The 288,358-nt window shown below is 36.4% G+C and overlaps 17 protein-coding genes and 1 non-coding gene across 19 annotated transcripts; 8 read left to right on the top strand and 10 right to left on the bottom strand.

Annotated features, from left to right (window-relative positions):
- Positions 1-33,138: 33,138 nt before the first annotated feature.
- On the top strand, positions 33,139-41,732 carry LOC137393909 (TGF-beta-activated kinase 1 and MAP3K7-binding protein 1-like). The gene is made up of 7 exons (XM_068080626.1): positions 33,139-33,380; positions 34,534-34,670; positions 34,995-35,148; positions 37,582-37,683; positions 38,794-38,905; positions 39,431-39,656; positions 40,983-41,732. The coding sequence occupies exons 1-7, from the start codon at positions 33,207-33,209 to the stop codon at positions 41,716-41,718; spliced, it is 1,641 nt and encodes a 546-aa protein (XP_067936727.1). The 5' UTR covers positions 33,139-33,206; the 3' UTR covers positions 41,719-41,732.
- Positions 41,733-41,756: 24 nt separating this feature from the next.
- LOC137393934 (ubiquitin-conjugating enzyme E2 S-like) lies at positions 41,757-50,734 on the bottom strand. The gene is made up of 5 exons (XM_068080650.1): positions 50,518-50,734; positions 48,090-48,234; positions 43,384-43,574; positions 42,692-42,828; positions 41,757-42,275 (listed from the first exon to the last, which is right to left on the bottom strand). The coding sequence occupies exons 1-5, from the start codon at positions 50,527-50,529 to the stop codon at positions 42,158-42,160; spliced, it is 603 nt and encodes a 200-aa protein (XP_067936751.1). The 5' UTR covers positions 50,530-50,734; the 3' UTR covers positions 41,757-42,157.
- A 7,347-nt stretch (positions 50,735-58,081) lies between these two features.
- LOC137393924 (ADP-ribosylation factor-like protein 6-interacting protein 1) lies at positions 58,082-70,182 on the top strand. Its single transcript, XM_068080641.1, has 6 exons — positions 58,082-58,195; positions 63,046-63,179; positions 66,641-66,760; positions 67,176-67,293; positions 67,950-68,034; positions 69,728-70,182. The coding sequence occupies exons 1-6, from the start codon at positions 58,157-58,159 to the stop codon at positions 69,847-69,849; spliced, it is 618 nt and encodes a 205-aa protein (XP_067936742.1). The 5' UTR covers positions 58,082-58,156; the 3' UTR covers positions 69,850-70,182.
- LOC137393917 (amine oxidase [flavin-containing] A-like) lies at positions 70,090-86,559 on the bottom strand. The gene is made up of 11 exons (XM_068080632.1): positions 86,257-86,559; positions 85,781-85,883; positions 85,070-85,247; positions 84,586-84,700; positions 84,145-84,302; positions 83,486-83,578; positions 83,182-83,373; positions 82,076-82,243; positions 80,824-81,011; positions 72,174-72,264; positions 70,090-70,223 (listed from the first exon to the last, which is right to left on the bottom strand). Exons 1-11 carry the CDS (start codon positions 86,381-86,383, stop codon positions 70,185-70,187), a joined length of 1,452 nt encoding a protein of 483 aa, XP_067936733.1. The 5' UTR covers positions 86,384-86,559; the 3' UTR covers positions 70,090-70,184.
- Positions 71,615-71,688, bottom strand: Trnaf-gaa (transfer RNA phenylalanine (anticodon GAA)). Its single transcript has one exon. It is a non-coding gene; the product is annotated as a tRNA-Phe (tRNA).
- A 5,778-nt stretch (positions 86,560-92,337) lies between the features above and the next one.
- On the top strand, positions 92,338-94,545 carry LOC137406821 (transcription factor Sp9-like). The gene is made up of 2 exons (XM_068093435.1): positions 92,338-92,380; positions 93,286-94,545. The coding sequence occupies exon 2, from the start codon at positions 93,294-93,296 to the stop codon at positions 94,296-94,298; it is 1,005 nt and encodes a 334-aa protein (XP_067949536.1). The 5' UTR covers positions 92,338-92,380; positions 93,286-93,293; the 3' UTR covers positions 94,299-94,545.
- A 1,123-nt stretch (positions 94,546-95,668) lies between these two features.
- Positions 95,669-106,379, bottom strand: LOC137385581 (tubulin gamma-1 chain-like). Its single transcript, XM_068072069.1, has 12 exons — positions 106,227-106,379; positions 105,941-105,991; positions 105,750-105,811; positions 105,070-105,237; positions 104,801-104,869; positions 104,510-104,589; positions 104,252-104,378; positions 103,850-103,936; positions 102,686-102,835; positions 101,840-101,992; positions 97,196-97,357; positions 95,669-96,066 (listed from the first exon to the last, which is right to left on the bottom strand). The coding sequence occupies exons 1-12, from the start codon at positions 106,273-106,275 to the stop codon at positions 95,869-95,871; spliced, it is 1,356 nt and encodes a 451-aa protein (XP_067928170.1). The 5' UTR covers positions 106,276-106,379; the 3' UTR covers positions 95,669-95,868.
- Positions 106,380-106,524: 145 nt separating this feature from the next.
- LOC137385580 (nucleolar protein 10-like) lies at positions 106,525-123,794 on the top strand. Its single transcript, XM_068072068.1, has 17 exons — positions 106,525-106,667; positions 114,728-114,773; positions 114,870-115,084; positions 115,692-115,828; positions 116,224-116,289; positions 116,430-116,490; positions 116,624-116,709; positions 119,868-119,943; positions 120,079-120,228; positions 120,514-120,636; positions 120,721-120,799; positions 120,949-121,076; positions 122,137-122,292; positions 122,396-122,602; positions 122,793-122,899; positions 123,027-123,129; positions 123,276-123,794. Exons 1-17 carry the CDS (start codon positions 106,602-106,604, stop codon positions 123,396-123,398), a joined length of 1,929 nt encoding a protein of 642 aa, XP_067928169.1. The 5' UTR covers positions 106,525-106,601; the 3' UTR covers positions 123,399-123,794.
- Positions 123,795-127,843: 4,049 nt separating this feature from the next.
- LOC137385427 (glycogen synthase kinase-3 beta-like) lies at positions 127,844-138,331 on the top strand. Its single transcript, XM_068071881.1, has 11 exons — positions 127,844-128,043; positions 128,926-129,021; positions 129,164-129,220; positions 129,410-129,609; positions 130,633-130,716; positions 132,338-132,448; positions 134,088-134,218; positions 134,365-134,471; positions 134,863-135,056; positions 136,814-137,000; positions 137,806-138,331. The coding sequence occupies exons 3-11, from the start codon at positions 129,208-129,210 to the stop codon at positions 137,895-137,897; spliced, it is 1,119 nt and encodes a 372-aa protein (XP_067927982.1). The 5' UTR covers positions 127,844-128,043; positions 128,926-129,021; positions 129,164-129,207; the 3' UTR covers positions 137,898-138,331.
- Positions 138,332-138,402: 71 nt separating this feature from the next.
- Positions 138,403-141,545, bottom strand: LOC137385428 (leucine-rich repeat-containing protein 58-like). Its single transcript, XM_068071883.1, has 3 exons — positions 141,033-141,545; positions 138,959-139,362; positions 138,403-138,616 (listed from the first exon to the last, which is right to left on the bottom strand). Exons 1-3 carry the CDS (start codon positions 141,521-141,523, stop codon positions 138,414-138,416), a joined length of 1,098 nt encoding a protein of 365 aa, XP_067927984.1. The 5' UTR covers positions 141,524-141,545; the 3' UTR covers positions 138,403-138,413.
- A 2,033-nt stretch (positions 141,546-143,578) lies between these two features.
- LOC137402638 (peroxisomal biogenesis factor 19-like) lies at positions 143,579-148,578 on the top strand. Its single transcript, XM_068089144.1, has 7 exons — positions 143,579-143,732; positions 144,284-144,384; positions 144,552-144,699; positions 145,815-145,903; positions 146,083-146,253; positions 146,624-146,800; positions 148,252-148,578. The coding sequence occupies exons 1-7, from the start codon at positions 143,630-143,632 to the stop codon at positions 148,366-148,368; spliced, it is 906 nt and encodes a 301-aa protein (XP_067945245.1). The 5' UTR covers positions 143,579-143,629; the 3' UTR covers positions 148,369-148,578.
- Positions 148,579-148,647: 69 nt separating this feature from the next.
- Positions 148,648-170,735, bottom strand: LOC137402633 (uncharacterized). Its single transcript, XM_068089139.1, has 13 exons — positions 170,611-170,735; positions 167,875-167,934; positions 167,432-167,524; positions 166,963-167,046; positions 159,079-159,301; positions 158,604-158,655; positions 158,260-158,513; positions 157,890-157,960; positions 157,055-157,283; positions 155,783-155,929; positions 152,334-152,457; positions 150,476-150,588; positions 148,648-148,788 (listed from the first exon to the last, which is right to left on the bottom strand). Exons 2-13 carry the CDS (start codon positions 167,919-167,921, stop codon positions 148,669-148,671), a joined length of 1,557 nt encoding a protein of 518 aa, XP_067945240.1. The 5' UTR covers positions 167,922-167,934; positions 170,611-170,735; the 3' UTR covers positions 148,648-148,668.
- Positions 170,736-177,844: 7,109 nt separating this feature from the next.
- Positions 177,845-179,503, bottom strand: LOC137397928 (retinol dehydrogenase 11-like). The gene is made up of 2 exons (XM_068084014.1): positions 178,807-179,503; positions 177,845-178,386 (listed from the first exon to the last, which is right to left on the bottom strand). The coding sequence occupies exons 1-2, from the start codon at positions 179,499-179,501 to the stop codon at positions 178,158-178,160; spliced, it is 924 nt and encodes a 307-aa protein (XP_067940115.1). The 5' UTR covers positions 179,502-179,503; the 3' UTR covers positions 177,845-178,157.
- A 5,828-nt stretch (positions 179,504-185,331) lies between these two features.
- Positions 185,332-194,594, top strand: LOC137408579 (POU domain, class 6, transcription factor 1-like). The gene is made up of 9 exons (XM_068095163.1): positions 185,332-185,357; positions 186,572-186,713; positions 187,069-187,278; positions 188,435-188,619; positions 190,236-190,394; positions 190,789-190,903; positions 191,456-191,645; positions 192,178-192,398; positions 193,994-194,594. Exons 2-9 carry the CDS (start codon positions 186,617-186,619, stop codon positions 194,149-194,151), a joined length of 1,335 nt encoding a protein of 444 aa, XP_067951264.1. The 5' UTR covers positions 185,332-185,357; positions 186,572-186,616; the 3' UTR covers positions 194,152-194,594.
- Positions 194,595-198,878: 4,284 nt separating this feature from the next.
- LOC137397125 (1-phosphatidylinositol 3-phosphate 5-kinase-like) lies at positions 198,879-240,202 on the bottom strand. The gene is made up of 45 exons (XM_068083434.1): positions 240,094-240,202; positions 239,502-239,576; positions 239,081-239,253; positions 238,171-238,360; positions 236,562-236,736; positions 236,115-236,235; positions 234,934-235,110; positions 231,750-232,134; positions 230,787-230,945; positions 229,503-229,544; positions 227,840-227,996; positions 226,845-227,025; positions 226,531-226,710; positions 224,830-224,970; positions 222,027-222,153; positions 221,770-221,864; positions 221,436-221,586; positions 220,798-220,890; positions 220,484-220,651; positions 218,944-219,107; positions 218,745-218,858; positions 217,945-218,039; positions 217,789-217,860; positions 217,491-217,668; positions 216,824-217,017; positions 216,522-216,632; positions 216,255-216,366; positions 215,148-215,344; positions 213,446-213,558; positions 213,234-213,350; positions 212,874-213,026; positions 211,794-212,306; positions 211,654-211,705; positions 210,999-211,094; positions 208,760-208,816; positions 208,373-208,413; positions 207,048-207,245; positions 206,401-206,481; positions 204,912-205,026; positions 204,679-204,758; positions 204,311-204,426; positions 202,920-203,048; positions 202,704-202,794; positions 200,438-200,599; positions 198,879-199,449 (listed from the first exon to the last, which is right to left on the bottom strand). Exons 1-45 carry the CDS (start codon positions 240,200-240,202, stop codon positions 199,238-199,240), a joined length of 6,462 nt encoding a protein of 2,153 aa, XP_067939535.1. The 3' UTR covers positions 198,879-199,237.
- A 3,719-nt stretch (positions 240,203-243,921) lies between these two features.
- Positions 243,922-258,996, bottom strand: LOC137404302 (bone morphogenetic protein receptor type-1B-like). The gene is made up of 11 exons (XM_068090494.1): positions 258,912-258,996; positions 257,023-257,207; positions 256,700-256,814; positions 256,227-256,332; positions 251,506-251,626; positions 250,800-250,992; positions 246,626-246,817; positions 245,853-245,958; positions 245,525-245,700; positions 244,874-245,004; positions 243,922-244,579 (listed from the first exon to the last, which is right to left on the bottom strand). The coding sequence occupies exons 1-11, from the start codon at positions 258,988-258,990 to the stop codon at positions 244,448-244,450; spliced, it is 1,536 nt and encodes a 511-aa protein (XP_067946595.1). The 5' UTR covers positions 258,991-258,996; the 3' UTR covers positions 243,922-244,447.
- Positions 258,997-259,244: 248 nt separating this feature from the next.
- LOC137385936 (glutamate dehydrogenase, mitochondrial-like) lies at positions 259,245-274,188 on the top strand. Its single transcript, XM_068072556.1, has 9 exons — positions 259,245-259,763; positions 259,880-260,080; positions 261,149-261,324; positions 261,437-261,535; positions 268,589-268,726; positions 271,668-271,793; positions 272,017-272,233; positions 272,347-272,501; positions 273,873-274,188. The coding sequence occupies exons 1-9, from the start codon at positions 259,361-259,363 to the stop codon at positions 273,990-273,992; spliced, it is 1,635 nt and encodes a 544-aa protein (XP_067928657.1). The 5' UTR covers positions 259,245-259,360; the 3' UTR covers positions 273,993-274,188.
- LOC137385937 (uncharacterized) lies at positions 274,187-284,037 on the bottom strand. Of its 2 annotated transcripts, XM_068072557.1 has the most exons (6): positions 284,010-284,023; positions 280,517-280,591; positions 279,827-279,925; positions 279,255-279,438; positions 274,956-275,392; positions 274,187-274,350 (listed from the first exon to the last, which is right to left on the bottom strand). In XM_068072557.1, exons 2-6 carry the CDS (start codon positions 280,531-280,533, stop codon positions 274,200-274,202), a joined length of 888 nt encoding a protein of 295 aa, XP_067928658.1. In that variant the 5' UTR covers positions 280,534-280,591; positions 284,010-284,023; the 3' UTR covers positions 274,187-274,199. The 2 variants fall into 2 exon arrangements, with proteins under 2 accessions (XP_067928658.1, XP_067928659.1); XM_068072558.1 differs by lacking the exon at positions 279,827-279,925 and having other exon boundaries at positions 284,010-284,037.
- Between the last annotated feature and the right edge of the window lie 4,321 nt (positions 284,038-288,358).

The following is a 288,358-nucleotide window of genomic DNA, read 5'->3' as shown; positions in this document are numbered from 1 at the left end:
CCTGTGCCTCAAGATGTTCAGCAGTTGAAAGCATTCGTTGGAAAAATAACCTACTATGATCGATTTATTCCTAATATGGCATACAAAGCAGCACCACTGTACTATTTACTCAGAGACAGTGTACCATATGTCTGGAGTGACTCATGGCAGCAAGTCTTCATCCAACTTAAGAACTACAGACTTTTATGGGTTTCCAGTATGACATAAGGTACAAGCACACATCTAGAGATTCTAATGCCAATACATTGTCTCGACTACTACTTGGTCCTGACAGCCAGTTTGATTTTGCTAGAGCTGGAAAGCCAAGAAGTTTCACATATGCTGAGAGAAGAAGTAGAAACCCATCCAATACACCCAATGCTGGTCCAGCAGTCCACTAAACAGGATCCTACACTTCAAACTGTTTCCAAATGAATTTTTGAAGGATGGCCTGTAAACAAACCCAAATGGAAAAAGTTCTACCAATGTTGGGAGCACAGAGACTCCCTCCTCACTATACAAGACAGCATGGTGCTTTTTCAGAAAGATGCTAATTGCAGAGTTGTTGTACCCAGGACACTGCATTCTGTAACACTGTAGACTCTACACATATCCCACTAAAGAATTGTGAAAAGAAAGCAGCTGGCTAGGCGTTATATACGGTGGGAGTCAATTAATTCTGACATTGAGGCAATGGCAGGCTCTTGTGACATCTGTAGACAGCAGGCGCCTGCGCCTTCGCAACACTACACTGCATGCCCTGCATCAAAAAGGTCCTGGAGTCGCATTCACTTAGACTTTACCGGGACGTTTAAAGCAAGATGTGGCTTTTGTGCATTGTTGCATTTTTGAAGTTTCTTATGTAGGCATGATGGACATTGGACAGAGTATAACTCAACAAACAATCCATGTTCTCAAAGATATATTCAACTTGGAGGGCCTGCAAAAGACAATTGTTACAGAAAATGGGCCACAATTTGCATCTAAAAAGTTTGATCAGCGCTGTAGCCAACATTCCATTTATCACATCACCTCTCCTGCTCACCACCCACCATTTAATGGCACTCAAAAAAGCAGCAGAAAAGAGCTGTATGGGAGGAATTCAGCTAAAGGACAATGTACGCCTTGAGCTTGCCACCTACAGAATGCTCCCTCACCCGAGCTTAAACTGAAAAACTCCTGAAATGTTGTATGGGCAGCAACTAAGATGCCTACTATCACTACTAAAGCCAAAAAATAATGCTGCTGATGTACTTACGAACACGGCTATCCCAAACACTTCACAATTTACAGTAAATTCTTTGGTGTACGCTTGCAACGATTCATCTGGCCTTAAATGGATTCCAGGTCAAGTTTTTTCTAAAGTGGGCTCTACAATCTTAACGATTTCTACCGACAAAGAACTTAAGAAATAACATTCAAACCACACTTCAAATTCGCATGTCATAAACAAGCATACCTAGCGCTACTCCTGCATGTGGACTTGAGAAAATAAAACTTACTTTCAAAATTAAGCATGATGTGTATAGTAAAACAGTGCTTTTACTTTGAAACCTGTTTCTGGCATACGTTTTTGTTCAGGTAGTGAAACAAGTCTGAGTGCATGTGATTAGCAGTGCCTCATTTTAATGGTAACACTGAAATGTCTGCACACACCAAAAAAGGTGGATGCTGAAGGTTGTGGTTTCAAGAAAATATGGACAGCTAAATAATGTATTTACTTACAGAAGTCGGTGATGAATCTATGCGTTACTTTGTAGTGAGCAAGTTGCCGTGTTCAAGGAGTACAACATGAGTAAACATTACGGGACAAGACATGCAGAAAATACAGACATCTAACTGAGGCTGGAAGTGCGCAGTTGTCTGAAGATTTGCTAGCGAAGCTAGAAAAAACAAGGCTATTTTACCAAGCTACATAAAGCCCAGGATAGAGCATCAAAAACCGGCTTTGTGATATCTCATAAAATTGCTAAAAACTGCAATCCTTTTCGGAGGGAAAGTTTGTGAAAGAATGCTTGGTAGACTCTGCAGTGCTAATATGTCCTGAGAAAAAAAAAATTTGAGAAATTCCCGCTGTCCAACTGAATGTGACCAGAAGGGTGGAGGACATTGCGGAGAATCTTTGATTTCAGATAAAAATGGGGTAGGAAGTTTTGCCTTTACTTTTTGGCTCCAATGAAAGCTGTGATGTATGCGACACGGTTGCACAGCAGTTGAAAGCATGTTGCTGCAGTTACTCGTGTTTCTTTGAGGAAGAACACAGGATTTCAAGATTACGGAGGGACTAGCAGCAATGAAATCAATGAAAGGAACAACCACGGGAAACGATTTGTTCTAGGAGGTAAATGCATGCATAGACAGGCTTGAACTGAAATGGGACAAACTGGCAGAAGTCATTATTGATGGTTGTCCAAATATGACTGGGAAAAATGTAGGACTTTTTGAAACAAATGCAAGATAAAGTAACTGAACCTGAGAGAGAGAAAGAGAGAGAGAAAAAGAGAGAGAAAGAGTGAGGTAATCTCTTTGAGCTACTCCCAAACTGGGTAAGTTTTTTCATTCGTAAATATGACTGGAGGGAAAGGAAAACAAAATGGTAATGACTCTACGGACAGTTCTGCTCCTGTGCATGAAAAGTTAGACTTGATTATCAAGCGTCTATATAGCTTTGATTTACACCTGCGAATCCTAGAATCAGAGCAAGAGCTAGCCAAGAGCTTGAACTACATCTATAGAGAAATGGATTCAGCTGAGCCAGATGTAGAAACTTTGAAATCCAATTGAGGCAGTTGAAGCTCTAGAATGCCACGCACGTCAAAACAGCTTGTTATAACTTAAATTCCATATCATTCTGGGAAAAATCGAATTGAGGCAGTACAGAAAATTGCTGACAAACTCTACAGTAATATAAATGCAAAAAAATAAGAGACTTAATTTATAGGGCGAGACAGTCAAATCGTATTGTGAAATATTTGCACATCTTCCAACGAGATGCTTTTTATTCTGCTTACAAAAGGTCAACAGTAACTACCACTGATCTTGATTTTAGAAAAACAAAAAAAATTTGTTAATGAGCTTCTCAGTTTCAGTCAAGCAAAGCTATATAAAATGACTCGAAATTTTAAGCGGCATGACAATAAGTTTTGTCAACCAAACAATATTTTTGAGAAAAACCAGTGACTCTCTTGAGGTCTCAGTAAAATCTGAACAGTTTTTAAATGGAGTCTGTTGAGGAATAAATTGATAATTTACCTGGTTCACATGTAAATATTGTTTTGTATTTACTTTATTTCTTTTTCTACCTAACTGCATGGTTTGTCTTTTTTATTGTTCTAACAATACATTTCACACTTGCTCTTTGGCTTAAAAATAAACATTTACTCGGCTTGATAATTTAAATACGCAAAGTCTACAAAGTAATTTTAACCAACTTGAAAACTTTTAGAGAGGGTCTTTTTCTAAACCAGTTGATATTGTCTGTCTAACTGAAAACTTAATTTACGAATATGAACACTATTACTTTCACGTTGCTGGTTATATGTTTTTAGGACAAGAGACAGTCGACGAGGTGGCGTTGGGGCCTACATGCGCAGTAGTATTGCAGAGAGCATGCAGACAGAACCTGTTGGCACATCTGGTACCGAGTCATTGGGTATTAAGCAACATGGCGGAATCGTTAGTAAATTAGCAAGATGGTTTGTCACCACAATAGTCTACCAAGTTCTAACTTATGTGAATTTCTATATGACCAGGAGCAGTATTTCCACAAAACAAAGGCCTTGAATGTTCATGTATTCCCGGATGACATAGATATCAACAGGCTGAACAAAACTGGCTGGGATTAGCGAAGTGTATAAAAGTATTCTTGCAACAACAAATTATCATAGTTTATTTAATATACCTGTGATATTATCGGCTCGCTATAACTCCGCCTTTGACCAGAAGCGGAGAGCAAATACGAGAACTTGAGAGGGGATCTTTTGGCACTCGCTTACAGCTTGAAGCTCAGTAAGTAAAGACATGCTTGTTTTTGTCTTTTGCTAAGTAACGAATTGTTAAGAACCCACTGAACTAAAGCCTATTTAGCTCGCTTGGTACCACAAGTGTTTACTTTCAAGAGAGAAGTAATTCGATAGTGTAGTGCTAAGTTAGTTCGATAGTGTAGTGACAAGTTAATTCGATAGTGTAGTGCTGTGTAGTGCTAAGTTAATACGATAGTGCAGTGTTAGGGTGAGGTGAGTATAGTGAATTGTGTTGGACAATTGTGGAGTGTGCATAGATGCTCGGCGAGGAGCTTGCGGTGTAGTCAGTACCCTAAATACACGAACGAATTTCAATTGACCGTTCCGTTTTTCATTTCTGCTCAGCCAATTAAATTTAAATTTTTTGAATTAATTTAGAACAATGGCTGGAGGAAGATGAATACTAACATTTTTGCTAGCTTCTTTGTGCTGATTATTTTAACTACTGACGTGTTTGGTAGTGGAAAAGGATTTAGTGATGAGTTTTTACTCTGTATTAAGATGAAGGTTATCGAGATGGGTGAGAGGGAGGCAACCGTGGAAGTTGATTCCGTCATGGTCTACAACTTCACGCCTAGGGCTCGATTACTAGCTTTTTAAAAGCCCAGGCCAGGATGGTAGGGTAACACGTAGATCGTTGGGATTTGAGTCTAATAACCCAGACTCAACTTTCAACCATTTTTGGGACCCGCTGAAAGGGTATTACGAAAAAGAGGAAAGCGTTTATGTCAAGACCCAAAAGTTTGTTTTTGCAAAACAACTTGCAAGAGAAGACGATTTTCTCTAGTGAAGCGGCTTAGTAGGCAGCTGGATTTTGGCACAAATGATGATTCACGGAAATGCTTTGCTCAGGTGATTGCTGTAAATGGATTACGTGACACAAACTTGAGTCGAGATTTGATGGCCCAAAATAAGCTGGATTGGGGACGGTTGACAAACCTTCTCTGGACCATAAAGGTAGTGCAGGAGGCATCAAATATGCATGCAGCAGAGCCAAGTTCTACTTGATCTTCGGCTGCTCAACCTAGTGCGACACCGAAAGCTGCAATGCCAACCCCAGGAGCTAGCACTTATTCGGAGGCTGCAGGTGTGAAGGCTACTGGATAGCGGTGTGTCAAACAGGAATTTGGCGAGGCAAAAAGGCGAGAGGGCGGAGACTGTCTTCAAAAGAGAAGAGATAATAGTGACAGCTCCAAGGCTCAAAGATGCAATGAGCGTAACGATGACTACAGGCATGATTCTAGCAGTTGCGAGAGTAGTCAACAATGCCATGGGCGTCATAGTAGCTACAGGCGCAGCTCTGAACGTAGTCATGGAAGATGTTATCTCTCCATTACAGTCTTGGCAGCGATTCAAATGGTCACAAAGACCATACATAAATGAATAGCTATTGGCAAAGGCAACGTGGATTTCTGTACCGGAGAGGTGATGACAGCTGCTATGAATGTGGCTCAATGGATCACTTTGTGAAAAACTGTCCCTAGTTAGATGCAATAACTGTAAAAAAACTTGTAGTAGACTAGTTTTAAACAAATATTTGTTTACAGCCTGTACAGGCTGCAAAGAACTAGGTATCACGGGATCTACTAGAATCCAGGTGAGCATCTTCAGCGGAAAAGTCGCTACCATCAACGACATAGTAATGGCATACTAATCAATGTTTGTATAAACACTGACTTTCCCAAATCTATGTTTATAGAGCTATTATACTTACATTAGCCTTGACTATGCTCAAGTTTAATCCTATAGCTTTTACCATATTTTGTATAAACATGCGTTTAATCCTATAGCTTTGTTACTATATTATTCAGTTTTATGCTAGAAAGCAGAGAATACGGTTTAATCTTGATAACACATAAACTGGTACAATTTCAATAGAAGAACATTACAATGGCGACAAGGATGTTTTGGTGAGGTGACTATGAGCAAGACAGGTCATATATGTACATGCAGTCAGTTTGCAGTGGATTATTATCATTCTGGTTCCTTATTTGCAAAGACTCGTGATGGATTATGGTTCTGCTCATATAAGCCGCCTGGTGTGGCTGTAGACCCTTTGACTGTTGGGTCACGATGGAAGAGGTGGAAACGGTCTTTTGAGTACTTTGTGGCAGCTAGGGGGATTGCTAATAATACACAAAAGAAGGCGATGCTGATGGATCTTTCAGGAGATGTTCAAGACATATTCGACGTCTTGCCTGTAGAGACTGAAGGTGACAAGGTTGTCAAGGCAATGGCAGCTTAAGACAGGTACTTTGAACCAAAGACAAATGAACCGTAAGAAAGGTCAGTTTTTCGTCGCACTGAAGTAAATGAAGGGGAGACAATTACTAGTTATGTGACCAGATTACGCCAGTTGGCTGTTACCTGTGAGTTTGAAGATACTGAAAATGTCATCAGAGACCAAGACATAGAGAAATGTCATAGTAATAAGCTTAGGATGAAACCTTTGGAGAAAGGCTCGGCCCTCACAATGTTATAGTAATATCTTAAACTTTTTTGCGGCACACGAGTGATATAGAGGCTAATGTCGGTCATGGTACTGAGAGAGAGGGCGAACCAGTTAACAGAGTTAGCGGCAATAGTGGACTCAAACAAAAGACAATCATGCCTATTATAGATGCAAGTTAAACAAACACTTGGCATCAGCACGAGAATATGCCCAGCTCGAGAGCAGTGGTGTAATGAATGTGGAAGAAAAGGGCACTTCAAAAGCTCGAAGTACTGAAATAAAAGAGACAAGTCCACTACACAAGCAGCTGTTGCCGACAGTTTGGACTTTTCAAAGAATGCGCAGGAGGCTGATGTGGATGCTATATTTATAATTAGTAGCGAGATGTCAGCTGATGAGGGAAACAACTACTATGGTGAGGTGTCTAATCTACATACATTAGTGCTGCATGATAAAACGATATTGCACGATATGTGTCGGTTTTGTGTGGGTTGATTTCATTTTGGGGCGTTGTGTAAATCGATCCTGTAATCGGGTATATCCACGTTTTCGATATCATGTCAAGATGATAAATATCTGTGTTTAATTGGCAGAACCAACATCGGTTATCGCCGGCTTTCGTGATTTAATATTGGCACAGCACTAGTTCCTAAAAACTTATTTGTGAGCCGGCGGATTTCTTTTCTTTTTGGGAATCCTTTAGAAACGGACCGGCGAGGTAGAAAAAAGTTTCATAAACACAATTTTGATTCATTATTTTACAAAGTGAAGTCGAACTGTTGAAGTAGTAAACAAAGCGGGTTTTAGTGATCGCTCTCTAATCTATTGTAACCAAAAGTGTGTTTAGAAGACGTGATCGCTACTATTGCCACTTGTCTGTATGTAATAATCGATAAACTAATTAATAATTAAGTTAAATCTAATTAAATTACTGTTGGTTTCGCATGAAGTAATAAAAACTATAAATAATAATTATTATATAAATATTAAAATTGGTTGATAAGGATTAGTATTATTATAAGGCCAGAGAATAAAGCACTGATTGCCTAATAGTAATAATATTAATAATAATACTTATTTGCTAATTATTGTTACTTAAATTCAAATTTCATTTTTATTATATATAAATCAATTATTACATACATACAGAGAGTGACTGTAGTTATATCAGTTCGGTTTCCAACTCCGGAAGAACTGAAGATAAAATTCATTGCAGTGATTATTTCATTAATTTAAATGTCAAATGCTGAAATAAAATCGTCAGACATAGTAACTGTAGTAAGTTAGTAACATCTCTCTATCTGGGAAAAAATGTTACCTAACCCTCTTAGATATTTATAAGCATGAAATAGGAAATATTTTATTAATCATTCAATTAATTTAATATTGTATGCATCATTGGCATATTTCTATAGTATGCAATGCATTCGGAGTCATTAGGATATTTTGCAGGTTGCTTTGCTCGAACAAAATGGAGGATGACAGTGGGGCCGATATTGAAATGCTATCATATTCTGACACGCCGGTAGTTAGTAGTAGAACATTGAGTAGTCCGAGCACAAGTAATGTTGAAGTTATAGCCACCAGAAAACGCTCACCTGTGTGGGCATTTTTTTCAAAATCCAAGGACGATAAGAATTGAGTAATATGCCAGCTGTGTGCCAATACACAGACCAGCAAAGTTAAAACCAAGGACAGCTCAACCACAAACCTCTATTCACACTTACGTTATCATCATCCTGCTAAGCATGCTGAGATTGCACCAGTGCCAGTCGTTAGAAGTACCTCAAGGCCCGCTACCAAGATAAAAGCCAGCCTACCCACACTTATGGAGACAATGCAGCGAAAAAACTCCCTACAGCGAAAACAGTGAACGATACCAGTTGCTACTAGAGACTGTTGTGAGGTATCTTGTTTCAGATGAATGGAATAATCGGCTCCTACCAAAACCTACCTCTACCTCTAGTCCCCAATCGTAATGCGATACTTTTCCATATCATTGAACTTGTGGTCATATTGTTAAGGTTATGCAATCAAAACCAGTTTCATTATGCTGACTTTGTTGAACTCAGATAGTTTAAACCATAACTGTCACATACAACTTTTATCGTATTTACTAGGCAAGTCAGACACGCTGATTCCGATTTGTACTCAAAATAAAGATTAGTCCACTAACTTTCAGAGTAATGAAGGCTTTTTTACAGCGTTTTTATATTGGTCTCGAAAACAACACGATCGGCACAACAAGCTCCGCCCATAAATATGTGACATAACCTAGCTTTTTAGGAACAGAAGTTACGTAGAGATGTTCAGACCAATTTAGAATAATAGAGATGGGTGTTTTAAAATCCATTAATATCTAAATTCAGCCTTAAAAATAATCTCAGTCTTTTCTGAAAGGTAGATTAGCTACTTAACATTGCATATCTAAAAAAGCGCAATAACAACGCCAGCTTGTGATAAAACCGTGCTTTTTGAGCTCATTTTTCTCGATGACCAGTCTATTTAAACATCATGTAACAAGCTACGAGCAATTTTAAATAGTTTATATACCTTTCATAAAAGACTGCGATTATTTTACAGGCAGGATTTAGATAATAATGAGTTTTAAAAGACCCATCTCTATTCTTCTAAATCGGACTACACATTCCTAACTTCCGTTCTTGAAAAAGCTAGGTTTCGTCACATTTTTATGGGCAGAGCTTGTAATACCTATTATGTTGTTTTTGAAACGGATATTGAAACGCTTTAAAAAAGCTTAAATGACTTTGAAGGTTAGTGGACCAATCTTTATTTTGAGTACAAAATCGGAATCAGCGTGGCTGATTTACCTAGAAACTACGATAAAAGTTGTACGTGACAGTTATGGTTTAATATATGGTAACATTTTAATTTGAACAATGTTGCAACTGGAACGATTTTTCATGCAGGAAAATATATATATGTAGTGCCAATATATACAGCCGATAAGGAGGTATTTAGGGACATGCTACATCTGTTTGATCCTCGATTTGACTGCCCTCGTTGAGGACAGCTAAGTAGGATAATAAATCCAAGTCTGTAAACAAAGCTGAGAGATCAAGTTGGCCGTGATATCCAGGAGGCACAATGGTGAGTGGTGAATCTGCATCCTTCAGCACATTGCCAGTGAAAATCAAAATGATGAAACTTTGCTTCCACCGGTAATAGTAGCTATTCACTCATGACATAAGAATGCTTATTATGAAGTTTTGAATAGACTCAAACAAGCAGGCAGTATTTTTATTGTTTCATTTCTGCAGTTTGTCTGGTCATAATCAGGTTTCATTAGCTTGACAACCTTATAATGTGAATTTTAGGCTTAGTCTGACGAGCGATGGATGAAGTTCAATAACCAAAGACTCTTACATGAGCTTGACTGCCTACCATATTGACAATGACTGTAATCTTGTCACAAGATGTCTCAAACCCCAGTATCATCCTGAGGCCCACACTGGTGCAAACCTTGCCGATTTCTACAAAGAGGCCCTCGGTGAATTTGGACTGAAGACTGGATTTGTGGTCACATTAACAACAGACAGCGTGATAAACGAAGTTGCATCAGCTCGGCTGGCAAGTGATTTTTATTGACATATGAACTCTATTGATGTGACATGATGATCATTAAAGCCACACCGTGTTTCTAACACAGTAATACTTACACAGGTCTTACCCAAAAAGCACAAAAAAGCTTGATTTAATGTGGTGCATTTGTTGAACAAAAATGTGTTTTTTATGTTTCTACAAAATCCCAAGCTTGACCTTGACCCTGGGGACTAAAGGTGGATGTTTAGCCATGTTTTAGGTCTAAGAAGAGTACCATGAATAGGGCAGAAGTTACATAATGCTGTTTCAAAGAGTTTAGAGACAAATGAGGTAACACAACTCCTTTCGCTCTGCAGAAAAATAGTGGCCTTGTTTCATTGCTCCCAGCCTTGCAGAACCAAGCTCAGGAAAGTACAGAAGGATCTACACATGGAGAAAAAACAGCTCATACATGATGTAGTGACGCGGTGGAGATCCACTTATAAAATGCTGGATCGGATGCTAGGACAAGTTAAAGCCACCAATCACATCTTCATAGAGGACAAGAAATATAGAAGCTATGCAATCACAGACAGTCAAGTATCCTTGATGGAAACACTCTTAAAAACCCTTGGATTTATTCAGACAGACATACATACAGACACAAGTCTGTATGTATCGGTACCCAACTCGCGTATTACTGAATTTTTTAACACGCTCCCTACTGTCACTCTCCCACCTGTCCCGCATGCGGATGGGACGGGGGCAGTAGGGAGCGGGGGAATGGTTAGAATGATTCCAATAGTTTTTTGTGTTAATGTTATATTATTTCTGTGGTACAGATTGAATAGCGTTTTCTGAACCAGTTTGTATTGACTAGTACTCTGATCAAATATCACCAAATTTTACTCGATGTCAGGTTAACTAATTCCTTGCTTTTACAATCTCTTATTTTTAAACCAGTCTTGCAGTCTGGAAAGGTTCTGTGGTCATATATTGGTTTCAGTTTTATCAAGGGCATAGACATGGACAACCCTTGATTGTATAAGTAGATGTAGATCAAATACTGCTTATTTGGTTCAAATTGAAAAATAAAGAAAAAAAACTAAAGATATATAAAGATAGGTTTGTTTGTCTGATATTTATTTGTTTAGTTTAGTGTCATTTCTACATACTTGTTCTTGAAAAGCAGCTAGTGCTAATTAGTGTTATGATCACAAGCACGCACCAACACAGAAATAATTTGCAACGGTTTGTTTTTGCTGCTGCTTTCCTGAGCAACCCTGGCTTGGGTCTTCTACTGTCATCTGATCTAGTTTGTTAGTAGCCTACACCCAGGCCCTGACTGTGCGGCAGGTTCCCGCTGCTGCAGTCAGCGCCTGGCCCCTGGGTGCAGGCCAGTTTGTTGGCACTGGCAGCTGGTTGTTTCTCAAAGAAAGGGTTTCATTCAATTCAAGCTGGTTTAACATGAAGTAGGTTTTATCAAAGATACTCAATTTCCATTCCTTCTTTGCTAGATTAGATGTGCATTGACACCCTGTCGGAAAGAAATGACAACTCCTAATTTTCTTGTGTTTGGACACAATTTCTGTCTTTTGGTGAAACGTCACAATAATATATATCGAGAGAGCACAACTCCAAAGTTTCGATACTGAACGATATAATGTATATAGCTCACAGGGCCAAAATATCGGTTTGGCATGTGGTGTCATACTGCACAGCACTAACGTATATCCTAACAGGTCAGCAAGAACAACACTAAAACTCAATGGGTCAGATGTACCTGCTTTGATTGGTTCTGTGGCTTTATGCAATTTGATGGACAAATACACTGCTGACTCTATTAACTGTTCAGTTACTATTCAGGGCTACTACTTTGTTAAGCAGACATACCTCTTGAGTTGTTGGACTTGCTTAGGGTTGGACCAGTGGTGGCTAGGGTTGCTGGGAGTGAGGTTTTAGGTGTGGGGGTCCTGGGGTTCGTTCATTGGTCGATCGTTTCCTGAAATTATTTGATGGGGTTGGGTTGCTGAAACATTATCGGGTTTCATTGCACATTGATTCGAGTGTTCCACCAGTGGCTCAGCCTGTAAGACGCCTACCATTTATCCTTCGTGAACTCACAAAAGTCAAACTAGATTAGTTGGTAAAGCAAGGAATTATTGAGCGTGTTGAAGGACCCACTAGATGGGTTAGCCCAATAGTTACTGTTCCTAAAGATGAAGGGAAAGATATTCCTCTGTGTGCTGACATGCACCAGGCTTACAAAGCTATTATTAGAGAGAGGCACCCTATACCTACAGTGAGAGAGTTGCTGTACAATTTGAACGGTGCCCAGTATTTCAGTATTAATTTACATCGATTTTTTTAATTTGTTAGACAGGATTGTCTACTCTGCAAAGGAAATATATTGCAAAAAAATTTCATCTACCTAAAAGTAAAATAAAAAAATGGCTTTACTATTCATATTAGGAGCAGGAGTCTGACTGATTCCTGTGATGTGAATATTTAGTGGGAGATGCCCTGAGATTGCAAGTGCATATTGTTTAGGAATAGCCATCGGTATGTAACCACGGATGTTGCTTTATGTCTTATGTCTTATGTCTGTTTTATGTCTTATGTCTGTTTTATGTCTTCTTGTTGTAACCACATATCTTATCCATGTCGTTAGTGCTGATGAATAACTGGGCAGTCAGTTGTAAATTCACTTGAGTACTGTACGGTAATGTTATTGAATCTTGACAGTAAATAAAGTGCTGAGTTTAATACTCTGACAAACAAGCTACAGCTACCTGTCACCAGGGTTCGAGGTTAGGATAAAAAATAGCTTACTACAAAAATAAAACTCGTGACATCAAGCTTAGTATATCGACACTCGAACGCCTACATCAATTATAGATCACCTCGCAAGTATCTATGAATAATTGTGCGGCTACTTATTTCAAGTCGAAACATCTCTAACGGCAGAATAGATTGCCAAGGTCTTAGTAGATATAGAGAGAGAGCGCTATACGTACATCGCTTTCGTCCGAGACTTGGATAAAAAATGCAGTAAAACAAATAACTAATTAATTATTGTACAGCCTGGTACTAATTGATCCACGGACCACTTGGGAATCACTGTGCTAATACACTGAACCATTATCATATCGTCATCCTAAATTCTCATATCAATTTCACAAATAACCACCGGTTACTTAACAAAGCAACCACAGGTGATTTTTTGGCTGCCCTGCGTTGAGCCCGTAAACACTGATTATGATTCTCCCAAGTTTCCTGCTATTTTTAATATTTGTTTTTGTCCACCTATAATTCCCGATTATCATTCTGTCACTGATTCTCAGCCAGTGAAGTTCTTTTTATTTTTTTCTCAGTAATCTAAATATTCTATCTACATTAGTTAACAGTTAGCAGTCAAGCGATCAGGTTGTGTTTTCATAGCTCCTTAGGATTATCTCACATAATTAAGCAGTAAAAGAAGCTGGTATTACTTTTCATCTGGCTACTAGCTTCTTCAATACTGAATACTAATAAAGATTTACAGCTTTGAAGGCTAAGAATCGCAGTAGGGAGGGTAAATTGGTGGCAGCACAGCGAACACTCCCTGAATTCTGTATTTGTTTAAAAATGGCTGGTAGTGCTGAAAGACGTAATACAACTACAAGTAAGCCAGCATCAAATATAAGCGATGGGAAAATTACTCTTCAGTCTTCAGATGAAAAGCTAGACACTATTCTAAATGAAATAGCTAGAATCAACGCACGCTTGGATAATCTTCAAGCTAAACAAATGGAGTACGAACAGTCTCTCAAGTTAGTGCATACCAGCTGCTCTGATGTCCAAAACAAAATTGGACAGCTTGAAAAAAATATCTCTGATTTCAATAACACATTGGAACAATACAGTGAACTGGATTCTGAGATTGAGGCAACAGAACATCAAAAAAGAGCGAAATGCATTGAGCTAAATGGAATACCTTATGCAAGGGGAGAGGATCTGCTGGACACTTTTGCCAAAATATCAAAACATGTAAAGAACGATGATATTTCTCTTTCAGATACCAATAATATTTATAGAATTGAACAGACAAAAAACCATTGTAACTTTTGTTCAGAGTTACAAAAGGAACTCTTTTTCACTTTATACCGTAAAAATATTATGGATATTACTAAGGTAGGTTTTAAAGATAAAGGGAAAATTTATATAAATGAAGTACTTAGCTCTAGTCAACGCGAGCTTTTCTGGAAAACACACAAGTTCAAACAGGCTCACAACTTTAAGTCTATCTGTAGTTTTGCTCAGAAAATTTATTTGCGTAAAACTAATGACAGAGATGCTATTTAGGTAGATAACGTAAAAGTGCTAGATGATCTTGACTCTGCTGCCTAATTTTAATTGCCAAATGATGAAATTGGAATATTAAGATAAAATGGCTCAATCGGTTTTCGATTGCAAGCATTTTAGCATTGATTCATTTAATTTGAATACAGATTCTGATGTTCGTTATTGTTCTATTAATCATATCAATGTTCAAACCATTAGAAATAAGTTTGATGAGTTTGAATATTTTTTGTTTACCTTTTCTGTTTCTTTTGATATTTTATGCATTACGGAATCTTGCTTGGATGATGATGAATTTCCATTTTTTAAAATTGATGGTTATAAATTTGTAGAAAGACAGCGAGCATCCAAAGGGGGGTGCTAGGGCCTATGTGAAGGATGGCTTGAAGATTCGGCTGCTGCCTGTAGTATTGTCTGGTGCTGATGTCATTTTTTTTAATTTCGGAGGTATGTCCTTGGGCTCTCCTTTTTGCCATGTCTGACAGTGCTCTACCGTAAGCCTGAAGCTGCTCTTGATTGATTTCTTAGTGACTTTGAAAGCTTGATCTCTTCCTCTCCTTACCATATCATTACTGGTGACCTTGACATTGACTTTCTTGACAATAATTTAAACAATGACTATTGTGCTAGTATAATTGCAGCGTACAATTTCCAGAATTTAATAAATATTCCCACTCATTTATGTTTTACACGAAACAGTTGCTTATACCATTTTCTCATAAATTTCACATCCACCAACTCCATCTCATCAGGAACTATATTAGGTTTTATCAGTGATCATCTGCTTATTTTTATGAAAATTAAATACTCAGAGCTGACAAATGAACTGGGTGATGAAAGTCAAACGCTCTCCAACATAACTTACTTAAACTACTCCAAACTTTATTCTTCAATTTCACAATTAAATTGGAAAGATGTTTGTATTTTTAATAACATGGAACAAAATTATAATGCTTTTATATGTAAACTAGACGAATGCTTAGACCGTAGTTTAAGTAAGAAACCTTCAACAAATTTTGCTAAAAGCTTTCCAAACCTTGGCTAACAGCAAAGCTTTTAAAGCAGATTAAGAAAAAAATATTCATTGTATAGACAGAGCCAAGAGCTAAATTGAGAGCTAAACTGAGAGCTAAATTTAACAACTTTGGAAACCAATTAACTAGTGATTTAAAAATAGCCAAATTTAACTACTTTAAGCAGGCAATTGATAGCTGTTCAAATGCATCTCACTTATGGCAACCCATAAACAATGAATTAGGAAAAATTAAGAAAATAAACTAGAATTTTACCTGAGTGCCTTTATTCTAAAGAAAAGAGAATATTTAACTGAGGAGTTAGAAATAGCTAATGAAATGAATAATTACGTTACATCGGTAGGAGCAAACCTTGCTTTTAAATTTCAGCCCTCCACTGAACCTCAATTAGATTTATCGATTAACAATCAACCCGTTTGAATTTGCTGAAGTTACTTCAAATAATGTATTACAAGTAATAAAAACCATGAACTGTAAGAAGTCGGCTGGTTTAGATAGGGTTTCTCCTAAGCTGCTAAAAAACTGTGATTGCCAAATAACAGACACACTATGCAATTTTATTAACGAATCTATCAAGACAAACACCGTTCCAACTTTAATGAAAAATGCCAAAGTTTTACCTCTTTTCAAAAATGGTTCTCCTGACAAATGTGAAAATGTTAGACCAATTTCAATTCTTCCAGTCTTTAGTAAAGTTTTAGAGAAACTGATAAACCAGCAGATTTTAAACTACTTAGAGACACATAAATTGCTTACAATCTATCAATACGGCTTTCGAAAAAAATTAAGTACTACAGATAGTCATAAATTTCAAAAATCAAACTCGTGAAGCTTTTAACCAAGGACATACTGTACTCAGGATTTTTATTGATTTTAGTAAAGCTTTTGATACTATTGATCATAACATTTTACTGACCAAGATGAAATTGTTGGGTTTTGGCAAAAGCTGCATTACATGGATAAAGAGTTATTTGACAGATCGGTCACAAACTACATTGATATATTCTGCTTATTCAAATTTTCGCAATATAACTTATGGAGTACCACAGGGTTCAATTTTAGGTCCAATGCTCTGTTTAATATACAGTGAAACTCGGATAACTCAAACTTCAAGGGACCGAGCAAAAGTGTTCGAATTATCAGAGTGTTCAAGTTATCAGAGCACTGTCACAAGTCCATGTATTTACTTATTTATTAGTAGATACATGAACATATACAAACTATAATATAAATCAAAAGCACAAATGGCTTGTTTCAAATTAAATGCTTCTAATGTAAAGTTTAAAACGTTTTTATCAAAAAGTATAGAGATTTTTCTGTCACTTGAGATTGGTTTGTTGTTTGAGGTGATGTTATTGCCAGGACGTTTTTTAGATTGACATTGGCAAAACTTGATCGTTGCTGAAATGCTCAAAGAAAAGACATCTTTTTCTTTTGAGCGTTTTACCCACGATCAACTTTGCCGATCTTTCTTGAAGTTTATGGAAAGATTACCTTACTTTACCTGGGATTCGTTAAGAGCAACACTCTGAGGCAGTTCAATTAAAAGTTTTACGAGGTTTTACGGTACGTTGTATATCACTCACGCTTTTTGAATGGATACTTATTGAATGTACACACGTATTTTGTGTTTAGGTCAAACGATGAATAGTTTTTTTAGCTAAGACAACGTATACGTTTGACTACAACAATTCTTAAGACGTTTTAAACATTCAACATTCCGACGTTAATTCAACACGGAATCAACGTCGGAAAACTATTCATCACGGGCTAGCCGGGTCCCGCACTCAAGGATTTTCGCCACGCAAATACAAAACAAAAACAACATGCTGTTTTTGTTTTGTATGTGCGTGGCGAAAATCCTTGCGCCCGTGACCCGGCTAGCCCGTGCTGTTCATCGTATAGCAGTATAAATCAAATTTCACCAAACCTTTAGAACAGTCGTTGACAAAAATATTTTGCCGATGGAGGTAATAACGACGCTTATGAATTACGAAAAGTTGAGGTTTACCTCTATGGCTTGGAATAAGGTGATTTTCTAAAGCGATAGCAACCATTTCGGTAGCCGTTGGGCAAAAAACAGTTCGTTATAACAGTGTTGAATTCGAGTTATATAGAGCCATTTATCATTGCGTGGGAACGGACCAAGCAAATCCAGTCGAGTTAACCATGTGTTTGCTATATCCGAGGGCGAGTTATCCATGTTTCACTGTACATTAACGACTTATGCTCTAACCTAAAATTCTTAACGCCTATATTGTATGCTGATGATACTAGCTTATTTTACAAATCAGAAAACTCAAATGATGACATTATCCTTATAAACACTGATTTGATAGAACTTACAAAATGGTGTCAACAAAACAAATTAACTATTAACATTAAGAAGACAAGTTACATTATTTAAAAGAACTATCAAAACAATTTTAAACTAAACAAAAATTCTCTATCTAAATGGCGATACAATTAAGAAAACAGACAGTGTTAAGTTTCTCGGAATAAATATTGACAACAAATTAAACTGGAAATTACATATAGAAAGCTTATTAAAACAATTACGTTCACTTAGTGGTCTGTTGTACCGATTATATTTTCATTTACCACGAAATATTATAATTTTACTTTATAACTCATTGATCAATTCAAAAATTTTATATTGTATTGAAGCCTGGGGGAATGCTCCATTAATTTATTTTGAAAAATTATTTATTCATCAAAAAAGGGTAGTTCGCATTATTAAAAAGAAACCTTTTTATTTTCGACTGGGGATCTATTTAAAAAATGCAACATTTTGAATGTTAGTCAGTTGTTTAAATTTCGGATTTTGCTTAGAGCTTATATGACTTTTTAATCATCATATTCTCATCTCTCACAGCACTATTTCACTCGAAATTCTAAATTCAACTTACCTCTACCTAAATCATCTTCCGCTGCTCATCACAAAAGAACGATTTATCAAGAATATGTTTTATGGAACACTCTGCTTATTTCTATTCACAGTATACAAAACACGTTAGGTTTTAAGAGGAGCTTAAAGGTTGACTTGCAACAAAATTCTTATTACAGTTATTTGGTATCAAAAGATTCACCATGTCTTACTCTGTAGTATTGTGAAGGACTGAGATTATACACTCGTTACTGGCAACACATATATATATATATATATATATATTGTATCCTTAGAATAGCACGATCGCCTAACCTTCTTGTTGTATTACATAATCCTATATATCCTTTTCTTGTTGTATTACATAATCCTTTATATATCCTTTTACGCATGCATACGCTTATGTAAACCATGTACTCTTACATAATATCCTCGCACACTCCTTTTATGGGCATGAATCGAATAGTGGGGCGGAGAATGCCGCTATATAAGCCAGTGCACGAGTTGCACTGGCAGGATTGATATGACTTCCATGTTGTTGTATATATGTATTTACGATTATAAATAATAAACAGACTAAACTTTATTCACAAGGACTGATTGCATTTACGTCTGCCTGGGTGGCTTAAAGGTTGTAGAAGGCAGGATTTGATCTGACTCCAGACCGAACTGTCAGGGTGGATCTAAGGAAGGCTAGGGGTTGGTTTACGCTTTAACTAGACCTGATCGGTTATGCGATAGCATAAGGGATCAAGCCCTAGAGCGAGCTACTAGGGGACCTAGACTAGCCAATGATAGAGACACAGAGGGCAGGCTACATTGGTTTCAGGGTAGGCCTGCCTGCTGGGTAGTTGTCACGGACTGGCCTGACCATCGGGTGTGTCAGACAGGCCCAGCTAAGGGGGCACCCAAAGTTCAGGCTGAGTCTACCTGTTAATGCAGTAAAGTTGGCTCAGCTACCGGGGCCAGACCTTTACAGTATTGTAGGTGCCAAATATGTGAAAATGTGATTACAAGCTCTTAAAAGCTCAAAAATGAAAAGCCGCTGTAGATTGGAATCTCTTTATTTCTCTGGCGTTGTCATTACAGTTTGGTTATTGTCTTGCCACATGATGTTCTCATGTGAATTGAAAGGCCAATAAAAAGCTCAATAGAAAACTTATCGTAGCTTTAGTTTATGACAAACACTTCGGGTTTTACCGAAGATCCTGTATCAAATATAGATGCTCGCTACTTTACAGTTTTGTTTCGGCTTGGTTTATTTGGCAAGTCGTAATCTGATCATGTGACCCAATACTTCGCAAATAATTTCTGCAGCACTTTTCGATTATCACAGGTGACCAACAGGCTCGTCATGATTATTAGACAATGATATGTACTCCGAGCTAAGGTTAAAAAATTAAACAAATTTTTACAGTAAGTTATAAGATATCAGTGCTAAAAGTGACAGCATTACAATGACGATAAAACAGACCCATAAGAACAATAGACATGGTTTTAGTAAATGCGTGAAGTAAATTTGTGAAAATATTTCGACGAATGAGGTTGCATGAAAGTGTAAACAGAAACCATCTACCACAACTACGTCACATTTGAGGCGTTTTGGAAATAGAATCCAAACTACGGCGGTCTCGTGTGGCTGCAATTAACTGTTCAATTTTGAGCTTTTAAGAGCTTGTAATCACATTTTCACATATTTCGCACCTATAACACAACAGAGTAAGACATGGTAAATCTTTTGATATCAAATAACTGTAATGTGAATTTTGTTGCAAGTCAACCTTCAAGGGCATGGCACTTACGAGAGTTGGGGAACCGAGTCTCAAGCCTAAAAACACCTATCTGCAGCTGTTGGATGGTTCTAAGTCAAGTCACTAGGCACTTGCGAAGTTCAGGTTGAGAAACTAAAGCTCGCATTCTTTGTTTTAAGTTAAGAACACACAACCGGAGCTTGTTATCAATTAATGCTTGCCTGGATTTGAGACTTATTACAGTCAACAATGAGTTGGTAAATCTGGTATCTGATGCCACGCTGGATGATGTTATTAAGAAGTACGATAATATGTTCAATGGCATAGGTTGTCCCCCTGGGGAGCACGACATCGAGGTCAAGGAAAGAGCCTAACCACACAGAAATCACAAAAGAAAAGTGCCACAATTGATGAAAAATGACGTGAAAGCCAAGCTAGAGTCACTGGTAGCAAAGGAAATAATAGCTAAAGTGGACTACCCTACTGATTGGATAAGCAATCTGGTGGTGGCGAGAAAGCCCAACAAAACATTGAGGCTTTGCCTGGATCCATCCAACCTCAACAAGGTCATCAAGAGGAATCATTATCCGGTGCCAACTTTAAATGAGGTCCTGTGTGACCTAGACAGAGCTATGGTCTTCTCACTGTGTGATGCCAGAAACAGATTCTTACATGTAAAGCTATCACAATCAGCAAGTGACTTAACACCCACTGGACTCCTTTTGGCAAATACGAGTGGCTGAGGAAGTCTTTTGGATTATCCTCATCACCTGAAGAGTTCCAACGAAGGCTAGCAGAAGCTATAGACCATGGGTGTGCAATAGGCAGCCCGGGGGCCACAATCCCGCCCACAGGCTAAGATATGTGGCCCCGGCATTGCAGTGCTGTTGTTTTAGAGTTATCTTCTCAATAATATTATTTTTACATTCTTTGAACCAGACATACTAAATGTCAACACCGAACGGACATTTTATTGCTTACTGACCAAGCACTTCTTTTGACAGTTGGGAAAGATTATTGCTGGTAAGTGCTAACCAAAATGAAAATAACTGATCTTGGAGAAGTTGAACTTTCCGGGCCAGATTTTCCCTCCAAAAATTTAATAAGCTTTTATTAAAATATTCTCAAAATATTTTCTTAAACTTATATCCAAAATTTAAATAAAGTTTATTGATTCTACCCAGCTCCGTGTCAGCTGATTGTACTCATTAAATCTTGGTTGTTTTCATACGAGGCACTACAGATAATTTGAAATAATTGAAGAATTTTTAGTCATGACTAGTATGTCCTCAACAACTACTGGATGAAACATTTGCGACCAAGTAGTGAAACTGATGGATAAGTTTGAACTGGACCCTTCTAGGCTCTCTGGCCTAACAACTGATAAGGCCCCTTCGAGAACAGGTAAAATTAATGGATTCAACAAGAAATTCTTAGATGCCATTGGTTCGCCAGAAGTTGTGGTGAATCACTGTATTAAACATCAGGAACATTTATGCATAAAAATGCTTGGTTTTACTGATGTTATAAAAAGTGTTGTTTAATGTGTGAATTAAATTCGTGCTTGAGGACTCAATCAGCGCCAATTCAAAGCATTTTTAGAAAAATTTGATTCAGATTACCCAGATGTTGTGTGCTTCTCCTCTGCAGTGCATTGGTTGAGCCGAGCCAGTACGTTGAAAAGATTTTGGAATCTGAGAAAGGAGATTATAACTTTAATGGTTAATAAGCAGCAGGATGTTACTTGTTTAATTGATGATGACTCGTTAAATGACCTTGCCTTTCTAACTGACATCACACAACATCTTTCAGTTTTATTTTTACACTACAAGGCAAATGTCAGTTAGTAAAAAAAATGTTTGAACACATATGTTCCTTTGAAAAGCTTCGACTGTTTCGGAATCAACTGAGTAAAACTTACTCATTTTCCCTGTTTAGCAGTCAGAAAAGCAAAACTGCCAGGAATAGATTGCTCCAAACATACTGAACAACTTGACAAGTTGCATTCTGAATTTTCAACGAGGTTTACTGATTTTAGGAAATGTGAACCTAAGCTCAAACTATTTTCTCAGCCCTTTGACATGGTACCTGAAGGCAGCCCTGACCGCTATCAAATGGAGCTGATAGAATTACAATCAGATGCTGATTTGAGGAGAGCATATACTAATAATGATTTAGTAACTTTTTATGAGAATTATGTATTTGAAAAGTATCCAAATCTAGAGCTGCATGCTAGAAACATGGTATCACTTTTTGGCAGTACATATTGTTGCGAACAGTTTATTTCAAAAATGAAATTTACTAAAGACAGATACGGAAGTCAACTCACCGATAAACACCTGACCAGTCAACTGCAAGTTGCTGCTACATCAGTAAAGTGAACATTAAAAAGTTGTGTAAAAATGTGAAGTACCAAGTTTCACACTAATTATCCAATCTGTACTTTATGTTTTAGCTCAATTTCTTGTTCCAATATTACAGAACCATGTTAATAAAAGTTTGTATTTATTGTTTGCAAGTAATGTCCTTACTTATATGACAATATTTTCTCAGTCTCCTCAACTCGACACACAATTTCCTATTAGATTACATTATTTTGGGTTGCTGGCCCTAAGTATTGTTCAAATATTGAAAACAAGGCCTTAAAAACATGTTGCACTGGACGGTCTAGCAGGTGTCACAGTAGTTGCTGATGGTATTCTGATCTATGGAAAAGGGAAAACCAAAGAGGAAACAATCATGGACCACAATCTCAAACTGGACAAGCTTTTAGCCAGGGCAAGAAAGGTAAACCTGAAGTTGAACAAAGATAAATGCAGATTCCTACGAGGAGAACTGTCATATATTGGTCACCTGGTCATCAAAGATGGTGTTAAAGATGTGGTTGCGTCAAATTTTAGTTGATTTTAAAAGAAAGTAATTTTCTTTGTCTATCAGTTGATATGTTGTTTGCTGTGTTAGGCGATCTCATTGTCAAGATATTTGAAGATTAAAATCGAAAAAATTCGATCGCGGTAAAAACGCTCAGGCCAAAAAACATGCCCAGACTTGCCTAAAATGATGTAATGCCTGGTGCCCTGGTGTAACCTGGTGCCGACACCTTTTCATTCAAACTTGTCATATGGCCATTCGAGTAAAATCTAATGCTATGACACATCGAATCATAGTTGACTCGGGCGCGACATCACATATACTAAACGACCCCGATTGATTCATTAACTATAACAAAACATTCGTACCAACAAATTATTTTGTTGAAGTAGCTGATGGTCACATGAGTAACGGAAGAGTAACCGCTAAGGGTAATGCGAAGTATAATGTGATAGATTCAGAGGGTGTATCACACGAAGTATGTCTCGAAAACGCACTACTCGTTCCAATATTTCTCTCTAACCTATCGTCTGTGCATGCAGCCATAGGTAATGGAGCAAATGTTGTTTTTTCTAAAGATGGCAACTATTAACAAGCTGGTAAGACTAGATTCGACTTCGCTCATTACGTGAACTTATACTATCGTCTAATAAATGATAAGCCAATGACAGCATATGCCACTAAAACCTTTGAACACTGGCACATCGATCTGGGTCATATGAACTACAAAGATATAGTCAAACTTGCTAACGCAACTAAGGGCATGGCTATCAATAAGTTCACCAAACCCAGTACATGTCTAGTGTGTACAGAGAATAAGATTACTAAACAAATCAAGGTTCAGGATGATAAGCCTGCTCTAACCACTAAACTTCTCCTCCGAGTCCACAGTGATATACAAGATCCAATAGAGCCTCCTTTTCGCCAAGGTCATCGGTCCAAAATCAACTTCGTTAACGAATATTCATCCATGCTCTTTTTATACCCACTTAGGTCAAATGATGATTCATCAGCAGCCTTCAAACAGTTTCTCAGTGCTATCGTTACCGAAACCTCAGCTATCAGAAACTTATCTCAAAAACAGCATACAAACTGTTTACGACTCACAAACCCGACATGCGCAAGATATACAAGTTTGGTGCAATGTGTACTTTCTACAAGGGGTAGAAAGTATCATTCTATTCTTTCATAAAACCATAGCTAATAGACATTGGAATATGTCATTTTGTGTGTTACAGATATTATTTATGTTTATAGAAATATTTATGACTATGTGTTAATTGTTACAAACAGCCCTTTGTGTTTAGTCCCTTTTTTCCGTTTCTGGCATTCGCGCTATTGAGAAGCAAAATAAAATCCTTCGTCATAATAACTTCGATTTCTTTCTAAAAACTAACAATATAGACTATGGCAACTAGTAGTTAACACAAACTCATTTAGCTAGTACAACTCCACTTAATAAAAAAAGAGATGTTGATGATATTATATAAATGTGTAAATACTATGTGTATTCGTTGTCTATGCGATTGTATGTTTTCATTACCTACAATTATAAACACCCGGCCGGCCACTTGCAGCAGAGTGGCCACGGTCATAAAACAAAAATATTATCTTGACATACTAAATCATAAAGTGTTTAACTCATACTAGAAACATGAAAAAATACCGATAGCTCTACTCTGAAAATCTATGCATCAATTTGTATATGGATTATAATTATTCACTCATCAACTGACAGATTTTTTGTCCTGGACGTTATGTTTATTCAGTCTAAAATGTCGACCTGTATGTTGCAACTGTGAGCCAAACTATGGAGGTTTTTGGCGTTGTTGTTTATATACAACAGCTACAGTAGTTTGGAACACTACACTTGAATATTTAAAAAATGACATAAAATTGTGCAGCACAACGCAATAAGATTCATAAGTCAGCTGAAAGGTAGGGAAAGCATCGCTGAAGCTCGCAATAACTTGCAACTAGATACACTTGCTGACAGATGTACCAAAATCAGACCCGCACTATTAATGATAATTATATCCAAAGAAGAAAATCATACATCCATGTCTAGTCACTCTAGTGCAGGGGTTTCCAACCTGGGGTACAAGTACCCCCGGGGGTACATTTTAGAAATCTGGGGGGAACAATACAAGTTATAAGCTTAATAAATGTTTGGTTTGTTTGGATCTATTTATTAATAACTTTGCTGAAACCACTGCTATAGTGCTATTATTGGTCTCATTTTAAAGCCTACTAGTTTTGCCATTCAGACAAACATAGGCAAGCATCAGCCCTAAACACAAAGTTGTTTCGTCAATTATGTCAAGATTGTGATGCAGATCATGAAAACCTCCTTTACTACACAGAAGTGAGATGGTTTTCTAAAGGCAATGCCCTGAGTCGATTTGTGGGACTGATTGATGAGATTGCAACTTTCTTTGCTACACGACTTCTGAGAAAACTTCAAGATTAAGTAAGAAGTTAAAGACTTCAGAATGGAAATGGAAAGCTGCATATCTGAGAGATATATTCTTAAGATTAAACACTGTCAACACATCCCTTCAAGGGAACTCTACCACTATAATGTAATTGATTTTACAGACGAGCTTAGAGCATTTATCATGAAACTAGAGATGTGGAGAAAGTCAATGCTGGATCATTTGATATGTTTGATAGCTTGTCAGAAGTATTGCCTTCACATGATTCAATTTCATTCATAAAAGATTTGGTTGCAGAGGACCTCTCTCTCAACTGGCTTGCTAGTTTCAACAATATTTTCCTGACTTAAATGACACAGATTTGAAGTTGGCTAGAAACCCATTTAAGTTAAATGTAGCTGATATTGATAGTGACATGCAAGAAGAGTTGATTGACCTTCTCAATGACTCTGGTGCACATGATAGATTTGAAGACTGCGCACTTAGCAAGTTCTGGTGCTCATTGATAACATCCTACCCAAAGCTTTCAGAGGTAGCTTTAAAAGTGTTGCTCGTATTTCCTAGTAGTTATAAGTGTGAGCAAGAGTTTTCCTCACTTTTGTACATGAAAAGCAAAAATCGCTCACGACTAAAGGTTGATGACGACCTAAGAGTTTCATTATATGTTACTAAACTGAACATCAAACAGATCACTGATGCAAAGCAGGCACAGCCTTCCATTCCATTAAACTGGCCAAAATAAAGTGGGAAAGTAACAAAACACTGTGTTGTATATAAGTTGTACTGCATAGTTACCATCATTTTAATAAATAGCAATTTCATACCATACCACATTTCTTTACCTGTTCAAGTGACACATTTCAATAATGCACACATGTCATATTAATGAAGTTAGACCAATAAAACCCTTGATTGAACTGTGTTTTCCAAAGGGGTACATGTTTTGCAATATGACTCCCAAGGAGTACCTAGGCCAAAAAAGGTTGGGAATCTCTGCTCTAGTGCATACGACGAGTTGATGAATGTCAAACCAGACATTATGACAAACACTAGAGCAGCTACAAGAGGAGATCCACCAACAATGCACGCAAAAAACATCGGTATATCGCAACAGCTTCCTACCAAGAGCAGTTCGTGAACTAAAAACCAAGCTAACAAATCACAGCTATCCCATGTACATAACACAGCTAAATTACAATCAACCAACAATAACCTAGAACAGTATAATACATTATAAATTATGACATTCTATTGTTTTTTTCTCTCCTAGCTGCATAATAAGGCAACAACTTTGATATACAAATGCTGGTTAAGAACAAACATTATCTGAGGCGCATCATTTGTTTTTACTCTAGTGCGTACTAATGAAGAAGAGGTAAGAGAAGAGGTACAATGAAACACTTCACTTTTAACATATATTGTCAATATTATAAGCCACTATTTTGTATAAACTGCTCTTTATAGTAATCTGTATTTTCATGGCTATGCAGAAATGTTTCAACCAATAATTTCAACAGCAACGAATACTTTTTATTTGGCGACTTCCTCCACAATGTAGTTCGACTATTGCACAGGGTCAGGTATAATTGCAGTGGCTCAAAACCTGGTCAGTTTCTGGGTCGTTTTGTAGAGGTGGAGCTTAATCCGGAAATGCAAATGTTTTGTCGGCACTAAGCGACGAGGTTTTAAGCAAGTGCCAATCTTTAGTCGGTTAGAAATTGAGTCTGTAATCTTTTTATTTTTTGTAACAAAATAAGGCATAAACATCGTTTTAGACAAATATTTAATCAAAAATATGAGATCTTTCATCAAACTAGCATAACGTATTCACATAGTTGTTTATCGTAGTTTTGTCGTGTTAAGACGAAATAGTAACATGCTCACGAAACGGAAAAAAATCTTCTCAAAAATACATCATTAATTATTCTGTATTTGTTTATACAGTGTGCATGAAAAATATCTTACATACGTTGTAATATGATTGCACTTACATGTATGTAACGCGGTATTATATAAGTTATTGAATATTTGTGATTATGTTCTAACCAAATAAAATGCACATTGAAACAATTGTCTACCCTGCTACCATTCTGAGAGCTAAAGAAGATTCTATTTCATTTTAGTGTAACTATTTATGTTAGCGTATCGTAAGACAAAGATTGTGAAAAGGCAACAGAAGACATTAGTCTATCTTATCTTTACTACAAACACCGACTTCTCCAACAACTAACTTTATTTAGATTTTGAACATGACCACACTCTGTAGGTATCCATTTGCCAATTTGCTTATATATTTATTATTTATGTACAGCAATGTATGACCAAAAAAATTTTCTTGATTTGTTAGGCAAAAAATATTTTCTTACTGTTGGCATGATGATGTATTTTCTTGCTCCAATACAAATAATGCATGTGGCAACTGTTGTTCATCATTGTTAGCAGCTTTCCTGTTACCTCCACAAGCACAATGTAGCCAATTCTGGAAAATCAGAGGGCAGCACACAAAACCTTTAGCATGATGTATGTCTATTGGCATTGCTGACGTTGTACAACATACATTGTTTGAAAAGTCGATGCGCAATGACAAAATGTCTGGTGATGGACCACTGGAACAATGATGGGAAGTAGGTTGTTTTAGTTATCGGACGAATCTATTATGATAAATTGTAAAGTTTAATAATTTTACTTTATTTGATATAAAAAGAAAATGTTGCACATAACTTAATTACTACCACATCAGCACCAAAGCCATAAAGGCCTTTAACAAGCACAAATGAGAACAGAATAACACAGTAGAAAAGGGCTACATATACTACATGTAGATATGTGAAAATAAGTGAATATAAGTTTGGGTTATTTAAAAAAAAAATCAGTATTGAAAATCCTGAATGTTTTAAGTATGTAGGTATGTTTTAATTGATCAATATATTCACTCAAAATTGAGCACAGTACAAGCTGAAACAGTTCGAGTTTTTGCATCTAAAAGTATTCCTATCTAGAACAAGTTTGTTCTCTATGGCTGCAGATGAATTGGCAATGAGGTAGAGGGCACGCCAGATGCCGTCTGGCGTGACCTCCCTTCATGCCAGTTCACCCACAGCTATAGGGAACAAACTTGTTCTATGCCTATCTAGATATTGCATGTATTAGAAAGCCTCAGGAAGCATTTTTGCTCTGCCATTTCTTACTCCCTGCAAACTCCTCTTGGAAATTCTTGATCTAAAATAAAAACAATCATAGCATGTGTATTTACATTGCCTTGAACTTGTAAAGTACTGTGAATGCAGTATTCAAGTGGCATTATTTGCGACGATTTTTGACTTTGACAGGAATATTATTTGTTAATTTAATGAAGTAGATTGGAAAGTTACATTGGACATTGTGATTAGCTGGAAGTTAATTTGACGATCTCAAAAAACCGGGCAAATCTGCTTTTGCTAGTTCCTGACTTTATTACTGTTTTTACAGTAGTTTTATTTCACAATTATTTCCTGGCTTCATATATCTTCTCTGATCCTACATTGCTCAACCGACTTAGCCCATAGAGTTGACTAGTAGAAGACAACAGCGAAATTAGTCCAAGTACTCAGTCTATGAATCGGATGGTGTTGTGGCACCTTGTTATCAATTTCTCAAAGAGTTGATAACAACTCCAGAGATGCTCCCAAATCTTGATTAGAGATTTGTGAATTACATCAAATCACCAATCATGAGATTGGCATCAAAGCACCATAAAAATGGATTACCCAGTTTGTAAATTAAATCAAATTAAAACCATCAATTACATAGTGGATGATGGTTTTAATTTCATTTTATTTGAAAGCTGAGCAGTCACCCTTCTAAGTGATTTGATTTGGAGCAAAACGCATGCCAGCGATTTGATATGCTTTACAAATCTGGAATCAAAGATTTGGGAGCATCGCTGCACAACTCTCTCCAATTCAGACCCTGAGCACTTACACTAAAGTGACACGAAAGCATCATGCAACAGGGTTCTAATTTTAAAACTGAGCTACTGAATATTACCACTCACCGGACTGTTAGGTATGAAAGTAACATCAGGTGTCTGAGTTACATCTATAATGCTGTCGTTTGTGGCATTTCGTAGATGCTCCCCACATCTATGGAAGCTTGTATAGCCTCTGCTCTTACTCCTACCAGTCCTGAGCAAGCACTGCATTTCCTCCTTATCTTGAGCTATAAATCAGAATGTTCGAGGCATTGAACGTTTGGCTGGGTGTGAACAGGCAACTTAACAAATATCGCAGTTGGCAGCAAATAATTTGTTTCTAAAACCTAATCCTGCCTACACAAGGGGTTCTTCTGCATTATCCTACTATAACTTCACGTTTTTCTAGCTACTAATCTAGGGCTATAAATGGCTTGAAGATCCGCCTACCAATGAAATTCCACATTTAACCATAATTAATATTGCACGATTTACCTAAAATTTTATTGCTGGTTATGTGAGTGAGTACCTCCGTGTTATTATCAGATGTATTGTCTTAAGGATGCGGTCTCTTTGTTGGATTCTGTGACTAAAAATGTAAACAATACGTAAATTATGTATATCGACACCATGTGTCAACATATATGAATTTATGCATATGCATAGCATATTTATATTTGTGGGCACAATCTAACTAAATTCAAATTGGCAAGAGTCCAAACAAAGGCCTTGTTGCAGGGCTCCAAAATAAGCGTTCATTTTATCTTGCTTTTAATGATTGTTTTTTGCAAATTTTAGGTGTAAAATATTAAATGTAAAATATAATATTACGTCCAAGTTAAACCAAAGGTGTGAACTGCGATATAATACTATCTGGCGCATGTGTGAGGCCTCGGGATGAGAAATTCTCAAGAAAAATGAGACAGATTGCCGTAAACTTCACTGGCTATTGGGTCAAGGATATGGTATCTGAGCATTCCAATCAAGTCCTTGTTTCTTTGCAATTCTACCAAATTTCTATGAGTGTAGATGAATTAAAATAAGAGAAAATGTTTTTGAACTTTGATGTACTGTGAGACCGAAAGCAAAGTATCGAATACAGCTTAGACATGTCGCAACCCTCACAGTAGTGTAGACTTAGATTTACTGCATTCTCTGATTTCGGCTTACAAGAATATAAATGTGCACGCACGCTTTTGTTACAAGATAGCTATTTCAGAAATAAGACAAATTAAAATCCATAAAAGTAATAAATATTATTTATCATCTCTATGTAAAATCCATACTATACTATCTGTGCATTTGCAAAGACGTGGAAGGATAGCCCTGTCTAAATATATTGGACATACAATGACCGAGTTTTGCTGTCCAAAAATATCCCTTATAATAGGCTGAGTAAAATATTCTTGGTGTATCGGTAACTTACCCTCCGCTGTTCTTTGTACTTTTCCTTCTGGGTTTGCTGTCTTTCAGGGCCGTACATGCAGCCATACTCTTTTTCTTCGCCATACTCTTTTTCTTCGCCATACATACATAAATAGCCTTGACTGTCATGAATGACGTTCTTACCTCTCCAAATATCTTCACCTTGCTAAATTAGAGCAGATAAAATTTTAAAATTAAGAAACATGGTACAGATTTTTTAGATTCATTGGCTGAAGACGTTGTAGGTTTTTAGCCTTACTTGATTGCTAACACTCAATTGGGAACTAACTGCTGCATGTATATGATGCTTGATACATTTATTGCTTGCTTGATTGTAGTTATTAATATATACAATGATTTTTAATGTCATTTCAATTGCATGCCAATGCTTGTACACTGAAGCCCATGTATATCTTCTAATCAAGGCTGCACTATAAGCTTGATTGTAATCCACTGCATGTCTGTATATACACGAATATCCACTTAGTCAAATTAAGCTTAAGAGTTGAGTGTCTATAGAGAGTAATCATTTATTGCTGAGAGTTAGATGGTGTGTATCCAGTGTGAGTTGCTAGTGAACTGATGAAAATTGTGTCAACTCTGCTTCAAGTAGGGCCTGTGACGTGATAGATCACATGGTACAAAAACAAACCAAAAAGGGCTTCATAAAACTGCAGCATAAAAACATATAAGCTACTATTGACATGTACTTCTATTGCACAACAACCAAGCATAGGCCTACATTTTACAATCAAGGTTACACTTCACAATCAAGGTTACACTAAAATATCCGAGGTATAAAATGTTCATTTTCAACACAAGATCACAAATTAGGCAGTGGAGAAAAGGTGCTTTAAGGATATGAGATTACCTTCAAAAAGTCTTTCATGCTTGTTGAATATGCCGTCCTCATGGTTTGTGTAAAACTTGTTGCCATATTCGATTCCATGGGCTTTGATGGCTTGCTCAGCCTCGTCTAACAATGAGGCAAGAAGGAGCGGCATAATGCTTAAATGCACTGCAATGAAAAAATATATTTGGTAGGCCCTCAGGCTCCTCGTAGAAGTTGACTGTCGTCAGCGATCATGTCATTCAGCTATCGAGGCTTCGATAACCTACTGACATGATTGCGGACTACAGGCACGGGAGGCCTGTAGGTAGGCCTATATAGAAGATGAAATGATGAATACAAAAAGTCAGTTATGAATACATGATGACCCACTGAGGTCTTCTTTTAGGGTTGAAGCAATATGAATATGCAGTGCATTTCAATTAATTTTTTAAGACAAATTGCAAGCAGTAAGCGACTCTGACTACTGAGGACTACTGATCACAGGCAGGCTGTCTAGTCCAAAAATATAACTGCCCTGCATTGCAGAAGACTACAAAAACTTGCTTTACCTTGCCTCCTCTCCTACACTTTTTGTGAACCAAACAGATGAGATACAGCCTAGGCCTGGCAGTGCTACTGACAGCGCACCATTGTAGTAACAAGTTCAAATAAAATTTGAGATACACAATTAAATGGTTGTTCCTTAGGTAGCTACATACTGTTGTTGTTTCAAAATGTACTACAGTTGAGACTTGGTAGTAATATAAAGTTAGTTGTTAAAAAAGTGTGTGCTTGCAGCAAATACAGTAAAGATAAGAAACTGATGTCTTCTGTTGCCTTCATTTTTACAATCAATGCCTAACGAGATGCTAATACTAATATTTACAGTGAAACAAAATAGAAACATTTTAGGCTCTCAGAATGGTAACAAAGTGGACAACCGTTTTGTTATGCATTTTATTTGTTCAGAACACAATCGTAACTTTTCAATATTTTATGTAATACCGCTTTACAAAAGTGTATTCATATTAAAAAAATATAAAACTATTTTTCAAATATAAACGAATACAGAATAATTAATGGTGTATTTTTGAGAAGATCTTTCCGTTTTGTGAGCGTGTTACCATTTATTCTTAACAAGAAAAAACTACGATAAACAGCTATGTAATACTCTATGTTATTTTGCTAAAATAACTCATATTTGTAATTAAAATTTGCTTGGAAATGATGCTTACGTGATATTTTGTTAAACAAAAAGATAACTACTCGATTTCTCAACAACTAAACGTTTGCAGTGGTTCGACTAACTTTAAAGCTTTTGTATTTCCGGATTAAGCTCCACCCCTACAAAACGACCCAGAAACTGACCAGGTTTTGAGCCACTGCAATTATACCTGACCATTGCACAGCACGCGTCCTAATGCAGCTGCGCATTACGAACGTCGGTCGCGAGACTGAAGCTATACGGCTCTGAACGGACCTTAAAAGTTTTGGAATTTCCAAAATAGTCGCAGACAAAGTTTCTTTTAGGATAGATTCTATTTTTATGTTAAACTTTTGTATATAAGTTTAAAACGTTGCTTTGAATATGGTCAATATATAAAATATAACGTATTTATATCTTACATTTTTTATGTTTTAAAAACGTCGAAAGCTTTTCCGGCTTGAGGTTATAGATAAGCATTATGGACAAAATAAAAAACAGGATAGCAGTTAATGTAAATAAATGTGTACAACAAAAGCGCAAAGAATGCTATGAAGGAACATCTGAACTGGACTCGCCGTCCATAGCACTCGATGAATGGGTATACGTTTCCGAAAAACCGAAAACTAATCAAATGGCTGAGGATTCTGATCAGGTATACAAACAACTTGTTATGAATTTATAAGATACCTAAGCAAGATGACAGAACATAGAAACCGGTTAAAACCGCGTTAGCGTTGCTAGATTGCCTTTGAAATGATCTGAACACAATCAATTCTAAGCTGATAGCTATCTGCCCTAAAACTTAAATGCGCGGTTGCATCGTCATAATTATACAGGTGTTTAGGCCTAACTATATAGTTTTATAGTTAGTGAGATAGAAAGCGTTCAAACCCAAATTGAGCACATAACCTGTGTAAAGAAAACTATACAACGGTTTTTTCTAAGGATGTGCAGCGTGCTGTCAATTAAAAATTTGTAATTTGCCTTTCACCAAATATTATAAGTAGTCCAAATAAAGTTTACATGATGAGACAATTTTAAAGCAACTTACGCAAATGGTTAAATAACGTGTTGGCTATTCTTTAGTAGTATATATGAGCAATCTTTATTGTGGTAATCAATAGTCATATTTTACAATGTTTTCCACAAGGTACCACTGACAATAGTAAAGTCGGAAAGGCTTTTCATATAGTTACTTAATTTGATTTAACTAAAACGCATTAACAAAAATATTCTCTGTCATATCGTTTTTACTGTGTTCTCTTCCGAGTGAGAGTTTTTCGCTCCAAATATCTTCAAACAATCATAAAAAATTTCGAGGACACAAAATTATTCTAAGCTCAAGTTGCAATCAATCATAAGAATTCCCAAAAGCACACGACAACAAATCTGGTTTTCTTGATCAAGGTTTTGTTTGATCTTAGACTGCTTAGTTGCTGTGTCTCACAAAAATGTAAATATCTTAAGTTTCTAGCACCACTATATCAACTTGTGCCATTTTATTGCCAACCGATATGTTGGGGACGGTTGAAAGAGCAAAATTTTAATTTAAAAGTTGGCTTGTTTGAGTTTCATTTCACATTAATCTGTACTCTCAGAGCCCTTTGCTGTTTCTACGCCAAATATTCCTTTGGGAGCTTATGTTTTGTGTTGGTGGTCTGTACTTATCAATGTATAAGGGTTTGCCGCTCACCAGTCTTTAAAACAAATGCATAGCTTACATATATGTTAGTATTGTATTCAGTGACGATATAGGCAAGGATACTCTTTCTCTCTACTCGTTCAATCATTATTACGCTTTTCAGGAAGGCGCTACCTGGCTTGATGATTTGAACGTCGACAAGCAGTGTTCAGGTGTTGGTTTTTCATACAATCAGGTATACAAAGACGATGGCTACAAACATGAATATCACACATTTGAGGACAAATGCTTTCGGATTCGGTAAGTTTACGTTATGATTGTTTAGATGTCATTTTTGGCTCATGCATCATAGCTCATTGTCCATTATGTAAGAACAATAATTGTTCACTATTTTCTTTTCTCAACAGTTTCACAATGCTCCTTAGTTTTAGGCCTTTATATAGTCTATTGCATTATTTTTTGCAAACTCCCGATCTTTGGCTATCTATCTACAAAGACAGCAACAGGCTCCAGATATAAATTGTAAATACTGAGTGATAATTTCTGGTAATTATGAAAGTAATTTTTCTCTAATTGCAGAACTTCTTTAAGGCTGTTGCAAATTACATATATAATCTGTTGTAGGATTTCAGATGATTGTTTTTTATATGGAGTATTTGATGGTCATTGTGGCATTCGAGCTGCAGAGTTTGTTTCACAAAGATTGCCTGCAGAAATCGTACTCGGGCAGCTGAGTAACGTAAAGACTGATGCAGATGTGCAGAATGTTTTGCAACAGGTAAGAGTGTACATGTGCAGCCATATTGGAGGTCAAATAAGTGTTCACTAACTCTTTTATTTTAACTCATTGTTGCTATATCACACTAAACGAGACAGACACTAGTCTGGGAAACATTAGCTATGACTTGGTCAATGTTAACTTTGTTTTCTTTAGCAAAGACTGGAAAAACACATACATGTGATGTATACATAGATACACATAATTTATGTATACATCAGAAGTCTATGTATGTCATTTTCTATTCTTAGCTGAAGTGGACAAAGTTAAAGTTTGCCTAGTCACAGAATTATATATACTGTATATAATTCTGTATATATATATATATATATACCATAAGTCCTCATGCTCAAGTCGCGTGGCTTGTTGTTGGGCGCGGCTTCTGGTTCAAGGTCATAGATTGCGGCTTAAGGCCATTAAAACTTTCGTGGGGCTCAGGGCGACTTCTCGATAAATGCAGTCTCTGCTCAGCTCCCGCGCTATAACCATAGAATCGCATTCATGATACACTTTTATGTACGGGGGTGTTGGCGACCTACTCGTTTATTTTCAAGGTCATGTTTATGGAATACTTTAGGCTAAAGAAGAATTTATTGCTCTAAGTCGAGATGAATTTGGGACACATGAGTGAGAGACAAGTGGTTGGGAGCGTGTTGATACCTGCTGACATCGAAGCAGAAACTATGGAACAAACTGAGTGCAAAACAGTTTTTCTTATTCAAGAGGACAGGGGTATAGTGAAACCCGTCTCAACACTCTCGCACCCGAAGGGGTCAAATGCGACAAAACCTCAGTCGTTAGCCGCGGTCTGTGGGCATATGTGGTTTGTTGATAAGGGCGGTTGGATACCACAGACGGCTTGTCGGAGGGTTATTTTTTTCTTTGTGAGTCATCTGTTTGTGAGCACCAGACGCGCGGCTTGAGCATGAGGGCTTACGGTATATATATGTATACTGTACACGCTCCTACAAGGTTAAACAATCTGTTCCAGGAAAGTTTACGTTATAGGGGTTTTACGTTATAAGAACGGTAAAATACATGTAAATTGCCTAATCCATTCTAAGATCTTTCCAAACTCACCCCTTTGGGCATACAAAAAGGAAATACTTAGCTTAACTTTCTAAATTAATTTGCTGTACCATAACTGCAGCATTATTAGCTGGCACAGACAACCTTTTTCTTTTTTATTATCAATCTCACTGGTTTTCATAGACCATGATTGCAGTAATTCTACAATATGATGGGGAGCGCACATCTACATTGACGCTCATTTACATTGATTTGTTTATTTATCTAAACAGTAGTGTGTACTCTTCAAAGTAAAACTAATAACAAATATTTTATACGCCTACAAGAAAGCAAAACAACAAAATATCTTACAAAAAAGCAATACTACCTGTTCATCATCCATCTGCATCCAGGGATCAAGGCTAGGATAAACGAGAACTTTCGGTGACACTCCGATTGGTGGACTGACGCTGTAACACCTGCACCAATCGATCGCCTTTCTATTTATGACCAATGCACAGTTAGCTACCCTATTCTATGTTTGGTCGACACATCTGAAGATCTATCACAACGAACTAGATTGTTGCGAAAGTTGTATAAATATATAATGTGGAGGTATAGCGCTATACGCACTTTGTTTTTTCAAGTGGGGTGAGATAAATTAACATTCAAATTGAATTTGAGAACTCGTGCGACTTGGTACTCTACGTTGTATGGCATTTTTATGTAATAAGAAGCAAAAACTTCACACATTTTTTACGTGGTACGAAATTTATATTATAGGAGGTATGCATTATAGGAGCATCTACTGCATATATATACAATATATATATGTATATATATGTATATACATGCTACATGTATATATATATATATGTGTATAACACATATGTTATATACACATAAATATATACATGTATACATACACACCCATACATACACATGTATATATACATAAATATGTATATATACATGTATAATTCTACGTGTTTTTGCACTGTCTGTCCCAGAAAGAGGGCTCAAAATATTACATATACAAGTAATTATAGAATAAATAAACAGATCACACAGACCTCTGCAAACACATAGGGAAATTATGAAAGAATGTTATTGTATCAGTATATCAACTATTGTATGAGTATATTTAACTAATAATCAAACTGTTGTATCGGTATATCTCACTGATAATCAAACTGCTGGATGAGTATATCTCACTGATAATCAAACTGTTGTTATGAGTATATCTCACTGATAATCAAACTGCTGTATCAATATATTTAATTGACAATCAAACCATCTCGGAACTAAGTGGGCTAATATGACATGGTTTTACATTAATATTTTTAGACCCATATTAATCTCAATATTTTTATTTATTCATCCTTTAGTACATGTTAATTCCTTTCTGTTCTCGTCATTTCATAGGCGTATAGAACTGTGGAAAAAGCCTACTTTTCATCTCTTGACAACCTGATCGCCGAGCGAACTTCTCTACAACAAGATCTGCTTGAATCACAAAGCTTGGCGGTCAGTTGCTATGAATTAGTGCTGCACGATAAAACGATATAATTCGATGTGACAATATATTTCAGTGGATGATTTTATATTTGGTCAGTTTTCAAATCGATATGAATATCGAATATCAAATAATATATGAATATGATATTTTGTCAAAACATCAACTTATTTTATTTTGTAAAACTGGAGTTGTCCACTCTCCTTATTGTAAGGAGGTGACAACTCCTGTTTTTCAACTGATGTTAGCCAATATCTTCTCATATCGTTCATGTTAAAGCCTAACATTATATATCAAAAGAAGACAACTCCAATTTTCGATATTTCTCTATACATGTATATTTAAAGACCAAATAATCAAATGTACATGCAAAGATATTGTGCAGCACTACTATGAATGCAAGCAGAAAGTTTTAATTAAAGTTTGACTTGCAACAAAATTCACATTACAGTTTTTTATATCAAAAGGTTCACCATGTCTTACTCAGTTGTGTTGTAGGTTCAAAATATGCGGAAATGTGATTAAAAGCTCTCAAAATCTCATAAACGAACAATTAATCACAGCCATCACGAAACCGCCGTAGATTGGAATCAATTTATTTCTCTGACATAGTCAAACGATTTGGTTATTGTTTTGACACTTGATTTTCTCACGCGAGTTGCAAGGCCAATAAATGGCTCAATATGAAACGTCTCGTAGCACTAGTTTATGACAAACACTTCGGGCTCTACAGAAAAGCCCATATCAAATATGGATGCTCCCTACTTTAGAGTTTTTGTTCGTTTTTGACTTTTGAGCTTTCAAGAGCTTGTAATCACATTTTCACATATTTTGCACCTACACCACAGCAGAGTAAGACATGGCAAATATTTTGATACCAAATAACTGTGATGTGAATTTTGTTGCAAGTCAACCTTTCAGAATAATGGTAGGAAGGTTATTTTAGCTTGTTCAATAAAACTATTACTCGGACTATTTTTAATCTCTGCATAGACATTGATTATTGGCATAGTTATATTTGCAGCATTGAATCGCTTATTATTGATTCCCGCATACATTGGTAAAGATTACAGTAGGTATTGTAAATGTAGGTGTAAATGTGAAAGTTGATTTATTTACAGCTGAAGGCAAAAACTGCAGAAAGACTGAGAGTTGTAGATGAACAGCTAAGTAGTGGGACCTCTGCTCTTGTAGCCTTAATTCTTAAAAACCAACTCTATGTGGCCAATGTGGGTATGTTGTTCACTATTGAGTTATGTCTTTGATCTCTATTGTTTTCTATGTCAAGCAATGTTTCTCGCTCTCTCTCTCTTTTATTGCAATTCCTCTAGTTAGAGTAGGATGTCTGCTTGCATATCAGTGTTTCGTCAGCTGACTCCATAGCCCTACCATAAATCTGCCAAAGAATTTGCAGTGTTGACATCGGGGGGCGGGGTCATCATTCATCTAAGTGTCTGATGAGCTGAGCGGTTCTTCTCTGTTTGATTTCTTGATTAAAAGAACTCAAGCAACGTACTATAGCGATGAATCAGCCGTTACACTAGGAGATTGCGGCAAGCTTTCAATCTGCAATTTCTAGTCTGAAACCAAGGAAATGTTAGACTTGTTAGAATGTGTCATCTGTCTATGATTGCTTGGAAGTTTTATTCAGTATCATTGAGTATCCAACATTGCTTTCAAATTCTTTGGTATATCTCACAAAAGCAACGGCAGAACCCTTATGCGTGCCATTTATAAAATATCTATATTATATCAAAGGAAACAGCAGAGCGTTGCTGTGTAGCACAGAGAGCGGAAAACTACGGGTATCATTGCTGAATGATGATCACACTCTAGAAAATGAATGCGAGGTTCAAAGGCTAGCAGATTTAGGACTGCCTATTGAAACGATTCGCAACAGCAAAAAGTTTGGTCAGCAACTCTACACAAGGTGCATTGGAGATTACAGTGTCAAAGGAGGATATAGGGACAATGAACAAATGAGGTAGGAAGTACGATTAACTCCTGGGCAAATCTATATTTCTCAATGTTTGTGTTTGTCTAGCGATAGCTATTAAAATCTTTGAATAAAGAATCCGTTCCGTAAAAGATTTGATGTTGGACCCTCCCGTTCGCCAATCCATCGCCTTACCATTATTCAGCCACACAAGTTTGATGGATTCCTTTGGCGAAATACCCTACATGATGAAATTATTCGCGGATTTGAATTTCACGAAAATTTTCTTTTCATGCATATTCGCAGACTAATTTATTCATGGATGAATACATTCGCGAATAAATTAATTCGTGAATACAGCTAGCAATAGAGTAAAACCTTCACATGCTTATACCGCGTTTAGGTTTCTACTTAGCTGGGAAATTTATGTCGATTACGCCAAGTTATAAATTTTTGGCTGCATCCAGAGGTTTTCATGAATATTCATCGATTTGGAGGCCCTTGGTGAACCAACAACTTGTGGTAAGTTATGAGTTTTTCCAACATAAAGAACTGCAGGAGAGATTTTGGCAATGACTATGCAATGCCGAATAACTTGTGAAAAACTTGAATAATTTTGTAAAGAAGTGTGATGCATTGGCAATGGGCTTAACTCGAAGTCCCAGCGATGGTTTTAAAGGTTTGGAACTCAGCTACTTTTACCAACTCTGCCTCACGGCTAGTTTTTAATTTGAGGTAGTAATTATTTTCCTTTGTGTTCAAAATAAAACTAATTATTCGCGGATTTTAATAATTCGCGGATTTTAATAATTCGCGAATTTTAATAATTTGCGGAATCGACTGTACGCGATTTCGCGAATTATCAAATCTATTGAATAATTTTATCCTGTAGGGTATGTCACTCTATGGGAACAAATATGCTACTGCTCTTCGTTATGACCAACGCAGCGTGATGGCGTAACATTATGGAGAGGGGTAGATCTTATTAGTAAGCCTACTCAAATTATCCATTGGCATTGTGCCAGGCTAATAGCAAGTGGCAGGCAACTACATTGCCTCTCATTGTTTATAAGTTGATTTTTAATACCTGGGCAACGCCGGGTAGCACAGCTACCTCTTTGTACAACATTAGCAAATATTAATGTTGTACAAAGAGTTCATGCTTATATAACAGTAGGCCAATTCTGCAATGAGCTTTCTCACCTCAATACGCTGCCTAATGCACTCAAATTCTTATCTTTAGCAAATACAGTACCTGCAAGCATCTGCTAGTTTGTACATAAGCTTTTGCGTAGCCGAGTGTCTCTAAAGGCACTGGTTGGAATGTTCACCTGTAAACTGGAAGTAATCATTCATTGAACTCGTTTGTTGCAGTGCTGCCAGTTCAGAACCGGTCATCGCTGAGCCAGATTTAGAAGAACCAATTTGTATTGATTCGACTTGCAACTTTCTGTTGCTTATGACTGACGGAGTTTATAGAAGTCTTGTTGATGCCACAGATACAACGCATGTCAATGCTGACATCGCGGGTATGGTAGCTAGTGAATTCACTAGACAATCAACTCTCAATGGAGTGAGCCAGGCTGTCATAGATAGAATTACTAGAAAGCACCATGACGCTTATGCTTTAGCTCAGCCTGGAGACCCTATTCAAGCCAAATGTTCATTAAGAGATGACATGACTTTGCTTATAGTCAATTTTAACTATAGACTGAGAACTCAGAGCTTAGATATGACATCTAGTGCCCAAACCTCCAGTTCTTCATTAACTCAGTCCATGGCTAGCAGTGCTGATGACCTGACTCCAACTGATACTTCATCTTCCTCCAAGCAAAGTGAATGCTGCAACCCTTTCAAAAGCCAACCTACCCAGTCCTTCCTTGATGCATATATGGACTCTGGTTCAGAGTCTATAGTGGACTCGCTAAAATCAAATGCAAGTATGACAGGGTTGGAGTTAGACAAGGATGGGCGCCTTGAGCCATATGTAAGTTTTGAGGATTTTCATGCAGCTCTAGCAGCAATGACGGAGGAGGAGCGAAAGGAATTTGAGCTGCGACTAGTTCCCAAGATGGATTGCGAGACTATAATGGAGCAGCCTGAAGGCTAATGGAATAATTTCATGTTTTTCTACATTGTATTTAAATGTACATTCCATAAACGTTTATTCGCACTGTCAGAGTCACTTCAAATATCAAAATTGAAGCAGAACTTCATTTGAAATAATAAAATACATTTTATCTTATAAAATAGTAGTTTAGACAGATACCACAAGCATGTCAAATAAATAACTACATGTTCTCAAGGAGAATATTATATTGTAAACCAAAAAATTGATTAGTGATCGTCGCATTGACTTTTTTGCCATAGTCCACAGTTGTCTAAAATATAGCACACGGCCTTGACTACAATCTTTCACTACAATATAAAGATCTATGTGCATCTAACACTTTATTTTTGTATAAACATTGATTTGACTTGAGATGAACTGGACTGATTCCATGAAAGTGGATAATATTGGGATTCTTGGGCCAAATATCGAATTTATGTTACAACCGCTTCAGCTGTTTCTTTTTGTCAACTTTCCGCTTGGTTTGAGACTTGGTCGCATCTAAAGCTGGTTTTTTTGATTGTGTCGCATCCTCTGGTTGCACACCCTTCTTTATTCTGCAACAGAGGATTCATCATCCGGTCAATAGATAGTAAACAATATTGAATAATTCAGACTTATTAGAGAGTATACAACCAAAAAGAAGTGCTTTAACAGCTCTTATAATATTCAAACGATTATTAAAGAAACAAAATCAACCTGGAAGCCCTGGGCAAAATATAATGGAAGTTGTATTTCTTCAGTTGCCTTCTTCAAAACGGGGTCAAGTATTTCACTGCACAAGCGAAAGCAAATAAGCAGGTTGCACTGCCAGCTACTTTTTTTCTACACGGGGAAGTGCTTATTAGACTTGGCTCTATTCTTATGTGAGATATACCGCTTTATACCAAAGGTACAATTTGAAGAATGAGAAGAATGGAAACAAGAAGAACTGGAAACAATTCTTAGAAAGCAGCAAGAATTAGTTACATACTTTGACGGTTTCGCGTGAATTTCTGTATGTAGCCTGGCTCGACTGCAGAAGTCATCATAGTGCTCAAGTAACAGCTTGCCAGCTTCCTCATTCAGTGCTGACTCAGGATTCGGGTTTATCAATAAACACTTTATCACCTGAATTGGGAATTATTAGAATTGATGATGTGCAAAGCCTAAGAAAATAAAAGTGAACGAAGAATATTTTATGCACATTAAAATACAAGGCTGGTTATTTTATGTAAAGCAATCACTACAGGTTCATGCCGCTTATTTAGGCCTTTGATGCAACTTTCATCATAATCTCATTATAATCTTTAAAAACTTGTATTTCGGAAAGTTTCAGTAAGGATAACACAGCAAAGATATAAATTTGGTATCTCTATACCATATTTAACAACCAAGTGTGATGCATTTAAAATGTATCTACAGTAAACATTTATTGCACACAACCTGATGTTAAATCCATCTAAACGCTAAAACATGTGTATTACATATATCATGGTATTAAATGTATCTACAGCATAAGAATTACGCATAGCTTAGAACCTTAATCATGTTAGTTCAATAATCCTGAAAAATTCACAAATTCCTAAATGAATACCATAGCATCACTAATTGTCACAAAGTCAGAGAGAGAAACAGAGAAAAAAACAAATGCTGCGCTATTAGAGCAAGGGGATGAGCTCTTACCAGCAAAACATGCTTAATACCTAGGTGAGGATTCCAGTCCTTCTTGAGAGCGTTCACACATATCTCACCGCTACTTGACACGTTTGGATGAAATATTTTTGTAACAAAAAAGCCTTTCGGAGCTTCAGCGGGAAATGACTTGCCCAGGACAAGCTTCATATGAAATGAACCTCCCGCGTATGGAGTGCCAGCTGCAAATAATCCAATAGAAGAGTAAAAAGATAGTACAACTTCATAACTTTGGTTGAAAGCTTATGGCTCCTTAAAGATGTGGTTGCGTCAAATTTGAGTTGATTTTAAAAGAATGTTTTTTTTTGTCTATCAGTTGATATGTTGTTTGTTGTGTTAGGCGATCTCATTGTCAAGATATTTGAAGATTAAAATCGAAAAAATTGATCGCGGTAAAAACGCTCAGGCCAAAAAACATGCACAGACTTGCCCAAAATGATGTAATGCGTTATACAACCTGCCTCTATCTCTCGTATTCACATCGGCTATTGCGATAAAAGTCTAGTCCTACGCGGCTCTATTGGCATATATTTTATCTTGTATTTGCTCATGTTGGCTAGAATAAATTTTTAAATCCAGCTACAGATACATTATTATCATTGTTTCAAACGCCTCAAATAAGGGAAATTAAAAACTGGTCATATTAGCTTCCTCTAAATGCTGTGTGAACATTTTAGTACCAACTACCAACTATACCGATCTACGGTAATTATGCCAATCAAACTAAGTAGAATAAGGTCTTTGTATCAGCACAGTTCCGTTGCTACCACACCAAAAACTAGTTACTAAGTACAATAAGCAAGCTGCATCTTTGAAAAGAATATGTGGCGAAACCAACTGCATCCCTAAAAGTCATGTACATTGTATAGTCAACGTTATCGAGTCATTATTGGTATCAATTTGTAGAAAAAGATTAACTGGTCACATTTAAGTAGTTGATTCAAGTACTAAACAAATGGTTGAGCTATGCAAAAGTACCTGTGAATACAGCTCTGATTACACTTCATAAATCCATTTATCAGACAAGATTTCAGCACAGGTGTCAACGGGGCTATGGTGTATTCGATGTTTTGCAAATCATGTTTTGCATCATCTTCAACAATATTATTTTATCATATAATTTTTACAAGCAAAAAAATTTTGATCTCAGCATAAAGCTTTTATTAAAAATATCCATCCAACCCGTGGCCACTCACATAGTTTTAGCTCATACAATAGGAAAAATTCATCTACTGCAGCAAACTCAAACAAAACACCATGGTTTATGCAGCACACATTCAAGTCTCTCTTTTCCATTTATGGCAGTTTCCACACTGACAAAGCCGCTTCGCTGGTGGGATCACATAAACATCCTGTAATAAACAAAACGAATGCAATAAATATATGTCATTCATAGATATGTCATTCTAACGTGTATCTACTGAAAGCTTTCAAATTGGGAGTTGAATAGATTGTGAGTTTAATTTTAACAATGAATAAATGTTTAACAAAAGCATAAGTACGCCAAGCCAATGGTTCGAAGCTTTGGTTCTGGAAGTTAAAGATGTGCATTGATCAATCGACTTACCTCACTTTCTACAAGTGAGAAGTGAACATCTAAAGTCTAATCATAAATCTAATTTACTAGCTAAAACTGCCAAAGAAAATTTGAAGCAAATATAGCAAAAAGTTATAATTTTATCAATTAGTAAATGTACTTTGTATTCATGAGTACTAAAATTATTACCTTTAGTATATTCATCAAGTTCTAAGCCATTGTATTGCTAAATGCTATGGATTAAGAAGAAGCCGTCAATAACTCACTGTGCATCCGTATCTCGCACACGCGCACAGAAAATTACATTATAGCCTCAAACAGGGAAATATAATCTGAATGTAAACACAACAGTATATCTATAGGAGACTCAAAGTAAAAGATAAATTTACCTCCATTCTCCCATCTTCCTCTGCAGCATAACGCTGCTGACGCCTGTCGGCTCTAACTATAAGCTGTCTGTCCCAAACTTGAACCACCTGATGCTCAGAAAACTCACGAGTCACTTTCGCAATAACTGGAAGCATTTTTACGATTCTGTTGTTCGTCAATAAAACGTGTCGATCGAATAATTTATTAATGTAAGTGTTAATTAATTTAGTAAGCATCGATGTCAATGCGGTCTAATAATGAGTAAAATCCCTAACTTTGAGATCATAGACAATGCGTTTTATGAGTGATAACATTTATTACTACCTATATGAAAATTTCGTGCCGATGATTGGCTAATGAAGCGATCACATATTTATCGCTCGTGGACTTTTTTCAGATGTATCACTCGTTACGTAACGAATTAAGCACCTGCTGGAATCTGAGCTTTTCAAAAGATCTTATTCAAACGCATATCTCTCTTGACAGGGTTAGTCTACAAAGACAAAAATGACATCAAATTGTAGCTGATATTTTACCCTTGTATTGGTCTTAATTTCATTAAATCGACCTTTTTGACGCAACCACATCTTTAACAGCAGCAAAAATACTTATCACTTTTATCAACATTTACATTCGAGAATGTCATGCATATTGAAAAGCTTTGAATCCAACATAATGTATCTGGCCTGCAAGCTTAATCTAGCAAACCTCTTCCAAGACATGTTATACCAAACGACTGTATAACTAGATCATGGTACAACAAGTTGCTCTTCGAGAACACTTTGCTAAATATAACATACCGTAAAACTTCTACTTGAACACCATGGCGTTATATTTTTCAACCCTTTTCCTATAGTGGCATTTAATTAGAGGTGCCATTCAAATAAAGGGTGGCGTTGTATTTGTCAACTCTTCAGGCGAATTAACATCAACATTAATGCCATCAGCCTCAGCAGTTTTGCTAAATCGTTTTTCATATACGTTAAAGTATCAGACCGAGTTAAACAAGGAACTACTTTTATATATACAAATATCAAAGTCCGTCCGTCGTTCAGTTCATCCAGCTATAGCTATTAAAATTGTATTGCAATGAAGAATCTGTATTGCACAAGATTTGATCTGGGAACCTCCCGTTCCAGGCAAATGCCTTTCCAATTTACTTACGCAAGATCAATGGATCCATTGGGCGCAATGTCACAGAGAGTGATAGCGTAATTTTATGCGTGCTCAACAGTGAGAGCAAGTAGTTAGCTTTTATTAAGTAAGCTTACTCAAATTAGCCATTGGCAATGTGCCAGGCTAATAGCAAGTGGCAGGCAACAACATTACCTCTCATTGTTTATAAGCTGATTTTTAATACCCGTGCAACGCCGGGCATTCCGTTAATTGATTATGAATATTAGCGCGGTGCTGTTAAAAATTTCGATGCTGTCGCTGTAAAAGTTTTAAATAAAAAACTGTGAAGACTTGGAGTTAGAGAACGGACATAACATTTTCTATTTTCAAGACTTGTAACATTTTAAAGGTGGAATACGCCCTAATAATAGCTGCTATTACGTCATACATTGTTCTTGAAAAGTATTTTCATCGTTCATCAAAACACCTTAAAGTTTTCAGGCAAGATTGCAAACCACATTATGAATGAAGCTGAAAATAATGAACATGACTTAGACCTTAGTGACTTTGAATCAGATAATGGTTCTGATGATTGTGACGATCAATCTTCTAAGGTACACCATTACTAAAATCATGGCAACCACTGCAGCAACAACAAAAAATTAATTGTTATTGATGTAATCAAATCATTATTAGTACTATTTTGTGGACACGTTTCTACTGATCATTTTCTGTTATGGGTTTTTAAGGATCAAAAAATGTCAAAGTGGTGGGCAAATATAGGCAGCTGTCGATTAAATGGTGGCGTTGTATTTTCCAACTTCTTTTATAGTGGCATTCTATTAGAGGCATTAAAATAGAGGTTTTATGGTATCTATTTTTTCTAGGAGCTAAACTCACTCATACGCAATCATCCGAAACATCATAATCGCTGTACACCGAGTCTGATAGAGTGTGTATATTATTTGTAATGAATAGAAAAACAAATAGTTGTAATGTGAAGCTCTTGTTGCTGAAGATATGCTTTCTAGTGTTATCTATTTTGGAGCTTTTAACACCAGGATTTTCCATCAGCGTGTCAATAGAAACTAATGTTCTGTCAGCAGCCATTTCTCCTTTCTCAGTGGATTAAAAGTGCCCGCAGTAATTTTGTATTCCAATAAAGCCCACAATTGCAAAGAACAAACAGAAACTACACAGCCAAGTGTACTCAGGTGTACGATCAAATCGGAAAACAATTCTCCGAATTGTCTCGGGCCCAGGCTTCCAAGCGTCAATGTTCCAAACAATCATAAGCATGTCTTTGATGGAATGATTGATGTTGTCTGAGAGAAGACAACACTATAGAATGATTAATGCCCAGATTATTGTCTAGAAAATATAATGGCCATAACTTGATAACATGGATTTGAATTCCTAGAGCTACTCTATAGCATTAAACCCCGAATCCCCAGGTTCATAAAGACATTGATGTTAGTGACAGAAGGGGAGGACATCTGATACCCAATCATATCAGAATATTGAACAAGTACCTCCATCAGCATCTTTATAGAAAAGACATTCATCAGCTAGTTATTACAGTAACAATTCTATACACATAAAAACCTCATTTAAACACCGTATGAATAGCAGGAACGATCAAGTTGATAAAAGAGTAGATGTAACCAGTTCTTACAAGGACCATCAATTATAGCCTGTATATCAGTGACATCTTCCTCATTGGTGATGACCCTGACACCCTCGGGTGGCTCTGTTACTAAACCAGCCATTTCTTTGCTCACGAGACGAATTATCTGAGGTGACAGGTTCTCTACATTACTCTAAAACAAAACAAGTCTCACACTTGTAGTTGTGACTACTGCTAACATAAAATAGCACAATGATGTCTTGAAATCAAGCATCAAAAGTAATAAAAGTCTCAGTGTTGACTGATTCAACTGAAAGTCTTAGATGAACAAGCAAAACGCACCGATATTTTTAAAGGCCTACAGGGCCTAACTGTCAAGAAATTAGTTAATACAATATTAGCGAATTGCATCTTTCAATGTTATTACTGTCACAGCAATAAATAAATGGATACTTTACTAATAGCAATATGAATTGATTTCTTACCTATGCTAGTAATTACAGATACAGGATATTCAAAGGCAAGGAATAAAAATACTTAGAGATCAGCTCTTTCTAATCAAGACATTATTATAAGTTTCAACACAATAAATATGTGTAAATCAACTATACTTATCCAAGTTCCTTATACAAAGTGCAATTTCAGAATATATGTGGTCACGAAGGCCTGTGTCCATGCCCTAGGGTTAGTGAATAGACAGCACCTACAGCTTTATTATACCGTGTGACACAATAATCTGTATGCATTTTAAAGCGTTGTTGATAGCTGCCTAGCTTGAACCATAACTGCCATTTACAACTTTTATTGTTTTTTCCTAGGTAAATCAGACAAGATGATTCCGATTTTGCAGGCAAAATAAAGATTGATCCACTAACTTTCAGAGTAATGAAGGCTTTTTTACAGCATTTTAATATCGGTCTCGAAAACAACACGATCGGCACAACAAGCTCTGCCCATAAATATGTGACATACGCTTGCTTTTTAGGAACGGAAATTGGGAATGTTTACTCCAATTGAAATGATAGAGATGGGTGTCTTAAAACCCATTATTATCTAAATTCAGCCTTCAAAATAATCTGTCTTTTCTGAACGGTAGATAAGCTATTTAACATTGCATATTTAAAAATAAGCTCAAAAAAGCGCGATAACAACGCCAGCTTGTGATAAAATCACACTTTTTTAAACTCATTGTTCTTGGCGTTCAGCCTATTAAACATCCTGTAACAAGCTGCTATCAATTTTAAATAGTTTATATACCTTTCATAAAAGACAGATTATTTTACAGGCTGAATTTAGATAATAATGGATTTTAAGACACCCATCTTTATCATTCCAAATCGGACTAAACATCTCTAACTTCCGTTCCTAAAAAGCTAGGCTACGTCACATATTTCTGGGCAGAGCCTGTTCTGCCGATTGTGTTGTTTTCGAGACGGATATTGAACGCTTTAAAAAAGCCTTCATGGCTTTGAAAGTTAGTGGACCAATCTTTATGGTGAGTACAAAATTGGAATCAGCGCGTCTGGTTTACCTAGAAAATACGATAAAAGTTGTACGTGGCAGTTATGGTTTAAGTCAGGGGCGGGCAACGTGCGGCCCGCGGGCCGCATGTGGCCCTTTGCCATTTATTGTGCGGCCCTTCCACCCCTCCCAGTAATTTTGCATATATAGATGCGTTTGAATGAGTACAATGCACTAAATATAAAAAATGCTACATAGTGGTGAGATTTGGTTGAAAGCATAGTGTAGTGTCCCTCACATCAACTAGAATCTTCAGTTGGCTTTAAACTTTAGCAGAGTAATAATAGATAGTGTTATATAACGTACATACATGTACTTACTGAAAAGACACCATCTATTTATCATTCAATCCGTGATCTGTGATATTTTTATACATGTATTTAGATCACAGTTACAGGTTTGTCTTACACATAGCATACACTGCAATAATGTAGTTGTTTACAAATAGCCATTCCCTTTCGATGATTGGTTGTTTGTTTTTGCCCGTTATTGGTCAATTTGCTTTAACAGTTACCTAACTGTTGATTAATAATTAAGTGCTGTCTAGTTGTAGCGGATTCTACTGAAATTTTGCAACAGCTGAAACTGTGGTGCTTTGTACAATCATACCTGTCTACTGTCATTTATAAATCCAATACACGTTTATTATTGTATTGTATTAAAGTTGTATATTATATGCTACTATTTGAAATTTAAATAAAGTCAGAAAATACCAAATCAGGGTTGTATGATGCGGCCCTCGACAATAGTTACATTTTGCAAAATGGCCCTTTTCTTGAAAAGGCTGCCCACCCCTGGTTTAAGTAGAGTAGTCTAAAAGTTTCAAATCATCTAATTATTTTCATCCTGAGTCGCTCTTAAGCAGTTCAACAGTAAATATGGACCACCCATGATTTAAGGACCAAGAAAACGAACTAAATATTAGTTAATAATTAATCTCAAAGCTAATACTTACTGTGGACATCATGACTGGGAGATTAGGAATTCTAATTGTCTTAGGTTAAAGCAAGCACCTGCAATATAAACACTTGGTAAACTTTAACAAGAAACATTTATAAGCAGACTGGTTTAACTAACAAATGTTTACAGGAGACTGAATTCTTAATATTATCTTTTCGTACAATTGCCCTTTGACACCACCAAATTGGCAAATCAGTCGAAGTTTTACAGGCTAGTTTATAACTCCATCCTTAATAACTTATAAAATCTTTGTTGATGTAATTGCAAGTGGCCACAAATCAAAGCTAAAATGTTTATCAGCTAGTTCCTAATCCCATACAAGAGGGCTTTAACAAATGCCATCAGTTGTTTGCCAAATTCATCTCCAAAAGATGTACAGAAAAATAAACTTAATATATGCAATAATGTTAGCAAAAGTACAGAAGTTTCTCAACTATTTAGAATGCAGTCACAATGCATGGGCAATATGCAGGTAAGTAAAATACGTGGTTTTTTAGAAAAGTTTTACTGTTTTCATACATATATTTATATAGATGACCAAATTGTTTTTGAATAGTCACAAAGATTAGAAGCTAAATTTCTGAGAAATCTATTGCACAATTTGCTCCACCAAGTATATTCAATGTATAAATAAACTTAATCAATTCAACATTCAATTCAATAAATGTAGTCTGCTTTGTGTCGTGAGCTCTAAAGAGTTATTACATACAATAACATGGTGGTCAATTGATTCTCTCAAAGGAGTTGGTCTATATAGTTATAGCTCAACATTTGTATGAATTTGGTACTTTAAAGAGGATAAAAAGTTGAAAGGTTATCTGCATATATAAATCTCGGTGTTTGTGCGTCATCTGTGATTCGGTCTGTCCAGTTATAGCTATTAAAATCTTGCAATGAAAAACTCGCATCATACTGTATTTGAACTCACGAAAATTACAACCACAAGTTTGTAAACCAATCATCTAACCACAAGTCTACAAAGGTTCTTACAATTCCACCGCTCTCACTATATACTGTATACCCTTTTCCTGATTTCACTCGCAAAATGACGTATTAACTAATACATTGCACTTATGGGTTACGATGCCCTTGTTATAAAATATTTTTCGCCTAACTCTATAAAACACGATGTTTTTGTGTCTTCAACATACTAGAGCAAATTTGTATTCCGCTATGCGATATCAACAAAAGCTTCTCAAAATTAAAATTTAGTGATTTTTGTACTGATTGCGACGAAATAACCAAAATGTTGATATGCTAATCGCCAAAATACCTCCCACAACACCACCAAGTTCAGCGTTATTCATTATCGTGAAAATGGATTGGCATACAGATAAGTGATAAAATTTTAATTGAAAGTTTGAAGTTTAGTAAAATACTAAAACTTCCTTCAAGTAGGTGTTTAGTAAATTCATTTTAGTTAGATTTAGCGTTTATGTTACAAGTCTGTCTTGAAGGTAAGATCTCATCACGGGACGTACTGCACGTAGCACATTGGAATGTTACATTTTCTTGCAGATCATGAACACTAAATACATTAAAGTTATGGTGGGTAACTATAATTACTTAAGTTAACATATTGTTTTGTTACTACTTTTTAATGATGATTTTAACCAGGTGTTGGCATTAGATAATTACTATGAGTTTCTATACCACTCTATACGATACTTTCACCTTATGATGCAAACACTGAAACCAATGATACAAAAGCCCCACAGGATAAGTTATGGCGATCAAGTGGGCGGGGTTTGTTCATCGAGCTCTGTTGGGATGAACTGGAACATGGCACCAAAAGAAATATGCTGAATAAAGCCACTTGTAAATTTACAAATATTATAAACAATGGTGGTTATTTTACTGATCCGTTGGTTTCTTTTTGTTAACAAATGAAAATAGTTGCCAAATATTGTCACAGTTATGATCAGTCGTCAGTTGCCATTTACAAGCATTTGATACTAAGAGTCGCCATCGTGAAATGCCCCAAATTTGGTTTTAGATTTAGATTTTGAGTTTGAAAACTACACTGCACAGCTTTGCCAGCTGTTCCATCTTATTGGCCAGGTCAAACAATGTGACAACGATGAAAGACTGTCATTTTATGGTAGGGGTGGCAAAATATTAATCAAAAACTAGGGAAAAAAGGCAGTTATTCGGGAGTTTTTGGGTAAATTATATTTAACTTTAAGCATATACTAAGACTCCTACTCTCAAAATTAGTAAAAATAGGTAATTTGAAATGTTTTATTTTCCATGGATCATAGTATATCGCTGAAATTGAAGAGGGAAAGAGAGAATTACGTGTTTGCTGGTTACAGGTTTTGTTGTTTTGTACTACTAACTGGAAATCAGGTACTCTCTGCAATAGACGCATATAGGCGAAAAAAATCTAGATCCAAAAAACCTAACACGGCAACACGACCTAACATCCTCCTAACATTTCCTCCTAACATATTTCAACAAAACACATTTTTCATGATATGAAATTTAAAAGCTACAGCTGTTTGAAAAAGTATGAAAACTTTTACAGTTGCTTTATTTTTTCCCTTAATTCATTTGAACTGCCCAAAAACACTTTCCTCATGATATGAAATTTAAAAGTTAGAATGGTAAATGTTAGTTTGCATATGGTAAATCAAAATCAATTTTCTGACCAAAGACTTTTTTATTACCCGGGCATTCACCTAGTAGCCATATATTAATTATCGTTGGTAGGAGCTAAAAACTTGTTTCAAGCTTCCAGTAAAAAAACAGAGAGTAGAATGCAATCTAGCAAGCACTTGCAAAATGGTATGATAAGAAAACTAGTGCAAAAGAGATTTAGCAAGCAATGGCAAATAAGCAGAGCAACGCTAGAATACAATTATTGGATTTTTATGCTGTAATTATCGTAAGTAGGAGCACAAAAAATCTGATCATGCCTTACATTAGAGGATGATGGCAATAATCCTAATTATAAAATTGTAAAACGAGCTAAGGATGGTAAAATGAAGTAGTTAATGAAAGCAAATCCTTCTTATTTCACAATTTCTTCAGCTTTTCAAAATATTTTATTTATTTTATACCTTGATCAGAACACAAAGGAATACTGATGGTCATCATGGCTATAGTAACATGAAGTAATCTAACATTTATGGCAAGTTAACTGACAAATCTAACATACACAATGTCATGGAGAAGCTGAACTGCAAAACAAAATATTGAGGATTATGGTGAAGATTTGGAGCAACTTGGGATACCTTGATTTGTCAACGATTAAAATTGAAATAAAACTTAGTTGGTTTCAATCTTAGTTGTTTAAAGCACATCAATTATATCAGTACTTTTATCATATATTTCAGTATTTCAGAGTCTTTGCTTTCGAATGAGCCTATATTCAATACACAAAGAATAATAGAACTATGAAAAACAGGGTGTCAAAAGTATGTCCTGCAATAAAAAAAACACTTGGTTGTGGTTCCCACAATGTGATGTCATAACTATCATTTAGCCTTAGGTCGTCGATCCCTTTCGCTGCCATTGAGGCTGCGCTTTTCTGGGACAATCGTTGCTTTCAAACCCAGAGAGCGCTAATAATAAACTAAGATTTTAGATGATTAACAATGCCCGGGGATTATGCTAACGCCCGACCAATACAAACATATGTTCTAGGTTAATAGAATTCGCGTGATTGTTAGAGTTTGCTTTTTTCCTCCTTTCGATCATTTTAAACATTTATAGTATTATTATCTGAAGAATTCGTATCGCTTTCCATGTTGCTTTCTAAATATTATTATGCTTCAATTAAGCCTATAGTTACAAACTGGTGCTTGAGGTTTAGTTTTGCGGCGACTAGGGCCATCTGTTGTTAATGAAATGGAAACCAGAGCCGCAGACACCAAATCTCAGAGGACACAGAACAATCACTCATGGAATATAAACCTCAAAAATTGCCTATCTAATACTCATACAATCTTTATTTTCAAATAAAATTCTGTATATATTATTATATTATCGTTACAATATTATATCATTATAACACTGTAAAAATCTGTACAAGAACAATTACACTGTAGATTTTATTTATACCCTTTCAAAGATTAACTTTTCATCTTGGCCCGCAAAAAGGGGCATTTTTCTGTTTTTGTATTACTTTTAATCAATAAAGAGTTCATCATCATCATCAATAAATATACTGTCGTTAATAAAGGTAATGAAATCACATCGATTAAATTGTGACCTGCAGTGGCGTGGCCCTAGGACTATATGTAAATTGCACTCTAGCGAGATCACGCAATGCTTGAAATTAATTAACCTCAGCCGTGCCGCTCAACATCACAATAGAAAGAGACGGCTAGTGCATAATATCATTGGAAAAACATAGCATGGTGCTTAGAATCTGAGCTATTTATCACAGAAATAATCTGTACATGGACAGCTAATGACACTGATTTCTTTGTCATCTTCATTGGTTCTCTGGAGTTGTCCTACCTTCACCTGCCACTAGCGTCATTACCGTAGTTGATAAATATAAGCGGTAAGCGATAAAAATAAGCGGTAAAAGCACACAACACCGAATACGAAAATTGTGACATCATAATGTGCGAGCCTATACCATTGAACATTTCTGTGTTAGAGCTCTGGGGAAATCCTATAAACACCAAGCAATATCTGTCTCACCATGTCAAACAATGGCTCATTTGAAAACCAAGATATTGAAGAACCTGAATAAGCTGAAACAGTACTGATATAATTGATATGCTTTAAATTTATCTTGGCCAATTTCTAAAGTAGCTAGGAAGGAACAGATGTCATCTTACAGGCTGTGAGGTTAAGAAAAAATAAAACTCTGAAAGTTTTAGTGCTCTGTTTTAGTGCTCTGTTTTAGTGTTTTAGACACTCTTGATAGCCACAAGCGAAGGCCTTCACTGTCAAAGATTGATTAGCCTGAAGCAGGATGAACCATTTGTTGAAGAATTTGAGACAGCTGTACACAAGCATGATTTGCATGCTTGGATATTTAGCACATGTTATATCATGCACTAGGTAAAGTTTTAAATAACAAGAACTTGTGAGATGAATTGTTGATAAAGGCTTGCAAATACACGTTAAAGCTACTGACTGACATGAATATCACAGCATTCATGAAAAAACATGATCGTAAAAAACACAGAAAATAGTACATTAGTAATTTTTAAAAATGCATTAAATTAAAAATAACGATGCAGCAAGGTTCAAGAGAAAAGATTTACTAGCAAGAAAAATGTGGCACTGGTGATTTAGAAATAAGAAACAATAATGGTTCCATCTGTCGAAAGGAATAGGCATTATGCATGAATGTATGAATGTGTGTGTAGACAATTGGAAGAGAAAAGTCATAATGCAGTAAAATGTTAAGACATTGGAATATTTATGACGCTAATTCATTATTAAAGACCATCATATAGCAAAAAGCAAGCGACCCAACGACTCACAATAACCCCTTCAAATAGTAGCATTGGTGTGGCAATAGTGGCAAAGGTGAAAAAGTGAAATTTCGAGAAAAAAAACTTAGCGATTGCTGACACAGCATAGCGACCTCATCCAATGTTAAATGTGATGATGGTTTAGACTTATAATGGAATAAATTGATGAAGCCCTGACTTTGTTAGGAATTGCATAAAAATCACAAAATAAGAAATCATTGCATGATAAGATATGTAGGTTAGGTGAGATGTCTGACGAGTATGACATCAATATTGACAAAAAGTGAAAACAGTACAACACCAACTTCACCCTGCGTCAACCAAATAATGAAAGAAGAAATCATAAAAAAGGTTGGAAACGTCAAATGAAGGGAGTTGTATAAAGAGTAAAACCTACCAAGTGTGAATCATCCTTTGATGGTAAAGAAGTTTAATGGAGGCATAGGACAATGTTTTGGAACCAAAATATTTTAACGTAGCAATAATAACTAAATACCAATCTTGAATAATTCATCAAAACCATAAATAGATGAATGTTTTCCCTTGCCGAATCGGAATGATGTATCCGCACATTGAATTAGCGAAAAAATTTCAAAAACCTTACCAAAATTTTTGATTCAACTTGGAAGATATCGTTGGAGTCATCTACTTTTGGCCTGAATCCAGAATTATCAAAAAGACTGCATAGGATTCTAGATGGTATAGATAGCGTAAATGTTACATGCAGATGACTTACAGTATTTGGGGATTGATCAGAATGTGCATCTGAAAAAAATTCTGGACAGGATAAAGAAAATGGATATTCAGGTCAGCTGAGAGAAGATGAGACTTTATTTAGACAATGTGAAGTATGAGGAATATATGATCACAGGTAAAGCGATAAACGAAGATCCAAATACGAGACGTCAATCTGATATTTGCAAACTTGCAGTCAGATCACCGTAAACATACAAAACAATCGCGAATGATAAAAATACCGATACTTTCCAATAGGATCTACCAGAATTTTGTAAAAGTTCATCTTTAAAGAATTTTCAATACTTTGGACAATGCTGTAACTCTTGAAATGACAAACTGCAGTAAACAGATACTTATAGTTCTGTGAATGCCTTAACTCAAATAGGATAGGAACACAGCCAGAGATATGGATAGTCAGGCAACATACAGTGAGCACTTCTCATTACAAAAACAGAAGTCCATGACCAGACTTATGCATTCTAATGATGGAATATCTAATGGAATCCTGTAACAGTATTAAAAGCGCTTCCCGGCTGCTCCTACATTGTACAGAATTGTTGTGACAATGTCAATGCGACAAAAGAAAAAGACAAGACAAGGGTGTAAAGCAACTCTAAAGTCTGGCAGAGTTACTTAAAGATCAACTGAAGCAATGGCATTTGAATGTGAAGTACCACAAGAAAAACCTGAATTGATTAATCCACTATTCATTACGTGTCAGCCTACAGTCTTAACATACACTTGCTTTTTGAATATGAACAACGTACAGTTAAAAAATAAATCTTGGTTTTTCTTCTTAGGTATAAGAAAGCCATTACTAACTAGACCTTTTGCTTAAATTTAAAATTTTATTAATGTTGAATATTATCAGATACTAGGCTAAAGCAAAAATTGAAGTCTAGCCCGGGCTGCAGCCTTGACACTTCAGTCTCGGTTTACTTCAAGAATTTAGCTGCTTTTTTAAAACTTGTAAAATTTAACTTGTAAAATTATTTCTTTTACGTAGTACTTTTCTTGTAGAATAAGAGCCACCCTGAATTGACTATAGTCTATATAATATAGGCAAGCATATTCTTGAAAGAGTAGTGCATATGGTAGTAGTCAGCTAATTCCACATTAAAATTATACGGAATTACTTTTAAAAGGCTATTTGACGTGGGTTCGAAAAACTTTTCAACACACTTAGCTCTGCCTACAAAAAACCACCATAATTTGAAAGGTTCAAGTGTAACAACGGTTGTTCTCGCCATTGACCAATCACAGTCGGTGTGTATCTATGTCATTTCAAATTCTATTACAGTATATAGCAGGTAAAATAATTGAGATATTTTTACAAGCCTCACAATAATGCATCGTGTGCACAGTGTATCCAGTTATTACGTTTATTTTATAAACAAATCGTTTTGTCAATAAATGTTTCAAAATTGTTGAATACTTTTTGATTTATGAAATACGATGTCAGGTTTATCAGCTGAAGGCAGCAGTAATGAACAGGTGATTTTTTACTCAAGCAATATTGTGATGTTTTTTCGCATAAATTCACCTGTTTCATCTCACCATTATTGTTGCACAAATGCACATCAATGATAAATTGGAGTGAAATAAAATGGCAATCACGCGACCAAACCATGTTAGGTCTAGGTTAAAATAGAGCCTTTAGACCCTGAGGCCGGGTAAAAAAAGGCCAAAAATTCCATGGCGCTCTATAAAAACCGCTTGCACGAGGACACGCAAAAAACCTAAAAATAATTGTTAGTGCCCTTTAATCATAGCCATGCAAGTTACGTGAAGTTCGGGGTGCAAAGCTTTGATGATAAAATGTTTGGTTTGGGGATAATGTCAGGGGTGCCCGACATGTTGCCTGTCTGGTCTCGTGGTTGTAAATAAAATCATGTATGTGTTCAAAACTGTTAATAATCGAACTGTGACCACTCTCGGATAAAAACCGTAACATTAACGACATTGCGAGCATTCTTTCGTCTATGTGCTAAAAGTTCGATATTAAGAATGTTGCGTGCCTCTGATACACTTAGTGTATCCTTAATCCTTGAAATAACACGAACTGACTTCCTCTGCACATTTTCCAAAAGTTTTATCTGTCTCATTAAATATGGGTCCCATACCTCACTGCCATATTCCATTATTGGCCTAACCAATGCTCTGATCTCTCACAACTAGTTCGCGACCCCACCCATATAAAGGGTAACACACTAGATTTGTTCTTTGTCGAAAATAGCCTTTTTGATCAACTTGATTTTGATACATTGCTTCAACCTGGGATTTCAGATCATGATATGATCATAACAGAAGTCCAACTCCCAAATAGCAACAGCAAAACGAACCATGACAAATGTGTAACTAGGTATAACTTTAGCGAAGCAAACTACGAAGAAATTGACTTTCTGTTTTTTGAGTTGTTATTACGAACTGAACAAGAGAATTTATCTGCCCAGACTCTATGGGAAATTTTTAAAAACACCACCTTGTCCGCCCTAAAAGAATTTGTCCCAACATTACTATCTAGACCCAGGGGAAAGCCATGGATGTCACGATCTCTTCTACGAAATATTAGAAAAAGAGATCGTGCTTACCAAGTTTACAAAAAATACCCAACACAGCAGAACTTTGAGTACCTTAAAGGAATGAAAATCGCCGTTAAAACGGAAGTGAGTAATTCAAAGACCGATTTTATAGAGTGTCACATCACCAATGAACTAAAAGTTGGCAACACCAAACCGCTTTACAATATGATTAACAAATCTAGGGGAAAATCAAACAATATCAGCTGTCTAGAAAACACAGATCCAGAGGGAATTGCTAATTCTCTAGCAGACTTTTTTTCTTCTGTGTTCAATGAAACCACCTTTGCATGTCCAGACTTTTCTTTAAAATCACCGCCAGTTCAGCCGATGAGTAAAATTTGCATAGATATTGCGGGTGTAAAAAATCTAGTTACAAATCTCGATGTCAGAAAGGCAACTGGACCGGACAAAATATCATCTTATTGTCTTAAAGAGTTCAGTAAGAACGTTCCAAAATTTTTACCCGTTTTTGTTTCGGTGCTGAGGGCCAGTATAGAGCAATCCTATGTGCCTCTCGACTGGAAACTGGCTGATATTGTCCCAATTTTTAAGAGTGGTAGGCGGGACCTACCGCAAAACTACAGGCCAATAAGTTTGACCTCAATAACCTCAAAGATAATTGAGCACATTATCTCTAGTTCTATGTGGCAGCATTTAAGTAGTCTTAACCTTTTAAGTGACAATCAGCACGGCTTTCGCAAACATTTTAGCACTACCACCCAATTATTGGATGTTACACATTTTGCTTCTAAAGCACTGGCAGAACGCCGAGAGTATCACATAGTCTCGTTTGATTTTGCAAAGGCCTTCGACAAGGTGCCCCACCAACTTTTAATACACAAATTGAAGGCTTACAGATTTGATACAGGTACCCTCAAATGGATAGAAGCGTGGCTCAGAAACAGAGCTTCTGTAGTTCAAGTGAATGGTTATACATCACATAATTTTAGTATTAAATCAGGAGTACCTCAGGGCTCAGTGCTGGGACCCCTATTGTTTATTCTTTACATCGATGACTTGCCACTCTGTGTGAAAGACGCTGACTGTCGACTGTATGCCGATGATACTCTGCTGTGCATGGATTTGACAAACACCAGCCAGCTGGCTTTGCAGACTAACGTTACAGCATTACAGCATTGGGCCACACAGTGGGGCATGACATTTAATCCAGAAAAGTGTATCCACATGCAGGTGGGCAGGTCGACACCAGATTTTAAACTTTTTATGAACGGAATTTTTATACCACAGGCGAATGGTCTGAAATATTTGGGGGTTTTCATACAAAGCGACATCAAGTGGCACGAGCATATTTTAAACATTACTAAGAAAAGTAATAAGGCACTCGGACTTATCCGACGCTGCCTTTTTAATGCAAGCATATCAACAAAAATTGTCGCCTATAACACAATTGTTCGACCATTACTCGAATATGCCTGTCAGGTATGGTCACCGCACGCAAAAGGCTTAACTGACAAATTAGAAACAATTCAAAGACGGGGGGTTCGATGGATTTTCAGACTCGGGCCTATGGATAGTGTCACAGAGTGCATGCGTGTAAATAACATCCAAGAACTAAAAGATAGAAGAGAAGATTTGGATTTGAAATTTTTAAAAAGAATTGAGTTTGGTCTATATGAACTAGACCTCAATAACTATATCTCTTTTAACCCATCCCACCAAACCCGTCATGGAGTAGTCCACCCACATTTTAGGATAGACCAATATAAGCACTCCTTTTATAACAGAATGGCACCGAATGTTGTGGGTCAGGGCGTTGATGACTCCCTCAGTTTTTAATACGATCTTAGTGTTGCAACAAATTAGGTTTTAGCGTTCTTATCAATCATTTTATCTCAAATTTTATGTTCATATAATGCCCTCGGGCGTATTGGACAGATTCGAATATATATATATATATATAACCGATGTAAGGTATGCGATCCGTTTCACTTCTCTGGGGGCACCATACAAAACATGCTTAATCATACCAAGCCTTTGAGATGCCCTGGCAGTTACTGAGTCTATGTGCAAGTCCCAGTTAAGATCATTGGTAATATTTACTCCCAGATAGTTAAAATGTGTCACAGTATCTAGTTGCTTACCGTTAAGGTAATACGTAAAATCACCGTTACTGCATTGCTTGGCAAAGGGAACCATTTGACATTTATCCGTATTAAAAAACATTTTTTCTCTGTCAGCCCAGTAAAACAAGGTGTTGTTGAAAAATTTGTCTATCAGTCTAAGTTTCTACAGGGCGATATACTAATACATCGTCTGCAAAAAGCCTAATAGATTATGTTTTTAGGATTCGAAATGTTATCAATATACACCAAAAAAAGAGAAGGCCCCAGGAGAGAGCCCTGGGGTACTCCCGATGTAAAATTCAAAGAGGTGGACGTAGCCCAGTTCACCACCACTTGCTGACTCCTGTTTAATAAAAAGTTTGCTATCCATTTGACTATGCTAGTGCTGATATTTGATTCAAATAGTTTTTTTATTAGCAAATTGTGAGGCACTTTGTCAAAAGCTTTGGAGAGGTCAATGACCACAGCATGTACCACAATGTTGTTAATTGTGTAGTGCAGGAGAGTTCCTAAATCCATGCTGGTTCGAACTCAAGTCACTATCTAGATGTTGGTTAATGTTACTAAGCAGTATGTGCTCAAGTAGCTTGCAACAGATACATGTCAGCAAGATCGGCCTTTACTTTACAGCGAGTTACTGGGATTTTCTCTTTCTCCCTTCTTAAAAATAGGGACTACATTAGCCGTTTTCCAGATTTCTGGTAATTCACCGATGTCTAGTGAATACTGAAAAATAAGAGCTAGGATCTGAGCAGTGACTACAACATCAGGATTCAAATCTTCCCTTCTCAGGTGATCTTGGCCTGGGGCCCAAATCAACTGAGAAGGGAGGATTTGCTATACCTGAAAATAAACAAATTATCAGATGGAAAAACTATTAGGCTCTAGTTTGTGTAAAAGTTGCTACCAAATGGCCAAAAAGACAAACTCGCCATGTAAAAGCTTTGAGATTAAGTTATAAAAGGTTGTTCAGTATATTTTGATTGCAACACAAAAGCGCAGCGACCACATTCGGCATCAAACTGTGTAGCATCATATTTGTGATAGTTTGGTCAGAGAGGCAGGGCTTGTATTTAAGGAGTAATAAACCTTATGATTTTAGTGTATATTGATTGCTTATTTGTGAGGAGTTGTATACACAAAACGCAACTACCTCTTTGACAATAGGTTTTTACATTACATTCTTTACATATTTTTATATTGCATAGTTGTTTTGATGCTATATATTGGGCTCTAGAATGAATTATCTTTTCATGCAATGCAATATATTCTCATAAGCGTGTTTGCTCAAGCATACAGCAGTTTTAGCACATGTGCACATATCGGAATTTATTAATTCATACGTTGTAATTTATCAAAACCTACAAATATCTGAATCTGTGCATGAAGTTTGCTAACAACAACTCAGGTTTGTAATTTGTCTAGGTGGTATTTTTCAAAATATGCATTCTGTCTATCACTGCCCCACATCTGTTGTTGTTAGGTCACCAGTTATTGTTTTGCAGTTGTCAATATGAAACAGCCAGCTTACCACATTTTTTTCTTTTCAGGGCCTCGCTGAACTAGCTATGTGGCATCCACGCAGTTGTGCTTTCATGACTGCGAGAGTGACTTTTTGTACTGATTTCTCCAGTTAAGCGAAATGCAGTTTATCAATTATATAATTTCTGTTATTTAGTCACTGAGAAAAGAGAATCTGATGCATGCACTCTCAGACTGGAGAGAACTCTTTATTTTTGCCCAAAATGTACTTCTCTGGAAAAAAAGATACTTCAGTTACATCATCGCAGCAGTTGTGACTTGCCTTTTTCTGTAAGTACCAGAGATGTTTGTGAGTTGTTCTAAAAATAGTATACAGCTAATCTTTAGTTAAAGTGTAGCCAAACAAACAACATGATTGCAATTCACGATGATTTCACATTGTCTGGTTTGTGTGTTAAGCAGATATTTTACCTTTGATAACATCCTTGATATCTGGCAGGTGAGGGGTCTAGCTCCAGGATTGGTTTTCCTTTCAATATAGCTGTCACAAAAATATTTTAGTATAGTCAAAGCCAACTTGTTTTAGCATTTAGATACATCTCTCTGTTTCTTCCATGATGTATGCCAACACAAGTGCTGTTGAGCTCCATAAAGCTCCATTAAGGAAATGTTTTAAGCAATTCTTCTGACCAAATATTTAACCCGAACAAGTGTGCAGATTAATTTTATATGTTAAGAGATTGAGTAAGATGTTGAGGACATCAAGTAACATTGTATTGGTGAGAGCTAGTATGTAAAGGCCAAGGTTGGTTGTTCAGTGTCCAGATGTAGCAACACTGCAACACTACTGTGACAATGCAGTTTCGGGTTAATGGGAAGGCTAATGTCACTGCAGCCAAAGCACTTTGACATATCGATAAGTATTGTTTACATACTAGAGTCAGTCAATAACTAGTGAAAATTCTGTCATAACTTTTGTTCAATTTTATCTTGCAGTTTAATATTTTCTAGACTTATAAATGGACCTATAAATAGACTTCATCACATACACAAAATTTCAACTTTTTACTAATAGTGATTCAACTTTTTAATATTTATACTTAAATTAGCCACCAAGCTGAAAACATGCTCCCTCGTAGAGCAAAGAGCTGTCATAAGATTATTAACAGATGAAGGCGTAAAATCAAGTATCATACACAGTAGAATGAAGGAACAATATGTGGAAAGCTGTATTTCACAAACAAGCTGCTACAGGTGAGTTGATGAATTCAAGATGCGTGAGAAGACATTACTGATGAGCCAAGAAATCGTTGATTATTGGATATTTCAACTCCTCTCACAGTAACTGAGGTTAAAAAGCTGATTAACTTCGATAGAAGACTCATCATAGATTATGTTGCTGGGATCATGAACATTGCGCATGGAACAGAACATAATGTTGTTCGCGAGAAGCTAGCGTTCAACAAAGTCAGCGCTTGCTGGGTAGTTAAGATAAGGACAGATGATTACAAAACAAGGAGAGTGCATGAGAAGACTCAGACTGAAAGGGATGCTTTGCTATTTAGGGTTGTAACCACGGATGGAATCTGGGTGTATCATGAACCGGAATCAAAAAGACAATCAATGGGGTGAAAGCATACAGACTCTCCTGTAAAGAATAAATGTAAGTTCCAGGATGACACGGAAAGTAATGCTCACAGTGTTTTGGGAAGGAAGGGGTTTTACAACTTTGGATTTCAAGAACCAAGGTAGCACTGTTAACCCTCAATACTACGGCAAGCTCCTAGCTGTGGTGAAGCAAGACAAGGAACAAGAAAAGAGGCTTTCAGGCTAATAGTGTCATGTTCCGTCAGGACAATGCTCGCTCACATACCGCTGCATAGACAATGGGGAAAACTATGTATGAAGTGCTTGAAAGCACCCCTTTCGGCAGAGTCCAATGCCACAGCGTAGCCAACGCCAGTAGCATCGTCATCGTCCAAGCTACCATGACGATCACTTTTCTCTGTACATTCAGAGTTTTCAGAATTTACATCACTAGTATCATCTGAATTATTACTGCATTGATCAAACGAATGATCATTAACGATCGTGGGATCAAATAAATCTTTATTTTTTTGTTTTGAATGTCGAGCCATATGTTGACTGATTTTTTCAACTTCCATTTTTTCAAAGGAGTCGCGATTTCTTTAGCTTTCAGCGCAAAGCAACGCCTTTCAAATACTCGTTTTATATTGTAGTTCATTGACTATTGTCTTGTCGATAATATTTAAGTCTTACTAGCGTTTATATCCTTTGTTTATTGTTACTAGGCGACAGCTTTATGAACGTCTACCGAAAGCGGCATAAAATTCGTTGCCCCACAGAACCGATAAACGACATTTTGGTCACTACCCCAGCCAAAGGGTTAACCTTTCTCTCTGTGGAATTATCAGTATCAACCCAATGATGTAGCGGTTTATCCACACATATATGAGACATTATATACATGGAGAGACAGTATATAATATTTATTGTTCATGCACTTGAACTTGAAGCCACTATGTCAATGTATTTAGTAAAATCCCGAAATGGAATATTATGAACTTACAAGTGTCTGTGCAATGAGAAACCACTCGTAGGTGGTAAGACCAAGCAAATCATATTATACAGCTCAACTTTTTATATCTCCATGGTTATATAAAAATGTTATCTATAATAGCTGTCTTGTATTTCTCAGGTTTGTAGGGCGTGTCATCTTATAGTCTCTTTTTGCTAGTTTTCTTAGCAAGAGAGAGATATTACTGCTCAAAAATTCGTACTTACAGTTATTTTCCTCATTTTCCTACACAATTTTGAAATTTGTTACTCTTACAACATGTTAAAAAGAACTGTACAACTAAGTGTAAGGGTTGGCATAGGCAAGTAATTTTGGTAAGCAAATGCTCCAAGTATTGTACTGTTTTACCTATCAAATGCTGCTCATGCTATTAGCTTGAAGTGAACACTAGCAATTTTACTGGAAACTCAAGGAATGGGAAGAAGAAAGCTGATATTCGCCATTTTACCAAAGTATGAATAATTATGTAGAACTGTTATGTTTCTGCACAGAAGCAATTAAATAGAGTATTAAATTAGAGAAATGGTTTATTGCACACTCCAGAGACAACTGATTTGATAACCCAAGTATTTATATGTTTGGTCATAGAAAAGCTTTGTAAAAAGCTACAAGCATTATTAATAGCTATAATGAGACAGTACTATATAATATTAGCTTGTATAAAGCTTTAGCTAAAAAGCATAATGTTTGTTGGCAAAGTACCAGTAATACTTGGCACTTGCATGACAAGAACCATCTTTCATATTACAGAGCAATAGTTTATTTCCTCTGCAAGCATTCAGGCTGACTGATTGTTAACAGTGTGAAGTGAGCTTCAATCAAACTGCTAGACTTTTCATGGCTTTATCATTATGAGTAATGAGTTTGAATCCCGTACGGGGCAATCTTTTTCCGAACTGCCAACTTTGGCTTGGAACATATGGATATAGCTTTTATTATAGAAAAGATTTATAAAAAAATAATTTATTTCATATTGTTTATTCTCCTTTGATAACGAAATAAACACTTCCATAGTGCAGGCTGTTTTTCACATTTGTTTGTATCAACTAAAGACACTGTAAATGTGGTATGAATTCCAGTACATTCAGAGCCTTAGTCTAGCTCCCAGCACAGCGCATACTCTTCAGTGTTGTCATGCAATGGTGAAACAGTGTACGTGATGTGATGTCTATGGTGCCTTAAATCATTGTAGGATTTGGTGGTGGATTGAAGCTTCCATTATCTCTACAATGGCTGTTCTCTTGTTTGTTCTTGTCACCGCTGATTACTTCCTACCAACTTGGGGCTCAAGACTCCGTGGAAGCGCCCCCTGGTGATATTTTTATGTCACTTTTTGTCAAATTGCTGTCATAGATGCTGTGTTCTTACAGATAAATTGTTAGAACAAGTTAAGTTGTAAAAAATTTAGGAATGTGGTAAAACAATATATTTGCATATTAGCATTAAAAATATCATTGGCCACTTCTTTGTAAATAATTATTTCATCTATACTGTGTTAAAATTTTTGAACCTACTCGGTGGTCTGTCCTGATATTACATTCATTATCTGATAGCATCACTCTATGTGTGGGGTCTGTCCTGATATGATATTCATTAGCTAATAGCATCACTCTATGTTTAGGGAGTCTGTCTTGATATGATATTCATCAGCTAATAGCATCACTCTATGTTTAGGGAGTCTGTCCTGATATGATATTCATTATCTGATAGCATCACTCTATGTTTAGGGAGTCAGCGCAGGAGAATGAGTATGAGCAAGTCTGCACACAGCTACTCAATGCATACGACTGGATAACAAAAGCATGGCAATATTCTCAAACCAAAAAACACTCTAACCCAAAATCCGTAAGTGTCTTACAATCCAGTTGGCTAACAGATGACAGTTATATGTCTCTCGATACCTGAGCTTCCTTTAATAACTACACCACAATTTTTCTAACGTTTGTTGATGGGTGTTCAGATCAAAACCGCTGACACGGAAGATTTACTGTCGACCAATCGAATGCGGTCTTTGGCTGGTCAAGTCTTTTGTTAACTCTGCGTAAATTATGTTGTGACGCCATTTATTTCTGATTTAATAATTATAGGTAGTTATCTGTAGTTTTATTGATATCTTTAGCCACTTAGCCCTGTTTTTATGCAACTATAAACAGAAATAGAATCAATATTTTGTGTGTTTAAGTTGTTGTAACGAGCTAATCCTGGAGAGTTTAACAAATGTATTACAGTTGAGATATGTATTTACTGATGATTGAATTAGTGCTGCTTCACTATTGTTAGTTTCTAACTAGTTTAATGTGAAGAGATGGAGAGTCTAGAGCCCTCGATAACTCGCCCAGAGATGCCTTGGGCTGGCCATTCAGATATGAAAATACAATGTTAAAAATTTTAGCTCAGATGGAAATTGGGTGTTAGGTTTTTATTAAGTGTTTTCTGCATTCTCTCATGTATGTAACCATATTTATTTATCAGTATGTTTGTAGTATTCTTTCTATTTGTAGTACGTTGTTAGTGTCAGTGCCTTCCTCTTCATCCTAGGAATGTTTGGATACTCGATCAACAACACATTCCTACTCTACGTATTTGGTATGATGTATTTCATGTCAATGCTCAATCCTGCTTCTGTTCGCATGATCATATTTCATACAAAACTAATTAATATGATTAAACCTATGAGTAGCATGTTGAGTCATTCCATAACTTATCTCGTGTGTCAAAATCGTCACAAGTTGAAGTAAATATTCTCACAGGAATAAAATGTATTTTGAATAAATCATCTCACTGTCGAAAAACCCAATCAGAAAATACTGTGCTTTAGATAACTAGACATAGTGTGAAAACAAATGCATATAAATTGTATATATGAAACTATGTAAGATTTGTTTCTACGTAAGAAACTAAATTCATAAAGTAATAATCAATAAAAAAGGTTTTATTGTCACTTTGCTTTGACGTTAGGCCTTTTTGATGCAAGAAATGGATGATGTACAGGTAGAGATGGTCTGGTAGACACGGAGTTAGTCTAACTTGAGCTATGTGAACTTAAAATAAGTTTCTCTATATTTTTTATTTTGATATTTGATGTCCGGATATTACTTAAATATTTTCATATTTAAGCGTCAGCTCCAGTCTCTCCATTCTCTCACTTTAAATCTTCTTTTCCCCGCATTACTTTTAGTTTCTTCTTCTCGATAACTACTGAATGCTTTGTAAATCCTTCTTCTTCTCGATAACTACTGGATGCTTTGTAAATCCTTCATACGATTAATCCAAAAAAGGTTTACTAATGTTTTTTTTACAAACTCTAAGGAATGTTGTATTTTACTTTTATCAGCACTACTACCAATCAAAACATTTTTTTTTCATATTCTTCACTTCTATGATTTTGAAACTTAAAAAAGGAATGTTTGACGCACCGTTTATTTTTTACATTATTGGCAATAACTTTATTTCAAACAAAAAATTTTCTAAACTATGCCATAAAAAAATTATAAAAAGGGCAACAATTATTGAATATCGTTCTATTAGCATAATGCTTAACTTAGTGAAGGGAACTGAGTGAAGGGAACTGAGTGAAGGGAACTGAGTGAAGGGAACTGAGTGAAGGGAACTGAGTGAAGGGAACTGAGTGAAAGGAACTGAGTGAAGGGAACTTAGTGAAGGGAACTGAGTGAAGGGAACTTAGTGAAAGGAACTGAGTGAAGGGAACTTAGTGAAGGGAACTGAGTGAAGGGAACTGAGTGAAGGGAACTGAGTGAAGGGAACTGAGTGAAGGGAACTGAGTGAAGGGAACTGAGTGAAGGGAACTGAGTGAAGGGAACTGAGTGAAGGGAACTGAGTGAAGGGAACTGAGTGAAGGGAACTGAGTGAAGGGAACTGAGTGAAGGGAACTGAGTGAAGGGAACTGAGTGAAGGGAACTGAGTGAAGGGAACTGAGTGAAGGGAACTGAGTGAAGGGAACTGAGTGAAGGGAACTGAGTGAAGGGAACGCCATACATATGTACTGATGCACAAATCTGCAATTTATTTATGCATTTTCAATGAACTTCGAGAAAATTTTGACATTCTTTGGAAATTATTTTTGGTATAGAGTTAAATATTTGTAAAGAACTTGTATGGTGGAGTGATTGTAAGTAGAGGTTTGACTGCAGTTAGAACTGATTTGAATAAATACAGCAAACGGTGTTCATTCCATTTTTGTCTTTTGATTAATTGCGCGCACTTCATAACATTTGCGTGGTAAAGTATCGATTGTCATGCAACTACTGTTTTGTTTTAGTTTTATGCGCGTGTTTGCTGCCGGGTGCATTTCACAAGGGTATAGTGCAGCAATGTATCGGCACTGCTTGTCGGAAATTTCAGAAACTAAAGCGAGGCAAAGAACATTCCAAGGTCAACTAAACCCTTCTTCACGTTAAGTTCGCACATTTGTGAATGTCATCACCCACCTTTACAGTTCAGAGCACAATATAATAGATTGATTGTGATGTGTTATTGTATTCAACCCAGTTCTACTTATATCCGACACATTTTGCTCAGAGTGTCCACATAATTCCCTTCCACACTTACTAGTATATCACTCCAGTTATTTTGCACACTTTCTGTAATATACTGATATGTTACACTTTACTTTGCATGATTCCCAGTTTGCTGTAGTTTACACACTACACAATTCCATTTTATAAAGTATATGTTACACGAGTGTTTATGTTAATACCATTGCTGTTCGCCTTCGTTCAACTTGTCTCTTCTTCTGCCGGCAGCTTCTCCAATATCTAAAATAATTTCATGAACAAGTGTTAATTTGAAGATATATACAAGATAGGAACTGTTAGCTTTATTCGGCAGCCTATGACGACAGCTTCCAAGCTGGAGGTAGTTGTGTTCTAGCAAAGTACAGACTACTTGCTGAATAATGCATCTCATAGCAGAGCATTTGAAGTTTGACTTGCAAGTTAATATTATAATATTTAGAGATACTGGTATTTAAAACAGGCTGTCAAATCACCTGAATAACATTTTAATGGGGACTTTGACATGTTTATCAACAAAGTTTCAATGTTTCGCAGCTCGAGTCTGCTAATTCGAGGCTATTTTAGACAAAACCCAAAAGGCTTATAAGCATTATTAAAGTGCCAAATGAAGGTGTCACACCTTATCCCATGACATGTTGGAAAAGGTAAATTTTGATAAGGTTTTTCGTAAAGCTCCATTTTAGCCAAGGTTATGGGTTATGATAAGTTAAACAAATTTTAATTTTATAACTCAGATATAAATTTGGTAGCTATAGAGAGAAGTACTAATAGCCTGTTATTATGGCTATAATATGGTTAGTAAATTAGGTAATAGCAGCAGAGGACAGTGTAGACTCATTTCAAACCTGCTGCACTTACACCCCAACCGCAGTAGTCGTTTAGAAGCACGTAAAGCAATCACACATTTTTAGAAAGATCAGCGTAACATTATCTTTTTACTTTGACTTACTAGACACCTCTGCTTTTCCTAACTAATAATCATCAGTTATTCAATTTTGAGAAACAGCATGTCGCCAGCACCTGTTTGATGTTGTCACTAATGGTACACTATGATTGTGCAGTGAAGTTTAATACTTTATGTACTTTTATAATGTATCATAGTTTGAGAAGGTAATTTTTAAACAGACAACTGCATGCTTATAATACATATATATACAGTGGCAGTACAAATACTTATTAAAAAAGATGAGTAAATTATGTACATTATTAGCAATGCATATGTTTTTCTGGCTGTCAGTCGAAATCGACAATGATTGCATCTTAGCGATGCATGCTTGAGTCAGGCAGTATCATGGTAGAGGTGACTTTGGGGATCATCTACCACTTTTGGAATTGTCAGATTAATTTGAAGGGATGCATTTCACAACACGCCCAGTCTGATAGAGCCAAGTAGTCATTTCACTTGCCCAATGTGTGAACGACAGAGGTGAATCTTTAATGTACATTTGATGTCAGTGTGATACTCAGGCCTCCAAGTTATGGTCTAGATCCGAAAGACCCAACAGTTTAGGGTTGGATGCTTGCTGAGAGCTTTTTGTCAGATCGGCTGTACTCAAACCACCAACCTCATGGTTGACAGTCAAAAATGCTACCACTAGGCCACCTGATACCTTGAAAGGGTATTTTTTGGATGCCAAAACCTGGGATTGAACTAGGGACCTCTAGAATCTTCAGTCTAACACTCACCCAACTGAGCTATTTCGGCTGCAAGTACGTTATCAGTAAACTAAGTACATGCACCTTATTAGCAATCCATGTACTTTATTAGTAAACTATGTACCTTATTAGTAATATATGTACCTTATTAGTAAACTATGTACCTTATTAGTAATATATGTACCTTATTAGTAATATATGTACCTTATTAGTAATATATGTACATTTTTAGTAATATATGTACCTTATTAGTAATATATGTACATTTTTAGTAATATATGTACCTTATTAGTATACTACGTACCTTGTTAATAATCTATGTACCTTATTACTACTGTATGCAACTCAGTCGTGTAGGTACCTCGTTAATGTATGCATGTATTTTACCAGTATTTAGATGCCTTATCAGTAGTGCACCTTATTAGTTATGATGTACATTGTTAGTATTGCACTTACCTTACTAGTTATGATGTACGTTGTTAGTATTGCACATACCTTATTAGTTATGATGTACGTTGTTAGTAATGCACTTACCTTATTAGCTGCTCTAGTACCAGCATGCACGGCTCCACTAAGGAAGCCACAACATGAGCTGCTTGACTCAGTGCCTGCAAACTCAACGCGGCTACAAAATATCGATAAGTTGAGCAGATCTCAGCGAGTTTAGGAAAGTTAGCCATTTCTTTAGCATTATTTACATCAGTTCATCTAGTGAGGATCAGATTAACACATATTATAGGCAGTAAAGCAGCCCAAGCAAATATGTAGAGCGCCGAACATTTCAGTAGGATGCCGGCAATCGATAAACTATCATAACCACGATATGGCCATTTAGGAGTAAAGAACTGCAGAAAAACCTTAGAAATTATGCAAAGATGAATTATTTGAATAGAGGCAATTTCAGAGGTTGTGGAACAGAGACATTGATTCAAGGATTCAATACTGATTTGTTAAAATATAAAAGATGCTGAACCATAAAAGGAGTCAGTTGTTGCAGACATGTTATAGATGGGTGAGTATTGCTGTAGTATAATGTTACAAGTTCATTGAGTTATGCAATCACTTCAACTTTCAGCATACATGCTAGTCAGTATCATTTTTACAATTACATGAGACCATAGATATACTGTATAAACCTAGATTGGCCAATAATAGCTATTCCCAACGATTGCCTTGTCAGACTTAAATAGCATGACGTAACGTCATTGTATTGTACCTCATGCTTTGTTGTTTACATTGGAGCTAATGAGGAGAAGCTGACAAAATCACATTTATTTTCACATAAAAACCTTCTTGGATACATAATCCAGTAAACTAAAGCAATTCTGTGATAATATCTGAGAACCACCATAGATTAAAATTATAAAAGCTATGAATTGTTGCACACAAATCATGAGCCATCAGGGCTATATTTGCCACCCTCTCCTATCCCTGTTGTATTATGGGATTTGTTAGGCTCAGGCTATATTGGTGTCTGAGCTCAAGACAGTACAGGTGGTCTTGGTAATTACGGTGAGTGCATAAAGCTGGATAAAGCTAGTGGGTAAAGCTAGTAGATAAGCTAGTGTAAAGCAGTATAGGGGAGGATATAAGGAAGTGTAACGAAAGACAGAGGCTCTTCTTCATCTTCACATCAGTACATGTGAGTACATTGATTTATACGACATGGCGCAGTTGACAAAATTCTGATTTTTTTTCTTTTTGTGTTATCATTAGCGAACATTTTTCTGGTTACGGGGTTAAGTTTAAACGGTTGATTAGACCCTTTTACGGGTGTGCAGGTGAGGTGGCGTGAGGTAGGGTGGTGTTGTGAGGTGTTGTAGCGGTGAAGCATCGGTGTTGGTGAGGTGTAAATATTTATTACGTGTTCGGAGGTGACAATTACATTAAACTTATACGAGTGGGGTAGAGTAGATTTGTGGCGAGAGATATGTTGTGTTGAGTGGGGATATGTTGTGTTGAGGGAGAGTGGTTTTCCGAAGCTAGTGTTCGGTGAGTACGGGGATGGTTCGTGGGAGAGATTTATAGAAGAGATGAATTTATGTATAGAGAGTGCTGTCGAGAGGAGAGGTTATGTAAATGATGAAGATGGCAATAGAGTACCTATTATGAGCGGTAGAGCTAGGTTAGTGCCACTATTGAGAGCTATTGGGCATAGTGGTAAAGAAGTATTGAGGGGTGCAGGATTTAACGTAGATGGTGTAAATTCTACTTATGAAGGGGCAGTGGAGGTTTTGCAGGATTATTATGGTAAACAAGAGAGTATGTTCGTAAAGGGGCATAAGTTTCTGATGGCTAAGCAGGCACTTGGAGAAAGTGATAGAGAATATTTACAACGGGTAGAGAGTTTGAGCAGATATGCAGAGGTGGCTAACAATAATGATAGGGTAAGGTTTGCCCTTATAGTGGCGGTTAACGAGTTGAGAGATGGAGAAGTAAGCAGAGATTTAATGAAGAATGCCAATCTTACTTGGGCGTTATTGCATGAGGCATTGAGGGCTTGTGAAATGGCCAACAACTCGGATAGATTTCTGAGAAATGAGGGTAGAAGTACTGATTTAAAAAGTGAGGTTAAGAGAGAAGTAGCAAAGGTATCAGAGTTTTATAGCCGAGCGCAGTACAGGAGTAATGATAGAGATAGAAGCTATGATTCAGTGGGTAGATCGTCCCCTAGAGGTAGCCCTAGGAGTAGTACAGGGTATTATGGTAGTGAGGAGCATGATACTAGTAGATATGGGACAAGAGGCCGGGAGTATAACAAGGACAGTGGCAGTAGGAAGTATAGAGACAATAGCAGGGAAAGGTATGTCTCTAGACATGGAGAAAACAGTAGAGAAAGTAGAATAGAGTATGCTACAATTGCAAGCGTAGCGGCCATGAGATGAGGAGTTGTCCCTCCATTAAATGTTTTTCTTGTGGACAGCGAGGACATGTATCTCGTTATTGTAGGGATAAGGGAGGAGATGTAGGTTATGACAGACGAGGTAGCAGCAGGAGGTCAGGAGGTAGTCGGGATAATAGCTATGAGCGATATGGTAGCAGGGACAGTTGTAGGGAGAGGTACAGGGACCGAGAAAGCCCCCGCAAGATGAGAGACAAGTCTAGTAGGTACAGGGACAAAAGTATGGATAGGTTTGAGGGGGAAAGGTATAAGGAGAGGCGCGAGACGAGCCGGTATGATGAAGGGTACTGGGATAATAGTAAGGGCAGAAGTGTTAGATTCTCTGGTTATAAAGATAAATATGGTGAAGATCAATGACTAGGCCAGGGAATTGGGCAGTATTTAGAAGTTAATGGAGTAAATGTAGAGTTTACGTTTGGTACTGAGGCTGAGGTGTCTATGGTAACTGAGGCAACAGCCAATAAGTTGAACCTACGGTTAAAGAAACCGTCGACAGTTTTAGAAACTGCTGATGGTAGTGAGTTAAAAGTGGTTGGAAGTGTAATAGTTCATTTGGAAAGTAAAGACAGGCATATGGATGCTGAAGTTCATGTGGTGAAAGGATTGAGAACGAACTTCTTGGGCATAACTGGGTTGAGGCAGCTTGAATTATTTGCTGTTGTAAATGCGTTATGCGAAAGTAAGTTTGAGGCTGTTAAGAAGTGCAAAAGTATTAAGCCAGTTAAGCCATTTTTGTCGAGAACCATTATTGCTGGGTCAAGTTATGTTTCAGAGGATGTTGAGTTGCAAAACCTGACAAATAAGTCTGACAGAGAGAGCAAAGTTAAGAAAGGTCACACAGGTCAAGATTGGTGGACTTGTAAAACCTAGGGAGTGAAGAGTAGCGAATTCGTAGAAATTGGTAGTCAACGGAGGACAGCCCAAGGCATCAGAGATGTGCAAGTGTCTATGGGGTATGATAGAGAACACAGTCACGATGAGGTAAGGGAAGGTGCTGAGAAAGTAGCTGAACCAGTGTCTGTAATGGAAAAGGTTTGCTCTTTTTTAGCCGAGGTATCCAGCAATGGAATGTTAGACAGAGAAGGTCATGAGAAAAAGGTAGCAGAGATTGAAAGAGAGGAAAGGGAGGTGCGGAGGAAGTCGAAGGAGAAATTGGCTATGCTGAAAGCCAAACGGGAGACAGCAGTCATGGAGTTGGAAAATGTCAAGGCATTCAGGGTAGTGGTGCAGAAGTTAGCCGAGGTTCAGAGAAGAATTGCTGGTAGCAGACCTGCACTGGTTGCAGGTGAGGTCGAGCTAGATAGGTCTGGACCTATGCCAACTCCCAGCTCTGTGGTGCCATCCCCTGTGCAGCCGGTTACGGCCCAGGTGGAGACCTCCCACAGGAAGCCTGTCGAGCCTGCTTCTTACTGAAGAGAGCGAGGTAAAGACGGAAGAGACGGAGATGAGGTTGAGGAGTCATTACTGACCCAACCAAAAGACTCCGGGCTAGTCAGGGTTGGTGGAAGTAGTGTTGGAGATGTTGGTGGAAGTAGTGTTGGTAGTGACAGTGGTCACGGTAAAAGTATTGGTAGCGGCGGAGGTCAGGGTGATGGAAAAGCCAGTGCAGACTGGCAATGGAGCTGGCAGTAGCGAGAAGAGTACTTTAGACGGTGGCACAGGGTCAGACAAGCCAGAGGCATAGCCTATGGAGACTGCCCTAATGGAGTCAGGTAACGAGCAACACAAGTAAGGTAAGTTACTACGTCTGCTTGTTGGTAGTGATGGAGTGGCCAAAAACAAAAAGAAAAAAAGAAAGGGCATGTTGTATTATGGGATTTGTTAGGCTCAGACTATATTGGTGTCTGAGCTCAAGACAGTACAGGTGGTCTTGGTAATTACGGTGAGTGCATAAAGCTGGATAAAGCTAGTGGGTAAAGCTAGTAGATAAACTAGTGTAAGGCAGTATAGGGGAGGATATAAGAAGTGTAACAAAAGACAGAGGCTCTTCTTCATCTTCACATCAGTACATGTGAGTACATTGATTTATACAACAATCCCCATTCTCTCTTTTCCCCTTTTCCAAAAAAGAAGTGAGAAGGGGAAAAGAGAGAAGGGGGAAAGGAGAGGGGGGGCAAATAGCCCACCCACTCAAAGAGCCAGACCCTGGCTAGGTAAATAAACTAATATCATGCTGAACTAAACAAGACTAAATAGGATGAGTATGCAAGCATGTCTTAAGTCAAAAATGAGACAGAAGGATTATTTTACAGCTGACTATGTAGCTGTCTAGGTCACCAAATCTGAAGTGTAATGATTGTATCACTAGCATCGTGGATGTTACCAACTATGATGTCAACCAAGCAACGAACTCCCTAATCACAGTTAAGAATCGTGGTGGCTTGACTTTATCTTCGCCTGTGGTGATTGAGGTTTGCAACCACAGTGAGAAAGTGACGAGAGTGTTGCTTAGTAGTGCTGGATTGGTGAAAAACGTTCTTAGGCTAGCACTAATTGCCACTTTGGGGAAGTTGCTGAGGTTCAACATCATGCTATTGCTTAAGTGTAATCATCATGCTAGTAGCCTAGCTTGTGAGATAGCAAAGAGATATATTTCGATTAGGGCGCATTATGAAGCTAGGAATAGAGCTTGCACGGGTAGCTCGTCTGGTCAGAGCTCGGCACCGGGTCAGAGGTGCCTGGGTCGGGCCACCCGACCCTCAGGTTTTCCTATACAAAGACACGGGTAGGTTTATGGCTAAACAACAGCGGTTGTATATCGCTTTTTAAGCGCGATTGAAATGGAGTCGCATATAGTCCTAGCGCAGAAGGACCAGGGGAAATAAAACAAGGTGAGTCAAGACTATATTTTTACGTCTGCAACAGTAGTCTTTGGACTATAGGCTTCACAACGTTTTTCGGCAAGAAATAATCAACATGTCGGTGGTCTGGGAGTTCATGAAGAAGCCAGTCACGAAAGGAAAATACCAAGTTATTTGTACAATATGCAAAAGCAAGTTAAAGGTTGACTTGCAACAAAATTCACATTACAGTTATTTGGTATCATAAGATTCACCATGTCTTACTCTGTTGTGTTGTAGGTGTGAAATATATGGGAATGTGATTACAAGCTCTTAAAAGCTAAAAAATGAACAGTTAATCGCAGCCACACGAGACCGCCGTAGTTTGGATTCACTTTCCTAAACGGCTCAAATGGGACGTAGTTGCTACAGGATGGTTTCTGTTTACACTTTTATGCAACCTCATTCGTCGAAATATTTTCACAAATATACTTCACGCATTCAATAAAACTATGTCTATGGTTCTTACACGTCTGTTTTATCGTCATTGTAATGGTGTCACTTTTACCATTGATATCTTATAACTTACCGTAAAAAATCGTTAAACTTTTTAACCTTAGCTCAAAGGAGTACATAGCATTGTCTGATAATCATGACAAGCCTGTTGGTCACCTGTGATGATCGAAAAGTGCTGCAAAAATTATTTTCGAAGTATTGGGTCACGTGGTCAGATTACGACTTGACGATTGAATAATGCCGAAACAAAACTGTAAAGTAGCGAGTATCTATATTTGATACGGGGTCTTCGGTAAAACCCGAAGTGTTTGTCATAAACTAGGGCTACGATAAGTTTTATATTGAGCTTTTTATTGGCTTTTCAATTCACGTGAGAACATCATGTGACAAGACGATAACCAAACTGTAATGACTACGTCAGAGAAATAAACAGATTCCAATCTACGGCGGCTTTTCGTTTTTGAGCTTTGAAGAGCTTGTAATCACATTTCCACGTATTTGGCACCTACAACACAACAGAGTAAGACATGGTGAATCTTTTGATACTAAATAACTGTAATGTGAATTTTGTTGCAAGTCAACCTTTCAGCTACAAAGAAGGGTCCACCTCAATACTATTGAGGCATTTACAAAGAGGGCATCCTGAGGAACTTAAAAGCGCGTCTAAGAACCTTCAATTCAGCAAATTTATTTTATTTTTAGTTTCTTTCACCAATACCAAAAGTTTTAGGGAAGTGATGGACTTTTGCTTTCTACTATGCTGGGTTATCTATTTCTATATTTGTAAAGTATTTCTTAACTAATCTTTTGTTGATTATAATAGCAGTTGAAAACAAAATCTGTAATAAAAACACTAGCCAAATCATGCCATTAATCTATCAACCATTGAATAGCATTGATCCACCAATGTCTAGCCATAAAATGTAGATTGCATCTATAAACCAAGCCACAAAATATAATGATTGGTGTGATAACCGTTTCTTTTATCTTAGTTTATTGATGTCACAACATTAGGCTGTAATAGAACTATCTCTTAACCTTAAAATGAATAATAAATCGCGCATACTGACCCGGTCCGACTCAATCTTGGCCCTCATTGCTGACCCTAAGTCTGGTTTGACCCTGCATTCCTTGGTCTCGTTTCAGCTCTAGCTAAGAAAGCCATTGACTCCATTTCCCTGATCAGATCAAAACTTCACAGGCTCATCATATTTAGTCATGTTTAGTTCAACATGATATTAGTCTTTTACCTAGCCAGGGTCTGGCTCTTCGGGTGGGTGGGCTATTTGCCCCCCCCCCCTCCTTTCCCCCTTTTCTTTTTTCCCCTTCTCACTTCTTCTTTGGAGAAGGGGAAAAGAGAGAATGGGGATAGGAGAGGGTGGCAAATATAGCCTTGATGGCTCATGATTTGTGTGCAACAATTCATAGCTTTTACAGTTTTAATCTATGGTGGTTATCAGATATTATCACAGAATTGCTGTAGTTTACTGGATTATGTATCCAAGAAGGTTTTTATGTGAAAATAAATGTGATTTTGTCAGCTTCTCCTCATTAGCCCCATCGTAAACAACAGTGCAGTCAAGCATAAGGTACAATACAATGACGTTACGTCATGCTATTTAAGTCTGACAGGCTTTTTCCCTATTGGCAAATCTAGGTTTATATATCTATGCATGAGACCCATATGAGGGATGCATTCACTTGCATCTACTGTACTGATATGATGTGAAGACATATCGGAGCATTCAATCTAAACAAGATTATTAAATATACTATGAAGAAATGAGTTGATAAATTTTCATGAGCAGTTTTTAGAAAGCTTTTTGAAATCAAGTTTAGTGGTATGTGTAATTAGTGAAAAACTAATTACACTCTTCCACAAATGTAAGCCAACATCTCTTGTAGTTTCGGTGGTCTGTACAATAATATATTGTACAGACTTTTGTATCCATACGCATATCCATTTTTGTCATCAACCTCAAAGAATTTGGGAAGCAGTTTAATAAGCTTTTTTAATGTATGTATAGATTCTATACATACGGGTGGTCTAGTGTGCTGTGAGAGATTGTATGGTATGCCGTGGTGAATTATGAACCAAATATTATTATTATTCATTGTTATTTCTGCTCGCTTTTTCCGTGATAAAGAACAGAAACTAAGTATTTGCACAATTATTCTGAAATGCTAGACAGCAGTTGATTAGCGCAGGTGTTAGAATGTCGAGATCCTATGCTGAATGTTATGTATTGGAGATCAGTATAGAGCAATCCTTTACCCTGACCTTCAACTCTGGCTTCGTGCAGACAGACACAGCCCTTACTATCTTTAGTAAAGATTACTACATTATAGGAAGATCACTTCATTATATTCTATATATATAAATCTCGGTGTCTGTCCATCTGTGATTCAGTCTGTGATTCGGTGTATAGCTATTAAAATCTTGGAATGAAGACTCCGTATCGCAAAATGTTTGATCTCAGAACCTCCCTTTCACTATGCAACAAGCTAACCAATTAAGCTCTGCAAGTTGCATTAGATTTATTGGGCGATATGAGTGGCTATCTAGGTTAAAATACGCACAGCGACTCTGCATTACATGACAGTGCAGCGACACTAAAACTTGCTCTCACAGCTATTATTAGTAAGTTTAAAATTAAGGATACTAGCTTGCTCAAATCAGCCGCTGGCAATATGCCAGGCTAATGGCAAGTGGTCAGCAACTACATTACCTGCTACTTTTTATGAGCTGCTTTCTAATACCTGTGCAACACCAGGAATTCCGCTAGGATTCTTATAACAGTGAAGTAAACTTTTCATGCTACAATTATTAGCATAATGCTTATTGATACTATGGTGGCATTATTACTATAGACATCTTAAACGTAATCATATAGTGAGGTAAAGCACTGACAATAATGATGTCAGCCAGCGACCTTCCCATCAGTAAATTTATATCTTATATGAACTCAGTAAAATTTGAGGCAACCTGTATGTTGTTGCTTGAAGTTGGCTATAAAACTTCATGGCTCCAGGAGAAACTGTGTTCACCGGACAGCCTCCGTTGTAAGACTCCTTTGCCCAGTCTTTCTCCACATACTCTATTGGTTGAAGCAGTTCCTTAATCTGGAAGTGCTCCGAGAGACTTTTGAGTACAGCTGACCTTCTTTCTTCTACCTATATAGTTGTAGATTTGTAATGATAATTATATAACATCTAATCAGTATTGTCACTTATGTATGAAACATAGCCAATCTTCTTCTATCTTCTATTTTATATATATAAATGTGAAAGTATGTCTGTCCTTCCAGCTATAGATCTTAAAATCTTGGAATAACGAATCCATACCGAAGAATGTTTGATCTCGGTCTTACTGTTCTGCAGTCCGACATCGTACCCATTTGGCCAGTGAGATTGAGTTGGTACCATGCTGATATAAGTCATTATATGAGAGCAAATACCCAACGGCTTTGCGGACGACGTAGGTCATAGCATAACGTCACGAGAAACTGTTGGCTCACAATATTGAACGTACTCAAATTTTCCATTGGCACTGTGCCAGGCTAATAGCAAGCAACTCTCACTACTTCTCATTGTTTATAAGACAAAACACTGTTCTCATCATATGTAGTTTGAAAGTTAGAATGGCAAATGTTGTTATATGTTAAATACAAATCAATTTTCTGTCCAAAAAGGCTTTTCTATTACACGGGCAACGCCAGGTGGCACAGCTAGTCTTTACTATAATAAGAGTTATGTCAATCCGTCCGTCTGAAGCCACACCAAGAGCGTTAGAAAAAAATATTGTGCCACACAAGAATCAAACCAACATATTCAGATTTCCAGCCAAGCGCACTACTAACTGCCCCACTCAATCACCTTGATGTACCATGGAATAAGTATGTATATAGCTATTACACATGATGTTCTCTCATGGTGCACGGGACAGTCAGCGCACTAGTAAACATAAAACAGCAATGAAGTTCCCTCCTACATTGTAGCAAAAATGAATTTTTTTACCGTTTTACAATTAATAATTTTAAAATTATCATTTTTATTTTAATACATGAATTACCAGAATACATTAAATCTCATAATAAATATTAGAAAGTTGTAAAACTCTATTAATATACTTGTGATTTTCTGTTTGCAATCTGCCTTCTTTCATGACTCCTACTTAATTGAAGTGTGACAGGCCTTGAATCCGTTTATAGCAATTCTACAATAAAAGTAACGCATACCGATTTGTCTCCCCACATTGTAGCCTGGTCTCCTCCAATAAATGCTACTAGTGCTGGATGCCCTCGCTCTGATGAGGAGTCATACACTATGCTCAAGGCACCAGTTTGTGCTGCCATTGGATCAGTAGTGACTACCTCACCAGAATAACCATGAATCTTCCAATATGCCTACAAATATGGCGCTAATACTCTTTAGGCTGCTTTAAAATAATTACTTTATGTATACAGTATACTTTATGCCAGATATAAGGTTCTCTTTTTACAGTATTGCCTTCTCATGTCTATTTTGATCATTCATTCTGATCATTCTCTATAATACTTGTCTTGAAATCCTGCTAAAAGCGATTACCAGTCGAAAGCTGCCAAATATGGTTCTAACATCGAAATGAAGACCGTACTGCCACCATCCTTTATAACTCATTCTATGGTCTATTAAGAAAAATGCCCTGAGCAATGTTGACTTATATTGAGATTTCATATATCTCAAACTGAGAAAATAAGTCTGCAAAAAGCTACAATATTTACACTCGACTGGTTAACATTGAAGGAATTCTATTTTAGCATGACCTCAAAACGAGATCATGCCAAATCGCAAAAGCTGTAAATCATTTCAGCTCCTTTTTGGTTTGACCACCTTCTTGTGGAATATTTTGGTGTTATAGTTTACAAAATTTGTAAAACAGATTTGAATAGGAGCTACATTTTAATAAAATTAGTTGATTACAGAACAGAAAAGACCAGGTAGGCATAAATCTTTATGATTTACCGAGTTGCCTTTTTTTAGCTTATTCATACATATAAAGTATGTACATACATATGTGTATGTGGCATATGTATGAATACAGGGTACATATATACATACATATACAGTATGTACATACATATGTGTATGTGGCATATGTATGAATACAGGGTACATATATACATATACATACATATACAGTATGTAAATACATATGTGTATGTGGTATATGTATGAATACAGGGTACACTTATACATATACAAACATATACTGTATGTTATTGACTGAAATTATGGCTGACTGTAAAACTCGCATACATTTACCAAGAATAGTTGGAGAGAAGAGTATATACAGAACACTGACCTTTCTATATGTAGCAATGACCTTTATAAGATGTCCCATTGGCATAAATTGATGGATTCTTTGCTTGTTATAAGGTAGAGCTGGTGAGAACTCTATGCTTGAGGTGAGGTGGGGTGGAGTGGCAACCACCACATATTTAGCATGGTAGACCTTGCTCTTGGTCAAAGTGCTTATCGTGACCATCTCATCGAACTGCAACACAATATAATAAATGAAATCCTTACATAACTCACTTTCTTTATCTCTTCAAATATTCTTTACTTTTAAACCTTTCGTATAGTCCTTTGCTAAATAGGTACTTTACCTGCTCTATTTTTGTCACAGGAGTTGACAACTCCACATTGCTTGCACCGATATGATCTGTAATCATCTTTTGGCAGACAGCTTGTGCACCACCCTGTAAAGCATGTTTAATATATGTGATCATACATCAGACAACCCATGATCAGTATAAATGTAATACAACATAATAAACTATATGAAATGCTACCTAATATAAACTACATGCAAGTCATTGTAATGTATTGCCTTACATTGTGATGTTATGCCATAAAATATAGTTTGACATTTTTATTATATGCTACAATATAATACAAAATAGTATAAAATGATAAAATATTAGATTTAATAATATAACATCTCAAAATATAATACAATAAAATATATTATTTTATAATATTTATATATATAAATATATATATTTATAATTTTATTACGTAATATTAGATAGTGTAATGTTAACAAAATATTATACTAGATGGTATAATAATACATTATTAGTTATTATATGTTATAATATATATTGCAGGACCTCCCTATACACCTCTTGATCATGCTCATGATAAGTGGCAAAGGTTGTCCTGTACACAAAATATTCATGGCTGCCAATTGCTTTCACTTTTACTGTGGTTGCTGCCATGCAGTCGAGGCATACAATGCAAATAATAGTAACCCTGTACTAACTTTTATTTTATACTCTTGGGCAGTACCAGGTGTTGCCTCAAGAACTTCCCTAAGGCTCCCAGCTGAAGCGCAATATACTAGGAAGTAGAGAGCATTAATTTGAGACATGTCCGCTCCGAATATGGTTCTCACTGCTGCCTTGACCATATCTTTAACTTCTGAAATGTCATTACAGGTGCTTGCTATCGCTTTCTTAACAAACTGTCACAACATTTGCATAAATGAAATGGAGGCTGTAATACTTTATACCTGACAAACATTATAGCTTATCGTATTGATTGCTTAGCTTAGGGTTGGAACTACTACTAGAAATATACCCAACTATCTCTACTCTCTATAGACTTGGCAGAATTCCAAACAAAATCTAATCAAATTTTTACAAGGATGAGATCTTTTTCAAAGTTATCTCCATGCGAGTCTGTTATTTGTAAGACAGCTTACTGGTGGTCCAGCTATATTTGTTGAGAAGCTCTGTCACAGTAATGGAGTCAAGGTATTCAGCCTCTGGGTGGCTCCATGGATCTGTTACATTTATTGTTTTTATTAGCCTTTCAATCTGCATTACAAAAACCATATGATCTAGAAGAGCAAATTGCAACGTTTCAATTTAACATCATTTTGAAAAAAACAACAGCTTTGAATTTTACTGCGATATATTTAAGACATAATTTAACCCTTTGATTAACCGAGCAGAATACTAATACAATGCAGTGAAGCGCACACAAAAAATCTACAAGATTTTTGTAATATTACAAATTGTGAAAAGTGACTTTCAATTCGTTAGAAGGTTGATTGGTTGATTGCTTGTGCTTATGAGGAAGCAATTACTGTAGAGACAAACTATACTCCCACCTGTATTACTTCAATGGTGGCTTTGAGTTGGTTAGGACTTGGATAGAGGGAGCACGATTCCCAGTGTACTTACTCTTAGCATCATCTGTCCCAAATCAGCCGTACTGAGAACTCCTATAGATGGCAGTGTTGATTTGTAGGTCAAGGTTTTGCTGTCGCTGTCTAACCGTATACATTTGGCTCCATTAACATGCTGCTTGTACGTTCCAACATCCAGTTCTTGGAGAAGCTGCCAGATTGCCTGCTGGTTGCTAAAATATAATCCATTCAATGTTGTGCTTTTAGTGTTGATTTGATAGCTTTTCGCTAACTGATTTGCTCAGTGTGAGATACATATATAAAATTTCAACATGATTCGACAATGCTCAGGGCACTTTGACAAATGGAGGCTATGGAAGGAATCATACAAGGATAGTGGCAGTACGTCTAGTTTGAGCCTAGTATCATTTTTGGCAGCTTTCTACTGGTAACTGCTTTTAAATAGTATGTTTTGATTTTAATAGCTAATCCTTTGACGTTTATCAAGCTATGGAAGGCACGAAAAGCTTGCATAAGTCACACTAAAAGTGATAAATTGTTGTTTATTAAATGGTTGAAAAACTCATTTTCGTATTATCTATTTGTCAATGAACTGTTTTTACATAAGATTTTAGGCTTGGCAGTAAAAGTTACCAGTATCATTGCCTGGTTTGTTCTACCAAACAACTATCCCAAACTTTTTTAATAAATTGAAACAATTTAACAAGGATTGGCAGTTCATTTATATAAAAATAATAAAATTTACCTTCCAACCCACTGGCCACCTAAATCCCACTCCCATTCATCATCGTTTCCTTCTGCATCAGCGCACTTCAATTTCTGTGAAACAGTTCTTCCCCCTACACGATCTATTCAGAGAGAAGACAATATACAGGATATCAAATAATCCTTCGTTCACTCAACTCCCATACAGAGCTTGCTTTCAGGCTCTCAATGAAACCTCGACTACTCCGGCAGCATCATTTTATCAAGCATTCTTGCAAAAGTTATCTTAAACTCAAAAATGTTCCATCCTACATGTAGCAAGATAGAGAAGGATTTACCATACACTGTCGTTAGCGATAGCCTGAGAAAACCTAAGAAAACAGTCTTTATTGCAAGTGATGTATGTATGTAGGTTTTGGAACTGTTTATCACTTCAAGGTCCTTCAGTAAAGATTGTTTTATCATTTTCGCAATCTAATAACTTAGCAATAGAAGAGTATCATGGTAGCCAGGTACCTTTTGCTTCAAGAACACAGACTTTGAGGTTGGGCCTAGCTTTGAGCAGCTTGTAGGCAGCAGTTAAGCCCGAGTATCCAGCTCCAACACAAATGACATCAAACTCTTCTGTGTCTGATGAGCTCATCGTGTCTAGTATGGATGTAGAGTCGGGTAAGGTCCTCTGACCAGTCCAGTGAGTGTTATGGTGAGCGAATAAGTTGTGTTATGTCAGGTAACCCTGTCGAGCTTTATCTATCTCAATCACATGCCTAGTTGTGCAGCGAGAAACGCAACAGCTTATCAAACTGAGCACTCCTTGTACTTACCTAATAGGCCTACTAACAACTTCTACTCAATCTTATCAGCAGAGCCTCTTTCACTGAGATATTGTCTACTGAAAGGTCAGAGCTCAAGTCCGGACAGTGTAATACTATACCTACATATATCCTTGCAAGCATCATAGGCTTTTGCCAAGGCTGCGACCATTATGAAAAAGTGAGAACTGCGCACCCATGAGCACTGATGCCAAGATGTAAAATGTATTACAGTTGTAGTAAATTCTTGCTTGGATATCTATGTACTTGCTGTGCAATAGCAGTAACAGTAGTAAGCATGTTACAGCCATGCAGTATGCAGTATAATTGCATTACGTACTTTTTGCTGCTGCCTGGTACGCAGTATACATGTCGTACAACTATTTTTAGCCCAGTGTGCAGTGCTGGATGCAGTGGGAGTTTTGGTAGTGCACATTTAGCGGTGTTAGATACACTAGGAACTTTTGCATTATACTGTAGATACAAGTACAGTACATTTTTGATAAACTCATCACAGATTATAGTATTGAGTTGACTTCGACGCAACTACAACACGATTGCAAGATATGACTGCTGCTCAAATTTGAGCATGAGTGGACAAACAAATATATCACAATGAGCATGTAGTATATGGTTAAAATGTGAATATATTATGATTTAAATACATAATGTTAATGCAAATACAATACAGAGAATTAGTTTCAATAGAATGATTAACTCCATATTTTGAACTGATAATGGAGCTAGAGTGCAAGTTCATGACCTTGCTAAACATAGCATCAGACAAATTTGTACAATGCTGTCACGAGGCTCGAAAAGTCAGCAGTGTCATTTGATCCACCGTATCGACTTCACACTAATGCGTAGCTGCAGTACACATGCCGTTTCAAGTTTTGAAGACTGCATATTCACAGTATACATGAGTTGCTAGGTTTTAAGTAATGCGTCATGGAAGCAAATATGTAGTAGATTGCAGTGGGTAATTTCAACTAATTTGTAGTAGGAGGGTAGTTGCAATAGCGGTAAATGTCTACTGCGCATAAGAAAGTTGTAACGCATCGCAAAATTATTACGTACTGCACTGCAATGACACAGTGCAGTTCTAATGCATAATAACTCTGGTTTTTGTCTAACGGAACATTTTCGTTGAGCTAAATCAAATGTAAGCAAACATAAAAACATCCTAAAAAACATGAAAAAATGCTCTTTTCTGGCAAAAATTCTGTTTTAATTTGTTATTAAGCAAATTTTGAGTTCAAATTGTGATGACACAAATTAAACCGTTTATTTATACAAGAATGGCTACTTCACTGTTAAAAACTTTGTGGTCGTTTTTTTTAAATGTTATAAATTACAATGCATTTCCTAACCTAGTGTAGCTGTTTCCATTGTGTTTTATACATGCCCTAGTATATAATGTTTCTATAGTATGGGTGCTGGTGATTATAAAATTATGCCTCCTAATATTTTAAACAGTTTGAGTTGAGGCGTCACTTGGTCATAATCTCTCACTTCTTGCTGTCACCCAATAAACATCAGATCGTTTAGACAAATCAATTGCGAGGAAACAATAAAAATATCAAGTGACACTTTTGTATTTTTATCAGATTTAGCAGACAATTAAAAATTGTGTCAACCTTCAGTAATATCCTGCAGCAAGCTTGAGAAACTGCCACTAAACCTTATGACCAAGGATGCAGCACGATAAGAAAAATGGCATTTGGATAATTCCCAGCGCAATTACAGAGATGCATGACCTGATGGGAGATGACAGTTTCTGGCCATTGTCCAGTTAGACTGCATGAGTCTTTCTGTGAATCTGATCTCTAGAAGGTGCAACAATAATAGCTGTCACACTCTGTTTATCCTTACACAAGTTTGTCTTTAATGACATTCTTCATGTTCAGCAGTTAGCCAGCCAACTTCCTAATATCCTTACCAAAGTCTTTAAAAGATGTTCGATTGCAAGTACAGAATCTCTATGTTCATTTTTTGATTAATTATACATAGAATCCTCGTTCACTCTCATGGTATCCTTTACTTTTGATCTTTCACGGTTTGCGTTTTTAATTTTTACAGGACAATTACAGGTTTTCAGCTCCTTTAAACTTATGTGATGTGAACAAGTGGCATACAACATTTAACAATTATTTTGAAAATTATGTTGATTGCTAGCTGCTTTAACAATTAACAATATTCAGCCGTTATATTCAACCTATTATCCGTTCTCTTAGCTGAGGAAGGTAATTTAGACGCTATTTGTTAAACAATTCATTTGTTCTTAGTGGCTAACTGTTGTCCTTTTTTCATGATTCCCATATGGTAAAATTTGGAAAATATTTCTGTTTGAAATGAAATTATTGCCAATAAAGTAATATTTTTACTGCTCTACCGCAGTACCATGAAATGGCCACATGACAACTGAACTGAAGACTGTAGTTATGGTGATAGAAGCTGCTGAAGCAGCTGTCAACTAGCTTTCAGGAATTTGTATTTGTTCAGTTTCAAGGCTTACTTTTTCTAACACGAATAGTTGGCAAAGACTGGAGTACATAATATAAGCCTGCTTACTTCCTGTATATACACATCAGGCCAAAAGATTTTATAATATAGACATAAAACATACTAGAACAAATATACCTGCCTCATTATCATTACATAGTATGTACAACATACAAGATATCATTAGAAACAAGAAAACAAATCATTCATAAGGTGAATATCAAAGCTTACCAACGCAACAGAGTAGTTTATGTGTCTGTGAGAGTAGTTTATGTGTCTGTGAGAGTAGTTTATGTGTCTGTGAGAGTAGTTTATGTGTCTGTGAGGACAGTAACTCTTTGTATTTGTATAATAGAGATTCTAACAATGTTTATATTGTTATCTTACATTTTAAAATAATTTTACTTGTTACTTAGTATAACGACAAATAATCCACTGATAATCTTTGTGTCGATTAGGATTAACATGCATGCCAAATTGGAGATTAATTTACCCACAAGCTTACGGAATAATTCAATACAATACAAATACAATGCAATTCAATTTACTCAAATTCTTCTACAACCTATTGTATAGAATAGGTGTACACCCTTCTGCTTAGAACATTGGTACTCTGTACATTTAGTGTACTTTTAGCATAAGTACAGTTTGTTTTAGGCTGTTCCAGTCAACAGAGACATGATCAATATATAGCTGCTAGTAAACAAGCAATCAGATTGTTTTATGGACGGGCTATTGCTTGTTTACGAGAACTAATCAATATTTGGGTAACACTTTAAGTTCTGTAGATAGCACTCTACTGATGCAATAGGCAAAGAATGAGTAGTTTTTAATCATGTACTAATGGAGCGCTGTACCTAATGTGGCTAGTAGAATAGCAACGGCTAATAAATGGATACTAGTTGGAGACTAACCTAAGTAATCTCAAAGGCCAATACAGTTATTGCCATAAACAACACCAGACATAGACATTTTGCCGTCCTATATCTAAAACATCCTTGTATCATAACAAATTGTTTTTAACCGCTATTACATTCCCATGTTATTATTTTATTTTTTCACACTGCCTGATTTGCTTTTTGACAACACTGGCCGGTGCAATTTAGTTGATCAAATAAACTGATATGGAACTGCTTGGATGCTTCTTTGGAGTTGCATTCCCATGTGAGAACTGTAACAATACAATCAACCAACTCTACCTCCATTGCTTTGCATAAAGATAATTTTTTCTTTTGACTCAATCTCCTTCTCTAGACAATAAAGTTGAGAAATAGGATTCCAATAGATGTTTAAAGCATTTAAGAGTAAGATCAAGGCCTGTATTGACGATATTCTTAGAGCCATCGTGTAAAGGCTTGAAGATTAAACGCTTCCCAAGTGTTACAACCAAAAATGAGATCACGCTAAACAAAGTTTATTTTAGAAATTCTTGAAAGGTTTGCTAAGCAGGAAACAAACAATCACACAAGAACTTTTTGTAATATTGAATGATAGCCTACGCTATTATAAATCTTATCTTGTTTTTCTATTTATGTTATTATAGCGTGGTAGCAAAGGACCAATGATTATCGATGATTTTAGCAAAACTAATAAAAACACTTTTCCAGCGCTTGAACATTTTTTAACATAAGTTCATCTTTGTAAGACATTTATAGTATTGTACAGTTTGTGGATGTCGGTCTTATCTGTGGCATAATCTAGTTTAGACTGATCACGATTTAGTTGTTGTTGTCGCTGTTCAGGAGATACTGAGTGCAGTTTTGTGTCACTTCTTGTACAATAGAAAACTGACCAAAAGAGATGGGTACACGGCGCAAGTGCTCTTAGCCAAAGTGAAAATGATAATTTTACATCTTGCTGCTCTAATTGTCATAATAGCAGTGATGAGAGGGCCAGCGAGAGGATAGACAAGGCTAATCTTGTTAGGTGCCTGCCATATTGCCTAATGTATGATCAAATGGCCCGTAATTTTTATTATTCATAAAGTGCAAGTCAAGTACATCCATTGAAATAGTGCTAGCAGGAAAACTAGACAAAGGTTCAATTTGCCTGCAGGAGAAACTCTAAACTGTTGCCAAACTTTTATTTTTGTTTGCTGATGGCTCCGCACTCTCGGTATAACTATATAACGGTATAACTATATATACGTGCAGTACATGACTTGAAATAAGCTAATAAAAATGCATGTGGTGTGATCATATCTGTAGAGATTGTCATCTTAACCGTTAATAGAATGAAATGTTTAGAATTTAGCCTACATAATCATTCAAACATAATTTTACAGATGTTTGGTTTACATATCTGAAATCAGCATAAACTGATGATTAATTTAATATATAATTTATAGCTATTGACTAAATCCACAAAGAGGAACTCACAATGTTGTAAGTAAGAATTTTAACTTTTCAACGAAGAGATCCAGTTTATTTTAAATATTATTTATTTCAGGTATTTTCAGGTTATTATTTCCAGGTAGGCCCCATATATCAAATATCCAAAATATTGCCGCATGAAATATCTTATTTACGAACAACTAAGCAAGCATTTTGAAAGTATTTATATTTGCAAAACCAAAGATTTTCAAGAAGTATCAATAGTGCAAAATCAATGACTGTGAACTTTGTTTGTGTCACATAAATCTGACAGAAAGCAATTAGCGAGCATTAGATACTTAATTGAGACACTTGCGAGTGGAAGCCTTGCCTTTGCCGTCGTAACAAATAGTGACGTTTTAATCTGTGAGAATGTGTCTCAAATGTGTCACAAGTTTTTTACTCTGAACACCTCCTGTGATTGTTTTAGATATTTTTAGATAGCTTAGCGACAGACTCCAGGGTCACCAGCAAGCTTCGTTTAAGTCTACCCTACAAAATACTTTTTTAGGTTTTCAAACCGCTACAAGTCATCCTATAATTATAAGTCTTAGGTTTAATAATTTATATATTAAAAATAGAAATGTCAACATAATTTAAGCCAATATAAAAGAAGAACTCGGCGCTATGCCCACGCTGTGATAGGCAGGTGAGTACATTGTAGTGCAGCTTATAGATGAAGCCATGAGACAATGGTGGACAGCTCAATTTAAGGATTATGTTTATGTCATCTTCATATTTGTAATTGGCATTCGACGCTTGCTCTGCCAAGGAGTAAACTATGACCTTCCAATATAATACTATTAAAAACAATAGAAAAGAATGAAGCTAGCTTAGGCTCCGCCTACCTGATGAGTGCAGGCAGAACCAATTGATAATAGGTTGCGATGACAGAGAAAGTTTACTTGGCAAGTGAACCTCACTGAGAGGAGTTGAGGAGACAGCTACCATAAGGTATCTCTTTGATAATATTTCTGTAAATACTTGACAAAAGCAGTTTTACTACAAAGTGGTTTTATTAGCTAGTCGCAATATTTTAGATTTGGGGCAAAAGGTTTGCATCTGTTGAATTTTTGCAACGAAATAACCAAATATTTCACTTCAACTCAGTTGTTTGTAGGGTAGAGCATTTCTCTATCAACAAAATCAATTTTATTCTGTAATTTTTGTTTAGTTTTGTTACCTTAAATTTGTTTATCAATTTTGTTTAATTTCACTATATAAAGGGTCTGTGATTATTGTTGTGAAAATCCATTCTCTAAAACCAAATCAAAATATGAAGAATGAGTAAACCTTATTTAGTTCTAACATTTAATGAATTAAAATATACGTGTCATAACAGAAAATTATATATTGAATTATATTGCATCTGTCAGCACACATTTCAATTAATGTATGCTGAATGGTTCACCATCCTTTGGCAGCCAAGTTTGTTTCTCACACTTTCACCTGTCTATGATTTTTACACTTTTCAACAATTATTTATGGTCTCTGAATTTCATTTGTATAGTCACATATATTAAGTTACAAACTTTCAGAAATTATGCTATCACAAAGACAACTAGTTTTTTTTAGTTGTGGCTTTTTTAATTTAACTGGTATCAATTTTGAAATAATTCTGTCTTGACCATGCTGTGTTTACCTGCCTCTATGTATATGTGTTATATTGGGTGGATAGTTCTCATACACATTGTGATTATAAAGGCTGATTTATTGAAAAAGTACATGGTATTCTTAGTCAATTAATTAAATTGATAATTTTGTAAAAGTTTGAAATTGTTGTTGTCTAAAGTATTTTGAGAATTTCTGACATTTTGGTTTACTTTTAGAGATATTCATTTCTTTGATTTTTTTTGTAGAAACAAAAATGTTGACATCCCACATAAACTTTGAAAAGCCTGAGACGTCAAGCATGGCTGCAAGTACATCAGATAGAGTAGTTTACTCATGGAAGAAGCCGCAACTCTGTCTAGAAAAAGACCTTTCACCAAACATTTCAGTTTCTCAAGCTTCAGCACCAGAGTGCGTGTTTCCTTCTTGCCATGACAACAGTTTTGCAGCAAAAGCGTACACTCCCGACACCATGTATGCCAGGCCGTCATATGACTTTTCGCATTACTCTAATGGCTTCAAGGGAACTGAGGCAGCATCTATGTGGCTTGATATGAGTGTACCGGCAAATCCTCCTTCCATCTTACCAGATGTTGCCCCAAGCGTATCTTATGCGCATTATGGCCCACCCACTGATCTTGACTACAGCCAACTCACAAACGGCATGATTTCAAACCAAACAACTCCTTCAGTATTCCAATCGACTAACTACCTACCAGCTCCAAGTGATTTCTTTAAGTCTCCCCTTTCGACAGCGACCACGAGCAGCAGTTCTGCGTCATCACTCCTAGTCTCCAGCTCATCAGGCCGGAGCAGAAAGTACAACAGTAGAACGTCTTGTGTTTGCCCAAACTGCGTTGAGGTGGACAAGTTGGGACCAAGCGCTGCTCACCTCAAAATAAAAGGACCGCACAATTGTCACTTTGCTGGCTGTGGTAAGGTATATTCTAAGACTTCACATTTGAAAGCTCATCTGCGTTGGCATTCAGGTGAACGTCCATTTGTCTGCAACTGGCTGTTTTGCGGTAAAAGATTCACACGGAGTGATGAGCTGCAAAGACACGTGCGCACGCATTCAAACGAGAAGAAACTCTCTTGTAAAGTCTGTGATAAGAAGTTTACTCGAATTGATCACCTCAACAAGCACGCCAAATCACACGAGAAGAACAGCTCAGAGTTGTGCAGCCTATCTTCATCCCCTACACTTGATGAGGCAGCAATCAACAATAATAATGTTGAAACAAAATTCGTACCAGAATAAAATAAGCAAGAATTGTCCTCACATTTACCAAATTAAGCTTCATGTTTTTATATCACAAATGCCAAATGGTTTTAACATTAATTGCTGAATCTATGATTTTCTTTAAATCTTTCCAACTTTCAAGTTAATTATGTAGTTTTGTAACTGTGTATAATGATTCCCTTTTAGTATTTATGATGCTCAGCATAAAATGCATACTCATTTAGAAATAATTTCTTGCAGCGAAATTTGATATTGTGCTCTTCTATACACACGGTATATATTATTTTATATGGTAGACATTCAATAAAATGTAAGTTGTTTATGTGTGAGCCGAGCATATCTTAGTAGAACATAAAATAAAAAACTGCTTTTGTGAGCCGGTTTTATGGAGATTGTAAAATGGAATACAGCGTTCGTTGAACTGCAAAGATTAAATTCTGACAGCTAGTAAGCCAAGTGTGAGAAAATGATTGGTTAGAAGTGATTTTAGAAACAAGTCATTACAAATTAGCATTAGCAGAGGTAATACATTAAGAAAAATCATGAAATGCTATTCAAGTGATTAAATAAATTGGATTGTTTATTCAAAGTCATCAAAGCTTATCCGCGATTGTTCTAATAGCTTGGGAAGATGGTGAGAGAATATTTGTCGTTGAAAACGTTTAGTTAAGTAATGAGGGGGTATCGATATACTTGGTTCTTCCCATATGGCCTCCGACAAGCCACCCCGGGGAGCGATGACTGAACATTCATTGTGAGGAGTGATGGTGAAATTCCAATTTATTGCATTAATGTGGATAGCATAGGCGGCTTCGGGTATCCTTGTAATAATAATACCTTGTAGCTTATTACATGCTTGAGATATAGAAGTTACAAATAGATTCTGCCAAATTTGAAGAATTTTTCAAATTCGCTTTTCTCCATGTTAGAAACTAAACGCCTACCGTGCTCGCTGGAAGGAAGACTGCCTTATTTATACAAAAAGTAACAAAACAGTACAAAACTTACATTTTTTGAAAAATGCATCTAGTCTGTTGAGGCTTAAAATACATTTATGTTAGGTAACTGAACGATTTCTATTGAAAACTTTCAGATCTTGCGGCCAATTTTTAGTAACTTCACAGAATATGGGTCTGCGGTAGTATGAAATATTGATCCCCTGCTTGATACAGCGTGTCAGCTGCTTATGCCTTGTAATTTACTAAATAAATATATGTTAGTTGCGAGAGAGACATGCTCAATGTAACAATTAAAGGCAGCAGCACGCATGCTGACCAACTCATGAATGTACAATTTTCTGAAAATAGTCGATTAATAAGCACTTGGGAGCTTCCTTAAAGAAACAAGCTCCCACAGATTACATGTTATACAAGGGGAATCCTATGAACTTAACCTTCGTAAAATATATTACAAAAAATTTCACATCAAACTTCCATTGTCGGTTTAGTTGCACAGAATAATACAATACACACAACTACTCCTTCGCAAAAAATAACTTAGCATTATTTACAGAAAACACAAAAGATATAAAATCATAAGATTAGAAATGGTAAAATGCCAACATCTATTACAAAGAAATAACACACATTTATTTGGCTGATGTTCTCCTTGTTTGGTAGTCGGGCCTAGTAGCAGCGTTATATTCATCAACCAACATCTGTACAACATTTCGGGCATCGTCAAACTCATCCAAGTTGTCTTTAAATATAGCCTCTTTTCTGAACTGGTCGAGAAATGCACCCCTCTTCCTCAACTTGTCATAAGAGCTCAGTGTTCTTGAAAACAACTACAACACACACGTCATTAGAAAAAACTACGAAAAAAACTTATAAAAACTATTTATTCAATATCATACCTATGAGGTTTGCCCACTAGGAATGTATATAGACACAATCTTTCAAACTAGCCGTTTCTGCATACCTATTCTGATATATAGTATTTTGATAGGATTGCATATGTTTTGTCTGCCGTATCAAAGCAGCCGGCTAAAAATTCAGTTTGTAGTACACAGTATAAATAATCCTGTATTTTAATATAGTATTTTTTACTAATATGTTAGGATATTAACCTAACTCTTAGCTATGTGATATGGATATATATTTCAGCAATTAATTTCTCCAAAAAATTGAAGACAATGAGAGGAGCTGAACAGAGCCAGTTACATAATTCAAAATTTTCTTCCAGGTATGTGGACAGAGAGCAGCCGAATAGAAAGCCTATGACATACAGTATTTCCTGCGTTGTATTGCGTAAGAATAATCCAGAATAATGAGAACAAATTGACTGGGTCAGTCACCTAGAAATGCAGTGATAAAATGATGAAAGGAAAAGAAGACCAGAATTGATTGCTCTGGCAACAGCGGGAGACAGTGCAATTTGCATGGCCCAGCCAGGACTAGAACATAAGTTGTTGATGTGATGTAACCACTTATTCTTGCATGGCTGCCTAGTATGGCTCTAATATAACTCCAGTATGGCTACAATGCATAGGTAATATTCAGCACTACCTCCAGCCATCATCTATCTTCAGCTACTAGCCAACTAACAGAGAGATCATCTTAATCTACAGCGACTGATTACAACCTTGACGCTCAACCTGTACATATACATCCGTTTAGAGCCGGCTGCAGAAATTACCAACGTATTGTAAAAGTTATCTTCTCCTTGATATAGCATAACTAAAGATGCTAACAGACAACTTAAGCATCTTAACTTATCATCATGAGATGCAATGAGATCGTGCTGGTGTCTAGGAGCCGTGACCACCGCTCAGTTAGAATGAGTTAGCATCTTAAAGCAGTTCTACCCAAGGTATGTCGAATGACATAAAACTCAATACCAGACTGATAAGCGTGTTGCTAATACATAAGATCACACCGTTTCAATGCTCATGTGATTGATAAAAAACAACGCACCGTGTTGATACTCGTGTGGTTAGCGAGCATGAGCCCGCTCACCCGGTGACTAGACTGAACGTATGGAGACTTCCTTGAGAGGGCAACTTGTATGCTCGCCGGGCCCCATGGTATAAACTGTGCAAGCTTTCTTTCTCTAATTCGCTGTAGACTTTTGTGGACCTGGAACAGCAACAAATTAAATTATTTGAACAATTATTAAACAGCCAGTAAATTATTTGATGACAGAATGAGCAGCGTCAGCTCATACACTTTCATATAAAATCCTGAAGCGGAGTAGCTGAACCTGCTGATAAACAATAAACTAGAACCGAAGCTATCTACTTTACTGACTTGAGTTATCAATTGAAGGGCCGATAACCCTTCTTGTTCCCACGTGCTAGAGAATTGAATGCAATGATTTAACTCAGGTGGTGAAACATTTAAAAGTGTCGATTACAAAAAGTTGGGTGCAAGAGGAAAGAACAACAAAGCAGAGATGGAAGTGACACTAATCAAGGCCGAGGCACAAACCAGTAATTACAGAAGATGAATGCAAAGCGGTGCGATGGCCAGCAACCCAGCCAGCCTCCATATTCTTCTTGCTACGCCGAGTGAAACAAGATGGTGATAATTATAAGGCTCGACTCTACATCCTATTCCCGACAAAGATTATAAGATTATTAGTGAGTGTAAGAGCGACGAGAGGTGGTTCAGCCTTAACTGATTTGGTGACACCATAATTAGAGCTATTCCTTGTATGGGTTGTCTCACCCTAGGCATGCATGGATAGTCATTGCATTTAAAATATGGCGTGGTTTAGCCAAGGGTCTGCAGGGAGTTTTTTCAAGTTTGTAAGAAAAAGCAAAACAAATTTGTTTGAAAGTCTGATTATTGTGAAGGGAGGCCCTCTACACACACTACATGATGCAACAGATGATTTGATAAGACACCAAATTTATTAAATACCAAAGTATGAAAATCAGGACAAGTGAGACACACCATACCCTACAATAGTATTGGCAAACCATCACTTGATTTGCGGCTTGTTGAGACGTTAAGGAATTAGTATATAAAATACATGTACAAACACTTTACAACGCGATTAATACATAATAATCTTACACATATACAATCAGAAGTGGAGTTACTGGCACCTCTACATTACAATGTTTCAACAAACGGAGCAAAATTTGAAGCAAGTATTTGTTTTACTATTTCTCAAAACATTAAAATTATGTAAGTAAAAGTAAAAAAGCTGTTCAAAATTAATAATATAATGTTCATGTTCTGTAAGGTGAAATAACATTAAAAGCTCTTTTTTATTGATTATTTTATTCAGTTTTTACACAAAATTTATATTTTTAAATTAACTTTCGTACGCCGTTTTATAAAATGCATTGTTTCAATGGTACATGTATATCGGAATACTTGACATATTTACTGTCGGTTTGAGGGCTCCAGATTGAAATACATTGTATTATACATGTATTATACAATGTATTTTACATATGAAACAAACACAAGAATTTCGTATGTCAAGGTTTGACAGTATGTACAATGTCTACAATTTAAAAAGTCAATATTCTAAATATGTGAGATAAAATTGCCACAAATTCTAGCTAATATTCTAATTTCTGGTGCTCAGGGTATGATCGACAAGTTGATGTTTGAAAAAGTAAACTAAGTATAGCTGTTGATAGTAGATTTGGTATGTCCAGCTATAGCTAGTAAAATCTTGGAATGAAGAATCCGTCTCGCAAAAGATTTGATTTCGAAACTTCCTGTTCTCCAGACGATATGCTGAACCATTGAGCTTCCCAAGATTGATGGATTCATTATTCGATATATATCGGTATGTGGGTGAAAATACGCATACCGCTCTCTGTGTTACAATATGACGTCATTTTATGCTTGCTCTCATGTCTCTTGTTAGAAAGTTTAGCAATAGGTTACTAGTTTAGTCAAATTAGCCATCGGCAATGTGCCAGGCTAATGGCGAGTGGCAGGCAACTACATTACCTGTCACTGTTTATAAGCTGATCTATAATACCCGTGCAACGCCGGTATTCCGCTAGTCTTTACCATAATAAGAGCCAATTTGTCCTTCTGTCTGGATGTTAGGAAAAAAAATTGAGCCACACGGAAATCGAACCCATACATTCAGATGCACAGATATTAAGCCAAGCGCACTACCACTAAACCATGCAGTCACCTTGCCACAGCTTGGAATAATTATGCTCATAATTATTACACATCATGATCTCTCTACAAGCATTGCTTTTGGGAAAGTCTGGTCTTGTGTTTTTTCTCTAGTTCGTGCTTCCGGTAGTTAGTTTCTAGTAGTTCAAGTGCTGCAAGCATGCATAATTTAACCTACCGCTATAAACTGAACACACGAACGATGACAGACACTTGGATTTATATATACTAGGTGAATGCCTGGCATTGCCCGAGTGATAAAAAAGTCTTTGCGCAGAAAACATTTTTATTAAACACATACAACATTTACCATTCTAACTTTTATACTTCATAAGATAAGTTTCTTTGGGCCGTTCAAACAAATTAAGAAAAAATATGAACAATAAGCACATTGAATTGTGTTCATAAAAAGGTTTACTGTTACAGCAGAAGCTCGTTGTATTCAAAGTTATGATGGACGATACTGGTACCTCTCAATACTGGTACAAACATTAAAATGGGATATCGGACTGTCTTTGTCTGATACTTTGACCAAATGGAGAGAGAGAATGTAGAGGCAACTCCTACTTCAAATAATACATTTGTCCCGTGAACAGTTTTTAGCTTTTACAGATTTATTGAAACCAGAAATAGGAGTGTAATAGCACATTCAAAATTGAAGTGGTATATTTGAAGATCACAAATTAAAAAAATAAATAATGGTGAAAAAAACCGCTTTTAAAATTTTTTCCAAGAAATATCGATAGTAAAAGGTAATATTCATTAATAATAAAAAATGCATATTTAGCGTGTGCAATCGCGATAAGGATACACGTATATGTGAGAGCGTTAGAAATGATAAGAACAGGTTAGCTTAGTGGTTAGGTGCTCCTGTTTGTAGATTTACGATTTGAATGTTGCGAGTTGAAATCTTCTACAAAGTGGATTATTCCTCACTAGATTTAAATCGCTGCAACTGGACACGGGGATGGAAACAAAAAGTCAACCACTGAGATTTATATAGATTATTATTATGTATAAAAGGAACGAATATGAACACTTCAGGGATGAAATGTAAGTTTTTGTTATTGGCTTCCGTTATAGGTTAGGCGTAGCGGCTACAGTTCTTTTATTTGTGAAGATAACCAACAGACGAGAAGCAATTACAGGATGTGACACTTACACATGAATTCTAAAAAATCTGACATTAAACTTATTTTCGTGCAAAATTTAGAGCGTTCCAGTTGTTTTGACCCAAAACATAGTGGGTCTTTAAACCATTATTCTGAAAATAAGATGCCAAAAAGTAAGTATTGCTTGTTATGCATAGCTATTACATATACTGATTAAAATAATAGACCCATTTCTCCCACCACAGGAAGACATTGGTGATCAAACAAGAAAGGTATCACATTAATCAGGTTGCCACTATAACTTGAGAAAACGCAGCTAACATTGGCAATGCAAATCATTATGCATTTCATAATTTACACATGTAAACCCTTTACAAAAAACATCTACCTTTGCAACAAACATCTACCTTTACAACAAACATCTACCTTTGCAACAAACATCTACCTTTACAACAAACATCTACCTTTGCAACAAACATCTACCTTTGCAACAAACATCTACCTTTGCAACAAACATTTACCTTTGCAAAAAACATCTACCTTTACAACAAACATCTACCTTTGCAACAAACATCTACATTTGCAACAAACATCTACCTTTGCAACAAACATCTACCTTTGCAACAAACATCTACCTTTACAACAAACATCTACCTTTACAACAAACATCTACCTTTACAACAAACATCTACCTTTGCAACAAACATCTACATTTACAACAAACATCTACCTTTGCAACAAACATCTACCTTTACAACAAACATCTACCTTTACAACAAACATCTACCTTTACAACAAACATCTACTTTTGCAACAAACATCTACCTTTGCAACAAACATCTACCCAAAGTTGATTCACATAGCTACGAGTGGCTAATAGACGTGCAAAGCTGACAACTTCAATGTCGATATCAACTTGTATATCTGAACACTTTTAAAGCAATTTTAAAGATTATGGCAGATTTCACTGGCTATAGCGATGAAATATTCACATTAAATTCATGATAGGCCTAATCAACAATTTTCATCAGCAATTTAATATGATATGTATTAGCTTAGTACGGCTACAAGGGCATGCTCCAGCTTGGAAACACAGTTATTATGAAACTAGCCCTCGGAAACACAGCCTTATAAAGCTAATATGGAGGCTGCATAAAAATGACACAAACCGGTCTGAATATGTGTCTGGAACCAGAGTTTATGCATTAGAGACTGGGCTGTAGTAGTCGGTCTTTACAAACTTATTTTGGGACTTTCCAAAAGATGTTTATAAACTTCATTTAAAAATCCATGCAGATTTTTGCTAATTAAATAAAGTAATGAGAGAGAACTACGAATGCAATAGCTTTACCTGAGTTGGGTCAACCTCTCCCTGTATGATGTTGAGGATGGAAATATAGCAGTGGTTTGCCTGACGGTTGACTGGAGTTGAGACCATCATGTTCTTAGGCTGAAGAAGTCTCCGCATCACATCGAGTACTGTCGTCTTACGCACATTGGCCACCTAGCAATCATATGAGAGAGTTAAAGTCTACTACAGAGAGACTTAACTACTTACAGAAAGACTTGCATACATACAGTGGCTGTAAGGCTGCAGCGGAGAGTGAACAGAGTCAACAGCGCACGTCCTTACTTGTATATTTCTAATTACTTTTCTCTCGGTGTATTACTGCTGCACATTCCTGTTCAAATTTATGTCTCTACATTATTGCTGTGTTTTTTGTGAGCAGCAAAATTTTTCTAAAGTCTACAGATGATTTTTATTAGATTCGACAAATAAATGAATGTCTGGCGCATTAGGGGATGTAGTACAGAGCTATATAGTACAGAACTGCATAGTACAGAGCTATATAGTACGGAGCTATATAGTACGGAGCTATATAGTACGGAGCTATATAGTACGGAGCTATATAGTACAGAGCTATAGCCGATGTTGAACACTTTAAACCTTTGATGAGAACAAGACACAAGCGACTATGTTTTGTATTGGCAGACTTTGTAGAACAACCTAACATTAAAGAGTGTTTATTCCATTATCAGATAATCGCAGGAACATTGCAACAAACCTACAATACAGTAAATATTTTGCCCTGTGCTCAACTTAGTTTGGAGTAGAAGTACAAAAACTAGAATTCTGTTATTGCGAAATACTTGGCTAACAAGTAACGGATGGGCCAGAAAGAGGACAGACAATTACCTGTGAGTCAGTAGTCAGGGGAGTGTAGCCAGTCATAAGAAAGTGCAATCTGGGGGTGGGAATGAGAGAGCTGATCAGCCCAATAAGGTCATTATTCATGTATCCCGGCACTCTGAGAGTAGTGGTGCTGGCCGACATCACAGTTGACACCTGATATACAATATGACAAAATGGTTGACATCTCATACTCAACATATAACAAGGGTGTTAAGATATATACGGACTGTGGCGAGTAAGCTAGCAACTAGAGTGTAAAGTGCAGAATAACCACTAGTTATGGAGCCTTATAGTGCCCGTGTTCCACACTCTCAACCTGAGTTGTTGTACTTGGGTTGCTGTTCAAAAAACACGCGCTGGGTTTTTGATGAACTCGAGCTGTGTTACGCAAAACTAACCCGGGTTTGTAAAAAAGGCAAAGGCTGTAATTGGGGTGTCTCATTTACAGAACCGCATTTGCACATATTATATTTAAGGATAATTTAATATTTAATTGATAATAATTTAAATATATTTGTATTATATATATTGGCGATATTTACATATTTTGCGCATATTTATTTCTATAAATGTAAAGAGACAAAAACAATTGTAGAGCGTTGTTTAAAGCGAGTTGTATCATTGCCAACTCGGAAACAGTGTTTTTCAACTTGCTTTCGAGCAGATTTTCCCGGTTTGCAGAAGCCGAATTCTTCAAAATTGGTCAAGTGTGTTGTAAACTCAAGTTCCTGGTGAAAGCAATAAATTTTAGTTTTACAGTACATACATAGTTTAATTTCTATTAGCTAACAAGTGCCTGTTGCTGCACCATTGTTAATATAACCAGATCTACGGTTATGCTACCGTAATACCAGTATATTGCACCTTACTTTTACAAACTCGAGTTTGTAAATATAACTCGAGTTGCAAACCCAGGGCACTCTAATTCGCCATAGCTAGTGCTCAGTATTTTGAATGTACATGAGCTATGTTGCAAAAGAAACACTTGTAAATATGACCTGGTAAAAAAACAGCATGTATAAATATACAATGAATGTATGTATTTCTATCAGGCCATATTTAGGAGCATTTATTTAGGAGCATACATGTATATATAATCCCATGTAAGCTCGGGTGATTAAGAAATCACCACACATATATGACTTCAGAATGTGTTTATAAACCTACCAGATGGTTGATTTGCTGAAATGTTGGATTCTCTATATGAAGCCTCTCCACAGCTATCCTGTGCAGAGCCGTGTTATCCAATACGTTCTGCCAGAAAGATACGGCCAAGTTTTAAAATCAAAAATAATATTGCATTGCCCATTGAATAGCAAGAGAGAAATACTACAGAGGATGAAATCTTATCAAACATTTAGTAAAAAGTAACCAGGTAGTTGACATGCAAAGAGATTATTACAGTTGTAAAGAAAGTATGACAGGCATCAGATTGTCTATAATCAATATTGTATACATGTATACATTATTTTAGTTATCCCTTTTGCTATTAGTAGTTAGGCAGACTGAATAGTGAAAGCATGGCCCGTGCAATGGCTGTATGCTATTTTCCTTTAAATCTAGACTTACCACACAATCAGCATTTTGAGTGAGGCGCTTAAGGGTAAGGAGTGAGTTGTATGGTTGCACAACCACATCACTTATCTCATCCTGGTTAGGGAATACAGAGTACGTCTGAATCAGCTTCTTGGGAAATCTGCACAAAAACATAAAAGAGGTCATAAGTCCTAAAAGAAAAAGACGCCTGGCATCGTGAGCAGTTGACAAACGAATAAAAGAGCACATTTACACGCATAAAAAGAACTCAAAAAGGGGAAATCTCATTACCTGTCATTGATCTTCTCGAGAATGTATGAACCCATACCGGAGCCAGTGCCACCTGCTATGGAGTGACATAAGAGGAAACCCTAAAATACAAGCAGACTCTTCCCGAGTCGTATTCATGAATGTAATGAATAGCTACTAGCAAACGCTGTACCTTTTTCCATATATACGGGTCATTATAACATCACATGGCAACAGATATGGCAACATATATGCAAGAGATAAGGACTTGAATACCCTGTAGATATAACATCAACAAGGTCAGCAACACCAAAATAAATATTAAATACTTACTTCCAAACTGTCACTACCCTCTGCTTCCCTGTCTATGATGTCAAACACTTCCTCATACAGCCTTTCTCCCTAAATACAACATTCCACCAACTTACACCATCAGCTAAACATCAGAATTCAATATTACATTTCAGACAACTACGTAATTTGTCTTAAGAAAAAATTTGTAGTTATTTTACAAGAATTATTTTCAACTTAATATGCAGTTGAACACCACTAGAGTTGAAGTATTGACATTTCTAAGCATGAAGAGAAAGACTGAAGCAGACCTGTGTGTAGCCACTAGCCCAACTGTTGCCAGCACCTCCTCCGTGTTTGGACATGTATATGTTCTCAGGATTGAAGAGGTTAGAATAAGCTGAATTCATAATGCTATTGATAACACGAGGCTCCAAGTCTAACAGAACTGCTCTAGGAATGTAATGCTCATCATCTGCCTACAGCACCATGTAATACGCAGACATACTATAGAATTTGAGATCAGATGCAAACAGCTTTTGAAGTTAAAATGAAGATGCTATCATAATGACCCAAAAAAGTAACTCCGCTGCCATGTAGGCCTACACAACAAGGTTAGATACCTTTTTACCAGCCAGCATAGAAAAGTCTTGTCATCTGTCGAGCTGATAATAAAAGAAACCGGGAAACTCAACTGAACAGCTGAGATCTCCCAGCCTTCGGATTCTAGCAAAATATGGACCTTTTTCTAGCATTAATAGCTACGAACAAATAAAATACTGCTAGCATTTTTCAAAAAATACGGCAGAAAGAATGCATTTAAATAAATACTGCATAAAGCATACTATGAGAAGCAAGTAAGGTTTCTGTGGTAAAACATGAAAACAAGAACATAAATGCAGATCTACCCTTAAGTACATGTAGAGTACATTATAAAGTACATGCATAAGTTTTACACAAGTTTTTTGATCGATATACATGATGAACTTACCTGGTAAAAAAAGACATCTTTTCTGTCTATTCCTTCTGTAGCGAAATCTTCCAGAATACCCTCTACAAAAATATATTAGATCTTCATATATATATCCGCACATACTACAGTTAGCTTAAATATATTTTGAACATCTAGCACAAAAATAGAGAAAGATATTTGCATATTGTATGTTGGTAAAACTTATTCACCTGGATTGATTCCATGCTCCAAGCATAGCTGTTTCCAAAACTCCATACCGACTACAAAATAATAAGTTTTCAATGTTAGTTACAGCACACCAATTTTATTAACTACTAATATTCAACATTTTACAATAAAAAATGTGATCATAAAGCATATAGCACAGCTAAGGGTAATTTAATGAATTGAAAATTCTAAGCAAATAGAAAAAATTCCCTGAATTTCATTAGCAAAAGTAGTCGTACTGAAAATTTCAAACAATACAACATATGGTATTATTAAATGCTTGCTTACCTTGGTTGCCGCATTGACCAACTTGCAAAGTTATAATATCTCGAGGCATTGTCCTAAATTTATTAAGATTGCTAAAACAATAAAGGCGTCCGAAACAGAAGTTTCCAAACTTTTAAAAACGCGCTCTTGGCGTTACCGAAGATTCGCGTCAACAATCTTCGTACAACACGGCTCTCGAATGAATTATTAAAGTCAAGTCGTCTTTACTAAATTGTTATATCACTTGTTCGCCCTTACTAAAATTACATTTTGGACGAGGTAAATTGTCCAACTCGTGTTACGAGCAATTATTAAAAAAAGAACGCGTGCTTTCTGTTTCATTACTTCATACAATTATTATATCTCTAAAAACCTATGTGCTAGTATTTATGCAGAATGCAAGTTTCTCTTCCAAACAACATTAAAATATACAATTTAAGTGCGGGACGATCCTTGCCAGAGGTAAGAGTCTAGATAACGACGATTCTAATAAACTAGGCGTAATGATTCGACAAGAAACTGCTATCAGATGCTACAAGAAATACTTTGTACACATACCTGCCAACTCTCACGCATTGGGCGTGAGACTCACGCAATCACCCCAAAGAAAAAATGAAAATGCGTGAGATTTTTGCCCCAATTTCCACAATTTTATATATACTATCATTGATACATCAATTGCCCCAAAACCAAATCTCACGCATTGCCCCACTCTTGGGTTGGCAGGTCTGTTTAAAATTGTACATGTATTGGTATTCAACTCTATTCAGTATTTTTGCTAGTAAATCATTTAATGACTAGGGCTTTTTCAAGCTATTGACACAGCCAAATACTAATGAGTGACCTATTGCTAATGTGATGTGATGTAATATTCAATTGTCTTGCCTATAAACTGATCTATATCTTTAGCTCAAAAGTTGTACAGTAGGAGAAGGTAGGGAGGTTGAGCCATATTTTCTAAGTTCATTTTTAAACTATCGAAACTATTCTCACAAAAATTTGAGATTAATGTGCCCCACAATGTTTAGCGGCAGTGCATCAAAGAAAGAACCTGTAAAATAATGATTTTGGTTTTTACAATGATTTTAGTAAAGGTCTTCCTCTGGCTCTACCTGCCCCAAGTCTGGGGCAGGTGAAGCCATTCAATAATTTGTTTTGGTGCAGGTAGAGCCACTAACATAAATGTAACCGAACAGCTGCAAACTTCAAATGATCCTGGAGAAGTACCTTATGCTGTCCAATATAACAATGTTGCTTATTACGAACATATTATTGTGGTAAATATTTTACAAATATTGATAAAAAAACTCTTGTTACATAGTTAAAATAAAAATTTATGTTAGAACTATACTAAAATAATGCTATGTAATCACTTAACAAATGTTTGTTGGGCACTTTGCAATCAGTCATTTATTGAACATTGAAGCCATTAATATCTACTGCAAACATAACCTTGCTCACTGATGGACTGGTTCTACCGACTTTAATAGATTTACCCAAGGCCATAACAATGTTCTCTATTCCAACGTTCTCATCCATGTCCTGTTTCTCAAGGGAGATAAAAGATGTCGAAGTACCACTAGCTTTGCGCATAAAGTTTATCTTGTACAGGTTGTTTTCTACACCAATAATAGCTCCGACATAGTAGATTTAAGTTTTTTTTGAGTGGCATATTTCACTAATACATGACTGTTTATAATGGGTGTTTTCCTTTGTTGTTTGAGTAGCTATATCATGAGCTGGCTCTTCATCAACGCTGTCACTGTCTGTATCCAACATTTTTTTTGCTAGTTCTTCTTCTGATGTGGATTCATGCTTTTGTTCTGTGATCTCGCCTCCGATAGATTTTGTATCTTCCTAGTTTTCTTTTTATCTGAACCGCTCTTCTAGTCTGTTCTCTTCTGGGGTGTCATTCAGTATTGCAGACCTTGTCTTTTTTTCTTTTACATCTAGATGGGTTTCTGAGTCCTGCTGCCGGCAAAGGCATAATTTTGTGCTGTGTGACTTAACTCTTAGAAACTGAAGCCTAAATAGGAGTGTACTTTTGAGTGGAAGTAGTTTGTAGCATATCATTATTAGTAGCAGTAGCAGAGGTTGCAGGATGATTATCATCACTTCCAGTAGCAGATGTTTCAGGATGTTCTTCATCATTTGCAGTAGCAAGGGTTGCAGGCTGTATATCTTCATCAATAACTGAGTTTGGAAGTGGTCGGTCTGTCACGTTAGCTGCCATGAACTCGTGATCACAAAAATATTTGAGTATTTAAATGTAAGATGCTAGTACGTGAAAACCCTATAAAATATTAGCTTTGGTCATACTCAAGTTGAATGCAGTAGCAGCTAATCGACATATGTCATAGATTGATATAGGTCTAGCAGGATTTGAGCACATCCAGTTGTCACAAGCCTAATTGAAATAGGATTTCAGAAGACCAAAGACTGCTCGATCAAAAGGCTGAATCGTGTGAGAGGTACGTGGAGGTAGAGTGAGAAGCTTGATATTTGATTGCTTGCATAGCTCAACTACTTCTAATGACACATGGAAATTATGGTTATCCAAAATCAGCAGAACTGGTTTATCTGGTGAACAACGAGAGTGTTTGATGAAAAATGGCATGCAATCTCCTACAAATATTTCTGATGTCATGTAGCCTGACTTAGAAGCAACTCATTTTGCACCTGGCGGAGTGCCATTCACGAAAACCTCTTTCACGAGGGCACATGAAAATATGAAGAAAGGTGGTGTGTAATTTCCACCTGCACTTACTGCACAGCACAAAATAAAAAGTTCACCATGCTCTTGGGATGCAACGGCTACAACCTGTTTTTTACCCTTAGAGCTAATAACTTTGGCAGGCACCTGGACAGTTGTAATGCCTGTTTCATCTAGATTATGTATCTCCCAATTAGTTTGGAGGCAGGTTGAGCCTGGCTCAACCTGCTCCCAAACCAATTGGCTCAACCTACCCCTTATGCTCACATATTGAATACAAATGCCAAAATAAATAAATATTCTTTGAAGTTTATGGTAATTTGAGAAGAAATTAACATAAACATGCTGCTTCTAAATATATCTTAATGAGAAGATTGTAAACAAAAATGTGAAGAAAATATAGTTTGTTGGTTATGGTAGACAAGATTTACTTTTTAGGGTGTTTTCCACTATTTTGGAAATATTTCACTTACCATGCATTTGATGCAAGTTCCAATGGTTTTAAAATGGCTGACATTGAGCATTGACCTTCTGGAAAAGAACACAACTCTTAATGTTTTATGGTTTTCAAGAAAATCGTTATGGTTCAACTTGCCCTTTGGCTCAACCTACTCCACTCTCCCCTATAGGTTTGCTACAGGGAGATAATTTAGGTTTAGTTATTGTGCTCACGAATTTTAGCAGGCGTTTGATTGTTTGCTGCAACTGGATGGATTTTCCTACTGATCTAAGCTCCTTATGTGTTAAGGATAATCTATTAAAAGTAAAGCTAGGCCTAGTGTAGATTAAGCAAAAGTTCATTATGTTACACCTTTTGACAAAAAGGTATAACAATATTTTCCTATTCTCCTTCTATATGCTAGATGAACACAGTCAATAAGAAAGCTGTTACTAGGCCCTATACCCCTTCCTATTATACCAAGCTTGTCATTGAAAAGATTGAGTCATATCAGCTGTTTATGTACATGTATTCGAAGGCTTTCTTCGGAGTCTGCCCTGTTTTGTATATTTTCTAAACATTTCCAGCTAATTTAGCTTTTCAGTTGCTCTTTAAGTGGTATGAGAAGCTAAATTTCTAGTGAGCCACAAATTTTCTAAACCTACTCTTCACATGAATTGTCACTAATTAGTATGTTGGCAAGTCATAGCAGGCAAATACTCGTCATTTCATTGTGTTGTCTAGTGGCCTTTAAGAGGTCAGACAAATTATCCACTAATATCATCTAAGATAGGTCTTTGTAGTACATTGCATCACCACACACTCCTGGTGAATTTCTTATAGAGAACTTTATGTGTCAGCAACTATTCTCTATCGTTAACTGGGTTATTTAGTTGGGATGTTATTGAACACTGCTTTTGTTGTTCTCAGCTTTTCTTAGATATTTGATCAGTACCATATAGTCACAGAGTTCATTAGCAGTACATGTAACTACTTTTCTTCAACATGTAAAATGGGATCGCTAATTGTTGCCTTTATATGCCTAGCCACCGAGTTCATTAGCATTACGTGTAACTACCTTTGTTCAACATGTAAAGTGGGATCGCTTATTGCTGCCTTTCTATGCCTTTTTTTAACAAATTTATTTTTAAATGTCTTCAAATGATCACATTTGTTCTTCATATTACTCTACCTAGCATAATTTTTTGTTTGTTTAATATCCTTCATTTTTATGTATGCTTTTCCCTAATAATCTTTTTTGGCATGTTGGTACTTTGGCGGCCTATGTCAGCATTTTATGTCAGCCTTATCTTCCTTCATCTTATGTACTCTTCCATCAAGATATAAACTGGTCATAGAATTCTAAGAATTCTTCAAGGATTCTATCATTAATGATTTCCATTTTTTAAAAATAATGACAAAGTATTGATATTGACAAGGTAACGCTATGTATTCTACAAGCGATTTGAAATGCCTAACAACTTGAACAAGTCAGAAACTCATTTGGTTTTAGACCAACTCAGCTATTGAGAAGACCCTCTCACAACTGCTTTGCAAGATGCCTGACCTTATAGTACATTGTAAAAAAGTCGTATTGTGGAACCGGCACTAGTGCGATGATTTTATTACTTGCTGGCTGATCATATATCAATCTACCACGAATACTACCGCTATGACATTTCACATAACATTTCAAAATAGTGTGGTGCAGTATTTGCGGTAAAAACTAATATCAATGCAATGTTATATAAATTTTCATAATAATATGTTAAAGTTGTAGATATCAGTGCGCTAGCTTCATATAATCACAGTTATGTTCACAGTATTGGTTATATATAGATATAGAACAAAGGTAAGCTTCCCTAGACCCTTTGTAAAAGCACCATTTTGCTTCACTGTATGTCAAACATGTGTAAACACCTGATCATGTCATGTAAATTTAATGAGTAACACACAGGTGTAAATATAACCACGCACTGCCTTTTCGTTACATGCATCAACATTGAATTGTTTTTATTGTCTTACCAGTTTTTACAGGACATATCATGTCTGACATATGACATTGCGCAACTGTAACACAGAGTTAAACCAAGCATTCCAGTATAGTAGATTCCTATAAGCTACAAAACTGATCTTATACAATTTATTATTTTGCTGTAGATTGACAAATTATGGTTACTACATGAAGGGTTTCCAAATCTTATAGCGTGCCATGGGCTCGAATTTCCGACAGCGATTTATTATCGTTATCATCTCAATATACAAACATGCGCTGGTCCCAAGTTAATAATCGTCTTTTTATTGCTATAGTAAAAAATTTAATTAAACAAGACCAGCTTCATTGAAAACGGGCTTCTGGAAATATCCAGTAGATATACTAATCTATAGAATTTTGTTATCAATCACGCAGTAAATATTGAGTTGCACACCGTTTTTTAATCTTTGTAGTTAACATGCTCTAGTCTGCGCTTAATGCATGTTTTTTACATACTTAAACTTGTGCCGCCTTTTACACATAGACCCAAAGTAGTTGGGGGCAAACATATATGTATATTTGCATATTTGTATATTGTATTTAACATATAACAACATTTGCCATTCTAACTTTCAAACTATATATCATGAGAACAGTGTTTTGTTTTATTGAAATAAATTAAAAAAGAAAATAAAAAGAACTGTAAAGGTTTTTAAACTTTGTTGAACAACTGTAACTTTAAAACTTCATATCATGAGGAAAATGTTTTGTGAAGGTCAAATAAATTGAGAAAATAATAAAACTATAAAAAAGGGTTCAGATGTAAGTGCGAAATAATTTGCAAGTAATAGCTAAATTAAGGCGGTTTTGCTACAATTACAATAAAAAATTATTTGGTAATGACACAAAAATACGAAATAAAAAAACAAAATAATAATCCTGAATATGTTGAATTATTAATAACAATTCGTTGCATAGAAGCGTGTGTATAAAACAAGATTACTGTTCCAGCAGAACCTATCTATCAAAACCTTGAATACGACGGTATTGGTACCACTCGATACTGATACAAAGGTAAAAATGAGACATCGGACTGTCTTTGTCTGACTGAATGGAGAAATATGTCGAGGCTATTCTTACTCGAGACAATATAATTGTCAGCGCGAGAATTGGCCTTGACCCAGATATAGTGGTTAAACCTTATGAAAAATATTTCTTAATAGAGGTGTCGTAACGGGTGGCCGCATTGATAAAATAATCGGCGTGCGCTATAGCTGGAATGACAGATCCAAAGACTGAAAAATATATACAGTCAAACATGGATAACTCGAACTTCACGGGACCAAGCAAAAGTGTTCGAGTTATCAGAGCGTTCAAGTTATCAGAGCACTGTCACAAGTTCATTTATTTATTTATTAGTAGATACATGTACATATACAAACTATAACATAAATCAAAAGCATAAATGGCTTGTTTCAAATTAAATGCTTCTAATGTAAAGTTTAAAACTTTTTTATCAAAAAGTATAGAGATTTTTCTATCACTTGAGATTGGTTTGTTGTTGGAGGTAATGTTATTGCCAGGACGTTCTTAGATTAAAATTGGCAAAACTTGATCGTTGTTGAAATGCTCAGAAGAAAAGGCATCTTTTACTTTTGAGCGTTTTAACCAAGATCAATTTTGCCGAGTTTTCTTGAAGTTTATGCGAAGGTTACCTCACTTTTCCTTGCTTCCGAAGGACCATCGCTAAGCGGATGTTTGGTAAAAATCAAATTTCTCCAAACCTTTAGAAAAGTCGTTGACAAAAATATTTTGCCGATGGTGGTAATAACGACACCTGTGAATTACGAAAAGATAAGGTTTACCTCTGTGGCTTGGAATAAAGTGATTTTCTAAAACGATAACAACCGTCTCGGTAGCCATTGGGCAAAAAACTGTTTGAGTTAACAGAGTTGAGGTCGAGTTATCTAAAGCAATTTATCATTGCGTGGGAACGGACCAAAGAAAACGTTCGAGTTAACCATGTGTTCGAGCTATCCGAGGGCGAGTTATCCATGTTTGACTGTAGATACATGTAGATGCTGCGACCTGCAACCAATTATCGGAGTTCAACTTGGAAAATACAGTCAAACATGGATAACTCACCCACGGATAGCTCGAACACATGGTTAACTCGAACGGTTTCTTTGGTCCGTTCCCACGTAATGATAAATTGCTATGGATAACTCGAACTCAACACTGTTAACTCGAACTGTTTATTGTCCAACGGCTACCGAAACAGTTGTTATCGCTTTAGAAAATCACTTTATTCCAAGCCATAGAGGTAAACCTCAACTTTTCGTAATTCATAAGCGTCGTTATTACCACCATCGGCAAAATATTTTTGTCAACGACTTTTCTAAAGGTTTGGTGAAATTTGATTTATACCAAACATCCGCTTAGCGATCGCCCTTCGGAAGCAAGGTAAAGTGAGGTAATCTTTGCATAAACTTCAAGAAAAATCGGCAAAATTAATCGTGGGTAAAACCCCAAAAGAAAAAGATGTCTTTTCTTTTGAGCATTTCAACAACGATCAAGTTTTGCCAATGTCAATCTAAAAAACGTCCTGGCAATAACATCACCTCAAACAACAAACCAATCTCAAGTGATAGAAAAATCTCTATACTTTTTGATAAAAACTTTTTAAACTTTACATTAGAAGCATTTAATTTGAAACAAGCCATTTGTGCTTTTGATTTATATTATAGTTTGTATATGTACATGTATCTACTAATAAATAAGTAAATACATGAACTTCTGACAGTGCTCTGATAACTTGAACGCTCTGATAATTCGAACACTTTCGCTCGGTCCCGTGAAGTTCGAGTTATCCATGTTTGACTGTAGTTTACACTAACTTTTTTCAATTAAGACAAATTGAATGGCGTGACTACAAGGATAGAAATTTGTTTGCATACATTGGCTGTAATTTTTGGTAGTTCTAATTTAAGGTGTAAAAACTACAGATCAGGAATAAGACAAATCAAATATATTCTAATGTGCATTAAACTCTGTTGTTTTATAAATTTGACATTCTCCTTTAGCTTGTACAGTGATCTTGTGTAGGTGAATTAGTATTTTAAAATATGTGTTGGTGGGTAAAAAATTGTTTATGACCAGATACTTTCCTTAATAAAACTTTATAATTTATAAACTTAATATACTTTATCTTCAGAGATTTTACTCCAAATTAGAAAGCTTGTTAATAGCTACTATTACATTCACTTGTATGAAGTGCTGTAGTGCATCCTCAGCTTGTCATAGACATGTAACTCAGTGGTGAGTCTGGCCATCCTTATTAATGTGACTATGATCAATACTAGCAAGTCACCAACTAACACCCCTAATGTTTTTAGTGGCTCGCAGAAAAAAAGAAAAGAAAATTGCAACAACAAGATGTTGGTAAGTGAATGCGCCTTTAGCATGCGCTAGTTTCTCTTTTAATTGGTTGTTATTGTGATGTACGCACAACCTCTCGTGTATGGTTTTCTTTGGCAGATATTCGCAGACGTATTGAACTACTACAGGACTTCTCCATGCCACATGTCAGCAATTTAGTAAAGGTTACAGCTGACAATAAGTATGTTATCACTGCCGGCACGTACAAGCCTAGACTGCGGGTGTACGACACCAGCGAGATGTCTCTCAAGTATGAGAAGGTCATGGATTCACATGCGATCCAACTCGTCTGTTTAGAGGAAGACTATTCGAAGGTTCATATCTATTTGCTATTGGATGGCTGATGAGTTATTCCTCAGTGCCTTTAGTAGAAACTCTGGTTGTCAGTCTAATTCTTGTTTTCATCATTCTACGAGAACCAATTTATCCATTCTTGTTTTTAGTTTGTCAATGTGTAGCCCTCTCTGTGCAATTAAGTCTGTTTGGGGAGTAGCCATATTTTTAGCATTTTGAGTAGATGCTTTACAAATGTTGACAAATAGATGTGCCAGGAGTACTCTGAGTACTCCAGAATGTTCCATACGTTTAGCTACTTAAATTATCAGCAGCTTTGAAATAATTCAACTTTTTGTAGCTTGGAAAATATGAAAAGTTAAATTGTGTTGGGAATATGTTTTTGCATTTAAACTAGTATGTACTAGATGCATATTAATGTGTGAAGTTTTTACAAATTAATGATAATAAAATAGTTTGAACATTACAGTTATTAGTTTGAAATATTATTGATAAAATATGGCTGCTATTGATTGTAAGTTTTTATAGTCCCTTCAGCGATAACATTACCTGAAGTGGTTTTTATTCCGTATAGTAGATTTTAATCACAGTTGTTTTTTATGACATTCAGTATTTCACTTGTCACAGGTTGTCATATTGCAAGATGACCGATACTTAGAGTTTCATCACAAATATGGCAAGCTATTTCGAACAAGAATTCCCAAGTTTGGACGAGATTTATCATATCACTTTCCTTCGTGTGACCTTTACATCGCAGCATTTGGGTACAGTATGCACTCTCCCCCCTCCCCTCCTCCGTGTAGTTAATTTACTCCAGCCTTTGTTTCATATTTGACTCTTCACTGCGTCTGTATGAACTTGTGTCATCTGAATGTTAAAAGTCTTACCTACAAATGTACTTTCTGACAAAAAAATGTCAGCCCTAATTTTAACATGGATATTAATATAGGTAACTATAAAGAAACTAGGAATTTATAAACCATAGTTATAACTTTATTATAAAGAGTCAATGTTAAGGAACAAGCTGTCTATTTATACATGTAGTATAACTCTTAATCCTAAAGCTTTCCAATATCTTTGTACCACAGTATGCATTACCGATGTGTATGATTTTACTTGTATCATACTGTAATACAAGTCCACCTTTCCTCTATTTCAGAGATGAGGTCTACCGTCTGAATTTGGAACAGGGCAAATTTTTGAATTCAATTAAATGTAGCTCCAAGTAAGTCATGTACTGCATTATACTGTATACACCAGCCTTGTTCTATCAGAGTTTTGCTCATGTAAATACTTACCTCACACTTAACAAGCTATTAGAGTTGTTTGCTCATGTCTATAGCTGTTTTCCTTACCATGTTTCAGTGAAGTAACCTGTTGCGAGTTCAACCCGGACCATCAGCTGTTCACATGTGGAACAGGACACGTAAGTTGAATTACTGACACACTGTTTGTCTTTGAACGTTGCTATTAGTTTCAGAGATAGCTGAAGTTCTGTAATAGCTTCTGATCATTCGTATTATGGAAAATGCCAGGAACAGGTGTGTTTTGCTCCTCAGGGTCAGATTGAATGCTGGGATCCGCGAACAAGATTTAGAGTTGGTTTGTTAGACTGTGCTCTTGCCACCTATCAAGAGTCAACCATGTAAGTCAGTTTTAGTCAACTTTGCATTAATTGCTAATATCATCAATGCTTTTGTTTGATTATTTTTATTTTAGTTTTAATGCGAGCCATTTGGTGCTAGAAAAATGTTTGTTGATCAATTGGACATGCAGTTGGTAGGCTGAGATCGTTTGAAACCGCGAGTGGGTTATGAGCTTTGCATTAATCACCTTTCCTTCAGCCAATAATCGGAGTGTTAATTCTTAGCCGAGTTTCATCGGACGATTTTTATTCAATAAAATATGAGCTAATGCGGCCAGTTTCGCTTCTATGTGTTTATTTATTGATAACACAGACAGACGCCGGTAGTTCTTCTCTTCTTCGCTAAGAATAGCTCAAGTTGCATATGAAAACTTAATGGAAACAAATTGTAACATACGAAAGAAAAAAAATTGTGTTGACAGTACAGTCATACATACAAGTGCCCCAAATTACGAGAACTCGTGATACGAGCTGACTTTCTAACGAGTTTCATCCTTGAGATGCGCGTAATCTTTAAGATACAAGTGAATGAGCTGGTTTTCTATGGGCACTACACTATATGGCCAAGTATACGAGAGGCCGCTTTCGAGAACAGCATCGCTCGGTCTTTCTCCTCAAATCAGTTTCAAAAAAGTGTTTAACAGGTTGGCTAAAAGTTATAGCGAGCGCAAGGAAAAATAGCCTAACCGAAAACAGATGCTAAAAAAGAATGACAAAATTAAAGTAAGTTTTTAAAAAGATGAAATCTTAGCTTCAAGTGTGTGTGTCTAATAAGCTAAAATCATCAAAGGTAAATTCAAGGTTTCTATTACGTAGTGCCACAAAGGTTTAGTGTACCGAACACATTGATCTCATGTCTCTCTCAGACTGCTGTTATCCACAACGTCTGTGTTGAAGGTAAAAACTCCATACAGTAGTGCACATAGTGATGTTACATTTTATTGCAGATTGTAGCAACTACATGTAAACAAATATTTGCTACTTTGTTGGCGTAGGTACTGAATTACAACAATTGAAAGCACAGTACATTTGTACAGTACAGATATGACACATCTGTTACATTATAGTGCAGATCTGACTCATCTGTTATATTACAGTACATATCTGACTTATCTGTTATATTGCAGTACAGATCTAACTCATATGTTATATTGCAGTACATATGTGACTCATCTGTTATGTTACAGTACAGATATGACACATCTGTTACATTATAGTGCAGATCTGACTCATCTGTTATATTACAGTACATATCTGACTTATTAGTTATATCACAGTACATATCTGACTTATCTGTTATATTGCAGTACAGATCTAACTCATATGTTATATTGCAGTACATATGTCACTCATCTGTTATGTTACAGTACAGATCTGACTCATCTGTTATAGTGCAGTACATATCTGACTCATCTGTTATATTGCAGTACAGATCTGACTTATCAGTTATATCACAGTACATATATGACTTATCTGTTATATTGCAGTACAGATCTAACTCATATGTTATATTGCAGTACATATCTGACTCATCTGTTATATTACAGTACAGATATGACTCATCTGTTATAGAGCAGTACAGATCTGACAGCAGTTATATCACAGTACAGATCTGACTTATCTGTTATATTGCAGTACAGATCTAACTCATATGTTATATTGCAGTACATATGTGACTCATCTGTTATGTTACAGTACAGATCTGACTCATCTGTTATATTGCAGTACAGATCTGACTTATCAGTTATATCACAGTACATATCTGACTTATATGTTATATTGCAGTACAGATCTAACTCATATGTTATATTGCAGTACATATCTGACTCATCTGTTATATTACAGTACAGATATGACTCATCTGTTATAGTGCAGTACATATCTGACTCATCTGTTATATTGCAATACAGATCTAACTCATCTGTTATATTGCAGTACATATCTGACTTATCTGTTATATTGCAGTACAGATCTAACTCATATGTTATATTGCAGTACATATCTGGCTCATCTGTTATATTACAGTACAGATATGACTCATCTGTTATAGAGCAGTACAGACAGTTCCCTACTTACGAACATTCGAGTTACGAACAATGGTACATACGAACGTATGTACCGTCGTTCGTAACTCGAATAACTTTCGAGTTATTTGTTTGAACTTTGTTTGAACTTTACATATGTATTGTAAAGGGATTTGCCGGCCTTTACTTGGCACGATCTATACTAATAAATAAAGAGAAGAGAGTGCGTGTAGTTTCATTCAGCTTTTAATTAGCGAAGGAAATTTCACTAGCCGAGGAGCGTACGGCTATCTGCTCTGCTCAACTAAATGAGCGTACTCATTTATATACAATAATATCAACCGTTCCGGCTAACGGCAAACGATAAGAACACCGGCTAACAAGGTGAATAAATAGGACCTCTAGCGCGTTAATATGACAACAATATAAGTGACGATAAGTGATAGTGTTATGACGGCATATCAGATATAACAATAGCATAACGAGTGAAACAACGATATAATAAATGGACAACACATACAAAAAATAAGACAACAACCATAAGTGATAGCATAACGATTAAAACAACAATATAATAAAAAGGACAAGACATACAATAAATAAGAAATGCAGTGTCATGGCCCGGCGTCCACCAAAGTATTATCTCCATTTTGTTAAATTTTTTTTCAGTACAAACCAATACAGGTTACTTATACAAGCCTTAAACATACTTATATAAACCTTCAATATACTTATATAGGCCTTAAACATAAATTATAATACAAAATATAGCACTGAAGCAACTTACAAACAAATTCACCTTACAAACAATCGTTAGGAACGTAACTCGTTCGTAGGTTGAGAACCGTCTGTACATATCTGACTCATCTGTTATATTACAGTACATATCTGACTCATCTGTTATATACTGTACATATCTGACTCATCAGTTATATTACAGTACAGATGAGCCAAAAACAAAACTTAACAATAAAGTATAGCCATTGGGCAGTTGTAGAATACATGGCCGATTCACTTTATACCCACTACTAGTAACTAGGTTAGAGAAGTTCTATTCGATACCGGTTCCAATTATTTGAAGTTGGCAATAGGTGAAATGTCGCAGTATGAGGTAATTATTATAATTTGCTGCAGAGAAACCGTGCCAAAGATCACTTCTCTAAAATACAAAGATGGACTAAACTTAGGTGTTGGCACAAGTTCTGGTCAGGTATGTAATTTGGTTTAGAAAGGTATATTTGGCTACTGGGTATGATATAATTTGTCCCCAAGTACTTGTGTGCTTGACGAATTTTGCTTACCGTGTGTCTCTCATGACTCGGTTGACACTAATGGCTATTTTTAGATACTGCTTTATGATATTCGTTCTAAGAAACCCTACTTGGTCAAGGATCACAACTATGAGCTACCGATTAAGGTCATTAGGTTCCAGGAAAAAGAAGACATAGTTCTTTCCATGGATAAAAGAATCGTTAAGATGTGGGACCGTACGACGGTGAGTAGTGTCACGCAGTGAAGAAGTGTGCCTTAGCTAACCTGTTCCTTCTAGTCTTTTTAACCAGCTGTCTCTGGAGTGCTTGGTCAAGTTTATCAAACGGGATTGGCTAGTATGTACAGGCTGCATAGTTTTGTTCACAAACCTGCGTCAGTCATGCCAGCTGGTAGTTAGTGACCTTCACAGAGGCACCAAGTAAGTCAGTCCCTGAAATGTCTCTAAGGCTACATAGCAAGCATGAAGTTTGTGTGCCTCAATAGGAGCAGTTAGACTTATCTGTTGTAGGGGAAGGCTTTTACTCATATAGAGCCAGAGGATACAAGCTTAAATGACCTCTGTGTTATGCCTGATACAGGTCTGCTTTTCATAGCTAATGAAGCGCCCAAGATTCTCTCTTACTATGTGCCGGTAGGTGGTCTTACAGCTCAGCTCGTCTCCATAAGCCTTATTAACCTAGTACTTCTGTTTGCAAGTTCTGTTGTACTCTTGTAGAGCCTCGGACCAGCTCCCAAGTGGTGCTCTTTCCTAGACAACATCACAGAAGAACTGGAAGAGACATATACTCCACAAGGTAGGTCTGTCTCACCACATATACCCCACAAGGTAGGTCTCTCTGACCACTTATACCCCTCAAGGTAGGTCTCTCTGACAGCATAAACCCTACAAGGATAGATGTATATGGATGTGTGTAGATTGTCACTGATACATTTTTTGATGCAGTGTACGATGATTATAAGTTTGTGACGAGAGCTGAGTTGGAGGAGATGAATCTGAGCCAGCTGATAGGCTCAAGCTTGCTGAAAGCGTACATGCACGGCTTCTTTATGGATATCCGTCTGTATCAAAAGGTGAGCAAAACCTACTCGCTGATGGAGCTGGTTGTACGGTACAGGTGTAATTAGTTTGGTTGCTTCCTCTACACATACTTTATAAGTCATTTTAATTGTTTCATTGTTAGTCGTTTATTTAGTCTTTTTTCCTCCGTATGAGGTGTAACGTGTCACACATTTTGGTGTTGAGAGTTTGTTAATGATTAATTTGATACTGACATAAAACTTGCACCTAGTTACAGAATGCCGTACTTTTAACTTCTGCAGGCTGTTACTAGAAGACATCAGTTATGTGACTAAAACATACAACATCAGTAAGCTCTTTTTTGATAGTCTTAACAGCAGAACTATTCAAATTTATCAGAAACTGCATGCTGAACTAATTCAGCTTTCATGTAATAGAGTCATTGATCATTGCAAATAGGATGTGACAGTAACTCACTATTCTTGGCTAATTTTTCAACTAGAGCGATTGAACATACAACTTTAGTGATAGTGAAAAACTCAGTATCAGGTGGTTTGAATATAAACTTCATCCACTTCATTTTGCGCACATTTTTCATTGCAAGCGTCATTGGCAACATTAGAATTTTGTGGAGCACCAATAAATATAAAATATAGAGATGGACTATACTATATCTAGTAGAGTTTACCTTGTTATTGTGCTATTGTCGAAGTTGTGGCTCAACTGCAACATATGTTCAAGTAATGCACATATTATAATAATTCGTGATTAGAGCTGGCAGACTTGAGATAGGAAACTGCAGTATGGCAGTGTCGTCATAACCAATTGCAGGGAGCCAATGCAGCAATTCAATTAATTATCTTTTTCTTCACTAGGCTTCTTATCCCATATTCTGTTGACATGAACACATTTAGTTGTTTCAAATACATGTAAATAATATTTTTCCCTTTAAAGACCATTTGAGACACTGTTGAGCCTCATGATCATAATATTAGCGACACAGGGTTTGAAATCATCCTCTAGCATTCCAATGGAATGTTTTTTGCAATGGATGAAAAGGTATGATTGAGATACGATATATTACATGTATGTATATGTAACTCTGCCCTGTAGGCAAAGGGTGTTAGCGAGCCATTTGCCTACAATGATTACAAGAAAAAGAAGATTCGACAGAAGATTGAAGAAGAGAGGGTAGACAGAGTGAAACCAAAATATAAACTTCCTTCGGTGAACAAGGACTTAGCCAGGAAGCTTATCGAGGGTGACCAGGTGGGATGTGCTACCATGACTGTTGTGTTCATGATGAAAGTAATGTTGCTGAATCGCGAATATAAAGTGGATGCTCTTTTACCTAAATGTTACTTTTCTTCAGAATGCAGGTTTGCTGAAGGATGAAAGATTTTCATCACTGTTTGCCAACCCAGACTTCGCAATAGACAAGGAGAGCAGAGAATACAAAATGTTGCATCATAATGTGACCCGCATGGAAGAGAAAGCTCAGAAGAAGAAAGGAAAATTAGTTGATAAGTTCTTAGAGGTGGATGAGAAAAATACACAAGTGGCTTCGAAAACCTCAGTGGTTTGTACCTGTTTGTTATCTCCCAGTTTTTCTTGTTAGCTCTTGCTTGCACTACGTGACCTGACCAGATTATATTAAGTTGTAGATTTCTTGGGTAAAACCAAAGATTAGTTGTACCAATGGACTAGTTATGTTGTTACATAGAAGCACCTCCCAGTGCTTGGGGTTCATCAAGAACAATTGGTTTTAGAAAAAGAAAAAAGATACAGAATTGAAAAAGCCGAGATTTTTTGAACTAAAAGAAGGGGACTCCCTGGCAGACCTCTCTAGCAAACAGGTCAAGCAGAAGAAAGCGAAGTATGTTGGTTGGGTTTAATTTTTCGCTCACTCTGTATTCTATTATCTGTAATATGTGTTATTTGGCTGGTGTTTATAGCAGCTGAACTGTACAATCAGGCTTATGTTAGGATATAATTCCTTTCAGAGTGCCTTTGGAGGACAGGATAGCCAGACTGGAGTCTAAGAGCGAAACCATCCAACATAACTCGGCGTTCGGGGCTAAGGAAATGACATTCATCCCTTCAAGCGTAGGTTACTTAGTACTTGTGTGGCCACTGCCCTGTCATATTACTGTACAAACAGTTCTGTCTTCTTTTGCTGCCTCTCAAAGTGCTTATAGAATAGTCAAGATGCCTTTTTACCACTGTTATAACTTATCTGGTTCATTGGCTAGGATGACAAAGTAAAGAAACGAAAACAAGAGCAGGACCAGCATAGGAAGGAGAGGTCAAAAATAAGACGATCAGCTCAAAGAATAACTAAACACAAGATAGCACCCATGTGGAAACCGAGCTAGGATGATTGGTGCATTGGTGGATGGTTTACTGTCCCATCATGGGTCTGGAGTGACCCTGTGCCTAACTGCCTAGCAGCCGGAGGGCTTGCAGGCGTCAATACTCGCCTCAGACTACAACACCTACAGTCAGTTAGTGCCTATAAGCACTGGATGGTGCTGTTGATCAGCAGAATCTAATACATTTGCGTGTAGTATGGTGATTTATGATAACATGTTAAACACGGTCTCAGCATACTTTCAGTTCCCCAGAGAGCCGGTCTCTTATTCTTTAAAAGTTTACACGCATTAGGATCTATCAATATGTTATCCCATTTATGTATCTTACCGCTGGAAGACATCACTTCACATTGATATAAATTATGTCATAAAAGTTTCACGTTGGTGCTAAATGATGCTAAGGGGTAATAAATACGATCTTGGTATTTTTTATTATACCTAATAAAATGTATGTTGAAACACCTTAAAACGTATAGTAAAACATCTGGTAAAACATTGAGTGCCACATCTGGTGAAACATGGTAAAACATTGAGTGCCACATCTGGTGAAACATGGTAAAACATTGAGTGCCACATCTGGTGAAACATGGTAAAACATTGAGTGCCACATCTGGTGAAACATGGTAAAACATTGAGTGCCACATCTGGTGAAACATGGTAAAACATTGAGTGCCACATCTAAACAAACAAGATAAAACAATCATGGCCTTATGTACAAAAAAAACTCTCTTTATAGTCATGTGAACCCTAACATGACTTATAGGGTTGTTTAACTGGATGTTGTCTGCTCCTGCCCATCAATACTACCAATGCAATACGTTGTATTATTATGACATTGCATGCTGTATAAAAATACTTCTTCTGTTAGTCATATGTGATTTCAAATGCACAATTGCCTCAATGCACAATAGCACAACATTTGTTGCTCATATCCCCAGAATTGTCCCTTGTGTAGTTGAGCAGAGGTAATATATAATAGTGAACGGAGTAATGATGAGACAATTTCATCCTGGTACAATAATAATGATTAATACTTAAGATCATACATACAAGACTGTATAATTTAGTGTCTAGCAGATGTCATCTCTTCTCAGATTGCAGATTTTGTGGTCCTGGGCTCGTTCAATTCTTGTTTTGTTTGGGTACTTCATCAAATAATCGCAAGTGTAGAAATGGTGAGTTGTAGGAACTGACGACAATAACCAATCTGCCACTTAAGAAATTGCCCAGGAAAACTGTAGTTGTCTTCACAATATCTGCTATTGCAAGCTTAAAGGTTGACTTGCAACAAAATTCACATTACAGTTATTTGGTATCAAAAGATTCACCATGTCTTACTCTGCTGTGTTGTAGGTGCAAAATATGTGGAAATGTGACTACAAGCTCTTAAAAGCTCAAAAACGAACAGTTAATCGCAGCCATCACGAAACCGCCGTAGATTGGAATCAATTTATTTCTCTGACGTAGTCAAACGATTTGGTTATTGTTTTGACACGTGATGTTCTCACGTGAAATAAAAGGCTCAATATAAAACTTCATAGCACTAGTTTATGACAAACACTTCGGGTTTTATCGAAGAGCCCTTACCAAATATAGATGCTCGCTAGTTTACTGTTTCATTTCGGCTTGGTCTAGTCGTAATCTGATCATGTGACCCATACTTCCTGCAATACAGCGCAAATAATTTCTGCAGCATTTCTCGACCATCACAGCTGACCAACAGACTCGTCATGTTTATCAGAGAATGATATGCACTACTTCGAGCTAAGGTTAAAAAATTAAACGAGTTTTTACGGTAGGTGTTGAGATATCAGTGCTCAAAATGACAGCATTACAATGATCATGAAACAGACGGCGTAAGGACAATAGACATGGTTTTATTGAATGCGTGGAGTGTATTTGTGAAAATATTTGGACGAATGAGGTTGCATGAAAGTGTAAACAGAAGCCATCTCGTTCAGCTACGCCCCATTTGAGCCGTTTTGGAAAGGGATTCTAATCTACGGCAGCTTTGTGATGGCGGCGATTAACTGTTCGTTTTTTAGCTTTTAAAAGCTTGTAATCACATTTCCACATATTTGGTACTTACAACACAGCAGAGTAAGACACAGTGAATCTTTTGATACCAAATAACTGTAATGTGAATTTCGTTGCAAGTCAACCTTTAATGAGAAATTTAGCCTGAATAATGATTAGCTCTCAACCTGGTGAGAGAGACAATGTAGAATGACAACATTAATTTTTTGTCCTCAAATGGAAAATAGACAGCATTTTGAATGATGGCTTCTATAAAAGAAGAGTTGCAAACCTAGAAAAAACTCGAGGATTCTTGTAGTCCTGCAGACATTAATAGTATTTACAGATTTTGGTATTGTCAGTCGAAGACTGCAACAGCATTCACATAGTGGCGGTATTACCTGCTGTACAGGACTAGATACAGTGAGAGTGTTGCTAGTGTGTATTTTGCAGGGCTATTTACAGTGAGAACTTGCTTTACACTATTTATACATGCAAAGCACATTTTAGTACAAACTCATCACAGAATTAGATATCAGGTTGATTTTGATGCAGCCAAAACACAATTCCAAGGTGTGAATGCTGCTCAACCTTGACTATGAATGGCCAAACAAATTGATTGCAATTAGTATGTTGTACATGATTGAAATGAGAATTTGTTATGGTTTTAATATATATTGTTAGTGAGAATACTATGAAAAGACCAATTTTATCAGAATAATGATAATGCCTGACTCCTTATTCTGAAAATGTATGGGAGTTACAGCACGAGTTCATGAGCATGTTAAACATAGCATTTGAAATCTTTGTTCAGCTTTTAACTTTCAAACCCCATCAATTGTGGTGAAAACTTTGGGCAATGTGCAGTAACAGTCAAATTGCAGTGCAGATACAAAGTTGGCAGTGTCATTTGATCCACAGTATCAACTTTATACTAACGCAGTTCAAATACTCATGCAGTGTCGAGTTTTGAAGAATGTGCATTTGCAGTAGACCTATGCATAAATTGCTAGGCTTAAAGTAAATTGAAGCGTTGTGGAAGTTGATGTGGACTGATACAAATAACCAATTATACATATCCATTATTATTCCTTGTTTCTGTATGCGCAGTCATATGTGTAGCCATTATCTTATCATGTATTGAAGGTGGGCCTGTTTTTCATTACAAACTCATATGTACCTAGCTATTCTTTTTAACCTGGTTGAACTTGCTAAGGCCTGCCCTCTAAGATATAAATACCCTGCCTGTACGGATATGTTCATTCTTGTGCGCAATACAAGACATACTGCAACCTTCACTGGATCTTTCTACGAACATCAACTAGCTCGACTTCACCTGAATTGCACCAGCTTACACATTGCACCAGCATACACATTGCAACAGCAAACACAAGTGCACCAGCAAGCACCATCCTCAATTAACAGTTAGGCTGATAATCTCCCAGATTGCACCAGCAACACAGTGCACCAGCAAGCATCATTTCCAATAAGAAACTAGGCTGAAAATTGCTCAGATTGCACCAGCATCTCAGATTGTATCAGCATCATAGTGCATCAGCAGAACAGTTGCATCTCTCTGGTCATTTCCACTTGTCAGGACCCAAAGGATGTGGTATTTTCCCCTGACCAAAGCAGGAACACGCTAGGAGTTGTGTTCACTTTAAAACAGAAGGTTAGGGATCAGACAACCCCTCTTAGCCCACTAACCTAAATACACTTCAAGGTAAATGCCCAGTAGATTGCAGTGCAGTAATCTCGCACTGCAGTTCTAATGCATCGTAACTATATGTATAGCGGTGTAACAAACACAACATTTTTTACTCCCCTAAAAATTAATATACGTACTGGATATGGTACTAAAAATGTTCATAGGATTTGCCGTTATGCTATTGCTATTTGTTACCATTTCCCAATTGCTTTAATTATTATTGTACAAATAAATGTTTATTCGATGTCACATCAAGGCGATTATCTTTAATCATCAATGGTTGGAGCAAAAATGTATGTATATATAAATGCAGATGCTTTGCTAAATGTTCTAATACTTTCAACATTTTATAAATTATTTGATCCAAGATAACATATTACACCGAGTCGGCTAACTCATCATTTCACGTCCAAAGGATTGTTTTCTCATTCCTACACGCGAAATTATAACGAACAACAGTTTAGAGTGCGGTTTTAATAGTCGTTGTTTTACCGTCGATCGGGGAGAAATATGTTTGCAAGTGACTAATCTCTAAGGCTATCAATTGAACACGTTTACCAATCTAATATTGTTTTTCGATTGTAATCGAATGATAACTGAACCGTACATCTTTGTTTATGTTAATCGCGAGTCCACCTTTTTGACGCCAATGGCTACGTGTCTGGCCGATATTACCCGAATCACCTATTACGGCAATGGTATTGGTCAATCGTTGCGCGAACTCCGGATTGTCTTGAGCCAAGCAGAGCCTATAGAGACAAGTTGCTAAGCTGAATTTGGTTGTTGAAACGACTTGTCTATTTTTTAATGCTTGTCGGATGATAAATCATTGTTCAGCTTAAATAATAGATTGTCAATAATTAACTAGATTCACCATAATATTTTGCTGGAGTTATCGTTGTATGCAAGACCAAAGCCAAGTAGGTATGGATTAAAATATTACGATGTAGTAGTGAAGATTCCTTGCCAAATGTCCCCTAAACACTACTACGACCGTCACATGTGTGTATGTAAATCGTATAGCATTGACAATGATGTGTGAAGTTATAGATGACACAATCAGAACAGTCTTGCAAATCTCTTGTTCGTTCTCTTGTGTCTTTTTCTTGTGGAACGGCATCTCATCATACGGAACTTTCATCCGTACAACTAAATGAGTTTTTAAAACCATGTTTGTATGTTTTATATGGCCACTCTAAATGACATCATTTTATGTTAACAATGTATTTTAACATACAATGAGGTTTTAAGAGTAACATTGTGAGTAACTTGGACATGCATGTGCTATTAACCTAACTTAATTGTTATTTATTTGGCGTATTATCAAGTAACGTGTGAAATCTTTATTTTACTAAAGTTTCATTTTAGCTATTCATGTTTTTTGCATGTTATTTAGAATATCGAACTAGAAAATGATTTCACTTGAAGACTAATCATTTCTTATTAAACAAGGCTTAGGCCTATCTTGTCATTCCATGATAATCTAAACCATATTTTATGAAGTGACATTAATGTAAGCCTATCTTGGTTATAAATGGTATATTATATGTATAGCAAAATATTCATTAGATTGGTGAATTTTATAAATTTACTCAAATTGTGAAATCATATCTTAAAGATCACCAAGTCTCTCTAAATATAATCAAACTTACTCAAGTAAAAGTTGATCTAAGAATAGAAACTAACGTTAATTGGTAAGGCGATGATTAAACATTGGACAATCTTTAGAACCCAACAAATATGGTTGATGTGTTTTACTTTATCTCAAGATTACCATACAGTATTTTCATAAATTGATTCTTTTAGTGATTGAGCTGACATCCTTGCCTGCTCCGGAATGAAAAAGCATCACAAGAATCATGATTAGCTAATTCCAGCTCTCTTCAAACATAAATTCACGAAGTATGGTTTGTTCTTTTTTCTAGTAGTTCAGAATTATGCATGCTGCTCATAACATTCGCCGCGCATATGTTGTGTTTAGTAGCAATAGATGTATCACTTCAACATATGAATTGTATTATATTTATTGTTATTTATTTTTAAGGAGGTTCTGGCTTTCCAGCGCCAGTCTGACTGGCCTTCTACATTATGAAAAACTCAAGTAAGTTTGTGATAATAATACTATCCAGTCAAACTATATTAGTGGTAATTGTAGTAAAATATAACAGTATGTTTACATAAAATTCAGAAAGCTGTAGAATTCCATAATCATTAGCATTCAAAGTTGAGCTGTTTTTCATGTGCACACTCTCTTAATGTAGACAGAACTAAGCAGCGAGTTGCATTGCAGAATCATCAGATGGTAGCAGCAGCAAAGTAACGACTGTGGTAGCAACGCCAGGCCCAGGGCCGGACCAGCCTATAGAAGTTTCTTATACAGATGCCAAGGTTATAGGAAATGGCAGTTTTGGTGTTGTATATCAGGCTAGACTTACAGAAAACTCTCAACATGTTGCTATTAAAAAAGTTCTCCAGGACAAAAGATTTAAGGTAAGCATTTTGTAGACCTTAATCAATCAAAGTTAACTGACAGCATTTTACAATTGCGTCTATTCGGAATAATGGAGACACGATATTTTATTTTTCAGCAATGATTTTGATGCTGGAAAAACAAAATACTCGTTTTGGGGACTACAACACTCGCCATACCAGCGCCAAGTGATCATTTTTTCGGCTAAACATAGACGTATGATATTAGATATTAACGCCAACGATTAGCCAATGCATGAACTTGCGACAAAAGCACTTCTGTTGGCCACTATTCTTGTAAATTTTCCCCCATATAGTCGTGACGCTGCGTCGTTATGGTTACCCAACTATAGATAATTATAATGCAAGATCGAATGAGATTCAGCAATACTTAAGAAGTTTGCGTCATACTTACAGGTCACACATTGCTTTTCGAATACCGATTATAAAATTACACTAATCGGCCTGTGCGTACATCTTGTGGAGTATGCTAGCAATAAATCGCTCTTTCACACAAATTGGAAATTTAAAATATTGTCCATAAAAATTTGCTATTGGAAGTGGTATGTTAAAAACCTATTACCGTATGCTCTGCTTTCCTGAATAAAAATTTTTAATTGATAATTTTAGATAATCGAGTTGAAAAATGAACCATTTAAATATAGTTATATATATATATAGCGTTGCAACTGTTTTTGCCCTATACTTGCAAAGATCACAAATAATTCTTTTCATTTCTGCGATTTGAAAATGTTCTTGCACACAAAATATTATGGAAACCCCACTAGATATTGCTACCTGCTACTGTTAATGCAATAAAGATTTGTGCTGTCGATTAACTTTTAATCTTCTATACATTTCCCAGACTGGTTGGGGAGAAGTAGCAAAATCATTTAGTTAAAATATTTTACACACTAATGTCATCTCATTATTGCCTTGCTTTGTGCATCGAGTGTAACGACCTGGAAGAACAAGCGAAAGGTTACTGTGAAAGGTTAGTGTATCGTTGCTGATTGATCGCTGGACAAGTTACAATTTTTGTAGAACCGTGAGCTGCAGATAATGAGAAAACTGGAACATGTTAACATTGTCAAGCTTTTATATTTCTTCTACTCGAGTGGTGATAAAGTAAGTTAGCTTCTTTGCCTTTCCATTCTCTATCAAATCTGTCATATGTATTTGTCATAAGTGTACTTTTATCGTTTCTACTCTCCATATATACATCATAAAGGTCTTGTATCATTTCTATTGCATATATATATATATATATATATATATATATATATCTGTATATATATATATAACATATATATATATATATCATCAGTATCCTCCTATCATGTGCAGACCCTGACGCCAAGTTAATAAGCTCTGATATTTTTGTCATTTTTAAACTGTGAAAAGTTGGCGTAAAGGTCTGGCTACAGGCATTGACGTATTGCACAGTCAACATGCATATTCGACATGCATCGTCGACACGCATAATGCAGATGTTCGCTCTGGCTATGCACACCGAGTCTGCCGAATGATGCATCGATTCAACCAACTGATTGGCCAATGAGAATTGGCCTCCATGGCATCCTTGCTGGATTGTCCATTATCCTTATTGTATTGTCAGCATATTTATTACCTGGTATGGATCAACAATTGACCTGCATTACAACTCATAAACAAGTTGGATTACCAAATGATTATAAATTGTTTCACAATTCAAATAGAATTATGCACTCCGTAACGATTTTTGTAAAATGTATAGACTTTACCACTGTGACATCTCCATAGTAATATAGGAGACGGATAGTGTGTGCGTAGGTAGAGGTGATGTTAGAGATACAGAGCTAGTCTATACTCGGACTATGAACTTTGAAGTACACCTTTAGCTAAAACGGTTAGATTTTCAAATTTCGGTAGTTTTAGGCAGTTTTTGCGCAACTTTTTTCATGAGACTCCTTGTAGATTTTATATAAAATTGATCTAAAAATGTTTGTCGATATTTTTGTGTAATTTTTTGTATCCATAAGGAAATTCGTTAGAAGGAACGGATTGCCTTCTTCTTTTCCACTACTAGCACTCCAACTAGTCATTTTGGTTTCTATGATTTTAAAACCACAAAAAATATGGAGCGCTTTTTAATATTATTCGAGCATTGTAAAGCAAACCATGTACAGGAGGACTGCATATATGTATGGGCTGATTGTAAAGCTGAAATGTTTCAAGAAACTCGGTGTTGTGTTTTTAAAATTACTTGGTATGTTTGCTTATATTTTACATAGTTTGTCATAAAATCTTTATATTGATGTGATTGTAAGTCAAGATTTGACTGCAATAATATTACATCCTATATGTATGTTTGTATTATAAGCATTTGCATATCATTTGTATGTATTTATCATGTGTACACGCGTGTCATATGTTCACTTGTGTCATATGCTTGCAAAAATCATGTGGGCTGGTATCACCATATAATGGTATTACGTGTATACTTGCATCACAAGCATAGATACAAGTACACATATTATGTATGCTTGTGGCATATGTATGATTCTGGCGTATGCATGCTTCCGTAATATGTATGCTTGTATCAGTATCTGTGTATCTTTAATTGTATGCTCGTATTCTGTATCATTTCCATGTTCGTATCATGTGTATGGTTTTGTGATGTTTATATGAGTTGTGTGTATGCCTCCATACATCCATGTTCATCATGCTATCATCGTTCAATTATGCGAGTAAACTACTACTTTTACAGAAAGATGAAGTTTATCTCAATCTAGTCCTAGAGTATGTTCCAGAGACAGTATATAAAGTGACTAGACACTATAGCAAAGCCAAGCAAACTATCCCAATGTTGTTTATAAAAGTAAGTACTTTCTGTATAGTTTTATATTACTTACATATTTCTTTTCTGGAGGGCAAGAGGCAAGGAAAGCTTCCAAGTTAATTGTTTTGGTAATCCATGCTTGTTTTTGATCTTCTACAAGCACCTCGGTTGTATGATTCAGTTTTATGACCTTGAACTCACCACTCCTTTAACTTTGTTTTGAAGTTGACCAAAAATCTATTTTGAAACAGATATTATTATACAGTCCTTAGTTTCTCCTGTTTGGAACTTTTAAACGGAAATTAATTTTTGTTTTTTTTTGTTTTTTTTTACGGGCTTTGATGTTTTTATATACTGTACATATTACTAGCAACCAAACAGCAATATTAGGACTGGCGAAAAATACATTCCTCCCCACTGACTCAAAGGCTAAAAAATAATTTTCACCAGTTGCGGCTGTTTGACATCAAAATTGAGGAATGATTTTCTTTCTAGCAGAGATAACGATGCCCCAAAAGCGATGTAAATCATACATAGTTTGAGCTCTCTTATAGATGGCTGGAGTATGGACGTTATACAGCCCTGTTGTAGATACTCTTTTTGTACCACAGCCCTCACCAGTCTCTGTTAATGATTGTATGTGATATACTATTAGTGACGTAGTATTATTCTTCTAGTTTGTCGATGTATTTGAACTGCCAAAGCAGTGAGGTGGTTTAATAGCAGCCGGTATAATATTCATGTGCATATAAATCTATAATATTTGGTGCACTGTTTGGGTGACTCGCTGGCCAAATGAAGCTATGAGTTCCATCTCCCGTAAAGTATCCACCTATGTATAGGTAATAAAGGGACCTTGCCTGTGGTAGACATTAGTCATACATATGGTTTTATGCTTATGTATTTAGAGTTAGTCGTTGCGGACTAGGTTTTTCATTGGGACAATTTCATATGCAATCACGAAAGGTTTGTTATGCTTTTGTATTCATATTTTGTCTCATTTGTACAGTTGAGGACTGGTCATTTAGAGACAATAACGGAATCATGAACTATTGTCTTCCTTACGTTTCCGGTTTTCATTCGTAAATCAATGTTATCACTGCACCATCTGCTTGGCAGAGTTTTTGATAGAACATATTTTTAGTTAAAAAAGTAACTTTTGACAAACAAGAACATACATGTTCTTATTGTATATATATTGTATATACTGTATACGTATTGTGTATATACACTGTGAACTAAATTAAATAAATAGTTTGCTGGTGTTACAGATCGTGCTCATTTTATGATAAAACAATCACTAGCTCTGTGCTCCTAACTGTTTGTTGCCGTTTCGTTGCCATTAAAAACAGCTAGAGCCTATTTAAGCTACCATAACAGGCGTTAGACAGTGTCTGCTTCTTGAATTGTCATTCTGCGCGTAATGTCTATTGTTTGTAGCTCCTAGCAGCATTTGAGTCGCTCCCATCTAATCTGGAAATCTATGTCACTGGAAATTCCCCTTTTTATATGGCTGTTTCAATAAAGTAGAAACACTAATGGATTTCTTTTTACCGATACCATCCCATTCCTAATAGTCATGCAATAGTTTGATGGTAAAAATTAGACACAATTAGAGATGCAAGCGCCCTAGAGCCTGTGTTGTCAGTCTTGTATCTCTACACTGCGTTCGTTGCAGCTCTACATTTACCAGCTGTTTCGAAGCTTAGCGTACATACACGCTCATGGTGTGTGCCACAGGGATATTAAGCCACAGAATCTTTTGCTCGATCCCGAATCAGGTGTACTAAAGTTGTGTGACTTTGGAAGGTTAGTCTTTAATCTTGGTGCAATATTTTGCTGAGGTGTCATCACCTACCGTGCTGTTATTTTATGCCTGATGAGTTTCAATGTGACTATCATATAGCAGAGTTTAATATTTATAATGATCTTTGTTTGCTCATCTGTGTGTTCAGTGCAAAGATGTTAGTCAGAGGAGAGCCTAACGTTTCCTACATCTGTTCGCGCTACTATCGAGCACCGGAGCTAATATTTGGAGCAACAGACTACACTTGTCAAATAGGTTAGTTGAGTAATTGCTTGTCATGTACAGCATGGATAATTGCGAAGTGAGTTTACTCTTATTGGAAAATGCCGAATGCGAGCAAATGTCAGAGAAGAGTGTATATAACTTCCATTAGTCAACTCCCTGGAGGAGATATGTTGATTTGCTACAGTTGGTTGATGTTCGCTGGCGCCACTTGACTGTTGAGGGACATTTGTATCGAGATGCTGTTAGAGGCCTTATCAGTTGATGAATGGTGTGTTACCAGTGCTCTGAACTTCTTTTCCTTAGGAGGTGTCCTCCAGTTAGCCATTCTATTGTTTTTAGATTAGAGCAGCTACGACAATCCTATGGATGGTGACTATGTTTCTGTTCTCAAGTTATTCTAGCAATGATGACTGTGTTGTAGACATTTGGTCAGGAGGCTGCGTGCTCGCGGAAGTATTGCTCGGTCAGCCAATCTTTCCAGGCGATACAGGAGTAGACCAGCTTGTCGAAATAATCAAAGTTCTCGGCACTCCCACTCGAGAGCAGATTCGAGAGATGAACCCTAATTATACCGAATTTAAATTTCCTCAGATCAAAGCGCATCCGTGGGCAAAGGTGAGGCTCGGAGTATCTGAATTCTTATTTTCAGATTTTGCGCGGATATGAATTGAACAGATTTGACGATGTACTTCGCAGTAAAAGGTCACCTGTACTGTATAGAACTACATTTTTACAGATAAGAAACTTTTAGTGTGTACAATCATATTACAGTCATACTGCGGATTTCGACCAGAATTCATTCTAGAACAGCTGTTCGAAAAGTTATTTGTCCTTTTTGTTATTTGTAAAGTCCGAAATTTGAAACTGTTTCTCCCATTATAATTTATGTAAATTATTTTACTTTGTTTCAAGTCGAGAAAACAACTTTTTGCATTTTTACTATTTTACACCATAAACTGTATGCACATATAATAAGAGAGTTGGTTATATGTAAAATACAGCGATTGTCTCATAAAAATATATTAATAAATAAGATAAATGCCCGGGTAAGAAAAAATTTGTTGTACAGAAAGTTAATCTTTATTTAACATATACAACATTTATCATTCTAACTTTTAAACTTCATATCATGAGAAGTGTTTTGTGTAGTTTAAATAAATTTGGAAAAAAAATAAAACAACTACGAAGGTGTTTAGATGTGAGCTAGTAAGTAATGGCTAAATAAAAGTCTGTTCCACTGCAATGAAAAATGATTTGATACTTATACAAATAATACAAACTGAGAAAACAAAATAAAAATCATTAACATGTTGAATTTTATCTTACATTATTTCAACTACACAAAACACTGCTCTCATGATCTGTAGTTTGAAAGTTAGAATGGCAAATGTTGTTTTATGTTAAATACAAACCAATTTTCTGTGCAAAGACTTTTCTACTACCCAGGCAACGCTTGGTAGTACAGCTAGTAGTAATATAAAAGCTAACTTGTCAAATCCAGTTTTGTGTTGTACAAGGATTTATCACTAAAGCACTCAATGGTAAGCAATTGAAGATGTAAGGGTTGGAAATATTTTGGATTTTTACCATGTTTGTGAAAACTGCATAAGAATGCTGGGAAGTTGCTCATCTTGTTTACTAAAGAAAAGTTTGGCCATCTTCATGTATATGTGGGTGGCTCTTCTACTAGAGTGTGTGTAACTAGGAGAGTGGCTGATATGTGAACAGCAGGTCAGGGTTCAATTCCCAAAAAAGGCCACCTCTGGTGACAGGAATGGCATCCAACTTTAAACCACTCTCCGCAACTAGGCATGTCTCCAGTTGTCCCAGCTCCCTAGCCAAGATCACAGAGACATTGCGCGGCAATGTTCTTAGAAACAGGCACAGCTTCTGCTTTCAGTTAGCCAAACAGACATTACTGTATTCTCGATCTTTGAGGGAATGCCCACACACAGTGTGTAGCAGGTCATGCCTATGTAAGGAATGTGTTAATTGGCTCACACTGTCATAAGTTGATAATGAAATGTCAATCAATAAATCAATATTTACTCGCTATTTGCTTTAAAATGTGATAGCCTTTTTATATAGGCTTATGGGTGCTGCTTAATTCAAGATCGTGTTAGTGACATAGTCGCTATCCTAAATGGGAAGAAACATGCTTCAAATTGCATCTTACTAAACTCCATGTACAAACCCAGCATTCTTGGCTTCATGCATGAATAATAACATGAAAAATAAGCCTCAATTAAAATGCAGTAAAAGTGTACAGTATCTGTGTGTCCCATATTGCTGCTCCTTGGATTGTATAGCTTATATTCTGTATGCCAATTTAAAAGCAGAGCATAAGTTCTCGCTCTGTTTTGTTATCGCAGGTATTTCGACCCCGAACGCCACCGGAGGCAGTAGATTTAGCCTGTAAACTTTTGGATTACACTCCAAATTCTAGATATAGCCCGCTGCAGGCTTGCTCGCATAGTTTCTTTGATGAACTCAGGGAGCCTAATGGAAAACTTCCAAATGGTAGACCATTCCCTCCCCTGTTCAACTTCACATCTGAAGGTAAGAATGTTACTCCGCGAGTGGCAGTCCTGGCCCTATTTAATCACCCTCATTTAAAATTTTGTACAAAAATTATGGTGATAATGTGCCTCGCATTTCAATTATTATACGTGTTTCAGTGATTGTCTGATGAAAAGTCCATAAAACTTCAAACTTGTTTTATCTGCGATTGATTAGACGAGTCAGCATGTGTTGCTAAAAAAATATTGTTCTGTTGGGATTTTAAAAACCTGTGTTCTATATTATTGTTATATTATTGATATTGCAAATTTACTTGCTTGTTTGCTGTCATTGCAAATATTGCTGTTAAATATTGCAGTTATCTGCAACTCTAATGTCAAATAACAATTGCTTCTGACTGGATGGAGATATTTGAGAGTTACATTCATTTAGGCTGTGCTGGCTAGGGAAAGTTGATGTTTTGATGCTGGCTATCCTCAATAGCCCGAATATGTTTCTATATTTGTGGACTACCAATACTAACAATATACATTGTATGGAGCTACATGTGCATATTTCCATTGCGATGGCTACTCCAACAAGCCATGGAATAATGAAGTCTCATTTCATTTAAGTGAATATTACAGCCACTAAAACAGCATTTTACATAAACATTCACAACGAAATCGCTCAAGTTTTTAATCCGATTGCCTACCTTTGCTAAAGGTTGAGACAAGGGTAATTCATTTTTTCATTAAATGGCTCTGACTCATGCCTTTTCAGAATACCTTTCAAGTACATGTACTACTGTACTTTTCAAGTACATGTACTACTATTGTGAGTGCCTGATTATGTACTATTGTAGAGCTAGCTGTGGAGAAGAGCCTCAATGACAAGTTGATACCAGCACATCTACGACAAGGTTCAACAACAGTCAATGGGGCTGAGGCTGTATAGGAGACATGTTTGGCCTTACTTACTTTTCGAACATGAATGAAACAATGTGATTATACTTCGCAACACAGAAATTTCAACTGTTGTTTAGAGCATTTTCTTCTTTTGGCCAAGTTCCATCGTATAGTCATTTATATACCACTTTATCCTACTTTATCGACTAACGATGCTGCCCTGATACTGTGATGACAAGATGAAATTTAACTATTCCTCTTGGTTGCCATCGGCGTACTAATAGGTAAAAACTATTTTGTACAGAGGCTCATCCGCCAATGTATGTAGCCATTTCATCTCTATTTTAACATGTGAATGGGGAGTGCAAACCTATCATAATATGAAGAGCACAAATATCTACATTGTACAGATTTAATGTTATTATATATACATCCATGTACGTATAAAAATATGCTCTTAGCATACATTTAATGCATTTACTATGAAAATATAGAACATTATAAGAGACTAACAACAAAATTGCAGTGTCAATAGCTCTGATGTAAAAATGACTAGAATACGTAACTAGCCCAACAGCACCCTTTTCATGCGTCTCTTGGCCTCGATCATGTACCCCTCAGTTTCTGACTCCGAGTCGCTACTACCTTCTAGCCATGGTCTTTTATCCGAACAGCTCGGGGAACAAAGGTATTGCAGCAATGGCAACTTATACTTGCCGCAGAAGTCAACAAATTTTACATGCTCTATCTTTGCAGTAAAAAATACACCTACAAAATAAATGTAAAGATTACCTACTACAAGACACCACAGATTGTCATCAAATTCAAAAGTCAACTTTTCTAAGATACATCTCAACACAGGAAGAGAAGCTGACGAATTGATGTATGCTCCGGAGTGCATTAGGATAGCCTTAGCGGTTCTTTGGGTGTTAAAATCTTATTTTAAATCCATTCATTTTGAAGTGGGAGGTCAAAGAATGAAGTAACTGTGTCTATTTTAAAATTTGCGTGTGAAGACATGGAATAACATTTTAAAAATCATGGAAGTGAAGAGAAAATTAGAGTCGTCAAATGAACAATACTACAATAACCATTTCGTGTGAGACCTACCTTTGCACCTTGGGTTGACGCATTTGTTGGCTGACTGTAGATACTGGCTCAAACAATTGGGAAGCTCTTTACTATTGTAAGGTACGTGCGCCAGTTTGATAACCCGTCCAGATAGCTCCAAAAGGGATGGCACATCATATGTCATGCTTTGAATAAACTTAACCACGAGAGGATTATTCCTCAAACTCAGTTCTTCAAGTCTGATAGACACGATTTCTGGTGGCAGTGTAGCTAATCTGTTGGAGTGGAGGCTCAGGCTTTTGAGTTTTCCCAAACGAATGAGGGTTTTTGGAAGGCTGTGGAGTCGATTGGAAGCTAAATTTAGTATTGTTAGATTGTGAAGAGACCCAACTTCTTCGGGTATACTTTCTAGAAGATTGTCACCCAAATTTAGGACTTCTAACCTGAAACACAACCGTAAGCTTTCAGTTAGCAAACTCGAAGGATGCATTTAGCTCAGGGAATAGTGCTAAGACAACTGCACTCCTATATAATTTTAAACAATTGCAGCACAGAAATATTTATTCTGGAGCCAACCTTGGTTTATCATTTTTACTTAATGCATCAGCAGTACCTGCACCTTTTTATTGGTAGATCTTACAACCATTTTTTTCTGTGAGTAAAAGAAATGTATACATTTATGCAGATCTACAAAAGTAGTACAGCATGTCTGTAATGAAATCGGTCTTTCAGTAACTCTTTGTATTCCAAAAAAGATGCCATGGTCACAACCATTGAGCTTGGCTTGACTTTTGTAATTAATGAGACATTTCTTCACAAAGAATTTTTAACAATGCATGACACAGAAGCTACACTGATTCTCATTGACAAATTTTGTTTGTGGTTGAGCTTCTACTGTTTTTTAATTCAACTTTATTTTACTGACCAAAGCCGGTGAAAGCAAATCAAGCTGTGATAAAATAATCATGTAGCAAATCAATGATATCAAAAATGAATGATTGTGGTGATATAAGGATGGGCTAGTTATATAGGCCTACATATAAACAGACGCATCATGAGCGAGTTTTCACAAACACTCAAGTTAATTTTTGTTGAGTCTACAAACTCATGCTATGGCATTTGAGTAATCTGGCATCAAAAATGCTTTGGCAAGTCCCTCATCTGTTTCAATTTGCAAACATTTATAGGATGAACAATGTAACAATACAAACAGGTTGATTAGTCGGAGCTAATTATGTATATATGTGGTTTTAGCTAGTATTTAAACATGGCTTCACCCGAACATACACTTTCAAATGTTAATAAATGAAATATTTTGTAAATTTTGGAGCGAGTGAGACCATTTCGTTTCAAGCTGAGCCTGCTCTAGAAAAGATCTCCGGCTATTTTGAGCTTGATCACAAACAGCAAAAAGTTCGCATATAGGTATTTTGTACAAAGTTTCATAAAATGGACTTGTTCCATCAAGATTCCAAAATGAAATAAAACTTCTACATCGATAAAAAGAATTCTAGCACGGTACATAGGAATAACGAACTACTTGTACAAAGTATTATAAAAAAACTGTTACTATACTTAGGCCTAGATCCATCTCAGCACTGATGATCAGGAAATTATGGTCTTGATTGTTGGTAGGCCTATTATATTTTGCAGTGATGACAAATTGTTACTAAATTATAAAGCAAATTCACAAATAGAAGTTATCCTACCATGGTTGCAGGTTTACATTAGTAATAAACAACTCCCATTTTGCTCAACAACACCTATCGTTTGGGTAATTTACTCGTTAGATAACTAAATGGTTGTACATGTATATACAGATACCTGGTATAAATTATAGTAATAACTAAATGTAGGTAAAATATGCCAACTATTTCTAAACTACAACAACCCGGTGAATAAATAAGAAATTACTGATGCATTTGATAAAATATCATTTTTTAAATTCTAACAGCCAGTATCTCAGTCTGAGTATCAAAATGACGATTGCTTTGATGTGCAACAGCGTTAGTCAAGTCAGCCAGGTATCGATAGGCCTACTAGTATATTGCAACCGTAAAGTATCAAAATATGGAAGTTAAAATCATAACTTACGAATCATGACATTACTAACCTTTGCAAACTGTCAACGCTGCTAGGAAGGGTCCGAATCTTGTTGGAGCCCAAATAAAGAATTTGCATATTAGGCAAATGAACAAGTTGTGGAGGAAACTCTGTAAAGCTATTTCCTCCCAAATCTACGTATTGGAGAGCATGTAATTGATCAAACGTCTTAGGTAGTGAGTCATTGTCCAAACAATTGTTTTTTGCTTTAAACGCCTGCAAACATTGCAAGGTAGATATCTCTTCGGAAACGTGGCTTAAACCATTATTGCTAACATTCAGCTCAACGAGGTTAGCAAAAGATTCAATTGTTTGAGGAATAAATCCGATATGATTGTGATGAAGATCAAGTTTGCGAACGTGATGTCTGGATTCCTCTGCTGGTAGTGTTTTTTCAGGAAATTCCGATAATTGTTTTCTGGATAAATCTAAACTTTCAAATAGGTTTAAAACACGACTAGAAGCTTCTTCACTCGCAGCATTATTAAATGTAGCATCCATCCCTGATACGACTAGACGTTGGTACTGTACATGTATTTGTGAAGTAACTTTAAAACGTTTGGAAAATAGCTTGCCGACAAAACAATTATTTGCGGCCTAATCGTTGCAAATTACGGCAAATATGAAGAAAGTTCGTCCAAATTTACTACGAGTGCACAACTTCCAAAATCAATCTGAAAGAATGGTTTGTTTTTAGTGTAATTAAACTCAGATGGCAACCAGGCCTTGAGCCAAGCCTTTTCAAAAAACTGCATTACGCGTTAAAAAAGTGGTGAATGCAGTCACTAATTTCAAATTATTTTAGTAGCACCAATAAAGAAATGTAAAGGTAACAACAATGCAATAGCTCTAAACATACATAAAAATAATAAAATACTGTACATGTATGCCAATGAAAAGGAACTCAAGTTACAATTTTAATGCCACATTAATGACATACCAGCATACACAGCAGTAATATTTGTATCTAAACTATATCATTCTGTTGAAATTGTTAAATGGTAGACTACACTTGTAAGACCACAATATAGTTTTGACACAATTTAACGCATTATAACAATCTTTCTGTAATAATAGATGAATAATTTCTGTAATAATTGGCAGTCTCTCAGATGCAGTATTAGCCAATTGGAGAGTCCAAGGCTGAACTCACACTAATCCTACAACGAACCTACTGCTATGCTCTATAGCCTCTGTCTATAGTGCAGCTTCTATAACCCTAATGTGCAACATGGGCACTAGCAAGGCATAGACTTAATTCCTCTGATCAAGTGAGATATAAATGTAAATGAAGATTACTTTGAGTAGGGTCTGATTCTGCTTTGTAGGCTGTTTCATCAGCTTTAATACTCCATATTAAAGTACTGACAGACTTCGTGCTTTCGGAAGGATTCGAGTAAAGGTATAAATATTTTAAGGCGAAAGTGAGCCCTTTAAGATATTTAGGATTTAGGTCAAAATATATCGGGTACAAAAAATCAATATGATAAAATAACCACTTTTAAAGTTATGGTTCATCGTGGAAATTATGCCATGTTTTATGTAAAAACTATGAGAGTAAAGTTTGGTGTTTACAGTCACCCCTAAAGGAGCTTCCCTAGCATCCAATCTAGTCTCATGATTATGGATGGCGTTTTGCAGTCGATCAAATCTATCAATAAAAAAAGCGTGACTGTCATCCGACAAAAGTCTTGGCATCAGAGACTTTGGGGCATTTTTGCATCTGGACTCCAACAGATCCATTTCCAAAAAATATTTCTGCTTTCGTAATGCTCTGCCTACCCCTGATCCCTGCTATGAATTTAACTGTCTTTCTCTAGAAACTCTTTAGCAACTTTATCTAGTGTACCAAAAAGGCGTTCCAGACCTCGCTGGCTTATTCCAGTGGTAGTCTATACAGAGTAAGGTATGCGACCTACCTTACCCTCATAGAGCATTAAATAAAACGTGTCTCATCATTCCCAATCTCCAACTAACCTTAGATGTTTTTGTATTTATATGTATATCCTAACTAAATTATTTGAAACAAAATTTTCCAAGTATTTAAAACTGTTTACTAATTTTTGATGGTTTAACATTAAGCACCTTTATGTATCACATTTCCTATAAAGCACTAATCAAAAAGTTGCGCCTTGCCTAACCCTATTGGTGGTTTTTCTAACTAACAAAACACTTGAGATAAAAAAGTGTATATTCAGAAACTCCTAATGCGTTCTACCACACTATTGACACTTGAGAATTAAGAATTCACAGATATTCATAAATTTACAGCAAACGAGAGGCAAAATCATAAGACTGCTGTATGCCGAAGTTGTCTCTTCTTATCAGATATGAACGACGCGGCTATGCGTTCTTCCATGTCGACTGCAACGGAACAATTCAGCGAATAACAGATAGGGTACCGAGTTGGTCTAAATACATCACAAGTGACTTGCATATTTTATTGCACGCCTGCAATTCGTGATTCCCAGTCAAAGAATAACGCCTAATTTCTTCATATCGTTTGAATGATAGCATAAAAATTACGCTAAGTCAAGATTGTAGTGATGTCAAGGCCTAATGTGAGGAGTCGTAATTTTACCGTTTGCATGCAAATCATTCACTACCATGAGTGATTCTCAAGAGTCTCCTACTCCTTCAAAAGTATCCACCGAGGCAGCGGGAACATGCCCTGATGAACTTGATCCAGAATTAGATGCATTGTTAGATGGTAGTAGTGTAATGCTTCATTTTGTGCTGATGAAAAAGCAAAAAACCATGAATAAGCTTTTGTGTGTTAATTAAACATAGAATTAGCATTTATAAAAAAGAATTTGGCAGAGATAACCATTAGTTATTTTGTTACTTTAAGTTTCAAATGCAACAGGCTACATTTATAATTGTTTATTGTACGTAAAAGTTTACCTCCCCTTCAAATACTTTTTAAAAATTATGGCTTGTTTTTAACTTGCTCAACGTGAGTCTCCGCAGAATCAATATGTAATTTAGTTTCAAAATGGAATAAAGTTTTGCTTACAGACTAACAATTGCTAACGTATCTATGGTTTTTTAAGCACCCTACTTTTTAGCTACACTGCATACTCTTTATTGTAAACATACTAGATATTGGTTTTAAGACCGTTGGTTTGCCAACATAGCCTAGCATCTTCAGTGACAGTAAGTTAACTTGCAATATATAGCCTATCATGCTACAGTGATGATATGTTGACTTGTTGTGGCCAGCCTAGCATCCTACAATTACAATATGTTGACCTGTTGTAGATAGCTTAGCTGATTTATCTGCATATTCTACATCTCAAAATGAAACTAAAGTAGAGCAAGCTGCTAGGACTTCTGGGAAAGAAGGTACACCAAGTGTTGCTGTGAGTTAGACATTTTCAGCTTCTGAATCAATAGAGAAGTTAATTAGAGTCATGTTGACTTGACTTATGATGCAAGCCATGTGCAAAAAAGTAAGATTCAGAGCTATAACAATTTTGTGTTATTATTTGCACGTGTAATAGTTCCTACAATGCTGCATAATTGCTAGGGGTCAGAAGATGATATGCTGCAAGCACTTCTGGGAGGAGCAATGTCTGCTAGCGGACCTGCAGAACTAGAGGAACATTTTAAAACGTTGTTGCAGGATGATCCTGTGGCAATGGCAGAATTTGAAAAGCTAAATGCTACAATGTCAGGTTCGCAATTGACTGATAGAATTTATTTTAAGCTAATTATGTTTTGATAAAATTAATAAATGTTCTATAATTATTACAAATTATTATTACAAATTCTAAATGTTCCAAAACTACGACTGTATTCAGTGCCATGACACTCCAGTTTACGGACTTGCTGCTATTGGCAGCTATTATTGACATTGTAGATGCTGGTGACATAGCCACTAACATAATCGTGTTACTGTTACAGATGCTGGTGTTACTTTAGTTGTCGGCAGGATGTCATAGTTATTTAAATGCTATTAATCTCTAACTTGTTACTAACTTTGCATACCGAGCCGCGTAGCTCGGCACAGTGTGTGCGTTTGGTCAAGAACCCCTTGTTGCGGCTTTAGTAGGCTTTGTACAAAACACATATGATTAATGTGTAGTTAATTAGTTAGCCTATCGTATCTGTACTTAAACAAGAGGAAACAATTATCTGCATGCGTTGAGCCAATAGAAAATATGTTTACAGACCATCCTGAGAGTAGTTTCACTTTGCAAAAACTTTATTTTCGTAACAATTTCTTCGTAGCAATGACCAGTGGTGCCAGACATGTTACAGCTGCAGAGGTTTCATTAATTGTAGACCAATGGGCTTTCAATGATTTTTTATTGAACAACAGAACTACTGAGAGTGATTATTTTATTTTCAGCAGTAATCATAATAAAGCCACAAGCTATAATAATATTGATAACTTGTCCAACTTAGACCTGCTCACGTTAGTTGCGGAAATGGTTGAAAAAGTGTCCCAAGGTCATTCTGCAACACTTTTCTGGCATTTTTATGGCATCAGTTGATATACAATTTTTTTCTGATTCGGTATTGAAATATTTTTTATAGACCATGGCGGCTCAAATGGTTAGGACAATGTATATGCACCATTGTCAAATATGTTTTACTGAATATATAATATGTATCATATCCCGGCAAAGAGATTAATTTGGTAGCGAAAAAGTTGATGAAGCTGTTATTTTAATAATCAAATTGACACTTGATACAATCAACAAGTTGACATAATCAACACATAGGAAATACACTCAGTCATGTTGTTTGTTGTCGAAATAGTTTGCCGAGTTTTTCTGTATTTCAGGGCCAACAGATGCTGCTTCACAAAAAAGTTTTGCCGATACGTTGGCCGAGACCTTGTCTAGTCTTTCCGCAAATGCGGAATCCCTAAAGGTAAGTATTATGTTCTCCGTGTCAGTCATTACCACTCAGCTCAATAATCTGGTTAGTTTATGATCAAGTATATCTATCTTTGTAGCTTGGTAAACAGCTTATGTTGGTCCACAGGCGCGGATTACCTTTACCAGGATGAAACAGCTGTACATATTGACAATAGAGGGTTTGTAATTCAGGATGAAATGAGTGATGAAGAGCTAATGAAATCATTCCAAGAATCGCTCAACCTTGGTGCTGATGGGAGCAAAGAGGGCGCTGGTGATTTTGTACCCATGATGGAAAATATGATGTCTAGTCTTCTGTCTAAAGATATCTTATATCCATCCCTAAAAGACCTCGCGGACAAGGTTGGTATTAATCTTGTTTGTCTCTTTCTACCTTTGCTTTTAAATCTTGTCATTTCTGAAGGAAAAGACAACTCATCTTCCTGAAATATGCTTTTTATTGCCAATGGATACACTTTTACTAAATGGTGATTCATTTCCAAAACAGCCAGTCAATGAATACAGTCAGATTGTAACATACCATATGTATGAGTAAGTTGAAGTACATGTACATCAGTTTAGCAGCACCAGCGGTCTGCTCTTTCAATAGCTACTTGCATCTCATTCTCAAACTGAAACCCAAAGTATAGCAATGACCGACATGTACCATTGAGGAGGCTGACATTTGAAGATTACATGTGATACCTGGTATATAATCAAACTTTCATTTTAGTATCCTGAGTGGCTTTCAGCAAATAATGGCAAGTTGCCAAAGAATCAATTTGATAAGTACACAAAGCAGTTTGACATAGTATCACGATTGTGTGACTGTTACAAGTCTGAGAGGGAGACAGATACTCAGCAGGTCAAGGACGAGAGATTTGAAAAGATTTTAGATTTACTGACAGAGGTAAGTTCGGACATGTTCTTTTTTAGTAGGTCGTTACGCGCTACTAACTCACAGAGGTTTGTTGAATATATCCCTGAGTAAACATCTATGATAGTCTTCTTTATATAATATGGCAATCACATGGCTCTCAATCGATCCCTGAATTTAAAGTCATCATTCAAGCAACAAGCTTTAAGTTCACAGGTATTTAAGGCTAGGTTCCGTAGCTGTGATCATAAACTTGTACTTGTCTTACTTAACTCTTTTGCTATCGAACTTATTTCTAACTCTGCCCTGAATTTTGTTTTTCTATTCGCACAAATGTCGCCATAACGTCATTACGTAATTTTGTAATAACTTGAGAAAGAATGAAGATATTCACTTAATTTAAAACACAGGTTGTTGAAAAGAAGATCCTTTATTAAGAAATAAAAAAAATCTTAAATTAACTTCATTTAAAAACAGTAAAAATGGTTACAAACTTTACCAACAATATTTTGCCAGCGATTTTGATAGTCATATTTTGACTGTCGCCATAATATTTGGTTACTATTACAATTTTTTACGTGAAATACATGCACTAAAAGAGTCAGAATTAATCGATATATAGTTACGAGAGTCCCAATAGCTAAGAATGATAGAGGCCTCTACAGCTTAAACGATCGCTGTATTCTTTTTTGTCCGTGTTTTTTTCCGCGGTGAACTTTCTGTTTGACAATCAGTGAGCCCCTAGTGCAAGGCCTGCTAATTAGTCTATATCGTTAGCAACAAGCTTGTTTTTGTGGAGACCATATCTTATTGGTCCATCTGAAGCGAAAGCTGAGTAATCATAGATAAACTAACGCATGGTCTAAAAGCCGACATATTGGCTTCCGGCCGCAAAGATAACCCGAGCCGATACATCGGCTTGCGGTAGTGGAAGAGTTAAGACTGCGTGCAATAAGTCATGTTTTTGGTTGATAATCGTGATTCTTCTAATTTCTCATCAGTAATTGTAATGTAAATACGCTTGAGTTATTAAACCAGCATTAGTCTCCAGTAAATACCTATAACATGATCTATCAATTCAAAGCTACTTTGATTAAGAATATGCCCAATATTTGATGGTCGCATTTGGCTCTTAATTGTGTGATGACAAGTGGCAGGAGTTTGATGTATTTTATCAGCTCAATGTTTAAAAAACTTTGGCATGAGCAAGATTTAGAGAGCTGGAGGGTGTTTAGTGTATGACCAGTGGTGGACACACTGGTCGAGAACTGACTGCATATTTTAACCACATCCTGTTCACTCTGTTTAAAATTACCAACAGGGATATTGTAGGCATTTTAGAGTTGATGAGCATGCGATGCGCTTTCCACCAGGTCTTCTGTTCACCAGCTCCTTGGGAAGACTTTGCTGAATCTCCAATGTGTACGTACTCTTGATAACTCTAACCTGGTCTGAAGTGTCTAATTTCAATGAATGTATTTTAGATGCAAGACTGCGGGCCTCCACCACAAGATATAGTTGGTAAATTGGCACCAGGCCTGAACTTTGATAGCTCAGGTAACCCGCAGTTACCAGGGATGGAACAATGCTCTATAATGTGATGAACATAATGCTCAAATCTCGCTCTCTAGTCTCCTGATCAAATAAGGCATTAGGCCTTGTATATAATTGTATATTTATTTATAATCAATTCATCATTACTATGCTTTACATACAACTATGAGTATTATTTTAAATCATTTGCATGATTTCTGATTATAAAAAGATAATTTATAAGCGGTTAGCGTGAGAAGAAGCCATCAAATGTTCTTGTACAAAATTTGTATGAATACGCGATTAGCACTCGTAATGCAAGGAATCTATATGTAATGTTTTTGCATACAATTATATATCTCAACTAGCTATGGTTCAGGAAACTGAGTATCATTCAAATAGTCGGACATCCATAGCTCGTACTCGTCGAAATCTTTCATATCGTCATCTAGGCCGAGACAGAGTTCGTTCAACAGCAGATCCATAACCTATTTAACAAATGATAGCAAAGGTAATTGAAGAAGGTGGAGCGCGCTTACCCTAAGAATGACAGTAAAGAATAGGAACTACAGGTTCAACACTAGAGTAGTACACCACTGTGATGTGTTCAACACTAGAGTAGTACACCATTGTGGTGTGTTCAACACTAGAATAGTACACCACTGTGGTGTGTTCAACACTAGAATAGTACACCACTGTGGTGTGTTCAACACTAGGGTAGTACACCACTGTGGTGTGTTCAACACTAGAATAGTACACCACTGTGGTGTGTTCAACACTAGAGTAGTACATCACTGTGGTGTGTTCAACACTAGGGTAGTACACCACTGTGGTGTGTTCAACACTAGAATAGTACACCACTGTGGTGTGTTCAACACTAGAGTAGTACACCACTGTGGTGTGTTCAACACTAGAGTAGTACACCACTGTGGTGTGTTCAACACTAGAGTAGTACACCACTGTGGTGTGTTCAACACTAGAGTAGGACACCACTGTGGTGTGTTCAACACTAAAGTAGTACATCACTGTGGTGTGTTCAACACTAACGTAGTACACCAGTCTGGTGTGTTCAACACTAGAGTAGTACACCACTGTGGTGTATTCAACACTAGAGTAGTACACCACTGTGGTGTGTTCAACACTAAAGTAGTACATCACTGTGGTGTGTTCAACACTAACGTAGTACACCAGTCTGGTGTGTTCAACACTAGAGTAGTACACCACTGTGGTGTGTTCAACACTAGAGTAGGACACTACAGTAGTATGTCACAGAGTTATATTCCTAGTAGAACGGTATCAAAGAATTCAGGTATGTCATCATCACCGAAACAAGGAGACAGTTCTAATAGTTTCACTCTTACTTTAAAGCATAAATACTTATTTGTTGATACAAAGTTCAGGTTCTTGAACTACTATTTTGCTACGGAGTTAAGTTTCTGGTTTGCAAAGTTGGTGGACGTGGAGAGATGACCATCATGCAGGTCTATATTTATGCAAAATGCTTACTTATATTTAAATGAGGTGCAGTCAAGAGCGGGTAAGTAATCTATTTTATTGTAAGATAATGAATAGAGAGTAGTGTGACTGTACGTTGTTAGCTCGAGCAGTTTTAAGAGTTGGCTAAAGATACTGACACAGATGCTACTTTGAAAGTATTCCCAAAATTGAGCAGTAGTTTAGAATTGCATTGAAGATAGGTCTTTAAAATCGGAATAACAATTCCTTATGATCATGCAATTTGGAGAAACTATCAGCCGACATTGCAAACCATGAGTGTGTCACAGACCTGAACTACTATTACGACTCTCACTGTAAACGTAGTAACGATTTGGGAAGGTTTTTTTACACGCACCTACATGTATGTAGTGAAGGAAGTTAGTTGATGATCAGGATACAATTATAAGCGAAGAAGAAGGAAAGGTTATGTTAGGATATTCCAAAATCTACTGCAACTGTTGGCATGCCGCAAAACCTGTATTTGAGCGACATGGTGCTGTATTTTTCAACCCTTTCGCTATAGTGGCGTTTTGTAAGAGGTGGAGTAAGCTGTAAGCGTTCAAATCAAGTTGGTGTCCGAATAGAGGTTTACTGCATTTCGAGTCTGCAATGGGACAAGCTGAGTAAAATGCTCTCATAACTAGTTATTGACACTAACAGCGTCCAACAAGATCTTACCACATCTGTCACCACCTGCTCGTGATATCTCTTGACTGGTGTAACATCCACTGCTGTGTTGAGGGAACTGTCTATTTCTATTAGCCGCTGTAGAAGTATCTCCAATGACATACCTACATTCAATTCAAACCAATCCTTGGTTCACCTATGAACTAGATTGTTACAGTCAAACTCAAAAATAATCGTCACATCTCTTCACTGAATTCTCACTGAATATCACCTAAACCTTATAGCGCTCAAAGAAAACATAATGCATTTAGGAATTTTGAGAAGAAATCCATGTGAAACCATAGAATAGCTAATGAGGCCATAGAATAGCATTGGAAAAGCTAAGAGGACAATAAATGAGTCGTAACATCTAACTGGTGGATGTGGCGTGAGTGCAGCAATAGTATTCAACTGTATTTAATCCTCTTATAACCTGTTCCATTGAAGGTTCATAAATAATAACACATGTTCAATTCTGTAACCATCTAAGCCAGCGGGTCTAACGACAGTAAAGGGTGAGTCACTTGAGTAGCAGAGCATAACAAATCAGAATACGTTAATATGTTAATACGTTAATAATAACTGAGAGCTGTAAATTAAATTTGGTCATATGGAAGTGTCCCAGAGACTTGCAGAGTCACCAGCAGTGAACCCGCTGATGACACTTGTACTTTTTGCTGTCATATTCTCACCAGCCGTCTAACAAGCTACAGTTATGCTAAACTTTATGTAGCTTGGAATGGAAAATAATAGTAGATTTGTTTCCCTTGTCTACACCATGAAGCACCGCGATTTTTACATAACTCGACTAAAAATAATAGAATGTTTTTCAATTTTGCTTTAAAATGCTAAAAGTTCATTAAATAATATGTTTTGATGTGTTTTGCAAAACTGCTTATGTGCATGGATACCAATAAAAAGTGCAGAGAGAAACTGTTGTATTGTACACATTATTGGAACATTGGTCTATGTACTGAATTTTACGCAAAAAATTTGCTTTTGAGAGTTTAATTACATTTTTTCAAATTGCTGTATTCAATCCATGATATACAGTGCAGGGCTTATCAGGTCCTCTATCAAACGAGTTTGAATAAAGCTAAAATCTTTTATGAATTTTTTCCAGAAGAATCTTTAGAACGCGCCGCGTAAAAATAATTTGGGCCCTTGAACTCAATTAAACTATGATTGCTGAGGTTATGTACTGAACTGCAATGATACATGCAACCACTATGATAACCTGCAATGATACATGTAACCACTATGATAACCTGCAATGATACATGTAACCACTATGATAACCTGCAATGATACATGTAACCACTATGATAACCTGCAATGATACATGTAACCACTATGATAACCTGCAATGATACATGTAACCACTATGATAACCTGCAATGATACATGTAACCACTATGATAACCTGCAATGATACATGTAACCACTATGATAACCTGCAATGATACATGTAACCACTATGATAACCTGCAATGATACATGTAACCACTATGATAACCTGCAATGATACATGTAACCACTATGATAACCTGCAATGATACATGTAACCACTATGATAACCTGCAATGATACATGTAACCACTATGATAACCTGCAATGATACATGTAACCACTATGATAACCTGCAATGATACATGTAACCACTATGATAACCTGCAATGATACATGTAACCACTATGAAAACCTGCAATGATAATTACTATGAGGAAAGTTTATAGAGGGGGAGTGCAAGAGTCAATACAAATAAGACTAAATTGAACATGGTATATTGGCTGTGACCTAATTGCATTGTAACGCAGCAACTTAATAACAGTTTAGCAGCTCCTACAACATATGCTGAAGAAAAACTTACCATCAACAGTAAACTGAGACAATGGAGTATCGGTAGACAGAAATCTTCCCTGTTCCAGTATCCGTGTAAGGGCGGTGTCTAGTAGCATCCCGTCTAAAAACTCACCCTGAGCGGTTGCAGACATCTAAAATTACACATTGACAAGGTCATATAAAACTACTAGGCCTACTGAATACGCGGCATTGCACCTGTAATAAAAAAGTCTCTGCACAGAAAATTGATTTGTATTTAACATATAACAACATTTGCCATTCTAACTTTCAAACTAGATACCATGAGAAAAGTGTTTGGTGGAGTTGAAATAATTTAAGAGAAAATAAAAACAACTGTAAAGGTTTGCAAACTTTGTCAAACAACTGTAACTTTCAACTTCATATCATGAGAAAAATGTTTTATGCAGTTCAAACAAATTAAAAAAAATAATACTATAAATTAGTTTAAATGTGAATGTAAAATTATTAGCAAGTAATAGTAATAGTAATAGTAATAGTAGTAGTAATAGTAGTAGTAATAGTAGTAGTAATAGTAATAGTAGTAGTAATAGCAATAGTAGTAGTAATAGTAATAGTAGTAGTAATAGCTAAAGTAAATCGGTTTTGCAACGATGACAATAAAAGATGATTTGGTAATGATACAATACAAACTGAGAAAACAAAATAAAAATCCTGAATATGTTGAATTAATAATAACAATTCTTGCATAGAAGGGTGTGTGTATAAAAAAGGTTACTGTTCCACCAGAAGCTATCCATCAAAACTTTGAATACCACGATACTGGTACATCTCGATACTGGTACAAATGTAAAAATGAGATATCGTATTGTATTTGTTTGACTGAACGGAGAGAACGTCGAGGATTTTTCCACGGAGATAATATAATTGTCTCGTATGAGAAGAATTGGCATTGACCCCAGATATAGTAATTTAACCTTACAAAAAGTATTTTTAATAGGGGCTTCGTAACGCCTGAATGCAATGATGAAATAATTAGCAAGTGCATACGCTATACAGTATATAATAATGTCTTAGATCATTACGCCTTGTAAGGCTCAGTGGAAGAGCATCATTACGCCTTGTAAGGCTCAGTGGAAGAGCATCATTACGCCTTGTAAGGCTCAGTGGAAGAGCATCATTACGCCTTGTAAGGCTCAGTGGAAGAGCATCATTACGCCTTGTAAGGCTCAGTGGAAGAGCATCATTACGCCTTGTAAGGCTCAGTGGAAGAGCATCATTACGCCTTGTAAGGCTCAGTGGAAGAGCATCATTACGCCTTGTAAGGCTCAGTGGAAGAGCATCATTACGCCTTGTAAGGCTCAGGGGAAGAGCATCATTACGCCTTGTAAGGCTCAGGGGAAGAGCATCATTACGCCTTGTAAGGCTCAGGGGAAGAGCATCATTACGCCTTGTAAGGCTCAGGGGAAGAGCATCATTACGCCTTGTAAGGCTCAGTGGAAGAGCATCATTACGCCTTGTAAGGCTCAGTGGAAGAGCATCATTACGCCTTGTAAGGCTCAGTGGAAGAGCATCATTACGCCTTGTAAGGCTCAGTGGAAGAGCATCATTACGCCTTGTAAGGCTCAGTGGAAGAGCATCATTACGCCATGTAAGGCTCAGTGGAAGAGCATCATTACGCCTTGTAAGGCTCAGTGGAAGAGCATCATTACGCCTTGTAAGGCTCAGTGGAAGAGCATCATTACGCCTTGTAAGGCTCAGTGGAAGAGCATCATTACGCCTTGTAAGGCTCAGTGGAAGAGCATCATTACGCCTTGTAAGGCTCAGTGGAAGAGCATCATTACGCCTTGTAAGGCTCAGTGGAAGAGCATCATTACGCCTTGTAAGGCTCAGTGGAAGAGCATCATTACGCCTTGTAAGGCTCAGTGGAAGAGCATCATTACGCCTTGTAAGGCTCAGTGGAAGAGCATCATTACGCCTTGTAAGGCTCAGTGGAAGAGCATCATTACGCCTTGTAAGGCTCAGTGGAAGAGCATCATTACGCCTTGTAAGGCTCAGTGGAGGAGCATCATTACGCCTTGTAAGGCTCAGTGGAAGAGCGCCTGGATTTTAAACTTGCTGTAGCAATTTACGTAAGTTCAAATCCATCAGAATGGGAATTTTAATAGCTATAGCTGGACACCCGCATACACACGCACGCCCATAGCTGGACATAGCTATAGCTGGACACCCGCATACACACGCACGCCCATACACACGCACCCGCATACACACGCCAGGGTTGGAAAAAACTACGGTTTTTATGAAAAAAACAAGGTTTTTTGGTTTAAACTGGTTTTTATGGTTTAAACCGGTTTTTATGGTTTTTATAATTTTACCAAGGTTTTTGCAATTTTAAGTCTAATTAACATCACTTACTTTAGCTGCATGATTGAGTATTGAACATGCATATGTGGAATCATCTGTTAAAGATGGTACTGTGGGAGTTGTTATGGGAAAAAAGAGAGAAAACATGGAAATTTCGGATGAGTCTTTAATCAAACATGATCGATGAAATACAGAGCAGAAATCTTACCACATGAAGTGAATATTTTACATACAGCTCTATGTATCAGTAGGAATTTTAATCCAAGTGATTAGTCGTGTGGTAGTGTATAGTAAAGCATAATGCAGATGCACTGCTAGTGTTTGGAGCAGTGGCAGATGACTCAACTTCTATCACCTGAATATTAGCATCACTGTCTAAATTGGTATTTTCAGCTTGACATTTTGCTACGTGAGCTTTAAGCCTATCTGTGTGACCTCGCGTTACGACAGCACACCTACTACATTTTGCCTTGAAACGTTTGCCTTTGCAGTTCAAGTGAAAAACTTCCAAACAGGATCCTGTTTGCGCGGCATGCTGGAAATTTGAGGCACAACTTTAACTTTTCAAAACCTAAAAAACTTGATAAACTGAATTCTAGCAATCCAACTACTTTGGCTTGTGCCCAATAAATGAAATATTAGTTTGCAAACTTAAAGCTTTTGCCCAAAAGGATTTTATTGTTATAATTTCTAATTATAAGTAATCCTTTCTCACTGGCCAGACTTGAGAAAGTATTCATGCATTATTAGAGACGATGATTGGATTAGTATATTTCACATGGTTTTTATATTTCATTAGTAAAGGGATCATCATATCACTTGATAAAACCAATTAAGAATGAAATTCACTAACTCATTGTTGTGCTAGGATTTCATGTAGTTTCAACTTGAGCTCTGCCATCACTTTACTACTGTGTCCTAAATAAACTTCCACAGCTGATAATTACATAGAATTGCATTTCTACTGTACATGAACCACTAGGAGCTTAAAATATTATGTTTTTCACAAAAAATTATGAAAAAAAACGATTTTTCCAGCTGGTTTAAACCGGGTTTAAACCACTCGGTTTAAACCGAGTGGTTTAAACCCGGTTTAAACCACTGGGTTTTTCTGCAAGTGATCACACTCACCTCTTCATATCCCTTGGCCTTCTCCTTGTTGTCACACTCTTCGAGAGTTTCAGCAGCAGTTTCTATAACTAACTCCCCAACAACGGGCTCAATAATGTGTTGGCTTATAAAGTCTTCCAGAGACACTTCCATCTTGACATCCTCAAACTGAAGTATAACACGCAGTAACCAGATCAGACCACAATAACAAAAGAGAAAGAAAGATTTGGCATGTTACTTGGCTGAAAAGCAATAGCAGTCATACACTTTCCTTATATACACAGGTAAAGCCTGAGTGTAGCTATTAGAGTGTTGCCAGCTCACGAAAAATGAGTAACTATTGCTGACTACCTTTGACAGCACTGGGCTGGCAGTGTTCAAAATATATTAAGTCTGCTGTCGCTGCCCACCAAATTCAATTGTTGTTTGCTGCAATGTACAAATGTGCACGATGAGAGAAAAATCTGTCGTTTAAAATTCTTTACTATAATAAGAGCCATGTCTGTTCAACCGTTTGTCCTAAGCCATGGTTGGGTTTGAAAAGAGGTCTGCATGGCACAAGATTCAAACTCCCGACTTTCACCATAGAAGTCAAACACTCTAACAACTACTCCAATCGATTGCTTTCCAGCATTTTGAGATAATTATGATGATAGTCGTTATTTGTGCTTTCTTGGCAACCTAACAACCTCTCATGGCACACCTAACAACCTCTCATAGCACACCTAACAACCTCTCATAGCACACCTAACAACCTCTCATAGCACACCTAACAACCTCTCATGGCACACCTAACAACCTCTCATGGCACACCTAACAACCTCTCATGGCCCACCTAACAACCTCTCATAGCACACCTAACAACCTCTAATGGTACACCTAACAACCTCTCATGGCACACCTAACAACCTCTTATGACACACCTAACAACCTCTCATAGCACACCTAACAACCTCTCATGGCACACCTAACAACCTCTCATGGCACACCTAACAACCTCTCATGGCAAACCTAACAACTTCTCATGACACACTAGACTGCCCATTGTATTAGTTTAATATAAATTTTCAAAGCCATACAATTGTAAACAAGCTAATTTATAATAAACACACTGGTTACGTTTGCTTGACATCTGTTTACAAAATGGTTCCACTGACGTTTAGATGAAATCTCTTAGAATTCCTATGATTCAGAACTCCATTCTACATAATTAGATTACCAAAACCCAAATGTCTCATCTGAAATGTTATTTGAAATGAGAAAACAGGCCACAAGCAAAGAAAGCTTACCCACCATAGCATGGCAAGCCTCAGATGTGATTTCATCTGTGAGTTTATCAGCTATAGTTTCAGGTAGACTTTTTTGTACAAAGTTTTGCACCAACTCGGAGCAGCTCTCTCGTACCACAGAAGATACATGACTCCGAAGAAACTCTTCCACCAAATCATCTATAATATCTCTTGATGAGTCGGCATGATTAGCCAGGGTTCGAACTTGAGGATTCCGTCCAACTGGCAGCACTCTGTAGTATGAACCAGAGTAGCAGCTGTTGGCTGGTTGCGCTTAAGTAAATGCACAAGTAAACTGCTTTTTGAAAGGAAATGTTGATAGACAGTGAGATTCAAATCTCAAGCAATATCAGTGTACATTATTTTCCTAGTTGAAGCAACTCGGCTATAATGATAGGTCTACAATAGGGATTCGTGCAAGCAGTTTCTGTATCCTCAATTCTTACAATTAAACGGTGAAACCAGTCAGATTTCCTCTTGCATATGGGTTGACCAGCAGTAGATTGGATTGGTCTAGCATGATATGAGATTTTTTATTGGCCAGTTTTACCAGATGCCCATTTCTATACTTAAACTTGACTATTACCTATATATTCTTAAATGTATAGCATAAAGTCTTTATTACTAAAAACAGCTCCATAATGAAGTAAATAAATCCAATGTTCCAAGTTGCCTACCTACCTGTTTTTGCCTCTTTTTAAAATATTTCATCAGAATATTGACACGTCCTAAAATTACTCAATGGAAAAACGCCTTGAAAAGCAAAACTTACAGCCACAAGATTGAATGGGAGCATAATTTAACCTGTAAAAAAGCAAAGATACTCAAAGATGACTCACTTTGAATGAGGATGTGGGTAGAGTTGGAAGCGCCGATGATGCTGAAATGCCGGCTCAGATGTAGATTGAGTCTATAAAACAAAGTTAACAGCTTTGCATTAAGACCAGCTGCAACCATTATGCAAACAAGCTCAAGTGAGACGCACAAGTATATGTTAGGTAATGACCCAGAAGTTATTCCCTCCTGTAACAGTATTTAACAATCCAATGGTTGCCTACAGGAGTTTAGAAATGCCGCTATGCAAGAGGACGTCATGTGCTGCATACTTATGCTTCTGCCTAGCAATATATCTGCCTACATAACTCTTAGAAATATCAAATTATATTAATTTTGTTAAAACGTTCAGTAATTTAGAAAGATGTTGCTAACCTCTTTTCGTATATCATCTAAAACCTCTATGAACAAGTCAGGAATTATCTCATCCTGAAGTTGTGAATCAACCAAATCATTAGTATAATTTTCTGCAAATTCTTTCTCCTGAAACTTGAGGGCTGCATGCTTTATGTGATGGTTTCTAGTGGCCCCTGGAGTCACGTGAATGTATGGGTATCTAGGATCACGGTCTACTTGTTCCCTTCTTCTCTGAGAGGGAGAGTAAAAAGCAGTTCTCGCTGAAGAAGAGCCTGAAATACGGTGAGAAATAAACCTAAACATCGCTAGCCTTGGCTGTCATTTTAAAAGGAACTAGAAAGAGTATAATGGCTAAAACTGACCTGATGGATATCCTTCTGTCTGAATGCCATGACCCATGCTTTTCTCTCCCTCCTTATAAAGCAAAAACAAACAAGACAATGTACAAGTATATAGTAAGTGTTATTCAGTTCACATCTTATATGAGGTGCTTTCATCTGATGTGAGCATGTTTACAGCTCACATGAGATGCTTTCATCTGATGTGAGCATGTTCACAGCTCACATCAGATGAAAGCATCAGATGTGAGCTGTGAACATGCTTTATCTCTACAACTGCTTCTATAGAAGTGTCTAAAAATCCAGCTGATTAGAAGATAAAAGTTTTTTTTTAATCTTCTTTTTATACCTTTCTGTGGTTGTACATTACATTGTGTTACTTAAAAACCAACACAAGCTATGGAGTCCACAGCAAAATCTTATTGTTGACCAATATGCCAGAGAATCCAGTATAACAGAAGTTAAGTGAGCTTCACTGCCTCCACTCCTTAAAACTTACTGAATGACTTAGATTAGACTTTCGCTTTGAGTAATCTTTCTTTTTTGATCGTTTTACTGGTTGAGCGTCTACTCCAAGGTAGCCAGGATGCTGCATGGGCACAAGAGCGAAGTTCATGGCTGGCAAGGGAAATGTTTGTTGGCCATGCCTGTTGGCAACAGCATAATGGTCTTCATCGGAATTGTCCGCTTCCTCTCCCCAACTGTCATCTTCATCATCTGATCTAATAATGTTATGAAGTTAGCTCTGCAACTCAGCTTTACAGTGACTGATAAAATATATGAACTTCTACATGGTACTTTCTACTGGCAGCCAATAGATTTGTGTCGTTTGATTTACCTTTGGTAAATCTGCAACTATGTAGTGCTTATGCCCTTACTCAAGTAAGTGCTCATGCATTGCTTACGTAAGTGCTCATGCATTGCTCAAGTAAGTGTTCATGCATTACTCAAGTTAGTGTTCATGCAGTACTCAAGTTAGTGTTAATGCATTACTCAAGTAAGTAATCATGCATTACTCAAGTAAGTGTTCATGCATTACTCAAGTTAGTGCTCATGCATTACTAAAATTAGTGCTTACACATTGCTAACTAAAATTAGTGCTTATGCATTGCTCAAATTAGGGTTAAAACTTGACTAAAGTTAATGCTCATGCATTACTGCGGTTTATGAGCAAGCATTACCAGTTTTAGCTTAGACATTACCCAAGTAGTGCTCAGGTAATTAGTCTTAATGCATTTCTTAAGGGTGCTAACATAAAACGATTACGGTTAAAATTACAAATATATCTAATCTCATAACATGGTAAGGGCAAAGTTAAAGTGCTAGATGAATAACACTACATCAGTGACAGCTTACTGCCAGGATTTGCACTAAACAATACGGTGTGCGGGTACTACAGCATGAAGTATAGCCATGAGTATAACAATGACCTCTACACAGATGAGGAATGGAAATAAATGCTGGAACAGAGCAGTTGAAAAAGTAATTTCTTGTTATCATATTGCTTGACTGATGTCCTATCAGAAACTCATAGCAGCAATAAAGCAACAACTACACGAGTTATACACAACTACACGAGTTATAAACAACTACACGAGTTATAAACAATTACACGAGTTATAAACAACTACACGAGTTATAAACAACTACATGAGCTATAAACAACTACACGAGTTATAAACAACTACACGAGTTATAAACAACTACATGAGTTATAAACAACTTCACAAGTTATAAACAACTACACAAGTTATAAACAACTACACGAGTTATAAACGACTACACGAGTTATAAACAATTATACGAGTCATAAACAACTTCACGAGTTATAAACAATTATACGAGTTATAAACAACTTTACGAGTTATAAACAAATACACGGGTTATCAACAACTACACGAGTTATAAACAACTACATGAGTTATAAACAATTACACGAGTTATAAACAACTACACGAGTTATAAACAATTACACGAGTTATAAACAACTACACGAGTTATAAACAACTACACGAGTTATAAACAACTACACGGGTTATCAACAACTACACGAGTTATAAACAACTACATGAGTTATAAACAACTACACGAGTTATAAACAACTACATGAGTTATAAACAATTACACGAGTTATAAACAACTACACGAGTTATAAACAACTACACGAGTTATAAACAACTACACGAGTTATAAACGACTACACGAGTTATAAACAATTATACGAGTCATAAACCACTTCACAAGTTATAAACAAATACACGGGTTATCAACAACTACACGAGTTATAAACAACTACATGAGTTATAAACAACTACACGAGTTATAAACAACTACACAAGTTATAAACAATTACACGAGTTATAAACAACTACACGAGTTATAAACAACTACACGAGTTATAAACAATTACACGAGTTATAAACAACTACACGAGTTATAAACAATTACACGAGTTATAAACAACTACACGAGTTATAAACAACTACACGAGTTATAAACAACTACACGGGTTATCAACAACTACACGAGTTATAAACAACTACATGAGTTATAAACAACTACACGAGTTATAAACAATTACACGAGTTATAAACAACTACACGAGTTATAAACAACTACACGAGTTATAAACAACTACACGAGTTATAAACAACTACACGAGTTATAAACAATTACACGAGTTATAAACAACTACACGAGTTATAAACGACTACACGAGTTATAAACAATTATACGAGTCATAAACAACTTTACGAGTTATAAACAAATTCACTGGTTATCAACAACTACACGAGTTATAAACAACTACATGAGTTATAAACAACTACACGAGTTATAAACAACTACACGAGTTATAAACAATTACACGAGTTATAAACAACTACACGAGTTATAAACAACTACACGAGTTATAAACAATTATACGAGTCATAAACAACTTCACGAGTTATAAACAACTACACGAGTTATAAACAATTATACGAGTTATAAACAACTACACGAGTTATAAACAACTACACGAGTTATAAACAACTACACGAGTTATAAACAATTACACGAGTTATAAACAACTACACGAGTTATAAACAACTACACGAGTTATAAACAACTACACGAGTTATAAACGACTACACGAGTTATAAACAATTATACGAGTCATAAACAACTTTACGAGTTATAAACAAATTCACTGGTTATCAACAACTACACGAGTTATAAACAACTACATGAGTTATAAACAACTACACGAGTTATAAACAACTACACGAGTTATAAACAATTACACGAGTTATAAACAACTACACGAGTTATAAACAACTACACGAGTTATAAACAATTATACGAGTCATAAACAACTACACGAGTTATAAACAACTACACGAGTTATAAACAATTACACGAGTTATAAACAACTACACGAGTTATAAACAACTACACGAGTTATAAACAACTACACGGGTTATCAACAACTACACGAGTTATAAACAACTACATGAGTTATAAACAACTACACGAGTTATAAACAACTACACGAGTTATAAACAATTACACGAGTTATAAACAACTACACGAGTTATAAACAACTACACGAGTTATAAACAACTACACAAGTTATAAACAACTACACGAGTTATAAACAATTATACGAGTTATAAACAACTACACGAGTTATAAACAACTACACGAGTTATAAACAACTACACGAGTTATAAACAACTACACGAGTTATAAACGACTACACGAGTTATAAACAATTATACGAGTCATAAACAACTTCACGAGTTATAAACAATTATACGAGTCATAAACAACTTTACGAGTTATAAACAACTACACGGGTTATAAACAACTACACGAGTTATAAACAACTTCACAAGTTATAAACAACTACACAAGTTATAAACAACTACACGAGTTATAAACAACTACACGAGTTATAAACAACTACACGAGTCATAAACAACTTCACGAGTTATAAACAATTATACGAGTCATAAACAACTTTACGAGTTATAAACAACTACACGGGTTATAAACGACTACACGAGTTATAAACAATTATACGAGTCATAAACAACTTCACGAGTTATAAACAATTATACGAGTCATAAACAACTTTACGAGTTATAAACAACTACACGGGTTATCAACAACTACACGAGTTATAAACAACTACATGAGTTATAAACGACTACACGAGTTATAAACAATTATACGAATCATAAACAACTTCACGAGTTATAAACAATTATACGAGTCATAAACAACTTTACGAGTTATAAACAACTACACGGGTTATAAACAACTACACGAGTTATAAACAACTTCACAAGTTATAAACAACTACACAAGTTATAAACAACTACACGAGTTATAAACAACTACACGAGTTATAAACAACTACACGAGTTATAAACGACTACACGAGTTATAAACAATTATACGAGTCATAAACAACTTCACGAGTTATAAACAATTATACGAGTCATAAACAACTTCACGAGTTATAAACAACTACATGGGTTATCAACAACTACACGAGTTATAAACAACTACACAAGTTATAAACAACTACACGAGTTATAAACAACTACACGAGTTATAAACAACTACACAAGTTATAAACAACTACACGAGTTATAAACAACTACACGAGTTATAAACAACTACACGAGTTATAAACAACTTCACGAGTTATAAACAACTACACGAGTTATAAACAACTACACAAGTTATAAACAACTACACGAGTTATAAACAACTACACGAGTTATAAACGACTACACGAGTTATAAACGACTACACGAGTCATAAACAACTTCACGAGTTATAAACAACTTCACGAGTTATAAACAACTTCACAAGTTATAAACAACTACACAAGTTATAAACAACTTCACAAGTTATAAACAACTACACGAGTTATAAACAACTACATGAGTTATAAACAACTTCACGAAATATAAACAATTACACGAGTTATAAACAACTACATGAGTTATAAACAATTACAGGAGTTATAAACGACTAACGAGTGCTGCATGGATTAAGTAAGCAACATAAGTTTGAATAGATAAACATCATCAAGTGGCAACACAGACTCAAGGTTTTGTGATGTAACATAAGATATCTAAAGGTACATTGCTTTTAAATAATAATAACATTGTTGGATTTTTAATAAGTGAAACACTCCCAGGGTATGACTGAGAACTGTGGCAGAAAAGCCTAGACAGCAATTAAACTGTTTGTACTTCAAATGTGCCTTTTTACATGCAGCCACGCTACAGCTTTTAATGGTAGTTAGAAACCATCTGAACAAGTCCTATGAAAATCCTTCATAAGACAATGAGATTAGTCAGTGCTATTATCATCTCTAAAACCTTGCTCTCTTGTCGTAATACATAGGATTATGTGTGGAATGCTCTGATTAGTGTGGTCGCATGTGGACAATACATGTAGATATGTAAAGCTAACACATCCTGTACTTCAAACAGCAAGTTTGGCTCTCATGAATTTTTATGGTTTCTATATGTATTGAATTTACCTTACATCTATAATAAAAATTACTATTTAATAAGTATATTATGTGACGGACTAACAAGGCAGAAGTTAAAGATTCTTAGATCCTGCCTTGACTTCCAGTCAGAATCTTTTAAAATAACAAAACCTCTATAGGCATTGAAAATAATTAACCAACAAGAAACTCCAAAACAAGCCAGGCGTTCAGCAAAACATATGGAAGTGCTAAATGATATATAGAGAGAGCAGAAAAGTGGAGTTACCTTATCTTTGCTGTAGATGAATATTATCATAAATTAAATGTAAATAAATTATTTTGCAAGAATGCAGAAGTATATATAACTATATTTAATTGACAACCTTGAACATGTAGTGCTGCCAAACACTACGACTATACTATAGTATCATTTTATCCGCTGACCCGCTTATATGGTTACTAATATTACTACAAGCAGCTAGTAGTTAACACAGTCCTGTTAATTAACATTACTACAAGCAGTCAGTAGTTAATACTGTCCTGTTAACTAACATTACTACAAACAGTTAGTAGTTAATACAGTCCTGTTAACTAATATTACTACAAGCAGTTAGTAGTTAATACTGTCCTGTTAACTAACAGAAACAACAGCAGCTGGTAGGCGCCTACTGGCTACTAGTGCAAGTATCCATGTTATTATAGATGACTGCTGCAGCTGTTACTATATAATACAAGTAGTATTATATAGTAACAGTGAGATCATAAATTCATACATATTTGTGTTCATCCTACAGTTTATTCCTTAAAGGTTGACTTGCAATAAAATTCACATTACAGTTATTTGGTACCGAAAGATTCACCATGTCTTACTCTGTTGTGTTGTAGGTGCCAAATATGTGGAAATGTGATTACAAGCTCTTAAAAGCTCAAAAACGAAAAGCCGCCGAAGATTGGGATCTCTTTATTTCGATGATGTAGTCATGAAATTTGGTTATTGTCTTGTCACGTGATGTTCTCACATGAATTGAAAGGCCAATAAAAGGCTCGATATAAAATTTATCGTATCACTAGTTTATGAGAAACACTTTGGGTATTACCGAAGACTCCGTATCAACTATAGATGCTCGCTACTTTACAGTTTTGTTTCGGTTTGGTCTAATCGGCAACTCGTAATCTGATCATGTGACCCAATACTTCGCAAATAATTTTGCAGCACTTTTCGATTATCACAAGTGACCAACAGGCTCGTCATGGTTATCAGACAATGATATGTACTCCTTCAAGCTAAGGCTAAAAAGTTAAACGAATTTTTACGGTAAGTTATAGGATATCACTGCTAAAAGTGACAGCATTACGATGACGATAAAACAGACGCGTAAGAACAATAGACATGGCTTTATTGAATGCGTGAAATATATTTGTGAAAATATTTCGACGAATAAGGTTGCATGAAAGTGTAAACAGAAACCATCTCTCACAACTACGTCCCATTTGAGCCGTTTTGGAAAGAGAATCCAAACTACGGCAGTCTCGTGTGGCTGCGATTAACTGTTCATTTTTTAGCTTTTAAGAGCTTGTAATCACCTTTCCACATATTTTGCACCCACAACACAACAGAGTAAAACATGGTGAATCTTTTCATATCAAATAACTGTAATGTGAATTTTGTTGCAAGTCAACCTTTAAACAACGTGCAAAGTTGATAGCTTGAGTGTATCTGCAGATATGCTACAATACTGCGAGGTGTGCTCAGTAGTCCCTAAAATTTAAGTTGATTGAGCCTTAGAATAGATGAATATCTAACCAGCACAATTATTGCATCATAAAGCTATTGTCAACTATCTGCATGCATAGAAACTTAGATAAAACTAGGAGTTGTCATCTCAAATTGTTCCCTAATCTAAATTGCTTGAGAAATAACACGAAGGTTTCCCTTCTGAAGAAGTCATAAGGTTAAAAGAAGTTCTAGAGCTATCATAGTGTGAGTCAAAGCAATATGCTTATCACCAGAAGAGTAGTATGTTCATCACCCACAATAGGTAATGGTTTCACTCTAAACATTCTCCTTATTTATCAGATGTAAAGACAGCTTTATAAAAATTAAATTGATAAAAACAACTAATTCAACAAAGTGGTAAATTTAACTCATTAAATAGTTTACCAAATGTTGTACACAATAGTGTACAAAAATGCAGCAATAACACCGAAAGTAGACAACTCCACTAGTGCGACTATGTATTGGATAGATATGACAATGGTGACCTGCTGCCTTCATAACTACATATCAGGGATTCTTTTTTACTAAAATGACCATTATATATATACAACGATCTTAAAAAACATATTAATGTATTCAGTTAATTTGCAGACTAAGGAAACTAGTTGTATAACTTGTTTTATATCAATATTTGTTTTCTTGGCAGTTAGTGGTCAGATAGTGTATGTTTGACTTATAGTAAACTGTTTGTCACTTGTGTTTGCAGAGCTAGTCTGTTTGCACTCAGTAATAGAGTGATTTATTAACAGATTTGTACTGATCTCTAGCAAAAGTTATTCATAATTCTAACATGTCTCGGGCTCTTATGGCTCAGGTATCAAACAGTTTGAAGAGATGAATGTACATGTTGGTCAACAAACTCATGAGCAACAGCGTTTTTAGATCAATTTATAACAAATCTCAAACAACTTTGCAAAATAATTTTGTGGCTCATTCTCATCAGTTGAAGATTACTCATGCTTGACAATACACACAGTTACTAAACCTTGTCTAGCCTTGGAACCAAAGATAGAATCAGCGTTGATTACGTTAGTCTTTACAATTGTAGCTGTTTGGTTAAGTCTCCTTGATCCTGACACACCTAGTACTAAATAGTAAATATGACTCACCTTTCATAAGCATTTACCCTTCTATTCAGTGGGGGCACAACTTCATATTTCGATAATGGTGATACCGGTTTACTTGTTCGGAGCCTGCAAGCGGTATAAAAAGGTATTAGTGTTCAGGTCTGAGCAGAGCATTAATAACTCCTGGCAGTGAGCCAGGTGATGCCTGGGCTTTTTCCTTTATAATCAGATTGCCTGTAGGTTAGTGTTTGAGAGGCTGGTTCCCAGGCACCAGGTGGAGCTTGAACCCAAATACTTTTAGCGACTTTGTGGGAGACCCGAAGTATATACGTGTGAAGTTTGGGAAAAAATTGGCCAAAAAATATGGAAACGCATAGAATTTACTTGAACTAACAGACAAACACAATGACAATGTGGGATCTATGAATATAAATAATGTATAGACTATATTTAGTAATATAGATTATACTATTCTTACAATAAATGACTTTGGTAGCATAATCATACTTACTTATCTAATGCTTTGGCTTTCTTCAAAACATCATTCTTGCTGCTGGGTCCATGTGGTTTCTTATACTGTCTGTTACTTCGCGTCTTCTTCAAACTAGAAGCGAAGCAACTAGATTATGTCACTAAACACAAAAATGAGCAGCTCTGCTAAACTGCTCGGTGCAGACAATCAAAAAGGTTTTGTACCGCGCAGCTATTAAACAAATGTGATTCTAATAAGGTTGCCTATTTAATATGCACTCAGAAACCATGAAGGATGTACATAACTTTAAATATTGCAAACCTTTCAAGTAACAACAAAGCAATCTCTGTGATTTAAAAATGGCACAAGCAGATCCTTACTCCGGCCTTTGACATGCTGATAGCACCATTGCTCATAGATAACAATAAAAAAAAGAAAATCTTACAAATGAAACTGCACCATGTGTGATATACTTTACATACCTCGTTGATCTTGCTTGCCAATTCTTTTCATTCAAATTTGCAGCCATGATATTGATAATCCTAAATATTAAAAATAACATTAGTAATATACTATAAAGTCTTACAAAAATATTTAAACAAAATATAAATAAAATCCCAAGTTAAGGATTTTTTAAATCCGCAAAACTGCAACAGAAATAATATAACCATATGAAATTTGAAAATTGGTTTATTCATGCATTACATATATATTCACTTCTTTCACGGATCTAGGCATGAGTCTGGAGCACAATTAATCTTTGTGCTTTGTGTCCTCCTTTGACATGTCCTCCTGAAGTAGGAACTTTATTTTATATTGATTTATATTTCTGACAGTGCTGGTAAACAGAAATAAAAAGTTGTAGTGGTTGTTTTTGAGTCGGTGTAAATCAAATAACTTAATAAATTATTTTAATAATCTCTATTCTATTATGCCTTTCACCAGACTATAAACAAACTCTATTTATAAAACACACACATTTCAGTTGCATAATATTTACAAATTTATCATTTTGCAATTAATATAAATGAGCTATCTAGATCAACCTAATCCCATTCTGCATATAACATGTAAAGGCAATTGGCTAACAGGCAGATGGAGGTTTACAAGTACACACACAGAAAATTCAGCGTACTGGTTAATTAAGCTGAATTCATATGTAACTTTGATATCGGGCTCACAAAATGTACAAGTATACATAAGCTATTACATAACAGAGACAACTGTTATTCATCATCGCTTTAAGATTTTCTGTTCATTTGTATTTTTGAGCTCACTGATTAGGCTTTATTGGTCTCAAGGTTCATGCTCTAGCTGAGGTGGACATTTTTAATAAATTAATTTAAAAGAAAGTTTTGATATAAGTTTTAGTAGAACTGTAATGAAGGGCTGGGCCAAGCCAGTGCTATACAGCTGGCAAACAGACAGAAGAACAAGCCGGGCCTACCGGACCAAGCCTAGAAGAGACCAGACCGAGTCTAGAAAAAACCGAGCTGATCAGAATTACAACCGACCGGTTGCCAGATGGTAGATTATGGGCCGGCCGACCCCCGAGCCAGCACCAAAAAAACCAATCAGCTACCAGGCCGGTAAAAGGCGGCCATCCGGGCCCCAGTAGATAGAAGTGGAGCATAAGCTTTTCCAAATGATATACATGAGGCCAGATAATTGTTAGCCAATAGAGCACAAGAATGCCTCACTATATGCAGTTCTTTCTTGCACAGACATTAGCTGTATTTTGATATCTTTATTCATGTAAATATATATACCTTTCTACCCGAACTAGTAATTAGTTTATTGTGGAGCAGCAAGCACTTCGTTGCAAATCCTTTAGAGTATCTACTATTATTTTAACCTACAAATTGTTTAGTCTAAATTTTTACCAAACACTCTTTATAACCATAGACTTAAACAGCCATAATTTTACGACATCGTACAGTTATACAGCCTGGTTGCAAGCCAGAACTATATCATATGGCGCCTTACAGTGCCTCGAGTTTACAACTCGAGTTGATAAGCCGAGTTATATTTACAAACTCGAGTTTGTAAAAGTAAGGTGCAATATATTGGTATTACGGTAGCATAACCGTAGTTCTAGTTATATAAACAATGGTGCACCAACAGGCACCCGTTAGCTAATAAAAATTGAACTATGTATGTACTGTAAAACTAAAATTTATTGCTTTTCCCAGAAACTCGAGTTTACAACGCACAAGCTATAAACCAATTTTGAAGAACTTGGCTTCTGCAAACCATTAAAATCTGCTCGAAAGCAAGTTGACAAACCTGAGTTACTGTTTCTGAGTTGGCAATGATCCAACTCGAGCTTTTTAATATAACTCGGTTTATCAACTCGGGTTGCAAACTCGGAAAACTCTAATTCGCCATAAGTTCAAGTTTTGCAGTACATACATAAATAGTTTAATATCCATTTGCTAACGGGTGCCTGTCGATGTACCATTGTTAATATAACCAGATCTACGGTTATGCTACCGTAATACCAGTATATTGCACCTTATTTTTACAAACTCGAGTTTGTAAATATAACTCGAGTTGTAAACACAACTCGAATTCATTAAAAACCCCGCCCGAGTTCTTTGAACAGCAACCCGAGTTCTTTGAACAGCGACCCGAGTTCAACAACTCGGTTTGAGAATATGGAACGCGAGGCACTGTAAGGCTCCATAAAGGCTCCATGATATCATGTTGTTTATCAACAGTTATGAAACACATGAAATAAAATACTCCTTCAACTTTACAGAAAAAGTACACTAAAACGTACAATTCGAACTAAATTAAACTGCTGCAATTAGGAAATAAGTTGAACAAAAAGAATACCAAATGGTTTGGCATTATGTAAAACATATTACCAACATGAATCTTGAGAGGAAACTATTAATTTTGAGCAGCTCAAGTAAGAGTTTTACTGTTAGAAAAAAAACTTCAGTTATGCTGAAGCAAATGGCTATTTTTACGTCAACAGTAAACGACTGAAAATGTAAGCTCATGTAAAATGACATCGCCTTAATGGTGTTTCGTTTTAGCAACCAACATTGTATTTTATAACCAATATTTTGCTATTTTTAAAACGACTGAATGCTTTGATAATTATTTGCACAATTAGTTGGTGAATAAATAGGCTTAAACGCAATTCTCACAAGCCAGGCTATATGGCTTGTCCTCGAAAAAATCTCTCAATATGTGGAACAAGTCCTTACCCTATGTTACGAAGTTATACCTTTTTGACCATTCCAATTATACCACTTTACTGGTATCAAAAATAAAACAACTTTTCTTATATCATTTTTTGATGCTTCGCTCAAAATTTGTAGCTCGACGAGTTTGTGTCAAAAAAACAATACCGTGCAACGCAAAGCTGTTCGTCGCAATGTTGTTAGCTGCCATTTGTAAACAAAGATTATTCGTAAAAGTACAGTTATGCCAGGGCCGTCTACATACGCCCCTGCGCTACGCTATCACTCTGCGCTATAAAACATGACATAGAGCGTGACTATTATTACACGATAATGGTATGTCTTTGCATAGACACGTGTATTATCGGACCAACGCTACGCAGCTTTCTATTATCGTTCATGGTCCCTGATATTGGCAAACTTGTTATTTAAATATTAACTCTTAGCAATGACATACAGCCTCCCTCAGTGGGGACTGTACATCATTGCTCTTAGGCACAAAGCTTTTTGTGATAATTATGGTAAACACCTTATAACATTATAGCAAATAAGTAGAATATTTAGTATAGTTTTGTCGGAAATAAAACTGTTCAAATTCATAGACTGACAATCATTAAAAAGAGTTTGAGAGAAAATAACTCTCAACTGTTGCACATGTTTGTCGCAACTGTATTTTGGACTTTTGCTCTATTATATTGATTATTGTCTGCTGAAGCCAACTTCAGGACCCTTAATCAATTATGCTACAGTTGATATCTTTAGCACAAAAGGAAACTACAACAAAATAAATTTGCCGATTAAACCACTCTTAAAGAAAGAGACACATTCAGCGTTAAGTGAATCATATGACAACATTGTCAACTGACCCAATGATATACAGCCCCTCAGCGGGGGACTGTATATCATTGACTGACCTGAGACCAACATTCACACTTAATCGTAAGAAAGAAGCAGAACTTAATCTTTTGGGGCCTCCAATTTAAACAGTAATCACAGAAGAACCAACTGGACAAGCTTATGCCGCACTCCACATACTACCGCTGTATTTAATTGTATGTTAAACCCCATGACCCCTATACAGCTATGAATGTGAAGCAGCTTTGCTATGAGCCAAGTAATGCCTCCATCAATATACATTTTCTGTTATGGGCACAAAAAGACTGAACTGCGCAACCTCTTCGAGGTCAGACATGCCTGAGCTGCCAGATGTTCAAAATGATGCTCATCCAGTATGTAAAGAGTGATACCAACACTTGTTAGACAGGTGGTCTTTCGGATTGTTTCTACCAATTTCTGAGACCCTTTGAGTTGAGACCATTTGCATGTGATAGTCCTCAGCAAAATCCTATTTGGGTAACTCTCGGTGTTGCTTTCATCATTCCCCTTTTTAGGGTCATTGCAAATTTCATGGTTTGTTCTATTGACTGAGTTACTCAGTTTCTTAATTTCCTGCTCCATGCTCTCTCAGACTTGATTCTATCCCAGAATAGGCGTATAATGTATCATATACGTACAAGTATCCAAATAATAATCTCGTAGACCAGAGATTACTTAGAAGTTCACTTTTTTATTTAGTGGAGCTGCGTGGGGCATTGCCTCTGCTTCCCACTTTTTCTGCTACTCACCTTCTCTTCTAACCCGTAGACGTTCTTGGAATAAGAGAATGCGAATGCACCTAGAAGCTTTTTACAACCTTTTTTTTTCAGTCAGTTGATCTAAAAACAGACAGTGTTGGCTACTACATTGTAAACTCTGGCATAACAATGAATTATTCTTTTAAATTTCATTGTACCTTAATTTGTTCCAATAATTACATATTAATAGCATGTTAAAACAGATTATTTTATCACAATATATTGCTTTTTTTGTTCATTCTAGAGCTCAAACTACAATCATCCAATGAATTATTTATAGCATTAAAACAAGGACAATATATAAAATTAGGTAAAACAGTAAGTGTAAAAATCTGAGGTGTTTCTACACTCAGGTTTTCCTGAATGTAAAAACATTACTTTAGTTTAACATAATAGTTAGTTATAAGAAAACTTTTATTGTTACTTTCCTTTAGTGATGCATTGGTTTCGCAATGCTTAGATTTGGTGGTAGAATGATTAATATCATTTATTATTGTTCATTGTTCCTACAAGCTTTGTTATTTTTTTTAAATATTTTTGACTGAGCCTTGTTAAAAACAGACACTCAGAATTTCGGGTATAACTGTTTTACCTAAATGGTTAATTTATTTGGAGATTCTGTCTTCCTAGCAGCCCGTACCTATACTGTCTAGTAAACATTACAGATATTAGTGCTTCTTTGTCAGTTTATGGCAAAGTTCTCCCAACTTCAGCTCACATGTCCACACTGTCCTCCGATACTGCTTTACCATCAGCAGAGTTCAGAGTTTCTAAAAGATTAAAAATCCTAACTCCTTACTCCAAGTACCTTTTTTAAATCAAATTTTTTGGTATTGCCAGAAGAATATCATTCAGAATGAACTAAAATTAAAAGTGGACTTTTTTCTTTTAAAAAAAAGTTGAGATGGACACTGAATAGGAATTTATTTTTTGCTGTTTCTTCACCAAGCTTTTAAGACCTTTTGGGGTTTAAAGCTTAAGGCTTGGGTTTTGTAGATTTGGCTTCTGTAATTTTTAGATCACCTCTGAAAGTATTTTCTCTACCTCACAGCAAGCTCTTTGCTCTTTTGCAAGCATTTGGGCTTTGCCAATTCTAGAGTTTTGACCCTGAGTGCTTATCCAAAGACCATATCCATCATTTGATTGGAGTATGGTTCATCCAACTATAGGTTGTAGCTCATGGCTTTTTTCTGTGATTGTCACACAGATAAAAGTAGAGTTATATTTGTCTGATAGATGAGCTACCCGTTGCTGAGTGGATTCGTGAGACGCAATGTTGGTAGTGATGATGACCTATCATCAGCAGCAAGAAAACTAAAGTAAGAATATCCCATGACTAGATACTTGCTACACCTACAAGCTCCATATTTTACAATAGGTTAAGTGTCTAGATTCTTCCTCCACATAAAGTCATCAATGTTTTCAGTCTTTTTAGCACACTGCTTCTTTCCTGTAAAGCTCCTAAACTGTCCATGTGAACCACTATAGAATATATCACTCAAACTTTATAGTGTTGCTAATGTCCTTGACATCTATGATTTAGGCAGTTCATTCATGTAAGCGGAGATGCTGTCTCATTCTAAGTAAGACCTTTATAACTTTTAATGCTGTCCTCGCCTTGGCGACTTCATTATCTTGATGAAGATCACAATGGTCATTGCCAAACGATACATCTACTGTAGTAGATCTTGCTAGTTCTGCCAGTCTGTCTCCAGAAGAGCTCAATGAGAATGGCCATTTTTAGTTGCTGTATGGAGCCTGTGATGCACTCTATCTCATTCACAATTACTTTGTCGCCATTGTTGTTCAGCAGTTGAAGGAATATCTCATATTTACTATCAGTATAATCTTCATGCCAAATGTGACTACTATATGTACGGGTATGTAGCATATAGTAGTCACATTTGGCATGACAGTCTCAAGTTTTTTGACAATTACATGTAGATTATGGGCAGCCTTTTGTGTGCTATAAACAGTAATGGTTGCAATATCAAAGAAAATAACTCTTGACCTCAGACATAATGTTGATAGAAACAGTAGATGAACACACACCACCAGAGTTTACAGCATAATGGTATCTTGCGCTCTTGACATAAACATATTCTTGTCATTTTTGCTAAAATCAACAAATGTTTCTTTATTTTCCAGTTGTTTGCAAGAAAAGAAAGCTTTTGAGTGTCAAAAGTCTTTGGTCTGGTTTCAGAGTACTGCAACCATTTTGTTTCTTCAGTTATCTCTAGAAAATCACTTCTTTAAAAAAGTATGAATAAAAATTAGTTACTCTATTTGATGTCTTTTTTCATTAAGTTCTGCAAGCTTAGAGCTTCAATATGATACTCGGTTCAAAAGAAACTGAATCTCTATTAGTGTTGGTGACGGAAAACTGGTATGACTCAATCAATGTGATGTGTTGACACCTCGCTTATGTAAGTTAAGTTCTGAGTTTTAAAAATTATTTACTACTCTGTATTAGTCTATCATTTCCATGCAGTCAAGTTTGCTCACGGACGAAGCATTCAACACTGACTCTATTTATGGTTAAGCTAGGTGACTGTCACGGACACTACATAATCTGTTTATCAGTCTGTATGCTTTAGTAGATACAAGATGAGCTTTTAGAGATTCTCGATACATCGAGTTTCACTCAGTAAAGATAAGAAAGGCATAAATGAACCCTATACTCATACCGCTATGTATACGAAATCTGAAAACACTCATATTTGTGGGCTATGAAGTCAACTGTGTTAGAACATGCCAACATACAAAATTTTTGAACTAACAATGATATGTTACAGCAATGATCCAAGTTCCTACTGCAAGCAAAGACCTTTTTGTAGCAACATGGCAAAAACAGGTTTGCATTACGTAAGGGCCATAGTTCAGAGTGGTATGCTCTGACACCTACTAGCTGTGTGAAGGAAACACATTCTCAATGAGGTGCATAAGTGGTGAGCTCACTGTACCTAGTCATGCCACATAATCCTTGTAAGGAACTCTATTAGCTCTGTACATCCTTCACAATACAGCTAAATGTACACAAACCTACATTTCTTATTTTCTCTATAATTATTGTGACTTATGTAGAAGTGTCTGTAAAAGATAAACCATCAAGGAAGTTGTATGGTTTTAGTCAAATTGGGAAATTTATGTAACAATCTGTGGAGCAGAGAGAAAGTATCTGGTTCTTTTTGTCCAAAGTACTTTTCAGCATGGATGCAAAATGTGTAAATTTTCAGCATTTGCTTTTCTGTAAGCCTAATACTAGTGTCGGTAGTGTTACAAGAAATATGCACTAAAGCAATATGAAGTAAAACAATATGCACTAAAGTAATATCAACTAAAGCAATATGCACTAAAGCAACATGCACTAAAGCAATATGCACTAAAGCAATATGCATTAAAGCAATAGGAACTAAAGCAAAATGAACTAAAGCGTGGCAGCGTTCAACTAACACTTTGAAGGTTAGACCCAAGATAATTCGGAGTGAGCTGAGTAAGCTCGGCTGCGTAGTCCCCATTGTTTTTGCATTTTCGATTTATGTAAAATTATGATGTTTCGTCACTTTGTAAATAATATGGTTCAAGTATAATTCCAAGGTTCGAAGTCAATTGGCCAATTAGTTTTTGAGATATTAGCAAAATACTGAGGGAACTTCTCACTGACTGAGAAATAAAAAATGGCTGCTGACAGGATATTAGTTTCTAATGACACACTGATTGAAATTCTTGGTAATGACGCATCAAAAATAGACAAAACTAGAAAGCTTCTCTTCCGCAGCAAGAGCTTTACATCGCAATCATTGGTTCTTCTCTTCCGCAGCAAGAGCTTTACATCGCAATAATTGGTTCTTCTCTTCCACAGCAAGAGCTTTACACCGCAATCATTGGTTCTTCTCTTCCGCAGCAAGAGCTTTACACCGCAATAATTGGTTCTTCTCTTCCGCAGCAAGAGCTTTACACCGCAATCATTGGTTCTTCTCTTCCGCAGCAAGAGCTTTACACCGCAATCATTGGTTCTTCTCTTCCGCAGCAAGAGCTTTACACCGCAATAATTGGTTCTTCTCTTCCGCAGCAAGAGCTTTACACCGCAATCATTGGTTCTTCTCTTCCGCAGCAAGAGCTTTACACCGCAATCATTGGTTCTTCTCTTCCGCAGCAAGAGCTTTACACCGCAATCATTGGTTCTTCTCTTCCGCAGCAAGAGCTTTACACCGCAATCATTGGTTCTTCAGTTATCTCTAAAACATAACTTCTTGGAAATCGCGTGAAAAAAACCATTTACTCCATTTGATTTCTGTTTTTCATTGAGTTCTGAAAGCTTTGAGCTTCAATATTTAGTTCAAAAGGAATTGTGCTGTTTTGAGTGCTTTCACAGTTGATGTAAAGTTGTTAATACTGTCTAAGATTAAGGGGCCTACTAAGGGGGATTACTGATTGTATTGCCTTTATGAGATTAGGCTTAAAAATATTAACCCGCAAAACCACTAAACAAACTAATAATGCTTAGTAATACAGATTTTCAACAAAATTGTTAGAAATTGTTACAAATTGTACAAATTATATTAACCTCTAATTTTGTCATCTGTTCGGATGTCTGCGTGACCAGTTATACGTGTAAATCTTAAAATTTTGGAATAAAGAATCTATATCTCATAAGATTTGATCTCGGACTCTTCCATTACCTAGACGATATGCTAAACCTTTGAGCTACGAGAGATGGACGAATTCTTTGTGCGATGTATGTCGCTGTGTGAGTAAAAATATGCATACCGCTCTGCTGCCTCTGCATTACGAGACAACATTATTTTATGCTTGCTCTCACCGCTCTTATTAGTAAGTTTAGTAAGACGGATACTAGCTTGCTCAAATTAGCCATTGGCAATGTGCTAGGCTGATGGCAAGAGGCAGGCAACTACATTACCTGTCACTGCTTTATAAGCTGTTTTGTAATACCCGTGCAACGCCGGAAAATTCGCTAGTTTATGTTTAATTATCAAAAAGAATACACGTATTTTTGCAAAACATAATGAAAAAACATAACACAAAGTTATTAATGCACATTTGAATATTTGACACCCTATTCATGTTGTTATTAGTTTAAGTTTCAATGTTGAAGAAAATCTTATCAAGCGATTACTACAATCTTTGTCGGCACGGAAATTATTAAAAAATTGAGCTGATGCTTGAGTTGTTGTACATTCATGCCATGGCACCAATAGCAATGATCAAGATATATCAGCATGATATTATGAGTATGACAGTCACATTGACCAAGTTGAGAGGTTAAAACTCTGCAGATTGGTTGCTTTATATAAATTCTGAAAAGTCATGATATAGTTTTGTTGTGGTTTGTAAATTTTATTGTGGTTGATTTGGAAGTTTGTTGCTATAGAGCATATTTATGGTTGTAAATTGATGCTGGTCTTGCGTGGATTATTGAGAAATAGCCAAAAATTATTAAACAATACAGATAGTGTTGAGTCTGCTGAGCATCTTACTTCATAGATGTTACATCACAAACCTGTAAATATTTCGCTAAAAAAAGTGCTTTTAAACAAAAAAAATTATCTCATCACAAAAGTCAGGCAACATTGAAGATTTTGTACGATGTAAATTTTATTAATGTTATTGCATTATTAAAATTTTAAAATATATTAGTCTATAAATTTTAGATAAATTCTAGTCAGTGAAATGTAGAATATTTTATACTAAAATACATATAGAATGAAAAGCAAAATAATTTATTGCAAATTGGGTAGATGAACAATTGCATTGTTTATCGCTTCAAAATGACTAAATCCCCAATTTTTTCATTGCCATATGCATGATCAGGCACAAGTGTTTATGTCAAATAAATTGATTCACAATGTCTCTGTATTAAGCCTGTTCGTGTGAATCAATAGTCAATTAATTAGAGTAGCAATGAAGTAGGAATATTTATAGAGTTGAATACTTCACACATAAATCCCATATCTTCATCTGGTTGTCTTCATCTAGCACTTCAGCCGCCTCTGTTCTTGGTTGAAATTGAGTATAAAAAATTCCCGAAGTTTTTCTATCTTCAGAAACAGCCATCTGGAGAAGCTTATCCCGCCCTGCTTCAACCGGCTCTGCGCTAAACAGCCATCGTCCAATGAATGAGTTGGCAATTGTCAGAAGAAACATCCTGTTGAAAGAAGGAAATGTGGTGTCATGCGCTGATTTGCATACAACATTACCGCATGCACAAACGCGCGCACACACGTACACACACCCGCACATGAACACAGTCAACACACACAGCCTTGTTTTCTCTCACTCATGCTAGGTCTTTCTCACTTTTAGTACAGTAGAACATTGGAGCGCCCCATGGAGTTTACAGAAACCAGGAGCACACAGAAACCAGGAGCGCACAGAAACCAGGATCGCACTAAAACCAAGAGCGCACTAAGAGAACACTGGCGCTCACTGAATAATTAATGGGTGGGTAGAATCAAACTCTTCTGTTTCAAAAGCTCACAAAATTATTTGCCATGAAGACTAAACCAGGCCTAGCTGTGTCTTTGTGCCTGAATGGGTATTTATATTAACACAAGTGTTTACTAACCCTCGATAGGTTGCTCTATTCTCTCGGCTTAGGGCTGTGGCAGGGATAAAACCTGGACAGACAGTGTTAACAACTACATTGCATCCTTTTAACTTCTTCGCAAGCTCTTTTGTCCACAGATGTATGGCTAATTTGGAGTTGCGATACGACTGTAATCCTGTCCAGTAGTGTCCTTCCTCGGCCAGCATGATGTCATCAATAAAAAAACCACCCTGGTTAACTCCCATCTTCTCTACAGTTATACCGCTGCTGACATTGATTATTCTCGCGGGGTCAGCTTCAGTTCCTGATGCCTTCAGCTTGTCTAGCAGAAGGTTAGTTAGCAAAAAGTGGCCCATGCAGTTGGTTGTCATGGTCAGTTCCAGTTCAGGATCCTTTCTAGCCGTTCTACGTTCAGGGTTTCTTAACGGCATAAACATTCCTGCATTATTCATAAGTACGTGCAGCGGCTTTTCCTTTGCTAGGAAGCTTGTGACAAAGTCCCGGATTGATTGTGGGTCTGATAGTTCCATGATGGAATAAGCAATATCGGCAGTTGGTACAGCGCTTTTGATGTGAGACATGGCGGCTGTCCCCTTGTCATGATCACGGACAGAGATGATGACATGATGTCCCAACCCACACAAAGACTTGGCTGTTTCCAGCCCAAGACCAGAGTTTCCTCCTGTCACAATCATTACCTTTTTCTCTGCCATTGTTCAGCTGTAAGAATAAGGGTAAAGATGATTGCTGATGGTGTGAGCTTCACCTGCTAATCAACTTCGTACTCAGTTTAAAATATATATACATGTATATATATGTATTTATATTACTACTCACTGCTTCACCTGCTACTCACTGTTTCACCTGCTACTCACTGTTTCACCTGCTACTCACTGCTTCACCTGCTACTCACTGCTTCACCTGCTACTCACTGCTTCACCTGCTACTCACTGCTTCACCTGCTACTCACTGCTTCACCTGCTACTCACTGCTTCACCTGCTACTCACTGCTTCACCTGCTACTCACTGCTTCACCTGCTACTCACTGCTTCACCTGCTACTCACTGCTTCACCTGCTACTCACTGCTTCACCTGCTACTCACTGCTTCACCTGCTACTCACTGCTTCACCTGCTACTCACTGCTTCACCTGATACTGCTTCACCTGCTACTCACTGTTTCAGCTGCTACTCACTGCTTCACCTGCTACTCACTGCTTCACCTGTTACTCACTGCTTCACCTGCTACTCACTGTTTCACCTGCTACTCACTGTTTCACCTGCTACTCACTGCTTCACCTGCTACTCACTGTTTCACCTGCTACTCACTGCTTCACCTGATACTGTTCATCAACTTTGTACTCAGTTTAACATTATATTAGATATATTAGAAATTCCCCTGTCATACAGCACACGACCAAAGTGATAATGGAAAAAATAAAGGGTACTGATGGTTGAGAAATGCAATATCAGCAGTCAAATGGCACTGCAGTGCAATAGGATAACTGCAATGGTAGCTGTAATGTACTGGGTGTGGGTGTTATTATGTACAACAAACAGCAATAATGAAAGGAAAAGATTATATGTTTATATCTCTCCCCCTGCAATAGGAGAAATGCAATGTTAGAAGTAAAATGCATTGATATTATTAGAATAACCAATATTATTAATATAGTAATACAGTAATAATAGAAAACCAATACACAATTTTGTTTACATTTCAAAATGCCATAGCTAACAATATTATCAAGAAGCTGTGATATCTATATAGATTTTTAGAAAATCTGTTTAACAAAACTATTTAAAAAATAATAACACTAACATATTGCCCATCATCGATGTTGTTAGTGTGACTATTACACTTCAATAGTCATCCACACTTATAATTAAATATTGTAATAATCTCATAAGAATCGTTAGAAAAAAATATCATCGTCATTTCCTTTACTTTCACTGCTTTGGACATTAGTTAGAATACCAAAGTACTCAAAAGTGTCCAAAATGTCAGTTACTTTGAAATCGGCAAAAAAGAAACAATTATATTTCAGTACTTCTACGTTAATTACAGAAACCTTCGGCAATTCGACAATGCTATAGACTGGTGAAATGTGCACGTCATTTTTTCGTGAAATGCGCACGACTTAATGGTTCTATCCTCTGTTGCTCGTCGTTTCGTTCGCCGGTCTTAATTTTGATAAAAATAAGGCTTGGCAAGTTTTAATAATGATTTTCGGCCAAATTAATCTGTCTATTTGTGTATAATCCGATCAGATGGGTAATTTTTAAGATATTGTCAACAATTTACAAAGACTTGGTAACATATTTAAATAGGTTTGTATGTGTTTTGTATCGTTATTATACTTAAATGATTCTATTGAAAAATGGTTAAATTTGTTGATGAGATTTCGGTACAAGGGTTTGCGACGCTGTTGATGAATAATTTTCATGAGTTGTGTGCACATGCATTTATCATAAAACTCTCAAACAATCGCTTCGCTCGTGTTTGATCGTGAGATTACTGCACAGTGCCGCAAACACAACACTTTGTACTAGCAAACCAACAGCGTCATGTACTAACAATGCAACACATTTTACTTGCAATACAGCACTTTGCACTAGCAATGCAGCACTTTGGACTAGCAATACAACACCTTGTATTAGCAATATCACACATTGTACTTGCAATACAACACCTTGGACTAGCAATCCAGCACCTTGCACTAGCAATACAACACTTTGGACTAGCAATATAACACCTTGGACTAGCAATACAGTACCTTGTACTAGCAAAACAGAACCTTGTACTAGCAATACAACACCTTGTACTAGCAATATTACACCTTATACTAGCAATACAACACCTTGTACTAGCAATACAGCACCTTATACTAGCAATACAACACCTTGTACTAGCAATATTACACCTTGTACTAGCAATAGAGCATCTTGTACTAGCAATATTACACCTTATACTAGCAATACAACATCTTGTACTAGCAATACAACACCTTGTACTAGCAATAGAGCACCTTGTACTAGCAATATTACACCTTATACTAGCAATACAACACCTTGTACTCGCTGCGCTTTATCTAAGGGTGATTCATTGAACCGATTAAGTAATATCAATGATTTATATTACTTTACTTTGAAGCAAGAAGGTAACGCTTTCAACTACTGAGGAAGCGAATAGAATTAAGAATCCATTAGTCAGACAGTTAAATAAATAGCATTTTATCAGTAAAAGAATACCCTTTAAGGCTGCTTACGCGTATGACTAGGAGTGAGTCTTCGGAGTCAATAAATGGTATTGCCTACTGCAACACTGAACTCTAATCTTATATTTGCTTATCCTCTGCTTGGCTTAACAGGTTCAACGCAGGCATATCTCTTGGCATACTGATTGCCGGCCAGTGTTTACACAACGCTTGTATATTTCTTTGCTGTTTCTAACTAACCCTTGGAGCACTCTAAGTATTCAATTATTCTACATAGTGTGTATATGATGAGATGTTATGTATATCATGCTTGTGAGGCTCTAGTAGAATAATATTTTAACACATCATGGCTGTGTCACCTGTCACTGTCATCTATTCTACACATCATGGCTGTGTCACCTGTCACTGTCATCTATTCTACACATCATGGCTGCGTCACGTACTATTGTCATCTATTCTACACATCATAGCTGTGTCACATGTCACATGCCACTGTCATCTATTCTACAGACACTAAAATCTATATACCGGTATATATATAATCTTTCAAAGAGTCTTTGTCTTGTTTCTAGAAAATTTCTGCTCGAGCAGAAATTGTTGCTGACAGACGGAGATGATGAGAAATCGGTGAATGGAATGGGATGAAAAGAATTTCATTGCTTGTTGCTTTAACAATGACAATGGATCTTCAAGACTCTTGGCAAGTCTGTAATTTCACACCTGCGCAGAAGCATTCCTGTGTTGTTGCTCTTCTCGGGGAAAACTTTATTCCCATTCTGACCCATGGTACAGTACCATAGCTATCTGATTAGAGAACATGATACTTTGATGATATTTGTAACAGCTTATTGCTCAAATAATGTAGTATTCTAGAAGCTGTTTTTACCTCTTTATAATCTAGAATAATACCGCCGATGATAACTTACGTTTGCCATATTATTATTAAGTTTTTAATTTCAAATGTAATTTTTAAATCTGGTTTACAGTGATGGTCTGGTTAGTCAGCTTTCAATGCTTGCATTATCTAAATGGAAGTTATACACTCGTGTTTTATCGGCTTGTGAAGTTATTTAATAAAGACTTTTAAATTTTCAGTTTGTTATTCATAATTTAAAATTTGACTTTTACACGTAATATTTTTGTATTATGCCTTATCAATGTTTTTGAGTCACACAAAGGGACTGAGAAAATAGTATTAATATTATGTATCAGCTATCACCCAATAAAATTATATTAATACTATTCAGTTTCTGAGTTTAAAATTCTAAAAGCTGCCTAAAATTCCTTTCTCATGTAAATGGAAAGGCTGCAAAAGGCAGCTTTCAAGAATGAACATTTCCTGCCAACAACTGTAAAAATCAATCCTATAAACTGAATATCACTATGGAGTTGTCAGCCCTGAAGTAAGGCCGCTTCCTTTCCTACAATCTTTCATTCATGTATCAACCCTTATTTCTCTAACCTTTGCATTAGTTTTTCTAAAGTTGTTGATTCAGTAGTATGTGAAAGTTCAGGTAAACATTTAAATTTTCATCTCTTGTTTATAAAGGATTATGTGCACAGTAGAGTACCACTTACGTATAGAGGCTGACTTGATTGAGAAAAGTTCCGCAGTTTTTTAACTTCAGTAAACTGATAAAGATGGTAGACAAAGTTGTATTTGCAGTCACTTCCATAGCAAGTCAAAGGTTTTAATGTTCGGAAGACAGGGGTTCACAATGTACCTTTTTATGAAAAGTTTTCTTATTTAGCTCTAAGACTAAAGAGTTGCATAACATGTCAGTATGCATCTCCTTCCTTTAATTCTTAGCTTGTTTGTCTTTACTACAGAGAATCAACTTTTGTTTGTTTGTTGGATTATAAACTAAAATGACTTAGAAACTATGATTGTAATTTGGTTACTGTAAGTAATTTATTTATGTCTTTATTATTATTATCATTTATTATTATCTTTATATGTCTCTCATTTACCTTGATTTTAATTTATTTCTCAATAACTTAAGTGCTGGTTTATTTTTATAGCAATAACATATTTGGTTTCACTTTGCTTAGATAAGCAGAATCGGCTTCTTGTGTCAGCGGCTATGATTGCGGCTTTTGCTGAAATAATAGAAGACTTAGTTCAGTGTAACTCTGTGTGTTCTCTTTGAGCAGCGACTGTCACAACTGGCCAAATATCTTGTCTTCCATCCTAATTTGTGTTTTCTTTTTGTGCCTAAATATTAGTTTGTGTTTTAAAAATTTCATAGCTTAGTCTTTAAAACATTCTCGTGGTACTCGTTTCGACAAGTACCAATATCAATGCTGACTTCATATGTTACTGCATACACAGAACTTGTGATTATTTTTCTTACACCTGGCATCCATAGTTACTACAGTTTCAACATATTTTGCTCAATATTTGTTATATTTTTCAAGCCATTGAGCGCGAAAGTTGGCGTTATGCTGATGCCAACCATATTCAAAGCATTAGTTGGTTACAGGCGCTTAATACGAGGAAAATGGCATGAAGCCACCTACACGCATGCAGTTTTAAAAGTTCGGTAAGCAGTTGCTCGTGATGGGTTAATGTTGGTCACTAGGAGGTCACTAAGAGGTCATAGATGAGCAAACTTTATGTAATATCTAATGTTAACTAGTACTAGCTAAGCATAATATCCAAGCTAAACAAGTCTGATAGCTAATTTAGCTTAGAAATCAATAATGTTCATTAGCCCTCAAGTACTCTAACATCAGCTGCAGCCTTGTAAACCATCTGAACGCACTCGGTGAATATTAAACAGAGCTACTAATGCATTATGCTAATGCTGCCTCGGATCAATAAAAGCTTGAATAACTTAATGTCATCCTCACGCATTCAGCTGCCGATTCACTCCACCATTATACCAGCTACGCAAGAGCTATTCCTCGGGGATGCGCTGCCAGGGCATTTTCAAATGAGCCAATTAACATGATCATAAAAAGTATGTGTATTGATCAAATGAGTTATTCGGGGAAAGTAGGTAGAGGTTGAAGACTTTCGTTCGTTCGTTTGACAGGTACGTGCCTGTGCCCCGTTCTATTCATCTAAATACAGCTTGAGCTTCGGTGCGCTGTAGGTCTGATTGGAGTATTTAATTATGTGTATGTACTCATTAGCGTTATTACGTCTGCTTATCTGCGTGTAGATGATGGATTCATCAGGCAGAGAATCTACGGTGGCTCTTAATGAGACAAGACAGCCTCAAGCCTCCACAATAGAGCCAGTCATTTCGTCAGAGCCTCATCTAGATGCTAAGCCTGACTCAGGATTGTCGGCTACAAAAGCTGCAAAGGCATTGGGTACATCAACAGGAGAAAGTCAGTCACCTTTGGTAAGTAACTCTCAAGCCGTCATTGATATTTGTATAAAAAAGAATCTAATTGAACATTTTTTTATTTTATTGCGAAATGCTAATGTAGATTCATAATTTGTTGGGTTAAAATGATGATATTTTCTAATTATGTGCAAGATGATAGCATCTGTTTGAAGGATGCAACAGGCAATACTTGGTATTCGGTTGTTAAACTAAAATTATATCTTACTAGTACGCTGGCTGTTCTGTGAGCCATGAGAGATAGTCATGTGTAATAAGTAAGTGTACAATTATTCATCTTTAAAGCAAGGTGGTTGATTGGTGCAGTGAGTAACACACCTGGCTCCGAGTGGGAATATCTGAGTTTGATTCCTGTGTGGTGTCATCTTTTTTCCTAATGCTCCTAGCGTGGCTTTGGACAGTCGGGCGGACAGACTTTGCTCTTAGTATAGTAAAGAATAGACTTTTATCTCATTAGTCGATGTGAATACAAGAGCTAGAGACAACCTGTCTCACTATACACACCATTTTAGGCAAGTCTGGGCACATCTTTTCTTCCTGAGTGTTTTTGCTGCAATCATTTTTTGTCGATTTTAATCTTCAAATATCTTGACAGTGAGATCGCTTAAAACAACAAACAACATCTCAAATGATAGAAAAACATCGATACTTTCTGTAAGTATCAACGAATATGTTTGACGCAATCACATCTTTAATAAAGTTAATAAAATTTCAATTGATACGTCATTTAGCGGGTGCAATCGAGAAAAGGGTGTATAGAGTATATAGTAAGAGCTAAGAATTGTAAGAGCTTTTGTAGTCTCGTGGATAGAGAACTGGATTGCAAACCTGCAGTTGCAAACTTTATGAGTTCGAGTCCAGCAAAGAGTGAAATTTTAATTCTAAGATTTTAATAGCTTTTGCTGGACATACCAAAGGACAGACAGCAAACTTTGAGATTTATACATGTATAGATTATAGCAAAGATTTTAGATTTCCATTTTTTTAGATTATTTAGAATCGGCTTTTACTATTTTGATTCGGTTGAATGAGAGTTTCTAGTTGATCTCTCAGTTTGTATTAGCTTTTTGATAAACACCATTTAAGTGACTTACTAGCACTTTAGTTACGCTGCATTAACTGATTAGCCGCTTTTGTTCAACGAATTCAGTATCACTTTCTATAACATTTTAGTTCTTTTCATTTGACCACATCATTTATTCATATTGTAGGTTGAATCATCTGCTCATGTTAAGAATGAACCCGAAGTAAAATCTATGGATAATACTTCAGGACTCAACAACCTGCTCGCAGTAGCGGCAGCTGAAACTCTGAGTGTTAAACCACCGACTCCTGCAAGTCAGCCGAAAGCGGGTAAGATTTTTCCATTTAGTATAGCAAAGTCACATTGCCAGCCATAAAAACTCCGCACTCAATGAGTAATGTATAGACATCGACATTAACATACTAACAGCCTTACAAATGATTTAACAACCATCATTGTAAAAAATACATTATCTGTAAACATACACTTTCTAATTTGTTAGTGTACCATTTCTTCTCTTAAAATGCTTGTTACAGTAATGGCTATACGTCCTCGCACGTGTTTGATTACAGTAAAATGTTTTTATGGTTCTAAGGTATATTTAGTTAGCAGTTGGCTCGTTTAATGAATCATGCAAAAAGATTGTTACACGGGTAATTGAGGAAGTTTGGATACCCGTTACAGCGACAGGTAAAACGTACGCTCAACCAGTTCCTGTTACTCCCCAAAGCCTCCAGCACCATTCAAACTTTCTATTTGGGCAACCCCAGCTCGCCAACACAGCTCAGCCTCAGTTCTTTATCGCTGGCCCAAGTCCAAGCAATGCGAGCGGAATGCCCTATCAACAAATACTGATACCCATCAATCAGCCCCCTATTCAGCAAAATGTATCAGGTGAGAATGACTCAGTACTTTTGAGAATCAATTGGTTCAGAAAGTGTAAAATCAATTTGAAATAGACGTAAAGAGACCACCAAGTTGTAGGATTTAAAAAGGTTGAGGGTTGCTAATGAGGATTACTAGTCTCAGATACTAGCATGAATTAAATGAAAATAGTAAGGTAAAGGCAGCATAGCGAGGAGTGTATCATGCGAATACTGCGAAGAAGGCAGCATGAAAAGGAGGGTACGCTCAAAATAGTAGGCTAGCAATGATACGACAGAGGCTATACAATGGGTATAGTGAGATGGGAAAAGTGATATGAGAATAGTATTGTTATTGGTCATAGCATCGGTGATAGCATCTAGGTATTGGAGTGATGACAGTGATATGGAGAAAGTGGTTGAAGTTTGTAGTATGAAGCCACTGCTGTGATGATAAAATAGTGAATGAAAGCATTGCAGTATGGCTAGTATGAAGAGGGGTATATGATAGTGGTAGGTAGTGCAGTTGGGATATTACTATGTAAGTAATACTGCCATAAAAGTTTGATAGAAATACTAGAATGGGGATAGCGCAACGGGAATAAGTCAATGCGTATAGTTTAATGTAGATAGTACAATGGGAGATAATAATGAAGAAAGTGGATGTTGCTAGTACAATTGATCTAATGCCATGAAGATAAAGCTATAGGGATAGTGTGAAGGAGATCAAATGATGGAAATAATATAATGGAAATAGTACAAATGAAATGGATGCTGGAAGTATAATGATGTGGATAGTACAATTTGGATAATATGATAGATTTAATATGATAGGGATAGTACGATGGGAATAGTATGATGGGAATAGTACGATGGGAATAGTACGATGGGAATAGTACGACAGGAATAGTACGATGGGGATAGTACGATGGGAATAGTACGACAGGAATAGTACGATGGGGATAGTACGATAAGAATAGTACGATAGAGATAGTGTGGTTGAAATAGAACAATTGAAGTACCAGTTAAAATAGCTCTAGTAATGGTATAGCATATCAAAAGATAGAAGCCATGTTCATTAGCTGTTATCAAGTAAAAAATAAAGACCAAGATTATTTAAATAGACTCATCAGATGTTTAGATCTTGCCAATGTTTATTCTTCATCACTGGTTATGTGTAACTGTAGGTAACCAAATACCTCAACAATACATTACGCTTCCTACTGTTTCGCTTGGAGTTGGAGCTCATGCCGCTGGACCATCAATACAGATTCTTCCTAATCCTCCAATTATAGCCGCAGCCAACCTAACTGGCCTTCAACCCTTCACAATCATGCCAAACCAGCCTATAGTGGCGGACTCTTCTCCTATGGTACCGCGTGTTTAGTGTGAAGCATGAATTCTGTCCATTGTGTATCCACAGCTCTTCTCTGTACTGTACAGAGGATACGTGTATATACTGCATACTGTATACCTCTCCTCTGTACTGTACAAAGGATACATGTATATACCGTATACTGTATTTCTCTCCTGTGTACTTTACAGCTCTCCTGTGTACTGTACAGCTCTCCTGTGTACTGTATAGCTCTCCTGTGTACTGTATAGCTTTCCTCTGTACTGTACAACTCTCCTGTATACCTCTCCTGTGTACTGTACAGCTCTCCTGTGTACTTTACCGCTCTTCTGTATACTGTATACCTCTCCTGTGTACTGTACAGCTCTCCTGTGTACTGTACAGCTCTCCTGTGTACTGTCCCGCTCTCCTGTATACTGTATACCTCTCCTGTGTACTGTACAGATCTTCTGTGTACTGTACAGCTCTTCTGTGTACTGTACAGTTCTTTTGTATGCTGTACAGCTTTCCTGTGTATTGTACAACCCTCCTGTTTACTGTACATCTCTCCTGCATACTACACAGCTCGTCTGTGTACTGTACAACCCTCCTGTGTACTGTACAGTTCTCCATACCATCATGGTCTTTGCTAATAACTTTAGTTTTTATGTTTGTTGCAATTAGAGTTATGGTGCTGTCTTAGTAGCCAGTTTGTCTTAGCGACAGCTTTCTGTGAGCTGATAAGCTCGTCTGCTCATGTAGCATGGTAGCCAATCACTGTTAAGATAACTAATTGTTTGTTTATATTAACAATTCTTGTTTACCATATATGGCTATTTGTGCATATTGCCATCAGCCTAGCTTTCTTACTCCGCATGTTGTGAGATGCAAGTTCTTCTGCTAGCTGTGTTACGTATAGTGTGATGTATATTTGTAGTGGCGCTTTATGTTGTGTGTAGCATCACCTTGACCTTCCCAGTGTATCCTTACATGATCGCTATTCAGGTACTGTATCTACCGCTGTTACTAATTGCCCATTCTTCCTGATCGACGCATTGCTTTGTTTCTCTTTTTTCTGTTTTTATAGTTTATAGTATTGCTCCATTGTCATGCCATGCCGTGTGCTTCTGTTAACTGCATTTCATTTTAGCCATGAAGTAGTTTTCACTCATCAGAAGTATATCTGTAATTAGCATTTTTAATCTGTCAGCATGTTGATGACCTAACAAGAACACTTTCAGTTTATCATTGCTAAGGTTCTTCTCTTAGAAGGTGAAGGTCAACACGCATCGAAAACTCAATGAATTAGATAACATAATTTCATTAGAAGTTTTTATGCAAAACTAATATTTTGTTTGAAAAATTTTCAAAAGAATATCTAAATATTTATTTGGTGTTTGCATGTTCAAAAGCTTACCATACCTGCATGATTATATCGTAATCATCAGCTGCTAAAGCAGGATGATTCTCCGCAAGTTTGAAAATACATGTATACGGTAATCACATTTTCCTACAAAGGAAAAAATAGCCTATTATAACTAAATTTTGTTACTCGAGTACATCAAAATCTCACGCTGCCATGAAATCGTTTTATAATCACTAGCTGTTAACATAAGCATATCACAATTGCAAACTAATTTCAAATTCCTTCATAGAACTCGGCACACATCAAGCAGTCACCAGATGTCAGTTCCACTAACAATACTCTTCTCCCTCAAATGTTTCTGCCAAATTCGAGCTCTGCAATTCTTACCAACCAATCACAGCAACAGGATGTGTCAACCACCTCAGTATCGCATGACCTTACCAACCAAGTAATTCTTAATATATGTCACTAATTATTTATGTGCTGGCACAGATTCTGTACAAAGGGATAAGTATCATTTCACTTTGTCAGACTTGTTTGGAGTCGCTTCCTCTAGCGTTGTACAGTTGGGTGACCTTCGCAGTCAATTCACCAGGAGTTTTCTCAGATGTCTCTTTATATGAGAAAATGTAGTTTATCTGCACTCCTTTTAGGCACCGGATATCTGTTTATTTTTTTGTTATACCATCTAATTGATACAGAAAAGAAACTGCGTCATGGTCAGCATGTTACCTTTGTGATGAATTGTAGTGATCACTGTTCTTTTATTTAGAGATATCAGAAATACACGTAATTATTTTTTACTATCATTACTACTGTTACTATTGCACTCTGTTATACAGATGGCAAGGTTTCTACCATCAATACAGTCTTTAGTAAGCACATCGATAGGGAATCCCAATGCTGTCTCTAACAATGGAACTGATGTAGTGGCATCTGCTGAATCTACTTCTCCAGGTAATCATCCATTCTAAGTTCTGCAATGCTAAGGCTAATTTATGTTTACATATATTTTACCTTGCAGTTACAATGAAAATAACATACAAGATCTTTGTTCATATAAATTACCGCATTAAAATTGATTTGAGAGATGGTGAACCATTTGGTGAATTTTTTGCTGTTGAAGCTACCTTAACAAAAACATATTTTACACAAAGATAATAATATAATAATGGGATACAGATAATATTATATTATTATGATAATATGATTAACAATCATATTAATCATATTATCATAATATGATTATTAATCATATTACATGTGCTAATAATTAACATTATCACGCTAATAGTATATGATATGCAAATCTAGCCTGTGTTATGGTCCACCCTCATAAACGATATGATATGGTTCAATATGGTATGATACCATAGGTTACGATTTATGATATGCACATAAAATTCTTGCTGTAATTAGCCATAATTGATAACAAGTCCTTTGTGAAAGGGTTTATATGTAACATTATTTCTGATTTATCTCATGTGTCACTAACAAACCTGCTGACAGGTGTAAATGAGACACTCGTCAGCAGCACCGAGCCTGGCTGTGTTATTGAAGGCATCAATTTGGATGAGATTAAGGAGTTTGCCAAGCAGTTCAAATCTCGACGCCTTTCGATGGGACTAACTCAGACTCAAGTAGGCCAAGCTTTGAATGTGGCTGAGGGACCAGCCTACAGCCAGTCAGCTATATGCAGGTAAATTATTTTAGTGCATTCCTCAGACTCGTTCTCACCTAGACAGCAAACATTAGAGACAGGCTTGTCTCGCTCCCTGACAAACTCGGAACCTACACTCTGTGTGTTGCTGTTTGCTGCCAACGGTGATCGCAAGAATCCAACGCTGCTCAACTTTTGCGAGTGAACCGCAGGCAAAACTTTTGTAAAAAGAAGTGAACAGGTAAAGGTTGGCACGAGGTACCATCGGGGTATCACGGTCAATTATCAAACTAAACTTACGAGCTTCTATCTTCTGTTGGAAATGAACATTTTTAAACGACTTGATTTTCTGTAGCAGCTTGGCTATGTGATCACCGGTGACGCAGCTTTCAGTGAACACAAGCCGCCGAATCTCATGCTGTCAGGTTTTATTTCACGAGATTGCCAGTGAAGTTTCGCGGTAAATATGCAAACTACGTACTTGCCTGATCTTGAAATCAAAGGAGTTGAAACCAGATGTGAATGTTGAGCAATCCTTTATGCACTGAGTTTTTTAACTTCTATTCAATAGGTTTGAGAAGTTGGATATTACAGCAAAAAGTGCCCAGAAGATAAAACCTGTTCTGGAGCACTGGCTACTGGAAGCAGAGGCGCGTTACCATCTAGGTGGTGGCAGTGTGACCGGCTCAGACGTGTCAGAAAAGTTGAAAAAGCGCAAAAGAAGAACTTCTTTTACTCCGCAGGCTGTTGAAGCGCTAACAGAGCATTTTCTCCTCAACACCCACCCATCTGGTAAATACATCTCTTCAACACCGTCCCATCTGGTAAATACATCTCCTCAACACCCACCCATCTGGTAAATACATCTCCTCAACACCGTCCCATCTGGTAAATACATCTCCTCAACACCCACCCATCTGGTAAATACATCTCCTCAACACCCACCCATCTGGTAAATACATCTCCTCAACACCCACCCATCTGGTAAATACATCTCCTCAACACCCACCCATCTGGTAAATAAATCTCTTCAACACCCACCCATCTGGTAAATAAATCTCCTCAACACCGTCCCATCTGGTAAATACATCTCCTCAACACCCACCCATCTGGTAAATAAATCTCTTCAACACCGTCCCATCTGGTAAATACATCTCCTCAACACCCACCCATCTGGTAAATACATCTCTTCAACACCGTCCCATCTGGTAAATACATCTCCTCAACACCCACCCATCTGGTAAATAAATCTCTTCAACACCGTCCCATCTGGTAAATACATCTCCTCAACACCCACCCATCTGGTAAATAAATCTCTTCAACACCTACCCATCTAGAAAATATATCTCCTCAACACCCTCCCATCTAGTAAATATTCCTTCTAAGCACCCAAGTAGTTATGGTACCCATCTGGTAAATACTCCTTTTCAACACACATCTGGTAAATACTTCTCAACACCCAACCATCTGATCAAGAAGTTTTCTTTTGCCAAATAATAGACTATAACAGACTTTAATAGCATTAAACTGAATTTATGCTAGAGATATGTTTTTAAAATGTTTTTTACGTTGAATGTTACAAAAGTAGGCAAAACCAGCAACGAAACAGTGTCTTAAAAACAATAAAGTATTAAGGCTTTTCAAAATAGCAATAAATTAGTATTTTCACAAGTTTAGTTGTGAGAACTAGGAACAAAAGCGCTTGTTCAAATATAAAACTTTTTTTTAAAACTTTGGCTATTATATTTTACGATAAAGGTAGTTTGCAAATATTTTGGTGGCACAACCATGTAAAAACCCTAACAATCTGATTGGAGCTACCCTTGTTATATTTTCTCTACTTCAATCTCGAGTGCTTACGTTGTGACATACACATTCTGTGTATGAAGTTGCACTTAATGCTTTATAGTGTTTCCAACTATTGCTCATAGATTACTGACTTAACAATTAGTTTATTTTCATACCTTAATCTTTCAACTGCAGTGAATTAGGTAACAAGGCCCCATGAGGCAATTCTAAAGGATTAAGAATTCGGCGTCTTGTTCATAGCTTTGGCTCTGCTAGCTGGCTTTATAGATGAGTATCCATGCAATAATTTAGAAGCTGGTCCACTGTTTGGTTCTATCATATAATTTCGTTTCATGTAAGTATTTGAAGTTGTCTGTTCTCACTTTTCTAAGGTGGCAAACTTTCATGTTTTATTGTTTTTTCAATATTACACTGTATCAGACTAGGCTTTGACTGGTACTGTATATGAAATCTCTAATTGTGGAAATATCATTAGTAAATGAGCTTTGCAAAAACTGATAGCTTCGTGATGCGCTAATAACAAGCTCAGTCATTAGCTAAAGTTGCAAATTCTACACACACATATGTTATAATTATAGGAAGTGAAATGACCAGCATCGCTAACAAGCTAGGTTATGAGCGAGAGGTGGTCAGGGTTTGGTTCTGCAACAAAAGACAAGCGCTGAAGAATGCATCAAAGAGACACAAACCGGATGACTCGACCCTTAAAATTCCTGCAGACCCTGTTTTGACTTGAATTTTGACTGAATTATTAAATTGTTTCCGTAAAAAGTTTGGTAAGTTGATGAGGCTTTTGCTGAATCTTGGTATTTATCATTTCATATCTCTAGTGTTAACATATGCTTTTCGTAACATATTGTAACTTTGTTAATATATTTTTTACATATTGTAGTTTTTATACATTATGAATGTTCAGTGAGGTTCTATAGTTTTATCTAAAGAGCACTATTTATTTATGTAACTGAAATGTAAACAACCTGTAGTTATTTTATTTATTTGTATCATATTTTAGTATTGTAAATATTGTCAAATGTTATTTTACATCATTTATTATTATTTCATGAACTTGTATAGTTATGTACATATAGAACTTATATTTCCACAGATGATATCTCTATTCTAGCATATAGAATTTATTTTCATGCATTAACTTTGGTATTCTCATACACTTTTGAATAGTTCTCTGCAATGTTTATATCATCATTCATGTATTATCTTTTTGAATGTAACTTGTACACATATGAATACTTTGTGAAGGAGCAAGTAACTCTTACTTTTCATGCTGACTTATGGCCACTTGCTATAAAAATATATTACAAGCAGCAGTGTATTTTGATTGATAATGCAGTATTACATCTTGTTTGCTGTAACAGGTGTGACTTATTTGAACAAAACATGGTTTTTGTAAAGTATATCACTTATCAAATGTTTGCATAATGGCTTAGTACACATATGCTAATTATTTCACACTAATTGGTACTAGTGGTGAAGCTTATTCATACTCCACTTGTATATATATAAACAATTAGAACTTGAAGTTGCTTCAAGTCAACACAGATGAGCTCTTGTCAAAGGACATAACAGTTAAGAAAGCACTGCAGAGATGTGGTTGCCATGGGGTAAGTTTGCACCCTTAAACATAAGTTAACTGAAAAGCTTTTACGATAGCTGCTTCAAAAACACATAAAAAAATTAAATAACAATTTGAACGCTATTTTAACTGTAAGGTTCTTGGTAATAAATCAATCAACCAGATTTTGTCATTTGATTTGGAGATCTCGTATCCATACAAGATGAATTCTTTTCAATAAAAGCTGCATGAAAAAACAATTATTTAGGCAAAACATGAAAAAGTGTAAAGGCGTTGTACTTATATGGCATTACTGGAATAAAATATATTTCAGCTTTCCTGCTAATCGCCACCATTAGAGCAGAAGTTTATCAGCCATCAGTCAAATCTGGTGAGTATACATCTGGTGATGGGCTGGATACAAATATTTACTCATGAGGCAAAAAACTAACGTTGTGAGATACTCAGTATATTAAACATGATATTAGTGTGAGATACTCAGTATATTAAACATGATATTAGTGTGAGATACTCAGTATATTAAACATGATATTAGTGTGAGACACTCAGTATAATAAACAGGATATTAGTGTGAGATACTCCGTATATTAAACATGATATTAGTGTGAGATACTCAGTATATTAAACAGGATATTAGTGTGAGATACTCAGTATATTAAACATAATATTAAGGCGAAATGCTTGGTATATTTAACATGATATTTGTGTTTGTCATTAGTTCTTCTGTGTTCCGTATGTCTAGTTGTAGTGATGAAGTTTTAGGTATGAAAAATCACTTCGCACTGAAATTGAACTAGGAAACCTCAGTTCTGCAGACAGATATGCTATCCACTACACCATACGGCTTACCTTCAACACTATGGAATAAAGATGCTTATCTAAGCCCCCTAATAATCCAGCATGCTGTCATGCTATCATGATGTGTAATAATAAGTACAAGTATTCCCAGATGTGGCAATCTTAATGCTGAATTGTATGCGAGGAGGTTCTTATTATAGTAAAAACTAGCTGAATGTCAGGGTAATAAAAAAGTCCTTGAACACAAAATTTATTTTTATTTAACATATAACAACAGTTACCATTCTAATTTTCAAGCTTCATATCATGAGAAAAATGTTTTGAGCAGTTCAAATGAATTATGAGAAAAAATAAAAATCCTGTAAAGGTGTTTGAATGTAAATGTAAAATGATTAGCAAGTCATGGCTAAATAAAGTCTGTTCTACTACAAATACAACGCAAAATTATTTGGTATACAATTATATGATTTTAATTTGTTTTAGTTTTGGCATTGTAAAGCAAAAATGTCATACAAAATTGTATAGAAATCCATAGTAATTATCTAATGCGAACAAACTCCTATGGTAAAAATCATCAAAACTTTGTATACGTACAGTAAATAGTAACAAATTGAACAGTTAAAGCCAAAGTTAAAAAATAGTGATAAAATAATATGTTAACCTTATAATATTAGTTACTATAGCTACCTATAGTAACTTTAGTGAATTTTGTGGTTATGATCTGCAAAAAAATGTAACATTAATGGTACGATGTGCAGTACGTACCGTGGATTGTTCTTACCTTCGAGACAGACGAATAACATAAACGTTGAATCTAACTTGAACGAATTTAGCTTATTAAACATATAATTAAAGCTAAGTTATAGCATAAATCATACTAAATTTTATCACTTATCAGTTTTCGGTTTCGTTTTTACTATAACTAATAGTGAATAACACAGAACTGAGATAGAGAGCAAGCGAGCAATGCATCTCTTTCATGTGTTGTGGGAAAGATATCGGCGAATACTATATCGGTATTTTCATTATTTCATCGTAATCAGTATACCGACTGCCAGATTTTAATTTCGAAAGAAATTTTTGTTGATATCGTATGGCAGAAATAGTGAAAAAAATTCGTCCTCGTGTGGCAAGAATAAAAAAACATCGTGTTCCATAAGTAAGGCGGACAAGAATCTTATAACAGGGCCATTGTAACAGAGGGCACACTGTACTGTATTAATTAATAATTTAGCATGTGCAATCGTGAAAAGGATTTACAGTATATGGTAAGAGACATAGTATGATAAGAATGGCTTAGCCTTGTGGTTATGCACGCTTGTTAGTAGAATCACGATTTGAATGCCGCAAGTTTTAAGAACTTAAGCTAGCCTAAATCTATATATATATTTCAATGCTTGTCTGTTGTTCGTCTGTCTGGTTATAGTGATAAAGTTTTACCAACGAACAATCATCTTCCTATTTGATTCAAATTCATCAGGAAAAGAAACTTATCCAGTGGCAACTAGATTTCCTGCCACCACTTTAAAGCTTGAACGATTGCGTAGCATAAAAAGTAAGAAATGTTTTTCAATAATCTGTTTTAGTTATGCCTCAAGATTTCAATATTTTAATTGATTCGGGAGGACACTCGCAAATATAAACAGACCCCTTCTTTTTAAAAGTTAGAAAGGTAATTAAATATGTTGATTAAAAATAAATTTTGCTGTGCAAAAACCTTTTTATTACTCGCGCAACGGCAAGCATTCATTTGGCAGTTTTCAAGTTGTATATTTTTGATAAGTACATGTATCACCTAAGGAGGCTATATAAATAGCTATATAAGGTGGCTACATAGATTCTTTTGTTACTGTTAGATCTAGTAGAATAATTATTTCTATACTTTCATCAATGCACAAAACAGAACACAGGCTTAATCAACAATGTATAAATATGATTGCCTTAAAATTAGGCAAAATAGCTTTGCAGTTATTAGTACTGTATACGGCAAGGTCTGCCGCCGACTATTCTAATTGAATAAAACATGAAGCGAATAAACTTAAAAAATGTGCACCAATATAGTAATCACAAGGTTCAAAAGTACTAGTGAAAATTATAGTAGATGAAACAAACAGTTTGAAAGCTTTAATGCATGTTGCTTTGGAAAACATCCAGATACACTCTCCAGATAGACTAACCTGAAAGATATACAAGCACCTACCGTTATGTTATAACCTAATATTATGTGATAACCTAATGTTATAATCTCATATTATACCCTAATGTTATGTAACAGGCACAATTTGTTAGAGAGCTCTATTAGGCATCTCTTCACCAACATTTTTCTGTCTGTTTATCCGCTTTGCTGTCTGTGTATTTATCTAATCATATATCTAGCTGTCTGTCTATCCATCCATCTAAGGTATGTATATATGCTATCCACCTATCTAACATCCTTTGCCTGTTATGCCTCAAACATCAACACCATAATTATTAAAATCAACATACTAAGTGACTGAGACAGATTCTAAACAATATGGCACCCCCATAAAATGGCACTATACTAGTATACTTCACAAGTCTAGAATAAAATCTTACCAGACCATCGTGTCTCCAAGCATTCCAAAAGGTTACACTAAGCACACAGCAATAAATCACACGAAGGCATTTTTGTGTGTTATTTAATGCTGGCCAAATTCTTGATTTTATGTCAAACCAAATGCTGGTCAAGCATACGGTTTGACCAGCAACACCTACCTGATTGGCTTGTCATGCTAAAAGAATACACTTCACCATTTTTATGCTACGCTGAGGGCTTTTACGCTATTTAAATAAGTATGAATTGTTTTCATATTAGCAGAAGACGCGAATGCTGATGTGACGAATGCTGATGTGACGGAGAGTCTGGATTGGATTAATCCTGTAATGCCCATTACTCTGTGTTGATAGGAGTGCCGACTCTGCTAATGCTCTCCTGTGCTGTATTAGCCATCAAGAGAAGCCTCGTCTCCTCAAAAACTGCACTGATGAAGAATAGCCGTGTAATCTAATACGAAGCATTGAAAGCTCCATTTATTATTGGTTGTGAGTTAGTGTTGCATTGAAAGCTCCATTTATTACTTGTTGTGAGTTAGTGTTGCATTGAAAGCTCCATTTATTACTTGTTGTGAGTTAGTGTTGCCGAGTGAACAAAAATAATAGCTGCTCTGTCTATTGCAAAGAATAACTTGAAAAGAGTCAAAAATAATCTTTTGGTATCAAAAATAAAGCAGGTGATTTGATGGCTCAGCTAGTAAACTCTAGCTAACCTGTCAGCATCTTATAACCATGATAATGAGTCAATACATTTGTGAAAATAAATTAATTTGAACAAGTTTGTAATAAAAAACTGTTTGCATCAAAAGCATCACATATGTAATGAAAAGGTGCAAACATTGTAGATCACATAAGAGAGCTAACAAGGTTCACGTGACTGCTGACCGTAACAAGCAAAATCTCTCCACCGATCAGGCACGACATTTAGATATCTGTCCATTGCTTCTAAAAACCTCGTACGATAAACCTCTGGAGAAACTATTGTTGGCATTTTACCTTGACCTCCAAGAATTCCTGAAGATTTCACATAAGTTTCCAATTTCTTGTCCCACGTGAATGTGCGAATGTAATCTGCAAGAAAAATGTTTAACTGAACAGTAAACCTAACTTCTATAATATACATGTAGGCTATGATCACACACTATAACATCCCAATGTGTATTAAATAAAACGTTCACATTTAGAGACCATAATATCCCAATACGTATTAGATAAACAGTACACATTCAGAGACACTAGCAATCTTAACAAGCGGGAGTTGGCAGCTTTAGCCTACAGCTAAAATGGAAACAGGAATTTCCTATAGGTCAATTATATAGGTCAATTATAGGAGCGGCTCAGCTCTGCATGAGCTACACACAACATGTATAGAAAACAACAAAAATAGAGCAATCTGCAACAATATTTTATAGCACCGATATAGTGAAGCATAAAAACAGCAAATAATGAGCAAACAACTCCAGCTCATATATAATTATTAATCTAACTAATGGCAGGTTTGAGAAGTTTTAAAACTTGTTTTCCTATCTTATTGATCCCTGTGTGATAACTTAATGGGCTTAGATGGACTTCCATTATGTAAGCATTGTCCATCAGGCTTGAATGATTTCAACTATTATGAAGACTAAGAAAGATTCAAAGTGAACACACGGAGCCAGATGGCTACAGATGTGTCAATCGTTAGAAAATAACATCTTTCTATTACCAATCATAACGATTATCACATGTACAGTTGACTTTCGTTGAACCAACTTGTTAGCCAGATAATGGATTAGACAGACAGAATTGGGCAGAGCAGCTGCAATCAAAATGCAGTTAGGTTTGAATAATTAATAACCATCGTAATGGTTTTTGGTGAATAAGTAAATAGAAGAAATGCTTGTTTATTGTAGCTATTTATATAAACCGCTCGCAAAAGTGAAATAATTTGTATGTTTTATTGTTTGTGTGCTATTTGACGTTCATGATGAAGAAACGCTTACAAAGTATAGAAGAAAGACAAGAAAACATGAGATATTGGAAAAAGGGAGAAAAATTAATTTGCAGTAGCAAAATTTACCTATGATGCCGATGACGAGTTCCTTGCTGTCTTCATCGTATCCACAGAGTAGAGAATAGTCCATGACTGTATGCTTGGCCAGGAACTGACTGTCATGTACCAGCGCTTCCATAAGCACTCGTTTTCCATGTTCTCTGATGTAGATTGGGTTCTGCTTTGAGTCTTAAATTATAACGTAGAACATAGGAGGCTTTGACTTTGATCAAATTACACTCCTATTAATACTAATCATTTGAGTTACAAGCATATACAGTACAGTAATACTTCAACTTACGAGTGCTCCAACGTACGAGAAACTTGAGATACGAGCTAGCTTTTAAGCAAGTTTTAGGACTAACATACGAGCCATATTTGAGATACGAGCACGTGAGTCAGTTGCCAAGTATGCCGGAAGTGTTTTATGACAACAGCATCAATCTGTATTTTTCAACTGCACAGGTTATACTTTTGTACCGTGTTTTTGTGCACGCTTTTCAGTGCAGAATTATGTGAATTAAAAGTACTGTGCGTAGACCGAAAGTTTGCCAGTAAAATGAAAAATAATGCAAAGAAAAAGAATGCAATTTTCCGTTTAATATCAAATGATAACAATTGATATTAAACGGAAAATTATTGAAAAATATGCGAAATGTGTATGCATGATTGAGCTAGCTCAGCAATATGACAGAAATACATCCACAATTATCAAACAGAAGGATTATATTCAGGGCATTTAGCTCGCAAAAGTACTAACCGTAGTTTCTAAACGGCGCGGCGATCTTCACCACCGCTGATGGAGAGACCGCTCAGGCATTGGATATAAGATAAACAATTGGCCGGTGACAGCGTAACTGAAACGACGCTATTTGAAAAGGCCGTTGCTATCTATCAAAACTATAAAAATAGACATTCGGACAAGTTGGCTAGTGGTCGTGCGTTAAACCTTTGTGACGACACCTGTGTTCGTCCTAATCGCGACACATTGAAAGGGCGACAAAGGCAAACGTCCTTAGATAGGTTCATCTTAAAACGGCCGGCTAGTCGTGAAAGCGAAACAAAGGAAAAATTAGCTAACTAGCGAGAAACTTCAAACTATGAACGCCGAAGAAATTTTAATTACGTTAAGTTAAAAATGAAAGTTTGCTTTTAGATTTGCTTCTAAGTTTGTCTTTTAAGACTTTGATAAAATCCAAATTTATCAAAGTCAACTGTTGTAATGAAGGATAACTTATATATCTCTCTCTGGCAAATGCTAGCGTTGGCTGCTATTGTATGTATTAAATTTTACATTTTAATTTAAAACATTTCCTTGCATTATTTTTTATTTGTTGCTTTTTGAAAGCAAGTGGTAAGTTAGGACAATAATCAACATGTTCTTTATGTTACAATATCTTGTTTTGAGTGTTTTATTTGCATTTTACAGAGTATGGAAACCAATAAATATATATTTAATTGTTCTATTATAAATAAATTGCACCAACATGCAAGTAAATTGACATACGAGCTCAGTCTCGAAACGCATTAAGCTCGTAAGTTGAGGTATGACTGTATATGAGAGTTGGCTGGGTTAAGGCATGTGTATATAAAGGTGAGAGTATATAAAGGTGAGAGCATATAAAGGTGAGAGTATATAAAGGTGAGAGTATATAAAGGTGAGAGTATATAAAGGTGAGTGTGTATATAAAGGTGAGAGTATATAAAAGTGAGTGTATATAAAGGTGAGTGTCTATATAAAGGTGAGAGTATATAAAGGTGAGTGTATATAAAGGTGAGAGTATATAAAGGTGAGTGTGTATAAAGGTGAGAGTATATAAAGGTGAGAATATATAAAGGTGAGAGTATATAAAGGTGAGAGTATATAAAGGTGAGAGTATATAAAGGTGAGTGTGTATAAAGGTGAGTGTATATAAAGGTGAGAGTATATAAAGGTGAGTGTGTATAAAGGTGAGAGTATATAAAGGTGAGAATATATAAAGGTGAGTGTATATAAAGGTGAGTGTATATAAAGGTGAGTGTGTATAAAGGTGAGTGTATATAAAGGTGAGAGTATATAAAGGTGAGTGTATATAAAGGTGAGAGTATGTAAAGGTGAGTGTATATAAAGGTGAGAGTATATAAAGGTGAGTGTATATAAAGGTGAGAGTATATAAAGGTGAGTGTATATAAAGGTGAATATGTAAAAGTTTTGGTATATTAAATCATGGGTATAAAGTTGTAACAAAAAATAAAAACTTCATCGCTTATTTGCAAGGCAAAAGCCTAAAATGGTAGACGTAAAAACACATACATTTCATGAAGTTCTCATCCAACAGTACTGGATCCGTAATTGCCTCCTTCTTTGCAAGACGATTCCTATCTGAACCTTTGAGATCAAACACCTAAAAATGAAACGACAAAAATGAGCATATATGTAAGCTAGCTATTACACCGTGCAACAAAGTGTTGAACAAAATCAATACTGCACGTTAAAACTTTGCTTGATCTAATGTAACATACCACCCACCTTGCCCATACGATGACGATAGAAAAGGTTCTCGATAACAAGAACATCCTGCTTGAAGACTGCATTCGTCTCAAAGTTCTTCAGACCGATTCTGTAGACTCCAAGTATTTTAGCTAACGCGCATTTGGGCTGCAAGATGCAATGTGATTGGTCTCCCAGGCCATTCAATAATGATAGAGAGAACCCCTCATGTGCCACTCAATTTATGGGCAGTTGAATGAGCTAACTTGACTCAGAGTTCAGATAACAAACATTATGCATAAGGCAGTTTTTTAACATTAATAAGATTGATGTAACAATATCATTTTAACATTAATAACATTGATGTAACAATATCATTTCAACAATAATAACATTGTTGTAACAATATAATGTCAACACTGAACATAGGACATGTTCAATGTTGTAACACTGATGTAACAATATCATTTTAACATTGATGTAATAATATCATTTAACACTAATAACATTGACGTAACAATATCATTTAACATTAATAAAATTGATGTAACAATATCATTTAACATTAATAACATTGATGTAACAATATCATTTTAACATTAATAAAATTCATGTAACAATATCATTTTAACATTAATAAAATTGATGTAACAATATCATTTAACATTAATAACATTGATGTAACAATATCATTTTAACATTAATAACATTGATGTAACAATATCATTTAAACATCAAAAAATCAAAAAGAAGTTGGTGTAAAATAGTTGGCTGGTACATTTGAAGTACCACCCGTTACCATGGGACCAAGAGAAAAACAGACCAACACCCGACTATATATTCAGCCGAATATAGTATGATAATATATCTCTCTCCATATACGTAACATCACCATAATACATATACATTGTACATATTTCCATAATATAAGTGATGCGTCAGAAAGAGAGGCAAGCAAATATTACAAGCTAAAGTAGAATGCTATATACATGTACGTAACCTGGATATAGTGGCATAGGGATGTCAGCGAATTTGAACAGAGCTTCGCAAGCATTTTGTGTGAATTAGTACATGATTCAGTACATCCGAAAGTGCGAAAGATAAATGAATAACCTGATGGTATTAATGCAATTCGCTCTGAAACTACCAACCGGAATAACTGACTAGTTAAACTTATGCTACTGTTAAATCATGCAACCTCACCTCACCTGCAATCATGGACCCACTCAACATCACTGACTCTTTTTATATGAATGTGTCTACATCAGCGTAGTTAAAATACGCATCACTGATTAGTTTGTTATATCCGGTTTTAAAGCATAAAGCTTGCGGATTAAGGTTTTTGTGTGTTATTTACTTCAACATAGCATAGTAACTATCCAACTACTAAATAACCGCTACTAACTACTAGTACTAGCAACTGAAGAAACCTTTGCAGTGGTTGAAGGGGAAAGGGCATTGATCAGATAGTCAAAGTAGTGTGGACCGAACTCAACAAATGACTGGATCTCCTGACGTCCCATCTGCTTTATTAGAAACATCTCATCTGCAAGAAAAGTAGCATAGACTATCAATCGTCGTCCATTAAATAAAATTTTACCTAACCAAATGTTAAAATAAAATTTTTTAATAATTTGTATAAGCATCCTACTTTTTTCATAACAAAATTTTAAGTTCAACGCAATTCGAATACACAAGAAATTCACAATGTTGAAAATTTTTATCGACAAAAAACGAAATGTGGGTTTGGTTTTATCAAGTGCTGCTGGGGTGTCAACCTATCATGCGCTCAACCAACCTTTAGTCTTGCAAAAGCCTAGACCAGATTTGCCTCCCTTAGCATTCCATTTATAACATCTGGAGAGAGAGCGAATGAAGCTAAAACAGCAACGGACAATAAGCTAGACAAGAGTACAATACATACCAGTTATACAAAATGAATGCATGATCATATGATGCACCTTTGAGTGAACGGCTATTATTCTGACAAAATGCTCCGCAATAATGAAACTGATAAAACAATAAACTCACTGTCTTTCACCATCAGCAAACACGAGCTGCCGAAGCTGTTTGAATTTGGCAGCAAAGTAGACCTTACAGTAGAAGAGCGACATCTTCTCATCAGACACTGACTTCTCGGTGAACTCTAAAAGAGTACAGAGCATCTATCAAATACACTTTAAAATAAATATTTAGTATGAATACAGTGCACCCCGAGTTATGGCATCACTGTTTTACGGTTTTTTCGCCTTATGATGTGGAACACGATGTTTTTCCGTTTCCTCATTACGGCACTTTTTTGCTATACCACATCAACAAAAATGTCCCTTGAAATTTAAACTCGGTGGTCGGTGTGCTGGATATGTTGGAATCACGAAAATGCCGATATGCTATTTACCAGAATTCCTCCCACAATGCCTGAAAAAGATATGCTTCCTCTATCTCTCTCAGTTCAGCATTCTTCGTGTTTCATAAATGCTTGATATTCTGTGTATGAAACGAAAAGTAATAAAAAGTAAGCGAAAATTTATTGTATATTTCAGCGTTTAATATAATATTTACTATAAACTTACATTTATCATAAGTATCTAACGATATAACTACATGTGTAACTTTAATTTGTTAGCCATAGGTCCTATGATTGATAACGACTTTAAAATAAGTAAAAAAATGATTACCATGGCAACGAAGCTAGAGTTGCTAGAGTTACTAGGTTAACTAGAAGTTAACTACACTTACTAAGGTTAATATACTACTTTGTTACTAATTTTTAATATGTACAGCATGTATATATAATTTTGATGTTTTTTACTGGGGGTGTTTGTTTGTTTGTTTATTTTCATCTATAGTATAACCACAAAAAATAATATGAAGAGTGTTTCTAACAGTATAAAAAGACAAGAGAAATAGAAAAAAAAAAAATGTCACTCCAGGGAAGGTGATGATGAGGTCCCTGTGCGCAATAGCAAGGCTAATCAAGGCGCGGAACCTGAAAGTAGAGTCAGCAGAAGTATGTCTAGTTGGTTTAGTCGTCTGGTTGTCTGAGGTAGCGCTTCAGTTCATTTTTGAAAGAATTAGCATTTATAATTTTACGCAGTGTAACCGGTAGTAGATTCCATAGCAATGACTCTTGATAATCCAAACAACATTGACCAGCTTTTGATTTAAACAATGGTATTTTTAGGTTTATATGTGTTTGACGAGTAGTTAAATGTGTTATCGTCCTGTTATTGTTTGTTTCGTAAAATGTGTTGTGTGCTTTTATCAGTACTTTGTATTTGTATAACTTTTTGATAGTTAAAACTCTATTTAGGTTGAATAGCGGATTAGCAGATAGTTGTATCTATCTAATAGTTTGTATTAGATAATTACTATGGATTTCTATACCCATACCTCTATCTGTCATTTTCACCTTACCATGCAAACACTGGAACGAATTAACGACATATGTAGGGGGGGGGGTCCCCTATATATGGTTAGAAGACTCACAAAGACTACAGGATGTCATGTTAATACTTACGCATTTCAAAGTGCTGATTTGATGTTAACGCTGCATCATTGGGATCTTTTGGCTTACCAAATCTAAATGGATCTACATCACCTAACAGAAGATGAGCAGTAATGTTAGTAAATCACAAACAGCTAGCAGCTTAGAAGCTGTTCTATAACATCACAGAGGTATCAGACAAAACCCTAGCATCGATAACAGTGAACACCTAGGAAAGCTTTGAACCAACCGTTGTTAAAAATCAATAGCATTTATTCAACAGAAGCTACTGGTATAGATATTCAGGAATTGCTTCCTGACAGGCAAGACCGCGGCGGCAAGATGTCGTTATACATGAAACATATAAATTACAAGTGTTGGCACATCTCATGCTGGAACACAGGCTAGAACCAGGTGACCTAACATTGAATAACTGAAACCACCTCATCTTCACATTGTCACCTGATTGGATGACATATTTCTGGGTTATAAAATAACAACTAATGTAATGATAACTACAATAACAAAAGACTATGCAGCATTTTCACAATATCAGTAATTTGCCATACAGAGTGTTAAACAGACTCCACACGCAGCACAAACAGATGTCACCAAAAGCTACACTGCCGAAGACAATCACACTAGTTAGATTGAAATAATGCAGCCAAATCATAGCCTACCATTCTGCATTTCAGCATGGGTTTGGGATGCGCTGCTTGATAAATTTGCCCAATCAAAGCTGTCTTGGCAATCAACAGTTGGAGGGTTGCGAGCGGCAGAGCCAGATGAGCGAAAGGATTTAAGAGAACTTGCTATTGATGATATTGAGGTGAGCTTTAGTACCGCCTCTATGCTGTCAGTGCCAGAATCAACTGAAGCTGCAGAAAGTAGGCTATACCCAGTTATGTTGTACAGAGAGTAGGCTATACTAAATTATGTTGTACAGAGAGTAGGCTATAGCCAATTATGTTGTATAGAGAGTAGGCTATACCCAAGTATGTTGTATAGAGAGTAGGCTATACCCAATTATGTTGTATAGAGAGTAGGCTATACCCAAGTATGTTGTATAGAGAGTAGGCTATACCCAATTATGTTGTACAGAGAGTAGGCTATACCCAATTATGTTGTATAGAGAGTAGGCTATACCCAACTATGTTGTACAGAGAGTAGGCTATACCCAATTGTGTTGTACAGAGAGTAGGTTATACCCAACTATGCTGTACAGAAAGTAGGCTATACCCAATTATGTTGTACAGAGAGTAGGCTATACCCAATTATGTTGTACAGAGAGTAGGCTATACTCAATTATATTGTACAGAGAGTAGGCTATACCCAATTATGTTGTACAGAGAGTAGGCTATACCCATTTATATTGTACAGAGAGTAGGCTATACTCAAATATGTTGTACAGAGAGTAGGCTATACTCAATTATGGTGTACAGAGAGTAGGCTATACTCAATTATATTGTACAGAGAGTAGGCTATACTCAATTATATTGTACAGAGAGTAGGCTATACCCAATTATGTTGTACAGAGAGTAGGCTATAGCCAATTAGGGTGCATCTTGATAGCACACAAGCTGGTAAATAACCATGATCTCTTTTGCAAATCTATTGCTAACAATTTCAAGAACTTCAGGCATTATCAGTCATTAAACCCGCAATATGAACTTTACCAAAAGATGATGAATCAAGATTATAATTTTTCTATGAAAAGCATGCAATTTGGTTAGGATTCGACTGCAGTTGATGTGACCAAATGAGATTGACCAGAAATATTAGAAACAGAACATATTTACATTAGTTCTGGAATCAATTTCCATAACTCTCCGTAGAGTTTACAATGAAAACTGCTTAGGTTTAGGCCATGAACATAGTCTGGGAGACTGCCACAAAGGTTGCACCGCATAAAACACGCACATAAAAATTTTTTTTATCAGTAACAGGAACACATGCATCCAATCAGTCATGCTGCTCAAAGTCAATTGAGTGATCAGTTTATTACCTTTTTCTGGCAAAGGTTCACCAGGATCATTATCCATTCGCCTGCAATGGACAAATATATTTTACTGTTTGACTTACCAATGCTCAGAAATAAAGTTTAACAAAACAAGCCAAAAAAAGTCTAGCAAAATATTAATAAAAATATCTATTTGCAGCATTTCATAAAAGGATTAATGATATTACTGTTCGAAACTACTAAAAGAGGAAAAATAAAATACGTCTTCATTTAGCAAAAGGTAGTAGGAATAATAACTAGCAAATATGATGCAACAGCAATTATTTAATATTGTACAAGTATTATAAGACAATGACACTAATATCTCGCCGGAGACTGCCATAATCAGTGATAACAAAGTGAACTCTCTAGACGTGGATACAAAACAAGTACCTGACTGGTGGGTCATTCTTCTTGCTCTGCATCATATGCTCTTCGTAAGCTTGCGACCTGCAGACGTACCATTTTAGAGATTGAGTTTATTGTAAAATATTTTTCTATTGTGAAACAGCCGTGTCAGCAAGTCGTTGCTTCTGATTTCTTAGTAGTTATGAATATATAAAACTACAGCATAAGCTTTTTAGTAAGATCAAAAGTAACTTAAGAGTGTTCACTGTACCATGCAAGCTCGAATGTGAATAGCTGTAAGAATTTTAAGAGAAAACTAAGTTGAATCAGATGAATCAGGGTTGCAAAATGAACTGTATTCTATTGGCTATAGAAAAAATTTCTCAAATTTATTTATAAACACAAAAATTATTTATCACTGCATTCAAAATCTCATCACACTTGAGGATATCTCATCAATGTCTGGGATGCACTAAAATTAGATTTGATGTAATTTTCGAAAGCAATGCACTAAAGGCTATTGACTTATATATCATTTGGTTTTTAGTGCTAGCTTCTGATTCTAGAAGTGATTTATATAAGCTCATAGATCAAAACATCTAGTTTTGTGTGCACTACTAAAAACATTATGTCTTGCATAACAGCGGACACAAAGATTCCTTTTCTTTATAAAGCATGCAGCATCGGTTTTGATACGTGCTGTGTTGTTCTAGCTAGGTAAACTGATCCCAGCAATAGCTAAGAAAATTTAAGCTTATAGCACAAGTATTGCCATGTCTTTAAAATGTTACAAGAAATATATTCCAGTGAAAAAAAGGAAAAAAGCCAGATCTGTGACAGACCTTTAAAAGTTGATGAAAACATGTACACGTTATACAACTAAAAATGAATGGAGATATAGCTAATGATCTGTGCAGTGGCGAAACTTGCAGAAAATCATTGCCGACAAAAGCACTATGCAAACAGAGAATCCTGTGAGCTTGACAGCGTCCTGGTTGAACAGCGGTAGAGTAGGAGAAAGATGTACTGAGTGACTAGTCACCATTCACCATATAAATCATTCTATAACAACTGTGTGAGAAGAAAGAAGGATGAGTGCAGTACATGCTGCTTCCTGCCACAGTCAGTTGTCAGTAACAATTCAGAGCTGCGTGTCTGCTAAAGATGTTGGCTGCGTGTTAACTATTAAGGTCATGATGAAATGATGAGTAAATCAATGTTTTAGGAAAGGAAATTTTACCGAGTGACACCGAAAGAGAAAGGCTTTGAAATGATGAGAGTGCACCTGGCTATAATGGCAGATCGGAGCCCAAATCTGAATCTAACTGAAAACTTTTGTCCTGGAGTGGGTGGTCACATGAGCAGAGACAAGAAAAGAGACAGAACAGCACTTATCACCTAACTTACTGCTAATCAGCACCATACATTCACTACAGAAGAGCTTCAAACTCTTTGCCAGCGTTACCAGAAGGTTTCAGGCTATTCTCAAGAGCAAAGATTGGCCAACCAAATATAAGGAAGTGTTTAGCTATGCACTATCCTCCTAGCCCTTTTCAGGACCACCAAAAGCTTTTCAAGTTGTTCGAATGATATGGCTTAATGAAGCAAATAAAATGTATCTAGTGTGATCATCCAAGTACAAATTATCGTCGTAAACAAAGTAAGTTTGAGGTAAGAGCTGGGTCTGTGTAATTATTATAAAACTTGTTTTTTCAAAACCTTGATGTACATATCTGAAATTAGGGTAACATAAAGACCAACTGCATATATAATTTTGGCTTATTGACCAAACAAGAAATGTGTCACAAAGTTGTAACTATGAAATTTAGCTTTCCAGTTAAAGAGTCAAGTTCATTTCGCACACTACAGCGCTCAAAGCCATAAGGTACTCCATGACTTAAACTTTGCAAGTCAAGAGGACTAAAGCCTTCTGTGTCAAATAATTGAACAGGCTGACTTGAACTACAAAGTTTCCGAGTCATCTGACAAACATCTACCAAAGAAACTGTTTATACGCTGTCTATATGTATTAAATAAGACTGCAGTACTGGTGGAAACACTAAAGGTGCTTGCAATACCTCTCCTCAATACCCTCCATGATATACTAAAATAAATCAATAAAAACAACTATGTTAGGTCGAAAAGAATCTAATGCTTTATATGCACTGAAAGGATATTCACAGAATCAGCAAAGTTTGCTATGCGCCAGGAACATATGACAAAATTCCTACATTGTGGATAGTAAAAATAGTTACTGTAGCTAGGCTGAAATTTCAAAGCTTACCCAAGGGCATATGCGATAATGGAACTTGGTTCCTCATCGTAGATAATGGCAGATCCATTCACCGTTGGTCGTAGCAAATAGTGTTCATTATCAGAGCTGTGAGCATACAATGTAAATGAGACTAGTAAAATAGTACACAGGGCTAGCCACCGTGTACTAGTCTACAGTGTACACAGTGACTATTCTGTGTAGGTGCACTACAGTGAGTTTGTACAAATATATTTTAGTCACAAAAGAGCATGCATGCGCTACAACTGAACATGCCGCAAAAAGAGATAAAATATTTACACAAAATACTTATTTCATTTTTTTATTATGGTTTCTCGTTTTATGTTGTGGTTTTCTTCCGTTCTCTCTAGAGAGTCTAAGAGAGTCACAAAACCTTCAATTAAATTTAAATTATTTACGGCAAGTCATCTTTATCTATTTTGTGTACACAGTGTACTATTCTGTATACTAGTGTACAGAATAGTACATTAGTGCAATACCCAAATGGGTATCAAGGTCAGCTATGCAACATATGTGAACCACCATGCAATAAACGTAAATTAAAAAAAGACTAACATACAACTCATAAGTTATATTCTGAGCTATTCTTAGGAACATTTTTAATATACAAAGAAGGCGTGATAGTAAAAGCCTTGCGTATACTTACAATGGATTCTCAATTGGAGTAATCACATCTTCAGATGGAGCGAGTACTCTGTCTGAAAGCACGAAGGAACTTATTATCATAACTGAATAGTCATATTTTAGAATATTCAGGGTAAAATAACTCTCAATGATAAAACATACCTTTGAAGGATCGAGCTTTTTTTGAAGTTTTGCCTTTTTTATTATTTACGGCATGAGAAACGGATTGCAAGACAGCATTGGCACTCATATGCTTGTTTAACTGCCTGGCATTAGCCCTCTTGCCGACATTTACTGCCTCTTCACTGTTCCGCAGATCTTCCGCTATCTCATTGTCGGTACATTGATTGCTGTTTGTGTCAGCTTGGTCAGCCGTGACTGGTGAGCTGCCGAATGAGAAATTCACTAGTTCTTCTGACCCTACACCTTCAATGGCATTGCCTGTTGATGCTGACTGTGCAATATCATGGGCGAAATTTGAACTGGGCAGCTCATCGAAAAAAGCTGACACGCTTGTCTTGGTTGTGGCAGCAGGTGATTTGAGCACTGGCAGTGAAGAGCTTTGCAGACCTGAGGCTGTCACCGATTGAGATGCACTGGAAGCTGAATCTATCGGTGTTCCAGGTGAGTAATCCACTTTACTTTGGCTGCTAGCAAACTTGGTTGGAGCACCATCTAAAATGAGTGCAACATAGGCGACATATCGCTGGCCAAACTAAATGTACATGTAGGTACTGCTATTGCTGGTGCCTAGGGGCACTTCAACTCAATACGAGCTCAATCGAGTTCGTATCAGATAAGTTCTCAACCTTACACAATCAAAGCTTGGACTTAACATGAGCCGATAATTCCTAAATGATCATGCAAGACTGAACATTCGCAATGGCCATCTTCTTACTAAATAATAACAAAAACTGTCAGACTGCTAGCGCTGAACCTGATGAAATCATATCCTTAAATACCTAAATTTTCATGTCGACTTTGAAAAAATAAGTTGTTGAACTAGGATTATATCATCCACTACTACCATCATAAAATCACAAATGAGTCTATGAAGGATGTAACAGTCACCTAGAGTAGCAACGCACGATAAAACAAGTAGTTACCACCTTGTGCACGCATCTTGTATATCATATACCTTTCTATTTTAAACTCAGTTCGGGACCTAATTTCTGGTACTAAAAACTATAAACCAGCTCTCTTAGCCCATGCAACCCTCAACAGCCTATCAAAAATACGTACCGGGTGTGCCACAAACGACGAAGCTGGAATCAACAGATCCTGCGTTGCTGACTAGAGTGGCGGCTCTCTGCACACCAGCCCGTAGGCCATGACTTATGCTATTGTGGTAGTGAGCTAACACTTGTTCATCACAGCCACCCAGTGGCAGGGTATCTGTAAAGATATGATGCGCTCACCTTTACACTACGCATACATTATGTAAATAAAAAAACATAAAAAAAGCAAATCCCTTCTAAACCAAATGTTGTCAACAGTGTTCAGAATCTCATACAGAATGATTAGATATGGCAATCAATAGACCTTATCTGCTGCAAATGACTAAACAAGTGAGTGACTGACTACAGTCAGTACAACCCTTACCATTCACTGACTCCGAAGAAGAACTTCTCTGACGCAGCACGGCACTTAGTTCAATCTGTTCATCGATGGCCGACTGTATCGCCCCACCAGGGTCGCCGCTCGACGTCTCCGGGACATCTGTTGATTTTATGAGAGTGTACACATAATATACAGAGAAATGACAACTTGGAATATTCAGCAACCTATTTTATAAGGTAACTTCTACAGCATACCAGCAGCAGTTGTTTGTGTCTCCAGAGCTTTAGCTGTCTTCGCAGTCACACCGCTCTCGCTTTTCTGCCTTTTCTCTCCAAATCTTTCATCCTTGCTGCTGGCAAGGTCAAGTCTGTATAGAGCAAAATAATTTTGATTTTAAAACCGGCTAGATAGTATCTTTTCAGTTTCGTACAAGAAGAGCTGCAGTATGTTGGGAAGGCAGCAGCAGAGCGCTAGAGAGCTAGAAAAAGATAGTGTGGCACTGGTGGCTTTGGTTAGAATACATCAGACTTTTGACTTGAAGAGATTGTGGGTGAAGCGTCGCGGATGGATGCCGAGGAAACAACGACACTTTTAAAGTCACGAACAAACAGCAGCATTCCAAGTACATCTATACACATGTATTTACAATATCTGTCACTAACCTCAATTAGTACCTAATAACACTGACTGCACTCCGACAATGTTTAAGACTGTGTAAATAGACATGCAGTTATCGACATGATAGCCTTTTAAAACACATGTAATATTGGTAGGAAGGGAGGTAACAAATGCACCAAGCACACAGAGCGGACAGTAAAGAGTGGTTATGCTTGGAGCTGAGACTACATGTTTGAAGGACAAATCCTCCTACAAATGCTTGACAAATGAATTACCTATTTGAAGCCCTGCAACAAATAGCCTTTGCAAGTAATACATAAGTTTATTTTACATAATAGATGTGAGTTGAACACGTTATTAGTTAAAAAAGATCTTTTTATACACACTTATTAAATAGAACTATTAAAATTGAAAAAGGCAATATCCAATAGTATGCCTGACATGAGTGGAATCAGCTACCCCTTAGGAATGTAATCAAATCATTCTTAACCTGTATACTCCCGTTTACCAGTGATAAAGGTAAAAACTATTTTAGTTGGTTGGTTTATTATTTATCATTATACATAAAAGTAGAGAAACCATATCTTCTATTTTTCTTGCAAAACCTGAAAACTGTATAACAACCATTACAATAGCCATTTACTGCTGCAATCAACCTGTTTCAGTGATGATGCCAAAGAGCCGTACAAGCTGAACACCTCAGTAGTGCATGATTTACCCTACAAGTCAGAGTTATCTTCTCCATTTATGTATGGTCGTTCACAGACCTTAGCCACAAAAAAATATTAAAATTCATCAAATCACATGATATATAGTGGCTGATATTAAATTAAAAATTAAGACAAAAGTAAAGACATGAAATAAAGAGAAGAAAGTATATAGTCTCTAATATCCTCATGACAACTATCACGCACGACACCTATGGCGGTGCTCTATGATAGCTGACATTCGGGACACAACTAGCAACCAGACAGGTAACTACTACTTACTATCTGCAGGTACCAGTCAAGGAAAGAAGTCTATGCTGTTAGACATAAAGTTGGTGTAAAGAATACAGCTACATCTGTCTTATGTAACTTCTAACTAAGCAGTCAGGGTGTAACGACAAGACATGATAACATATTAACACAATATTGATTAGCTGCTCTAGATGAACAAAAACTTTGTTTCTACTTACGCGATGCGCGACCCCAACAAATATGCAAGACATTTAGGAGTGACCAACCAGCCGTTGCTTCAACAAGGTCATTGACAAAAGACACCGGAGAAGACGAAGAGCAGTATTAGCATTAAGAGCAGTATTAGCATGAGAGACAGAGATGTGACCCGTTTGCTCACCTTATGTTCCATTGCTGAACGGCACGTGAGAGGTAGCACTTCAGATCAATAATATCATTATCCAACTGATAGAGGATAGCGTACTCTGGACTGTTCAAGGCCCGAAAGTGGCTCAATTCTGAGCCCATTGGCAATGGCTCCTCCAACAGCTTTGTCTGTATATGGTAGACCTTTTCAGTGAACCAGCTCTTCTCCTCCTGTTTATCCAATTCAACCACATAATTATTGTTGTTTGAATGAAATCCGACAGCAGGAAGTTGACATATTTTGAAAAACGGTTACAAGACAAATTTATTTTGTGCAAAAGTAATTTTATAAGGTCAATGATAAAGGTTAATTGTTGCCATTATAGCTTTGAAGTAAATTATTCCCTATTTATTGACTATGCATTACTACCACAGTCTTTTATAAAAGGTTTTGCATAACTTGGCTTGTCTAATATTCATCAAAAAATTAATTTACTGTCAGATATTATCAAAATAATATTTATATTATTCTGATAATTGTTATGATTATTATTTTGACTATTATCTTATTATTGATGATGATTATTTAGTATCATTATATTACTACATTCAACATAACATACTTTACATACATACATATCATCTTATTTAGTCATATCATTATAGTTAATCATATTATCATATGTAGTCATATTACCATATTTAGTAATGTTATCATATTTACTTATATTATCATATGTAGCCATATTACCATATTTAGTAATGTTATCATATTTACTTATATTATCATATGTAGTCATATCACCATATTTAGCAATGTTATCATATTTACTTATATTATCATATGTAGTCATATTACCATATTTAGTAATGTTATCATATCTACTTATATTATCATAATGTAGTCATATCAGCATATTTAGTAATGTTATCATATCTACTTATATTATCATAATGTAATCATATCAGCATATTTAGTAATGTTATCATATCTACTTATATTATCATATGTAGTCATATTACCCTATTCATATATCACCATTAGCCAATCACTTAATTGAATTTAGTTGAAAAACCACATTCAATTATGACACCTTTTTTTCAGGAAGGGATCCAATCAATCGCATAATGCTATACTGACCTCTAGGTCCATCTTACATTTAAACAACAAGTTCTTTTTCTCCTCAGTGTCTAAACCACAGGATTCAAGCTTGTATAGTGTTTCCAACAGCTCTGAGAATAAGCCTAAGCCACTGCAACAGTACAAAATACAAATAAGAAATAAAGAAGGTGAGTAGACTGTTTCATAAACGCGTAGCTAGCCTCTTACTCTGACTTGACTATAACGTTCAGAACTTATTCACTTCAACTATATGAAAACTCAAAGAAACAACTCCGTAAATATTACTGAGTGTGTATGATGCCGACTTGGCTAGTCACATCCTTTTTGGAAATGGTGTGCCGAACAGCTAACTTTGTAGATGGGAAAAGGATTTCACGCACTGTCACTGAGTAGTACCTGTGAGGAACAGTCACATTCTATTTATAACATATTAGACAGACGCCTAACTGGAAGATATAAACTGACACTTTGGATAGTATTTAACAACAAGATATTTAAGTTTATCTAATGATATATGAACTTATAAAGCAGCAAAATGAATTACTCATAGGCAAGCTAAGCACTACTTATATTGGCACACGGCAGACCTGAAAGTAGCTACTACGTCTCTCTGTCTGAAGTACTGAAAGTAGTCTCTTGATATGGAATGCACGCAGTCCTCGGATAACTGGTTACCAGTTAGTGTACAGGTAAGGCGGAGCTGTAGATATCTGGCAAATGAGAGATGCCAAGTGGATGGAGCCAAAGGAACAACAGCAGTGGCCTGCAACATCACGGTTACAATATAAAATGTATAATAAGTGTAAATGGTACAACGCCAGTAAGAAAACAAGGGAGATAAACAATATTATGCTTTGAGACTAATACTCGAGACATTTATTTTAGATGAGATGTTTTCTTCACTTCTTGCTCAAAGCTCAGTCTGCTACAACGGCAATTAGGAGATATATATGTATATAATTCAGATAAGATATTGAGATATATATATATAGATTTTATTTGGAAGATCATATCATCTATGGGGTAGTTTTCATAATGTGCTAAAAACCAACTATAAAGAGAAACAAATCAGGAAGAAAATACAAGGGGGTGTATGATTGTTTTATAACTCATACGACATGACGATATCGATCTCGGGAGATCCCTGACAAGATAAGCCACTTGAATAAAAACTAAATCCTGCTGAAGTACAACTCGGAGCCAATGAATAGCAGTAGAATCTGCAGCTCAAGGTGACAACGGGAAATATCCAACCTTTTTGCATTTGCGACACCAACTCCAAGTGGTAATTACATCGGAATTTTCTTGGCCGTCTTCTGGCTGACTTATTCGTCGAACTATAAGATATAAGCTGCCAGTTCCATGAACAAACTTCCTGATGTGTTCGAGCATAGAGACCTCGCATTCCACTCGTGGACACATGTAGGTTGGCCTAACAAAAAGACCAATTCTTGCATAAGGCAGCCTCAGAGTTCTGAGCCAACCACTAGCGAATGCATAGTTCATGCCAACTTCGGAATACAGAGCTCATAAATGATAACGCCATACTTACAAGAAACAGTAGACTTCCAAAAATTGCCCGAATGTTAAATCATTTTTGCCGTAAAACTTCATTGGCACAATCCTGCAAAATTCAGAAAATTTCCTGAACTCGACCGTACAAACTGTAATTTCAAAGGTAAAACATTTCACTAGATGGAAATCTTACCATGGCTTCACACAAGAATGCATACTTGAATTGAGGGTATAGCTACTGAAGAGCACAGATATCCTTTGGTGAAGGGAGATGTTAAAGCAATCCGGCTGTAAAAAAATTATAACATTAAAAAACTCAGTCAGGCCAGTCAAACCATTACGAACACAAATGAATACTTGCAGAAGCAGGTACTTTAGAATTTGAACATTTTTCTCATCTAGCCAGCACTGCACCAAATGTATTTTAGTTGTGAAGCATTTAAGATTTTTAGATTCCTTTTATAAAGAGAATATAATGAGGTTCCAATCACTTATCTCTTACAATTACACTACATGATGATACGTAATACCTTAGTCAGGTAGGCCTGACCAGCAGTAGGTAATCACAAGCGTCTTGGTTTATCAGATGAACCTAGATCTTTATAAATACTAAATGTTTGTAGGCTTTGATAACCGAATTCTTGCTGCCTAACAAACGCCTTTGATACATGCAAAAGTGTTTGTATTAGATTCGTTTTTATGTCATCCTCTAGTGAATAAAGTTAGTGCCATATCAATCGCACAACATTGGAAGCGGCATGCAGAAGATTTCTGAGAATTTATGAATATGCATAGGCCAAAACTATCTCTTATCAGGAACATTTACTAAGCGATGTATATTTTTTCACTCCTCCGGTGTACACACTAAAGGGGTGAAAATCATTGCTAATATTTGCCACCTCTGATGACTATTTTTCGTTAAAAAATGAGAAACTATAGAGTGGTTATAGTGAACGAGTACATGTATTTATTACGAGAATAGCCAAAACTAACTTCGGACTTGCTCAAGCCGCTATTTTCTCCTTCTCGGTACATGCCTTTCTCATGGAACACCTTGGATTTCATCACAATCCTGCCACCAGACGCCATGTAAGATGCTTGCAGATCCTAACAACGCAAAGATAAACTAGTCCTGCAAGTTGGGTGATAAAAACTTATAGATTCATACATGAAAATGCTTTAGACAAATTACCTTCAACTTTTTCCGATTGACTGAGCAATCGATGTTACATGTGACTAACTCATGTGGATCTCGCAGTTCAGTTGTTAGACTCTCCATGCAGTCTTTTTCAAGCCTGTGCGCGTAAAGCTCATTGCTGCCACGGGCCTTCGGTGCCGGTCCACCTTCTGGCTCACCTGCTTATCACATATGCATAGAGTTGAGAACTTCATTAGATATGATAAGCCAGAGATTCTTATATAAGTAGACAGAAATTATATAAACGATGAACATTACAAAAGAAAGGTTTCCGTCCAGATGTAACATGCATGATAAGGGTGCGACAAACTGTTGGGAATACAGCACCCTCATGCCCTGCAGCCAGGTTATTGTATACATAAAAGATCATTTGATTATTAACTCACCACTGATGCACTAGACATAAAACTCGAACCATTTCAGGCCTGCAAGTTATACATATGCTCTTTCAAGTAATGTGACCCGCACCTACAACTAGTCGCACTTGGGGCTAGCAATCTCCCACAGACCTACCATTAGTCGCGGTTGTGGTAGCAATCTCCCACAGACCTACCACTAGTCGCACTTGGGGCTAGCAATCTCCCACAGACCTACCACTAGTCCATGTGCTGGAGCTAGCAATCCCCCACAGACCAACCACTAGTCGCGCTTGTGGTAGCAATCTCCCACAGACCTACCACTAGTCGCGCTTGTGGTAGCAATCTCCCACAGACCTACCACTAGTCGCGCTTGGGGCTAGCAATCCCCCACAGACCTACCACTAGTCGCGCTTGTGGTAGCAATCTCCCACAGACCTACCACTAGTCGCGCTTGGGGCTAGCAATCTCCCACAGACCTACCACTAGTCGCGCTTGTGGTAGCAATCTCCCACAGACCTACCACTAGTCGCGCTTGGGGCTAGCAATCCCCCACAGACCTACCACTAGTCGCGCTTGTGGTAGCAATCTCCCACAGACCTACCACTAGTCGCGCTTGGGGCTAGCAATTTCCCACAGACCTACCACTAGTCGCGCTTGTGGTAGCAATCTCCCACAGACCTACCACTAGTCGCGCTTGTGGCTAGCAATCCCCCACAGACCTACTACTAATCGCGCTTGTGGCTAGCAATCCCCCACAGACCTACCACCAGTCTATGTGCTGTGGCTAGAAATCTCACACAAGCCTAGCATTAGTCGTGCTTGTGGCTAGAAATCCCACACAGACCTACCATTAGTCGCGCTTGTGGCTAACAATCCCACACAGACCTACCACCAGTCCATGTGCTTGTGACTAGCAATCCCACTCATATCTACCACTAGTCGTGCTTGTGGCTAGCGATCCCACACAGACATACCACTAATCCATGTGCTGTGGCTAGCAGTCCCACACAGACCTGTCTCGTCCACAAGATCCGGCCCACAGTCTCATATAGACCTGCTACTCATTCTCATGCTGTGGTCACCTGTACCCTACAGACCTGCCACTCATTCATGTACTGTAGTCAGCAATCCAGCACAGATCTACCATCACCCAAGTACTATGATCAACAACACACCTGAATGAGAAAGAAGAGGGGATATAAAAGTTGGCAATGGCACACCACTTCGAGATAATGACAGTCTGCCTCTTTCAGTCTCCGTGTATGGAGGAACGACCTTGATAAATGGAGAGTAGTCGAGAGTCACTTGAGCTAGCACTTGGCAAAATCGGGACTCAGATGTACCTGTAGGTAGTTAGTTACTTAAAAGCTATTACCAGTTATTAGAAGAGCAACTCTCTAATCAAACTGACCAAAGATGTACTGTTGTACATCTTTGACCCATAGACTGCCTATTATAACAGCAGTGCTAGTACCCATAGACCACTTACCATGACTGCCATGCTGCAAAGCATTCGCAGGAGATGTTGGTATGCTTTCATTGGACTTTGGAGCATCTGGTGATTTTGTAAGGATAGCAGCATCTGCATAATTAAGTTCAGTGCAATGCAATGGATAAGTTTATGACAACGAAACTACACTCGTACCGCAGCTAAATATTTGCATAAGCTGTTACCTAATTCGCACCGAAAACATAAGTACAGACACGCATGCACACAGACACGCACACACGCCCTGACACACCCAAACACAGGTACAAATGCGTATGTATATGAAAATACATGCACACTCAAATACTCATACATACAGCACACTAACTCACACCTCCAAATGCTGATAAAATTCTGTCTGAGCGACATCACAACCCAACAATCCAATACAACCTACATTCATTGGTAAATTCCAAATATGACACGAATCGCAGCACAGACCAAACTTTGTAAAATAATCATATACTACTTTACCACTAGTACGTCATTGGAACAATATTTTAAACTCAAAATCTTGTTATGCTATGCTGCATGTCACATGCAAACTTGCTGAATTGTACTCCAGCTATCTAGCAAGGATATTTAAGATGCATGTATTTTTTTGCACAAAATGACAATGAAGCTAACCAAACACAAACCAAAAGAATCCTTGCTCTCCGCGCTTGGGTGCCTGCCTCTTTTTGCAGTGACCTTATCAGAAGGGGGCACAGCTGAGAGGTCATTGAGCAGAGACAATTCCAGTTTGGCATGGTAACAGGCTTGAATAGCCATCAATAAAATTGGCTTTACCTGGCAGTCACAAAAGCAAAAGCTGAGGTGATACGAACATGAAATTTTTGTTAGAGGTAATAAATTTGACAATATTAGCAAAACATTGGCTGCTTTTGAACAGTAAGTGATCCTGGAATATGACCACTTTTATGGTTACCAAATATCAGAAAAGTAAACAGTCATATGTTCATAGCAGCCTACCTTGACCAGCTCAGCATTATTCTCTCCGCGCAGCACAACAGTGCAGCCAAGATTGGCTGGGCAACCGCTGAACACCATCAAGGTCTTATAATATCCTGCAATAGTGGCGAGACAAATATGGACCATTGGACCATCCCTGAATAAGAAGGATAAATTGATGATCTGTCTTTGAACAGAAGATAAATTTCCTTATGAAACAAAATCTTAGAACCTGCCAATTCCTTACCAGTCCCGTGGACAAGGAGCAACATTCTTACCGTCATGAAACCTGTAAAGGTCTGTTTGAAACCTGTAGCAGGTGCCTAGCTGAGGTCTACTGATGAGGACATCTATGGATGGAATCACGTCAGCCATAGTCATCCTTGCAGCCCGCTTCATTACACTCTGCAAATAGTTGATATTCAAACAATGACTGGTTAGCTCAATGAAGAGATATAACCACCCAGCTAGTAATTAATGATGACAAACAGAGTATGGTGCTGTCACATCTTTTCTACATCTGGAGCTGCTTCGTTTTGAAGGTCAACAGTACAGTCGGTAGCTGATCATCAATCTGACTGTGATTTTAACTCCTGGTTAACTTCCACTATATCTAAATATCTAAGTTAAGAGGTATTTAGATTCTAGATTTTTCATTTTCAAGCTATTGCAGATAGCCAAAAGCAAAATTTATGATGGCTCAGTCATTGACACACCCATTTAAAACGGGCTATGGTGTCAGAGCATATACATGTTACAGCCATACAAACGCATAAACAGAGGACATGAGCTTGTGTGCTTAGAGTTTTAATAGAGTGTTGCGACAACGTAGAGTGATGAAGTATAACGATGGAGTATAGTGATGGAGTATAGCGATGAAGTATAGTGATGGAGTATAGCGATGAAGTATAGCGATGAAGTAGAGCGATGAAGTATAACGATGAAGTATAGTGATGAAATATAACGATGGAGTAGCGTGATGAAGTATAGTGATGATGTATAGTGATGGAGTATAGTGATGGAGTATAGCGATGAAGTATAGCGATGAAGTATAATGATGAAGTATAGTGATGAAATATAACGATGAACTATAGCGATGGAGTAGCGCGATGAAGTATAGTGATGATGTATAGTGATGGAGTATAGTGATGGAGTATAGCGATGAAGTATAGCGATGAAGTATAACAATGAAGTATAGTGATGAAGTATAGCGATGAAGTATAACGATGAAGTATAGCGACGAAGTATAGCGATAAAGTATAGCGATGGAGTATAGCGATGGAGTATAGCGATGAAGTACAGCGATGGAGTAGAGTGATGAAGAAGTGTGATGAAGTATAGCGATGAAATATAGCGATGTGGAGTATAGCGATAAAGTATAACAATGAAGTATAGTGATGAAGCATAGTGATGAAGTATAGCAATGAAGTATAACGATGAAGTATCGCGATGGAGTATAGAGATAAAGTATAGCGATGGAGTAGAGTGATGAAGTAGCGTGATGAAGCATAGTGATGAAGTATAGCGATGAAGTATAGCGATAAAGTATAGCGATGGAGTATAGCGATGAAGTATAGTGATGAAGCATAGTGATGAAGTATAGCGATGAAGTATAACGATGGAGTAGCGTGATGAAGTAGAGTGATGAAGTATAGCGATGAAGCATAGTGATGAAGTATAGCAATGAAGTATAACGATGGAGTATAGTGATGAAGTATAGTGATGAAGTATAGCGATGGAGTAGCGTGATGAAGTATAGTGATGAAGTATTATAGTGATGAAATATAGCGATGGAGTATAGCAGACACTCCTCTAACGTAAACCACCTTGTACGAAAATTCCACATAACAAAGAATTTTTGTAAAGTTTTTGCTTCATGCTACGTAAGAAATTTTATATAACGCAAAGCACAAATTGGTGCAAGTTCTCTAATTATATTTGAAAACGAAAGTCCGATAGTTAGCATGAAAAATATTATTTTCTTTCTTGCCGCACTTACGACAGATTACAATGTATACGTATAAGAGTATCTCTATTATATCGCTATATACTAGTACCCTGGCTATTTGGTGCGCCGTGATAGATTGTACGATGTGTCAACAAAGCACAGAGGATAAGTAGCTGCACCAGTATTAAAAAACCTAAAGGTGACCGATTGGCGCAGGTGTCGGTCTAACAAGCTGAATGCAATGAGCTGGCGTCTCATTGAAAGTGATATTCTATCCTAACCTCTAACCCTGGCTTCGGGCAAACGGATGACAGACAGACATCACTCTTACAAAAATAAATATTTATTTTTACTTTACTTCATTTTTGACATATAAAAATCTTTTTCTTTGCAGCATAGACTTTGCTGTCAACAAAAGTGGGAAAAATTGATTTAAATTGACATTGAAGGTATGCGTTCCCTTGACTTAATGTAAAATTACTATAATCGAGAACCCCAAACCAAGTGAAAGTGATAAGAAAAAAGGTAAAAATTGTCAATACAAACCAATTATGCTGTAGTCATTAAATTAAAAAAAGTTAAGTTTAGCTTTTTTCCTATTTAAGGGGGAAGGTTCTGGGGTTCGTCCCAAACTCACCTCCAAAGGGGTGAGTTTGGGACGATCCTGAAACGAATTAGGCAATTCACATATATTTTGCCGTTTGTATAATATGAAATCCTTATAACGTAAATATTCTCGAACCATGTACGTTGTAGGAGCGTCTACTGCATAGCAATAAGTATAGAACTTGACCAAAGTGCTACAATTATTGATATACAGATAACAGATATTAAGATGATGCATTTTATTGTGCTGGTAATACTGAAGGTGTATCTAAAGTTGTTCAATAATGTCTCTATGGTCATTCAGCCTATACTAAAACAAAAATTATAACATTACCGATAACTATCGATAAGAACCTTTTACGGAAAGACAAACGTCCAAACATGCCGCTGTGGTTTCATTGTAGGCACAAACTTTATAAATCTTAGCAGAACTAGTCCATTAGATAGACTACAAACTTATAAACTAAGCAACCATCATATTATATTTATATGGGCAGACACGTGAACATCACTTAGCACATACTAACCGATTTAACATTGATAACAACAGTGATTCCAGAGTCGAGAAGGAGTTCTTGAGCAACACGGGATACTGTACCCTCTACGAGCAGCACATCAGGTTTATATTTGCATATCTTGCTGACACAATTTTGCAGGTACTCTCGTTCCTAAAAACAAGCCAAAGAATAGCGTAAGGTTGAAAGTGCAATAGTCCACTGCATTAGGTTCATCATCTTTTAACTGTAAAGCCTTCTATTCCTAGATAGCTGATTGCATCTATATATAGGTATATATTTCTCAAATTCCGTCTGTGGATCGGTCTGTTGGTTTTCCGGCTATAGCTATTATTAGAACACCTGAGCTGGACAACAATACAGACTCAAAGTCATGGCTTACGGTCATTGAAAGCCTAACCTTATTAACTAGCTTAGTGGAGTTTTCCATTGGCAATATGCCAGGCTACTAGCTTGAAAAAGGTACAGTTGTTTGACAAAGTTTTAAAACCTTTACAGTTGTTTTTATTTTTCTCATGATATGTAGTTTGAAAGTTAGAATGGCAAATGTTGTTATATATTAAATACAAATCAATTTTCTGTCCAAATACTCTTCTATTACGCGGGCAACGCCGGGTGGTACAGCTAGTTTAATATATATTTCTCAAAGTCCATCGGAAATCCGGCTATAGATCTTAAAATAAATATTCCGCACCGAAGAGGATTCGATCTCGGACCAAGCCGTTCACCAGCCTTTCACCTAGCCCACTAGACTACAGAAGTCCAATTGCTGGCGTGCCAACATAAGTCATTATATCAGAGCAATACCTAACTGCTTTACGTATGACGTGGGTCATAGCATAACATCACGAGAAGCTGTTCGCTCACATTATTAAACTGGCTAATAGCAAAACTCTCACTACTTCTCATTGTTTATAAGACAAAAAACTTTTCTCATGGTATGTAGTTTGAAAGTTAAAATGGCAAATGTTGTAATATGTTAAATACAAATCAATTTTCTGTCCAAATACTCTTTTATTACACGGGCAACGCCGGCTGGCACAGCTAGTAAAACTATAACTACTGCTGAGCGTATAATAAACAGTATATGTATCATGAACATATACACGTTGTAGCATGTACATATTTCACAATACGCATGTGATTTCACATATGCATACATTTCACAATATACCTGTAACATGTATTACCGTATATATCACAAGTACTTACCATCTACATATCACATATATTATACATATTACAAAGTACATATTGAATATGTTATACATATTCCTAGGTGCATATTGCATTTACTATATGAAATAATATGTATAATGTATTCGATATTACTAGGTACATATCAAATATATTACATACATATTACTAGGTACATACCATATATATCATATATATTACTAGGTACATATAGCATACATATCATATATATTACTAGGTACATATTGTATAAATATATATCACAACACCCCTTTCACAGTCACATTAAATAAACCTCTTGTCTCAGTTTCGAGGTACCAAAACCTCAGAACATCAAACAAGTTTTTAAAAGGCTGTTCTTTGCCTGTTAGTTGTTTCATTCATAAAAGCAGACAAGTGATTTAGTGATTTGTCAATGACAAGAGTGACAGCACTTCAGAGGCATGTATTTTAGATTTTACACGTCTGTCAGTAAGTTTTATTAACTTTTTGCTAATACAAACACGGCAAGTGCACCTGCAGAATTTGTGGGTCAAGAGATGAGAACTTGTTGGTGACTCTCTGGTACTCAATAGATGATTGTAGTAACATTATCTGAGGGCTCCGAATAGAGGTCTTCATTTTCTTGTGAATTGCTGACTTCGTACAGATGACGCCATAGGTTACATCACTGTTGCATGGCTGGCCACTCCGCACCTGAACAATAGAGCGAAAACCTTCCGTCATATTCCACAGTAATTCAATAAAGAGCAGTGAAAAAGAGATAAACAGCGGTGAATATCTAAGTCAATCACTATCTTCCAGATGTTCTGCTTGTATTGGATGAGTACCTTTTTGATGTGGACATATGAAGCAATGCTCATCTGGTCCTGATTAGAAGAAACGTCTGCTCTAACAAAATGACTGACATTGTTGCTGAGCCGCATGACAATATTTGCCCATGTCAGAGGCAGATGATTTCTTTCCAGCAGCTCTGTACATAGTTTTAGTATATGCTCATTATACAGGCATCTGTAACATGGAATATCAGCATTAAGTGATTCTAGAATACATTTACTGATAATTGAGCAGCGGCAATGTCTCCGCTGTCACAACTATTGAGGTTGCTAATAACCTCGCAATAGAATTACTAAAAACAAGGAATGCTTGACTCAAAACTTGACATAAATAAATGAAATAACCCACAGTGAAATAAATCACAGTAGTTAGCCAACTGCTATGACCCGTTTAATTATTTTAGAGAACAGATAGATATATAAGCTTCTAAAAAAAAAGGTTTTAGTAAAGCCTGGTTTCCATATGACAACGCAATGATTGTGCGCGGCCCAGTGATAGTGCGCGGCCCAGTGATCGTGCGCAACGCATTTCTTGGGCTGCGATGCAGTGTTTCCATATCGCGCGTATGCGCCATGCTTGCATTGTACAGGGTGGATAATTTCCTTACTTTTTCGTAGGAGAGACCGATTTCTTCGGAAAACAGTCCTCCGTTGCGACATTTCTTTGTTATATAAAAACAAGGCTTACTCTTTTGTACGGGAGACCGATTTCTTCAAAAAACAGCCCTGCATTTGAATTGTGAGATAGATTGAAAAGGTCGAGTGGTGTATTGTGGGATACATCATCGCGCGCACCCGTCACAAGGATCCATTCTGTTGGATCCTTGCGATCGGCGTACGCGCATCGCGCGATCGTCGTGCGTTGACGTTTCCATATCACACCCGGCCTACGCACGACGTCATGCGCCTTGTTGCGCTGTCATATAGAAACCAGGCTTTACACTTCTACAGTCGTAACAAAATGCAAAAAGGATAAAAGACTGCCCTACTTAAATTGATCATGATTTATGTTTTGCTGACTGTCAGCGCTTTGTTGAGGTTGGGAAGGTGACTCCTTGTCCCCAGGATGCAGCGTTATGGGCTCATAACCATGTATGACCTCTTTAGTAGATATCTGTTCTGGACTAGCCCTGGCAGCAGATCCAGCTGTAAGATACAATAAAAAGTTGTATGGTCCCGCATGGTAAACATAAACGTAGCAGCGATATTCTCTATAACCAAGTATAGCTCTATAGCTATATTTTTCAAACATGACAAAATATCTTTGACTCTTACACTCGATGTAATTCCGAACACGTTTGGCGTCTTTTGAAGCAAAACATTTTGTTGGTAAAGGTGATGAGGCTAGAGGAAATTAAAAGGAAGATGCAAACATATAACAGTAACAACACGCAAGCTAAGTTACTTTAAACTTTATTTAATTTAAGGTAGAGTAAGTTATGTAGAGTAAGTTATGTCGAATATGTCTATTAAGACCATGACCTTGTCGAATATGTCTATTAAGACCATGACCTTGTCGAATATGTCTATTAAGACCATGACCTCCTACACTTTGGTCTCTTTGATACCGTAACAATAACACTGTCTTTTGATTCACTACTAGTATGCTGGCAGTCCCGTGCGTCATGAGAGATTATCATGTGTAATAAGTATGTACACAAGTGTTCCATAACGTGGGAAAGTGGCTGTGTAGTGCAGTGGTAGCACACTTGGCTGGCAATCTGAACATCCGAGCTCCATTCCAATGCGAGGCATTCTTTTTTTTCCTAATGCTTTTTAGCGTGGCTTCGGACAGACAGACGCGACTCTTATTATAATAAAGATTACTCTATTAATTTAGTCTTTCTAATTTTCTTTATATGAGGCATTTTTAGCACTATGTGTAATCAATCACCTGTAGCGGTTAAAATACAATTATAGTTATAATAGGTTTCAGGACGGTGTAATGAATTAAACGAATTACAGTCTGTTCTTATAGAAATGTTTGCTCCAACATACAACAGTTTTGACATAATAAAATAAAGGCTTAACTACATTGAGTGAAAGTGAGTAAAAGCGTCAACTAAAAGCTGCATGCGTACACACTGCATGCTTACACACTGCATGCCTACGCACTGCGTGCCTACGCGCTGCGTGCTTATGTACTGCGTGCTTACGCATTTCGCGCCAAAGCACTGCATACCTACGCACTGCATACCAACGCACTGCATGCCTACGCACTGCATGCCTACGCACTGCATGCCTACGCACTGCATGCCTACGCACTGTATACCTACGCACTGCATGCCTACGCACTGCATGCCTACGCACTATATACATACGCACTGCATACCTACGTACTGCATGCCTACGTACTGCATACCTACGCACTGCATGCCTATGTACTGCATGCCTACGTACTGCATGCCTACACACTGTATGCCTATGCACCGCATGCTTAAATACTGCATGCTTTAAAAACATTTGATTAGTCAGACTACAAGCATGGGTTCCCTTTCAGTACCCTTAAGCAATAATCTTCTGTTAACAGCTAAATGGCTCCATGAGCCGTAAATACCTACATGTACACATACACAGAGTAAGTTGTTGATATGGCATGCATTGTTAGATCGTCTAGTTATAGATAGGAATGCTGAAAAAACATCCACTTACGGTACTGCTTGGAAGGAGCAGTTGCGACAACCTTTGCCTTAGCTAAAACATGATCATCAAGTTGATTCAACAATAACTATGTAGAGAATATCAACAATGAGTAGAACAGTGTGGAAGAAATCTTATGATATAAGGAAGTTTTAATTTTTATGCATAGGAAAACGGCATCAGTCCTGCACCCTTACTAGATTGTTAGAAATTGACTTGTAACAAAATTCACATTACAGTTATTTGGTATCATAAGATTCACCTTGTCTTACTCTGTTGTGTTGTAGGTGCAAAATATATGGGAATGTGATTACACGATCTTAAAAGCTAAAAAACGAACAGTTAATCGCAGCCATACCAGCCAGACCGCCGTAGTTTGGATTCCCTTTCCAAAACGGCTCAAATGGGATGTAGTTGTTACAAGATGGCTTCTGTTTACACTTTCTTGCAACCTCATTTGTCGAAATATTTTCACAAATATACTTCACGCATTCAATAAGACCATGTCTATTGTCCTTACGTGTCTATTTTATTGTCATTGTAATGCTGTCACTTTTAGCACCGATATCTTATAACTTACCGTAAAAATTCATTAAACTTTTTAACCTTAGCTCGAAGGAGTACATATCATTGTCTGATAATCATGACGAGCCTGTTGGTTACCTGTGATAATCGAAAAGTGCTGCAAAAATTATTTGCGAAGTATTGGGCCACATGATCAAATTACGACTCGACGATTGAATAATGCCGAAACAAAACTGTAAAGTAGCAAGCATCTATATTTAATACGGGGGACTTCGGTAAAACCCGAAGTGTTTGTCATAAACTAGTGCTACAATATGTTTTATAGTGAGCTTTTTATTGGCCTTTCAATACACGTGAGACACACCTTTCAATACACAAGACGATAACCAAACTGTAATGAATACGTCAGATAAATAAACAGATTCCAATCTACAGTGGCTTTTCGTTTTTGAGCTTTTAAGAGCTTGTAATCACATTTCCACGTATTTGGCACCTGCAACACAACAGAGTAAGACATGGTGAGTATTTTGATACCAAATAACTGTAATGTGAATTTTGTTGCACGTCAACCTTTAACAATGAATAAAGACAAACCAAGGTACATAAGGTTAGTTAAATTGACGATGCCAAAAATTTTGCACAACAAATGTGTTCAAGTGTTTGTTAGTAAGCTAAAATAAACATGGAATAGAATCAGAAGGTAATGTGTTGAGAAACACTCAAGTACTATCAGCAACAAGCCTGAGGACAAGCAAGTGGAGGACTACTTACAGAGAAGAGTGGTAGGCGTGACATTTGTCTTTGTGTCAGATTCATATGTGGCCTCCAATAACTGCAAATGAGATTTGGACCTCTCGCGAAACTCGCCTGAAGTCATGTTGCTTATTGTAGATGCACCAACAGAATGTCCAAAGTCCGCAGATGCCTCCACTAGAATAAAAAAAGCTAGACAAGCTTAAAAGTGGACCATTAGCACACATGTGTACCACAAAATCAGTAAAATCCAGATAGCAACCTTCATATTAATATCATACACCAGCAGACAATTTTATACGAGAGGATTTAATGGAAGGCTTATTAATGGGCAGCTTAAAAGCTTATTAATAAATCCATTTGAGCTAGGCAAGATACTCATAGGTGAATCATATCCTTTGCCATTTGAGCTAGGCAAGATGCTCATAAGTGAATCATATCTTTTGCCATTTGAGCTAGGCAAGATGCTCATAAGTGAATCATATCTTTTGGTAAGTAAGAAACTAAAAACTACAGTCTCAGTAACAAACATTGAAAAAATAAAAATGTAGAGAAAAGTAAATCCTAGGTGCAAAGAATGTCTCATGAGAAGTAAGAGCTATTGCTAGAATCACTAGTTGAAAGGCTTTTGATTAAAACATTCCTATACACTAAACAAATGAATGTATGGACTGATAACAATAACAATGCTACATCTACTGTATATTAATCAATCCCATTGTGCCATTGTGTGTGTTTCCACATTTTTGGATGATTTTGTCCAATTTCACATGCATATGCTCTGTACTTTCTGCAAAGTAGCCAAAAATTTTTGGTTTTACAACTCCATCTGGTTCCTGAGCAGAGGACCAGCTTTTAAACGCCCATCTGCGGTCTTACCGCTAGCGCTATCTATAATAGCTTAAAATGCTATTCGAGCAAAAAAATTGTTTCTAAAACAAAACAAACTGGAGAAAAAGATGGTACCATCTCTGTACTTACCATGCAGGTCACTCTGTTCTAGCTCTTGCACCCAACCAGGCACATCCTCTAAGCTTTCTGGGTAAAGAGACAGCCGTCTCACCAGACCACTCTGCACCTCTGAATGGGTCAGTGGCCGGAACTGATAGAGTGAGTAGTTGCTAAATAAATTGGACCTGTGAGGGTCAGTCGAGCACCGGACATATTTAGCATCGAGTAAGGCCTGGCCAATAATATGAGCCTGAGCTTTGCCTTGCGCCTTGTCATGATCTATGAGCCAGTTCTTCAGTTCTACACCATGAAAACAATCGTGGTGCGTTCTAAGTCTGTACCTTTTACTAGACAATGGAACACCACCTTTAGGATCTAACATCTCAAAGAAGAGCACTTTCAATTGCAACGAGTCCTACAAAACCAAATTTCAATGTCAACAATGACATGTCCATAGAAGATTAAATAATGGGAGTTGTGTAACTAAAGAATCAATTACTAACAGTTGTGTGTAAGCCAAGGAGTAGATTCTGAAATAAAAGACACTGACAATTATGCAAAGCTGAGTACGTAAATGAACTGATATTAAAAGCTGATATAAGGAACTCAGTAAGCTGATGATAGCATGATAACATGATAGTTGATGATAGCATGATACTAAATGAGAAATATGAACATTATTAATGTTAAATTGTATTTGCAATATACTAACAGGCCATATTAAGATTTTTCAGACATTTAGAATGATACAGTTGATGTTATACAGAGAGCAAAGGGACTTATTTTGTAGGGTAAAATGTCTTCATCACCGCTAGAAGTATATATATTACGAGTCAATTTGTATAAAAGACATGTAAGTTGGCAACCCTAATTAGTTAGCAACAAGCATTATTGTTTATACAAGTTTTAATAAGGCATCATCTGAGCTTGACATACTACAGGATCATACATAATTTTTTTATAAACTCTCGAAAAGAAAAAGTTAATCAAGTGCTAGAAAATGGATTTTAGCCAGAACATTTTATCCAACGCTCTCATACTATCACTCGATTTCTCTACAACGTAAGGATTTACGCACTTTACAGCAGAGACAGCAATTCAATTTTGCCTTACTTACGTATGTGCTCAGTCACTAATTATCTCCAGAATGTTTTAAAGAGGATTCGAGAAAAGATATTTTAGGATGTGGCTGTTTATGTAGCGCGGAGGGTCAAGAATTTGTATTTATAGTCGATTATGAGCAAGATGGTTCAAGCACAAGTGGTATCTGAAGCCGAGCCATGAGTGAACTCACCATTTATGTTTGTACGGTGGAGTCCCTCGCTCATGTTTTCTAAGCTCAGACAATTTAGTGGCGAATTAGCTTTAGGATTGAAAGGCTTTCATAACATGACCACATTTCTCTTGTCAGTTAATTATTAAAGAATGCGCTAAGCTAGTACGTGTGAAGGTAGTATTAAGGAGAATCGTTTCGCTTACAGACCTATGACCAATAAAAGTGTTTCAACGTCTGGAATTGATAAAGAAAAACCAATAATCCACCAAGTTAGCTACCATTTAAACATTGCGGCACAAACCATTTAAAATAACATTAAAGTCTCTTTAGTACAATACTTAAATTATTTTTACTTGAAGACAATGCTGTAATCTATGCTTATTACGCAACTGAACAGTTGCTAAGAAACTGTCATGTTGTGCCAATACATGTATAAAAAACCAATAGGCTTGTTCTCTTTTTTTTCTAATTCTTGTTCCGACACTAGATGAGAGACTATACGACATCTTGATGTACGAGCGCATCTTATTGGATAGAATTATTGTACAAATACCATAACACAATGGTTTTGGGGTTGGTGCGTGATTCGTTGAGAGTGGCTCAACTCACAACTCAATGTGATGACAGACGGCAAGCTTCTCGCTTTAGCAGTCCACTTAATACTTCATCTGCAATGCGAAGTTATCGGAGTGGTGGAGAGAGAGTTTCAAGAAAAGCTCAGGGCTGTTGGTTTATGGCTGAGAGACCACAAATATAATGGCAAAGACCCAAGACAATCAACCAGGTACACTAGCCAATTAAGAAGTGGCGGACAATTCAAACAGCAGTTTCCAAATCCACGACTTACAGGACTAGATGCATCGATAGTGGAAGCCTGTAAATATGATGCTACCTTCTGTATCAACGAGATCTATTCAATCTACAGCTTAACAGCTTGGGGGCGGATTGAAAATAGAGATGGAAACTATCTTATAAACTTGATAGAAAAATACAAATATTCGCCAAGGACAACTATCAGTGAAGCGCGACTAGAACCATTTGAAAATCAAATGAGTTTGTTTGTATACCGTACCACTGCAAGCTATTATCTTTGTTTCTTGACAATAAAAAAAGCGGAGGCTCTTAAACACTTTGGTGAAACTCGGTGTGATATAAATAATCTGGTGCTAGATTTAACAAAACCAGCAGCTGACATTCTCTCACAAGGTGAAGCTAGCATTGACTATCGAACGAGTGATGACATTGAATTCTCATGTGCCATGTTGTCTTTCTGCCCTGATGTGTGCTGCGGACGGCTTGAAAGTGAGTTCAATTTAAATCCCTTTAATATTTGTTCATGATGAGACTCGGAGGGGTTGTCTCATGATAGCGTTTTAACAGCATCAGTCAAAACAATGTGACGCGTGTTGTAGACCAGTAAAACCTAATGTTCTATGAATTATATGTCTATGTTATATAGCCAGAAACAGGTTTTTGTCAGCGATATCAAAAAAAGATAAACAAGGTCCGACACGTAATTTAATGGCGTTGCAGATGTACCGAGAACGCAGCTCCAGTGCAAGCAAGCAGCCACAAACCCTTGCCAGGGTATAGGAAGTGGAGAATGCGATTTCCCTGCGAAATTGAACAGAGACTTTGGCGAGCTTACCTCTAACAAGTTCAACTACACCTGTAACTGCGAGGAGTATAGGATAGGTTTTGTGTATGTATTTAGAAATAGTTCACAGTCAATTTTGTAGGTTAATACAATAAAAATTGACAGGTCTTAATAGCTCTTGTAGCCACAAGTGACCTTGAACTTAAACAAAAGTATGATACTACAAGAGCGCTTGTAGGTGGAGCCTCGAGTTTAAAATGTGTGTTGACTACGACGAGTGTGAGGATGATGAAAGTTGCGGTGGCAAAGAACAGACATGCCAAAATACGATTGGTGGGCACCTGTGTGTCTGCAGGTAAGTTTATACAATCTTGCATTGACTCGTAGACATCAAGCACCTGTGTGTCTGCAGGTAAGTTTATACAATCTGGCATTGACTCGTAGACATCAAGCACCTGTGTGTCTGCAGGTAAGTTTATACAATCTTGCATTGACTCGTAGACATCAAGCACCTGTGTCTGCAGGTAAGTCTATACAATTTTGCATTGACTCGTAAACATCAAGCACCTGTGTGTCTGCAGGTATGTTTATACAATCTTGCATTGACTCGTAGACATCAAACACCTGTGTGTCTGCAGGTAAGTCTATACAATTTTGCATGGACTCGTAGACATCAATACTAAAATCGATAAATACGTCTAAGCATTATAAAAATGTCCAACCTGTTGGACATCCATGAACTGATGACATGACTGTCTTGTAAATAAAATCCCCATATTCCTTAACTTATGCAGCTGTGTGGTTATCAAATGTACTCATTTTTTACACATGCAAATGGTTGCCGCCTGTAATGCTCTGGGCTCATACAGGTCGGGGTTTGCTGCCTGTAATGCTCTGGGCTCATACAGGTGGGGGTTTGTTGCCTGTAATGCTTTGGGCTCATACAGGTGGGAATTTGCTGCCTGTAATACTCTGGGCTTATACAGTTGGGGGTTTGCTGCCTGTAATGCTCTGGGCTCATACAGGTGGGGGTACAAACTGAACAGCACAAGCGACGAGTGCGTCAAGGATACTGTATTGTCCTACACAATAAACACACCAGACCAAGAGAAAGAATTCGAAGACAAGTGGAAGATAGCCAGCAACATGCCCATTTCTCTCCAGTTTGTTTATTGGCTGAATGGTATTGCAGAGACTATTGTTAGTAATGTGTTACAGTTATTTAACAAGAACTGATGAGTGTTGACGATAGAGGACACCTGTAAATATTTTTCTAATCCCACGCTTGTTCATGTCCCTAACCACTACTTATCAGTGTGCTACTAAATGGGCAGGTCTGTAGATTTGTGACTTCCTATATAATTTGGAGATAAATACACCAAACATAATAAAACCTTAAAAGGTAATTGAGCCATGCAACAGGAGTTGTAGTTAAACCAAACTTATATGCCTAACAGCTGATAACCTTGATTTCGTCAACAATAAACTGGTGAGTAGTATGGCTTGTAAATACATGACTTACTTTAACAAGGGATTGTCTTTCCTCTGAAGTCATATCCTGCATAGGTTCAGGCACAGGGGCAATGTCAAAGACACTTGCTATTCTAGTCGATGGAGGCTCGAAGGAGTCCGATACTGAAAGCCTACAAGGTAAAGTGAGGGTAAAAGAACCTCTTTTTCACTCGACCTGCACATGATTATCTTTTTGTATTGGCCCGAACATACACTTATAGCAGACTACGAGATCCAGACATGTTTGTGCATGAATACTATGCAGAGGTTATAGAAAATGTAATGCAAAATTGGGTTGCTTATTTGTGAGCTGAGTTAGTCAGAAATCCAATAACTTGGCTACATACATCATGTACATGTGTAATAGTTAGTAGCGATACACAAATGTAAAAACTTCAGACGCAGTCAAAAACAAATAGCCTGAAATCCACATGAATAAAACTGTCTTGACACTTACCTTCGAGGAGTGAAGGAGCCTTGAGAACCACTGGTTCGAAAGTCTGTTGAATTTGTGCTCGAGTTACTCAGCTGTGCCTGAAGGTTATCTCTAAGGGTGCCAAGGTCACCATCATCTGAGCCCTCTAAAAGCCTGGTGACAACGCCACAACAGTATGTGCAGGCTCTCAGGCCCCCTGAAAAAAGTCAGAAGCTGTTAAGTATTTGCTACCCACCGGTTTACATAAAACATAGTTGGCTAAGAACAGACATGAGATGAATGAGTAAAGGTCGAACAGAGGCTTTCAACACACAACATGAGTAACTATCTATCTGTCAATAAACCCAACAAGTTTTAGGAGACAGTTCATTGGCTTTTTCTTGTCTCCGACAAATACTGTATCTCAGAGATTGTTTTTACACATAAAACAAATTTTTTTTTGCAGCAATGAAGAGATTTTTCAGTATAAATAATTCAAACAAAGTTACCGGTAACCTTACCAGAGGTCGGCACGAATAATGAAGAAAGCGGGTGACATTGGATCAATTGCCATTATGAACAAAACTAAACATGTTAACTGGCAGGTCAAGCTGACAGTTTGCGGTAACTTTAATAGTCAAACAGCTGTTAATATCCAGAATTGTGCAGCGGATTTACTCCCATGATAAATATTAAAGGCACTTGTCATTTATCCATTGAAAAGTTTGTACCCTTTTTGTTTAAAATTAGTAAATTTATATTCAAGGAGAGTATCTTTCTATTAAAAATCAACAAATTTTTAGTCAAGGACAGTCTAGCTCTACTCGAATCAACAATTTATATTCAAAAGTGAGTGTAGTTTTACGAGAATCAGTAAACTTATATTAAAGGTAAGTATATTTTTACTTGCTAAGTTTTGAAAAGCCAGTTATAACAACTGTATTTTCAATAAAATCTTTTAAAGTCAATGTTGACGTGTTTAGCTACAAGTATATATATATGTGATAAACATTTAAACAAACAACTGATAATAATCACCTTGAATTTTTAAAGTAATTTATAAAAAACATGCAAAAGATAAAATAGGTTTGCAGATATAATAACATTATTGATTAATGAATTTCAATAATGCTCAGCTATTGCTCGTTCGTTGCTTCCCATATCCATTGAAATAAAGCTCATACCCAAAAGGGTTCCAACATTTATGGAAAGCAAACTCGCATATTTGTACAAAGTAATATTGCACATCTAGAGAAAGCAACTTCACACATGTATAGGAAATGATTTCCCACATCTAGTGAAAGCAACTTTCCAGATTTATAGAACGTTACTTTCACGTCCATAGAAAGCAATTTCCCAAGCTATAGATGGCTAACATATCTATAAAAAGCTGCTTCCAATGTTGAAAGAAAATAAGCAAATACCTTTAGTTTGCCAAGTTTAAATTATGTGTCTAGCTGTGTTAGTCATCTTACGAAAAGCATTGGTAAACTATCCAGGGTATTTGTAGAGCTAAAATATTAAGGAAACACAAGCATGAACGAATGACCAGTTATACGATGTTTTCAAGATGCACATCTTGTGACAACCAGCCAAAATACTTCAGACAGAATACTTGCTACCTGAACATATGTGTCACAATCCTACTCACCTTCAAAGCCCATCACTCTGCCAGGCACCTCTTGGTTGCAACAGCTGCTACAAAATATTTGTCCACAAATCCGACAGTGATGTCGCCTTATAAAGGTTGTGAACTTATTACCGCAGTCATAGCATTCCTTGCAGCTGCTGTCAGGCATCCACGACTGTCGAAATTCGCTATCTTTATATGGTCTAAACCCCTGAAAAAACCAAATAAGGTACCAAAGCTGCAGGCCTTAAAAAGCACACATTATAGAGAACATAAATGACATAGCAAAATACTATATACAATAGTATGGCAACCTATCACTTTGAGTAGCATAAATCATACAGGTACAAAAATGATGACTAATAATGAGAACAAGGAACGCACAGCTGGAGTAAAGGCTACACAATGGAGCAGCAATTTGTTGCAGCATCAAAAGAAAAGATCAGAACGGCCGTTACCTAATGACAAAATACTTTTTTATTTATATATATATTATATATATAATATATATAAAGCTCGTCTAATGGGATTTAAACAAACTTACACTAGAGCAACAAAATACCAAATAAAACAGTATCAGTGTGTTTCAAGTAATATTTTATTGCCTTGTGGAGACTATGAAGTTCGATCCGAGTCTAACAGCCAAACTGATGCTCAACGCTTCAAAAGTGATCAATTCAAAACGTTACAAACTGAGCAGTATCGAAAGCTGACTCTAGTCATACTTTCAGGTAACATTTCTTCATTAGATTCCCACCAAACTTGATGAAAGAATAGATAAGCATTAGATGAGCGGAGAATTGAAAAAAATTCAGCAAGCATCTGAATCCCGGATATAATGTAAATCTGAAATATAGCATATATATATTAGCTTCCATTTGACCTCACATAGATGGGCCACTTCAAAAAGACACACCAGTCCTCTCCTGACCTCACTTGATGAAGATTTCTTCTCCAGAATACTACTAAGCCTGCCAAGGACATTAGGAAATGTTCCAAGTTCTTCTCTGATGACCCTACGCTTGCTTCCAGCTGCTTGTGACTCCGCATAAACATCAGAGTTAGGATAGGCGCCTTCTGTGTCATCAACACTTGTACTCTTAGCTATATAAATACATACATTATATAACTACACCTACTGCTGGTCCTGATAAATACAATGTGAAATACGGAGAAAGACTGAAAACGCTAGATCTACATTTATAATACATGTCGTTAAATTGATAAGAAGCTTTAAGCAAGCTAAAGCACACTATTGTTCAATATAATGAAATGTCAGCAGAATATATACTTCAAAGGAAAAGGCCATAAAATATTGATTATGGCAGAAAGGAAAATAAACGTCTTCTAACCTGCGACACTGAAGGAAACTTTGTTTTTCCTTGTAGGAGTATAAGCTATAGCCTGTGGTTTCTCATTAACATCGTCTAGTTATAAGGAAAAATGGAAGTGGTCAGGAAGGTGCTTGCAATCAAACAGATGTAAAGGGTGGTGTAGAGAAATAGGAAACCATGCAATTTACAGAAAGAGCCAACAGTAGTTGTGTTGATAACTAGAGTTAAAGTGGGATAGAGAATCAGAGGCTGACATGCTACTATGATAGATAAACTCTCAAATTTTTACAACAATCTGTAAAAAAAACTGTTGCATAGAAATAGGTAAGCCTCTAGCATGCTTAGGGCATGTGATCTTAGATATCAGCTGACACCAAAATTATTGCATATAAAAATCTGTAGATTTGAGCTAAGCTAGAAAAAATTTTTTGTATAAAAGCATTTCCTAAATACAAACAAATGATCTACAAGAAAGCACCAAATTAGTGTACAAAAATAAATCTGCTAATATAAAGTATGTGAACAAAGAAGTAGAAATTAAAGAAAAAGATTAATTACAATTATGAAAGATAAAAATGGTAAGCTAATATAAAAGATGCCAAATGCTCACCCCTGTCTCTCCCTAGCAATCGTGATAAGAACGAATGAGATGATTTAGATTCAGCGGGCGGTTCAGCAAACTGCGTAAGAGTGGCTTGGTCATCGGCTGACAAGGCCATTGGTTAGTACACCAATTGGTTACCAAAGGGAAGGTTAGTTTAAAATCCAACTAAGCCTATAATCATCCTCATGAAAAGGTTCTTGAAAACTGCCCATCATTTTAGCTACAAAACAAATGTTGCCTATTAAGCGGGATATTTCACAGATATGAGGTTTAATAAATAACGGAGAAACTTAGTAGTAGGAATAAATATATATGTTGAGATTCCATCTCAGCATTCCTCCTCATACTTACAATAAGTTACAATACAAATGGTTGTTTACTACATCTATTGATAACTACCAAGAGAATTCACTTGTGCTTATACATAACTATTGCTAAGTGGCCTCTATGGTAATTCTGGTATCTATTGTTTTTAACAGCACGAAAACAGTAAACACCCGTTTATGGCAGGTCAACTAATTGACCAAGGAAATCCAACCAAAAAATGTTGAGGCTTTGATAATTTATTTGTTTGATTACCATTGGTTTCCTGGCTAACAATACTAATCTTCCCATGTCCAAAAAAGTTTTTGAATGATTAACTTTCTATTTACTTGCATGTCTACTTTATTTGTGCTCTATTTGTTTAACTTGATTAAAGTGTTTTCATGTGAGGCTAGCGATAACGTATTCTGCAAAAATTGTTTTCACTCATCCCATGGTTGGTGATAAGCTGTTTCACCAATGATATATAGCCCCATGAGGGGCTGTATATCATTGGTTTTACGCTCAAGAGGTTTCCATGCGCAGCCTGGACCAATATCACTAAATATTTACGATAGACGCAAATTTGCGTTTAATGCTGTAAAAACATGCCATCAAAACAACTTTAAACATTGCGGTGTTAATCTGAGGTCGACTTAATTCTCTAAAACAGTCTTTCCCTGACCAGCTTTCAAACACAACTATTCTTGTTACTACCAACACAACAGTTTTTCCTCAGCCATTTTGGCTCAAGGACACGTACTCTTACATTCACATTTACTTAGCGTTTCCAGCTTACAGACTTCTTTACTAACAGTAGAAACAACATCTAACAGCCCATTTTAAATTTTACCAAATATACCGACAAATAAATCTGAAAAGCATTTTATACTATTAAAAAAGTATTTTTTAAAATTGAAGCACCTGCAAACATGCAACAGTTGTATTTAACAGTTGATTGTATATCAATATCTCGACTACAGCCCAATTAAACGCGGGACAAAATAGCGATATCGAAAGATAAATTACATAACGAAAGCGCGGAAGTATTACGCTCGGAAATATAAAAAATAGTTTCGCATTTGAGCACTGAACATACGATAAAAAGAAATTAAATCTGTATCTTTATTGTTCAGTAAACAAATTACATTTAAATTTATAAAATATCATACTTGTACTGAAGTTATGATCATCTGATAATCCTCCCGACATCACCGACATCCTCAACAAATGCATTACAGAAGGCATCGTTCCATCTCAATGGAAAGTAACTGTTGTAACACCACTGCACAAGGGTGGAGATCCTAATGCTTTGTCTAACTATCGACCTATTTCCGTGCTACCCGTCCTCTCTAAAATATATGAAAAGCTCATTTTGTCTGCCCTTTAATCTCATCTGAGTGCTAACAAAATCATTAACGTAGCCCAATCAGGATTCAGAAGATTGCATTCCTGCACCACAGCTATGCACCATCTCTACTCCACTTGGCTTGATGAGGTCAAATGTGACAAACTTCTCTTACTTTTGTTTCTAGACCTGTGGAAAGCTTTTGACGTAGTCCATCATCAGATATTACTGAGCAAACTGGAACACATAGGATTGATAGGAATAGCTGGTAACTTTCTGAAAACCCTTCAATCTTTCTTATCTAATCGTCGCCAATGCGTGAAAATCAGAGACGTTCTATCAAACATGCTGCCAACCACATCTGATGTCCCTCAGGGATCAATTTTAGCGCCTACCCTCTTTCAAATATAAATCAATGACTTATTATCCTTGCCCCACTATTGCAAAATCCACGCCTATGCAGATGACACCACTTTCTTCATTTCTTCCCGCAACCCGCAACTTCTTCTGCAGCAACTAAACCAAGACATGCTACTCATTCAGCAATGGTGTGTCATGAACAAAATGGAATTAAATTTCTCTATGTCTCACTACCTACTTATCAATGCCCCCAAAACCAACCCTATCAACATTAGTATCGGTGGCCATCTCTTGGAGAAAAAAAGACAATCTAAGTTGTTAGGCTTCGTAATCAACGATTCTCTCAAGTGGCAAAGCCACATATCACACATCTCCAGCAAGGTTTCCTCCAATCTTAGATTGTTTTGTAATCTAAGGCACCTCTTAGACTTCACCACCTCTAAACAGCATTACTTCAATTTCATCCACCCTTACCTCATATACGGAATCCACCTATATCACTCACAAAGCCCAACTTTCCACACTAAGCAACTATATCTACTCCAAAAGAGAGCTCTCCGACTCATCTGTCTCAAGCCCAACCGGCAAGTGAAATCTAAAACTCTATCAACACATTTAATGATAAACAAGACAGCCATACTACCTCTGCCAGCCCTCTCAATCTACTTTACCTGCCTCTCTGGTTTTCTAATAAAGAATAACCTTTGCCCAACTTACCTTTCTGGTGCATTTGAACACTTAATAAATCCACATACAACCAGAAATTGGCATAAGCTTCCCAGATCCTCACATCACAACCAATTAAACCTAAACATTTTGAGAAACTTCTACTCTCTTCCCAGAAAATTACGAACCCTGACCCTTAACTCTTTTAAAAACTAACCTTAAACTTCATCTTCTTTGCCAATTTGCATAACCCCAACTCTCTGTATGCCATCCAACAACAACACCAATACCATGTTCTATTGGACAAATCATATGATATTACTACTCTACCTGCTAATACTGTAACCGCTTGTAAATGCTCATCAAATATTGTATTTGTTTTATGTTCGTTTTTTTTGGTTACTAGTCACGGAAACAGCACAATATATTTCTCACATTCAATTGCTTATGTTCTATCCTTCATATTATATTTTAGCTTCATATCTAGATTAGTGTGTGATACGTCTTGAATAACATGCTTTTTTGTCATGAATGTCGATTATCACAATAAATAGTGTTTTAAAAATGGAAGAAAAAAAACTTATAGCGCTTGTAAAAAAAGCTCCTATACATGTACGTACATATATTCGTTAGAACTACATGTAGTCATGTCGGTTGGTAGCTCGGGGCAAGGCTGAATAAGATTCAGGTCTCCCGTCTCTGGCTCATATCTTTATGCATACTGCTAAAGTGCATGATATAATCAAGTTGTTTTTACTTCAAACTATTGCAGTCATTTAAGGCAAATACATGTATATATATTCTCTAAAGAAACCATGAAATTGGTTTGGTTATTACATTTGGTTACAAAGGCGCAGGACTAGTACGCTGCACCTAAATATAATTAGCCGGTTAACCAATATATACACCAGATATTTGTGATTTTGCAAGTATGATATCTACTTGTATTACATGACATTGGCTATAAAAATACCACAAAGAAATAAGCTTTAAAATGTAAATGTTGACTAACAGATTTTGATCGACTAAAACAATAATTGCTGAGGATATATAGCCACCATTTACTCATTGACTATCAGTATGCTTGGCAATCGACTTGAGCTAGTCAGCTGCACGCATCCGAGTCGTTTGACCTATAACTAGACAAAAAACATTAGTAACACGAATATGAAAACATTACTATTACATAAGTACACTAGTAAAATATAATTGCAAAAAATAGAATGGCTGGTGTAGAGCTGATAACCTGTCTATATAAAATGAACTGCTTGCAAATCAGGTCACACAGAGTACTTGGATATAAAGCATGCTAGGAAAATTACATACAATATGTACAAATGAGCTGCTCAAGAAATTTTCAACGAAGATAAAAATTAAAGCGTGCATGAATTTAAGATGCAGGGAGCGGATATCACAAAGGATAAATTGAAGAAGTGAAAGTACAAAAAATGCACCACTGCGCATAAGGTATACTATGACTGATAAAAAAATTAACAAGCGAGCTCATGGATAAAACTGGTGTCACATGACGACATATGCTTAATCTCATGTGTCTATGGTGTCAGCTGTAGGATATGGAGTTGTTACACTCTGCACTGAGAAGTCAACAAAGTGAAGAGTAAGGGACACAGCGGTAAGTAGACGCAGTATCGATAGCAGGAGTGTAAGGGATGAGCCAAGGCTTCAGCCTTTGACACTCATTTGATGTTTTTCGATGAGGCTAGCTACGGTCTTTCTTACACGCAGAGATGGCAGCCTTGCCATTGGATTTGTTGCCCAGCATTCCGACATCAACTTTACCAGCACTTTCAGATACTACAAAAGATTTGCCCAAATAATCCTCTAGCTGGTGAGTAAATAAATAACACATACATGCAAAATGTACAATTCCAACTGAGGTCATGTCTGAAAAGGAATTCATTATAGCACTATGTTTCATTTATCAAATGAGATGTCATGTGAGTTCCATTCATGCGTTTGATACAGTTGAAAAGAAAGGTCATCAAACTAATAACCATCAGGTTAGATAGATAATGAACTGAATGGGCCACAACAGTGGGTTTTTGTGAAAGCCATATAACTGAATGAAAGAATAGGAAAGGTGCTTACATCATCAGAATGCCATTTGTTAGAGACATGAGGACGTATGCCTCTATCATAAACAACTGATTTCATCTCCTCAAAACTTGGATCGTTTGCAACCTGATCGTAGTAAGGTATTTGATAGTCTTCCACTCCCCCTACAAGTAAGAGAAAACAACTTGCATTTTCTGTAAACATTGATAGCTGAGCAAAGTTTGAATCATTTGATTGACTGCATGCAAATGCACATAGATCACTTTTACATGACATACTTATATGTTCTTATATATAGCAATGTCAAATGGAACATCTATGCTCAAAAACACAAGATCTTATTCCTCCGCATTTTAAAATTGTTATATTCATAACAAATAAACGCTATCAGAAAATATTAGAAGAATGATGACTGATGAATCTCCTTACAAGAATGATATCTCCTACCACAGCCTTGTTACAGCTCTTTCTAAGGAAGCCCATCAGCATAAATTATTAGTTACTGCTGTCACATTGCCACGAGAGCGAACAATTTCAGATATCATTAAAACAATTGTTCATTTATACCAACTCTAAACCTACTGAGGTTGCTCCAGTGAACAATAGCCAAACTAGCAAAACATCCTGGCACAAAAATGGCTAGCGTAAAACTCTGAAATCAACACCGTGTGCAAAAATACGAACCGTGTGACAGAGTTCTGCGTGCTACCTCCCACAGTACCAGTGCAAAGGAGTACATGTCTGCCAACCGGAAGGCATCAAAGTTCTTACAGTTTATGGTATCGGCTAAAACTTCTGGTGACATGTATCGCTTAGTGCCCTGTCTAGTGTTAGGCGCAATGTCCACATCATTTGTCTCCCTAAAAAGATGCAAGCTATTTTAAAAGGTCTGCTAAAGGTTAAGCATACTTTTTAGGGGTAACACAGTATATAACATCGTCACACGGCAGAGTCATCAGACAAACGAATAAGAGGGTAGAAGCAAAAACAAGGAATTTATCAGCATTCTCACGTGTTGTACTTGACTGCCAGACCGAGGTCTGCAATACAGCACGATCCATTTCTTTTTACAAGAATATTTTTGGTCTTGATATCTCTGTGAGCCATGGCTGGCTTTCCTAAAAAAATTATTAGCAATTTGTGAAATGTAGTGATTGGCAATTTGTGAGGCACATATCTTACTTCACCTAGGCCACCAACTGAACAGATCCTTACAAAATCTGTTTCAGATAAGGCCAACATGAAAAGCAAACCAGTTCATTAATTGGAAGCAGCGGAGATATGCAGATGCACAGGCAACAATAATAGAGGTAATATTCTAATGTAGTGCTTGCAGCTAGCACTATGCCTGCCTCACCCGCACTGTCTACTTACTAAACAGTAGGCCTATTAGAACTATTAGATTTATTAGAACACTCATCTATTAGAACTCACTCATCTATTAAATAATATGTTGAGCATATATACTGATATGACTTGATATAATGATCTTAACAAGTTCATGACTAGAAATGAAAACTACTAACTAATCCAACCTGTGGTTGAAATAAATAGACCAAAATAATTCTATCCTTACTTTGTTATCTATAACTAATAAATCGATAAGGTATTTATTGTTGTTTAAATGTTATAAAATGGCACCAAATCAAAATTTAATATTTAAAAAGATTATTAAAATTTCAGATTGAGAATTTGAGCTTATTGTTAAAAATTATTCACAAAAAGTAGATCTGTCCAATTTCTCATGTGAACCTGCGGCTGAACTAACGCAGACACGATACCGACCTTGAGTGCCGTGTATCTCTGTGTGCAAGTGACACAGTCCATTGATGATGGAAGATACAATGCGGAGCATCTCTGAGGGAGTCAGCACTTTGGTTTGTAGGTAGTCATGAAGTGAACCGTTCTCATGAAATTCACTGATGAGGAAAAGCTGAGTCCACGATCCAGTTCCTTTGATGTCAGCCGCGATAAACCCTGGAAAAGAGCAGAAGAATGAGTGGGAGAGCAAAAATTTCCGATTTCTGCTGGAGGCTGTTGCTCGTCAGACTGACAGCCTCCAGCAGAACTCGGAAATTATTTACAAGACGGTTTAATCTGAAAATCTGCCAAGTGACTATCCATTTTATAAATAACTAAAATAGTTTGTGTAGCAGGTCTATTTCACTGAGCAATACTCAACTGACTGAGCACTGATCAAGCATTATGGAATATAAGGTACGCATGAGGTTTGTCTACATACATGTATTTGGGCGTGTTCATAAATAATAATTTGACATTTAGAGTTATTTGATGCCAACTACACATGCACATTTGCTCCCATTATAAAATTCTTTGAATTAATTGATGCAGTATTTAATTTTCAAAATAGTAGTTCTGGAGCTATGAAATGCAACATGTGTAAATGATGGGACATTTTGCGATGTCCCATCATTTACACATGTTGCACTTAATAGCTCCAGAACTACTATTTTGAAAATAAAATACTGCATCAATTAATTCAAAGAATTTTATAATGGGAGCAAATGAGCATGTGTAGTTGGCATCAAATAACTCTAAATGTCAAATTATTATTTATGAACACGCCAAATATTTCTCAAAGTTGGTCGTATGTATGTCGTTCCAGCTATAGTTATTAAAATCTTGGAATAGAGAATCCGTAAAACAGCACATTTGATCTCAGTACCTCCAATTCACCGGTTGGACACCTTATTAACTAAACCAATCAAGCTCTATAGTACGCCAGGCAATATATGTAGACTAGCTGTGCTACCCGGCGTCTTTGGACAGAAAAATTGATTTGTATTTAACATATAACAACACTTGCCATTCTAACTTTCAAACTACATATCATGAGAAAAGTGTTTTGTGTAATTGAAATAAATTATAGAAGAAAATAAAAACAATCGTAAAGGTTTTCAAACTTTGTCAAACAACTTTTAAACTTCATATCAAGAGGAAAAGGTCGCGCAGGTCAAATAATTTAAAGAAAATAAAACGACCATAAAAAGGTTTAGATGTAAATGTGAAATAATTACCAAGCAATGGCTAAATCTAATTGGTTTTGCTACGATTACAATAAAATATGATTCGGTAATGTTACAATTAATACGAACTGAGAAAACAAAATAAAATTCCTGAATATGTTGAATTAATAATAACAATTCTTGCATAGAAGTTTGTGGGTATAAAAAAGGTTACTGTTCCACCAGAAGCTAAGAAAAGTGAAAGAATTTTGAAAGTGAAAGAATCATGAAAGAATTTTGTGTAGTTGAACTAAAATAAAAACAACAGCAATTTTTTCAAACTTTGTTAAACAACTGTGACTTTCAAACTTCATATTATGAAAAAGTTTTATGCAGGACAACTAAATTAAAAATCCATAACACTTTTAATCCATTCCAAGGCGAAAAAACAACTTTGGTAAAGTGTTTTGCATTTTACACCATTAACTGTACTGAATACTGCATACTATAAATGGAAACGAGTAGATATAGATCAAGTTTGATTTTAATAAAAGGTTTTCTATTTCAGATGATGGAAAAAAAAACAAAAGTAAACATTTTGTATGTCTTGCATCAAAAACTTTAAAAGTTAAGATACAATAACAAAAATTGCAGAAACTGATAAGGAACACAGCAGAAGAATAAAACGGATCAATCACATCAAAAATCGAACGAAAAAAAATATAAACAGCAATGGCACGTTTACTTCACTTTTTGAAGGAGAATCCTCCTCCAAAACGATTTAGGGTAACTCGTCTGGAGGAGTTATCTCCCTAGCAAATCTCTTCGGTAGAGGAGATGTCATCCCAGATGGTTCCTCCCTTTTTGTAAATGATTTATGATGCATAAATTGCTTCTCCGTGTTTCCATGTTGTTTCCATGCTGTTTCCGGAGCTGTTCCAATTCCAACGAAAAAATCACCGAAAAAGCATCGCGTTTCATATAGTTAGGTCCCAAAATATTTCTTAACAGAGGCATCGTAACCCGTGGACGCAAGGCTAAAATAATTAGCATGCTCGTTGCGTATACTCTATATGAAAACATCTTTGATTACCATGCCGTTCTGGCTCAGTGGTAGGGCGTGCGGATAAGAAACTTGTCGACGCATTCGCGGTATTTGTCGCGAGCTCAAATTCATCACAATGCGAAATTTCAATATCAAGATTTTAATAGCTATAGCCGGAGGGACACACATATATACTTTGAGAAATATATATAATAAATATGAGAAATATATATAATAAAGATATATTGGTGCATATAGGCTACTGCTTTCGGTCACGACGCAAAGCGATGACTTAATGTCATAAGGTCGGGTAGCGCAGCTAGTAAATCAGTAAAGTCACAGACATAAACTGTCTAGTTAGATATGAGAAACATTATCAAATGACTATTATATGTCAGTCTGTATAGATTGCTCAGATATAACAAACATATGGCATAAATAGACCGGTCCAGAAACTCTTGCTGTACAACATTAAACAGGGGCTGGGCTACTGATGAAACAGTAGTCCACATGCGCACAACAAAAACCCAAACCTGCCCTGATTAAACATCAAGTACACTGAAGAATCCCCTCATGACCTAAAGGGCCATAATTAAACAATCAGAAAGAGCATAACCAGCTGCGATATTTCACAAAATGAACCGTTCCTCAGAAGATGATATGGAAACACTACAGACCGCAATGCTGTCTGACAACATGGAGTACATATGTACAAGCTGTAGTGTCATGCCGCCCTTACCAGTAACCCCTCGTCCTCTCTCCATCCACTAGCATAGTAGTAAAACAGTACAGTATTAAATATTTGTAAAATTAGCAGAGGCAGCAATTACCTAGCTGACACAAAATTTATTTTATCAGCTACACTACTTTCAGCAATTAGACAATATTTTAAAGCAATGGTCTGAGCAGAGATGTAAGAGAACATCAGGGAAAGAGTGTTTATAGGCATGACTAACATGGACGAGCATGACTTACACAAGAATACGATAACATGAGTATGTGTGAGCATAGGTGCACATGAATGTTAATCTCTCTACTTTGGACATTAAAGAGCTACGATGAATCTCGCTCAATTGTATTACTACAGAACTGTCGTCCCTTAACATTAACGTGTTTAGCTTCTTTCAATTGACTGCTCCGACTCGGACTGAAACTAATGACCTTGGTATACGAACGCCTCGACGCAACCTCGTTAAAAACAGTCAGTCTGTTGAAAACTGTCAGAGAGTGCCCTGTTACCTCCCTGTAGTAGTTACCTAGCACAACAGGGAATATTAGTGGTAAGCAGATGATGTCCATGTGAGCAACATGCCCACATAAGCTGCTTACAAAACCAAGAATAATAAATGTTGACAGAAGGTTTTGGCTAATAGCGTGGGTCTCCATCCAGACTTATTTTCCCAAATATCACGCATCTGGCCAATTCACACGGAGGCTGCTGGTGTAATTTTCAACTAACGCTTGGCTACTGGTGTGAACAATACCTACCGTATGTAAAATAGTTGAACAACTTGCAAAGCGCTACAAACTTCTGATGAAAAAAACAGAATATTGCTCAAAATACAGCTAGTTTATTGCTTAACAAATTTAGTTACAACGTATAGCCAACAACTCCAGCTTGTCAGTGATTTTTTATGTAAAAATTTCCTTTAATTGGGAAACACAATTTGATTCACTTTGATCGATTTTAGCTTGAATTTCTGTGAACGTTACTCATTCATCTTGATGTCTAGATGACAACATACCCATGTACTAGTACATATCACTCAGTTATACCAACAAGGATAAAACCATTGCAGCAAATTCAGTTCATAAGCTCGAAAGACTGACTCATACCATACAAGTACTTGCATATTGTCAGGTACTTCAGTCAACCCGTGTTTAGTATTATTAGTATAGCTACTGATCGGACGCTGGAGCATATATCATTATAAACAGAAACATTCACCTAAGATGTTCTCATGCCTCAATAACACCGTCTGATATAACTCTGTCTCACGGAACCAACTCGCTTCCTCTGTGGTGAAGAAAACCTTGACTGCCACATCCTCTCCCCTCCATTTGGCCTTGAACACTTCCCCATACCTGCCTTTGCCAATGCTTGCACCCAGTTTTATTTGTTTGGCGATAGTGCGCTGTACCTGAAGTAGATAAGGCATTCTGAATGGTCCACTTGCAGATTTAAATTTCTTTTCAATACAGAGACATGAATGCAAAGTATGTGTCACAAACAAAGATTTGATGATTTGACGTATACATAAAATGCCAACATACCAATTTTTAAAAACTTCTGAAACACTAGGTAGGTGGTAAGGTGCATCCGTTTGTCGAGTTGTGTACTTTCAAGGCGCTTTAGAATAACAATGCACAAATTTTGCAAAGTTGAGCTTTTAAAACAGAAGGGTTTACGCTTCATACAATTTGTACTCAATGCTCTTGCTCTTAACAAGTTATGAAAATACTGTTATGTGCTTTGATCTGATTAGCATAAGTCAAGCCTTTTGAGGATTGAACACGTAGAAACAACATGTCTCAACAGAATACTCGCTGACAATTTATGTCTGAATGCATGCATATTAAATATTGAGTTAACATTGAGTTAGTAGATGAAGATGAGCATAATAATAAGTAATATGTTAAAGTAGAGGACTTACCAGTAAAGGAAGACCTGACCCGGAACCAGAAGACTGTTCCAGCAAATCCTTGAGTGACTCGTCATGTCGAATAAAGGCCTCTCCCTCAGTATCCCATTTTGCTGCTGTTCGACGTTTTAGTCTGCAATACATAGACTAAGACTGAACTGGGGTGTCTGTAAAGAATCAGCCATATTTGTTAAAAGTCGAACAAGAAACAACTGAGGCTATTAGACAAGGAGTTGCGAATGACAAACACTTCCTCACCACAGCGAGTAAGGAATCAAGGAATTATCAATTAAAGGCTAACTTGGCTTGTCACCGCCAGAAATTGTGAATTATAATAAAACAAATACCATTATGGTTTATAATATATTAATGCCAAGAAATGTAATAGGTATTCAATTTGAAAATCAACCACCAGTGTCATTTTCCATAAAGCTGCATGAGAATGTTGAAGTGATATTTGGCTTCCGCTAAATCTAAAGTTACTCTTTCGACGAGAAGGAAATGGGATCCGGCAAACAAGAACAGGTCGAGACATGCTAGCGTTTTCATTCCGTTGCAGCGGCTGGCTGATGGATAGGTTTGTTTACCGCTGCCCTCTAAATGCTGCCACGGTGAACCACTAGTATAGCGCAGTACTTTTGCGGACATTGTTTTTGGTTTTGTACCGGTGTCCAGTTAACTCTCTCCATTCATATGGGGGTTTACGGTTTACGCCATGGGTCCGACCCATGTACAGGTGGTACCGGATTACATGTATCTCCTGTATCAGGTTTATATAGCCGGACCCGACATAAGAGGTATGTATACTTATCAGTGCTATGACAGGGTAGTCATAACAGCTAGGTGTATACTTATCAGTGTTATAACAGGGTAGTCATAACAGCTAGGTGTATACTTATCAGTGTTATAACAGGGTAGTCATAACAGCTAGGTGTATACTTATCAGTGTTATAACAGGGTAGTCAGAACAGCTAGGTGTATACTTATCAGTGTTAAAACAGGGAAGTCATAACAACTAAGTGTATACTTATCAGTGTTATAACCAGGGTTGGCTCGGTTTAAACCGAGTGGTTTAAACCACGGTGAAAAAAACCAGTTTTTATAGTTTTTCGGTTTTTCATTATTTTTTGTGAAAAACATAATATTTTAAGCTCCCAGTGGTCCATGTGCAGTAGAAATGCAATTATATGAAATTATCAGCTGTGGAAGTTTATTTAGGACACAGAAGTAAATTGATGGCAAAGCTCAAGTTGAAACTACATGAAATCCTAGTACAACAATGACTTGGTGAATTTCATTTTCAATTGGTCTTATCAAGTGATATGATGATCTCTTTACTGATGAAATATAAAAACCATGTGAAATATACTAATCCAATCATCGTCTCTAATAATGAATGAATACTTTCTCAAGTCTGGCCAGTGAGAAAGGATTACTTATAATTAAAAATTAAAACAATAAAATCTTTTTGGGCAAAAGCTTCAAGTTTGCAAGCTAATATTTCATTTATTGGGCACAAGCCAATGTAGTTGGATTGTTAGAATTCAGTTTATCAAGTTTTTTGTTTTTTAAAAAGTTAAAGTTGTGCCTCAAACTTCCAACATGTCTGGCAAGCAGGATCCTGTTTGGCAGTTTTTCACTCGAACTGCAAGAGGCAAAGGTTTTAAGGCAAAATGTAATAGGTGTGCTGTCATAACGCGAGGTCACGCAGATAGGCTTAAAGCTCACGTAGCAAAATGTCAAGCTGAAAACACCAATTTCGACAGTGCTTCTAGTATTCAGGTAATAGAAGTTGAGTCATCTGCCACTGCTCCAAACACTAGCAATGCATCTGCATTATGCTCTGCTCTACACTACCACACGACTAATCACTTAGATTAAAGTTCCTACTTATACATAGAGCTGTATGTAAAATATTCACTTTATGTGATAAGATGTCTGCTCTGTATTTCATCGATCATGTTTGATTAAAGACTCATTCTGAAATTTCCATATGTTTTCTCACTTTTTTCCCATAACAACTCCCACAGTACCATCTTTAACAGATGATTCCACATATATGTATGTTCAATACTCAATCATGCAGCTATGGTAAGTGATGTTAATTAGACTTAAAATTGCAAAAACCTTGGTAAAATTATAAAAACCATAGAAACCGGTTTAAACCATAAAAACCGGTTTAAACCAAAAAAACCTAGTTTTTTGGTGTTTTCATGAGAACCGTGTTTTTTTCCAACCCTGGTTATAACAGGGTAGTCATAACAATTAAGTGTATACTTATCAGTGTTATAACAGGGTAGTCATAACAGCTAGGTGTATACTTATCAGTGTTATAACAGGGTAGTCATAACAGCTAGGTGAATACTTATCAGTGCTATAACAGGGTAGTCATAACAGCTAACTAGCCAGCTAGTCATAACTACCTTACTTAAAGGTTGACTTGCAACAAAATTCACATTACAGTTATTTGGTATCAAAAGATTCACCATGTCTTACTCTGTTGTTTTGTAGGTGCCACATATGTGGAAATGTGATTACAAGCTCTTAAAAGCTCAAAAACGAAAAGCCGCTGTAGATTGGAATCTCTTTATTTCTCTGACGTAGCCATGAAATTTGGTTATCGTCTTGTCACGTGATGTTCTCCCGTGAATTGAAAGGGCAATAAAAAGCTCAATATAAAACTTATCGTAGCACTAGTTTATGACAAACACTTCGGGTTTTACTGAAGACCTCGTATCAAATATAGATGCTCACTACTTGACAGTTTTGTTTCGGTCTAATCGGCAAGTCGTAATCTGATCATGTGACCCAATACTTCGCAAATAATTTCTGCAGCACTTTTCGATTATCACAAATGACCAACAGGCTCGTCATGATTATTTATTTCTCTGACATAACCATGAAATTTGGTTATCGTCTTGTCATGTGATGTTCTCCTGTGAATAGAAAGGCCAATAAAAAGCTCAATATAAAACTTATCGTAGCACTAGGTTATGACAAACACTTCGGGTTTTACCAAAGACCCCGTATCAAATATAGATGCTCGCTACTTTACAGTTTTGTTTCGGTTTGGTCAAATCGACAAGTCGTAATCTGATCAGGTGACCCAATACTTGGCAAACAATTTCTGCAGCACTTTTCGATTATCACAAATGACCAACAGGCTCGTCATGATTATTAGACAATGATATGTACTCCTTCAAGCTAAGGCTAAAAAATTAAATGAATTTTTGCAGTAAGTTATAAGATATCACAGCTAAAAGTGACAGCATTAAAATGACGATAAAACAGACGCGTAAGAACAATAGACACGGTTTTATTGAATGCGTGAAGTATATTTGTGAAATATTTCGACGAATAAGGTTGCATGAAAGTGTAAACAGAAACCATCTAACACAGCTACGTCACATTTGAGCCATTTTGGCAGAGAATCCAAACTACGGCGGTCTCGTGTGGCGGCGATTAACTGTTCTTTTTTAGCTTTTAAGAGCTTGTAATCACATTCCCACATATTTTGCACCTACAACACAACAGAGTAAGACATGGTGAATCTTTTCATATCAAATAACTGTAATGTGAATTTTGTTGCAAGTCAACCTTTAAATTAGCCATTGGCAATGTGCCAGGCTAATGGCAAGTGGCATTGCCTATAAGCTGAGTTTATAAGTGAGGCAGGTATTGCTATCACTGTAAGCTGATCTTTAATACCCGTGCAAGGCCGGCTACAAATAGACGACGAACAGGCAGTACCGCTTTTTTTTAGTAAAAATATTTTGTTGTTTTACTTTATTGTAGACGTGTAAAATGTTTGTTATTCGTTTTACTTAGCAGAATAAACTTGGCTGTTTTGAAGAACTAAGCAAATCTTTGTAAAAGAACATCAAAGTTGAGCGCTCCTCACCAACTTATTCCAAAATTATTGCAATCAAGGTCTATAAAACCAGTGAAATTGATCAGCAAAAAGAAGAAAAGTTGTCAATGCAAACCAATAATACTGCAGTTACGGTACAGCCTTCAAATTAAAAAAATAAGGTCAAATTTTTCCTTTTTGTACAGCCAAAGGGGTGAGTTTGAAAAGATCTTGGAACGGATTAGGCAATTTAAGTGTATTTTACTGTTTTTAAAATGTAAAATCCTTATAATGTAAACGTTCCTGAAATCGATTATTTACGTTGTAGGAGCGCCTACTGTTTATAAATCTCGGTATTCGTCTTTTTGCCATTGTGTCAAACCCTGTGCCCAGTTATAGCAATTGAAGTCTAGCAATGAAAAATCCAAATGGCGATAGACTTGGTCTCGGGACCTGCAGATCTAGAGGCGGTGAACTTGACCATTAAGCTACATGGAATACAATAAATTTATTGGGTAAATAGTCATTACATTGGTTAAGATATTCATGTTTAAACCGCTTGCTTGCGGTTAACAACTAGCACAGTTGACCGCGGAACGTTTATTAAGCTGGCCCAAATGCGGGTGTTGTTTTAGTAAAGATCTAGCTTTACAGGACAGAGTAACCATAGCAGTCGGTTTGTACAATCGTTGACTGAGTGCAAATCAACAATCATTGTAGGAGAAATGCAAAAAGACAGGTGATCGAAGACAAACGCTTACTCTACAGGGATTGAATTCATCAGGCTCCTCACACCCATTCACCACTGTTTAAGACCAGCTCTTCAACCTTATAATCAGTTATAAACTTGAGAAGCTTAACTGACTCGCTGACCTCAACTTACCTCACAAACACGTAGACTAAGATGGAACCGAGGATGAGAACAGCGCAAACAACGAGTATAAGGATCTGAGTTGTCTGCTGCCTATTCATGCCATCGTCAACTGTAGCTAAAAAAAGAGTGATAATTGACACATTGCAAAACTATAGACACAAGGCAACACATATGTTGCTTCCATGCATCGATATGAAAATGTTATTCAATAGAATAAAGCCGAATAGGTCCACCCTGGAAACCTGGTCCACCTTGAAAAATCACCTCTATGCCTGTTATATAAAACAAACAATAAATAATTATTCATGGTGACTGTGAATAGAGAATTCTATGGATTTCTATGGAATTCTCACCGACTATAACTGGTAGCTATATTAACCTAAGCTCATTCTCTTCATAGACATAGAATGAGTGAACAGCTTGTAATACTATGAAGTATAGAATAGCTGTAGTTTAACAAAACATGAAAATGCGTTACTCACCCAGAGTCGTTGTTGTGTATAATATAAAGGCTGGGTCAAGATATTTGTTACAATAGTCGGCATCTTTGCAGCACCCGATGGTCATGTGTGGGGCATCTATCAAATCTGCGTTGCACTAAAATAACATCAGTATTCAGTGGTCAATATAATAACACGAGGTCAATATTTTGTAAATAAAACCGAATTTATTTAGCACAAGCAGCCAAATATTCTATTTGGATGTGACACAATCCATCACATTTCAGGACAATTTATGAATGAACTGAACTGGGTTTATCATATCCACATGACAGGTGAAAGGTGCTATCTAGGGAGATACTTACAGTAAATGATGTGCCAGCCTGCGCAAAAGTACAACCATACTGAGTGTGAAGTTTTTCTTCTCCGTTATCATCAACATACTTTTGTAGATACTTGAAGCAAGCAGTTTCAGGATTGGCCGTGCATGTGCGATTCTGACCAGGTTGCAAACAATGCTGGGAGTCACAGAAGCATTTGAGGGCCGACCCTGTATAAATATAATCTGACTGCGAAGCTTCAACTAGAAAAGACATGTCACTCACATCGACATATATCATTACCAATTTTTATATATATATATATACTTTCATCACTATACTATACGTATAGTGATATAGCGTATATACTATACGTTATATCACTTAACTGATTGTTGGTCTTCATCCGTTTTATAAATCTATGCAAGAGTAATGCTTAGGCCTACAGCCAATCATCAAATCTTATTTACCATTAACCATTCTTTACCAATAAAGAGCCATAAACGTATGATAGCAGCTGTCAAGTAGTCATCCATTGAAAACTTTTTGAAGTAACACGATTATATTTTTTATAAAATGCTGGGTTACTAAAATACACAGAATATACAAATGATCTAAACTTCCAAGCGCTAGGCCTATTATATGCCATTCCTAGTTTTCAACTAGAGAATATAATAACATCATTATAATCATGTTATGCTTTACTACTCACTCAAAACCTTGCTAAGGAATATATATGAGTTTCTTTTCAGGCATCCGCTAGTTATTTCATAAAACTTTTTACCTTTACGGTATGAAAGATTCCTGCCAATGCTAACCAAACAGCCATAAGGGCTGAAAGTGCATCGAAATCACAAGCCAAAAGTATAATGTAAAATAACAATATAATTAAACAAGGCCTTGGCAAAATATTGTCTATGCATTTTAGATATTGTAATAATCCTGAAAAAAGTTAACCAGAGCCAACACCAGCTAGAACAAATGTCAAATAGGCCTACTCGATGTAAACAATCGTAGGAGTTTATTTTGTCAGAGCAGTTTATAATATAAGACAAACAATCGCCAAAGAAAATTAAATATACAATGTAAGATAGAGAGCCTTGGAGAGCAGTGAGCCAACAGTATAGTACATGTGTAAGAAAAATATTTAGTTAAAATACAAGATGATTGTTGGTAAGGAATTGTTGTCTAAATGGAAGTATCTGAGTAATAATTTAATATTCAAATAGTATTATAATAGTAGATAATGGTGGTAAAATTGCATTGTATTGCGTTTTCCATAGCCTTCATCTTTATATATAGACATCATATTATATTAAGACCCAGTCTATAAGCTTTTAAAAAAAACAAAAAAAACTTGCATGATATTCATAGTTAACTTTTAGGCAAAGCTAGAATTAATGTTGGCTTTCGTCAATCTTTCCTAGTCTGCTTTTTCAATGACCAATACGTTAAATAATTTTTATCATCATTTTCTGTTTCTAATACATGTATATTTAGATAACGCTTAACAGAAGGTATGCAAAGGCGACTAGGGGCAAACAAAATATTACAGACATAAAACTCACATTGGCTGTAATCTCAGCTCCTTTTTAAAGCAAACCATTATGGTATTTTATATGTTGCCTTAAGAAAGCTTAACTACTAGGATTTAGCTGGTATTTATTTTACAATATACCACTGCTATAACGCTAATAGATCACAAGTTAGCCAAAACGTTTTGTAAAACATAAAACCAACTTTGCCATAGCATAGAAATAGTATTTGATTCTAGCTACAACGCGTACAATATAGCTATACGTTAAAATTTGAAGTATGTACTGACTAAATATGTATACTTATTTGACTACACAAGCGTTTTTAATAGCTAAGGAGCATTAACTTTGATATTACCAACTACCAAATATATTTTTTCCAACATAATTGTAACTTACCTATGTTTACCAACGCTAAGCAAATTAAACACAAAAAAAGGCACAAAGAACCTTTGTTGCCTATTAAACCAGTCGCCATTTTGGTTAGTTCGCTGTTAATGAGACTGTTGTCGCCGACATGTCTATCCATAGTTTGAGATCATAGTAGATTGGAAATTAAAGCACATAGAGTTATCGGTTAAAAACATACGGTACTTCACACAAATATAAAGATAGACAACAGTACGATTCGATTCGACGCCGAGTCTTCTCGCTAACAGTAGCCGTAATTTATGTTAGACTAATAGAAAATCCTAATTTGATGAAGAGTCATGTGCCCACTCCCATTTCTACAACTACAGAGCGAGGCTTTCCGGGTTTTCATTAGTACTGAGCGGTTGTTTACAGAGCTAATAGTACATAGTAGCTATCGCTAATAAATTTTACCACGATTGTCAATAATTTAAAAAATGCTAAAAACCACTATATTGCAGAGAAATAACGATGCCTGGCATCGATTGATCAAGGCCGGTTTGCCTAGAAACCCATTTTTGCTAAACCATAATTCTTCGCGAAATGCTTCTTCGTCTCAGTCTGAAGTGGAGGTCGACTCTGGGAAAAGATTTCTGCAGCAAGTAAATAAGTTTTTTGACAAAGCTGCTGATGTTTCACATGACAGGCTGATTTCAAGTCTAAAAGGTAAAATGACTGCTGACGAGAAGGAACAGAAAGTTCGTGGTCTGTTGAAACAAATTAAAAATGGAAACAACGTTATTGAATTGACTTTCCCAATCAAGAAGGACAATGGTGAACTTGAAATTATTCACGCTTGGAGAGCTCAACATAGTCATCATAGAACACCATGCAAAGGAGGTTAGTCACTGTGCTTGTTTTTAGAAGTATTGATCAAGTGTAGAGATTTCTGCATTGTGCGCCATATACGTGACATACCGGTATATCATTTATTATTGTTGCATGTTTGTTTATAGGAATTAGATTTAGTCCAGAAGTGGACGCATATGAGATAAAGGCATTGGCTGCACTGATGACATATAAGTGTGCAGTTGTGGATGTGCCATTTGGTGGAGCCAAAGCTGGTGTTGCTATAGATCCCAGAAATTATACAGATCATGAGTTGGAGCAAATGACAAGAAGACTTACTGTTGAGTTGGCTAAGAAAGGATTCATAGGTAATTAATACAGTTATAGAATCTTATAGTGTGATAATAGTGGGTTAGGGCTATCTTGCAGAGCTAGACATTCAAATGGGCGTGGCAGCATGAGGTGTGACAGGGGGTAGTATGAGCATGGACAAAGATAATCTTTTTGCAAATGAAAGGTTATCTTTGTCTATGGATAACCTAAGAAAAATGCCAAATTCATCAAGAATGAGCATCATCGCTCGCAGCAAAGAGTTTTGACATTGCTGGAACAGTCATGGCCAATCATATTAACATGAATTTTTAAAAGACTAATGTTTCGTCCAAGTTGAATGTACAGATGGTAGATAATTTATTCTAAGATTTTTTTCAGCATTAGTTTTAGACCAGATGTTCATGGCGGGCGATACAAATAATTTTGGCTTAAGGACTTTACATTTTACTCTGTTTATTATCTGTACACTGCACCAGATCCAAAATTGCTTGCTCAAATTTCAAAGTATAATAAACTTGAGTTTAACAAGTTTACCATGAACTAATAATTTTTGGTAATACATTAATGAGTAATAGAAAAAAGCTATGCTTGTAGAGCTAGTGCCATAGAAGCACTATAATTATATATTGAAAATACTGACCTGCCTACTTGAAAATTGCGTACAGTGACAATATTGACAGTGTGCAAGTGGAAATATCTTTGGCAGCATTAATACTGTTGCTTACTATCCTTGCCTAGCATAGAAAACATTTTCAAGTAAAAATCTGAAAAGAGTGTAGTACACTATTTTTTCCTTTGATGCTGCCTTAAGCATTAATATCTTGACAAGTAGAACAGCAATTTAGTAAGTCAGTTGTATGTTGACATGCTCAGAAGCATTGCCACTAGTTTTTGGTGAATTCAGCAGGTCAATTCAGCAGGTGTTCTGGTTGATTTCCATTGTTGTTGGTGGTGTAACATGTGCACACGTTTCTTATACATTTTAAATGCTTAAATTCTTAAATGCTATCTATTGGTATTCTTGACTTACAAACTTATCATATCTCAGTGATCAAATAAGTGTAAATAACTCTCGTTGAGTTTGCGCTATTTGTTCCTCAAAGGCCCAGGAGTGGATGTGCCAGCACCAGATATGGGTACAGGTGAACGTGAGATGGCATGGATTTCGGATACATATGCACAAACTATGGGTTGGCAAGACTTGAACGCCCATGCATGTGTCACTGGTAAACCGATAACGCAAGGTGGCATCCATGGCCGAACATCTGCTACAGGAAGAGTGAGTTGATCAATATTGTCACATCGTAATTGAAATCTAGAAGGTTGGCTTGTATTTCATGACTGGATATTTTAGTTAGAGATTGTGTTGATTTATTAAGCATTTGTTGCAGGGCTTATTCTACGCAGTCAAGAACTTTGTTGATGAAGCCGCCTTTATGAGTGCCATTGGGCTCACACCAAGTCTTGGAGACAAGACTTTTATTGTCCAGGTAACTATGACATGATATTAACCATAATTATATGTAATATACATATAATTATATGTAATATAATTATAACAGAAGATGATGTATGTATTTTATGTATATTGTATTAACAAGCAGTGTCCTGTTTTTCTCCTGGCAACTTACTAAACAACCAAAGTACAGCATACTATATAGAGGTGGATTGAGACACGAAACGTCTCGAGTATCGACCTGTCTCGTATCGGTCTCGTCTCGACCTAACCATTACCAAACTCGAGACAGGAAATAGAACTAAAGCGCCTGCGCACGGCTGTTAAAACATGGCTTTCGCAGTAACAACAACTCCATATATTGTAATGGATTGCCGGCAACTGCCTTTAAACTTTTACCAGGTTCGTTACTACCTGTTGTTATTGATTATGTTGGCCACCGAGTCTAATCATGTAGTCCGGACAACGGCCCTGTTAATATATTGTAGTCCGGTTCTGTGTCCTTAAAACAGATACCGGGTCGTATCCAATTACCCTCCAGATAATCCGATTTAATAAATAAGACTGTTGCGGGTAAAATATCTGTATTTTATCTATTGTGTCCAAACACCATTTGCCTTTCATAAAATTCGGGCCTCTTTTGTATACTACCGATTGCGGGTAAAACCTGCCCGTGCACGGAGAAACGAACTAAAGGCCATGTCGACCATAGTCCGTGTTCGGGTAACAATGACATCGTTAGTTCAATATAAGAATATATATAATAATGCATATAATTTCATGAGTATAATTCAAATATAATTCACATACTGCAGTTGATACACAAACAAAACTTAAAACAAATATACATGTACAAAGCAATATATTTATAATAATTAGTATCAATCAAGCTCAAAATTCTTAAAAATATATAACTTCGCTATTTCAGAACTGTTTGTGTCACTTTTGTTTACAAAAAATACATGCATATCGCAATTAAATTGTTGTATTTAAATCGTTTACACCAGGTGAAAATTCAATTTAAAAAGAGGTTTATCAATTTTATATATTAAGTACGCTAGTCCTTGTGCAGTGAAATCATCACCAAATGCACATTATTTTTCTGTCTCGAGTCTCTAATTTTTACAAGACAGTGTCTCGAGTCTCGTCTCGAACATAAAAAACCTGTCTCGTTCCACCTCTAATACTATAGCACTTGCTAAACAACCAGAGTACAGCACACTATAGCCCTTGCTAAAAAACCAAAGCACAGCATGCTATAGCACTTGCTAAACAACCAAAGTACAGCACACTATAGCTCTTGCTAAACAACCAGAGTACAGGACACTGTAGCACTTGCTAAACAACCAAAGTAAAGCACCCTATAGCTTTTGCTAAACAACCAAAGTACAGCACACTATAGCTCTTGCTAAACAACCAAAGTACAGCACACTATAGCGAAAGGTTTCGTACATGTACATGTGATGAAACGATTTAGCAGTGACTAAATAACAAGATTATGATCAGTAGTGACCGAGACCTATCTGTATTTTCATTGTATTTGTTGCCGCGCGATATCTATTTACTGTAATTTATTCTGTTTGAACGCCATGGCACGCTATTTTTTAACTCATTCCTTATAGTGACTGTCAAGTAGAGGTGGCGGTCAAATAGAGGTGGCGTTCAAAAAGAGGTGGCGTTCAAAAAGAGGCTGGCGTTGTATTTTTCAAATAGCTTGTCAGAATTTGGGGAGATAAATTTAACCCTTTGACAGGTGAAGCGAATGTCGCCTATATTTTGCATCATCCTTCAGGCAGAGCGACATTGAATCTTTTAAATGCAAGAAATCTGCTAGCTTCCTTCTAACATGTCGTAGATCTCTAAATAAATATGAATATAAGAAATATATTTACCAGTTGATGCTTGTACCCTGCTTTGCAACCTGTTGAAGCTTTTAATTTTTTATTTCATTCTAAATTTGAAGGCATAATTTTATTTTATAGCTATAGTTAACAATGTTGTGTAAAAGCTCATTGCACTCATTCATATGTTTGCTACAGTTTGCAGCCAAAACTGGCTTTTTATGCGCAATATAAAAGGACTTTTGAGCGTCAATCCATTGTAAGCCGTGTTAAGGTAACCCCTAGGTTGTTGTCAAATAATATGCTATCAACCAGCAAGTTTATAAGTTATATAATAATAGTTTATCAAATGCTACAAATATATATTCAAGAGAGTGACATAAGCAAACCTTACTTATGGTGCATGCAGAAACAACATCTACATATTTGAAACAAAAATATTTGCGTCGTTCGCTCAGCCAGTTGTGTTCGTTTGGAACTATTTCATCTTCTGGCTGTTCAATACCTTCCACAATGTCTTCCGGCGTCAACTCTTTTGCAAAACCGAACTAGTCGATATTAGCATTCAAACAATTTTTTAGCAGAGCAAAACTTTTGCGCTTTGCATTTCGCACAAATAATGATAAACTTTTAGTTGCATGGGCGCTAAGACAACTTTTAGCCTAAAACTAGTCATTCATAAACCATCGTAGTTGTAAATTGTTTTCACATACGTTGAAGTATCAAAACCGCGTTAAACAAGGAACTACTATTAGCCTGATAGAGTTATTAATTATTTCTATGGTGTTGCCTTTAGTTTTAATGAAAAATCGAAAAACTCTGGGTTTGGAAAATTGATTTCGATACGAACAGAATAGTCTAGGAGCAGAGTAACTCAATTGTGAGTTGTTATTATTTTTCTCAACTTATGCAATATGATGCGTGCAAAAGATTCTTCAGTATTTATATATTGCCTGTTTGAACGTTGCACTCTGTAACCTCGTTGCTTATATACTTTCATGTTTAAATTACATCTCATCAAATGGCGGAGGCGTAATAAACAAGTCGATCATTGTTGCCATTGTGACAAGGAATTTTACAGACTGCGATTGGATGATTGGAACAAAACGTCATAACCCGCCAGAATGCTTAGTAATAGCGGCCAAACTAGTAGCATGAGTTGCGTACACTGCGTGCCTGAGCTACTAACCTCAAGTGATTTAGTAGTTTTATCACCTCAACAGATAAAACGGTAACTGAACGCGCTGACCATTATAGGTTCAACCATTTGGAACCATTTACAACTATTGCTAGGTAAGCAGAACTAATTAATTTCATGATCAAACCGAAGACATTGTTCGTTCACCGCGATAGCCATTAATTCATTGTCATTGAATATTAAGAACGATGTCCATATGAATATGATGATTCAATTACTATTGACTGATACTAAATTCAAAGCAACTAACAGATCATATCACAGACCAGATTTTACATGTGATGTGGTTAAATATTCCATTGTATCTTGCTGTTTTGTTCGTTTGAATTTGATGATCTATCAATCAAGGCCAATCTACATTATTTGAGCTGAAGACCTAACATTTTTGTTTGGGGGCCACAGAACATTTTTGTGTCAACAAGTGGAAGATGGGTTTTATGGTAACTTAATATTTCTAGCATATTTGTGACCTAGTCATTATTAATCCAGTCTCCTACTAATTATGCCACCTGATCCCACAAATCATGGCTGGAGTAAAGATGATTAAGAATTCTGTGCAGTGGTTTCCTGATGGACACAGAGCGATTCCCAGGCAGTTTGTGCATTGAACTAGTTGCTCATGCAAAAAAGAGTAGATGTGAAAGCCGATGATAATGCAAAACTGCATCTTTAGTTTGCACAAGTCTATGTGTCTGCGTAGACTGCAGCAATGAAATGAACGACGAGGTTGAAGATGGTAATCATATGGACAGTGATGATGAGCTTTAAGATTTTATTTAATGGTTTTATTGAATACTTTGCAAAATGCTTTCTAGAATCGATTGAGAGTTTTCGATGTATCATGATAAACAGACTGTGTGCCTTGGTAAGCATGCTATATAATATAATTATCATACAATGTATCAAAATACACATACAAAGTCCTATGATATTAATTAATCATCCATAAAGTTAGTTGTCATCGAACATACTGCACCAATATTGTTTTAGCACACTACTCGTACAATAAATCTAGAACTAAGCAAGAGATTTCATATATGTCAGTTAAATAAAAAAGAAATAACATGTACCGACGAAAAGCACTAGGAGAAGCATAATAAATACTTTATGCTTGTCACGTGTTGCTCAGCAATATAATAATTTCATTTAAAATATTAAACATTAAATTCGTTAGTCTGCGTCACAACCAGTGTACCCAATGAGGAATACAGTATAGCCTGTCAATCAGTAGTTGTACAGGTCCCATTGTAAAGAGTATGAAGAGGTTCCTGGCAGACCAGTGGATAAGATGATGACGAGAAATGTCTGTCATATTGAGTCCTTGGCGGCTGACTACAAAGTAAAAAATCACATCCATTACATACAATGAGTTCAAAATACAAAATTATCATAAAGACATATAAGAGCTTACATTTATGGTGCAATATATATCCATCATAACCTATCAGAAAAAGACGATCTATCAAAACATGTAGGTATAAATTTAAAACTTAAAAATAGGAAAAGGTACAGGACTGATTTTCATGTGTAGTCAATGTGCATAGCCCTACATGAAAGGAATAGATGTACACCCTTCAGCTCTTGCCACAACAATATTTAGTTAACTCATACATCGCATACTTCTGTAAGGTAATAAAATTTTGATATGTGAGCACTATAATAATAAAATATAACTCAATAGATTAAAATACAATGAAATATGTATTAATATATAGTGTCACACAACATAATGCGACACATAAATCCTATAAAACAATTTACTGCAACGCAGTTCAATACAACATAATACAGTTATTGTAATATAATACACCAGAATATAATGTAATAATACAGTATAAGATCTGCATGACACTATATAAAATTTTAAAACTAACCAAACTATCAGTTACATAATAATCATACAGCTGCATGAAGGTCATCAAAAGGCAACATCAGTTTGTAATGTGGCTGCAGGATGAACTCCAGTGTGATCTTATTCAACATTTTAGTATTTGAACTTTGATAGTTTTTAGTGAGAAAGTTGGTAGGGACAGGCAGACGAGAAGCTACGACGCTGTGTCTCACACAACAAGTCATTAAACTTACTGGTTGTTCAGGATGTGCCCTCTTCAAGTTTCTTCTATGGGTGAACTTAATGTAACAATTTTGATGCGCTTGAAGCACCTCACCTCTGTCCATCAAATCTCTGAGTGCTCTATAAAATATTTCAGTTGTAGAGCCCACCTTTTTTTGGCTATGCCAAATACATACTAGGGTCAGGGCTGGAGATGTGGCGAGTTATGGTTGGTGTCAATAACATAATATAATATCAAATCTGATTCATATAATAATCCACCGGGATCTAGTAGGCAGATCACACGACAAGTAGTAAAAAATTAATAGCTTATTATTGAGTTGAATCTGAGCGTTTCCTCATGTTAGGTCTTCAGCTCAAATCATGTAAGGTAGATTGGCCTTGATTGACAGATCATCATGATCCTCAAATTCAAACGAATAAAACAACAAGATACAATGGAATATTTAACCACACCACATGTAAAATATGGTCCGTGATGACATTTGTTAGTTGCTTAGAACTTATTGTCAGTCAATAGTGATTTAATCATCATATTAATATGCACATCGTTCTTGATATTCAATAACAATGAATTAATGGCTATCGCGGTGAACGAACGAGGTCTTTGTTTGATCATGAAATTAATTAGTTCTGCTTACCTAGCAATAGTTGAAAATGGTTCCAAATCGTTGAACTTATAGTGGTCAACACGTTCGGTTACCGTTTTTATCTGTTGAGATGATAGAATTACTAAATCACTTGAGGTTAGTAGCTTGGGCACGCAATGTACGCAGCACATTGTACTAGTTTGAGCCGCCATTTCTAAGGAATCTGGCGGGTTATGACGTTTTGTTCCAATCATCCAATCGCAGTCTGTGAAATTCCCTGTCACAATGGCAACAATGATCGACTTGTTTATTACGCCTCCGCCATTTGATGAGATGTAATTTAAACATGAAAGTATATAAGCAACGAGGTTACAGAGTGCAACGTTCAAACAGGCAATATATAAATACTGAAGAATCTTTTGCACGCATCATATTGCATAAGTTGAGAAAAATAATAGAAATTATTTTTATGACAGATAGGGTTGTCCTGCTCTCTGACTAGAAACAACGAAAGAGTTAACTGTTATTGAAGTAACCGACTCAGTATTAGTACGCATTTGTGGACACTTTTGTACTGATCACTCGCTATTATGAGTTCGTAAAGACCAAAGAGTATCAAAGTGGTGGTCAAATGGAGGTGGTGTTCAATTAAAGGGTGGCACTCTATTTTTCAACCCTTCTAGAGTGCCGGTCAAATAGAGATGGCGGTCAATTAGAGGTTTTACGGTATTATAATAAAAAACTAATAATAAAATAGAGTTTTTGCTCTATCAATCAATCTTTTCTGTTAGTATTAAGTGCCGTCAGCCAATATCAAATTTTAAGGCTATGTTGATGAGTTTTGTTATTGTTGAAAACTTGCTCATAGACTATAGGTGTTTAAAGAGTACCAGCTACATTTGTGTCGAGGTCACTAAAAATCGTAAAGGTTCTCATTAGTTGCATCTCTTTGTTTTTTAAAATCTTATTTCTACAATCAAGTAGTTTTTGGTCTGATACATATTCTCACAAGGTGTCAGTTTTTTATTTCTGTTTAATTACCAGTCTAATGTGGAAATTGCAATTGGATTGACTTGTACATACACAATGTATTATTTTCATCATTTCTTGTTAGAACTTTACTTTTTAGAAGAGATCTTGAGTAGCATCAATAATATTTGTAGGTGTGTTGCATGACATCAAGCCATTTACTGAGTTTTTTCTTCTGATATGGTCAAGTATGAAAATCAGAAATCCCTTACAACCCAAATTCATTGTTTTGAACAACGTCCAATATTTGATCACTGGTATGGTATGATGAATGTGAATAATAACAGAGTAATTCAAAACACCAAAAAATTTACAATAGACAATTTACAAATACAATGGTTCAATACATTTGCAGGGTCTTGGAAATGTTGGTCTGCATGCTATGAGGTACCTTCACAGGGCTGGTGCCAGATGCATCGGTGTTGCTGAGATTGATGGAAGCATCTATAACGTCAATGGCATTGACCCTAGGGAGTTGGAAGACTGGAAGATTGTGAGCATTATGCCACTTGCTACTATGCTGTGTGAAATAGTCTTAGCCAGTTCTACATAATCGATACACATGGTTAATGAATGTATGTACTCGATCAGTGTACATTCTCAATTGATGTATGTACTCAATCAATGTACATTCTCAATTGATGTATGTACTCGATCGGTGTATATTCTCAATTGATGTATGTACTCGATCGGTGTATATTCTCAATTGATGTATGTACTTGATCAATGTTCATTCTCAATTGATGTACGTACTCAATCAATGTACATTCTCAATTGATGTAAGTACTCGATCAGTGTACATGTGGGACTGGTGTTTATTCAATCGATATATGTGCTCAGTCAATGTACCTAGTTGATCAATGTATGTGCTTGATGTACATACTCAGTTGACGTATATGCTCAATTCATATACATACTCAATCGATATATATGCTAATATGTATGTACTCAATTTATGCACTCAGTTTATAGGTGTACCCAATCACATATGTACTTAGATGATGTGCATATGTAGATACTGTTATATAAACACAGAAGATATCTGAAATCTACTGGAAATTATAATTCTCAACAGTTTTTTGCTGTTCCGTCCAAAAAAGTACACTTGTAAATTCTCTACACATGACACCAAGGTATCTACATGTAGAGACATCACAATGTATAAAAACAAACTGATAAATCATGCTTGAGCGTTGTTTATGTAAGCTCTTCTGAGCAGATATAGTATTAGCCAATGAAAAAATGAAAAAAAAAGTAGTTCAAGTGTAATCGCGAGGCTGAATAATTTTCCGTGTAGCCTTGATCATCTACTACTCATCCTTGAGAAATTTCATAAAAGTACCCATGAAATGTTTTAGTCGAGTAGTGATGGCATGTGAAATATATTCCATAATCAAGCTGTTAATCAAATTTAGTCACCGGTGGCTGTTGGCTATTACTGCTGCTGTGATTGGGCTATGCAATAATGACAACAACAACACCAGTCAAAAGTACTCCAAGGCATCTGGCACACTAAAAAATGACCAACAGCTTGCCTGTTGGAAAGCTTTATTTGTCTAAAAAATTTTCCATTTGCCACTCTTTTCTGGATGTGGTTAGCCAATGTAAAACAAATAATCAATGCAAGTGAGTACAGACTAGTAATTGAATTACTACACAGTCAACTTTGTGTGAAAGTGATTGACAAAGCTGCTACAGTTTTGTATTAAAAGAATTTTTCAACGATAACTATGCATTTTCTGTCTGCTTTACATTGAAAAACCAGTATAGTTTGTTATGCTGGTGTACTATTTTATATTACAATTGTTCAGTTTGTTTTTAGGTCGAAGCCCTGTGTAGTGTGCTCAGTGTGCATCTCAATTACCTATCTCTTCAGACCTGACAATGCTTGTTTTTTGGAATCTGCAGACTGTTGGTCTGGTTTTAGTTGGGCTGATTTTAGCATCCTGATACTAGGATACTGATGGATACTAGTATGATTGATATGTTTCTACAAATTAAACAAAGCAGATTTCAATTATGAGTGCCTTAATGTACAGAAGTTTATTTCTCATTCCCATTTTCTTATGGCTTATCTCCAGATGTTGAGCTTCATGATTATGATTAGGCCTCCATTAAAATATAGGGCACTTATTTAAAACTCTAACAAAGTTGTCAGTCAATTGGCTCCAAAACTTTCATAATGCAAATATTTTGTGATCAGTGGTATCAATTTTTATATATATATATAAATATATTGATTTTTAACTACAGATATTTTCATTTTATAAATAGATATCTCTGTATTTTGTATACATGGGTATATACAGTGAAACTCGAATATATCGCTCTCGGATATATCGAACACATGGTTAACTCGAATGGATTTGCTTGGTCCGTTCCCACGAATTGATAAATGGCTTTAGATAACTCGACCGAAACTCCGTTAACTCGAACAGTTTTTTGCCAAACGGCTACCGAGACGGTTGTTACTATTGCTTTAGAATATCACTTTCTTCCAAGCCATAGCGATAAACGTCGACTTTTAGTAGTTCTTAGGCCTCGTTATTACCAACATCGGCAAATATTTTCATTAACGACTTTTCTAAAGGTTTGCAAAAATCAAATTTTACTAAACATCCGCTTAGCGATAAGCCCTCCGAAAGCAAGAAAAGTGAGGTAAAATTTGGATAACTTTAAAGTAATATCAGCAAAATTGATGATGGGTTTTTAATAGTAAAGCTGCTTTGTAATAACTGACTTACTGCAAAATTGCTCTTGGTTAAAACGCTCAGTAGAAAAATACGTATTTTTTCTGAGCGTTTTAACCGCGATCAAGTTTTGCCAATTTTAATCTGAGAACGTCCTGGCAGTCACATCACCTAAAGCAACAAACAAATCTCAAGTGATAGAAAAATATCTATACTTTCTGATTAAAAATATTTACAACTTCACACGAGAGACCCTTTAACTTGCAACAAGCAATCTATGCTTTTGATTGATATATAGTTTGTATATGTACATATATCTACTGATAAATACGTGCACTTATGACTGTCCTGATAACTTGAACGTTCTAATAACTCGAACACTTTTGCTCGGTCCCTTGAAGTTTGAGTTATCCGTGTTTCACTGTATCTACATTTTATATATGGAACGGTATACATACATGTATTCTTTTTATATATATTTTCATTTGGCATAGATATCTCCATTTTACATCACCATTTTACATCATGCGAAATGAATATATCTATCGTATACACGTATAGATATACTTATTTCGAGTAGTCTTAACGCCGAACAATATTTTGCTACGGTGGGACAATGTATTTTAGCCATTAATTTAGCATTTAATGCCACCATTTAAGGGTACATATTAGTACAATAATAAATAGTGTCTTCATAATACTCTAAAGCGTTTCATAAAATTAATCCTTGCAGTTGTTTGGTAGGCCAACCGAACCATCACTGGGTTTCCTGGTGCAGACAAATATGATGGAGATCTACTGCTCGAGCAATGCGACATATTAGTGCCAGCTGCTGGTGAGAGAGTTCTGACTGAGGAAAACGCTGCGCAGGTACATCAATGATACCATCGCTCTTCCAGGCTTTTGACTTATAGACTTGAAAAGTTTTATTTCTCTCAGTGTTTATTAGCTAACGGATGTAAGAGTTAGTGATGGTAGCTATTAATTAAAGGTGTAATTCTGACTCTGTATCGAATATGTACTCTGGCTTTTGAGAACTATGTCTTGTAGGTTTGAGGACTTTGTTTATTTTGATCTGAATGAACTAATTCAGGTGAAAGCTAAGATCATCGCTGAAGGTGCCAATGGCCCAATTACTGATGAAGCAGAAAAGATTTTCCTGCAGAACAATATTCTAGTGATACCAGATTTGTATTGCAATGCTGGAGGTGTGACTGTCTCATTTTTCGAATGGCTCAAGAATCTCAATCACGTCAGCTATGGCAGGCTTCACTTCAAGTATGAGAAGGACTCCAATTATCATTTGCTCCGTGGGTATTAACCATTGTTACAGTTGCGTCAATTCTATTAGACTGGTTGATGACATGTGTTGGTATAGGTTTGTGCTTACTGTTGACATCCTGTATTGTTATACCGTTTACAGAGAGCGTTCAAGAGTCACTGGAGAGGAAATTTGGGAAAAACGGAGGAAAGATCCCAATCGAGCCAAGTCGGGAGTTTGAAAGCAGAATAGCTGGTGCTTCTGAGAAGGACATAGTCCACTCAGGACTCGAGTATACAATGGAGAGATCTGCTTCAGTAAGTTTCTTTCCTTCACCATAGGTTACAGTCAATACTTACATGCAGTCTTGTTACCAGCACAAAAATGCATGGCTTATATGTACTTTTCCCGCTGCAAATAGATCCATGTGTAGCGCTTCTGACGGCTTTTTTGAGTGGCATTGTCTTACAATAATGAGGTTTCTAGAAGCCTCAAATCTGTCATTTAATATTTGTAAGCTGTTGCAGGGATTTGGCGTAAAAGTTGCTGGCATTTGATCAGTTTATTGTGGTGTGAAAACCAGGACTTAATGCAGCATGAAGAAACTACATACTGCATTTTTATCAATTAGATGCTTTTATTTTAGAAAATCTTTTTGTTATACTTTTGCGAGCATTGGTATATCTCAGTGTTGGTCTTTCACCATCCTTGTGTCCAGTTATGGCGATTACAATTTAGCAATAACAAATCCGCTTCACGGAGGATTTGATCTCAGAACCTCCAGGACTGAAGATTAGTGATCTAAACCACTCCACTACAGCAGCTGCAGTGAACAATAATTGTCATGACATTCATGACATCAGCTAAAATATTCACACTTGAAGCTCTTGGAGTTATCAGCTAGGACAGTTGATCATTTCTCGTAACGATTATTTTGCTGGCTTAAAACACTGCTATTGTTTTAAGCTAGCTTTGGATTTGGACTACTAGCTTACGAGGTACATTACTCAAATTCATCGGTAATTATATTATCACTCATGCAATGCCAGCCATTTGGCTCGTTGACTTATACAACTAGAAACACAAGACGAACCAAGAGACACAAAGTTGTAGCCCACTTGGTAGCGATCGTGTCGACGTTCGAAAGATGTTTAATGTGACACCACCAGAATGCAGCGAGTTTAGGAACAGACAATTCATAAATATGACGGAGACTGCTGTAGCGCTGAAACTAGCTCACTACCAACAGTAGTCAAATCTCAACATAAATCTTTAGCAATGGATAAACTTTGTGTTTGACTATATCAACACGGATTTCACTTTTTTTCATTACTCACTCAAAAAGCTAGTTTCATTTTCAAATGAAGTAGAAACGTTTTTTGAGAATTTCAACGATGGGAATTGTTGTCTCAGTGTCATGAAATTAATAAAACCCTAGAAACTAAGGTGTAAGCATCTGAACAATTTTGATAATTTTAATTCTGCCAATTTAACCCTGCGTAAACATAAGCCTGTTTAGGTATGTAGTAGTTTGAAATCGCTGTTCGGTTTGACAGTAGAAGTTTGCCTTAATATCCTAGTAGTGGTCAGAAGTTGTCAGGAAGTCTAAGCTATTGATTAATCAATTACTATTATAAGTGTCAATCGCTTCAATACGCTTTGCAAACACTTGGTTACATTTTCTGTAGAAAATAATGCGCACAGCTATGGAATACAACCTCGGACTAGATCTACGAACTGCTGCGTTTGCTACATCTGTTGAGAAGATCTTTGCTGTCTACAACGAAGCAGGACTTACATTTACTTGAATTTCTCTAACATTGATAAGTATTTTATGAACCATACTTTTATCAATTTTGCTTGTTGTCTCAGATTTGGTTGTTAACTCATTCTTTTTTGTTTTTCGTATGCATTTGATAATAGATCTGTCATCCCTGGTCATCTTTTACACATCAATCTTTTATTGTATTGCAAGAGAGAAAATATAACACTCTTGGGTGTATACATGGTTAGTCTCAGCTTTTTCCCTGCTCAAGGCTTATGTAGTAAGCAGAGAGTCGCTGGGAGAGAGGAGTTGTCCTATTATTGCAACTCCTCAGCTTGCTCTTCAACTGTCTGTTTAGGCATGAGGCAGTCTTCAGACATCTTGGAACTTTCATATTTCTTCTAGAATAGAAAAACGATTGAGGTTGATGACCTCATGTAAGCACTGAGCTTGTTTAATCAGTCTCATTCAAACACACCTAAAGAACATATTTATACAGCAGACCACAAAAGAATTCTGTCTTCAATAGTCTCATCAGACTCTTGTAGAGAAATGAGCACCCCAACACACCATTGTTAAATGTGTATTGTTGTAATATATACAGCTGAAAAGCAGCAAGACCTTTCGTGTGGGAGATGAGAATTGAAATATGGTCAAATTTTAATCACTGGTAATAACAAAAACACTAACATTATCGCAAAAAATACCCACACGGGCTGCAGGATAGAATTGGGTACCAATTCTGTAGGCAGATGAATGAACCATGATTTTTCTGAAAAGGTTTCAAGGCTAGCTCGTTTTTCAGACTATCAGTTTGATGTTTTGGAGTATATAATAAAATAAATACATGAAGCACTTCATTAATTTTCACAATCAACAGAGTGTGTATAGCTTGTTTAGACAGCGGGTTGCATGCGAAAACATTTCTCTAAAACTATCAATGATGACTTTTACCAAAAGTAGACAATGGTGAAATCTAGCAGGTCAAAAAATAGCTGACTCGCACCCATCGTTATAAAGGGAGAAGGCTTGCATTTGAGTATCAGCGTCAATTTCTGTTGAGACCTGGTCTCCGAGGTGCCTATTCTGGTTTCCTAAGCCATTGTTTCTTAGATTTATATTTTGAGCTTCAGCAAATATTCCTGTCGGTGAATTGTCTCTCAGTTTTCGCTCATTTCTCATTGCATTTGACTTGTTATCATCGCTTTGAGTAGCCTTAGGTCTAGTTTTCCTATGTGTTACGCCTGTCCCTGGTGTTTTGTATGAGCTTGTATATGTGGTCTTCGGGCGTGTGACACTTTTGTTTTGCACACCACCTTTATATGGTGGTTTGGAGCAAATCTCCATCTCTACTTTATCAGTTTTGGAAACCTTTTGAATTAGTGGCTTCACTGAAGTCCCATTTCTGTCAGATTTTTCAATGTTACACATCTTCTGAACTTCCTATAGCAATAACCAACACAGAATAATCAGTCCGTGATCATGAGGAACACAAAGATATAAAAGGATACAATCATTAGAGGAAGACAAGCATAAAAATTGTGAACCGAAAATGTTCTCTAACAAACAATTGAACATTCGGTTACTAAAAACTTTGCTAGAAATAAGAACCTCAACATTCTTATATTGATAATGATTTGTAAGTTATGCAGAATTGAAAACAGTAAATAAGAAGATGTGGCAAACCACTAGCCTTCATTCATATACTTGGGTTATGGAAAAAATCTTTAGCTAAAAAGGTCGTAAGCTAAGATATAGGCAAGCTAAAGGGAAAGTTTAAAACTAAACCCTTATAGGCTGTGGGCCAAGCAGACAAAAAAGATCTAGAAACGGAGTTCTGTTGGCACCCCCTTTTAGTGGCAACTTCTTCAGTGACTTGGACTAATTTAGGTGTAGAGAATTAAAAACTGAAGAGTTCAAAGCTGCCATTTCCATTTTTGCGAGAAATTTGATAAAAATGATGATTTAGGATTTATTTTCCTCGTCAATAAGATTCCTTCCGCAGAAGCATCAAATTTGCAACTTTTTCGTGGAGTTATTTTGCAGTGATTTAGGCTATCAGTGGTAAGTCAAAATTCATTTTCCAACATTCCGTGTCCTATGATTGTTACGCATACATTTAAACTGTATACATACAATATATACATGCGTTGAAATATATGGTTTAATAGCTTTATTTTACCAAAAAATCAAAACACTAATTGTGTTCTATAACCTGACACTGGTAAATCATAGAAAATAACAAGAAAACTGCAAGCACTGTGAGCATGGTGATTAATAGTAGTAATGCTAATATCAACAGTCTTACAAAACTAGCTGGGTTACTTCAAAATATCGCACTTCCTAACTATTTGTTCAATATAGCTGAATTCTTAGTCATTGTCCTCACCATCAGCATTTTCTTCTACTGCTGCCTCAGTTTTGTTACAGTGCAAGCATGTTCAATGCTCTGTAAGGCAGCTTTGCCACAATACTGGCACAGCCGTTCCCTCGGCAGCTGGATTTTTGACACTCACATAAAACTGCTTGCAGAATATCAAGTGAGACTAAAATGCTGGTACGACACTTCACTGCATAATCATTGTTTTCCTAATCCCGTATCCACCCATGTAAAGAGGGAAATGGTGCATTGACAAACTGTGTTGTTTCCTCTTTTCATATGTATGTAGGTAGCTGGTACATAATTGGCACAACACACATTTCTTTCAGCGATTGATGACAAAGAGGGATAGACTCGCACCAGATTTGGACACAAATTGTCTGTGCCGAAGCCAATTGATGTCCGTGTCATTTTCTTAGGTGCTGTCTTCCTGGCCAGGGAGTCTGCATGTGTGAAACTCACAGAGAGAATAAAGTTGCCTTGATACTTAAATGATTCTCCGAGTCCTTTCATTGCCTGCTGACAGTCGACATCTGTTCTGATGAGTTTCCTATGACTCTTTTTTCCTTTGCCTGCGAAGAACGAAACTGCATCACAGCCGGAGAAAGCGGGCAAACCTATGAGACTTTCACATTGGTAGATTATTTCTGAGCTTAGTAGCCATTGCACTGGCATCTACATGTAATAGCCACTTCTCGTGCCTCTGTTCAATAAAAAACAGAGTCAGCAATTAATATTATCACGGGCAAGTGCAATGATAGCAACATCTATGTCAAAGGATGTGATCCGTCGCCTGTGTCTGCCTTCTTGTAATCGCAAATCAAAGTAGGCGCTGTAGTGGTGGGTTGAGCATAAGGGTTAATACGAAGCTGGTAGCATGATCTTGTTGTTGTAGTGTAGAGTATCTGCTGTCTTGACTGCAGTCTTCTAGTGTGAAACAATAAATGCCAACATCACTTCCTTGTTGCTTTTAAACTTCACAGAGGCTTTTCAGTTTGGTAACTTCACAGCTTTGTTACTAAGATGAAGACTGTTTTGTAGTTACTTATCACCCTTTGCTTTGCTCACTCCCCTTTCTGATTATCTTCTTGTAATAGTTGTCGATCACAAACACCAACGCAAGCAGACTTGTACTTCTTAACATACGCACATAAAGAATGGTATCGGCAAATTGTTCGAATGTTGAAAGAATAGTACTGGCAGACAGAGCTTGAATAAGTGTCATGGCAAGTACAATTATGGCCCAACAACCTCAATAGCTTGGAGACATTGCATCTATGGTAGTTTGATCATGTCCACCATAAATATGAACTAGTCCTCTGAGAAATTTTCTAACTCAGTTGTCCTCAGGGGGACAGCACAGTACAGTTGTCCTGTGCTGAAATATCCAAAAACTATAGTTAGAGGCACAGCTCTCTGATTGTCCCTTTACAAAACAAGTTCTGAGGTACCATAGGTAAGTGTTGGACAATCTTCTTAATTGATTCTAAACATCTTTTAAACAACCACCTCTTGATCAAAGTGTATGAGTATACATTCTTTCTGTTTGATGGTAGCAGCATTCTTCAATCCATCTGCATATGTAGCCAGGTGCACCGCTCGCAAAATTAGCCAAATGTTTCCACACAATCATGCTTGAACATGTTGATAGAAGTTTAAATCAGTTGTGGGGTGTCATAGCTGCTTGCAATGTAATGTGATGCCAATCATCGGTACCGTACTAGTACAAGTTGAACTGCAAAACAATAAAGGGCACTGCTTACAAATTACTTATTATAGTCAAAGCAACTGAAGAAATCATGTCTCAAGCTAATTCACAGGATTGATGGACATACCAGCAGACACAGTTTTGGCTACATGAAGGACAGCTTTGCGAGTAGTTGATTTGTGTGAGTAGTACAGCACCTTCTTTCTACAAATCACGCATATACGCTGAAGTGCAGGTCTTGATGCGTAGAAGTGCACAGCAGAATTTGATCTTGTGATTTTTTGATGGCTCAGCTTCATCTTGACAAGGTGTATCATGAATAGCAGGTTTCCGACTCTCTTCATATGGCTAAATGAATGCCAGGACAACATTAACTGGGGAAATCACTATGAGTTAGTCAGCTTAGACCAATAAACCAGAATGAATACATGCATGCTTCATCCATTTGATAAACAAGGGCAAGCCTAATGGTTAATTTCTGGCTGAATTGAAATTTAGTTAATTTTCAAACTGAATACAAGCATCTTGATCAGTAGCCGCCACGACAGGTTTGTACAGACTACCATGTCAGCATTCCTTTCATCTTAATAATAATTAGTAATTATGTAAGTAAATTACATAATAATTATTTTATAAAGTAATTAAGTCACATAATTTCATCTTAAATGTTGGAGTGGTAAAGTACCACAAGTCTAAAAAATAATCACTCACCTCTCTGTTTTTTTCTAGCGAGCACAATCTTGCTTTTGTTAGTCAGCCTCTGATAGAATGTTCTGTGAATCTGGGCGTCCTTGCAGACAAGTTGAAGACACACACCATTAGAAACAAACCTTTCAGGCTCTTTAAAAAATATTTTTCAGCTTTCTAACGGTGACTAAGTGTTTGACTTGTATGCTCAGTTAATGTTATTAGATTAATTTCTTGAAAATCCATTTATGTTGGCTACACAAAGCTCAAACCATGCACGCATGGCAAGGAAAATAAACTACCAAACCTAAAATGTGAAATTTCTCCCACTAGTGGGAATCCTAGGCACGGCAACTCATTGGATATGAATTCTACACATCCAAATCCATCTACATGTAGCAAGTGCTAAACATTGCCATTGAAAAGAAGTACCAACGAAAACACAAGATAAACTGCCTTGGCCCACGGCCTATCAGGATTCTTTAATAAGGCGTACAAAACTTGCAGCAAAAATGTGAATGTCCACTTACACTATCATTGACATCGCAACGCACTTTCTGCACCTTCTTAAGCAAAGCATCTGCTTTCTCCATTTCTGCATCTATTTGCTCAAAGTTTTCCACAGGCGCTCCTATCTTATCAGATGAAGCTATAACTGAATCACCACTTGCTGTCACTTTCTTCACCTCTTTTTTGATTTCAGTCACGCTTTTCCTTCATAAAAATAAAATTAACTTCTAGAGAATATTAACACACAGCAAGCTAGTAAACCATGTACAGGGGTGTCTTATTGTTGTCTTGTTGTATCTTTATTGTTAGCTGAGTAATCCACAATTCGATGCACATGGCTCATGCATAGGCTGTTTGTCCTAGATATTGATTCCAACGTTGTGTCATGCATTGCGTTAGAGTGAAACCTGATTGGTTTGTTTTACTAGTTGGTCATCCATCAGGCTTTTAGTTCACACTTTGCGCTGTCTGTAACTTCAGTTCAGTGTACATATTAAATTGGCGTTTGTTGGGTTCAGAAATCTAAGCACAGAAACGATAGTGATTGCTAACAATTGATTAGTTTGCATTTAGATCCGCCCGCTAAACTTACCAGGGTTGTAAGAGACACTCCAACTGTTTACATTCTCTCTCGAGCAATACTCGCTTAACAACCATCAGCTTTTGTAAAGCTTCCAGACTAGTTAGTAATCTAAAATGTTAGATGATCATACCACGTCAAAAGGACTACCAATAAAGCAGTAGCCCTAATATGACGGCTGTTAGGTTTAGCATCAGACTAGCCGAACGCCCGGCTATATATACCTATATCTATTTATATACTGTATATAGATAAACCATATACCATAGACTTATTAATTATACCTATAAAGTATAGTTATCGTAATAGGTCTATGAGTTATACTATGAACTACTATGGTAAAGAACCACGCTAATATGTAGACCATCTTTACCAGAAAGATGTCCACATCAACATAATACCATAGATGGTGACACAACTACAGTTGATAGTCAAACTCAAAAGTTTTGATCAGTTTTAAAACAACATTCTATAAAAGAATCTAATAATAAAATGTGTTTAAACTATTCAAACAGATGAGTGACAACATTTTCAACCCTTTTACTGAATGGCATTCAGATATCTATTGGTTGGATAGTAATGAGCTAAAGCTAATTTCTAACGGACTCAACTGATTAATGACCATAGCAAGTACAACTGGTAATTTTTTCCATAAAATTGCTAATGCTACAAAAATAATTTTACAAATGGTAAACCACAAACCTGTCAATTTGCTCCATATAGCCATTGTTAATGTGTACTCTTCAGCATGTTTGGGGAATAGTCATCAACAAGTGGCTAAAATTTCAACACAATATTTACAATTCAAAATAAACTGAGAAGGCTTGCATTCACCCTTTTCAAACAACCCTTGCGAAAAGTATTATTGAATGGTCAACATACATATCAGAAGTATCTAAATCATTATGAAAAGATGATTCCTTTTAATTGCAAAAAACTCAACACAGGGAATCTCTATGCCAGAAACAAAACAGCAAGAAAACAAAATGTTTCTATGCGAGAAACAAAATTCAAATAAATCAAGAAAGTAAATGGATAAGCTACACCGGTTTTTAGCAATGGCGGTAGAACATTAGGCAATACGTGGTTTAATTTTTTCTGTAACTGTTCTCTGCAAGTGAGTAAACCTATTATGTCTATTAAATCGATCTATGTTTTAGCTCAATGGCAGTCTGCTATCTAAAAAAAATGAAGAACTCATTTCAGTTTGAAAACCCTATAGCAGGTAATTTTTATTGACTGGGTTTGTTTATGCAACCTTGAAACTGCTTAGCTGCTATTTTAATAATGCGTTTCATTTTCCCAGGGGCTCATATACATGACTGTTTTTCTTTAGAGCATATAAACCTCCAGCCAATCTGAATCACTGATGGCTAATTGTTCTCCTACAAACTGCTCATTTGAAGTATATAGCATGCAGCAGAAGTCCATCATTTACCAGCATTATACTAGCTACAACAGCATGAGTATTTTCACTTTAGTAATGCTTATGACCTACTTCAACATCAAGATAAAATTATGCTACTGTATATATTTTTACACCGTCACCAACTTCCAGTTTTTGTGGCATGAAGTTCAGTTATACATTCCTCTAAAAGATAATGGAAAACCTTTGTTGACCTTCACCCTGACATGCATGTATTTATTGCATTAAACTCCTCTATAGTGGTGCCTTAAAATAGTTACTAGGAAATACCCTTTTTGAACAAACACTATGTTTTCATGATGCGCAGTACTTCGGAGTTGCGCTCTCTCCGAATCATGGAAACTGCGTCTTCGCACTGAAATCACTGCGGACTGATCAGTGTGAATTCGCAGCAAGGAAACAGCAATTGTGCAGTGGCTGCGCATAGCTCTCTTGCTGCGGAGGCAGATTCATCGAGGGCCATAAACTAGTACAAAAGTTATCCCGCTTATCTTGTTTTTTATTTCTTCCAATCTTCTTTCACTTAAATTTAATTATGGTCTGTACCCACGAGGATGATGAGGTGATTTGACTTGATTTTACTATCGATACCAACACTTTTCTAAAAATAAGTGGCAAGTCTTAAAGTAACATTTAAATAATATATCACTTAAAAAATATTTATTGAAATATATTACTTTGTAAACATTGTGTTAAGGTTTGTAAAACTTTGTGAATGTGTATTGTAAATAAAAGTATAATGACGACAAAAGCATAAAAAAACTGTTTCTGATGCTCGGTATCTATGATCGATTCCATGTCTCCATCCGGCGATTCGATTTATACAATTTCTCTTCTCTGGCTAATTTGCTGAAAAACCATTGCGCAGCATGTAAATGTACAATCCCCTCGACTTCGGAGGGGGCCGCATCGAAGTACTGCGCATCATGGAAACATAATGAAATACTACTGTTTCTACATACAGGAGTTTTAAATCATGTATCTCTTTCCTGCTAATTACAGCCTAGGTAACTCTAGAAGCATATTTTGGTAAGTTTCCTTATTTTTTCAGCAGCCAAAAACAGTTGTAAGATTGGCTCATGAAAGATTTATTCTCCAACATATTACTTTTCTGTGTTGCAGTGGCGAAGCTTGACTACACATGAATTGCTAATCGCCTTTTCAAAAATTTTCAAAATCATGATTTCACTTTTTGCAGTTTGAGAAATTTAACCTCTCAGTCATTTGCCAATGGTTGTATAAAACAGAACATTCTGCAATCATATAGGTTATGCAGCTATTTCTGCTGCTGTGATAGGGCCTTTGCGTTTAGCTTATCCAATTGAGTAAAATATACCAAAAGGAAGCATCTTCTTCACACCTATTATGGAGATAATGCTTTTAACTATAGTTGGTCACAATTTTGAAATTTATCAACACTAGCGCTAGTACCTAGTGTTTTCCCGAGTAGAGGAAGATATTTAAAAAACAACACCAATCGAATATGTTACAAGTGTTTTTTATTGTAGCCTTCTTGGAAGCAAATTTGTAATCTGAGTTACGAATAGGACTATATATTAATAATAACTAGATAATTGATATATGCTCTTTAAAAACACCTTGTGAATGTTCTGGGCACAAGCTTGAGTCACTATTTCTGGAATGTTTCTTGGTACACAAAACTTTTGGTTTACCCATCTGATATCGGAACATACAATTTTTAGGATTGCCAATCCTTGAGCAGCCTACATAAATTTGACTATGAGAGAACACAAGCTTCATAAGGTTCAGCCCAATAACTATTAGCTTTATTTTATTCACAATTATTGCAAAGCTGAGTTTAGTTGGAAAATGAAGTCTCTTGAATTCAAATGGTAGATCTGATGGAATGAGGGGGACTCTTGAGATGAATACATTTTCCCCTTTGTATTTGCGTGTCAAAATGGCGGCCATGTCAACATCAACAGTTTAATAACTAATCAAGCTCCATTGCAAAGCTTTGAGAGGTCAAGTTTCCATGAATACCTGGGGCTCTTTTTTTTAAAATAAGATCACGAGGAAACATCTTTGCATTTATCTGGATCAGCCATTTTATCAATCAATTTGTAGCTCTTGCCTTCACCAGGTAGATTGTCAACGGAGTTTAGTATTGGTTGAATCAAAAGCATCATTCTTGGGAGCAAGAATTGCCCTTTTACCAAGCTATGTCCGATCTGAGCATCCTAATATATGAATGTGTGTGAGTGTGAGTACATGTAATTAGATGCATCGATTTGAAGTACATGTAGTTTCTGCTAGCTGGTAATTATAACTGTATTGAGTAATATCTATATGACCTTAGTATTTCTACACAAAGCTATTGCCACTGCTAAGTTATTGCCACTGCCCAAAGCTAAAAACTAGACTCCTTAGTTTGGCGAAGACGACTTGAAAGTTCATTTGTTTATCAGTCTGACATCTTGCATTTAAAAGATAGGTAAACCAAAAACGAAAAAAGTCAAGCCTATTCCACATGAAAATTGCACACACCAAAACTATTGACAGGCGACTGAATAATGTTGAGCTATTCGCCTAGTTTCCACAAATTTTGAGCGTTTTATTGAAAAACGAGCGCACTGAAACCATAAATAGGCCATCATTAAGCCTTGCAAGCAAATTTTATTTGGATAGACAGCCTCTCTAAAGCTTCAGTGCTGCCGACAATAATGCTTTCGCGTAGCTACGTGTAGTACCGAAAACCTTGGTATCTATGGAAAACACAACTCATGATTTTTACAAGTTTAAATAAACCTTGAAATGATTTAGTTTACTTGTTGCGACATCTTATTGGATAATGTTTCGAATCAAGCGCATGTATGTACTCAGGTTATGACAAATACGTAAGACGAAAGATTGTTCGAATTTCAATCTATCAGGATGATCCTAACAATAGAACTACTTCCAACACCTTTTTTATGAATACATGTACGTAGAATGTCGTTAACTAGGCTCGTTATAGCGAGCGTTCAAAATTGTCGCCACAACAGAAGACACGACGACAAAAATCTCCAAAATTACACCTCATAGAGCTCATCAAACCTTTTTATCGTCGTAGAATGGTTTTCTTCTTATTTAAAAAACATAGAAAGTTTAATTAATTTTTTTTCACTAACTTGATAGTGTATGAAATCAAAATTCGCCTAGCAGTAGCGAAAGCCTAAAAGACCTACAGAAAATTGATGTTTTCCTGTCTATGAGTTGTGCCCCTTACAAGTTATAGCTTCACGTACAAAGAAAGACGCAACAACTCTTACTCGATTACTAAGGATTTTCCACTATGTGACGTCATTATGGCGGATACTTTACAGAATTTCCAAGTCAGTTATTGCGTGTGTAAACGATAGGAATAATTACTTTGCTTTAATGTTTTCAACCTGCAATAGCAACCACCAAAATGTAGCATAGATGAGTCAACAACAAAGTGCAGGACGTGGAGGGCGTCAAACGCTCTCAAACGCCCGTTATGGGGCTTCTGATGACGGTATAACTGTTAAAACATTACCCAGTACGAACAGTTCAGCACAATACGGATCGAAGAAATTGTATATTAGTAAAGATGATCAGCCAAAATTCAAGAAAGAAACCAAAGCAGGTAGTGTAAGAAATGGTGAACTACTATTGACAGGGTCGTCAAAGGCTAAAACCGCATCTGCTGTTGGTGGTGCCAGCAACATTACCAGTGGTACCAGCAACATTACCAGTGTTGCCAATTCGTTTGCAACTAAAACAAGCAATGACAATGGCACCCAGAATAATTGTAAAAAAGATGTTTCTGGAAGCAGTGCTCTTAAAGGTGTTGCGAATCCACAAACCTCTAACATTCATGGGGAAAGGCGAAAGCACAGCTGCACAGTCTATGACACACAGGATGTCGAGGTGCGAACCCACAGCAATACCAACAGCTATCGAAATGCTGGCAGGTCAGCATTTTCAAAAAGCAAATCGGACAGAGGCCATTCTTCACCTTACAACAGTTCGACAGGATCTGCTTCTCAAGCATCCCGCTCATCAACTTCTCGAGTTTACACAGGGGACAAATATCGAAATAGCAATGATAGTAGAGGTATTGAAGCATGATCTCAAACCTTAAACACTTTACTCTATGAGTCTACTATTACCAGGTTTTCGTTCTAGTTAATGTTAAAACATTTATGCACACAGTTTACATATTTCTGATTTTGTAGATTTTTTCCGACGAAATGTATCGGATGCAACTCTTGGAAAATTGTTAACCAATCTAGCGACGCTTGACGATGCCAACCAATTTCACAGCAACAAGCTATTGCAATATATCAATGATAAGGAAAATTACCGCAGTATCGTTAAGTGTGGGCAAACGCTATGGGATGCCTTGCTGCAACTTATAACATTACACAGGTATATTTGTTAGCAAATGAATCTATTTTCATTTGTGTGTTTCAGCTTATTGTTGCTATTTCAATTTCCAAATGCGATTTCTTCAGCATATCTTTATTAGCATGCTCACGAAATGTGAATGTGATACGCGTCAATGAAGCTTCAGTTCAGCGTCATTGTATCATTGCATCATTGCTTGGTTATTCACCAAGTTTTTTATCTGTATCCATTTGTCTTTTTGATCAAGCTTTTGCTTGTTATAGAAAAACCAAGAGTTCATCTCGTCAAGTTATTGTTGCATGCCTTGCACAATCTGGAATCTACTACATCGACGCTCACAGGTAGGTGATAAATGATGACGTCGCCTATCTAAAAGGCCAAAAACATTTAGACTAAATATCACTGGTTGTTAATTTAGCAAAAAATATGCTCAGCTTTTGCTGCCAATGCACAGACTTATAGCGCTAGCAAATTTTATTTATTTGTTGTGGAGGAGCACTGTGTTCGTATGTTAAGCGCACTATCATTCCGATGGTGTCTGTTCACTATCACTTGTATCAGTGTATGTTCAGTTTAAAAAAATTAAGTATATTATTCAGTACAGTAGAACTTCTACTTACAAGAGACAGTACACACAAAATTTTAGAGTTGCGAAACTCCTTTAGGTAGATATTTTGCTTCGATTTATGATAGATATTTCTAGAAGAAAATAAAACGGCCTTTCTTACTTTGTCCTGTTTGTTTGGTATCTTGGCCTGTTTTCTTTTTGCCGTTACAACGATTAACCCATCTTACTCAGTTTCATTGGCTAGCAAAAGTCAGTAAATGACAAGTTGCTTTGTTTTTGGTCGTTGTATAATTTGGAGTTATCATTTAGTACATTAAGAGTACGACAACTTTTTTTCTAGCAGTTCAAATTTTGTGTTTTCTATATGATGACTTAGTTTTTCACTTTGTACCGATGTAAATACATTTTTCTACTTGCGTTCTTAAAAAACATTTATTCTGATCAAAACTAAGACATTAGTACAACACTTTTGACCGCCGTACTTCCACTTCCCGAGTTCTCCGCTTAGCCTCGTCTAGACGGCCAAAGGTAAACAATAGACTTCTGCATTGCTTTGTTGTTTTTAGTACTTTTCGTATTTTTTGTGGGGTTCAGTTGTGTCTTTTATATTGTTTTATTGTGTGCAGTGTTTCCAGGTGTTATGTTGAATGCTGGTTTCATTTTTTAAAACTACATAATTATATGCAGTTTGTTGCAAGTCTAACTGACTCAAATATGATGCTCACCAACAATGGCACTGCTTTTTTTGGTCAATTTTTTTTAATTTTGTCGCGCTGAGAATATCTATATAGTACATTTATTACAATGTTACATTTACAAGGGTTTCATCCTTAAATCTGCATTGAATTTACTTCATTTTCTTACCAGTAAAATATTGCTAATACTATGGAAGGAGTTATATAAGTTTTTGAAGTTGCACAAAATCATTTTTGTGAATCATAACAAATATTTCTTTGTTATGATTCAACAAACATCATCTAGATGTTTGTTAAATCATAACAAACATTGTGGGATTTGTGGGATTCGGAACATATTAAGGCATATACATGTATACGATGAAATAGGTTTCACCTACGAAATTTTCTAACTATAAAACACCAACTGGAATGAATAACTTTTGTAAGTAGAGGTACCATTGTATACTATGAAGGTTTAATATATGTAGTACATATATTATATGACCATTGGGTATACTTGGACAAGTCGGGGTAACTGCTTGGCTGTTATTTATGACTGAACCCTCAGCCAAACTTCAATATCTGCCATTTACTTAAGTACTGTTATTTGCCTTTAGGCTGTTGCGAATGTTATGCAGTTTGCAGTTGTTTAACATACAAATTGTAATACTTTAAATAGTGATATACACAATTATGCTAGTAGTCCAGATATAGTCAGACTTCAGTTGGCCACCACAATCCATTTCAGAAAGCTGTTCAAAAAGCGGTTTGATTTATTTCTAAAACTATTGTTTATAAAAAATGTGGATAATATTTTTCTTTTCCAAGACTGGAAAAGTATCTATTTTAACATGTTTGCATTCTTTTACACCATAAACTGTCCATTAAAAGTACAGGTAATATATACAGTAAACGGAGTTACTCATAAATGCTCCATTACTAAAGTAGGCTAGACTGGAGAATATATTGCTGTATCAACTTCAGACCTTAGCTTATTTTCCTCAATTTTTTGTAGAAATAGTCTGTTTTATATTCTAATAAAAAATCAAAATCAAATGACACACTGATCCACTAAACGAAACACAAAATATAGTCAGTATTTCATAAATTACAACAAACACATCCATAATTATAGAGCGGTTGAATGCTGAGCACGACAAGAAAGAAAGCCGCATTGTCTCAAGGCTGTTCGCATTTCAAATCATTGTTCGGCATCTGTAGCAAAAGAAATCTGGAATATTTTCTGTTGGCACCCTCATTTGTTCGAAACCTGAGATGTTTGTAAACCGAGGTTGTGACAGTTTAAGGTATTTCTTCATGGCTGATGTTTTATTTTTAAAGGCGTTATGCAAAAACTGATGGTATCTTCGGCTTCTTCGACTGGATGTTCAGGAGATACGCGGAGGAGGCAGATAGTGATGAGAAGATTTGTCTGCTAAGTGTTCTCAGCAGCATGCTTGAGAACAACAACATGCACGCTTCTCCTGAAATGGCTCAGG

This window comes from Watersipora subatra, chromosome 1, assembly GCF_963576615.1.
Source record: "Watersipora subatra chromosome 1, tzWatSuba1.1, whole genome shotgun sequence".
Taxonomy (NCBI): domain Eukaryota; kingdom Metazoa; phylum Bryozoa; class Gymnolaemata; order Cheilostomatida; family Watersiporidae; genus Watersipora; species Watersipora subatra.
Note: the sequence above shows the minus strand (reverse complement) of the source record. Positions and strands in the feature narration are given on the sequence as shown.

Bases quoted from the DNA above. Each gene is read 5' to 3' on its own strand.
- LOC137393909 (XM_068080626.1), top strand. From the start codon at position 33,207: ATGGACAAAATAAAAAACAGGATAGCAGTTAATGTAAATAAATGTGTA. The intron at 34,671-34,994 runs GTAAGTTTACGT...AATCTGTTGTAG, and splicing joins GACAAATGCTTTCGGATTCG to GATTTCAGATGATTGTTTTT. The intron at 37,684-38,793 runs GTCAGTTGCTAT...ATTTATTTACAG, and splicing joins TTGAATCACAAAGCTTGGCG to CTGAAGGCAAAAACTGCAGA.
- LOC137393934 (XM_068080650.1), bottom strand. The intron at 42,829-43,383 runs GTAAGAGCTCAT...TTCCCAATTCAG, and splicing joins GTATTAAGCATGTTTTGCTG to GTGATAAAGTGTTTATTGAT. The intron at 42,276-42,691 runs GTATGTAACTAA...CCTCTGTTGCAG, and splicing joins ATTCACGCGAAACCGTCAAA to AATAAAGAAGGGTGTGCAAC.
- LOC137393924 (XM_068080641.1), top strand. From the start codon at position 58,157: ATGTCAGGTTTATCAGCTGAAGGCAGCAGTAATGAACAG. The intron at 58,196-63,045 runs GTGATTTTTTAC...TCTGTTATTTAG, and splicing joins AAGGCAGCAGTAATGAACAG to TCACTGAGAAAAGAGAATCT. The intron at 66,761-67,175 runs GTGATATTTTTA...CTCTATGTTTAG, and splicing joins CTCCGTGGAAGCGCCCCCTG to GGAGTCAGCGCAGGAGAATG.
- LOC137393917 (XM_068080632.1), bottom strand. From the start codon at position 86,383: ATGAGCTCATCAGACACAGAAGAGTTTGATGTCATTTGTGTTGGAGCT. The intron at 84,701-85,069 runs GTAAGTACACTG...TTTGTAATGCAG, and splicing joins TGGGACAGATGATGCTAAGA to ATTGAAAGGCTAATAAAAAC. The intron at 70,224-72,173 runs GTAAGTGCATTA...AAATTATTTTAG, and splicing joins GTACTAGAGCAGCTAATAAG to ATATTGGAGAAGCTGCCGGC.
- LOC137406821 (XM_068093435.1), top strand. From the start codon at position 93,294: ATGTTGACATCCCACATAAACTTTGAAAAGCCTGAGACGTCAAGCATG.
- LOC137385581 (XM_068072069.1), bottom strand. From the start codon at position 106,275: ATGCCTCGAGATATTATAACTTTGCAAGTTGGTCAATGCGGCAACCAA. The intron at 103,937-104,251 runs GTAAGTCTAGAT...TCTTTCTGGCAG, and splicing joins CTCAAAATGCTGATTGTGTG to AACGTATTGGATAACACGGC. The intron at 97,358-101,839 runs GTAAAGCTATTG...TTGCTGTTCCAG, and splicing joins GAGAGGTTGACCCAACTCAG to GTCCACAAAAGTCTACAGCG.
- LOC137385580 (XM_068072068.1), top strand. From the start codon at position 106,602: ATGCAAGTTTCTCTTCCAAACAACATTAAAATATACAATTTAAGTGCG. The intron at 119,944-120,078 runs GTATGTAATTTG...GGCTATTTTTAG, and splicing joins TTGGCACAAGTTCTGGTCAG to ATACTGCTTTATGATATTCG. The intron at 122,900-123,026 runs GTATGTTGGTTG...AATTCCTTTCAG, and splicing joins GTCAAGCAGAAGAAAGCGAA to AGTGCCTTTGGAGGACAGGA.
- LOC137385427 (XM_068071881.1), top strand. The intron at 134,472-134,862 runs GTTAGTTGAGTA...ACTGTGTTGTAG, and splicing joins AGACTACACTTGTCAAATAG to ACATTTGGTCAGGAGGCTGC. The intron at 137,001-137,805 runs GTAAGAATGTTA...GTACTATTGTAG, and splicing joins GTTCAACTTCACATCTGAAG to AGCTAGCTGTGGAGAAGAGC.
- LOC137385428 (XM_068071883.1), bottom strand. From the start codon at position 141,523: ATGGATGCTACATTTAATAATGCTGCGAGTGAAGAAGCTTCTAGTCGT. The intron at 139,363-141,032 runs GTTAGTAATGTC...GTTGTGTTTCAG, and splicing joins AGCGTTGACAGTTTGCAAAG to GTTAGAAGTCCTAAATTTGG. The intron at 138,617-138,958 runs GTAGGTCTCACA...TTTATTTTGTAG, and splicing joins CGTCAACCCAAGGTGCAAAG to GTGTATTTTTTACTGCAAAG.
- LOC137402638 (XM_068089144.1), top strand. From the start codon at position 143,630: ATGAGTGATTCTCAAGAGTCTCCTACTCCTTCAAAAGTATCCACCGAG. The intron at 143,733-144,283 runs GTAGTAGTGTAA...GACCTGTTGTAG, and splicing joins ATTAGATGCATTGTTAGATG to ATAGCTTAGCTGATTTATCT. The intron at 146,801-148,251 runs GTAAGTTCGGAC...AATGTATTTTAG, and splicing joins TTTTAGATTTACTGACAGAG to ATGCAAGACTGCGGGCCTCC.
- LOC137402633 (XM_068089139.1), bottom strand. From the start codon at position 167,921: ATGGCTGCAAATTTGAATGAAAAGAATTGGCAAGCAAGATCAACGAG. The intron at 152,458-155,782 runs GTGAGTGTGATC...GTGTAATTTTAG, and splicing joins AGGCCAAGGGATATGAAGAG to ATGTCTGCAACCGCTCAGGG. The intron at 150,589-152,333 runs GTAAGTTTTTCT...AATTGAATGTAG, and splicing joins GTCTCAGTTTACTGTTGATG to GTATGTCATTGGAGATACTT.
- LOC137397928 (XM_068084014.1), bottom strand. From the start codon at position 179,501: ATGGCAGAGAAAAAGGTAATGATTGTGACAGGAGGAAACTCTGGTCTT. The intron at 178,387-178,806 runs GTTAGTAAACAC...TTCTTTCAACAG, and splicing joins AATAGAGCAACCTATCGAGG to GATGTTTCTTCTGACAATTG.
- LOC137408579 (XM_068095163.1), top strand. From the start codon at position 186,617: ATGGATAATACTTCAGGACTCAACAACCTGCTCGCAGTAGCGGCAGCT. The intron at 187,279-188,434 runs GTGAGAATGACT...GTGTAACTGTAG, and splicing joins TATTCAGCAAAATGTATCAG to GTAACCAAATACCTCAACAA. The intron at 191,646-192,177 runs GTAAATTATTTT...TCTATTCAATAG, and splicing joins AGCCAGTCAGCTATATGCAG to GTTTGAGAAGTTGGATATTA.
- LOC137397125 (XM_068083434.1), bottom strand. From the start codon at position 240,202: ATGGCCTTGTCAGCCGATGACCAAGCCACTCTTACGCAGTTTGCTGAA. The intron at 204,759-204,911 runs GTGAGTTTATTG...TTGCTGTTTTAG, and splicing joins TTTGCTGATGGTGAAAGACA to CTTCATTCGCTCTCTCTCCA. The intron at 200,600-202,703 runs GTATGTGTTTTT...TTATAATTTAAG, and splicing joins GGATGAGAACTTCATGAAAT to ACTCAAAGCAGAACCCAATC.
- LOC137404302 (XM_068090494.1), bottom strand. From the start codon at position 258,990: ATGGCGACTGGTTTAATAGGCAACAAAGGTTCTTTGTGCCTTTTTTTG. The intron at 257,208-258,911 runs GTAAGTTACAAT...ATATTTATACAG, and splicing joins CTTAGCGTTGGTAAACATAG to GGTCGGCCCTCAAATGCTTC. The intron at 256,333-256,699 runs GTGAGTAACGCA...CTCTTTTTTTAG, and splicing joins ATACACAACAACGACTCTGG to CTACAGTTGACGATGGCATG.
- LOC137385936 (XM_068072556.1), top strand. From the start codon at position 259,361: ATGCTAAAAACCACTATATTGCAGAGAAATAACGATGCCTGGCATCGA. The intron at 261,325-261,436 runs GTGAGTTGATCA...CATTTGTTGCAG, and splicing joins GAACATCTGCTACAGGAAGA to GGCTTATTCTACGCAGTCAA. The intron at 268,727-271,667 runs GTGAGCATTATG...GTTGTTTGGTAG, and splicing joins AGTTGGAAGACTGGAAGATT to GCCAACCGAACCATCACTGG.
- LOC137385937 (XM_068072557.1), bottom strand. The intron at 279,439-279,826 runs GTAAGTTTAGCG...ATTTTTATGAAG, and splicing joins GAGTGTCTCTTACAACCCTG to GAAAAGCGTGACTGAAATCA. The intron at 274,351-274,955 runs GTGCGAGTCAGC...TTTCTATTCTAG, and splicing joins TTCTCCCTTTATAACGATGG to AAGAAATATGAAAGTTCCAA.